This window comes from Melozone crissalis, unplaced genomic scaffold, assembly GCF_028551555.1.
Source record: "Melozone crissalis strain CALT ecotype California unplaced genomic scaffold, PUWL_Pcris_2 ptg000027l_1, whole genome shotgun sequence".
Taxonomy (NCBI): Eukaryota; Metazoa; Chordata; class Aves; order Passeriformes; family Passerellidae; genus Melozone; species Melozone crissalis.
This window is the reverse complement of record NW_026535805.1, coordinates 55629171-55917528: the sequence shown is the minus strand read 5'-3', so window position 1 is coordinate 55917528 and position 288358 is coordinate 55629171. Positions and strand designations below refer to the sequence as shown.

At 42.3% G+C, this 288358-nt stretch overlaps 3 protein-coding genes and 1 non-coding gene across 5 annotated transcripts; 1 reads left to right on the top strand and 3 right to left on the bottom strand.

Moving 5' to 3' along the window:
- Positions 1-54920: 54920 nt before the first annotated feature.
- HS1BP3 (HCLS1 binding protein 3) lies at positions 54921-111712 on the bottom strand. Of its 2 annotated transcripts, none has more exons than XM_054279907.1 (7): positions 111654-111712; positions 105670-105835; positions 95308-95515; positions 93165-93390; positions 66354-66502; positions 65690-65858; positions 54921-56623 (listed from the first exon to the last, which is right to left on the bottom strand). In XM_054279907.1, exons 1-7 carry the CDS (start codon positions 111695-111697, stop codon positions 56395-56397), a joined length of 1191 nt encoding a protein of 396 aa, XP_054135882.1. In that variant the 5' UTR covers positions 111698-111712; the 3' UTR covers positions 54921-56394. The 2 variants fall into 2 exon arrangements, with proteins under 2 accessions (XP_054135882.1, XP_054135884.1); XM_054279909.1 differs by having other exon boundaries at positions 65723-65858.
- A 123-nt stretch (positions 111713-111835) lies between these two features.
- TRNAS-AGA (transfer RNA serine (anticodon AGA)) lies at positions 111836-111917 on the bottom strand. Its single transcript has one exon. It is a non-coding gene; the product is annotated as a tRNA-Ser (tRNA).
- Positions 111918-129583: 17666 nt separating this feature from the next.
- On the top strand, positions 129584-133299 carry GDF7 (growth differentiation factor 7). The gene is made up of 2 exons (XM_054280449.1): positions 129584-129911; positions 132377-133299. The coding sequence occupies exons 1-2, from the start codon at positions 129584-129586 to the stop codon at positions 133297-133299; spliced, it is 1251 nt and encodes a 416-aa protein (XP_054136424.1).
- An 11790-nt stretch (positions 133300-145089) lies between these two features.
- On the bottom strand, positions 145090-257680 carry LDAH (lipid droplet associated hydrolase). Its single transcript, XM_054279566.1, has 7 exons — positions 257591-257680; positions 244304-244456; positions 226122-226256; positions 210296-210465; positions 185201-185441; positions 160597-160679; positions 145090-148159 (listed from the first exon to the last, which is right to left on the bottom strand). Exons 2-7 carry the CDS (start codon positions 244449-244451, stop codon positions 147968-147970), a joined length of 969 nt encoding a protein of 322 aa, XP_054135541.1. The 5' UTR covers positions 244452-244456; positions 257591-257680; the 3' UTR covers positions 145090-147967.
- Positions 257681-288358: the final 30678 nt, after the last annotated feature.

The window sequence follows — 288358 nt, the reverse complement described above, 5'->3', positions numbered from 1 at the left end:
TCTCTTTCAGGCTGGTTTTCTCTGATGATATTAACCTGTGAAACTTTGTCACAGAAAGTCATTTCTCTGCGAGGATGAGATGCAGCCAGGTGGTACAACAAGGCATGGTTGTAAAGGTGCCACAGAGCTGCTCCAAGCTGGAGTGCAGAGCCCAGGGCCACAGCACAGGAATGCAAAGCTGAAATGGGAATGAGACTTTAATGGCACAGCCCTTGAGAGGGGTGTCCTGCAATACTTAAGGACTGCAAATGGTCAAGACCTCAGTCAAAGATCTGAAAGGGACTGGGTACTGATTTCTCTAGGGAATCAGGTTACATTTTCCCCTAAAATTCAAAGCCATTGCAGACTCCCAAAGGACCATAAACTGTCTGCCTTGATGATTCATTTCTGTACAGAGGAGACTTCCTCCCCTAACAAGCCAGTGAAAACTTGTCTCCTCCACGTGTACCTGAGCAATCACCAGTAAATGTAGTTTTGTTCAGTAAACCTTGACCCACGATGTCTGCAGGATTTTGGAACTCTAAAGCCAAATGTATCATTTGCAAAAGGGCTTTTCTTATTCAGATGCCACAGAAATGCATACTCTTTATTGAGATCCTGCACTTCATTTGCCATCTCTAGAGTGGTAGATCCTGCCTAGGTAGTTGGAAAATAGCATGTCAGGAATTTCCTCGTTGTAAACACATTATGAGCTGAGATAAATCCTGGGCAAGCCAAGCTCACAGCAGATGAAAATAGAAACAATGAAAAGTTTTCTAGTCCCACAGAGGGACTGGAGCTGTCTCTTCTATTCAGATGGGGGGATATGTACCTCTACATGTATGCACAGGAAATGAGAGGTGTTGCTGGTAATCCCTTTTCCAGTTGTGAAGCAGTCACAGTTCACAAGCACTGCAGCCAGGCTGGAATTGCACCTCTTGCATGTGATGTGTCTGCACAGGGGAAGCTGCAATCAGCAAAGGACCTGACACGACAGGGAGGCTCTGAAGGAGGGATGCAGACCCAGAGCAGGAGGTGGGAGAGGAGGAGGCTGTGCTGCACCCAGGTGCCTCACATGAACTCCAAGCACAGGATCCATCATGGGACATGCAGCCCATGGGTAATTTACTGCAGCATCTCAAAGCATCTTGAGGCTGTGAGGAGCACCAGCCAGGCATGTTGTGGTTGTGTGGGCATTTTTTCACAAAAACCCTGCTGATTCTATAAAGATCATTTTAGTTTGGGATCATCCCAGTGCAAACATGATCTGGGTTCATACGCACATTTTTCAAGGGGCACAGACATGGCAGACAAAACAGGGATGTAACACAATCCTTGACTCTCAAAATCTCACCAGCTGCCTCCCCTCTGTGCTCAGTGATGCACTGATCAGTGATGCCACCCTCCTTCCATTTCCACCTTGAGAGCCACAGTGGTCCTGCACACACAGCTGCTGCTACAGGCTCTGTGTTTCAACCAGCCCTTGCTTCCCATTGCAGCTTGAAAGAGGCCTTGGGTCAGCCTGGGTGTTTTGGGGCACCTCTGAGAATCAAAGGTAATGAAAGTTCCTTTTACATCATCTGTCATGCTGCTTGAGTTAATGTTAGCACTGATGTGGGCATTTGCCACAAAGAGTTCCTAGAGAGTAAGAGAACCAGCCAATCCCTGTGGCATTATCAGCAAATGATATTCACTAATATTTGTCTGGTTTTGAGGCAGTAAAAAAAGATGTGATCTGGCAAAAAGCTGTGGAAAGATCATATTTCTGACCAGCCAAGGCTTACATCATCATCTCCAGGAATTTCTTCTCTGTAGGGAGCACAGAGCAGCCCTTCTCTAGAAGGTCAACAGGGTTACTTAAACCTGGGTCATTTTACACAGCTGGGCAAATGAATCTGGTGGAACTGAGGTGGCAGAAGCCTCTGTCAGTGAGACCGGAAGAGATGAGAGACCAGGATGACTCTCTGGAGCTACAAACCACTGATAACAGACTGTTCCCAGTTGAAATACCTGGTCTGATGGTATCTTTTCCATCTGCAGCCTTCATCACCCATCACTTGTTCTGGGATGGGAGTACCTGACCAAGAGGCCACCCAAACCCAGTGCCTCTTCTATTTGCTCCATACATTAGGGAATAACATTGGGAAAGCCTTAGGAACCATTTCTGGACAGCAGCATTCCCCAGGAGCTGCTCCAGTTAGCCGAGCTGATACCAGAGTGCTCATCCTGCAGGAGATGGATGGATGCTGAGCAGAGAGTGGTGTGTGGGAGGACTGTGCCCACTGCAGGAGCAGGGTCTGGTTGCACATTCCTCAGCCCTGAGTCATGTGGGGCTGCCTGCTGACCCCTAACACCACTCCAGCTCCAGGCACAATTTTCCTGCCTTACTTCTGTGGGAGAGAGTGTCTTCTCAAAGAGGAGTGATGAAAAGCAGCCACTGAGGTCTATGAAACACCACTCCTCTGAGGCCACACTGTGCCAGCAGGGCTCAGTTGGAGATGACTCACAAAGGGCTTTTCTCCTTTCACTCCTGGCCTAAGGGGGTGGAGGGGAGCCCAAAAAGCTTGTTAATTTTGCAAAACATGTGAATGGCATTATGCAACAATGGCAGACATCTGCAGAGCATGCAAATGAGAGGTTTCAGTCTTTGTATTTGGCAGAGGTTAATGAATGATCAATAGATGATCATTAGCCAGATGCTCTGTTAGCTGCTGGTCATAAACAGGTAGCTTTGGAGGTTGCTGCAAGCACAAAAAGGCCTCATTAAAATGTTTCAAGAAAAATCTTCTATAGGTAGAAACTGAGGCACAATGTTGACAGCAGCTCCACACCAGCTCAATCCATGTCTGATGTGATCATGGCTTGTTGGTTGCAGAGCGAGTTCCCATCACAGGAGTTTCCAGTCTCAGCAAGGTCACAGAGGAAAGGCCAAGACCCAAGTTCTGGCTGCAAATCCTGGGGCTAATATTTCTCTATCTGTTGTGACCTCCCCTGCCAAGTGGAACCCATCAGGAGGAGCTGGTCATTGCAGTTGTGCCCATTGAGCTGTGTGGGATCTGCCTGACAGTCAGACAGAGCTGCATTTCTCAGGGAGGACAGAGGGGTTGGAGCACTTGGAGCCTTGTCCCACCACCCCACTTATCACTGCAGATACTACAGCAACACTTAAGGCCAGGAGGGGAGGGTGCATTTCATCTAAATCTTGATGCCTGCTCCATCTGGACTAGGAACTGTAAAATCCCTCTCTGGTTGTTGCATAGAAAAAGACACTTCTAGAATTTGGTTCATTTTCAAAAAGAAATAAAAAATGAGAGAAACTAAATTGCTCTCTCATATCCCTGCACCTGACCCCCATGAGCAGAACAGACCCATGAAACCTTCCTGCATTTTCCTAGCTCTCATCTGAAGAACTTCTTGTGTTGGCTATTCTTCTTTAAAAAAAAAAAAAATTAAAAAAAAATCTGGATTCTTCTTTAAACAAATATTAAATGAAGTAAAAAGAGCTGAAAATTACCAGGTTTGCTACCCCGCTGCAGGTATGTGAGTAGTTAGTCTTGTATAAAAGGAACAGATGTTGCTTTTTTCCAAATGGCTCTGCCTGTGCTCAGGGTGCAAATATAGCATTGTGCAGTGATAGTGACAGGGAGATGATACCAGTGGGTCTGTACATGTGCATGGTAGTTAAATACCTGCTTAAATGCTCCAGCAGGCTGCAATCCCAGCTGACAGGTGAATGAATGGGAATAGAAGAGAAGAAAATGTAGATTGTGTTTTTCCAAAGAAGGAGCTTTAGTCTTCATCCTTCCCTTACCAACCTAAAAGGATATCATTGTTTCAGAAGACAAGCAAACCATATTCCAGATGTCCGGAGTATTTGAAAAAGGATGTTTATTAATGACCTGGGGACTGAAGATAAACAGGCCGCACAAAAATAACCCCTGTGATACAATGGTGGACTTAACCTCTGCGTGCCAGAGGTCTGGGCAGCCCGGGGAGGGGGCAGACAGGGCTGCACAGGCTGTGGAGGCAGCTTCAGGCACAGCTCAGAGCTTCTACTCACAGGTAGTAACAAATGCAGCGCTGCAGAGGGTGACTATAGATCTCCTGGAGAAGTGTCTTCTCCTATTGTCTGCTTACATGATCAATTATAACCAGAGAAAATCCTGCCCTCATCGCTCATGTCAAAAAGAGCAGCCAATCCATCTTCCTGGAGAAAACACTGCCACGAGAACAAAGGGAGATTTTACCAGCCCTTCCTTTTGGACACACATAATTTATAAACCCACAGCAATATTTTTGCCAGAACAACATCCATGCAAAAGCAACAACCACAATAAAAGAAATCCTCTTTACTTAGCTTTGCATGCCCCCACCTAGCACAGAAAAGCTGCCTGCTCAAGATCAATAATTCATGTTCTGAGCAGGGTGAGATCCACCTTCCCCCTTCTGCACATGCATATTCCCACAGGGAAAGGCCCAGAGACTCAGATTCCTCTCCTGAACTGCATTACACACCCTGAAACTCAGTGAGTCTGGGCTCTGTGATAGCTGTAGAGGAGAGATACTCATGTCAAGGACACGCTGCTAAATGGCCTTCCTGCCAGCCTAGATTAGGCAGTGTCAGCTCCAGCTGATTACACTTATCTCAGGTCTGTGCAGGAAAAGCTCAGCTCCATCCACCTGCCCTTTGGGGTGGATTTACCACACCTGTTCTATGGCTTAGTTGGTACCCAGTGTGAAGGGACAGAGCAGAAAATTGCCTCTATTTAAAAAATTGCTTCTGCCTTAAAAAAGTTTCTGTAAATAAATGCATAAACTTACATATAATAAGTTTACATATAAACCAAATAATGAAATATAAAATTAGTAATATATAACTTTAAAATAAAAACACTTGCATACATAAATAAACAGCTTAAAGAAACTCACAACCTCAAAGGTATGGGTTTATATTGGCTATCCGTCTCCTGAGATGTGCCTGGCTTTAGTCAGAGTCTGCACTGCTGTGGAGTGTGTGCAAGGCACTTTGATGGATGCAGGCTCAGGACTGGAGACAAACCCCTTCTACTACTTCTGAGGAGTTCCCATCCTATCCAAGCTACTGCCTGTATCTCCCTCATCCCAGCCCATTTCTCCTTTCACCTCAGTCTCAACAACAGCTCTGATCCGCATTTGTTCTGTTTTCCTACACTGCCCTCTCTTTCCTTCCCTAGCCATTACTCACACTCAGCAACTGATATTTTGGATTTGAGGATCGGGGCTGGGGAGACTTCTTGCTTGACCTTGCCTAAGCCATTGAATTTCTTTGTATCAATTTGTAAGCTGCAAAACTGAGCCATAATTCCCATGTCAAACTGTGCATCATCTACTGAGGCTTCAGGGGAGATCCTTAAATCTCTCTGGTATGTAACTCAAGAACTGAGTGTCCAAATAATGTGGAAGACTTGGGCCAAAGCTCTTTTGAGACTGTGTAATATCTTACTACCTATAGGTGTATAAATCTTTGTGAACCTTGGTCTTAGCTGGGACCTATGCTGAGACTGATAATGTTTGTGCAAACCAGGAATCCCACAAAGATGTGTCAAACACCCATCCTGCTCACCCACAAGGAGCTTCTCTGGCTTATTCCCAGGTTTTCCTGGTAGAAAATGGTTAACATGACCTTTATGTTCCAGACACAATGAGACCAAGATTTAAGACTTTTCAATCCATAAAAGAAAACAAAGGTCAGGTAAAAATAAACTGATGAAAATTCCTGGTACATGGCAAAGTACAATGGAATGGCCCCCTTGTGAAAACTGCATATTTGACCTCTTCAAAAAGGTATGAAGAGTACTTCCCTGACTCATCAACTCTTTACCTGCTGTGTGCAGTCTTCCCAGGCTAACTGGAGTCAGCTGGAATTCAGCTGCATTTGCAAAGCTGGTGCTGACAACTAACCTAATAACTCATCATTTTTGCCAGTGCCTTTATCTCATCCAGGAGAAACAATTTCATATTTGGCTGGAGTGAGGGCCTGTTGATTCAGGAGAGCCCAGTCTCCCCAGGCTGTTTGTGCACTGCTGGCTGAAGGTCCCCTCAGCAAACATGCCACAGTGTCTGCAGTCTGTGTGCTGTTTACCCAGCCCATTTCTGGGCTCGCCCCAGAGGAAGCCCCAGGCATTATCATCAGTTGACACTAGTTAACTCTTCTGCTTAATGCATTCCTACAAGAGATATTGCAAACACACATATATCAGCTGCCATTAAGCAGGAGAATAACTCAGGCCTCCTTTACAAGCCATGGCCAGTTGTATTCATGCTTTATTGCAGTTGCTACCTTGAGGTCAAAAGTTGAAATGAAAATGTCTTGTTGGTATTGTATTTATAATGTTCTTACTGGCAATGAACTGAGCTGGCTGGATCATTGTACTAATCTCTGTATTCACTGAGGGGAAACTCCAAAATATTGACAAAGTGCTGCTATTTAATCTCCAGGAATGCTTTTTGTTCTAAACCAGAGGCCTCTAAGACATTACAAATGATACCAAGAGGCCTCAAGTTTATCACAGTATCCCAATGTTTGGAAGAGAGAAGATCCAAAATGGAACTGCTTGAGAATTTTTCAACTCCCATTTTTCAACCATTGCACATCAGCTTTTTGAAATGGAAGTTTTTAGTGGAAGGATAATAGTTCTGGTGAAATACAGAGTTGTAGCTTCACAGTTGGCTTTGTGTCTGTCACTCCTGAATGAATACACTTCACTCAGAAAATTAGAGATTGGCTTCAGGTCTCTGCTTCTGTTATTCAGAGCAAAGATTACTCTGGAAATGCCATGGTTCAAGCAAGTGTTTCACTAACTATTGCTGCAGGCTACTTTGATCAGCCTTTTTCTTTTAAAATGTCAAAAAAAAAATCACAAAACTGAAAATGATAATTTTCTCCATTCACCTTCTCTCCAAATGGACATCAGATGAGGGAAGGGATTCCCCTTTCTGTCCAGGGTGTTCCATGTTCACAGGTTCCCACTGCCCTGCGAGGTGGCTCAGCAGGCTCCTCTCACAGGGCTGTCTCCTGCCTGCCAGTGCTGAAGAAGATGGCTGAAGAGGGAGGCCTAAATACTGAATCAGCAGAGGAGCAGTCTGGAGTGAGTCCATCCTGTCAGCAGGGAAATAATGTGCTTGGTTCTTCAGTGGCTACCCACATCACTCCCACTTTGAGCCACCAAGCAACCAGTCAGGTGAGAGTTACCCTTTCCTTGCTGTCAGAACTTGGGTGAGGTACCACTGCATGGAAGATGTCAAGCCACCACCATCTTTCCCAACTTCAACAGCAACTTACTACTGATGGGATACACTGTCCTAATAATACTGTGGCAAAAACAGTGTTTTGGGGGATGCTGGTCAAGGGCTGAGGTGTCAAGAGGGAGCAGTGCTGGGACAAATCTTGCTGTTCCATCTTTAAGAAACACTCAAGCATCTGGCTGAGAGCCCAAGCTCCACTTGGCTGAGGGAAACCTCAGACCCATGACTACTCTGTCCCTGCCTCGGCTGAAAAAAAGCCAGAGAAATTAAAATTTGGAGATTTTAGGTTCCTTATGGGCTTCCATTTTCCTCTCTCATACTCCGTGTTTTGTGAAATTGAGCATTGTTGTCTTGAGGAGTCTGTAAATCTGCCACTGGGGAGCTGGTTGTCCTTGGAAACAGATTGCAATCTCAACATGCTTCCAAATGAACAAGAAATATCTGGAGATTGAACTGAATTTGTGGGACAGAAAGAAAAGCCACTAGCCCTGTGCTTTAAAGCTGCCAGGGAAGATTCAGTTTCATGAGGACATTAACAAAAAAAACCCAACCAAGAACACTTCCAACATCCCCAAAAGAATATGATCTTCTTTGTAATTAAGTCCTTCCTGGATGCTTATATATGTGCAAAGTGAGAGGGTCCCTGTCATGACAGTAGCAATGCATTTTGTTTGGCAAAATGCCACTTTCAGTGCATTTCAGCTCATAAGTGATTGTTTTCCCTGCAGATAGCTTTGAGCTTTGATATAGCAACCTCCAGCACAACAGGGGAAGAAAGCACCTTTCCTCTGAGCAGATTAGCAGCAGTTAGGAAAGGAACACAATGAGTTGGTTGAACAAATTCTTTCAGCTCATGGCTGGCTTCTGAAACCTAAACAGTCTTTTGGAAGGGAAGCACAGCAAGGCTGCTTGTGTTTATACTCCAGATTTAAATATACTGACATACTGCCAGGTTTGGAGCTGTGTATCAGGCGAAGGTCAGTGAAAACTCAAACTCCTTGTGACAGGTTATTTTGCGCTTAAATAAATTCAGATAAAACATACAATGAGTTTATCTGCAGCTTTCAAAAGACTGACGTGCACCATAGCAAGGCTGCAGGCTGTTGGCCAGCTGGTGAAGGCAGTGGCCAGCATGGCCCTGGACACAGCTGTCTTATTGGAGTGCAAATCCCTGGAATGAGTATCTTTCCCAAAAAGAGGAGGCCTCACAATAAAGAAAAATGCTGGAATATTGATTATATTATTTACACTTGTAACATAAGGCCTGCTAGTGCTTCCAAGTTATGTCCCAAGTAGCCCAAAAATGGCCATATTTTCTCAGACTGTTTTCTGTCAGTGGCTGGTGGAGCCTGCAGAGGAACCAGTGTTCTTCTCAGCCTCTGTGGATGGAGATCAGACCTGTTCAGCCCCAGCATCCTGTCTCTGCTCCTTCTGAGCTCCAAGGCACTCTTTCTTTTCAAAGTCCATGCACAGATCTTGGCTGCACAGCTCAGTCATTTTCATGCTTTTTCTTCAAAAACTGGAAGGACTTGATGTGTCAAACCTGCTCCCTGATAGTGTTGTCCACTTTCAATAGCACTAAATTGTCAAGTGTTCAGTTTAGAGCTGTTCATGCTTTGGCCAACAAGCAGAGCCCCTCTCCCCCAAAACCAGACAGGCAAGGAGCACAGCAGGTTTACAAGAAATTTGTTAAATGATGGTTCTGCATTATAGGTTTTATTAATTGACATGACTACTCCAGTGTAGCAAATTATAACATTAATTATTCATCCTTTAATTCTCTCCTCCCTGCTTTTTTCATTTCAACCTGTTTCTTTCTTTGTCTCCTCAATTGCTTCAAGACCAGCAACATAATCTTCCCCCTGTTTTGCAATCCTTTGTAATTACGGTTTGGCCAGTGTGACCCCATGAAAATCCTTGCACTGTGACAAAAGGAGTTAGGGTTGCATATTAAGCAGAGAGAAAATTTACATTTACTTGTGTCTTAAGAAAGACACTCATCAGAATATAAGCAGATATCAAAACTGTTATTTATCAGACCTGAATTTCTATTTAAGGGAAGAAATGATAAAGCAGTAGAAGTAAAGTGGAGAAAAGCCTTGCAGGATTCACACAGCATTTGTCTCAGTAGAAGACAATGAGTTGTATCAGTGATGTTCAGCTTGCTCATCTTTAATTTCTCCTCATTGATTTATCAGAATTCATTTATACTGCCATTAATCAGGAATAAGCTGGTGCTCTACAATTACATGGCAGGATGATTATTTCTCCTGGGAATCAAAGACTGCATCTGCCTGTGCTGCAGGATAGGCCTTGGTAAAATACCTGGGAACCTGGGCTGGAAGATGAGGTGCAATGTCCAGCTGCACTAAGTCTGCATTTTGAGTCACAGAATCAAAGAATTGCTAAGTTTGGAAAAGGTCTCTAAGATCATAGAATCTGACCATTAGCCCAGCATTGCCATGTTCACCAAACCATATTCCCAAGTGCCTCATACACACACACACACCCCCCTTTTGAACATTTTCAGGGATGATTTCACCACTATCCTGGACAGCCTGTCCCAAGACTCAGCCATTCCTTCAGTGATGCAACTGTTCCTAATATCTAAACTTTTTCTGGTGGACCTTCAGTCTCTTTCATCCTATCGTGTCAAACTTGTGCCTTTGGTTGGGATACAAGTTTTCCCATGTAGAGAGGGAAGCTGAGCTAGGAAATCAGCCCACACACCTCCTTGGGCATTGGTGCCTCCTGGGGAGTATATCCCACTCTTCTGCAAACGCCAAGACTGCATTCCTTAAATCCACCTGCTTTCCCAGGCACTGGCAGGGTTAGTTGCAATGAAAGCTGTCTGTCTTTGGAGGACCTACTTTGTTGTGGGTGGGTGTAGTGTGGATTTTCTCCATCCCATGTAGTTCTCACCTGGTTAATCCAGGTTAAGGCATGTGCTACTCAACACCAGGAAATGAGCTGGGGAGAGTCCAACCTCCTGGGAAAGGTGTGACAAAACACATCCTTCTGCTCTGACTGACTCAGAAAAAGGTCTCAAGGTTAGCTGTGGGATTGAAGAGGGTTGACCAGACAGTCCTGATCTTACCCATGAGCAATCAGGTTTGCTCAGAGGCAGCCAGCCTTCCAGAGGGGAAAAAAGACATCTATTGGCTGTTGCCATCTGTTGGCACTTAAATCTGAGATCCATGTCCACTGGCATTTTCCACTGGGACAAAGAAACCATTCCAGAACAATTCTGACAATTAGGGCTTTCTACACATGTTGACATTTTGTACAGTAGTCAGAAAGCTGGGAGGGAATGTCCTTCTAAGGACACACTAGGCCCTATCATGAGGTTTTTATTGACATAGCACTGTCCCTTTAAGTCAAGCCTGTTTCAGTTCACACCGTTAATAACAAATTACATTTATGTTTAAAACCATACCAGTATGTAATTACTCCATCATCCCTTGTGGATAAGTCCTCCTCACGACTTTTTATGAGGCATCCATAAATACTAAATGATTTATCCATGTACGACCATGCTGTAAACTTGGTCACATGGAACTGTTGATGAGGGACAGCCATAAATTTTAATTATGCCATTGATTCTTGCTCAAATATTAACTTGAAGCTGGCTATAGGATACTCCTGCCACTTGAAATCAAATGAAATTATAAAATGTCCTGTACTTTAAAGATGTGCAGCATGTACTTTTCAGGTAGTGACCTACAGGAAAAACCTTTCATTGCCTGCTATAAAGATAACCTCCTGTATTAGGACTTAATGCAAGCAGTTATAAAAATCAGAGCCAAAAAGGATCTATTAATTCACCTCCTGATTCTTTGCCAGCATAAGTTTCTTCCAAAAAAATGTATTATTGAGTGTTCTTGGTATAGCAAAGCTTTCAAAAGGGCTAGCTAATGGGAATTCCGTAACTCTCTTTGGATGTTGTCCCCCAGGCTAATAGACCTTGGCTTTGGAAAAAACAGCTCTGACATTTAATCTGCAGCTTCTCTTTTTCAGTTTCACCTCACTGCTTGCAGTTGTACCTGCTTGAATCAGCTTGAATTTTGGCTCTCCAGCCCGGGTGTTGCACAACCTCTAGCACAGAGCCTTTCTGCTGTTCTCTGAAGAGCCTGAGTGCTTGGATCAAGTTTTTCAAAGGGGGCTCAAGGCTTCAGATACAGCTGTAAAGGAGAAAAACAGGAACAGACCAGAAGATTCAGCCATATAACTTTTCACTTATTTTTTTGTGGGTGTCATGTAGTTGCTGCCCAAAATTAGCTTTGAAGACCTCACCTGTCTGGTTCTTTCTGTCATGCCAAAGTGGACATCCCTCCCAGCCTCCAACTTGATTATCCTAAGGTTTTAAAGTTTTAATAATTGTAATGTTTAAATATTTCTTTAACATCACTATGAAATGAAATGATGTCGACTTCCACATTACTGAATTTTGGCTCCTAATGTATTATGCAGTGTTCATAAGTACTTGTATGCACAGACATATATGTGCACAAATCCATAGTGGCACAAACCCATGGGGTTGGTCTTATCTGCATCTACAAGCATGTTAAATTTCTTTGGACTAACATTTTAGGGGGCTGGGGTCTGTTCAATTCCACAAAATGACTGGGATTTTTTCATCTGCAGAGTGTAGTAGATGTTCAGCAGGCTGAAAAGCCAGCAGCACTGGAGTGGTGATGTATCTGCCTCAGTTGCTTCTGGCAAATTCCCACAAAGCCAGACTGGCCTGGAAGCAGATCATCTTCACTTCTTGTGTCATTACTCCCCATTTAATGCCAGTCTCTCCTCATCTGTAGGCTGGTTTGGAAGAGCCATGGATCTTCCTTCCTATTAGTGAAGGAAACAGATTGCTTGGAGGAACCCCCAGAGATGATGAGCAGCACCCAAATGCAGACTCAGGTCTCACCTGGTCCAGATGAAAGAGCCTTGTCTTTCAGCACAGATGACTCAGTTACTTTGGAAAGCAGCAGAATAGCCATCAAGAGCTAAGAAATCTCTAGCAAATGAGGATTTTTTTTTTTTTTTTATGGCTTGTGGCTCCCTGTATCTAAACAGTAATACTTTAAATTGCAGATTAGTGTTCCTCTACCAATTGTGAGAGGAGTCATGTGGATCATGGGAAGTAATCTCCAGAGGTAGTTCAAAACAGCCTGAAACTCAGAGTTGAACTTACTCATCTGAACACAAAGTAATTTATGAGGTAGAAAAAACAAGGTTATAAGCTGTCATTTCCACTTTCCCTCTCACAGGACCATCTGAGTTTGGTCACTGAGGAACCTGGTGCATCCCAGGCAGCCGTGGCTCAGAGGTGATGGGCACCTCTTCACTCTGATACAGAGCCAGAGTGAGCAACTAGGCAGAAAATGGAATTAGGTGCCCCTGAAGATTTATGGGCTGTGACATGTCCATGAAATGCAGTTATATTAATCTTGCTATGGACTATAACAGCACATCCCTGCTCTTGGGAGATTCCAACACTGCAGTAAAACATCACAGATGTAATTCTGATCTATTTAGGCTTGTATTCCTGGGTTTCACCTCAAGGCCTTGATATTGCACCTGCAATGATTTCCGGCAAGCAGGGAAGATGCACGGCAAACACGAGCTGTTTGAATAAGTCCTCAGCAGCTCCAGCTTTAATGACTTATTCATGAAAGTAAATTGGCAGATGACAGGCTGCCATCTCTGGAACAGAAAGGTTGCAGCTTTAATTAAACTCTTTAATTGGCAAGGCCATCTCCTCCCACCCAGAGCAGACACTGAATAAACATAGAATGTCACTGCATCCTTCTTATGAACAGACATGGAGCCATTTCAGAAAATCAATGACAATGATTAAGAGAGCTTTCATCTCTTGCTCCTACCTACATTTTGCTTTCCACACCAAGTGTATTGACTAAATGTCTCCTCCTAGAAGGTTATGTGTACAGGCTTTCAGCAGACAGCACCAGCCAAATTTCTTGTTAGAGGCAGGCAATATTGCTCAAATTCCTAGCTAGCACCTTCCTTTGCTTTTGGAGTACAAATTCTGTGGGGTCTGGGCACTGTATGAGCCTGGCAACAGATATGCTGACCTCAGACATCTTCTGATCCCTAGGACAGACTAAAAGTGGCCAGGGATGAAGTGAATTTTGCCTGCTTGGGGAGACAAGCAGTAGGAGAGGGCATATGGCTCCTGGATGAGGACAGAAGCCCCATCTTAGAGTCTCCTTTCACTATCCTGTAAGCAGAAAACTTCCTCCTCAGAGAGGTCAGGCCAGCCACTGTACCATCCCCCAGTGCAGCCAATATGGCATTCAGGAGAGTTGCTGTGGTGTCTGAAATGCAGCTGTAAGAACACCACGTCCAAATGAGTAAAACTCTTGAGAACTGATGGGCTTGTTGGCCCAGCCTTACCCATCCACTGCAGCTACTCTGCAGTTCTGGTGATGTTCAGGTCTGGGCTTGAGTCTCGGTGTGATACAAAGCAGATGGAGCTCAGTGACAAGTCTGGCTCCCAGATAATCACACTGCTGCAGAGCAACCTTCTTGAAGAGCTGCTTCCTGTTTTGCTTAAAATCAGCAGCCAATCAAGATTAGGAGGTTTTACCATAAGCAATGGTATTTTGTACATACTGCAATATTTCTCAATTTTTTTTTAATATCTTAAAAAGTCTTATTTATTCATCAAAGTTTTATAGATAATTTGTCACATAAAGGCCTGGGGGAGAAGCATCACAAGAAGTACTGGTGAAATATGCTCCAGCAGCTCCAGAAAGGGGCAGAACAGACTATATCTTGTTTCCTTACATGGGTTTGAATCAGTATCAGGTCAAGTTAAACAATCCTTCACCTCCTCTCCTCAGAGCTCCAATGAACACAGATTGCTGCAGCTGAATCTATACATGCAGCTCATGCAAGGCTCAGAGCCTGGGCAGCAGTGACAGCACAGCCTATTCCTGGGTTCCTGCTGGCCAGGTTTGCCTTTCCAGCCCATCTCTGGAGCAGAGAGTGCTGGAGTGCCTTTCAGCCCAACAGTTGAGAAGCCCATCAGCTTAGACCTCAATAAAAGAGGTTTACTGTGTGTTGCACATGAAGATTCTGCAGATGAGTGCATGAGCTTCACTGGCATCACCTGATGGATGATAATTATTTGAGCTTCTGCAACTCAGCTATGTGTCCTAGCACTGAGGGGTTGCATATGTATGTTTATATATATATGATGTAAATAAATGTGTGTGGAAGTGCCTATCACAAAGTCACCGCAGAGCTGAGGTTGGAAGGGATGTCTGGAGATGATCTAGTCCATACCCCTGCTCAAATCAAGGCCAGCTACAGCAGGTGATTCAGGGCCATCTCCTGTGAGGTTTAGAATGTCTCCTAAGGCTGAGGCTCCACAGCTTCTCTGGGCATCCAATTGTGGTGGCAAAGCATGAAGCCAGGGCTTCAATGCAAGCTTCATGGCCTCTGCAATCCACTCCAGCACTGTGGCCAGGACAATGTGCTGCCTCTCTGCTGTCCTCCAGTGAAGGGAGCAACTTTTGCGGTGTAAATACACTGCTAAAGAAATCTACACGTATATGAACATGTATGCAAGTTCTCACCTCCAAAGCTATCAAAGTATTTTGGAGTCTTTATGCTTTTGAAATCCTTTGTGCCTAAAAGATCTTCATAGTTGTGGGGACTATTCGTAAGGCTCCAATCACTGTAGCCTAAATGTCCTGTGTTCTTAAGAACATTTTTCCTTATAGTGCCCCAGGATATAGAAAGAAGGATTAAACTATTTGTCCCTGTCAGAGACACATCAGTGACAATGACAGCAACTTGCTTCACCTGAGCCCCAGACCTGCGACCTCAGTTTGTCTTCCCTCAGTTGCTCCATTCCAGTAGCACTCTACAAATTGGCAGCTTTAGAGAAAGGGAAGTTGGCACATGCACAGAGCTTCAAACTGCAAATATTAGAAATGGATTCAAGCGCTTGGATCTAAATAACCCTGGATCTGTATGCAAACTTTGCAGCTGATGCCTAAGAAGTGGGAAGGATTTGTAAATTGTGTCTCAGGAGACATCTCAGAGCTACTGATACTCTTAGTGGAGGATTTGAATTGTGCTGCTGATTTTGTCATCAGGTCGTGACTAAGTAACAGATAAAAACTAAACTATGCAAAGTTATGACTATTGCATGTGGGGACTGAATGACTTGGCTGAAAGGCAAGTGTCCAAAGGAGCACTGAAACAGAGCAGCTGCTGTGCTGCTGCCTTTCCTCCTCCTCCTCTTGCTTCTCTGCAACAGTTGGAGCTTCTCAACTGCTCCCCAAATCCATGAAAAGCTGTGAGAGCACAGGAGGTACTGCGAGACACAGTAATTCAGTTTTTCTGCCTTTTGACATGCACAGGCCCTTCTCCAAGTTCTCTCACATGGATATGTATTTTGTATCCATCTGCAGGCTTTGTGTGCTGCATATAAATGGAATCATAGAATCAGAAAATAGTTTGGGTTGAAAGGGACCTTTTAACCCCTCTGCAATGAGCAGGGACTTGTTGTTTTGGGGTGGGCCCTACAACTCTGGGCTACCTTAGAGAGGATATACCCATGGATGTAACCACGGAGGCTGGGTGACTGACAGTCTGATTGTGCTGGACAAAGTGTAAATGTTCCAACAAGGTTTGGGCACAGCTGAGCTTTGGGGGTTAGGGACTGCTCTGCAACAGCAACTTTCTGTCTAGCAATTTTAGGGCTCCCACCACAGATTTCCTTTTCTTAATTCATTTTTTGCACCACTGCTTCCAAGTAGCCAAGAAACCTTCCAGGACATGCAGACCACAGTTGAAAAGCACTGGTTTAATTAACAAAACATTACTAATAGTTGAGACACACAAGCATGGAAAAGGCAGAAAGAAGTAAATTGGCTCTGCATAGTTATTAGCCAGAGCAATTACTACAATTTCTTGCCTTCTAAACCATCCTCAGGCTGCAGTTCATAACACATACTATGGGACCCCTTATTTTAATATATATATTTTTCCCCCCAATGTTTTAATTTCTAACAATGTGTATGAGGCCAAGTCTCTCAGGAAGCCACATGCTTACACAGCAATCCAGGGAAAACCACACCAATTGGCACTTGTTTCCCTGAACAGCTGTGCCTCATCTGATGTGCACAGGGCTGTGGTCAGTGAGGTCAATAAAAGAGCTCAGTGGAAGGTAGGAATTATTAGGCTCAGCATCACTTCTGGCGGTCATTATTGCCAGACTTTCCTGTGAATTATTTAGGAAGAGAAGAAGCTGGATAGGAGGTCCTTGTGGGTCAGTGAGGGCAGTCTCTCAGAAGGCACCAGCCTCTACTGTCACAAGCCACCCTGTCACACATATCCCCAGATGTGCAGCCATCATCTCCCAAGAGGTGATGAAACCAAGATTCACTCCTGCTTCTCCTGTTGTATCTGAAGCACTCTCATCCATTGATTAGAATGACTTTAATTTCAAGTCATTTTCTGTGGCTGGCTGATATAATTTGTACTGGTGCCAACAGTGGCTTTAGCTTACATGGTTTTTTTCATCCTCTGGTGTGTATCTGCTTGATGTATTAGTAGACAGCACAAGTTAATTGCTTCTTAGCTTTTGTTTTGTCAGACTAAACTGGCCAAATTCACTCAATTTCTTCTCACTGGACATGTTTGCTGTTCCCCCCAATATTTCTTCCTTGCATGCCATCCGTTTGGGATGACTCTGGGCTAGAGGAGGCCATGATTAAACACTTTTTTCCCCAGAAAACGTTGTAAAGGAGCAAAAGGATGCTTTCAGAAGCCTCTCTCCTGATGCAAGCTGTGACTGTATTTGCTGTCTGGCGCACATTTTGTGTTTGATCAGAAACACTGCTATTTCTTAGGCCACATTTATGGCAAGCCAGTACAGTGAGCCAGGGCCTGATGGTGAGGCATGGCTCACATCCATGACTCTCTTAATCTCCAAACCAGAGTGACCTCATCCCTACAGCCCCTTGGAAGCTGTCCCTGGCCGCTGCTAATCCCCAAACCATGCCTGGGCATTGTCTAGCAGGGAATTGCTCAGCCCCATCAAACAGTGCCAGGAAGCACATAAAAATTTATCCTCACTGGTGATCATGGGGCAGTTCATAAACCTGCCCTGGCTCACTTTAATTAATTAGTGTAGAGGGAGCCTCAGTGCATGCCAGGCACTTTGAACTCTTCACTCCAGGTCTGCTGATCCAGCTCTCCAACACAATGTGTTTTTCCTTTCTGCTATTCCTGATTCACCAATGCCTCCCAACCGTGTATTGTCTGCAAATATCATTAGCTCTTAGTTTTTGTTCCAGAAGAGAACTACCTAAAACTGGCTCCAAGTAATTTCACCCATTATGTCTCCCTGGTCCTATCATTTTCCTTTCAGAAGAACCTGTTGTGTTTGTTCCCGGCTGTTTCCTGACAGACCTTCAGCTCAAATACCAGTCCCTGCTTCTTCCAACACAAACAATGATTTCCCATGTGGCTCTTTTATCAGAAGTGTTGCCGAAGTCCAGACAGATTAGATCTAAAGCATTTCCCTTGTCTAAAAAAGCCCATGGAGAACTTTGTTTGCTCTTTTTTTTTTCCTTTTCTTATCAAGTCAGTCTGACTCAAGTGACCTTGATAAATCCTGGATTTATTTTTAACATATTTTGTCTTTTACTACCATGCCTTTAGGTGTTCCTTCAAAATTTGTTTGCATTGTATCCAAACAACCCTTTTCAGAGGGTTCAGCCGTTTTTCTCTGCATTCATGTAAATTCAGTCCCTAAGTAGTCTGTGTCACTTGGATATCTCAGCCTCAGGAGGTCTGAAATTCTCCCTGCTGTCTGAGCACCTTCAAGAAATGGGGCTATTTTAAGATGGACAGAAAGAAAACTCAGAACTAGAGCTACCTCAGTGCAGTGTGGGAACACCCAGCCTCACTTGTGCCAAGCTAAATACCCAGTTGTGGCAGAAAAAAATCACTTGCATACTAATCCCCTTCATAATTAACATTTAGGCCAATGCCCCCTTGTTTCTCCATGGGGGTTTTGCAGCTCTGTGCCTGCTCTCCTGACCAGTCTGTCAATGCTTCTCTGCCCAAATCCACTCACATCTGAGTTTGCAAAGACAGATGTACAAGGACCTGCAGGGCCAGCACTGACACTGCATAGCACAAGGCCCAGCTAGTTTGATGTGAATTTTCATCTCAGAATACAGTTTGGTCAGGACTTGTGGTCCCCTTTTAAGGGATTTAGTTGCTATCCCTGGTGACTGTGACAAGTGCTGCAAGTGCTCCTGGTGTATTTAATTCAAGTGTTTTTTACTCATGTTACATCTCTTTCCTGGCAAACCTGTCCCTCAGTCTAGTACCTTTCCACAGCCTCCTTTGTATATACAAATATATATATATATAAATAAAGTATATAAACATATATGTATATCTATATATGCATATGAAATCAATGTATTTCCAACAATTCCCTGTTCTTTTTTTTTTTTTTTTTGCCCAGTCTAATGCACACACAGCAATAATGCAGGAGAGCCCCAGCAGCTGCAGACAAGCTCCTTCCCCAGTCTCCATCAGGCTCTGATCCAAAAGTCTGCTGGTCTTAATCTGGGACAAAGGAGCTCTTTCCCTGTTTAGCTGGAGGGTAGCTATGGCAACATGGCACAAAGACATCTCAATAGCTGGCTAAGGCCAGACCAGCCCCCTGTCTAGCAGACAGACAGTGCTTGCTGGCACTTTAATTCTGCCTTTTTTTTTTTTTTTTTTTTTGACAAAGGGAATGTTTATTACCAAAAACTGGGCCCCTGGCTCAGAATGTCCAGTAGCTGGAAGTGAAAACAAGCACTGCAATTCCCTCGACAAATGGGACATTTCAGGGGATGTCCATGAATAGGTCTTGTAGTGGGTAATGAAAGAAGCAGTGGAGAGGAGGGAAGGAAATGGATGAGCAGAGTCTGCAGCAGCTAAAGAGAAGCTCAATGCAGGAGACGGGAAAGGGCACTCTGATTTATGGCTTGTCTGTCTGGGAAAGTTGCACTGATAGAGCTTTCCTTTTTAGTCCCAAATGTGCTGCCTGTGGCCACACACAAATTGTCTCCCATCCTTTGGTCCCACCTTTCAATAGAAATGCTGTGCTCTTTTCCTGCAAGGGCTGTTCCACTCCTTTGTGTTGTAAAGACAAGGGTGCAGCCACAGCAAATCGCTGTCTGCACCTACCAGCCTGCACTTGTGGCCATCACTGGCCTTGGGGCTTACCAGAGACTTGTTTGGGAAAGCTTTGGGGAAAAATGGCCTCTAAACACCTCACATTTAGCAGCGTGCCTGAAGATCTTTTGGGGAGCACCAGCACAGCCACAAAGGACCTGCACTTCCATGTCCCCTCATAAAGCTCCACTCCCACACTAACCCCCCCAATGACATTTTATCTTTTCTCCTGTTTCTAACTTCTACATTTTGGGGGATGACCCTGGCAAAATCAGACACTGTTTCAGCCTGTAGGCAGTGGCAGCTCAGAGGTCACTAGAGCCCCCTCTGCTCTTGCCATTGCTCTGGCCAGTGTGATCCCAAACACACCAGTTCTGAAGACCCAAGGCAAAGGGCAGTGCAGAAGCCTAAACCAGTAAGCATCTCTTTCTTTCTCCTTCTAGACACTGGCAGCATTCCTCCTTCCAAAATCCTGGGCTACAAAGATGCCCAGGCTGCATACATAGGCCTGGCTGTGCAGTGTGGGGGGCACAGCTGTGGGATGTGGGTCCTGTGGCCCTGATCTCACTCAGCATGTGCCTCAAGCAATCCCACACATTTATTAAAGAAAGCTGGGGGAATCTCCTGCTCCATCCTGCCTCACAGTGGCTCCAGAAGCAGCAGGGACAGGAGGTGCTGTCCCTTTGAGCCCTTCCTCACCCAGGGAGGCTCATGTCAGCAGCCATCGGTGCTGGCTGATGGCTTTAGGGTTGTGGTGTCACTGCTGGCACACACAGGCACATTTATCACCAATTAGTTTCCTTAAAAGTGCCACGGAGGCTGCAGAGCCACCAGGCCCAGCACAAGGCCATCTGTCTGGCATTCCTGTCCCTGTCACCTCCTGATGACAAGTAGCTAGAGAGTGGCACAGCAGCTGGTGCTCAGCAGTCACCACTGCCAGCAGGACCCTCGGGCACTCTGTGTGCTCCCAGCTCCACCTGCTCTCCCTGAGCCCCAAGGGTGGCAGGCAGTCAGCTGTGCTGCTGGATCAGCCTCATCTGCCCAAGCCCCAGCCCAGCCAAGGCTGGAGGCAGCAGGCAGGGAGTCAAGAGCTACCTCGTGGCCCTCTGTGCCCTGCCAAGGCAGGCAGCACCAGCTGGCAACCAGCCTGTCGTGGTTATGTCCTGCACTGACACATCCAGGGCATGCAGAATCCTCTCTGCTCACTTGCAGGACAACTGGAGGCATTCAGAGGATGGCTGTCACCTCACATGACCACAAGTTTGTTGTCATTATATTGCAAGAGCTCTATTGTCATTACATTGCAAAGGCCCCATATTGCTAGAGTTTCATACCTCCTTGATGTTTCTTGCAGGCAGCTCCTCCAGGCCCTGACTCTTCCTTGCCCTCACAGCAGCAACTGACTCCAGTTCCCCTCAGCCAACCAATCCACTCTTTTATAACACTCTGCTGATTGCTTACAGCTGTGGCCTGTTAACATCAGGCCTGCTTCTAATCTTTAGTAATTGGTTCAGCTGCAACTCTTTAGGGGGTAAGATTACTTTCTATACCACCTTCATTTACCCATACTGTATCCCCCTACACAAGTTCAACTCAGCCTCATGCAGGTGTGGAGGTGATCCATGGCCTGCTTCTGATCATGAGTGCAGGAGGCTCAAAAAAACCTGAACATGATGTTAGCAAACAGCTCATGTTTTATGTTTACTGCTGAGGAAGGTAGCAGCAAGCTGTTTGCAAGGCAATGATCAGTCATCGCTCAAAAATATGCTAATATATTAGATTGGGTAATTTATATTTCATCTATGCTCCTCTGTATTTCCATAAGTAACCTCCCTCTCACTATTGAGCCCAGCAGACTGTACTTACCTGAAGCAAGGAATTGATTAAACTCATTTAAAGGGGAGAGTTGGCTGCTGCCAAAAGTCTAACACTTTTTTGGTTCTTCTTGGCAAGCAGCACTGGCTTTGGGACCAGTGGGGATGCTTGTGTGTACATCCAGGAGAGAACGCTGCCACTTTGGGTACCCGCCTGCTTTTCACAGTCACTGTGGTGCTCTTTAACCCTTTAATTGCCAATTCTCTGGGCCTGCCCTCTGCTCTGCCTCAATAACTCAGCACCATCTGCTCCAGTAGAGTCACACTCCAGCTTTCACCACAGTGTGCCCGAGCCATTTTGGATTGCTAATGTCATTGAAAGCCCTTATTTGCTTTGCTGGATGAGGGTGCTGAGAATTCCAATGTACCCCAAAGTGGGGTGAAGGGAGGTAGAGGAAAGGGAGAAGGACACTTATGTGTCCCAGGTGTCAGCATTGACATGACCGCTTCTGGCTCCACAACTTGCTGCTTTGCCCCAGGCACATTACTGTGTGCCATACAGGTCAGGGTATTTTTTCCTGGGTACTATTATTATTTTTTTTTTTTTTTTTTTTTTCTCTTTGTTCCTGTGGGACCAGGACCCACCTTTTCTGAGACCTTTGCCCAGCAGCTTCAGCCAAATTTGATGCAGAGGCACTGAAGGCGCTAACTTCCAACAAATTCCATGACTACAAAGCAGCAGGAGAGAGAACAACCCTCTAGAGAGGGAGAACCAATGGGTGTTTCAGGTTGCAGGCACACCAGAAGGCAGGCTGGGGTCTGGGGCACAGACACCCGCAGTAGGTGTGTATGTTTGCCTCCTGACATCCAGCAGGGTCCTACAGCCATGCTGTGTCCAGTAGGGTATGTGTCATAACTCCAGGGTCTGGTCCCTGGAGGGACATCCACAAGGATTGTCCCAGGTGCCTGTGGGGATGGCAGAGAGACACTGAGATGCTGCTTTTGGGTGATGAGATGTGTTTCCCCCCACTCCTGGCAGATAGGAGGGTTTCCAGCAGCCTGGAACACCCCAGCTGAGCCTCCCAGAGTGACCAGGGACAGCAGACACTGGCATTTTTTAGCTTTATACATCAGACACCCACGGAATGACATCAGTATGACTTTGTCCAAACAGGGTGGAGGCTGGATCCCACCCTCCACAGCACTGCTGCTGAAGAAGCCCAGCTGCTGAAGAAGCCCAGCACACAGGGAAAGGGAAGCTGGAAGCTGCAGCTTGCTCCCAGTTTGGGCATTTCTTGAGTGCAGACCTTTTCCTTTCTGGTGGCCTGAACCAGGGGAAGACTGCTCTTATCTAAAGGTCAGCAAGGAGACAGCTGACAAATACCTCTGTCTTCAGCCTGTCACTGTGCACATCACACAGATGCTGAAATAATCTGCCTGGGGGTCTGCTAGGGGGGTTGGAGGGGTTCTCATTAGTTCTAGAGAGAGATGCATTACCTTGTGCTAAATGCTGTGCTAAAGGCTGTTACAGCCTTTTCCTCTGCTGGTTAGATGAAAGGGGAGGGGAGGGAGAAGGAGGTCTGGAACTTGTAGCCCCAAATAACTTAACGGTCGTGATCTGTACTTTGAAGCAAGATAATAAAAGATGTCTTTTTATGCTATTCATTTCAGGAGCCTTTACTCTTCAGCCAGGATTTTTCTGTCTGCTGGGAATGGCCTGATGGAAAAAGTTTTAAAACTTTCAGAAATCCCATCTGAGACTTTTACTTTGTTCTTTACCTCTGAGGTTTATGTAGCATTTCTATGGCCTTATACATCAGACAGGACAATAAACATCAAGAAACTCCAGGTCCCACAGGGACCAAATTGCCAACTCAAGCTCAGCTGATCTCTTATAAGTACCAGATGCTGCACCAGAGCAGTTTAAACACCCGAGAGCTCTGGAAAGCCATGGAGAACTTATCCCTCAGGCTCTAAGGTGCTAAAACCCAGTAGGAATGACCAAACTGAGCATCCAACAACAGGCCTTGATGATGGCTTGTTCATCACTGCTGGCACATGCTGCAACATCTGACTTTGAGTTCTGGAAGAGATTTAGGGAGCTTACACATACATGTGAGAGCTGAGCCTTAAATTGGGGCTTGAAATGCCCCAAGAGACACCGAATTGAGGCATTGCCAGGAACTGTCTTTTAGGTATCAAAGATGGGAATGAGATCATGAGACAAATGTCAGCAACAGCAGCAGCCCCAGCACCCTGAGATAGCCAGGGAGGGCAGGGTCACACGAGCAGGTTTGGCTGTAAGGTGGACTGAACCCACCTAAACTGACACATCCAGGCACTACAGGAAGAAGTTCTGGTTCTTCACAAAATTCCTGGTAAAATCCTGAGTTGCCCATGCAATGTAGGAACCTCCACAGACAGGCAGCAGCTGTGGAGGCATCTGCAGAGCTGGAGGTCAAAGCTAGACTAGGTCTGAAACTCCAAGTCTGGACTCGTACACATGTAATCATGGTTTTCCCCTATTTCTCTAGTCAGTCAGAGGTTAATGCAGACCATCTTAGCTCTCTTCCAGACATATCACTATAATAAGCTGTTCAATTTTTAATGAAGCCAAGAGACTGCTTTTCTAAAGACCTTCTGAAAATCAATATTGCTCTTTACAGTGATACTACTTTACAATGGTAGGTCAATAAGGAAGGAAAATGCAAAGCCTCTGTGGACAAGGCTGCCTTCTTACCTGAAATGATGAATTTTATGTGACAAAGTTCAGTCAGACATATGAATGATTTGAGGATGCATCACCACTATGTCACTTGTTCTTTAGAGTTATTTAATTGGTTGTTGGCAACAATTAATTATTCAGAGGTGGTGTAGTATTTTAGAATTTTAGGACAAGATCATTAATTAATGCTTTCTTATAGCATTTCTTTTACCATTGGGTGGTTTTTATTATTATTATTAATTTATTATTATTATCATTGTTATTATTATTATTATTTGGCAAATAGGAACACTAAGGCATTCTTAAGGTAACCTGTTATTAAAACTGACCATCTGTATTCGGACTTGTCATGTCAGGATGAGTAATCATCTGGAAAAAAAAATGAAACTCCGTGGTAAATTCACATTTGTAATAAATGTCTGTTGATTAGGTCAGAAATGCTTTGTTTGATTAAAAAGTCAACAACTAAATTAATCTGGATCCAATATGGGAATTCATATAAAACTCTTCTTCATATGTGTCTTCTTTGACTTCAATGAGATTGAAAGAAATGCCTGAGGTTTTTCATAAATTTGGAAATTTCCCAAGCTGAAGTGTATGTTTGTGAGCTCTGACTCATGCTGACCAAAGCACATTCACACTGCCAACATTTGGACATTTCTGCTGGAAGTGATTTACTGGTGTTCCTTACACCTTTGATGGGGAGAGCTGGGAGCTGCTGAGCAAGGGTGCAGAAAGCCTGGATCTGCCTTGTAGCAACCAGCCTCCCTTCTCCAGCCCTTCCCAACATTCTGCAAACTTCGGGATTTTCTCCATTGCTGCTATTGAACAGTCTTGGCAGCTGCTGGCGCCTTTGACTCATCTGTGTTTACTTGGTCTGCCCCCAGTGTGGGGGACGTGTGACCTTGGAAACAAAATCTGCTGGACTTGTCTCCATCCCACCCCCACTTCCCTCTGCACCCTTGGGCGGATGTTGTCTGCACTTAATGCCTTGTCAATACCAAGAGGCTCAAAGCCTTCACAAGCCATTTTAAGTTTATCTTACAGACTTCCTGATTTTCCTGCATTTCTCTCTCTAAATATCTTATCACCATTTTAGGTAAAAGTCTGTCCTTCTGAGCTTTGAAAACAATAGCCCAATAACTCTGTTATTACATTTTTTTCAGTTTATATTTTCCCCTATATAATTTCTGCAAGGAAAAATCACTTCTCCTCTCCTAGTGACATTAATCATAAGTTTTCATATCTTTTTGGTTAATCCTGCTGTCCAGGGACACTGGGTCTTATTTTTTTCAATTTTCTTCTTCTGTATTTTGTAACTTTGTTGAAGTTTTATTCCCCTTTCACCTTGCTCCAAAGTTTTTAGGTGAGAATAGGTTATCACACATTCATGGATCACCCTGGAAACTGAAATGACAAGGCATTAGAAGTTGAATTGAAGGATAACATTGGATTTGGGTGCTTTGGATTTTAACCCAGTTCTGGCAGAGTGAGATCAATAGCCAGGAGCAAATCACTCAATAAATCCATCTGGTTTCAGCTGTCTTTGAAAAGGGAAGAATTTTGCCAGTCTCTTATTGCAGCTCATTTCAAACATAACACCTTGGTCAATCGTGGTTGAAGGGCACTGGAGAGATCTCAGATAAAAACGTGGCTGGGCCCAGGTAAAACACTGAAGGGAAAAGACAGTGAGATAGGAAATTCTCTGCTAGTGCAGCTCATGGACACCAATGTGGCAGATGTACCACAAGTGTTCACAGGGGAAATAATATGAAGAACCAAAGCAAAGTAAAATGAAACTTCTGCAATGTATTTGTTCTACACCAAAATCATCAGGTCTTTCCTTGGTGACATTAATATGGGATTTCCTTACTTTAACACAAAACCCAGTTTCAATACCAAATAATTAGCAGACAATTCAGCTGGTATCTGCATCCACGGTGGACTTCACAAAAACAATGCTTTCTTTACAAAGAAAGCCCCCTTGTTTTTTGGGGGGCTTTTTCACTGAGCTTGAGATGAGGTTCCTGGAAATGTAATACTCACAGTGGATGTGCAGCCACATCTGAGAAAGGGATTAAGCATTGCAAGCCTTCCCACAGCACTACAGTAGGGCGTAAAGATAAAGGATTCTATATCCAGGAGAAATCACATTTATCTTGCAGTGACAAGCAGGAGTGAGAACAATGCTCTTTATTTCATCCAGCATCAACCCCTTCTGATCTCCTTTGCATAATACTTTCAGTGGCCAACTGGGGTGTGTCCTGGAAAACCATATTAGAGATTAATTAGTAATGGATTTTTAACAATAGTGGAGAAGATATGCACAGGAGAGAAAGATCAGGCAGTTCAATTGAATTATTATATTTCCATAGGTTTTCAGATTGACTACTTTATGCTTTTGATTAAATTATTATAATTTATGTGCTTTACAAGTAGCAATCTTCTCTGAGAGATTATTTTCTCTTGACCCATCTCCATATAGAATTATTTCCATGGTAACAGTTTGAGTGATTTGTGAAACAAAATTATGAACTTCCATTACTACTGGGATAAAACCCTAAAATTTTAAAACCAAAATACAGCAGATTTTGGCTTTATAAATGATAAAGAGTAGCATCTGAAGGAGTCACATTTATATAAAGAGGAAATTGAAACTTGATATTTCATTATCTCTTTGCAACAAAAATGTTATCTTCCAAATAGGGTTATAAATTGCTATCAATAGACCAAATAAATCTCATGTTTATCTGCATTTGAAAGTATCTTTGAAAGTATGGGGCTTAAAATACACAATATTTCTCCTGAGTCAGCAGACTGATAAATCAATGCATAATAACTATTATTTGGTATTTCCCTGGAAATTTCCTCAGTGCTGAAATGTTTAAATCAGTTAAAGGTTTTAAATGTAAGGCATAAATTAGAGAAATTAGATAAGCCATGAGAGGCAGATGACAATCACCCAAGGGTAAGTGAGGGATCAGCTGAAGTGCTCCTTGAAACATTAACAATCATCTTTGAGTGCAAAATGAGGGTGGAAGGGGAGATCCCAAAAGGCTAGAGAAGAGCAAACAACAGAAGGAAAAGGAGAAGGTTGTGGACAGAGAGAAGCCAGACCAGTCAGACTTGTTTTGGTACCTATCAGGATTCCGTTAATTATTTACAACTTTATAAGCACCAGCAGGATAAAATGCAAATATAACAGAAGCAGATTTTTCAGTAACAAGTCACATGAGTCCAGCCTGGTTCCTTTCTTTGGCAGGATAACAGGTCCCAAGAACAGGGAAAAAGTAGCTGCTGTGCTGCATCATGACTTCAGAAATGCTTTTGTCCTGGCTAGATGATGTTCTTACATACTATCTAACAGGATGTGAAAGAGATTAAATCATAGCAAAGTGGGAACTGAACTGCTTGGCATGTGGCACTGAAGGGCAAGCTGTGAATAGTTTGCACTCTAAAAATTTTGCAGCGTTTTTAGTCAATTTTTTTCCACTTTGAGTTAATGATGGAGTAAAGGATGCTCTTTCATTTGCTGAGGGATAAAGCCTCTCAAGGGAAGTTTTCAAATCTACTTGAGGTGTGCAGCAGGGCTCAGAACAATCTGCAAGACAGGGGAGAAGCACAACCAGTGAAGGTGAATGAAATAAAATGTTGAATTTGGGAAGGAGGGTTCAAATGTGCAAATACCAAGGAGGCAGCAAAACAACATACCCTCCAAAAAACCAACCAACCAACCAACCAACTAAAAAACAAATCCCACTTCAAACATCCCCAAGCACAAGTTTTTATTAGATAGAAGATGAAATGTGAAATATAAGGGTAAATGCACTAAATAAAAGGGGAAATGCATTCTGGGTTGTATTGGTATCACAAGCTGTGGTTTTGCCCTGCTCTTTGTTGATGAGTCCTGGGTTTATGCACTAAATCCAGTTTAAGAAAGGCTGGCTGCTGTCCAGGCTGGGCAGCTGTGACAGAGAGAGGTTTAAGAACAATGTGTCAGGAGGATTGGCAGGGAAAAGAGAGGAGTGAGGGGAGAGGAGCATGCAGCAGTCTCTGAATGTGGGATGGAGGACAGCAAGGGACTTTTTCTGTCTGGTTGGTAGCACTAGGCAAAATGTATTTGATAGAACTGCCACAAACAATTTGTATGAAATATTAGGAAAATATTTCTAACTATAAGAGTGCTGAAGCTGTGGATTGAGGGTCCTGGAGAGTTCCTGAACCTCTTGCCCTGTGGATCATACAGACCAGGTTTGGCAAGTCTTCACCAGGGAGGGTCTAAATATGTTTGTTCCTGCCTTGAAACTGGCTAAGAGGTAAGTGCTGTCACCTGTGTTGGATGGTGCCTGCATGGGAGGTCACCATGGGAAGATGCATCTGGATGATGTTCTCCCCTTCTGTTTGAAAGTTTTCTTCATGCCCAATGGAAGCTTTCTTTTCCAACACTCAGATGTCAGCAGAAGAGATCTGGAAGCAGGAGAAGTACCAGGAGCATGTTTTAAATCCCAGGTTCACAGTCCTGCCCTATGAAATCCTCTTGATGCAAACTCCCTGACTACACTATCAAAGAGCATCTGTGCCTCTCACAGCTCCATTCCTACACCCATTGGACACTGTCTGTCCTGGGCACCAGCCAGACTCATACCTCAGAAAGACCCTTTTATATATATATATATATATATACACCTCAAAAAGATCCTTTTAAAGTACTGAGTTGTCATTACCTACCTGCTTTGGGTATCTGTTTATGTACCTGCTTACTTTGCTGAACAGAACCCAGAAGAAGAGTAGCACCAGGAACAGAGTAAAATTTTCTTGAAGGCCTCCCAAGGCACTTGCAGGATTTACCTGGAGTTCCATTAGCAAAAAACACCTCCTTCACCTAGGCAGGCTCTAAACCTCTAATCTGATCCCATCAATAAACTGCTACCAAGAATCCTGTATCACAATGCTGAAGTTGCTTATTCTGATGCATTTTTACACTGCCCTGTGCCCCCTGGGCAGAGCAGGCTTTCCTGCTGAAAGGTAATCAAGGCTTATGCCAAGGGCTCTGCTGGGAACATGCACACTGGGTAATCCTGATGTTAAGCAACAGAAAACAGAACTTCCTGCCTGCCCATTTAATCCAGAACATGAAATTCATTTTGGATCGTTTCTCTTTCTCAAATCATAATGGATAAAGGAAGAAGTGTTTTATCAGATTGTGTTGAACGTCACTCTCTTCTACGATCTTTAGAACCACGTGCTGCCACGTTCACAACGGATCTTTTCTTCTTCTTCTAATATGTTTCTTCCCCTATTTTTGTAAATTTTCAAGCTTGTCTAGGGATTCTTTTTAAGCTCTAATCCTCGAATCTCAGTGTGATAAAGTCTCTCTTAAGAGCTAGCATTGGAAATGCTCTTAAAAGTTGCTTGGAATGCACACAGGCTTTCAGAAAAAAACCCTCATGCTTATGTCTTCTTGCTAATTTAGATCATGTTCTCTGTGCAAGGAGGCTTCAGCCAGGATAGTTAAAAATTAATCAGGGAAGTTTATTCTAACCACTGCAAAACTTTCTTGTCTTGTGGTAATTGGAAATTAAATATTTTTTTCAGGAAAAAAGTTTGCTATATGGAAGAAATAGGCCAGATTGGTTTTAATAAGAAGATCTTGTGTTCATACATTAGTTTGCACTTTTCAGGGCACAGAAAATCCATTAATAGTTTAATTTGTATTTCCAGCAAGATGCACTTCTTGTCCCATCAAATTTTGGTACTGGCTGAGTTCAGTCAAAGCTCAATGGCTTTGAAAACACTAAAATAATCTTCTCCAGGGACACTGCTGTCCTGACTGCTGCCTGCTCTGGGTCAGCATGTTCTGCTCCTTCCCACAGGGACTCATTAGGGACAGTGCTCTGTGCCAGCATCTTGGGGAACAGGACACCTCCCACTCTGGCTGCTCAAACACATAACTTCTTACCCAGCTGCCTTCCTGCCTAAGGACATTAGGTGTGTTCAAAAGGAGATTCTGGGAAGCAGTGGGTGCAGGTTTGGGACACACAGGCACTGGGACATTCGCTGGGGGGGTCCAGGCATTGCTCACAGACCAGAGATGTCAGTGGCCTTTGGTGCCAAGGCCAGGCTTTTCCCATCTGGCAGGGCACTTGCCACCCCAGCCTGCCACAGGGAATGATCATCTCATGAAAAGCCCATTTTCATTAAATAAAAAGAGCCTACTTCAAGCTCAATTTTTATTTTCAGCAATGGTTTTCCCTCCATTTGATTAATGTCACAGCAAAAAGCCTTGGACCTAGTCTTGATAAATGAACACTTTCACTGGTCAGAAGACTAAGTTCAAGGTGAAGCAGCCTCTCCTGAGCCTCCTGAAGGACCACAGTGAAAACCAGAGAGCACCTCTGTCTCTAGTCCCTTCCACAGTATTTTTAAAAACCATCTGGCTGCCCAGGTGTGAGGTACAACTGCAAATAAGCAGGCATATGGCACTCTCTAATATCAGCCTCTGGGCCATTACTGGGATTTGCTCCTGCCCAGGGTGGCAGTGCAAAGGCAGGTGAGAGCCTGGTGCTCCTCCTGGCCCAGCCATCCCCTGTGTCCTTGTCCCTGCAAGCACAGGTGCCTTGGGGAGGCTGAAAATCACAACTGCTCCCAGCACTGGCAGCAGCAACACCCCTGCATCTCTGCTCCAACCACACTGGGCAAGGTTTGTCCAGTTCCTACTGCCCTTTTGTTCTCTTACTACAAGGCTTGACCTGTTTAAGGGCCAGAGTATCTACAGGCCTTTCTCTGACTTAGGTATTTTTAGGCTTTGAAATTCAGTGGTGATCCTTACCTCCTCCTCATATCTGAGTTCTGTCCTGTTGATATGAGGGAGAGCCTGTCCTTCCTTCAACTTCAGTCATCACCTCCTCATTTTAGAGGATAACATTCTCATAAACAACATAGACTCTTATGTTTCAATTTCCCAGGGAAGCTTAATTTTTGTGCTGCAACAGCTGAAGATTGAAGGCAGAAGAGGTCCACAATCAATTCACCAATTTGGAAGTGCCTTCACCCATCTTCCCTATGTTTGCAATACTTAGTTAGGCATATTAATAAGTGAATAGAAATCAAGGCTGGGCCATCAGTTCAATAAGAACAAAGTATTTAATTAAAAAGAGCTCAGTAAGATATTCGCAAAGAGAACACTTTAAGATCAATTTAGAAGAAAAAGGGCAACAAACCATTATCCATGCCAATTGCAAACCAAAACCAATCAGAGTTTGCAGAGATACTGGTTTAATCACTAACTGGAAGAACTATTGCTCTGCAAATCTCAAGGCAGGAGCTGTGGTGCTGTTATGGGATCCAGCCCGGTCCCACCACCACAAATCCCACTCCTGGCATACTGCCTGTGAGCAAGGGCAGGGGGGGCACAGGACTTCTTCTTGGCATGAAAAGTGTCACACCTTCCTTCTGTGCTTCCCTGAGCCCAGAAAGTAAAATATTCGTTCATCTTCATGGGTAATTTAGCAGGGTGAGAAGCAGCTCTGCCATCTGCATTCATTAGCACTGTGGTCAGTGCACCCCATTCTGGGCACAAGCAGGTTTCTGTGTGCTGCTTTTTGGGAGGATGCTTTGAGTTGTGAGGCTCTTTCTATAAATAGTCATGGCCAATTCAGCCCTGCCAGACCATTTCTGGTAAATGGGACACTGGGTTTCCCATATTCCGAGGGGGGAACTGGAGCGTCACGTGGGAAAATGCCAGGCACCCGTGGCAAGTCTTTGTGCCACTTGTGTTGGTTTCAGCAGCATCTGTCTGGATGTAAATAAGAGCCTTTCAAGGCCAGAATATAAATGGAGCATTTGTGGCTCCTTTGTCCCAGCACAGTAAATGCTGGGAACTGTAGGCCTGTTGCAGCAGCCTGGCTCGGCTGATGGGATTTTTGTGCAGCCCAGATTTATGTGACCTTTTGTCCTGAGATCTTCTATCTGTGGCCAATATTTCTGTGTCCCCTGGGACATGGAAGGGCAATAGTGCAATGACTCTGCATCCAGAGGTGGCAGCTGGCTCTTGGAGAGCTCTGACAGTTGGAGTTTGGTCACTGATTTCACTTTGATGCTGTACAAAGCCACCTGTTGTGAGAGACACAGAGCTGCCTGAAGCACATCCCTGTGCAGTAATTCAATGGGTAGGAAAGGCTGTGCCCTCTTGGGACACATTTTATTTTCGCCTGAGATAACTAAAGATAAACTGCAAATTGCCTTACCAGAAAAGATATCCCTGTTTTTGGCCTCTCCATCCTTGTTCCCGTGGATCACAGGGGGACAGCACAATCTCCTGCTAAGGTGACAGGGAAAGGCTCTCACCCCCCCCAGCCCTGACAAGGCCAGTGTTTTCTCATTTTCCTCCCTCCAACCTCAGCAGGTTGAAGACATCCATCACTCACAAGCCTAGAGCCTTGTTTCCAGCCTTATAACCCTGTGGGAGTCATGGGGAGGTTTTTCACCTGAAATAACTTCTTAGTGTTGAGGGTTAGAGCATTCCTGCATACAGAAGCTGTGGGTGCAAGTTTTGTGGAGTAGGGGACAAAGGAAGTGGAGAAAACAGGACTTTTCCCCAAGCAAAAGCTCTGACTACTCTCCTGCAGAGGATGAATATCAGCTTGGTTTGTCAGTTCCTGAGCACAGACATGGCACCATGACAAGCAAGCTGACAGCTACACACTTGTGCCAGGCATGCATGTGTGGCTGCTGCTGAGGCCTCGGATGCAGGGGGACATGGAGCAGTGTCAGCAGCCTGGTATTATGTGTCGCCTCCAAAAGTACTCTGGGTCCCACAACTGCTTATTCTACGAATTTAAGCCCAAAACTCAGTGTAAACTGCACTTCAGTTGCATTAATGACATTTTCCTTGCACCACTTCCAAAAGATCTCGCTTTTCCAAACTGGAAATTATATTTCCAGATATCAAAACACCTGTTGATATGCTTTCCCTTGGTGTAAATTACCTGTGAAATGAGGTTATTTAACTGGTGTAAAATAGTGCTGGCTGTGTGCTTACATCTCAGGAGACAAGAAGTCTGCAGCAGCAAGGATAACAGTGTTTTTTTCACCAGGTGTTGGCACTTCTGGAAATGGTTGGCAGTGTTTGCTCAGAAATTGGAAAGGGATCAAACAATCCAGAACTAATCTAATCTGCATGGATATTTTACCTTAAATGCCACCTTGAACAAAATTACAATTCTGCAGAAATGTTTAGGAAGGCAGATGAGACAGAGAAAATGAAGACAAACAGAAAACAATACATATCTTAAGAAGGTTGAATCATCCTCTGGGAGTTCTGGTCTCTCCCTCTACAGGCAGCTTGGCAGTACTCAGGTGACCAGCTATGACTGTACGCCTTTTAGCACCCAGTGTGTCACTGCTGCTTTCTGAGCAGGAGTGGCAATGGCTCCTCACTCTCTTGAATCCACTGTCTGATGGTGATGCACTGAGATCAAGGCTGTCCCTTAGTTCTGTGCTGTGTGATGTTAATAAGACTGGGCTTAATAAGTCCATATTGAAAGTTCAAACAGTTAAAGAAGAGGAAATGAGGCCCATTTGAAGGCAGGTAGCATATTTAAAAAGTCATGAAAACAGCAGAAACTTACAGGAGGCAAAAGGGAAACAAAACAGAGGATAAAGCATGTTGAAGTAGAGGGTTAGTCAAGGTGAAGGCAGTCAAACTGCAGTCTGCCTGATTCAGCCCCTCCTAGAAAATAAGGATTAGAGAAGAGTTAATCCTCTCACTGCTTTTTGAGTTACAAAATAAGTTCTTATTTGCTTTCAGGTAGGAATGGGACTTGGCTATATTCCTGAGGAGAAGCAGAAGGGATGGAGCAGAAAAGAGGGAATGTTGCAACTTTGCTGAGCTGCTCAGGGCTACCAGGCATAAGGGTGACTGCAGATGCATGTCTGCTGCACATTGCCTTCAGAGAGCTGATGCCTCAGTGTTGCAGGATGTTGTGTTTCAAAAAGGGCTGTGTGACACAGGAGCTCAGCTATCTCTGATTATCCCCAGAGATGCTAAAAAATTAAACTTCAGTTTTAAAAGAAAGAATCTGTCTATGAGGAAGAAGGTTCAATAAACAAACTACTATATGTTATACTGCCAAAGTCTGTTTATGGTTATCTGAGGAAAAATTAATGACCACCAACATTTGCAATTGCAGATCATGAAGAAAACATTTCAGGATATGACATCCTTAAAGGAAAAGTTTGGCAATTGCCCAATGGGAATGTCTGGTCCTTTGGGCCCACAAAAACTCCATATAGTAAATTTTCTGGAAAAAAATGGAAAAATTAATTATTAAAAATTTATCCAGTTTTACCTGCTTCTGCTGTGACTAATATCAAGCAGTACTCTATTCCTCCTGCAGCCAAAGAAAGGGTAAATGAATTAATTAAGAATTTAGAACAAAGGGGAATATATTTAGGACACATTCCCCATAAAATAATCTGTTTGGCCGCTAGGAGAACCAGATGGGAGCTGGCACTTAACAACTGATCATCAACAACTTAATGCTAACACAGAACCACTCACTGCAGCTGTCCCAAATATTGCAAATCTCACTGCTGCCCTGCAAGCAGCTGTACATGCAGGGATGGCATTTTTTAATATTAAAGACATGTTCTTCATGGTTCTGCCTCAGGAAGAAGACAAACCCAGATTTGCATTCACTTGTGAGGGAACACAATATACCTTTAATTGCCTGCCCCAAGGGTACAACTATTCACCTACCACAGCACACAATGCTTTAGTTGAACTCCTTCAACAAATGAAAATCCTGGAAGGAGTACAAATCTATCAATACACTGATGATGTGTTGACAGAAGGTGAAGAGGGAGATGCAGTAAGAACAACAGCACAGTATAGACGGAATAAATTAAATTACAAGGGGATAGAAATGCACCTACTAAAGGACAATGCCCTTCTAAAGGGGTAAAATTCCCAGGAACCTGGTGGGTTGCTGGTCAGGCTGCAATCCCAGATGGAACAATTGCAAAATTGGATGTTATACCCACTCCTACTACTAAAAAGAAACTTCAAAAGATCGTAGGTACTTTAGGATACTGGAGAAATGTTTCTGGATTTTTTCTAATAAAAAGACCATTTCACACATTAATGAGGAAAAAACAGAGACCTGGGAGTGGCCTGATAGTCACAAACAGGCTTTGCAGACACTGATAGAAGAGTTAAAAACACATCAAGCACTAGGTCCTGTTCATTCCAGTGATCCTATAATAGTAAAATGGGGTTTTTCTGAATATCGGACTTACTGTAATATGTTCTGGAAAAGTCCACATGCACCCAAACAACCATTAAGGTTGAGTTCCACAGGATTGAAGGATACTGATATGAGATACACTGATTGGGAAAAGGGATTATTATCTCTGACCTGAGCTCTTAAACAAGTAGAAAAATTCAACAGCATCAACCTGTGCAAGTCCAAGGACCTTTTAACCTGTCAGTCACCATTAAGAAGGGCAATGCTTCACCAGATGGGATTGCACAAATTGCACAAAGACCAACAGTACACAGAAGGTTTCCATGTCTCCAGGATCAGATGGATATAGCTGAAGGGACAACAAAATCTGCAAAATTACATAGCTGTGGCCCCAGATATGCTAGCTTTGCAACAGCCATATAAACCTAGTCCTGTACTTGATGTTCCTGCATTTACATTAGACTCTGAAGTTAAAGATGTCTGGTTTGTTGATATGTCAGACAAACACATTGATGGTAAATGGAAGTACAGACCAGTTGCTTTTAACATTCAGACAGGAATAGAAGCTATAGAAGAAAGAATGGGAAGTGTGTTGTCATCTTATTGCAGGGGTTCCATACTGTTGTCTCCTTATCACAAAAGTTTCATACTTTCTTGGTGTTTCTCATAGACATCTCCTCAGAGCACTGACTCTTTCTTCTTCACAAAGCAGCCAACTGACTTCAGTTCCCTGCTCAACCAGCCACCTCACTCTTTCATAGCACTCTTCCTCCCATTGGTTTCAGCTGTGGCCTGTTAAAGTCAGGCCTGTTCCTAATCTTTGATAATTGGCCGAGCTGCAACTCCTAAGGGGTAAGATTACTTTCTACACTATCTTTATTTTCTTATATTCTATCCCCGTACAGAAGTGCACAGGTGGGAATGTTAAAAGCTGTATTGTTGGCAGGAAGAGAGAAAGCAAAGACAATATATGTTGATTCTTATGCAATCTGGGCTGGTGCCAGTGGTTATGTCAATGGAAAACAATAGTGTGGCAGGTGAATGGAAAAGAGGTGTGGCAGAAGAAAGATTGGAAGTGATGTTTTTACAGGCTCAAACCAAACCAATCCACATAGAATGGATCCAAGCTCGTGCCAATGGTCAAGCCTTCCAGGACAACCTAAAGATGTTCCAACCCATCAAGGTCAAACTCCCCCAGCTGGGATTGTACCTATGACTCTAATGGACACTTGAGGACCATTAGCCTGGGTGGCTACAGACTCTAATGGCCACCAATACAGAATCAGTTCATGGGTAATTCCCACATTCTGAACTAATGAAATTAACCTATCCTATCCAGCACAGCTGCCAGGATATATATTGTTTTATTTTACAGACCAATGGCTGCTCCTGGTCATCATCCTGATGGTAACACCTGGAACACTCCAGTGGAAAATATCCTTCAAACAGCCTGGAGGCTGCTGTAATGTGGACTTGCAAACACAACAGATCTCATGGGCCAGCAGGTACCTGCCTACAAAGATCCCTCTACAACTTGGAGGTGGTGCTGTCATGCAGCAGCACCTCTGGGATACCCTCGTTAAAAACTGTTGAAACATCCTGATCTACACCAACTGGTACAACTGAAAAAGGATAGTTGAAAATTATTAATCACTGTCCATCATGATATGGAAAAATACACTGTTGTCCTAGAGAGAGTGAAAAGGAAATGTCACTGTATGATGATTTGTTTGGATGATCCTCAACCATGATGGGCATTCTGAATTTATTGTTACACCCTGTTATTATAATATTATTATTAATCAGAATCTGGTTTCTTTAAGTAATCATTTTTTACATATTTTATATGTAAGAGTATGGTACTTAATCCAACAAATGAGGATACTAATGATTCCAGAAGTACATCAATTAAAATAATAACAGTGTTTCTTGCCAGAATCAATAGCTAATTCTATAGTATATTCCATTTAATATTATTAACTAAATTCTAACTGATTTTTATAATAATTTTGTATGTAAAAGTATAAGGTATGATTATAATATTGCTAACACTATTTCAAATCCACTGATAAAATAGTAAAACCTAGGAGACTGATGAATCTCAACATATTTAACAAGACAGGTTTTGAGGATGCTCAACAAGGATTCTCCTCAAGGTTAAGAGAAAGAGGCCTGCCCATGAGTGTTGATATTGGTGAGTTACATCAATCTCTACTTTAAAGTAATTTCTTATTGTCAGCATTAATATAATTGCTTTAATATGGTCCATCTATTATACAATACACTACCAGTGCTTTTAGCTTTTATACTGTGTAGTAAATAATCCCAGTTGAGATCTTTTTTTCTAATTATTTTTCATAATAAATAATTCATTTTATGTAAATGTATCTGATTGGACATCTTTCAATTGGGGTGGGAGAGGGGGGAAGTTACTTGAACTGTTGCCAAAGCGAGAGGCTGAGATTGGCTCCAGCTGACCCCAGGCTCCTCTCTGTGGAGGAGTTAAGGCGGCAGGGGAATCCTCTCTGCACCTGGTGGCTCAGCAGTGCTGCTGTGGTGAGAGCAGCACAGTCCCTCAAACTGGTTGCAGGTGGGTATCAAGATGGGTTTTTTGGGTGGCCTGGGCTCAGGGTTTTCCATTCACACAACACCAGATATCACCTCTGGCTCACAGCTGACTCTGGGCTGCAGTGTGGGCATGGTATGAGGAGCCAGAGGATGGTTGTGCATTTGTTCAAATTGCAGTGGGGATTCTGCTGCTGAGTAGCAGCAAGCATTCATACTGTTGGTCTCAGTATTTCAGAAAGAGTTCATTGTTGTGCTTCTTCCTTTTCCTAATTTAGATGGCTGAAGTGTGCTCAAAAGCAGCTCATTGGTGTCCCTGCAGCACACCAGCTCCAGCCTGCCCAGCATCCTCAGCATGTGAGCTTCAGGCACTGGCATGGGTGCAAGATCTGTCACTCACCACAGCGCTGCAGAGAACAATGGAGACCTCAGCACAATAGGAGACAAAGATGCCTGGAAAACAGCTGTTCCTTGTTCAAACATGCAGGCTGCATCCATGCAAGAAGTCAGATAAGTCAAGAAGAGAGTTTTGAGAAAGGGACAGGATTGGCATTAATCTTATCTGATAGTGAGGCTTCCTGCTTTCTTATGAGCTCAAATTCAGCATTAATTAAATTGCTCACTTTTCTCCACAGAAATAAGTACACTGATATACAGCATGGGATTTGAGTGCAAGCTGACAGGCCATGGTGGCTTGGGTGAAAGGTGGAGAGACCTGTGATGACAAACAGCCTTTGCATGCAGGACAAAAATCTGGGTGACACTAGCGAGCCACAATGATGGCCAAAATGATGTGTAAAACCCCAGGTTCCATCCTGCACTCAGTTCTCTTGGCTTCCACAGAAATACTCCAGTACTGGTGGGCACCAAGTAATGTGGGAATTCACTGCTCCTCTTCCAGCTCTTTGGGAAGCTGGGTTGATAAGAGATTGCCTTCAACAGAGGCCATCACAACACCTCAATATGTGACTCTTCCCCCACCATGGGCTAAGAGTGCAGACACCACAACTTCCCTGGGCAACCTGTGCCAACGCTCAGTCAACCTCACAGTAAAAAAGTGTTTCCTAATAATCAGAGGGAACCTTCTGTGTTTCCGTTTGTCCCCATTGCCTCTTGTCCTGTCACGGGAAACCACCAAAAAGATCCTGGCTCTAACTTCATGGCAGCCCTCCTTCAGGTATTTATGTGCATTGATAAAATTCACTTTGAACTTTCTCTCCACACTGAAAAGTCCCAGTCCTTCCTCATAGGAGAGATTTTCCAACCCTCAATCTTTTTCGTGAGCTTTTTCCGGAGTCTTTCTGGTATGTTCGTGTCTCTCTTGTACTGGGAAGCCCACACCTGGACCCAACACTTCAGCTGTGACCTCACAAGTGCTGAGTACACTGGAAGAAGCTTGACCTGCCAGCAATTCTTTGTCTAATGCAGCCCACAGTACCATTTGCCTTCTTTCTCACAAAGGCACACTCCTGGCTCATGTTCTACTTGGTGTCCAGCAGGACCCCCAGATCTTTTTCTGGCAAGGTGCTTTCCAATGGGGTGTCCCCAGCATATTCTGGTGCATGGGACTGTCCCTCCTCAGGTGCAGGATTTCAGATTTGCCCTTGTTGAACTTCATGAGGTTCCTGTTGGTCCATCTCTCCCACCTGTTGAGGTCTCTGGATGTCAGTGTGGCCCTGTGCTATCAGGCTCTCCTCACAGTTTTGTATCATCTGCAGACTTGCTGAGGGTGCACACTTCCCCCTCATCCAGACCACCACTGAAGATGTCATACAGAACTGGACCCAGTGTAGACCCCAAACTCCCAGTCACTGGCTTCCACCTAAACTGTGTCACCACCTTCTGGACTGAGCCATTCAGCCAGTTTTCAATCTGCCTAACTCACTCACGCACCAAGAGCCTGTCTATGGGCATCTGATGTGAAACAGCATTGAAGTCCTCAGAGACATCCAGGCTGGAACTATCCACTCCTCTTCCTCCATGTCCAGGCCAGTTATTTCTTCATAGGAGTTTGTAAAATTGGTCAATCATGGCTTCCCCTTAGTGAAACTGTGCTGACTGCTCCCTGTGGCTTTCCTGTCATTTATATACCTGGAAATGGTTTTCAAGGATAAAGTTGAGGCTCATCAGTTTGTAGTTCTTTGGGTTATCCTTCTTGTCCTTCCTGAAGATAGGAGCAACATTTGTTTCCTCCAGGCTTTGGGTGCTTACTCCTCTTATTTTATGGGAAAATATGTCAGTCCTTAAAAGACATGGTAAAACAGCATCATCACTGAAAAAACTGCATGTGAGAGAAACTTCTCCTGGCCTGGCTGTGCTGGCAAATACTTCAGAGATAAAGGGTGCCTTGGAAACCAGAGGATTATTTTTTATGCGAACCTGTGTTTCAAGTCCATCCGTGGATTCATAAATAACCTCTGGCATGCCTCTGCTTGGGTGATCTTGTGGGCTATAACAAATTTGTGAGTGCAAAGACAGGGAAAAAGAAGTTCAAGTCCCTGTGGGCATCTCTCCATAATGATTCACTCCTGGCGTGACATGGAGCTTTCAGCACTCTCCATGACTGATCTGTGCTCAAGAGTCCCAGCTCTGCAGTGAACTGTGTCAACCATTCCCTAAATGGCAGAGGAAATGCCCTAATACTCATCCATATGGTAAAGGAATTAAGGACATCAACAACAAAAAGATAATTAGGGAAAGATATCCAATAGAGATGCAAATTAACCTCCCTTCACAAAGCCCTTTATAAATCCTGGGATTTTGTGCATTTATTACTTCTATTAAATGTGACATATTTAAAGCTTCCCTTTGCCAAAAGTGCTCTTTCACTCTTTCACTCTGACCTCACTTAGCTAGTTCATGAACAAAAAGGCAGATTAAAGGGGAGATAAATACGATTTATTAAACACTTGGGACCACTGCAAAAATTGCCATGTATAAAGCCTTCATGAAACATACAGTGTTCTTAAACATTTTATTTTGCTGAAGATTTTGAACTATTAATTACCAGTAACATTCCAAAGTTCAGTGTTTCTCTATCAACCATTCCCTTGCTTGCTAGGAGCTTAACCAGCTCCCTCCTCACCACCCCTGCTGCTTCACTTGTTTCCTCTTTGCATCCAAGCTTGTACCAACCACTGCTTGATCTATGTGGGGGAAAAAAAAAGAAAGCACTAAATATACCTTGGCTCTGGGTTACAGCTCAACAAAAAAGGGCTTTTTTTCAAAAATTGGAAGAGGTGTTTGCCTAACATGGAAGGTTCCTGGCAGGCCAGCACACAGCCAGTGCAGTTTTTTGGTAACCAACATGTAAGGTGAAGCTCTGGTGGAGGTCATTTGGGGCTGGGTCAGCATAATGGGAAGCAGGTTTTGCAGAGTGGAAGTGGTGGGCTAAGTCCATAGCAGCTGATTTCTGACTGACTTCAAGCAGGAGTGGAAACTCTTCCCTTCTTCTGCCCCCCTGTGGCTTTTTCTCATTTCCAACAGTTGTCATTTTCTGCTGCAGGGCAGCTGGGTTTTAGCAGGAACATCCTGTCCTTATTTGCAGCTGGAGATGAGTGAGGATTTTGGTGGTGGAGATCTCTGGGGAGGCAGTGCCACCACACGGTGCACGTCCAGCAGGAGCACAGCAATGCCACCTGCCACCCCACGTGCCAGACAGTGCTGGTGGCTGCAGGCCAGCATCCTCAGCAGGTGTGCAGTTGACTGACACAGCTGAATGCCAGGAGACCTTGGTGCTCCCTGGCTCCAGCACTTGCTGTATCCATGGCAGGACACGGAGCTTGGCTGGATCCATCCCTGCTGTATGTAAGTGGAGACAACTCCCTAAAATAGCCTGGGGCAGTCATGGAAAGCATATTCTGCATGGAAGACAGTCAGACACGTTTCCTCCCACGTGCAGTGGGAGTTGTCATGGCTGTCTGGACCAACATTTCAGCCTTCAGGAGATATGAGGCAATCTGGTGCAGCTGTATCCTCTTTCCCTGTGAGCTACATGATGTCATAGCCAGCCTCTGCTGCCAGGGCCTCACATCACACTTGGGCACTTGCTGCTGCTGAGGAGCTGTGTGATAACCTGCCAATCTGCAGTCATGTGTCAGAGCATCTTAATGGGTGCAAATCGGGAGCAACTCCATAAAAGTTAATTACACTGGTGGAAAACATGGGCAGTGAGCCTTCTGTGCACTTATCAGTGAGGCTGGGCCTATTAGTCATGATTTACTCAAAACTGAACAGAGAACAACAAATGTCTGGCTGGCACTATTGAAGTAACTGCTTCAAGTTAACATTTATGGGAAATGGTCTGTGTAATGGGAAACAGCTCTTTCCTTCTGAGCTCATGTGCTGCTAAAGAGTTTGCTTTCTTCTGCATGTCCTTGCCAGTCATCTTTTGTTATGTTGAGAATATATTGATTTTATTAACATCCTTTGGGAAGTTAAGGTTACTTTGGGAATTAATTTATTTCTAAAGCATCCTCCTTAAGATGAAATATATGTAAAAAACTCATGTAGCATAGCATAGCAAGAAAAGAGGGAATTCTGAGAATCGCCATGTTCTTCCCTCACTGCAAAGCTGCAGTCCCCAGGCTTGGCTTGGACCTTTGGGGAAAGTCAATCTGCACCAGCCCAGGGTACCAGGCACCAAAAGGACTTTTTCAGTGATGCAATAATGGACCTTTTTGGTAGATCCCTTGGGGTGGATTAGATTGAAATGACACTGAATGACTGGTATATACATATCTATTTTTTTAAGGGTTATTTTAGAACAATTTGGTAGCATTGAAAAGGAGGTGTGTAGCCATTTTTGTTATTCTCTCTACAAATATAACAATACAAAAGTATAAAAGCATTACTTAAGACAATATATAAGGAAAAGTAAGACGGAGAAAAAAAGGAAAAGAGTAGACAGTAGAGACAAAAGGTACCATGCAGCAGTCATATTTTCTGGAAAAATCCCTTTGCCCAGGATTTCTCTCCTGGGACGCCGAGAAGCCTCAGAGTAAAAGGAAAACAATATTATCTCATGTGCTTCCTCCTGTGTTTTGTTGCTTTGGAATGCGGTTGGAGATTGTTTATCCAACAAGTGATTGTTTCATTGGTTCCTGGTGTGAGTGTTTTCACCCATTGGCCAATTACAGCCAAGGTGTGTCAAGGCTCCTGAAAGAGTCACAAGATTAATTAGTACCTTTCTAGCCTTCTGTCTGTATCCTTTCTGTATTCTTTAGTTTAGTTTAGTGTAGTATTCTTTAATATAATATAGTATCATAAAGTAGTAAATTAGCCTTCTAAGAACATGCAGTCAGATGCATCATTCCTGCCTTCGTTGGGGGTCTCTGAAAATACAAGAGTATCATAACCTGAGGATCTAGCAATGAGACTTGATTATTGCAAAGTGATGGCTGCAGTCTTGATCCATCGAGGGTGGATCTGCTTCTTATCAGCTTTTTCTCTTATTTGGCTCAAAAATCAGGGAGTTGCTAAACAAAGGTTGGTTTGTCATGGTCGTCCTCCAATGGTTAGTGTGCAACCCCCTGCACCTGGGCTGTGCTTGTGCACATCAGAGGTTTCAGCACCACACACCCAACAGGTCTCCTTCTCCCCTTCAGCTGGGGGTGCAAACCTGGGCTCAGCAAAGCACACCCTGCTGCTTTTACCAGTGGTTGATTATTTGAGTCATTAACCCTTAACATTTCAGTCTCTCACAGACACCAAAGTGGTTGGTGGTCCCTGGCACACATCTGGCCCTGATGGTGTCCCCTGGTCTGGGGCCCAGCTCACACCATGGACCACTCCTACAGCAGTGTGATCCCCCTGTGCCACTGGTCTCAGTGCTGGAGGGTCCTGCAGGGAATCAGCTACCAGTGTTTGGGTTGTCAGTGCTTTTCAATAAACACCTGAGCATGTCCTGGGCCAGCAGAGAAATAATGTGAGTAGGCTGTGGCAAGATGAGATTGGGCAGCACTGCTGGGGGCAAAAAGGATCATTCCTCTCATGGCAGGAGGTACCTCCCACAATGTCTGAGCCTTACAGTGCTGTGTCAGGCTTCCTTAGACCGAGGCTTAGATTTACCATCCCAGGTGGGAGTTCTAGAGAATGCAGTGTTGGAATAATGTTTCCCAGGAGAGGGCAAGCAGACTTGCTGAAGAATGTGGCCATGAAAAGGGGGTAGGAAGCAGGAGTCACAGCAGGGTCGTTGAAGGAGAACACATTTGTTAGGTGGTGATTAGGTGGTGCCACCCTTTGTGTCAGCACCTCTGCCGGGACACCCATTGCCATGGTCCCCAGGACACGGCAGCAGTGGCATTTGCTGTCCCAGGGATGTGCTGATGCACCCTGGCTGTCCAGTGCTCCCCAGCTCTGGGCTGATGTGTGGGCCCAGGCCAGTCATGGAGCTGAGGGTTTTGTTAGCACGTTCATCTCAGCCTGACCTTTTGTCTTTTAAATCCCAGTGGCAGAGGAGTTACTCAGATTAGGAGCTTAATTGGCCGTTTGAAGCAAAGGTTTCTGCAAGGTTTCATTATCAACAGAAATTTCAGCTTATTGAAGCAATTTTTGGAGTCTTTTAACCTAACTCTAAACCCAGCAGTTTTACCCTGAAGAGCAGGGAAACATTTGGAAACCTATTAGACTCTCTACTGTTAGCTATTCCTGTGGGAAAATGGAAGGTGGCTGTAGGAGCAAATGAACAATAGTAATACCCAGCAAGTCACTCCCTGCCATTTTTAGTGCACAACAGTGCAGATCACACAGGTATTGTATCTGTCCACATGAAACTCAGCACCTGGACTATGGTGTTCCCCCAGCTTCTGTAATGAGAAATATCTCAACACTCCCAAAGACTCCAATTAAATGCCAATCCTTCCTGTACGACATGAAGGCAATGTCAAATAATCACTTGAGGTACAAAAGCCCCAGGGTAGTAATCCCTTTAAGATCAAAATATCTGTGGAAATTTATTTTAAACCAGGCACAGGTTTCAGGTTCAGGTGAATTTATTTCACTGGGGTGTCAGAAAGGCAGTAGTTAAGTATCAGTGTGGCAGCTCATGTGTGCTGAACTAGAGAGGGCAAGGAGCTCCTGCTGCCCACAGCCCAGCCCAGCCCAGCACCACATGGCCACACGAGCAGCTGCTTATTGCTGGTCAGTGGAACAAACTGTGCTAAACACATGTCTGGGGAGAATGTGTCCAGGGCTGTGTTTTATGTTCCAGGTCAGCTGCTGGGGAAATGTGCACAGTTGTGCCTCCCTTAGGGGAGACAGACCCGTGCCTCCCTCTCAATGGGTAGATGCTCCAAGTGTGCACCCCAACGCTTCTATAGCCCTTCCAGGGTTAAAATTGATGAACCAATTTTTAAAGACTCCCTGTGAAAATGTACTTTTGCCACAAGGCCAGCACCTGGCAGAGAGGGACAGACCTGTTTCCCAGGAGATGAACCTTCATGGCTTGAGAGAAGCCAAGTTCCTCCTGGGACAAGCCACAGTCTCTCCATTTCCCCTCGTGTACCCACTGCCAGTGCATGCTTAGGCTGGCTCGTCTGTTAACAAACGACCCCGAGCACATGTGCAGAACAGGGCCAAAATAACACTCATGGCACGATTCCAGCTGATGGGTCCCAGTCTGGAACAGCCTCCTGAGAGCCAGCTGCCTCCTCTGCTTACAGCCCAGGGACACCCAGCCTGACTCTTGGAGAAAGGCTCCTCGGGCAGGATCCCTTTCACCCAAGTTTAGATGCTCCCAGCCTGCAGCTGAGCGAGCTGGCCATGGTCCCTTGGAGAGGAGATCAGGCACTTCCAGAGGCCTTGTCACCTCGCCCTGGGTTACATGGAGGTCAGATGAAGCAGCCTGGAAACACCAGTTGTTTCACGGGCTATAAAAGGAGTCTCAGCTGCCAGCTCTGGGATGAGATGCACCATCCTTGAGGTTTGGTTCCTTTGCCTAAGAGCAGATGTCCAATATCTGCTTGGCCTGCAGCTGCTGGCCCCCAGGTCTGTCTTGTCGCCAGATCCAGGCTGATCACCACGTGCCACAGCCCCTCCAGAGGAGGACACTGGTGGCCAAGAGTTGTGCAGGTCTTGCTCAGCATCCTCCTGCACTGAGCTATTGGAGGAGAGATGCTGTGCCCAGTGACCAGCTGCAGATGGGCACTGACCGTTCATGGCAAAATGTGTAGAATTGCCCACAATATTTCAGTACTGGCAGTTTATACATCAGGATTTTTCCTTTTTTTTTCTCTTATCATACACACAAATTTCAGAAGATATGGATTTTGTCTGCTTTTGATTAATAAACCAAAAGGAACAACTCTGACATCCAAGTGATTTCTGTGCTGATTCCCAAACCATTCTCTCAAGCTTTGAGACCATAAAGCCTTCTCACCCACAGTTTTAAGAAAAAATATAACTAGAACTTCCTACAACTACTTCATATGAAGACTCATGAGCTGTTTGAGTTGAAGCATTGTTACTATCTCAAGTGGAGCCAAATAATGGGGCATGTGAAATGTTATCCTGAACAATTAAAACCTGGCAAAGTTTAAGGAACTGAAAACAGGAAAGAAAAACATCAAGGAAATGGCTAGATGTATTTATCTGCATCGGGAATAATTTGCCGCTTAATTCTAATAAGGATCATGTTCATATTGGTTTAGCCAGGTGCCAAATGGGATTATTGTCTCATTTGTGACGTGTAATCAGCTGGGAAATAATAGCAGGAAGCGTGCTGTGTCCTCTCCTCCCCTCTCCTCTCCTCTCCTCGGGCAACCACTTTGCAACGCTGCAAAACCGCAGGGAAAGAGACCTATCCCATATCTATAGCCAGTACCTGCTTGTCGGAACCCAGGACATCCCTCTGGCTGTCCTGGGTCAGGAGGCTCAAAGACCCTGGCACAGAGCCCAAGATGCCTGTGACTTTGATTATGACACATGGAGCAAGTTACCAACTTTATATGAGGATCTGCAAGCCACGAAAGTATAAGTAGAATAATAATTAGTTTGTCACAGGGTGGAAAAATATATTTTTTTCTGATTTTTAGAATCAGGGTTCAGGGGGCAAGATGGAGGAATCTGGGCGTGTCCAGCCTTTCTCCTTCTTCTTCTTCTTGGCCTCCATCTTCTGCTGTGATGTTGGCACTTTTAGATTGGTTTAGAGTAGAAGCTCACTGTCTAACATAGGTGATAGGTAATGGGAAGTAATTGTAAATATTTTACATGTAGTTGTTAGTGTAAAAAGATAACACCACCCCGGGGGTGGGCAGAGTGCCCGGACTGTCCTGCTGAGGGGACCTCGGCAGGCCAGGAGAAAGAATTTTATAGATAAGATACAATAAACAACCTCGAGAACAAGAAATTAAGAGTTCTGACTCCTTCTTCAAGCACCGAGCTAGGAAAAGAGACTTTCGCAGCTAAAGCCCCGAGACCTGTTCTTTTAACAAACCACAAGGTCTGAAGTGCTTCATCCTGGGGACATCCACACCGGCAGCTTTCTCGTGTCTGTGCCACTCCAGGCATCTCTGGGTTTCACTAAGAAGTGTAGGGGAATAGAATATAGGTAATAAAGGTAGTATAGAAAGTAATCTTACCCCCTAAAGAGTTGCAGCTGAGCCAATTACTAAGGATTCGGAGCAGGCCTGATGTTAACAGGCCGCAGCTGCAGCCAATCAGCAGAGTGTTATAAAAGAGTGGATTGGTTGGCTGAGGGGAACTGGAGTCAGTTGCTGCTGTGAGGGCAAGGGAGAGTCAGTGCCTGGAGGAGCTGACTGCGAGAAACATCAAGGAGGTATGGAACTCTGACAATATGGAACCTTTGTAATGTAATGACAATAGAGCTCTTGCACTATAACAACTTCCAAGAAGTTTTGTCTTACAGTGTTCTGACACCAATCCAGTAGAAGTTTTATTTGTCCTGATTCTGAGCAGGCTGTGGTCACTGAATGGTGACTGGTTCAAGGACTTAAGACTGATGGTGGAAAGATGATTTTTAAAGTAATTTAGAGTTTGGACCTGTTTTTCTGACATAATAAAGAAAACACTTAAGCTTTTCCTCTTTTATTTTTAAAGGTCAGTCATTTCCTTTTTATATTTTATTGGGAAAAAATAGGAGGAAACCCAGATTCTCACACCCTTAGTGTTGGGAAAATTCTTTAGCAATCCTAACAAGCATTGTTTTTCTCGCAAGTATTGTTACATATTTTAAAATTCAATAGAAAATCAACTGGAAAAGAAATGAAAACCTATAGCACCAAAATAGATAGTTTTCCCTCCTTTCTTCTGTCACAATGGGACCGGTTCACTGTCTGTCCAGCAGACAAAACATATCCCCAAATTTCTAAGAAAACACAGAAAAGGCAGGCAATTTTTTTTTCAGAGGGTGAATATTTCAGGTCATTCTTATGCACATCACAAAAATGTGAAAACAAATCAGAAAGTCCCTTAACCCACAGGATTGTTTGGTTTATATTTTTAGTTTAGCCTTGAGGTTCATGGCCAAGATATGAAACCAGACAAATCTTTTGCTGGCTCTGCTACAGAGTCCCTCTTTAACTGTGGGAAGGTTAAAGAGCCTCTCTGATTTTTCCATGTTCTCATATGTAATATATTTTTACATATTGTCAGACAGAGAAGAACACAGCGTCTAAAAATTACTCCCAAACCTTAAATCCCAGTCTCCAGAAGTGTTGAAAATAACTGAGCTGTTTTCATGTTATTAAAATAGCCACAGGAAAAGGAAAGGGGGCAGCAGGTCTCTGGCAGTCACAGGGTGAATGCTCCAACCCCAGGGCAGGGCACAGCGCTGTCACCCTTCCCCAGCACCTTTTGGAGTGTCACTAGCAAGGAGCAGAGTGCTCCCAGCCAGGGGAAGCAGCAGGCAGCAGTGGCACCTGCCATCTCCTGGGATCTCTTACTGGATTCTAATGCTGCCCTGTGTGCATCTCTGCTAGAATTACATGGAATTCATTACTCAAACATGGCTCTAGGGAAACTTCTCTTTTTTTCCCACTAAACTCCCCATTTTTTCTTTCTCTTCTTATCCTCTGGCTGAACAAAAGAAACTCCTTTTTTTTTTTTTAACAAAGCTGGAAAATCTGCAGGTCAAGTGGAAAAAAGAAAAAGAAGAAAAAAAAGGAAAATAAAGAAATAGCAACAGAAATGGGGAAAAAAAAAGCTGTGGTAAATGAAGACATTACAGATTTCACCTACAGTGATTTAGGGGAGGAGCCACTACAGGTCAGTACCTCAAAGGGGAAGGCAGTCAATCTGCTAATTACTGCATCAAATGGAGATGGGTCAGCTCATGGCTGCTCTACGAAACCCAGTTATCATGCACACATGTGGAAATATGGGCAAACTGGAGCTGGTACATGAGGAAATGCAGCACTATTCAGAAAGCCTTTGCTTGTCAGCCTTGGCTGAAGGCACACCTCAGGGTGGCACAGAGCTGGCACCCAGAGCCCATCCAGCCCATCCCATGTGTGGTGCCAGCTTGGAAATGGGAGAAAGCAACAGCATCTCATAGTGACCCCCAGTGACAGGTTTTTAAACCAGGCCTGGGACTGAGTCTCCTCTCGTTTTAAATAAAAAGGAAATTTTTATTTCTCCTGACTTTCCCTGGTGCACTGCCTGCTCACCCCGGAGGGCAGACATGCAGGCCTTTGCCCTTCTGAGCCACAGGGACTTTCATTTCCCTTTCTCCAGCAAAGAATCAAGGCAGTGCCAAAATCATGCATTATCTTCCCAGCTGAAAAACTGGAAAGAAACAGCATTCCTAGAAGAAGAAACCTAGGAGGGATTTTACAGCAAGTAGGATATCTGCTTGAGAGCAGGAGTTTGTTTTCTCTCCTGACATCCCCACACAATACAATTTTTTCCTTTAGCTGAGCCAATGTTTGCTTAATGCAAAACTCACAAACAGCCTGGGCAGCAGAGACAGAAGATCAGAGACCAAGCTGTTACAGGAGGGGACCTGGCTGGGTATTGTGAAACCCACTCCAGCCCCTGCAGACCATGGAACACCTGAACATTCCTAAGATTTTGCCCTTCCTCCCTTTGCTCCCTCCCTACAATCCCTCACTGCAGAGCTGGAAGGGAACTGGCTGAGTTCAGGGGGTTTGGGGCTCAGTTTACCACCAGGTGCAGAGTGGAAGAGCTGGTGGTGAGTGCCCAGTGCCCACACCTGGGGGAGGTTATTTCCACCTCTGGGTGGGTCTCTGGACCCATGTGTCTGGTTTGCTGCCATGGCAGTTCTGTGATGGGAACCAGAGTAGGGTTAGGTGAGCCAGCCAGATGTGCTGTGAAAATGCTCCCTTGAGCTAAACTAAACCACTGATGAAGACAGGCTCAGATTTCTTTTCTCATTCCTCATGAAAAAGATGAATTGTCCACACAGTTCCACGTAAATTAGGTTGGTTTGTTTGTTTTGAGTTTTTGTGTTGGTGGTTTTTTTTTTTGTTTTTTTGTTTTTTTAGATAGGCATTGCAGCTATAATTAGAATGTAGTTCTGGACATAAAAAAATCCTTTTGGGGACTGTACACAAGATTAAGTAAGTAAGTTATAAAAAGTAGAGATGGGGTAGACATAAACAGGAAAACAAATCGTAGTAGCCTGCAGATTTGATTGCTTAAGACAGGAGGGAAGCATTAGGTAGTTTTGTTCTCAGCATCCAATGTAAATAAATGATTGGGTTTTTCACAGTAAGAACTTGTTAACAGAGCCAGACATTACCAAATTGACTGTTTCATTAAGCTCTTCTGGAGTACAATCAGTATCATTAAACCATTATTGCCAAAGAAAAATCAGAGAAGTTTATGAGTGTTAGACAAAATCTCTGGGAGGACTTAAAAGGCAGATAGATTACCAGAGAAGTAAGAAAAGTGCTCTGTAAATACCCCAGGAATTTTATAATTTTGTTTTCTTTTATATTCATTTGAAAAACCATGGAGCTCCTCTCACCACAGAATCACGAAGCTAATTGCTGATTCCAGTCCTAGAGCTGTGATATTTCAGGGGAATTGAATGGCTCTGGAGCTGTGTGTATAAATCAGGCAGATGCCTCCTTTCATTTTGCCCTGTCTCTCCTGTTTCTCAGTGGTGCCCTCCAAGCCTGTCAGTGGTGTCACATCCCATTCCTTTACCTCCTCTCTCCAGCATCAGCATGACCAGGCTTTCTCTGATCTGCACCAGGTTTTGACAGCTCAGATTGAGAGCATGACCCTCACAGCAGTCACAGGAAGCAACATTTTGATGACATCAGAAACATTGCCTTTGGTAGAAAATAGCTAAATTGCATTGTGGGAGTATTTAATGAGTTCAAGGAGAAACTGGCTTGCATTTCTTTTACCAAAACCCAACAAAATGATAGGTTTTCATACATTGTTACGATTTTTTGGTGACTGGAGGACCACAAGGAAGATGTCACACTGACCATAATGCTTCCCCATGGCTTTAACAGCTCCACATCTCCAGTTTAATATTCCTTGGTGATTGATAATGGTGATTGATACCAAGTGATTCCTTGGTACTTGATAATTAAAACAATATATCTGAGGGTAAGAAACCATGGTAGCTGTTAATGCAGCAGGGGCAGTGGGCTGTGAGGTGTTTTTGTATTTGCTGATGACTTCAGACTCTGAGGTTCCTGAGCACCTCACTGAAAAAGATCAAAAATAACATCAGCTGCTCTGTGTTGGGGGTATTCCACTGCCATTTGATGGTGTTGTGATGATGCCCATTTATTGCCCGGTTACTCTGCTAAGCCTCCTGGGTGTGACATCCTAAGCAAACTGTAGTGTATCCTAACCTTCCCATCCAGGCTGGCATCAGTCTCAGAACAGTTTGGGTGGAAGGGACCTTAAAGATCATCCATTTCCAACCCCCCTGCCATAGGCAGGGACACCTTCCAGTAGACCAGGTTGCTCAGAGCTCCATCCAACTTGAACACTTCCAGGGACATCCACAGCTTCTCTGGGGAACCTGTTCCAGTGTCTGGGCATGACTACAGTAAATAATACCTGTCTAATATCTAATCTAACCCTGCCTCTACTTTGAAGCCCCTTCCCCTGTCCTATCACTACAGTTCCTGAAGAAGATTCCCTCTCCATCTTCCCTGTAGCCCCCTACAGACACTGGGAGGCTGCTCTGAGACCTGAACACAACCTTCTCTTCTCTGGGCTGAATAACCCCAACTCTCTCAGCCTCTCTTCACAGGGGAGGTGCTCCAGTGCCCTCACCAACTTCAGGGCATCCTCTGGACTTACTCCAACAGCTCCATGTCTTTCTTCTATCAGGGGCACCAGAACTGTGTCGTATTCCAGATGGGGAATCCTCACTAGAGCAGAGGATCTGGATCTGGAAGGGCATCCAAGAATTGTTGGAATCTTCCTCTGATACCATCTGAACTTTTACTGCTCACTAAAGGTCAAAAACGGCTTTTGAAAAAGTATAGATTGGAAATCAGAATTTCCACTGGCTCCAGGACTTTCTCCTGCGTAAATGGGAGAATTTGCTTTGTTGTTGTAAGGCCAGTGGAGGGATCTTTGGGAGGGTGCTGGGAAGCAGGGTGATAAAGCACTGAATATGTTCTGTTCCCTCAGTCATCAAATCCTCCCTGAGTGATATTCATTCCATGGGAATTTTGGGTTAGCCCAGAACAGTATTCCTTAAACAGCCAAGAGCAAATCACTCTAGGGAAATATGACAATATTTGGCTGTTGAGTATTCTCCTTCTTTCCAGTAACTTGTAGCTGAAGGACTTTCCAAGCTCTGAGTGGCATAAACATAAATTGATTTATCTTCCATGAGTCTAACTGGTGTCTCCTTGACCCCATTTAAATTTTAGGCATCCATAACATCTTGGTGTGAATAAAACTTAGTCCCTAAATATCTAGAACTAATCAATCCTTTAAGCAGCTTTATTGACTTCTGAACTCTCACAGCAGCACTTAATTTGAAAATTAATTTAATTTACCACCTTCCAGTGCTAGTTCTTTACTGAAAACAGTGCAAAAGATTTTCCCATCACTTGAATTCTTCATTAGGTTCAATGCATGACATGAAATAACAAAATGCAGGAGGCTTTAAAGGAAGATCAGTGATATGGTGAGGGCTGAAAACAATTGGATCAGGAGGGTTTAAAGATAAATAAAGGAAGAAATGGGCACAATACAAAAAAAGAAAGCAAGTGACTTAATTTACTCTAGTTTTTGATGTTGAGATGAAAAGTAAGAATACAGATAAAAAATAAAGATAAAACTTCATAGTAAAAGCCTTCTATCTTCTTGACCCACAGACATTTAAACTGTCACAAAAGTTGAAATCGCTTCAATTGAGATGAAATGTGGTTGATGCATGCATACACAAAGATTCAAGACTCCTTGGTGAATTAGTGACAGTCACATTTTTAAGTGAAACATCAGTGCTTTCTGGTACTCAGTATTAAATCTAACAACCTCAGGGATTGCTCATTTACAGTAGGTAATGCCCTTGAGCATGCTGGATTTTCATGGCCTTAAATCAGAGGTTAACTTGTGTATTCTGCTGTACCCAGCTCAGCTTCTTTGCAGAAGCTAACATCTGGGCAAAAATTAGCAGAAATATCAGTTTCAATTAATATTTTGTTTTACAACTCAACGCAAATTGTCACTGACAGAACTAGGCCTTAAGTGCTACATGGGAATTAGCTTTCCTAAAAATTCAGCAACTGAACAGACCTGAGCAGATGACCCACAACTCATCTGTGAAATACTCAGCTTGGGAAAATAATTTGTTTAACTGTGACCCAAATAATGAAGTATACAGTGTTAGTTGTCAATTAGTGCTGTACCACAGAGCAAGCAGAATGTTATGCAAAAGAAGAAGCTGCTTATAAGGCAATAGAGGTATCTATTATGAGTTCTAACTAACCTCCCCATCTTTTTTAAGGATTTAAATATAACTCTTGTCAAATCTTTTGATGAACTCTATTACTGATGTTGGAAGGTGATGACTGTCAGCCAAGAACTACATTAGAGTCCATAATTGAATTTCAAGAGTTGTCAAGAGCAGGCTAATCAAATAGCTGCTACTAGAAGTAAAATATTAAAGAAAGAAAAAAATTAAAGTTCTCTTCTGGCAGGATGCAAAGTATGTTGTATAGTTTCCCTATGCCATTTCTAATAGTATGTTCAATTTTTCACAGCTACCTTTGTCTGACATTCTTCTCTTGTATAATAATGATTCATTATATATAATGTATTCAATGACTGTAACTCACCTCTTAGTGCCCAAAAATATGACTGCAGCTAGGCATTTGCATTGTAAAACAAAAGCATAACACCAGGGTTTATGAAGGATCTTTTTATATTAGTTTCTTGACAGGAATGCTAGATTATTTTTTTTCTGAAGTAAAATACTGACCTCAAAATAAGCTTAAAAATCTAGCACAGGAAACAATTAACAGCTCTTCCTTCCCTGTGCTTAGGTTATTTGACAATTTTAGGGAGAACTGGGGGGCAAAATATTCCTTGGCCATTAAAGGAGGGTGAAGAACTGCACTCACTGTATTGATCATTAAATCCATGGCCTGCAGTTGGGAAGTTTTAGCAGTGTTCAGGCTATGAGATGGGTGGGCTGTGGCCCAGAAATACAGAAATGCAGGCAGAGTTCCCAAACAGGGCTGAGTAAAATGGAGATGATGCTCCCTGAGCCCTCAGTTAAATATAGTGGTTGTTCATGACAGCAGGGAGTGCAAAAGCAAGGCTGCCCTGAATTAAATTTTCCCACCTGCTATTCCCTGCCTGTTCTTAGGCAAGGCATTTATTTTCTCCTGGCTGCTTTTATTCACCTTTTTTATTCCTAATTGCACCAGGACACTGGGGGGACAGACAGGACTAGGTAATACCTTTGGTTCTGCCTTTAGCTGCTCTCAAAGGAAATGTGAGCACAGCTATATTTTCAGTTTCATAGTTATTTACACTTTAACACCGCACAGCACTCCTGAGCTAAATGGAATCGATTCTTTGCTGCTACTGTACAACCCAGAGAACAACAGCAACAACAGTAACACCTGCAGGTTAGCAAAATGTTTTATTATAGTAAAACATACCATACACAGAGGAGAACCAATGGCTATATTTTATCTGTCCCATCAAAGCAAAATACTTTTATAATATTTCCCACAGGCTTAAAAAGGAAATGCTGATAGAAATAATTTCATTATTAAAAATAGATAATGTTTTCTATTTATTTTGTTCTATATTAGAAAGGCAAATATTGAGATGATGGTATGGCTTAAATATATTAATATTTTCCCTCTGGGGAGCTTGTCTTCATCTCTAGCTAGACCACACATGGAATGAGTTCAGGAAACTGCATGACAGCAGGTATAAACCCACATTAGGTGTAAATTTAGTATCTTCAACCAGAGTGCCTGAGTTTGACAAGAAGGGGGAAAGTCTTGGATACCTACTCTACAATGTTTTTCTTCTCTTGCATATTAAAATTTCTCCAGTATATTTTCTTCCTATTTTTTTTCCTCTAGCTACTGCCAAGTTTGTCTTCCCTTGTTTTAAACATCACATGGTAAAGAACAGACCACCATCTTAACACACAAACTCATTTTAGCTTAGTGGAATTAATCACCATGGCTGGTTCTTAAAAATTCTGGGAGAAGTGAAGGAATAGGAGAGAAAGAGTGACTCCAGAGAGCAATTCAGATTTCCTCCATTAACACACCTGCACTGAATGACCTCCTGGAGAAGCCCCTCTCTCTTTCCACTAACTACAGTGGAAACCCAGGAAGACTTGGCTGGAAAAAATCAGCCCTTGTGAATCTGGAGTTCATAGGAGTCCTACAGCATCCAAACCTCCTGGGCACTGTAGCCTCCATCTATGTCTGGAGAGTGTTCTTAGCCACCCCCAGTCATCTGCTATTCTCCCTGGGAATCAGAGATAGCATAGCATGGTCTTTGCAGGCCTAAAGTTCTCTTACAAGCTGGCATTTGTGCAGCAATTAAGGCAGCAGACTGTCAGGGTTAGCTGGGATTTCAATGTTCCATGGGAAGACAGAGGAACTGTTAACTACATTTAGCAGTTCCTGTTAAAAATTACCAAAATACAAGTCAGGGAGGAAGAGGCTGCTACAAAACCACACTGGATAAAAGGGAAATGGCCTTTCCACTGAGCTAAAAAACACTATCTAAAAATGACAGGAACAGCATCCTACCATGCCTCAGACCATTTGTTGGACATTACTCACAGTTGCCATGTGTACAACATCCTCACCATTTTCAATCAACTGGCCAAAACCTGTACAATGTTGATACTAAAATAGCAGTAGACAATCTGTAGGGCTGCATCCTTGTTCACATTCCCTGTGAAACCCTGAAAATCTAAGGCAACATTAGATCACAGCTGCAGTGTTCTGCAAACCTCACAGGGAGGTTCTGCTGCTCAAACCTGCTGCTCTCTGTATCCTGGTACACAAATGAGCCCTGTGACAGCAGAAACACCTGGGCAGTTCTTGCTGCTGTCACTGCAGCTCACTGGGAGGTGGGGCCAAGAAGCCATCAGGATATTTTAAAATACATATGTTCAAAAAAGACTGGTATCCTGGTTGTTGATAGATTCATTTTCCTGGATATACTGGAGAATGTCCACTTCATTCATTGTCTGAATCCTGTTTTCCTTTTGCTTTGCCAGTGAAGGTGAATTAGTGCTCCTGGGGGCAACTGCTGGCTTCTGAGGCAGAGGTGGCTTTGGTGGGACCTTAGGTTTTGGTTTGGAGGTAACCTCTAAGAGTTTCTCAAAATCATCTTCCACTCTGCAATGAAAAGAAAACTTCAGTAACATCCTGGGAATTTCTGAACGGCTTTTTGTTCTGTAAGAAAATTCAATCTTTCAAAACAAAACTTTCTGCAGGAAAGGATCTACTCTGATAAATTTCTCTCTCCACAGAAGTTTTCATAAGAACCATATTTTTTCTTATGTGGCTATACAAGTTAACCCATACAAGTTACTTTTACAGCATGTTTTCAAATGTCTAAATTAAAGGCAATTAGTGATTACTAAAACCACCAAACTTTATTTTAGTTTGGGAAAATAATGCTTTTGTGACAGGATGCTTTGCTTCCCCATAAATCTTCATGGGAAAGTAAAATTATCCACATTCAACTCTGTTTCCTCTTCATCCCCATCAACCAAAACTGAGATTCAGCATCCCCATGCTCAATCATGAGAAACTGCAAACCCTAATGGATTTTAAAATTACATGCTCATATTTACTTCTGGGACACTGAAGAAGTTTTGCAATCTATGACCACTTACAACAACTCTTTTTGATGATAATTTGCTGCTGATTCCTACTGAAATAACCCAGAACACCTCAAACAGTTCAGGGTATTTTCTACCTGCATTGTTTGACCTTATCAGATATGCAGCAGACTGTGCATGCCCAACTCTGTTCCCACATGCGCTGCTAAAAGATTTTAAGAGAGCCCTTATCATAGATTATCTGGTGACTCCAAGAACTGTGTGCCTTTGGAAAGTCACAATATGGAGTAAAGAAAAAGAAGGATTCTCTTCAGCAGCTCCACTCACTGGAACACAATATGGTACCAGACTCTAAGGAAGATGCTTTTTTAGTTTCTTCTTCTCCATTACCTATAGGTAGGCAGTCCCTGGAGCATGAATAAATCATTTCAACTTGTGTATTTTTTGGTTCTTCCTCTCATTTGCCTTTTGTAGTTAGAATCATGGGACCATTGAATATTGTGATCTGGAAGGGACCCATCAGGATCATCAAGTCCAGCTCCTGGACCTGCACAGGACATCCCAAGGGTCACACCATGTGCCTGAGAGAGTTGTCCAAATGCTCCTTGAGCTCTGTCAGGCTGGTGCTGTGACCACTGCCCTGGGGAGCTGCTCCAGTGCCCAGCCACCCTCTGGGTAAAAAAACCTGTCCTAATATCCAGTGTATAACTTCCTCACTGCCAGGCAATGAGGCATCTTGAGGGGTTACCCAGATGCCTGTGAAACCCCTGGGATAATTTCTGTTTCCTAAATGGGACAGTGATTCCTCCCTTTCTCTCTTTGTTCTCCAGTTGCCTCAGGAGAGGTGCTATAAATGCCTCTACCACACAGCAGTACGACTGGTCTGCAGACAGTTAAATGTAAAGCTCAGCTTTTCCATAATTTGGGAAGCAACTGATGAGGCAACTGTCTGGGATGACCAGGAACATGATCAAAGAACCAACATCTCTGAGACATTTTACTCCTCCATCCCCAGTGAAACTGTTTGAATGTTAACCATAGGTTTGCAAGAGCTACACCCCCCTCAGGCTAAGGATCCCACTATTAATAAGATAAACTGCATGATTTCAAGGGTTTCTTTTTCCTGTTCACCCTCATTAAAACCTGAGAGGAACTTACAACACTACTGCCCAGGCTGAGACAAACTACACCCACCATGAACCAGCCATGAAGTTAATCAGGATTAGCCTAAATTTTCTGGTGTAGAGACAATCAGAACTCTTTAAGGTAAAACCATTCCTCAAGTCAGACAAATCTTCGTGTGACTCCCAAAGGGAAACTTAAAAGAATCACTTTTAACCAAGGCTGCTCGTGTAAAATCAATAGCATGAACACTGCTATCTAAAAGTAGGGAGCACCTGAACAGATCTGCTGATGGACAGAGCCATTCACTGCCCCAGAGTTCTGCACCTTGAACTCTACCTCTGATGTTACAGCAAGCAGCACCTCAAATTTCATCCTCTAAGTAACTCTGGAGATTATTTTCTCTTTTATTTAGATAGGACTTCTGATGTTTTTTTATTTTCCATCATTCTTTGTGGGTGACATATCCTGCTTAACTTACAAAATACACTCAATGTATTTCTGAATTCCTCATCTACAAAGAAATTAATTTCATTTAAGCCCAGGCCTTTGTGTTTGTTGCAAACTGATATCCAAGAGGTATCACACCTGTGATCACATTGCCAAGACACGTTCTTGTTCTCTTTGCTGTGTAATAAACAAAACTTGTTAAGGCTGGTATTTCTGAGGCCTCCTTTCTTGGCATGAACAAATAGTGAATGAATCAGTGTCCATGTCATGAAGTTTTGTTCTTAAATAACAGAAAACATAATAAGCAGAGGAACAATGCACAATACATAGAGACCATATGGAGGAAGCAGGATTTTGAACTAGGTGCACTACCCAGAAAGGGCAGCAGTAAATCCAGCTCACTAACCTGGCATGATGATACAACTTCCTGAATTCTCTACTCCAATTTCTGTGCTAATCACAGCAACAAAACCACTCAGCACAGCCAAAAAAATACCCCCAAAAAGATCCAATCCAGTAGGTTGTGGGGGTCTTTAGGGGGTGGGGGTTTGGTGTTCTGCTTTTAAGCCAAAGATTCTGCAGAAGAAAGTCTGGAAGCTGATGATGTAATTTCCTTTTTCTGCCCTGGATTTTTTCAAGACCTTGGTTAGACAGAAGTCTCTTAGAGAGAACACAGCAGATAATACGTGGTCTTTGTCTCAAAACCTGCTTTTCAGCACTGCAATGCTAGGCAAGCTGTTTGATCCACTGCTGTTTGATCATGTGAGACACAACTGTCTTTGCAAAACTAAAGAGGTAAAATGCAAAACACCTCAGGCAGAGATAGAAACAAGGACTTCTATTTCTTGAAAGCAAATGAATTGTTACAGTGCATAACTACCACCATATTTAACTCCAGGCGAGGAGGAGGAAGAAAAAAATCAAGCAATTATTCTGAAACAAGATTAAAGGAAGAACCTTCCCACCCCATCTTTTTATAGACAATCAGACAGAGGGTCCATGTAATTAATCATTCTTTAATTAGTCTCTTTCTATTTCTGTAAAAGAGAAGCAGTGCCACATTGTTTAAAATTCTTGCCATATTGTTGTGCTGATCTACTGACTCTATTGGTGGAAATTCTCTCAGAATTCCAAAAGAAAGCAATCAAAGCCCTTACTGAAGAAAGGCTGTCACAAAGCCTTCATGACTGCTGGCATGTGGACTTCCAGAGAGTAAATGAGTTCTGACTTGGAGACAGATGCAGCTGTCACAAGAACATCAACATTTTAGGTGCCATTTCTCTGGACTTTGTTCCTTCTCTCTGGACCAGATCTTTGGGACAGGAATGGCTGTCTGCATGTACAACATGCAGATGGGGACAGTGACCTCTGCTTGCTGGGAATGCTTTAATGAGGAGAATCTGTAATGAAAGCAAGAGACTAAGACCCCCATAATTTGCTAAGAATCCAAAATGCTCATGCTTGAAGCTCAGTTGTGTAACTAACTGCAGTTCTTGCAGAACAGACTTTCATCTTTTGCTATCTTATGTTCTTTATTTTGTCTGGTGTTAATTCCAAGTACAAGAGATACCTTGGTGAAGCCTTGGGGAGTGCTGTAACATCACATCTACAACTTGGGAAAAGACTTGTGCCCAAAAATAGGCAGGAGACTTCAAAGTATCTGTTGCCCATCACATCTGCTATGGTCAGGAGAGACAGTGTGATGTCCAGCCAGGCCCAGGGAAAGATACAGGCTGGAGCTAATCCCAGGAATGCCAAGCACTGGGGGCTGTGAAGATCTCTCTCCTCCTGCTTCAGCTTTCCTCTGCAATCCATTACAGGTAAATTCACAATGATATTTTAACCAGGGCCAGGAAATATGTCTGGACACAGGAATGTGACAGTCTGTATTGTTGAAATGCTACAAGAACCACTGGCATGGCTTTGGGCTGGGAGAGATCAGCCCGCCTCCAAAAACCTCTCTGGCACAACTGAAGGTGGAGTGGGACAGTGACCATTCCCTGGAGCAGCTGCACACAGTGCTCTTGTCCTGCAGCTGCAGAGTCCAAGAGGATGAGGATGGATGCAGGCAGCCTGGGGGTGCTGCCTGGCTGGGTGCCAGAGAACAGGCTCATTAGTGCAGGTAAGTCCCACAAGAGGCCCTCTGAGGAAATCAGCCTGCTGGTTACATCACTCACCTTGGAAATGAGAAAACTCAATTTTTCCAGTCAGAAAAAATTAAAAACCTTTCTCTCCTGCCTATCTAGAAAGTTCCCCAATCACCAGACAAAGGCACAGCTGGGGCAGGGCATAGCAGGCAACTTTTGCCCCTTGAGCTGATGATGTCTGTCAAAATGCAAACAACCTGGGGCAAGATGGTTGAAATCTGGTGCATCTCAACCCATACATGTTCCAAGGGGTGGGGCAAAGATTAATATTTCTGGTCTAGCAAAAAACTGTTTGTTTTGTTGGCAAGTTTACTTTATAGCTTTTCTAATGATTGTAAGTAGCATCCTGATACATCACAGGAATGAAATAAATTCTTGAAAACCATCACAGAAAAATTTGTTTTTCTGTAACCTACTGCAGCCAAATCAAGGACCTTTCCCCACAGTTCCATCATAGTAAGCAAGAGAAATTGCCCTGGAGTGGTCAAGAGAAACTGCCCTGGAGTGGTCAGGAAATTTCTGACTCAGTTATTGCAACCTTCTCTTCCACCTGTACATTGCCCAAAAATCCTCTCCCCAGAGGATCTACATATAAACCCTCTGGAGTTTCTCAAAGCTTTTTTCCCAGCTACCATGTTGTTCTCATACTCTCAGGACAGTGAGCATTGATGCTGGAAATGCTGTTCCACACGACTCCTGGGTGGGTTGAAGATGTGTTACTCTCTGAATTCAGCATCTGCTAATGCCTGCTGAAAGAACACACAAACATTTTCTGCTTCAAGGGTGGCAACAGTTCCTTGGCAAACCTGAAGCTGATGAACCTACTCAAGAAGCTCAATGGGCTGAACAGTGTCTGGGGTGCAGTGTCACAAATATCCTCAGCCTTAAAAAGTGTAATGCTCCTGAAAGGGTTATCAGTGTAATCCTAAGAAGGAACACACCAGATCTGCCATCACAGGGCAGTAGAACTGGGATCCTGCTGCTGACACTCTTTTTCAGCACTGGAAAAAGACAAATGTGCTCACAGCTGCTTCCTTCCATCTCAGCTTCCTATTCATTATCAAAGGTGAAGCTAATTAAATCTCCCCTGAAAGGCTGCTCAGACAGCTGTGATAATTATTTCAGGCTAGGATGTGTGATAATTTAGGTAATTCTGCAGGCACACAGAGCTGCTGCAACATTCATAGGATCAATTCCAGCATTGGTTTTCCACAAAAACCTGATCCATCACACCAGGCAGGCATGATTGAGATTAATGAGGCAGAGGAGTGCATGCCTGCAGGGCTATGATATCATTGGCATCATGGAGACATGGTGGGACAGGTCCTGGGACTGGAGTGTTGGGATGGAAGGATACAGGCTCTTCAGGAAGGACAGGCAGGGGACATGAGGAGGGACTGTCACCCTCTATGCCAATGACCATGGAGTGCACAGAGCTCAGCCATGAGCCTCGGCTGAGGAGCCACCCAAGAACTCAGGATCAGGATCAAAGGGAAAGCAGGGACAGGTGACATTATTGTGGGGGTTTGCTACAGGCCACCAGACCAGGAAGAGTGAGTGGATAAGGTACTCTACAGACAGGAGCAGCTTCACATTCACAAACTTTGGTCCTCATGGAGAACTTCAACCACCCCATTAACTGTTGGAATGACAGCTAGCAGGGCTTAAGCATTGCAGAAGGTCCCTCAAATGCACTGAGAAAAATTTCCTTCTCCAAATAACAAAGGAACCAACAAGGAGAGGTGCTAGGCTGGATCTCATTCTCACCAATGAGGGGCTGGTGGGGAATGTAAAGCTCCAGGGCAGCTGGGCTGCAGAGACCATGAAATGGTGGAGTTTGACTCTCTCATGGCAGTGAAGTGGGTGCTCAGAAAACCCTGGATTTCAGAAGAGCAGACTTTGGCCTCTTCAGGGATGTGCTTTGTAGAGTCCCAAGGGATAAAGCCCATGAAATCTCCCACTGCACTTAGAATGCAAAATTGGTTCTTCTCAATGCTCAGCACTTGTTAATGTCAAGTTGGTGATTCTATTTAAAACAGTAATTCTCATTGCATATGAGCAAGTATCCACAGAGAGCACAGTCTTCGGTTTGCAGTGAGAACGTTTATCAGATTCTCTTCTCCCTCATGTTGCGACAAGCCCAGCCCACGCACATTTTGCAGACTCATTTGTCTCCTTAACAGCCTCTGGCTCATGAGTTACAGCCACTGCTGAGGATTCACTGCTGTGCTGACACTGCTCTGGGCTACTGCTGCTCAAACCACTCAGGTACCATAAAGATCACAAAGGATTTCATTGCTCCTGTGTTCTGCTCTGGATATTATCTTCTTGCCATCCCCCTCTGGAAGAAGGTTCTGCTCTCCTCTGCCTTAGGCAGCTCTCTTCTAACTCTGCCCATGATTCAGAGTGAGTCAGACACTTCTCAGATCTACCACACATTTGTGAGCAGACCCTGAGGTACACGTGAATGTTCACTGCACCATTGCAGAGCTCCCACATCTGCATTATTCAGCTACTCCACTGGAGTGCAGTGAACATGTCCAGCTTTCTGGACCTACCACAGACCTGCTGGTGCATCATGGCTCAGGACAGTCCTAGATCTCAACAAAATGTGTCCACATAAACTTTTGGTATGATAGAACTGACTATGTCCAAGAGACCAAGAGTTTCCATTTCCATTTCTAGTGGCATATCCAGCTCTAGCCTGCTAGAGGATTGGGTTGTCACAGCTCCTACTCTGACCTGAGGGCTGCAGAGAGATTTCTTCAGTCCTTTTTGGGAAAGGACAGTAATTGTCAACACATACATGGCAAAGGCAAGACTTATTCTTAGGCCTCAAAATAAGCTCAAGCTCCCATGCAGGGAGATTGCAGAGTGCAGCTTATACTAAACATTTTGTCACTACAAAGGGTCACTGCCTGGAAAAGAGCCTGTGGCACTGCCCTGCAAGAACATTCAACACCAGTTGGGTGGGAAGGGAAGGTGGGAGAGGATTCAAATGCTGCCTCTACATTTCTGAGACCTGACTGTTCTGCTGAGGCTTCCAGCTGAACAGAAAACAAAGTGCATTTTGCCCTACTACTGGATTTCAGGTGACTGCAGTGAATTTGCACAGGGGGAGGTGAAGTGTTGCACTAGGTTAAAACAGCACTGCCACTCCTCCTCCCGTCTTGGACAGCAGCTTCTCCTTTACCCTCAACTGCCCTGCACTGGGTTCACCAGCCCTCTATGATGTGCAGGTAACACCATGAACTGGGTTTACCAGGGGAATTTCAGAGGGTGTTAGGCACCTGAACAGGTCAACAGATCCTGATCTATCTGCCAAAACCTCTTGCACAGCCAGGAGCTCCCTCTGGATTCTCATAGCAACTTTCCCATTGGACCACTTGCATGGTTTTCTGCTTCATTACATGTATTCGCTTCCAGGTGGACCTTGATGACTTATCAACTATTGGAAGCACTGAGACAAATCAGGAATAAACAAAAACTACTGGAATTCAAAAGAAATTACATCTTTTCCCATGGGTTCCCATAACCATCTGGGTGTGCTGCTGTTGCTGATGATCCCAAACTGATCTGAAAGCATGGTCTATTGGTCTCAGAGCAGACTTCAGAGACCTCTCTCTGAACATATATAATCCAAAAGATACTAACACAACAGATGGAGAAGTTCTCTCAAGTGGATAAAAATGCAAGGACTGCAGTGGAACAGGCCCTTCTCCTGTAGTCATATGAACACTCTGGATGAAGTGCTGTATGCTGATCACTAGCAGACAAGAAAATATTGCAAGCACACATGTGTTTGCTCTCAGTATACCACAGCATGAAATCAGGTCATGTCCTGCCCCATCAGCTTCTATAAACATCAGGTGGGCTGTCAGGGTCTAATGCAAGATGGCACCCAGCCCAATTTAACCTTTGTTTAAAGTCAGTCAGGTATTACTGCTGAGATAGCCAGCACATTTCCATGTGTGGAAAGCAACAGCTGCAGAATTACCTGCTTCAGGAAAGCTTTGAAACCACACACACACAGAGTCTCTCTCCTGGGTTTAGTACCTGCTGTGGAAATCATACATCCTAACAGGAGCTGGTTGACACAAATTGGCACTGGAAGCAGGCTGGCCTCATCATTCAGATGCCAGCTGGAGACCCAGAAGGAAGGAATTTGACTCATTACTGCAGCACAGATTCCCTGTGTCTCTCCAAACCCTGGTTCCCTGCTCCATCTCTGAAGGATTATCAGCACAGGTGAGCCAGCCCTGTGAGGGAGGTGTCAGGGATAAATGCATGGTGTGCTGATGTGTTCCAGGGCTGCACTACCAAGGGAGAAGCAATATATTATACCCTCCTGCAACTGTGAGCTCCAGTCCTCCTTCCCACTAGATTAAAAATGAAACACAGGGTGACAAAGAGTCCTTTACAACTGTGCAGGTATGCACAGGATCCCTCCTGGAAACATGCACAGAAGTCTGTGAGCCATCAGCATGAAAATCATTCCTCCTGTGGCAAGAGCCCCTGATTTCAGGGCCCTGAAGCTGAAATATTCTTTATCTCTGGGCTTTGTTGCCCACTCTTCACAGTGGAGGTCAGGTTCCCTGTGGATCATTTGCAGAAAGCAGAAGTGTAATGCAGAAAGCAGAAAACAAGAACCAGATAGCACACCTTGGGCCTTCAAGGCTCTTCCTTTGGAGTCACATAGTAACTCCTTGCACCCCACCTCTCTCAAAGGGTCTTCCTAATTTCCTTTGTAATGTGTTTGATGTCCAAGCTCCATGACACTCAATACATTTTACTTGTTGATACAAGTATTGATTCACAGTTTGCATTCTGAGTATTTAAGCTTTGTCCCCAGATTCATCTCTTTCAAAACCTAAATAGATGAGAATAGATCAGACCACCTCCATCCCACATGGCAGATTTGAGATGAGTACCTCAGCAGCTCCTCAGTGTCCTCCTCAGGCTCCCTGCTCAGCACATCCTCGCTGTGCTCACAGGCAGCTGGCAGCAGGAGTGAGTCACCCAGTCTCACCACCCCGCCGAGGTCTGGGTCTTCAAATAACTTCAGATCTAGAAAGGGGAATCAGAAGCTGCTGTATTTAAATCATGCTATGTAACACAAGGCCTGCACTAACACTAACTAGTAAATCTGGCTAGGTGGGTTGAAAAAAACAGATCATGCAGACAATTCTTTTTTTCCAAAGACTTCCAGTCCATAAAGTGCAGCGATACTCTGCACTCTAAGGACTTGGTAAATCTGCTTTTTCCTTGCACTCAAAAGTAGGTCACATTACTCCTGTTAGTGTGGCATGAATGGGACAGCCAGCTCCCACAGACCTTGATATCCCAGTTCAAAATGTTTACAGAGAACAGCTATGAGAGCTACAGGTTTCATTTGTTCTTTCTGAATGATTCTAGATGATTCTGCTCAGCTGAAAATTTGCCTTAACATTTCCAAGACATTATTTAGTCTGTATACTATGCATCACTGTAATTTAAAGGCTCAGTTATACACATGCTTTAGATAAAACAATCTGTGTACAGACAAATATAGAACAGATTTACTCTCTTTAATCTTTCTTCTGGGACCGATTGATGAGAAATCTTTTTCTGGGCCAAAGAGTCCTTCATTTGGATCCACCTCCTCTTCAAAAATGGTTAATTTGGGCTTCTCTTCCTTGGCTGGAGGAGCAGCTGTCTTTGCTTTTTTAGTTCTGAAACCCAAGAGAAAAGAAAGTTAGCTTCAACACTTCCTTTAACAAGCAAGATTTATGGCTAGAAAGTCTCATAAGCTGAAAATAAATGGTGGGAGGCTAGGAAAGGTTTAGACACAGGTGCAGAGGCATCTGTTAATTGCTGGCAGGAATGGGATACTGACCTGGAGGGACAGGCACTTTCTAGCTGGATCCATGTTGTGTACTCTTAATATATGTCAAGGAGTGTACATTTTCTGGCATTTTCTAGCTGGACCCATGTTGTGTACTCTTAATATATGTCAAGGAGTCCAATGGGAATGGGAAAGGCAGAACTAACAATGCTGCACTGTGCAAACTACTACTCAGAAACATTTAAGCAATTTTACTCCTCCCACACAGAAGGCTTAAAATAAGAAAGATCAGTTCCATCAACACTGTTTGAGACAGACAGAAAAGGATGGGTTGAAATACAAAGTGCAGGTTGGTCCATTGCACTGATCCCTATGGACAAGTTTTAGGAAATCCATTTGGCCCCATTTCCTGGCCTGCTCCTGCTGCTGTTTATGATTGCTGCATGCTCCTTTCACAAAGGTATTAGACACTCCCCTCATTTGCACATGGCTTAAACAAAGAGAGTTGACTCCCCTTCCAAGAGCAAAGTGAAAAGCACCTGCCTCTTGCTCTCATACCCAGGACTCACATTCCACCAGCTGAAGCTACAAGGCAGCTCCCACAATAATTGAGCTTGAGTCATGAGGCAAACCAGATGGCACAGAAAAGAAAATTCAGAGGAAAATAACCTTTGGGTGAAAAGTCCAATTCAAACTAGGCTGAAAGAGAAGCAGTCCCTAGGACAACATGCCCTTCCAAAGTAATTGCCGTATTTCAGAGATCTTCATCTCAGCAGCCCTGGCACTGCAATTTCTAAGGTAGCCCCTTTGAGTGCCCCTTCCAGTAGAAGATCTGATCCTCTCTGCAGAGAGCAGGTCAGGTTTCAGCCTAGAGCAAACCCAATTATCAGCACTTAACATGCCATACTCATCAAAAACTAAGAACAAGGTCAAAAGATTACACACACATTCCAACTACATTAAAGAGTCTTGTAAAATCCTCTTCCAATTACAGCTGCACACAAAAGCAGAGTCCAGTTACTTCCAGATATTTTCACAAGTTTATCATCAACAAACTGGAACTCACAGATGGTATTATCTTGCTACCACCACTTTGTGGCAAATGCAGCCTAAGAGCAAGCACCATGCAGAACCTAAATATTGCTTTATTTGGAAATATACCCTATTTGATACTCTAAAGGTATCTGCAGGTGTCAACAACTGCTATTCATAACAAAAGCTTTCATTTTAAAGCAGCAGGAACTATAATGAATTTTTTTTTTTTTGCATTCATATTCATTAGGGATATGCCTCAAATAACTTCTGAATCTGAGCTACTTTTGAAAGCATGGCTCCAAGGAACTGCTTCAAACTGAAGCATTTGCAGAAGACCCTTCTTCCAAAACCTGTCAAAATCTAAAGTTATAATATGTACAGGCAGCTTTCACCCAGGATACTACACAAACTCAAATTCATTGCTTTTTTAACTGTAGTAAGGGATCTATCACTCAAATGACCCTAAATATTACAGGTAAAGGTAAAGCAAACAACAACAAAACTGGAAGAACAGTAGGACAGAGTCATTCAGAGCTGAGAAACCCATTTAAAAAAGATTTAGCAAACACAAATAAATCCGATCTACTATAGAAGAAGCAACTTTTATTTGCATAATTCACGCCTCACAAAGTATTCTTTGAGAGGTGAAAGACAATACAGGTGAGGACTTGCCAACCCACAGAATGCCAAAAGTCTGACCTCTTGTCCATTTGGAGTTACAACAGCTTTTCTGATGCCTAAGAGACCATCATAGCACAGGTAATTATATACAGGAGCCAGTACTTTGCCAAGCAACAGGTCTCCACTCCAGTGAAGGTAGCAAGGAATTTATTATTAGTTAGCTCAAGCTTTTGCAGTAAACAACACCAGAATAGTGGGAAGCACCAAAGAAAGGGAAGAGAATCATAAAGAGCATAATACAGAACAGCATGTAAAACAGAAATAATGGAAGTGAAATGTCCTGGTAATGACTTTTTGTGTGGTCTGGCCACCAAACCAGCCCACTGACATGGGCTCACTTTCTGTTTGGCCAGGGGACTCCACTGGCAGCTACAGGGCACAGGGCCAGACCCGCTGGGCTTGACTGGTACCGGTAGGAACAAGAGGAAATTGTTTTTCTGCCTCCAAGTTGTTTCCCCTCACTGCCCTTCTAAGGAAGCCACTGTTGGACTGCCAAGTAATTCCAGCATATCCATACAGGGCCACTGTTGAGGTCAGTCCCTAAGTGGAAAACAGGATTCCCACGGTTCTGTATTTAGCTGTGCCAGTCCAGACTGCAGTGCTGAGCAGAGGTTAACAGATGAGAAGGGGGTGTGGGAAGTTTAAGAGACTGTCTGAGGTTCTGCAGCTGGCCTGAGGCTGCATCTGCCTGCCCACCCATGCCCTCTCTGTATATTGGTGCTACCTCCCCATAAGCAAGGCCCAGGGACTGTGCTGGAGCCAAGCTGATTGTGAAGCCCCAAGCTGGCAGGCATGCAGAGGAGAAGCTGCAAGAACAGCTAATTTGATGATCATGATGTACCAGGGTGCAGTAAACTTGTGCAAGAATGTAGAGTCTTTAGAGAAGACAGAAATGAAGGAAGATTAGGTCTTCCAAAGTATTACTGTATTCAAACCCTGCACTTCATTAGCACCTTCTTCATACATCATGCTCACAACCTTGGCATCTGACATTTTGAAACTACCAGCATCCAGCTGGCAGAAGATGACCTGTGTTACTGCTATTTATTCATCTATGAAACAAGTGAACTTTTGGAGCATCACACTAGTGACTTTTAAACCTTAACAAAAACCAAACCAGCCCTAAAGATGACGTAATCCTTTGTTCAGCAGAAACTATTTACCCAGTTGAGCCTACTGATGTCTACACTGTGAGAATAACTCAAATAACACTCCTGTCTCCTTCTCTGACTAAAAAGGAGCCTCCTAAGTGACTGTACATAAAGACTGGCCTTCTAACTGACATGGACCAAAACTGGATGATCAGAAATTAGAGTACATGAATCCACCTAGTCAGGCTGCTGGAACACTTGGAAGTCCAGCTGAGAATCCTGCCTCCCATGTGATCCTCAAATCACCCACGAAAATGTCAACAAAACCCTGTATGCAGACACTTTCAAACCCCACTCACTTTGTGAGCACAGTTCTCCTGCTACTGTTTACCGACACAATGTAGGTCACTCATCTGGCAGCCTCCAGGTCTCCCTGGCACAGCAGCAATGCACAAGAGCTTTCTGGTCAGCTGTGGAAAACAGCAATGAGGATGACTAAGACACTTCAAAGTCAGAAGATTTCCAGACCTGTGTGAGACAGCTGTTTGTGAAACACTGGATCTGGAAGCAGATCCAATGCTGGGTGACACTGGTTTAAATCACTGGATACAGAGAGGAGTCGCTGCCCCGTGCTCACTGCTGGGTTAAAACAGTGAGAGTTGTAATCAAAATCACGAGTAATCTCAGCACACAGGCAAAAGTCTGCAGGTGTTATTATTCTGAAAATATGACCATATCTTTTTTACAAAACTAAAATTATATTTCAGAAAAGGAGTGCTACAGTAATATTAAAAAAAAAGACTTATTCAGAATATACATACCTCTACATCAGGCATCCATGGAATTTTACAAGGGAAGAGCTCACTAATATAAATGGACATCCCCACTCCCACAGATCTATGGTCAGGCTTGAACAAAAGAGCTACAGCCAGAATAGCAGCAATATTTGCACATCTTCTTGAAAACCACGTCTGAAAAACAAAGATCCTATACACTAGTTTGTGCAGAAAACAAAATGTCATCTGCTGCTTTCTTTTCACTCAACAGTGCTCGTTTTCCAGAGCTGCCTGGTAATAACAGACAGGACAAAAGGGGTCATTCTCAATTGCTCTGGCCAAGGGATGCCCAATAGAAACTCAAAGCCCATCAGCTCACACAGCCTCGCTCCTAAGCATTAAGCTGCCACCACAAGTGCTGGCTGCAGGGATACTGTACCAAACACAGCAATCTTTTTCTTGTGGACATCATGCTAATTTACAGGATTTTAAATGGCTTTGGCATGTCCCAAAGTAAGATAATGTGTAATTGATGGAATAAATCTGCAATTAGAAATCATTTGGAACAAGAGTATCCAGTTGCAAAGTTTGTCTGCTGCTGCTCTGAGATTAGGTCAGCCTTGGATTATTGTTCCAGCAGAGCAACAGATGGAAAGAAAGCCTAAAGGAAGAGATTTTCAAGAGTTCAGCTCCCATCCAGGGACCTGCTTTTGTGGAAAGATTTTTCTGAAGGGCTCAGAACTCAAGAGTACCTGTTCTTCCTAAACAAAGGCAAGCTGTGTTCATAATCTGTCCTCAAGTTTTCTGATTATATCCTTTTCTAATGCAATTTGAAAGCAGATGAGAAGACCACAGATGGACAACTTTTGTTTAGTACACAGCTCATTAGCAATAATCATAATAGAGAAACATTTCCTAAAATGTTTTTAACTAAATAACTAATAAAACACTTGAGCACTCATAAGCCTGGCAAGGGAACTAGGGTTAGAGACTAGATTGCAAAGAAGGAAAATTAACATAAAGGAAATTTCTTTATAATTTTCTTCTGATTTTCTAGACTAAAGAGTGTAAGACTTGCTGAAACAAGTTAAGGAACAACAAAAGACAAGTTTCAAAACATAATCATGACTAAATTAAACCACAGTGGTCCAGAACAAGAGAAGCATAATAAAGTTGTCAATAATGATGTGAAAAAGCCAAAAATACTCATTAGTATTTTGGGTTTCATCTGCAAAGCGGCAAAATGGTACTTCCAGGGTTTCTGACAGCAGTGAAATTTTTATTATCCTAATACTCATGCTAATGATGAACACTTTCAGATATGCAATACCAGATAACATGAACTAAGATGTTTTGGAAAAAGTTGGCCAGGCATTTTCTGCACCCTGGATCTAACTACTCAACACAGTTTAGAACTCCAGGGAAGCTACAGAGGGCTAAAAATAAAGCTATTTTAGAAATCAGAAAAGTTTAAAAAGTCAAACATAAGCACAGGCCAGTGAGCATTGCCTTGATGCTCAGTAAAATTATAGAAAGGCAGATTATCAGATATAACCAGTTGGTAATTAAAAGAGCATTCATTACTAAAATCTGTCCAGAGTCATGTTATCCTCTTTTCATCAACCTACAGCCTTGATTAATAACAGTATCTTACCCCAAGTGTAACACAGCAATCCTGAAAGTTCCCACCGATTCTTTCTAAAGCAGGAGCAGGACAGTGGAAGTTTCTCTCCTCTGGATCCTGCAGACAGTGATCTCACTGCACCACTGCAGGAATCTGCTTCTCTGTGGAGATCCTGAGCTATCTCTGCATTAACCTGGACACTCAGATGCCACAAGCAACGGGGAGGGACAAAACCACAACACTCTTTGGCAGGACAAGGACACGAGAGTATCATGTCTGTCTATGAATGAGTAAAAGAGCTGCAAGGCAAACATGATGATGGCAGCATCAGGGCTTGATGCACACCAGCTTTTATCATGCCCTTAATTCTCTTTCTCTATCTGTATGTCTGGCAGGATTGATTTCAAATTGATAAAAGGAGAGAAGCATTGATTTTTGCTCTGCTTCTGGTGCACCTTTTTTTTTTCCTTATGTCCAGCCTCTACAATTTCTGCCCAATTCCATCCTTTTCCCTTTTTTCATCCCTCCTCCTCATTTTCCCAATGTTTCTGGCCAGTATCAGACATTTTCCTGCTCCACCTCCAGAATCTGCAGTGCTGCCTTACCCTCCAGACTGACAATAAGGCCTCCTTGTCATCTTGAACTCCCTTCTTCACATCATGTACCTCTTACTCTCCAGACCTCTGTTCTGGACTCTTCTTTTTCTGCTTTAACCCTAAATTATTATCATTGGTCAAATTACGCTTCTGAAAAAGACCCCAGGCAGTAACTGAAGGAGAAACAGGAAACTTGGAAAGTGGGAAAATGCAGATGAGAAAATGTAAGGAGAAAAAAAAAATGGATATGGATAGAACTAAGCAGAGGTAACAGCAGGCAAAACAAGAGAAAGGGGAGAGGCTGAAGCTGATCACAAATAACTAGCTGTAACTGCTAGTCCCTAAAAATAAACAACATTTACTAGTCAATTTTCAATAAAAGGCAAAATTCATGTCAAATCTTAAATAAATGCAAAATCCTTCTGAAGAAACAAAGCTTTATCAGGAAATAAAATGAGGGAGAACAGTTTGCACTTAAAAATTCTGCAAGACATTATCCCTTGGTTTATTTCCTTTAAGGTAAAATTAAAGCTAAAGGAGTTACTTTCAGGAACAGTTACATTTCAGGAGTTACTTTTCAGGAAACTTTCTTTCAACCCTATAAAAATTGCACTCTTAGAAAAAAAAAAATCCATTCTCTTATATTAATTAATGATTGCTTCAGGTCTGTAGCTCCAAAACCAACAGATTCTTGAGTAAGTACTGTGTTGCCTGTAAAGTGATGTCTATATGCAGTATACCTCAGCAATAAAATGTGCCACAAGAATTTAAATTTGACCATTGTAATGAAATCAACCTCCCAACATCATCCCTTTATGAGACATTCTTCACAAACATCCTGAGAAGCTTCACAATCCAAGTCACCCAAGCTGAAACAGCATGTGAAAAAAACTTGCTAGTAAGCATGTTTTCTGCCACACTCTCAACAGATTTGGGAGCAAACACTTTAAAAGAAGGTCTCACAAAAAAGGAGTTAAAGGTACTAAAAGTATGCAATGTCATGTTGAGAATTCTTACAAGTAGCAGCTATAAGTGACAAATGCAAATAGCAACCATTTTGGAGAAGTGATGTTTCTTCTACACTGAAATGGTGAAACCTGCTCCCCTCCTGACATGAACACACTACTGTAGCTTCTTGTTAGATCTGTTTTCTGAAAAAGCACTGAACATGTGAATAGCTGGTAGCCCATTTTCAGATGTGCTGGGCACTCACACCTCATGGAACAGCTGAGTCACAAAATGGTTTGGGTTGGAAGGGACATTAACATCAGCAATTCCAACTCCCCTGCAGTGTACATGGATACATGCCATTAGGCTGCTCAGAGCCCCATCCAACCTGGCCTTGCACTCTTCCAGGGGTGTACATCCACAGCTTCTCTGGGCCAGTGTCTCACCACCTTTATTGTGCTTATATCTCATCTAGACCTACCCTTTTCCAGCTTAACACCTGAAGTTTTATAAAATGTCATCTCGCCACCGGAGTTGGCAAGGTCTAATCAGCAACTGTTTGCTTCCAAGGCAGCCTGTTTGCAACTGCTACCTCTACTTAATAAAGTTTTCATTTGGGGTTGTTTAATCTTTACCCCCTCACAAGAGAATGCAGTCCAGCCCCCTGGACTCACACTGTGCTCCTCAGGAGGAGATAATTTCCACTTTGCTGCTGCCTCACCTGAATTCCCTCCTCACCACATCCTACAGCATAGGGGGCACAAGAGCCCAGACTGCAGACTCAACTCTAATTTTTCTGTCTGTGAACAGAAAAGCTTCCAATAGAATAGAGGATGTTTGCATAAAAAACTTCTGGCCTCTAATCCCAGACACTCCATATAAAACTCAGTCTGAAGGGTACCTTTCCTTTTCCTTGCTTGGTATCTGCACAGACCAACCCCCAGCCTACAGAAAACCTTGAGTGTAACACTTTGCCTGACATACCTGCCACAGCACATCTAAAGAGCTCAGGAGAAGCTCCAGTTGCCAAGGCAGTGAGCAGATTCCAGCAAGGCCAAGCAGGATTTGCATCAACTCCAGGAGGGATGATGGGGCTGAGCCTGGCTCCCCACTGCCTTCCCTCCCCACATCTTGTTGTTCACAGAGGTGACTTTTTCCTCCTGGCTGTGCCATGGGTAAAGCAGACCTCTCACCACAACTCAGAGATGGCTCCACAGGAGCTACAAGAGAGGACACAGTGAGACATTGTCAGAGCTAAGTGGCACTGCTGTTGCTCTGCCTGCTGCCTCTCCTGCTGATCATGACACCAACACAGCTTCCATGAAAAGAGAACACTGGTTTCCTGACTACAGGTTTCTTGTGATGATTTTTTTTTAAATCAGAGGTAAGGTAAAATTGCTCTGGGTGAAATATTGCCTAGGCCATGGATATACCTATTGCATGAAGCAATTCCACTTTGATGTTGCAGACACTGCTGGAGGTCAGACTGCAGGAACAGTCACACTAGGGAGCACCCCAGACACAATCCCTCCCTCCTAAGCCAGATACTGAGGCTCTGCAGTGGCAGCAGCCCAGGAGCTGCTTTCTGCTGTAAGTAAAAAACAGCTGACTAAACTCTTACATTTTTAAAATTGGATTCCTATCTATGATTTTATTGCTAACTAGCCTGATTCCTCAGCAGAGAAGTTTTTGCAAGGTCAGTAATTCCAGGGGCTGGCACTGAGCTCAGTGTGCCAGCGGCCGGCTGTCAGGCTGGAGGGGGCTCCAGTGGGGAAGCACCACAAACTCCTTGGGGAGCACAGTGGGGCGAGGCACTGAATCACTGGAACCTGCTCAGTGCCAGCAGCCACAGCACGTGACTGAAAGAAGAAATGAGCAGTCTTCACAAGTGCTCTGCTCATGCATGTGATCCAACTCAGTGCTGGTGTTATTTGGCAGCCACGACAATATTCCAAAATCTTAACAAAATTCACTCCCCTCCTACTGGCAAAAAAAAATCTCTGAGCTCAGCCCAGCCAGAGGACACTTGGTATTCCCACAGCACTCTTCAGAGCTGGCAGATAGATGATCTCAGGCCTCCAGCTAGCATCTCACATCTCCAGAGGATTATCACTTGACACAAACAACTTGAGCTTGTAGATCCACACAAGTGATCCCTTGCAGACCCCACTCCTTGCTCCTGCTCAGCCACCTGATGATCTGCTCCTGCCCCTTGAGATGGCTGTATTAAACCCTGAAGATCCCTGTGCTGAAGGGTGCAGCAGGAAAAATGGATCAGGGAACATTTCTACCCACTGTGAAATGTGGGTAGAAATAAGATAAACATCTACTGTGGGTAGAAATGCTGATAAACATCTCAGGCTCTCATATCCCAGATGACATGAGATCTCAGGCTTGTCTGTGGGGACAAAAAGCAGCAAACATAGGGCTCCAACAGCCAAGGAGAGCTCTTTCCAGGCTTAGCTACTGGTCACTCAAAGTGTGAGCCAGGTTTAGCTACTGGTCACTCACCTGTGAGCTAACTTGATCCTTTGGGTCAGTTTGCTGACTCCCAAATCCTCAATTCATGCAAAGAACATTAAAGCTCTACACTGTCAAGAATCTTGTACCATCTAGTAAGTTGGAGATGTGAGAAATTACCTGAGGTTTGGCAAAGGAGGATCTTTGGTTGAACACAGAGTGGGAACACAAATTGGATCACTGATCTCTGTCAGTAAAAGGGAGGGCTGGAAAAGTGCTGAAATGATGCTGATGAGAGCAGGGGAGTAGCAATTACAAATAACTGCACAATGTTTTGAGCTTTTACTCCCTTGTGTTACAGTGGCTATGGCAGTGTTGGAGGAAGAATGATCATTACAGACAGAAAACACAGACCCAGGGCACTTCAGGATTTGGATCCATAAGCAGAAGTGCTACAGCAGACCTTTCACATGCCACACAGCAAGGACAGATAACACCACAGAGTTACATTTTGACATCAGATATGGTCAAAATGCTGATTCACAGGGCTGACTTCTTCCTGTAGCCAGCCCCTTTATGCTGCCCACCCAGCTCCTGGCCTCACTCCTGTCTCCCTTCATCTTCCTTTGCTCTTCCAAGAAGGGACATTGGTACCTGTGCTGGGTTTGCATGGCAAGGTTTTGGTAGCAGGCAGGGGCTACAGGGGTGGCTTCTGTGAGAAACTGCTGGAAGCTTCTCCATGTCTGACAGAGCCAATGCCAGCCAGCTCCTACAGGGACTCCTCAGTGGCCAAGGCTGAGCCCATCAGCCATGGTGGTAGTGCCTCTGTGATGGCATAGATAAAGGTGAAAAGTTGTTCTGCAACTGCAGCCAGGAGAGAATGAGACTGAGGGAGAAACTGTCCTGCAGATGCCCAGGGCAGTGAAGAAGGCAGAGAAGAGGCTCCAGTGCCAAAGCAGAGGTTCCCCTGCAGCCCCTGGTGAGGCAGCTGTGCCCCTGCAGCCCACGGGGGAGCAGAGATCCACCTGCAGCCTGTGGAGGACCCCAACTCAGATCAGAGGGATGCCTGAAGGAGGCTGTGACCTTGTGGAGACCCCACTGGAGCAGGCTCCTGGCAGGACCTGTGGCCCATGGACAGAGGAGGCCATGCTGGAGCAGGTTTGCTGGCAGGGCTTGTGACCCCAAGGGAGAAGGATGTGAGGAGTCCTCCCCCTGAGGAGAAGGAACAGCAGAGACAACTTGTGATGAAGTGACCTCAGCCCCATTCCCCATCCCCTGCACTGCTGGTAGGGAGGCAGAAAAAAGCAGGAGTGAAGCTGAGTTCAGGATGGGAGGGGTGAGGGGAAGGCATTTTATAATTCAATTTTATTTCTCATTGTCCTGCTCTGATTTGTCTGGTAATAAATTCAGTTCATTTCCCCAAGTAGAGCTGTTTTGCCTGTGACAGTCACTGGTGAATAATCTCACCCTGTCCTTACCTCACCCCATGAGTTCTGTCATTATCATTTCTCTTCCACGCACAGCTGAGGGGAGCAGTGATGGAGTGGCTTTGGAAAGATTTTGATACTGAATTCCACAGCAGAGGTGCCACGAGCACAGGAGACAGCACACACACCTGCCCTGCTGAACCAGAGGGCTGGTGCAGGACTGTATACATACTTTAAAACACTTGGCTTTGGTTTTCCCTTGCTCTCTGTAGCATTCTGGAATTACTGTTTATTCTGCAACTGTTTTTAAGTTCAAAGTGGTTGAAATGACATGAGGGTTGTGCTAGAGCTCCAAAAAGTCATAGCCTGAACTGGTGCTAATGACATGCTTTGGGCACAGAACAAAGGCACACGGGGGCGTTTGAAGGAGCAAAGGCTGGTGTGATACTGCAACAGGACTGTATATGGAGGGAAGCTTGATGTCCCTGTCACCGTCTGTAGGGGGATACAGTATGGGTAAATGAAGGTGGTATAGAATGTAATCTTATACCCCAAAGAGTTGCAGCTGAGCCAATTACTAAGGATTAGGAGCAGGCCTGATGTTAACAGGCCGCAGCTGCAGCCAATCAGCAGAGTGTTATAAAAGAGTGGATTGGTTGGCTGAGGGGAACTGGAGTCAGTTGCTGCTGTGAGGACAAGGAAGAGTCAGTGCCTGGAGGAGCTGCCTGCAAGAAACATCAAGGAGGTATGGAACTCCAGCGATATGGAACCCTTCCAATGTACTGATAATAGAACTCTTGCACTATAATGACAACAACCTTCTAGAAAGGGTCTTTGTGAGGGGCCCTGGGTACCAGCCCCTTCCAGGAAGAACTAATAAGCAGAGGGCAGAAAGGAGACTGTCCTTTGCCATGTTGTCCATTTGGCTGTAGGGCTTAAGGACACCTCAGCATCTTTCATAATGTCCACCAGCAGCACAGAACAGCACCATGGCAGCATCCCTCCTGTGAGCAATGGTGCTGGGCTGCCAACAGCTGGAAAAGGACTGGTAGACCAAGGAAGTTCCTCCAAGAGAGTAAGGGATACAATGGGCTGGGTAGCATCCCCAGCACCACCTCCCAAGGACAACTAAACCAATGTTTACTGTCAACAAACCACAATGTTTGGATAGCCCCAAAACACCTCACAGCCTTTCAGAATTCAGTTGTTGCACTCCTGCATGTCAGGACATGCCAGCATTGTTCCTTTACACATCGGGAATGAAATCTGGTTTGGAAAACCAGAAATGAGGTATCTGCAGCCTAAATGGGATGTCTTTGAAATGAAAAATTGAAACTAATTCTCCTGAGACTTTGGTGCATAGTTCTAGACCATGTGCTTTTCCTTCCTGTTCCAGCATCCTGCATTGTCTGGCACTGCCCTTGTCTCTTGGCAGCATTGCTGAACAAACAAAAACAACTCCAGTGAGGTTAGGGTTTGGTGCAACAGCCCCTGAGGGATGAAGTGAGGGTTAACCCTCAGGAGTCTCTTGAGAACATATCTGCTTTTTTCCATATTACACTTGAGGCCACAGCTCTGTCACTCATAGCCAGGAGGAGAAAGATGGATGATTCAGGAATGAGTTTCCAGGACAAGACTGTTAAAACACAATGACAGTAGAGAACCCATCACACAGATGAAAAACAAGATGTCTGCTGCAAACAGCTCTAGATAATGTAGTGAGTTCTCGTTAGCCATGGAGGCACAGGACACAGCTTTCCTCTGGCTGGCAGCATGGTGACTGAAAGAGGGCTCTGCGCAGGCAGGGCTGCAGGTTTCCTCCTGCTAGTGGGGTTTGCAGTTTGTTTGTTGTGTTTTCGTTGGTTGATTGGTTTTGAGGTTTTTTTTTTTTTAAGTAATGGCTTTTACAAGATCAAAAACTGCAGTTAGTGAAAGTTTTTGTAGCCAAACAGAACCCTTCAAAAAGGATACATCTGTCCAGACCCCTTCCTGTGCAGAGTGTTTGAGCTATCAGTGGTATCAAGGGGCATTGCAGAAGCCTGACTGCAGTGTGAATGGGTGAACAATCTCTTTTTGATGGTGGCTAGGCTTAGGGAGGAAGTTGAAAGACTAAGGAGTATCAGGGAAAGTGAAAGGAAATAGACTTGGTGGGGTTCTGCCCTTCCATCCTTGAGGGAGGCCCACCAGGAGTCAGACGACTCCCATGCCTCCCACTGTCAGGCAATAGGAGGACACCTGGTATCCACCAGGGGAGTGGAAATGGGTCCCTACTCAGGGAAGGTAATAAAAACTCCTCCCAACCCCCATCACCTACTGAGGTGCCACTTCAGAATAAGTATGGGGGCCTGGATCTAGAGGGTCAGCCAGATGATGTAGAAGAAAATGATCTGCCCAGTGAGCCTCCCAGTTATGCTTCATCTGTCAGACAGATCTACTCCTCTAGCATTAAAAAGAAAAGAAGGGTAATCATGGTGGGTGACTCCCTTCTGAGGGGAACAGAGGGCCCCATGACCCATCCCACAGAGAGGTCTGCTGCCTCCCTGGGTCCCAGGTACAGGATATCACTGAGAGACTCCCTGGGCTGATTCAGCCCTCTGATTATTACCCACTACTGATACTCCAGGCTGGCAGTGATGAGATTGAAAAGAGGAGTGTCAGGGCAATTAAAATGGACTTTAGGGTACTGGGTCAAGTGGTTGATAGGGCAGGAGCACAGACAGTGTTTTACTTAGTTCCTTTAGTGGCAGAGAAAAATGATGAAAGGAATAGGAGAGGCCACATTCTAAGCAAGTGGCCCAAGGGTTGGTGTCATCAGCAGAATTTTGGGTTCTATGATCATAGGGCCACTTCTACAGCACCTGGTTCTGCTGGAACTGGATGGGCCCCTTCTCTCTGTTAAGGGCAGAAGGATTTTAGCTCATGAACAGGTGGAACTCATGGAGAGGGCTTTAAACTAGGTTTGGAGGGAGAGGGGGATGCAGCTGGGCTGTCTGGATGCAGGCCCAAGGGTGGTAAGCCTGAGTTAGGGGTGAAATCAGCAGCCCAGCTGAGGTGCATGTATACCAATGTGTACAGCTTGGGCAACAAACGAGAAGAGCTGGAGGCCATGGTGCAGCAGCAGAGCTATGATGTAACTGCCATCAGGGAAACGTGGTGGGATGACTCACATGGCTGGAGTGCTGCACTGGATGGCTACAAGTTCTTCAGGAGAGACAGGAAAGCAAGAAGAGGTGGAGGGGTGGCCCCTTATATTAGGGAAGCTTTTGATGCCATGGGTATTGAAACTAATGTTGAATGCCTGTGGTAAGAATTAAGGGGAAGGCCAACAAGGCTGACATCCCACTGGGAGTCTGTTAGCACCCACCCAACCATGAGGACGAAGTGGACAACTTATTCTACAAGCAGCTGAAGGTTTCAGGATCACCAGCCCTTGGTCTTGTAGGTGACTTTAACCTACCAGACATCTGCTGAGAACTTAACACAGCAGAAAAGAGGCAGTCCAGGAAGTTCTTAGAGTGTGTGGAGGACGACTTTTTGTCACAGCTCACGTGAGTGAGCCCACCAGGGGAGGGACTATGTTAGATCTGTTGTTTGCAAATAGAGATGGGTTGGTGGGAGATGTGGTGGTTGGGGGCTGCTTGGGGCAGAGTGATCATGAAATTAAAGAGTTCTTGATATTTGGTGAAATCAGGAGGAACATCAATAAGACTTTTACACTGGACTTCTGGAGGGCTGACTTTACCCTATTTAGGAGATTTATTCAGAGAGTTCCTTGGGAAGCAGCCCTTAAAAACAAAGGAGTTCAGGAAAAGTGGACAAGCTTCAAAACAGAGCTCTTGAGGGCACAGGAATAGGCTGTCCCTGTGTGCCAAAAGATGAGTCAACAAGGCAAATGTCCAGTCTGGATGGGCAATGAGGTTTCGGAGGAACTTAGGAACAAAAAAGGTGTATCATTTTTGGAAGGAGGGTCAGGGCTCTCAGGAAGTATTTAAGGGAGTTGCTAGAGCATGTAGGAAAAAAAATAGGGAGGTCAAAGCTCAGTTTGAACTTAATTTAGCAACTTTTGTAAAGGATAATAGAAGATGTTTTTACAAATATATTAATGGCAAAAGGAAGGGTGAGACCAACCTTTGTTCTCTACTGGATGTGGGAGGGAACTTAGTAACTGCAGATGAAAAGAAGGTGGAAGTGCTTAACACCTTCTTTGCCTCAGTTTTTAGTGGGAAGACGGCTTGTCCTCAGGAGAGCTGTCCTCCTGGGCTGGTAGATGGTGTCAGGAAGCAGAATGTTTTCCAGGAGGAGGCAGTCAGAGAACTGCTGAGCTGCTTGGATGTTGATAAATCTATGGGACCAGATGGGATCCATCCCAGGGTGATGAGGGAGCGGGCAGATGAGCTTGTGAAGCCACTCTGCATCATTTGCCAGCAGTCCTGGCTCACTGGTGAGGTTCCAGATAACTGGAAACTGCCCAATGTGATACCTGTTCACAGAAAGGGTGGGAAGGAGGATCCAGGTAATTATAGGCCAGTTAGCCTGACCTCAGTGCCTGGTAAGGTGATGGAACAGTTTATACTGAGTGTCATCATGCAGCACTTCCAGGATGGCCTGGGTACCAGACCTAGCCAGCAGGGGTTTAGGAGGGACAGGTTGTATTTGACCAACCTGGTCTCCTTTTATGATCATCAGACCTGTCTGCTGGATATGGGAAGGGCTGTTGATGTTGTGTACCTGGACTTTAGCAAGGCCTTTGACACTGTCTCCCACAGCACACTCCTGGAAAAGCTGCAGCCCATGGCTTGGACAGGAGCTCTCTGGGCTGGGTTAGGAACTGGCTGCATGGCCGGCCCAGAGGGTGGTGGTGAATGGTGCTGCATCCAGCTGGTGGCTGCTCACCAGGGGTGTCCCTCAGGGGTCTGTGCTGGGACCAGCTCTGTTTAATATCTTTGCTGATGATATGGATGAGAGTATTGAGTCTTTCATTGTAGAAGACACTAAGCTGGGATCATGTGTCCATTTGTTGGAAGGTAGGAGGGCTCTGCAGAGACACCTGGAATGGTTGGATGGATGGGCAGAGTCCAACCCGATCAAGTTTAATAAATTCAAGTGCCAAGTCCTGTATTTTGGCCATGATAACCCAAAGTTATAGTCTGGGAGTGGTGTGGCTGGACAGTGCCTGACAGAAAGGGACCTGGGGGTGCTGGTGACAGCTGGCTGAACATGAGCCAGCAGTGTGCCCTGGGCCATAAAGGCTAATGGCTCCTGGCCTGTATCAGGAGCAGTGTGGCCATCAGGAGCAGGGAGCTCATCCTTCCCCTGTACCCAGTACTGGTGAGGCCACACCTTGAGTGCTGTGTCCAGTTCTGTGCCCTCAGTTTGGGAAGGACATGGAGACACTTGTGTGTGTCCAGAGGAGGCAATGAGGCTGGAGAGGGGCTGGGAACACAAACCCTCTGAGGAATGACTGAGGGAGCTGGGGGTGCTCAGCCTGGGGAAAAGGAGACTCAGGGGTGACCTTATCACTCTCTACAGCTTCCTGAAAGGTGGTTGTAGTCAGGTGAGGTTGGTCTCTTTCTCCAGACAGTAACTGACAGAATAAGAGGACACAGTTTTAAATTGCATCTAGGGAAACAGAGGTTGGATATTAGGAAAAAGTTTTTACTGAAAGAGTTATAAAGTTCTGGAATGGTCTTCCCAGGGAGGTGGTGGAGTCACCATCCCTGGATGTGTTTAAAAAAAGACTGGATGCGGCACTCAGTGCCATGGTTAGTTGAGGTGTAGGGCATGGGTTGGAGCCAATGATCTTGAAAATCTCTTCCAACCTAGTGATTCTGTAAGATGGTTTTGAGGGCATGACACTGTTTTGTGTTTGATGATGCCATCAAGTACACCTCAGATGCTATTACAGACAAAAAGCAATAAAGCAAAGACCAGAGAAGCTTCGAAGTTTTCCATTCAAGCCACTCTGATCCATTTGTGTATTGTGACAAATAAAGAGCAGTTATTACAGAAAATTGTGGTTCAGAGGGCAGACCTCAGAAAATCACCTATACTAGTGCAAATCACAATCAAGACCTTTTCCAAGCCATGTGATACACCACAGCTCACACCCAGAGGGCTGAACTGTTACAGCCCCAAGGAGGCAGGCTGCACCTATCCAGCTCCAGGCTAGCTCCTGAGCTGTGCCACCACCCAAGAGAGTGCCAGCAGCCAGACCCATCCTTGCTGGGGGTTATGGCCAGGGAGCATCCTCAGGTGCCAGGCATACACTCAGTACTGCCTGCACCTCCTTACAGGGCCTCAACAGCTCCAATCCTCATTCTTAAACATGCACACTCCTCAGGCTGCCCTGAGGGCAACAAAAGGCCAACAACAGCAAATAAATGTGGTGAGTGCATGGGCTGGGATAATGGTGCACAGTAACTGCCTTGTGAGTTTTTAGCACGCTCCCCAGGCTAATTATTGCTTTCCCAAATTATGCCTGGACAAAGTTTAGGGATCAGTACAAGCTTAGGGCCTTTCCTGTTTTGGACATGGCCAGCTTGCTCTGAGGAGCGGAAGGATTCAACTGTTGGACAGCAGCTACTTTATTCTAGCTGGCAAAAGCAACACTACAGTTCCTGTCTGCTTTTATTTACTAGTTTAGCCACAGTCAAATCACCTACCACAGCTGTGTATTTCACTTTCATAATGAATCTTACTTCCTGTATGATCTGGACATGACTGGGCATATCAGGTAATATGGAAAGAAAGGGTTTGACTCTTACCCAAAATGTACAGAAGGTAATGGAAAGCATTTATTTGCTTCAACAACAATGTCATTAACAACTATCTGAATGCCATATTTCTGTGCAAAGGGAAAGTTTTCCCCAGGCAGATCTATAAAATCAGTTTTATTCTTTTTACTAAAGGGATAATGGAGAAATCTAACTTTTAAGTACTGTGATGTGACCCAAGAAATTCTAGTGCAGAATGAAGAGCTGCTGAGTCCCAGATGCATCTGTCCTTAGGGCCATTCCTTTTTAATTGACACTTCAGATGATTCCAGACCTGGCCAAATGATGCTAGGGGCAGCAGTAAAAGATGTGATCCCCAGGTGTGTTAATTAGTACCATCCTATAGTTATATAGCTAAATCATGCATTTTTGGCTAAGTTTTACAGATTGCTTTCAAAAATGGTTTTGCAAAAGCTGATTCTTTGATCCCTTGAAATGAAGACAGAAATGTCTGCAGCAGGTCCATGGGAAAAATGAACAATGGTTTTATTAAGTCTGCTGAATTAGGAACCTGACAGCATCAGATGAAAGGAAAAACAAGTCTCCCACCTCGACTTAAACTGAGCCCACATTCACCCCACAGACAGCTTTAGTGCACAGCAAAGCAGTAGGGCAGCTCTGAATCCATCCCTCATTAGCAGTCTGTCTCATCTATGAGCAGTTCCCTGCATCTGTTGATTAAAGATTTCCCCTGCCTTGGTGAAAGGAGCAGGCTCATCGATGAGGTAATGCTTTTTTATTCTAATTAAGGACTTGAGTCACCCCATTATTGTAAAGTCCATGAAACAAAACATGTTTAAATCTGCCCAATTACATCATGTTCAATCCTCTTCCAAAGGAGAAGTAAGAAAAGGACACTTGATTCTGTGCAGTCATAAATTTATGCTGTAGTCTCTCTAAAGGATCTCCTGCCTCCTGCTCCTCTCTTTCTCAGTTAAGTGAGGACTTGCTGGATATGCTCACAGCAGCTCCTGCACACCTTCAGTGCTGCCTAGCTCTGTTACAAATGCCTGCATGTCCTGCCAAACAGGAGGGGGAAACCAAAAGCCAGGAGCTCACTTAGAGGACCATGGGAGTTATTTGAAAGCTGGTACCAGCCAGTGGCAGTGGCATTTCATTTCCCTGATATTTCTTGGCTCCACAGTTCTGTATACAGAAAAGTGTATGTTAAGTTTTATTCCTTTAGTACATTGTAAACAATGAACCAGGTCTGTTAAAAATCCTGTGAAACCTTTATTAGAAAGAGACAATATACTTTGGCAATCTGGTCAAATTCCAAGCTGGGTATTTGCATTTACATGGGTGCAATTCTCTCTGTGTTTCCAGCTGAATTAAGTGTTCTTCATTTATGGTACTGCAATGCAGTGTTGCATGAAGCAATTAAGTCCTTGCTGCATTTTACCCCAGGTGAAGTCACATTTGTGTTCTGCTTGGAAACACCACTGGATGGTGCACAGCTGTAACACTACACAGACTAGAGAGCTATTTTCAGCCCTTTGGGCTTAGGATGATGGCATAAACACAAATTAACTATTTATAAAACCCATTAAAGTATATTCAGTGTTCTAATCAGAAAGAAAATGAAGCACATTAAAATAATTACTTAAACTCCTTCCCAGAGGATTCTCATGTTCCAGCTATGGATGTACTGGAATCACTCAAGCCAGTCATGACAGAAACTCATCACTGAACTTTAAGCCAGGCAATTGCTTAAAAACCTGGGGAAATAATGACTGCATAATCTCATGGGACCAAAAATGTAACACTAGACAGGGAAATATGAATGCAGACAAGGACAATGCTGGCACAGGGAGGACTCACACAACTTTTCCTTAGGTCAGGGAAATTACTATTTCCAAAAGAAAAGAAAACACAGAGCAGCCAACTTTAGAGCTGTGGCTTGGGTATGCACTCCCATACCTCTGGCAGTGTGAGTGCCCTAGCTCTGATCCCAAGGTACAGTTCTTTCTGACTGCCAGGTGCAGACACAGCAGCAACCACCTGTGCAACACACTCTCCTGAAGGAGTGCTTATGGATAGAATATATGTCAACTACAAGTCCAGGAGTACCCAAAAATCTCAGTTTTCCTGAGCATAATTCCATTCAGTTTGTCCTCCCAAAGAAAAGCCATGAGAGAAGAGGGTCAAGTTCTTCACACATCCAACTTGATTTCCCTGGCTGGGAAGTACAGTTAGGGAAAGGTCTCAGTTCTACCACTTGGAGCCAAAGAAGCCTTGGTAGAGTTATCTCAAGAGAACAGGTTTTTGCCACTCAGAAGACTTTAAACAGAATGAATATAGATGATTCTGTGAGATCCAGCAGCTAAACATGGTTTCATTTCCCAATGTTTTCTTTCAATCTCCCTCAACCTCCCATTTGTGGGGGCACAGTAAGATTTTCAGTAAGGAAACACATTGGAAGCTGTTCTCAGGAGATGGGATTGGTGGCAGAAAAGAAAGGAAAGCCCTCTGCATAGGAAACACCACTCTCAAAGCACCTAAAAAACCAAAAATATTCAGGAGATAAACTGGAGGGATGAAATTCCTGCAAGGAGAGTATTCCTGCCAACCTGCTTTACTCCCAAGACACTCAACTAAAACAATCCAAGGAGAGGCTACAAGGTTGCCCCTAAAAAAGGTTGAGACCAGACAATTTATGAAAAGTGAGGCAGACTTTTCCTCTGACTGGGTAGGTAATACAGAATTTTTGCTCCCTTTTCTCCTTCTCTCTTTGATGGAGAAGAAGACCATACCAGACTACTATCTTTGGTTTTCAGAAAAATTTTATCTGTCAGTAGAAGACCAACAGGGTTGTTTACTGGGATGTTGTGAGTTGCCAATCTGACAGCAGCTGGATTGGAATTGTGACAAATACTTGTGTCACTTGGCAAAGTGATGGTCAAGCATGCCTTGCAACCTAAGCTTGTGATTCAACAACTGACAGAAAATAGAGATCTGCCTGTTTAAATCTCTGAAGGCCTCACAGCTGTGAGCACAGACACAGACACTGCTAGGAAAACAAAGCTCTATTTTCCCATTCATTGTTTTGACTATCTGAATTTTGTTAAAGAAAAAAATAACCTGTATCTTCACTCTTTGATGTTTGGACACCTTCACTCTCTTTTAGTTGACCAGGACAAACAGACAAGTAGTTTTTATGCTGTGTATAAATCCTACTGGATTCAGAGGGGAAGCAAACACGTACCTGGCTGGCCCAAAGGGCAGCTGTGAATTTGTGAGTGGCTGAGGAGCAGGATGCCTGAGGAGTGGCAGCAATACAACCCTGCCAGCCAAGGACCAGAAGGCACAGCAGCTGAACACACATTTTGACAAGTTTGCTCCAGACCATCTGTCCAGCAGACAGCAGCTGTGCTGCAACACCACTCCAGCCTGCAGAAATTTTCTTCCTTGGAGGGGAAAATCCATGAGCAAGTACACTGCCCTCACCTATTACAGCTCTGGGCACTCCATCAATAAAACCACTTGGAAAGATGCTGAATGCAGGATTCCCCTTAAGCTGATTTCTGCCTCTCCATCAGCCACTCTCAGCTGCCCAAGGTTTCTGGCAGAGGAAGCAAGATCAAATGTTGCCACTCACTTCTTCCCCAAAGACAGCAGGTTGAGGCTGTTCTCAGCTCTTCTGCCCCAACAGGGAAGAGGAAAGGAAAGGGAGCACTGGGATCAACAACTCAGCAGTCAAGCTGTAGCCTGACTACCACTAAGGGGCTGGGAAACACAAAGGTGTAGGATGCAACCCAGAAACAACTGCTGGCTTGTGTGCCAACCCACCCTCCTCCTGCAGCCTGCCTGGCTCTACAGGCTCTGGCAAGACCAGGGCTGGTTCCTGGCTCCTCATTCCCTGCCAGTCTGCTGCTCCAAGCCATCACCTGCTTCATCTGCAGCCAGGAAAAGCACTGAGTGCCTCAATAATCTCCTTACCAACTAACCCAGCAACAGCAAACCTCTAGCACTGGAGGTGCTTGGGCTTGACCCCAGCAACAACCAGCTACAAAGACTTCAAAAACCCCTGGCAGAAGACACCCAAAAAGTCAGCCCTCACCAGCCCCATCCCTTCCTAACTATTGTCAGGACTCAGCTGTATCTGTGTTTAATCACAACAGATGCAAAGCTCCCACCTACCCACATATCTGTATTCCTCAGGAGAGGCACAAATTTGGATGAGGAGAAGCCACAAGGAAATCCTCTGAAACAATAGTAAAGGCACAGAGTCAAGACAGAAACTCTCCAGGAGCCATGATGAGACAGAAGAACTCTTGCCTAGGGAATACTCACCTCTGTGCAGTTTGCCAGGAAAAACCTATGCCTGGGGAAATGCATGCTGTCACTGAAAGATTTAGGGAGGCACAGGAAAAAGGACGGAAGGGAGGAACCCTGTGTGAGGAGAGGCTCCTGCAAAGGCTGCAGAGAGCTGATGAAGACAGGAAAAAAAAGCTCAGGAAAAGGTGGGTTCTCCCAAAGTGGTGAACAAATATTACCTCAGGAGGTAACTGCAGCTGAAGAAATGCATGCACTGAAAGGGCTGCTGCATGTTTTAACCCACAAGGCAGCCACACTCCTTTTGCAGAATTGCTGCTGCTTTGTTCAGAGGAGCTGGTTCACAGTCATTTTAATCAGCTGCTTCTGAGGTTTTTTGGAATGAACTGAACACAAGTACTAAATTCAGTTGTTGTGACTACAAAGTGGGAGGAGAGGGATGCTAAAGCTCTTGGCTTCAAAATATAAACAGTGGAACTCTGTATTTCACCCACAGAGGAAGAAGACAAAACCCAATTCAGTTACTCTGATGTGTTTTTAACTAGCTTTAAGAAGAATACCTGGAAATGTGAACTTGATCTTGCCTGGATTAAGCATCCTAACTGGATGCCTGACCTGTCTACAGAAAGCCAAACCCTAGGGTAGCTTGAGGGCAGAGTGGAGCGAAGACGGCAGCAGGCAGAAAGCTCTGTGGGTAGAAAAACAGGGACTATACTGGTTTTTTGAGTAATTCCTTCACAGCCTGGGCCTGAGCACAGGAGCTCGGTTCAACAATTCAAGCACAGAACAGCCCCTGGTACACCCTGGCTTGGGACAACCTGCCTTCTCCCAAAGCATCCCAATCACAGCCCAGGAGGCAGCCCAGGCCAGCAGGCACTTGCATTCTGGACCCAGCCAACCTCACAGAGAGGACAGAGAATGTCATGGTACAGCCACAGCCAGACACTGCCCAGTCAGCCCTGGCTGAGCACTGCTGCTGCTCTGGATCCTGCTGCACACAGCTCCCCTCACTCCCTGCCAACCTGCCCTCAAACCACTGGCAAATCATACCCTTTTCCATTGCAGAATTTTCAACAGTACCATCAAGTTCAGGTGAATAGTTCATTCAACTTGTGCTTCTCTTCCAGGCCTTGTCCTTCAGAGGTATTAGCCTCTTTCAGATTTATTGCTCTTGTTTCTTTCATTCCTGAAGGCATGCCAGTTGGAGAACTCCCTGCAACTGACACTAGCCACATGATATTATTTTGCAATTTATGAGGAAAATCCTTTAAAACATTTTTTAAAAATACTGCACCTTTAAAAACTCCAATACCAAAGTACCACGGTAGCCTACCAAGGATTTAAAAATATGTATCTGCAAATAGTGAGCTCTATGGATTTAAAGAAGAGTGACAAAGAGTGGTGACAAAGCTAAGTCAATATACCTAATACTGTCCCTACAATGGGGAGTTAATTATGTATCTGATTTCCTACTTATCAAGGAAATAAAACATTTTAACAAAAATATATTATGATGTTTTTGGCTTAAGACAAAAAATGAATTAAAAAAAACCAAACCCAAGAGATGCACCTTTAAAAAATGCTATGAGAGCTTTACAATGACTTACAAGTCACTGTATACTTGAAGTGCTAAGAAGAGTGAAATAGAGCTGTAAGTGTGCCACTGCTACAGAAGTGAGTATACTATAATTCATTCCCTTATGCACAGCTGATATCAAAGGATAGCCTTACTCTGTATTAGGAGTGATTTTTCCTACAGGACCTGTATATTCTGTCCAAAGCTGAAAAGATTTCTACAAATGTCCAGGAAAACTTGCAGAGTAATTGGTGACAATACACTGGAATACCAATACTCCAAACTATCAAGAAAGGCAGAGGGTGAAGAGAAGAAAGCATATTTCAATGAATTTCAATACCACTGCATCCCACAAATATGAGTTAATATTGAACACCTTTTATTCTAGGAAGAACCTGGCTTCTGGGGTAAAAAAAATATAAAGGAGGAGGCATGTTAAAAGATGAAAACTTAATCAGAAATATCTATTGTTTTTGACATGTTCCTGGTTTGGAAAAAGAGCAAAACCCCAAGTCCTCCTCTTTGTTAAGAGGAGCAAAATCCTGTTAAGAGTAAGAATCCTGTTAAGAGCAAGAATCCTAGAATCACCCTGCTAACACAGAGAGAAAGCTTTGAGGCATAAGAGCCATACAACAAGAAACATAATGTTTGTAGACCATCATTAATACCCACAAAAGATGAGGAGCTGAACTGGCAAGCGAGTGTGCCCACCTGACATCAAAGAGCAGCTCAGACACAGCCCTGAAAGCGAGGCAGACAATCAGCACCACTGGGATGTCTCTTCAGGCAAAAGGAACCAGCCCACAATGAGCTTCCACCTGGGTGAACACCAGCAATACAAAAACAGGGAAAAAAAAGGCTCTAGCTTAGCATTTTACCCCTAAGGCCTGATATTTAACTGGATACTGGGTGGTTCAGCAGCACAGCAGCAGTGCTGGGCCAAATCCAATTCACAGCCTTCTGGCCCAGGAGAAGTTGTTACCAAATGAAGCATGCTGACAGCATATGGAGGCCTGTGCTACTGGAGCAGTTTCATCCTCATCCAGAAAGCAAAAAACCTGTAAGATTATGCCAAACACATGATTCAATTTAGGTTGGAGCTCTGCTGCTCAAAGCACTCTGGACACCACTACTTCACAAAATGGACTGGCTTGTTTCAGTGCTGATTCTACTGCTTTCCAAAGGTTTTTCAGAGAGGAAAGGAGCATGGATTATTTTTTTTCCTTTTAAACCTAAATTTACTAGGCACTAGGGGACAATTTACTACTAAACACATTTATCTATCTGCTTCACCTCCTGTTTATTCATTCCCATGCCAAAGTAACTTCAAGCACACGTGAAGCACTAAAGCTGTGGGGCTTCAGCTCCCTCTTCAGAGCATGCAAGCACCAAACATTTTAACAGGCATAGAAGACACCCTAAAATGTCCCCTGAGAACTGCCTATCCACTGACCACTAAGCTCCTGCCTTTGGCCTCTCTCCTAGACACCTCTTACTAGAAGGCACAGAGCTGGGATACAGTGCTGATGTACAATCTCATCTCCATTGATGTGAGCTGAAAACAACTTCCATGGAAGCAGGATGAGTTGCACGAGAACAGAGACAATGAAAAATCCACCTCAGAATTCTTGTTTCCACTTTCATGTTTCTGCCCCAGCACTGCACATGTGAGAATCATAGAAACAGCAATAAACAGATATGGAGATGTCTTTTATAGATAGCCAGCCACTGCTTTAGAGTGAAAAACATCTGACTGCATAACTGCTGCTGCAGAGCTGCAGCTCTGTCCCAGTGAAGACCATACTTCTTATATAAATGAAGTTATTTTGATTCAGTAAGAATTCTGTACTTGGAAGGAATGGAAGCAATAAACTAAATGAGGATTAAATACCAGGTCTTGTCATCCTTCAGTGCATTGGAAGACCAAAATAATCAAGATTTTCAAATGCTGTGTCAAGCTGTGCAGAGGAGAAAAGCAAACTTCTTGTTTGTTTTGGCATAGCAAGCTTTTTACAGCTTCTGTTTGTTATAAGTTGGAAAATATAACATTGCATTTGCTAACCCAATAGATCATTTTCCTATCCAAAAAAGGACAGCTGCTTTTGTAAAAATACAAACTAAGAACCATTTTGTGGGAAGTATTGCTTTATCTAACTTCTTGTTGTAAATAGTTATTTAAATTTTTAAACTCTCCTTAAACAAAAGAATAATTTTGATGCTGAGTAATTCAGCACATTTTATCAAAAGAGTAATAGTTAATGTTTTTCTGATTTGAAGGATTAAATACTTCAAGTAAAAAGGAAAATATCTGGGCATCCACAATTACATGATTATAACAGCAGGAGGAAAGTCCAAATAGTGCTTCCAGTATTATTCATCTTATTTGACCAAACTTAGTGTAGGAGACTCCAGCTTAGATCTAGAGTGAATGATCCCCCAGAAATGATTTAATGGGAAACACCAAGAGAGGGGTCTGGCTTGTTACTCTCAGTTACTGCCTATTGCTATGCAGAAGCATTTTGAAAGCAGAGTCTAGATCCAAGACAACACTCAGTAGTGGCTGGGACTCTGGGTGGCTGGAACCATCCAGCTGGGTCAGTCAGTGCTTACTGAAGATCAAGAACAGCTACACCGTCTTCATTTGTACATCTAAAGCCTGAGACACCCTAAAAAGTAGTTGATACTCATGATCCCAGCACAGAAAAGCTTAATTTGCTTCCAGAGTTTAGTAGAAATCAGTTTGAAATTCAGTGTGAAATTCCACCTTGAAGGGAAGAAAGTAACTGGCTGAAAATTACTGGACACACAGATACCAGTATCAGGAAGCTTTGACCCAATTACTGTTTCTCAAGCTGTTCCTGCATATGTCTTAGTGGCATTTAGCATCTGACACCTTCAGACAAAGGAACAAGGAAAGAAAAGGCACAAGTGAGCTCAAAAGCAGTTCCAGACACTGCAATCAGAGTGTCCCGTGTACTCCAGAAGGCACATCCACTGGATGCTGGAGGGCTGATGCTCTGTGGTGGAACCCTGCAGTGCCCAGCAAATACCTTCTGTAGCTGGGACTGGTACCAAGGCACTCATCACGTCCCTGTCACTTCAGTGTCCTGAGGAATGCACTGAAAAGGCACCACCAAGTCTCTTCCCTCTATCAAAGCACCTCACTCATGAACTGCAAAGGCCCCTCCTTCTCTGTGAAATTTAGCAATGTGGGGACAGTGACATACAACAGCCTTATTCAGGAAGGCTGAAGTCTAAACACCTAATTTACAGGATTTTAGCCATACCTGATTATACCAAGAGGGTCTAAAATTTCTTCCTCTTCTTCTTCTTCATCTCCCCCTTCTTTTTTCTCCCCTTTTTTGGAATCTTCCACTGATAAAAGCTGTGAGATTAAGTCAGGTGTCTTCTCCTCTTTGAAAAAATCCAATGCCTCATTTTCTTCATCTTCTTTCTCCCTGTCATCAGGTAAGTTTTTGCCCTTGAAGTCAACAGCACTAGAAGATTTTGTTCCTGCAAAACATAGTAATGGAGGCAAAACTGGGTATATGAGATAAATACTACAGGTTTTTTATATCTTGCACTTGTTGCTTAGAGTTTTGTTTGAGGAACGAAGGACATGATCAGCTTTTGTGAAACTCTTTCAAAATACTCCCACTGTTCCCTTTATTCACTATGTGTCATGATGAGTCTGATCTGTTTACTGATTCAAAGTAGTTAAGTAGAGAAAGATAAAGGAAATGAACTTTAAGTGAGACACAGCAACACATGTCAAATCTGCTTATTTATGTTCCTTCTACAGTCAACAGAAACAATGGAATTTCCACGTGGTGATTCATCCCATCCAAATAAAGTCATGTGAGTTTCTCTTTGAAGTGCCTATTTCTCTTCTGCTGGCTACAAAGACACTGTAAATACTCTGCACAGATGTAGGTAGCTAACTTTCACATAGCTAGTAGAGATAAAATCCTCTTTTTGATACAGTTTAATTAACTTGGGTTAAAATTAGAGCATTGGACAGCATGTTTCTACAGCAGCTCTTCAGTTTACACTGAAAAATGAAGCCTGAAGTTCTAACACCCTTCAGTATGCAAGATGCATCAGCTCAGCAAATTCAGCCAACTGAAAAATAAAACTAAGTCTTCTCACCACACTTGTTCATGCAAAGGGCAGCAGAATGAGGAGAAAATGGTTCCTTGTTGGCGAGTTTCTGAATGTCCAGGAAAGCAATTTAAAATAATGAGATCAGCTAAAAAAAAGGCTGCTGAAAGCTGTGATGAATAAAATTCATGGCTACACCATTTTGACTATTGAATAACATGGCATGGGAGACTCATCTCACCTAGCTTTTCATGCCTGCATCTGCCAAATAAGGGTAAGACTGACACTATTCTAATGCAAATTCTGATTTCACATTACTTGCACCCAAACTGCCCACAGAATGGAGTCCAGCCTAGTTTAGCTACAGATGTGCACCATGGTTAGGTTAACCAGCATGCAAAGATCAATCAACATGAATTCTGAATTTTCTGTGCAAGGGATCTGCTTGCAAGAGAATACTGCCCAGGGAAAAAAAGCCTAAACAAAAGCCTAACTACCTGAATTTTGCCATGCATTTAAGCAGCTTTGCCCCCTTTGACTTTAGGAAGCTCCCAATTTCACAGAATTTATCTGGCACACACCTGACACTTCTGCAAAATGGGCTGTCTACACTTGTTAGCTTCTTGCAACTTCACTTAAAAGTAACCCTCCACTAAGAATCCTGCACAGCACCAGGCTGGAGTACTCCCTGCCCAGCAGCCCTCAGCTGAATTAAAAGCAGGGAACTCATTTGTTCCACTCATTCAGTAACCCTGTTTTGCCCAAGAGACAGCAGAAAAGAACTGTAAGAATCACTAGACAAGACAACAAGAGCTGGACATAAAGCTAAGGAAAACTAAGAAAAAAAATTAAACTAAAAAGGAAAAAAAAGCTAGCCATAGAATGTGTTTAACTAACAAAGAATCTGTCTTCCATTTAAATCTTTCTCAGAGTAAATAATTTGCAGGAAAATCAGACAAAACATGGAAGAGTTGCTCACTAAGGAAGACCCTGCACTGTCCCTTTAGGGTCCATCTCCCCACTGACAACATATGACTATTGAGCCTTCTAAGCTTACATGTTCTGAAGTACAGCAGGAAACCAGGGACAGGCTAGCACAATGCTTGCTTTGAAGGTACCTATCAACATCTCTAAATGAGGCAGGTGTCCACTGAGAGGAGGGAGAAACACCAGCAAACACAACTGTGCAGCTCTGTAAATGCACATGAGGACATTTTCAGGGACAGCCTTTATTTTGGCACTCTCTAGGTTTTGGCTGCCCAAGTCAAGAACTTAATACTTCCATAAAGGACATTTCTGGGAGAGGGGACACTCACATCTTTTAGTTACCTAAAAATTCCAGTAACTCGGGACTCGTTGCTAGATCCTCATCTTTGGCGATGAATTTCATGATGTCATTGAACATAGCTCTTCGCTCAGAGATGTCAGATTCCCCCACAAAGAGAACTTTTCTAGGCAGGAGTGGCAGAGACACCTGTGGATACCGTGCTGTCAGTCTCTGGTAGAGCTCCTCGATCTCGCTGTACTTCTTGGAAACCTGCAATGAAAATGTATTGTCTGGGCTCATTTCTTTACAGGTGAGACAGGAGCAGCAAAGCAGCAGTGAAACATTAATTGTGGAAGTGGAAAACCATGTATTAGCAAGGAGCTTTACATATGACATAGCAAAAGCCTGTATGTACCCAGCGAATCCTTAAGCATTGTTGCTAGTCTTCTAATTCTGTTATTAAAAATCCACTGCTTAATGGAATTAAAGTTCATTGCCAGAATCCATTTGTCTGACTCATCAGCTAATGAAATACTGGGAAGGTCACTGCTGCAGATACTTTTCTGACAGCAGGAATCCTTGTCCACTGAAAGTGATGCCCAGTCCTGAGAGACAGGAGAGAACAAAAGCCCTGCCTGGTAGGTACATGGTGGAGAAAGCTGCCCATGTCTGTGCACCACTGTCCCACTCCTCACTCCTGGTGGCTTCAGTGCCCTTTGGCTGCTTAGGCCTAAAAAACTGTCACGTTTTCTGCTCTGAAGAGCACATGACAGAAAAACCTAGAGGGCAAAGACCTCAGCTGACCCCTGACTATTCAGTTCATCCATGAGAAAATAAAAATCAACAACTTGGCCATGGCCTAAAAGGTTCTCATACAGGGAGAAGATGCCAGCAGTGAATGGAGTCATTCCTCCTGTGGACAAAGACAGGAAGCCTGAGGAGAAATAAGGCTCAAGATATTACAAGGAAAGCAATAGCTATGGGAATGTTGGTTAGAAAAGGTGTGGCTTTTATGCCACATTAAGTATTGAATTCAGTACCTTAAACCAATACACAAAACCCACACACAAACAAAACACTATCTCTAAGTGATGTTACAGATGCAATGAGGGTGACTTCCCTGCTCTGTGGTGTTGTGAGAGTCTGTCAGAATTTTCCCTCATCTGCCTCACAATCGTCCTTGGGAGACCACTGAAGAGAAGACCCCCTCTGTCCAGAATATCTGGCTCTGAAGGAGAAAAGTCACACGCCACGGGCCCCGAGACCTGAAAGCTCAGTGTTGAGCTATTGTTTTCACAAGTGTGTTTGCTGTATGCTAAGAAGGGGCACCGTGCCCCGTTTGCAACAATAGCAGCTCTGGAAGCTGTCCCACCTCTCGGCCTGGCTGGACTTCTCCTGAGTTTCGGGTGGTCTCCCACAGAAGACCCTCACCTGTTTTACAACCACTGTGACAGACAGACTGAGATGTAAGAAGCTTCTCCACTAAGGACTGAGACATGAAACTCCTAAAAGGCCCCTCTGCTCCTTCCAAGGACTGGGACTGAAACCCCCAGCCTGGGGGAGGTGTGTGGGGAGGCAAGCTGACCGAAGCAAGATGTTTGCCTGCAGGTTGTGACCACTGGAGCAAGAAAACAATGGCTCTCATTTACTGCTGAGGACATAGACTACCTGTTACATCTGTTCCCTATTGTATCTGTTCCCCCCCCTCACCATTTTCACTAATAAAAACCTCTGAATTAGCTAGAGCCTTTGAGATCTCCCCAGCATAGCAGGCAGACCCTTGCCTGGACTGGACCAAAGGACTTCGTCTCTGCATTGGTAGCTATATCCCCTCTCTCTCTCTCTCTCTTTTTCACTCCCTTAATCCCTCTATTGCATTTTTGCTGTGGTTATTTCAATAAAATTGCATTTGATTTGATTATCACTGCAAACCCCCTTGTACGGTGTTAGTTTTTGCACTCTGAGATCATTCCTACAAATCATCAGGTCATCCGTCCACTAGGACGGATCCTGACAGGTGTTATACAGATAATATATTTGTCAAGGCCCTCCATGGATCCATAATCTACCAAACTGTTTCAATTAATACAGAGATAAAAATCTACTCCAAAACCAGTGCTAGTGGAGTGCATAGGGCACAGATACTCTTTTAGGGTCCAGCTCTCATCCTCCTGTAACATGTGTTGCTGAACTCTAGAGGAGTGAATCCTAATACTGCAATATGTGCAGTATTGCACACACTGAGATGGATATAGAAGAAGGAGAGACTCAAGCACACATCTTGGAGAGGAGTAATGCAGAGTTCTCCCAACAACACAGTGATAAAGAAAGTCAACCTAATAAAAAGCACAGAAGGGAAATGAGTTATAGATCAATGCAGAATCCCTACACTGCATCTATACAGGCACACTAAACAGCATCAGGCATATTCCCAGCCACTGGAACCTGAGAGCACCTACTAGAAATCTCATTTACAGTGTCTACTGGAACCTGACAATGTCTGGCACAGTTCCTACACTCGGGGCAGCTGCCATGCTCCCAGATAACTCTTCAGCCCAAAATCTGGCCCAGTGGAGAGACCCCAGAGCAGCCAGTTTGGGCACTGATGCCCACTGCAGATGGTAAGGAAGTTTAATGCTGTGCACGCAGCCAGACTGTGTGAGCTGCCCTCCAGGCCAGGGAACAGGCCCTGGCAGTAACAGGCACACCTCAGCCAGTTCACTGATTCAGATGTGGGCACAAAGAGCAATAACCACCTCAGCTTCACGCTTCCCTGCCTTTCACAGTAATTATCAACCTAGCCAGATGATTTGGAAAAGCATTTGCATTTCAGCTGTACAATGTTCACTGTGGGTTCAGTGCCCAGGCACAAAAGGCAAGCAGCTTTGTAACAAAGATCTGAAACACAACACCCAACCTGAGTCGACAGGGGAATGAAAACCAAGAATTTTAGACTTGTCTTGTGAAAGTAACAAAGGTAAAGTGTGCGTAACACTGTGCTCCACATGCCAGATCTGAAATGATATCCAGCAACCAGGCACTAAAGTGAGGGCAATAGAGATGTTCCAGAACATCACAATCTTCTCTCTGAAAGATCCCCCAAAGAGAGAGGGGAAAGCAATTCCAGAGCTTCTGAACTGCTGTACATTTTTAATTTGCTAGGTCCCAGTAGCACTCTGAGCAGGGTACAACGCCTGAGCCCCTCCCAAAAATACTATGTAAGCACAAATGTAAGGGCAGTAAGGAATTCACTGGGGCTCTTTCAAAAAAAAAAAACATCATTACCCTCCATCCAGGAAAAAAAATTAAGCCTGATTTGCAAAAAACATTTAACATCTAATTAATTTCAATAATAACTACCAAATTAATTTCTGAAAGCATTACAAGACAGCAGCCAATCAAGATTATGCCAAAACAGTTTTTTAAAAATACTCCAACACTGAACTGAGATACACAAACTTATTTCTTTCCCCGCTTAATTTTCATTCCTCCTCTATCAAAGTCTGTAAATTATTCATAAATCTCAATTTATGTCTAATTACACCACTGCACCTAAAGCAAACGCACACCCTCGCATCCCATCGCTAATTGCGCCTTTGTGGATCTGCGTGAGCTTTGAACAACAACGCCGGGAACGCGCAGGCGACACGGAATAGCAAGTGTGACAGCACTGTCCCCAAAGCATACTAATGTGCTTCCCAGAGCCCGCAGCACAGCGTGCCGGCGCGTGGATATCCTGCGGTGCCGGGATGCCCTCTGCTGGAACAGCCGGCCGTACCAGAGAGTGTCAGCCCCGCAGAACAGAGGTGTCAACCCTCTAGAAAACCCTGCTGACCAGCGAGGTGTCAGCCCTCTGCTGGAACACCCAGCTGTACCAGAGAGGTGTCAGCCCTGCAGAACACCCTGCTGACCAGAGAGGTGTCAGCCCTCCAGCCAGAACCATTCCCCACTTACCCAAGCCCAGCGCTGGCCCCTGCCAGCCAGGCTCCTCGCCCACTGTCCCTGTGCCTCCAGCCCCTCACTCAGCTCTGCTGCCAGGTTCACCTGGGGTTTGCTGCTGGAAATGCAGTGGCGTAAAGCTGGCTGAGCCCAGCAGCCCCAGACTGGTGTGCTGAGAATCACCAAACAGTTTGGGTTAGAAGGGACCCTAAAGATCATACTGTTCAATATGGGAGGGACACCTTCCCCTGGACCAGGCTGCTCAGAGCCCCATCCACCCTGGCCTTGAATAGTTCCAGGGACGGGGCAGCCACAGCTTCTCTGGGCAACCTATGCCAGTGGCTCAGCACCCTCACAGTCAAGAGTTTTTCCTCACATCTAATCTAAACCTTCCCTTCTTCAGCTTAAGGCCATTGCCCCTTGTCCCCCTTCCAGGCCCTTGTAACCAGTCCCTCTCCTGCTTTCTTACAGCCCCTGCATGTACTGGAAGGAATCCAGTGCCACCCTGGAGCCTTCTCCAGGCTGAACAGGCTCTCCCCTCCCTGTGTCCTCACTGTCCCAGTTCTATGACCACTTCTGTAACCTTCCTCTGGATCTGCTCCAACAGGTCCATGTCTTTCCTGTACCTGGGACCCCAGAGCTGGATGCAGCAGCCCAGAGGCCTTACACAAGTGCCAGACAGGTTCCACACAGTGCATTTTTTCAAGCAAATCCCAGACATGATGCAGACCATTTCTCACATCTTTCCAGTTAGAAAGCACTGCTGCTGCCTCAATTCTGGACCCTTTCAATTTGACATCCTGTGTTAGTCTTCCAGGAGAAAGGTGTATCAGCATGTAACAAAATTAAATCTTGCCTTTCCTGGTTATCACTTACAGTGCTTTGAAAATCCTTGATGGATCCTATGGCCCAAAATGTCAGGACAGAAAATAAGCCCTGCTCTAAACCCCATTTTACCAATCCTATTAAGTAAACAAAGTTTGACTTGATTAATATTCAAATATTTTTCTTCTGGTGCCTATAATTCTTCCAGGTGTTGATCCTGCAGTTATCCTCTCCCCTTCCATGTCTCTAACTGAGCTCTGTGAACACTGTGGAGCTAAACCCCACCACCTGTAAGTCAGCCTGAATGCACACACTTCAAGGAGTTCTGTCAAGGCACAATATCAAAGGCTCAATCTGCTTCACTTCAAAAGAGTTAATCATGCAAATACAGCAAAGCATGTGCACATTTGCCAGGTCAAGACCTTATTTGCCTGTAACAATTCACATCCAACACAGAACTTAAAAGACAGACAGGCATAGGTTGAATGGTTTTTTTTTCCCCACTGGGAACAAATAAATAAGTTGAATGTGATCAAGTATAGCTAGAAGGTTAACAAAACCACCATGAAGTTCAAAGTGAAAGTCTGAAGTTTGCTATTAATCCTTCAAATCTCATGCATGTGCCTTGCCCCCCTCTTCCCAAGGGCCTCACACAGGAAAGTACACACCGAAATGGCTGCGGGATATGAGCCTGGCACTCGCAGTTGTGTGCAGAATTTGATCCCATTCAGTATTAATGCTATTTAATGCCTCCTTTCCCTTCAAAGCTCCTTTTACTGCCCCATTTGTGACCTCAAACTTGTCTTCATATGCTTTATATCTACTGCAAAGATTTCAACAAAATGGAGATCTCAGAGCTAACTGGAGCCCTCTGCCAGCCAGAGCACACCAACAAAGAGCATGCTTGATTTTACAGTATTTCATGAAAACCAGGGCTACAGTGACTTTCTTCTTATAAAGCCCACATCTTAACACTGTCAGAAAAGGGAGATCCAGCATCTCTGTCCTTTTAAACAACCACTAGCTTTGGGTACAGGAATCAAAAACACCCCTTCTCCCAGGCACCACAACCCAAGCTTTTGCTTGGAAACTCCCAATTCAAGCCATACCAGAATTAATGTTGCTTGGTGACCCCGTGGGTGTGCATTATAGTAGATTTTAATTACATGACCACATGCTGTTCTCCTCATCTGTTTTGCCCAGCAGAAGAGCAAGAACTCTGATATTTCTTTTTAATCAGCATGAATCCTTAGTGGCTCCTGAACCTATTGCTACACTGAGCATGAATTTTTTCCCCTCTTCTCACATCACAGAAGCCATAAGGTGAAGGAATTTTTCTTCACAACATACATGTACAGTCAGGAAAATGCAACTCCAATGCACAGATTTTGAGGCCCAAAAAAAAAAAAAAGGGCCAACATATGCAAAAAGGCAATGATGAAAACATATAAATGAATACACACCCACGTATTCATACACTCTCTCATTTTAGGAGAGGAAGACAGTTCTATAGTAAATGCCTCCCTAAATTGTGCTATGCCTGTCAAACACCAGTAGTTATTTGTTCAGCTTTGAAAAGGAAAAAACTTGACTAACAAATAACTTGTACAGAAGAATCAAACTGGATGCAGATATAAAGAGAAGGCACTAAAGGCTGGGTGGATTTTTAATAAGGCTGGGAAGAGAGAAGTTAATTGCTAAAAGAGCTAAGGTGTGGCTAGAAGAAATGCCTTTAAGAAAAGCAAAGCCTTTTATTTTTATCACAGAAAATGGCAAATCTACAGGCAATAATTAAATATCACCTTGGTAGCAGTACCAAAGAGAAAACCAATTTCCCTCTTACGATAGTACAAGAGTATTCTGACCTTTGAAAGAAATGCAACTGACTTTTCCTTTAATTACCAAATATAACCTTAAGGTTATGCAGTTCTAAAACCCATTTGCTTATTTTACAATTAGCATTTTTTTAAAATTAAAAAATCCCTCCACTTTCTAATAATTTAGAATGTCATACAGAAGTGAATTTCTTATTCTGTTAATTCTTCACAGACATTTGAATTAGAGATGCCACAATGCTGATTTTGCATAGTCCTGTTAAGGCTGGGGAATAGGGCACTCTGGATTGTCTAGCCCCACAGTAAAGGCCTCACAGGTCAGATCTGAAGTCTCTTTCTGATGTTCATCTGGGTTTTGCCATCCCCTTAACACATCTCTTAGATCTTGACAGGATGAGAGGACAGAGCCTCAAGCTGTGCCAGGGGAGGTCCAGGTTGGATATCAGAAATAATTTCTTGGAAATGGTCATTAAACATTGGAATGGACTACCCAGGGAAGTGCTGGAGTTACTATTCCTGGAGGTGTTCAAGAAGCATCTGGACATGGCACTTGGTGCTCTAGCGTAGTTGACAAGGTGGTGATCCGTCAAAAGCTGGATCAAGGATCTTAAAGGCTGTTTCCCACCCAAATGATCCTAGGATTCCATCCTGGAGACCACAGCCAGCTTAGAGGATGCTTCTGCCTTGCTCACCAGCCTTTCCCAGGGAAAAGAGGAGCTGCTGGAGCCACTGGTCCCACTAACTAGCACTCGCTGAGCGTGGTGCAGGCCCCAAGGGCAGGGCGGGAGCAGCCGCTCCTCTGAGGCCTCAGGGACAGCAACAGGGCAAGGAGGAGCCACAAAACACAGAGCTGGCTCCCCAGCTGGCCAAAACAGAGACAATCCAAAAATCAGCATCCAGAGACAAGGAAAATCCTGCCACACCTGCCTGCCTTCTCTAAACTACGTGTCACCTCAGCGCCGTGACACTGACTCCTTCCTCCAATTTGGCAGTTTCAAAAAAAGAAAAAAAAAAGATGTCTCCTCTCCCATTCTGCTCCAGAACAGGCACATAGTAGTTTCTTCTTCCTTCTTCAGATGTCTCATCTCACTCTGGTTTGTGATACAAATTTGATGTGCTAGATCTGCTGCTCCTCAGGTACCACCTCTCTTACACTTCCCTGCAACTCTGGGGAAGGGTCACAGCTCTTGCTCGTGCTGCTCCAGCATCCAGCAGAACAGGGCACTGCGCAGACACTCTGGGTGCAACCTGCCTTCCCCAGCAGCCACAGGACTGGCACTCCTCTCCAGGTTGAGCCATCTGCCTACATGCATAAGGTATCTCAGCTCCCATGACAGTCATTGTAAAATAACATTTTGGTGAAATGTGACTGAAGCTCAACTTGCCTGAACACAGGCAGCCAGTAGAACCTTGCATGTTGCATGTATTCTCCTGGCTGTTTCAGGGCAGTGCCAATGCCTTTACGTCCTCTGTCACTCCTGCCAGCTCTGTGCACACACCTACAGTAATTTAGGGCTTCTCAAATGGTGCATTTATGTTATGCAAAGTGGGTTCCCCCACCCCACAGAGCTCAGCTACAGCCTTTTCAACAGCACTGCAGTGATGGGGATGGGAGTTTAGGAAACCAAACACAGACATCTGCAGACTGTTCTGCCCAGAAAAAGGCATCCCATGCTATCTGAGATGCTCTGGGGTATCCAAAGGGCTCGTGTGCAGCAGGCTAATACCACAAAAGATCTACAGGAAACCCACAATTTCTGAAGGCCAGGTGGAAAATGCCAGGGCACCCCCAAGTGCACAGTGATTTGTGTGCAACCCTACTGACCCTCACACATTTCAGCCTGGAGTTGAAGCCCCTCACTGCAGCTGTCTACAATGTAGATACTTTCCCTTTATGGTCAAAGAAGAGAGACATTTCCAGAGGATGAGTCACATCACTCCCCTCCTCCCCACTGACCATATAAGCACGGACAGACTCAGATTAAAATATCCAACTTCCAGAGAGATAAGTTACGACAGGTGAATGCCTCTGTTCCCTCCAGTAATACACACAGACAAGACTCATCGGAATGAATCGATGGAAAGCATCCATCCTCAACCTCCCAGCTCACAGTTTTAAATTACTCTCACACAACAAACTATATAATATATCACATTTAGTCAGCTGAAAAAAATGTAACTGATGAGATAAATGTTATTCTCGTCAGGCTCCACCAGTTATCTTCTTCATCAAGAATGAAATGTCAGGAGACCTCACCAGAGGAGAAATCAGGAAGGTTCATTTCACTTGAGAAGAGCAACTGAGTGCTGAAAATCCTCCCAGAGAGACATGGGAACAGACAACCCCAGCAAGCAGAGGGACTGCAGTACAAAGTCTGTTTCTCCTCTTCACAGACAAGCTGATTTTATCAACTTGTTCTGAAATGACACAAAATGAAGTTAGGTGACGACAGTCCGGTTTAACACCTCAGGTGTAGCCAGATTCTTTCTTCCACAGAGCTTTGTGGAAAAATTACATAATATAAGCAGGCACTGCTGCATGAAAAAAAGCAACTGCACATCCCTGTCTCTTATCTGCCCCTATCTGGCCCTTCCCTGCCCTAAAACAAACTATAATGATACTGTCCAAGTCACAGGCTCAAGGAATAGGTGTAAATCAGTACTGAATAACAAGCCCATTTTTAGCCAGGAGCAGCTCCTCAGCTGACGTTATGGAATAGCCACATAACACTGGCACACAAAAGGAAACACTGCAGGAGTGAGAACAAACAGTCAGGGATGAGCAAGGTGAGCAGAACAGACTCCTATGCCAGCATCACTGCTTTTACCATGGTTATATATAGCACAAGGTGTGGAATAAATGCAGGAGATCTCATTTGTTGTAAAGCATTTCTTTACAACACTGCCAGATATTTATCTGCAAATCAGACTGTTTAAACAGGCTTTTATCAGCTATCTTCCATGAAGTGTGAGTTACACTAAAGGGTCATGGTCTACAAGGTAACCACACACTCACATCACTCTGACATTACAGTTATTGCCAAAACATCTGAAAAGAGCAGATGGTCACAGCATGCAACAAGGTGTGTCCCCTTATGGTCAATGGACAGAGAAATGCACTTCTTGGGAGTGCTTCAGCAAGCAGCTAAAGAAGATCAAACAGAACACCCTAAATGCACCTTTTCCCATCAGAAGAAAACCCTAAATGCACCTTTTCCCATCAGCGTGACAGACAGTCCCAGGGGCAACAGCTTAAGTGGATGTGCACATGCCATAGATGAGATTAATTTCACCTGGTTTAAGTCATGTGCTGTGCTTTCAAACCTTTACTCTGCAGGTACAGTGAAAAAGACAATCCAGCTAAATAATGTTTTATACGGACGCTTCCTTGTAAACCTCTCTTAGGAAGGATTTTAAAATCTGTGTCCAGGTAATAGACCCATTCAAATGAGCTATTATATATTTATTTCATGTTTGCCTAAAAAGTCTTGTACTGATACATATATTAGAGAAACTAATTTGTAGCAGAACTTACAAAAAGTTTAATTGGTTTCTATTTGTTGATCCATAATGAAAAATGCCTTAAAGGCAACAACAGCCATCATCACTTTTAGCTCCTGGAATAAAAAGTTCAATTACTGTGTGGATAATGTAATATGCAAAATGGAATAGGAATTGCAGAAATGGTACAGACAGTGTTGTCCTACCAAGGACCTTGACCTGGAGAGGCTGGGATTGATGATGAAGCATCTGCCACATCATGACAGAAATAACCAAAGCTGGTTAAGAAAGTGATCACTAACACAGGTCTGATGAAATATTTACCATAAACTGAACCACATCTTCAGGCTTGTGCTTTGCTGATTTGAAGGCAGCCAGTCGGGTAACGACGACAATGTGATACTCGACATGGCCAGACATCATCTTCCCACGGATTTCCTGGTATTCCGGCACGGACAAATCCAGCCCCGTGTGTGTATTCTGAATTGGCCTAGGGGAGAAAATACACAGAATTCAGGCACTGGCACAAAGATTTTTAGCTGTCCCTCTCTCAGTTACAAGCCCAAGAAAATCAATGCAAAAGCTCTCACTGGAACAGGACATCACACAGACCCTGCCCTCAACACCTCCTACTCTGTAACAAGACTAACTGGGACATGGCCTGTTTCCTATATTCCATCCCAAAGCACCTGCCAGGAGCCACTGCAGGCAGCATACCAGGAACACAACATTTCTGTGAAGAGATGTGGATTCATTCAGAATGGGAGAATGGGACTTCACTTGCAGGAGCTCAAAGTGCTCTCAGCCCAGTATGGCAGGTGAGAAGATCCAAAGATCTCTCGTCAGGTTTATTTTGAGACAAAGGTCTGTTCATAGTGACTCATGCTGAGCCCTACCCACCTCTCCTTTATCTAAAGACATTCCCAGAAATGACAGAGACAACAACTGAAAGGTGCCATGAAAGAAAGAAGGAGCTCCCTGGAGCACAGAACAACTTGAGGTTTGTGAAGAGCCAACCAGGGAAATGGATTAAAGCCAGAATACAAAGGAAGTGCTGGAGCAGACTGATGGGCCAAATGCAGTTTCCACTTGTGAAGGTCTTTGAGGAAAACTACCTGTCCTTTCATACCCAGTTAAAGTAGACAACCACAGCATTAACCTCTGAGAGCTGCCAGCAGTCATAACCACCCATGGCTCCTCCTGGAGGAAAATGCAACAGGGGAGCTGCTGCTGCAGTTTAATCAATGCATTTTTTTTTCCTCCTGACCGCTTCAGATCCACAGAACTGTGGTGCCACCCTCCCCCTGGAGCACCACCTGAAAATATTTATAACACGTTTTTCAAGAGGAATGCCAGGTCATATTAGAGTGCTCACATGTCAAGAGTAAGACCAAGCAGTTGCTGTTGGAGCATTGATCGGTACATTTAATGAAATAAACAGTCTGGTTCAACAGCCTGAAAACCAAAACTGATCAAAGATCCCTTCCCCAAAGTTACCCCATGCCAAGCCACAGACCACTTGCTGTCGCTGGGTATGCTGCCAGAATCAGAAGTTCACTGTCTGCAGCACTGAATATCCTCTGAACACATCTCTGAGTACATTCTTCCTATGTGTGAGTGAATGTTTTTTAGAGAAATCAGAAGGGACCACTTAAAAGAAAACTAAACTAGCATTATTAAACATTTTTTCTGCCTTTTTAAACTTTAACCACGAGGATTATCAAGTTCCATCTTCCCTGGATTTCGTACAGACTGCAGAGCTCTTGTGGAATTCTCAACCTCTTCCTTCAGGAAGTTTAGGAATCATTAACACAAGTGCCCTTTCACCTAAGGATACACAACGCATTGAACTTAATATACACTTTCAAGAGGTTTAAACAATCTAGGTTCAAACAATCTTTCAAAAGATTCCTCTCATCATGTCAAAACTTGATCAGTTCTTATGAAACTTGAGCTTCCCCAAGAAGACAATCTCTGAATCTCTAATCCAAAGCTCGAATAAAAAGCCTTTTAAAGAGAATATCTTGAGAGCTCCTGATAAATAGGATAACAATAAACAAGGACCCAGACTGTTTTGTACCCAATCCTCTTTGCAAGCCATATTTAAAGAATTAGGGCTTTAACAACAGCTCTACCATCTCCAGTGTTTTGATGATGCTGTTCTGTCTGCTCTGATTCTGTTCCCATGCTCTGGCAGTCAAGGACTTCACTCTACACATCCAGACAAGTTCTGTTCTCAGTTACAGGTGGTTGGCTCTAAAACACAGAACCAGTAGTGCCCATGTGTGAATACACAGGTGCCTGGCTTTCACACAGCAGCCTGTGGGACCTGGGAGTAACAACCATCAGCTGGAACTCTGCCTCTTTCAGCAGCAGCCAAAATGCTGACTCTAAGGGCACCTGCCAGTAACATCAGCTGGATCTGGACTTTTTTAGAATATACCTGCAGCAGAGGATATGCTCTTAGAAGAGACTTACAGCTCACAGAAGCCCTAAACACTATTAAGGTCACCAAAGGACTTTGCCCACTCTGGCAGACTGAACAATGAAGCAACTCCTCATGTGCAACCACCAATGCCTCCACCCCAAATCTGCCCCTGTGAGTTCCTGGAAATATGAACAGTAAATTAAGCCACATGATGGGGATTTGAGATAAGATAAAGAGAGTACTATTGTCCAAGTTATCTCAAGCTTAAGGAGAGGTAAACAAGAGCGGGGGAGAAGAGTGTAACACTGCAAGGAGTCCATGGAGAAGGCCAGCCTAGAACTGTGCTGAAGGTCAGCTCTGGATTGCAGGAAACCATAGTCCAATGACTCCAAAGAAGAGACACACTGAGCACAGGACATTCACACTCTGAGGCCTGAGGGTACTTATCCCTTCTGATGGGGCATAACAGGCTCAACTACACAGGACTGAGAGGCAGCTACCATGTCTTAAAAGGTGTCATAAACCAGAAAAGTCACCCAAAGCACCCCTAGATTTATTTCTGGGTCTTTCCATCAGAGGATTGTACATGATTCAGAGTGTAGCAAAAGACAGTGCAAAACTCCACCCTGAAGGGGACGTGCCTGGGCATACCTATTTATACCTGAATGTATAAATAACCCATCCCATTAAACTGTATGTTTTGTGGGACCCCTACCACCAAAAAGGGCGAAGAAGGACCAACAAAACAATGCTGGATCCGCAAGGCTAGTGATTATCTTTCTACTTAATTGTTCTCTCTCTGCCTTTCCCCCCATCCTGCATCTTTGTCTCCACACATTTCACTTAATAAAATCTGCATTATTGATTTTTAGCATATGATCTCATTTGCACATTAATTTGGGTAGAAGTATCTCTCTCTAATAATCACAATAATCAGATCTTAACAGCCCTCCAGATGTGCAGGCACTCAGGTTGTGACTGCAGCTATGGCAGCCAAAAGGTCTGCAATGACACCCAGGGAAGTGTGTGATTACCAGTCCTTGAAAGGATGTGTGGATGTGGCGCCTGGGAACAGGGTTTAGTGTGGACCTGGCAGTGCTAGGTTAATGCTTGGAGCTGATGATCTTAAAGGTCTTTTCCGTCTCAAATAGGTCTGTGATTCTACTTCTGTTAACACAGAGTATAAATGACTAATTAACCTGCTTTTCACCTCTAATAGAAATAAAAGGAGTAATGACCAGTGAACCATCCTCAATGGCATTTAGCAACCATGTACAGATGTTCTGAGATGACACTATGACAACTTCACTGTAAGAGCTGCTGCATCAGAGAGTTCTGAAACTGCAATGAAGTTAGTAAGTACTTTATCGATACCCAGGGTTTTTCTTTTAAAGTTGTTAGAAGTCTGTGCTAAAATGTCATGGAAAATTATTAGAGGGAGGGGGAATAGCTAAATTTTTGTTTGTTTGCTTTAGGCCTTATGATCATTTTTATTATTATCTCCTACAGGAAACCCAACCCTATTATCTTCTACAGCAATGGGATTTCTTTGTAAATATAAAACTGATTCTAAACAAACAGAAACCAGCAGGGAGGCTGAGACAAACAGAGCATACTATCCAAAGTGCTCTTTAGTTCTTGTAATGCCTTCAAAATAAGCAGCCCTAATGTTTTAACTAATTAAATACTGTTATTGTTATTCAAACAGAATCAGTACCTGCAAACCCCAAGACAGAATATAGTTTCACTGCATCTTTCACATTAAATCAATTATTTTTGCACTTGTATCTTAAAAAAAAAAAAAAAAGCAGCAAATGGAGAAAACTGGTTGTTTAACTTGGACACACAGGTTTATTGCTTCTACGCTTTATTTGAATCTAGCTTATCTCCAGTTTACACTTCTGTCTACAAAACAGAGTTCACCAGAGACGTGGGCACACAGATAACCATCCTAACAGGAATCACTTCACCCAAATACAAGGAGACCATTCATACCAGCAGCACTGCTGTGAATCAGAGCATTGCACAATCAGACCATGCAGGACTGGCCCAGAACAGAGGAAGTGCAGACTACAAAGGTCAGCTGAACTGAGCAGCTTCCACAGCTCATGGAAGAGCTGGGTGCTCACTCCTGGATTTTTGATTTGCATATAATCATTTAATTGTATTTTAATTAATCTGCTTTCTGTGCTGAAAGGCCAACATGGGGGATAGCTAATAGGCACCTCCAGAAAGAAAGTAAAACAGGAGATGCAAGTGCTGTGGACCAGAGAAACATTTATTCCAGCATCTGTATGGCCAGGACAGCAGAGTCTGTGCTTCCTGCCTTGATAAACTCAGCCCTGCCAGCAGCACCCAGCTCCAAAAACCTCTCTCCAGAGGGGACCAAATTGTGACCTCCCTGGTCATCACAGAAGGAGAAAAAAAAAATGTACAACTAGTTTTATTTATTAGGTGAAGGGAAAGTACTCACCAAATAGTTTATTTCTCTGTCTGGTCTAATTACAAGTATACAGATTTTATAGGCTCCCCAGAGAAGTGATCACAGCACCAAGCCTGACAGGGTTCAAGAAGTGTTTGGACAATGCTCTCAGGCACATGGTGTGATCCTCAGGATGTCCTGAACCGAGCCAGGAGTTGGACTCCATGATCCAACTCAGCATTGTCTGTGATTCCATGATTTATATTACCACAGCAACTAGGAATCCTATTCCCAAAACAAGTATGTGGGGAAAAAGAGTGGAAAAGGTCACAACTATACAGCTATTTCACCTCAGAAGCTAGAAAGTATGTCCACTTGCTAAAGTCTTAATCCCACACATGCATATGTACCCAATTTTATCACTGAAAGCATTGCAATTTCAGTGGGACAGTTTGCAAGTGGGTCTTTCAATCGAACAACTGTAAAATTAATCTAGGTGTTCCAATTTCCATTTCCAAGGTTAAACTTAATATAAAGTCAGTCCTACAAAACATCTGTTAGTCACATTAGATACATTTGAAGGTTCAAGGCCACTGCTTCAAGGAAAGTCCATCACTGATACAACCAAATATTTAAATATTAAAATAATGACTTTGAAGTTAAATCGACTGAAATACTCATTATTTATGTCCTAGGAGGTAAGAACCTTGCTGAATCAACACTTCTGCTTCTCACGTCTCATCTGACAGGAAACTGCTTTCATGTGGTCTCAAATATCTCAGAGATTAAAAAAAAAAAAAAGAGAGAGAAAGAGATCCATCAATTTCCCTATAAAAGATTGCCACCAGCATTTTCTTCTTGAGGTATTTCTCATCAGGATTTCTTTACCACACCTAGGAAGAAACAGGGTTTAACACTTAACGCAAAGGAGAAGAGCGCCCCTGCACCACGCAGGGGCAGCTTCCAGGAGGTGGGAAAGGAGAATAAACTCTTTTTCTGCCCGTCCCTGGGCTGCCGGCCAGCGGGGACACGGGGAGGGGATACAGGGCACAGCAGCGGGCACGGGCACCAGCCAAAGCACTGTGACACCGCCGCACACCGCAGGATAAATTCTTACTCCTGCCCACCCATCTCCAAACACTGACGAGGAAAAGATGTGTCCGGACAGCACCCAAAGCTGCGCCGGAGCGGACAGCAAAGGAGGCGGAGCGGTCACCAGAGGAGAAGGAGGGCACACAGGACGGGCCAGGGATCCCCCCGGCTGTGGAATGCAGGAAAACTGGTGAACATCTGACGTGCCCCGGGGCAAACCCACACAGCAGCACCCGGCTTCCTCTCAGCCTCCGCCGCTCCTTCCTTTGCTTCCCCTTCCCTTTCTCCTTGCCCGCACCCCCCCGGGCTGCCCCGCCGAGGCCGCAGCGGGCGCGGGGCGCTGCCCGGCCCGGCCCCTCACAGTACCTGCTGGTGGCCAGCACGGCCGGCGCCGCGCCGCGCTGCTCCATGGCCGCGGGAGGAGGTCCCGCCTCTCTTCCCGGGGCCGGACCCGCCGTCCTGCCGGATGTCAGGCGCCGCCGGCTCCGGTGCAAAACCAGCGGGGGGAAGAAAACGTCCGGCACGGGGAGGAAAAGAGAAACGCGGCTCGTAGTCGGCAGGATTCGAACCTGCGCGGGGAGACCCCAATGGATTTCTAGTCCATCGCCTTAACCACTCGGCCACGACTACACCGACGGGCTGGAGTGCTGCCGCGTGAGCCCCACTAACTTATCCCGCAAGTCCTCCCGGACCCAAACTTCCCGCAGCTGCCCCCAAACTCCGGTGAATCCCCGGTGCTTCTCTTCCTCCTCACGGGAAACAGCTCGCACGCACTCCCGCTGACACAGTGGGGTCGGCGCTGCATCCCGAGGCACGGCCACCCCCGCAGCCCGGCCACACGCCTCGGAGCGGCTGCGTGTTCCCAAGATTATTTTGGGAAAGAGGGAAGCAGCCAGTCCTTGTGCTGCCTCTGGGGCACCCGCGGCTCGGCTGGGCTGCCCGGGTTTGTTTGCGGGCTGCTGGGCATACCTGGGCCCTTGGGTATCCCGAGGCCTCTCTGCGCTGCCGGGCACGGCTCCTGCAGGAAGAAAGGCTTGGGAAAAAAAGCTTCGCAGCGGGCACAGCTTTGTGGAACACGGAATTACAAGTTGTTATGGTTGGAAAAGACCTCTAAGATCATAGGATCTGATCGTTTACCCATTCACCATGTTCACCACTAAACCATAACCCGAAGTGCTGCAGCCACATGTTTATTTGAACACTTCCAGAGACAGCAATTTCACAACTTCCCCGAACAGCCTATCCCAATGCCTGACCACCCTTTCAGTGTAGAATTTTTTCTCCTAATACTAATTTAAACCTCTTTAGGTGCAACACGAGGCTCTGTCTTCATCGGTCACTTGTTACTTGGGAGAAGAGACCCCCGCCTGGCTGCATCCTCCTTTCAGGTGGTTGTAGAGAGTGATGAGGTTCCCCCCTGAGCCTCCTTTTCTCCAGGTTAAAGACCACCAGCTCCCTCAGCTGCTCCTCATCACATTTGTGCTCCAGACCCTTCTCACCAGCTCTGCTGTCCTTCTCTGGACAGGCAAAAACCACAGCCAGGGAATATTATAAAAGTGATAAAAAACAGATGCTGACACTGCATCTGTGCAACCAGCCTCCAAACAGGCTCAGCACCTCAACTGGGTATGCAGCAGTGTCCCCAGAGAGGAGCAGCCCTTGAAAGAGGACCTAGTGAGTAGAGTGAGACTTTTCACCCTGGAGGAGTTTGGGAGTGATGGAAATGTCAAAATCAAGAGTGATCCAAAGTGGCAGACACAAAACAATCTTTTGATGCTTGTGGTGAAACAAGAAATCTGGAACATGAGACCTATGAGTCAAAAGAAAAGGGAGACTTCATAGGTGGGGTTCCTTCCTAAATCCCCATTGTTTTCTCTCCCTGCCACTACAAACCTTTCGTTAAGCAGAGTGTAGACACCACCACCCAGCTGCAGCCTTTCTGGCATAGGAGCTGCAGTTTCCAGAAATACTGCAAGTCACCAGAAAGTGCTTTTGGAACATTAATTGTTCTCATGTGGCCTCTGAAGGGTTAAAAAGCCCTGGGGTTGAGCTCCTGAAAGCTTATAATGAATAGCTTTATGGCTAAACAAATTGCTTCTCTAATGGCATTTTTATTCCCATTTGACTTCCTGGATAATGCAATTTATCCAGATAGTAACAAGGAGTAAGCAGCTGGCAGTTTGCTATCTGAGACAGCAAAAATAGAGCAGGACCTGAGCCCACGAGCTCCCACTGAAGCTTGTCATGCTCACTGAGCAGTGTCCTTCCAGATGTTGCCAAGTGCCTCTGAAGAGGCTTCAAAAGCTAGGGATTTTCTCCCTAAACAGAAGTGTCTGCTTGGCCCTGGTGAGCTGCCACTCTCTGTCCTGGAGAGGCTGTGTATGCTGTGTCTGTGCACTCATAGAGAAATCTGAGCACTGCCTGTTTACCTGATTTCCTAACAAGTCTTGTCATACATGGCACTTTTATAACTCCACAGCCCATATCATCATAACATATGAATAAAACAAGTGCCCCAGTGGTGCTAACCTCTGAAGTTGTGGAAATAATCAGCTGATTTTCCCATAAGGTTAGGGCAGGGTCTTTGTTCAGATGGCAACTGTGAAGAGTGAACCTCTGCATCAAAGGTGGACACAGATCAAACCTGTCAGTAGAAAACTAACATGCCAATAGAGCTATCTGCAGGAGCTAAGCATCAATTTTCCTCTTTGAAAAGCAAGCTCCCAGAATACTCGAAGTTTGATTCCCATGTTGCTTTGGATGCTACACAGAAAATTTCTTCCACTTAACCAATTTTTTTACTCAATTATCCACTGGAAACCCACAGGGGAAAGCCTATGGGAGAAAGTGTTGTCATTATATTACAAGGGTTCTATTATCATTACATTACAAAGACCCCATATTGCTAGAGTTCCATACCTCCTTGATGTTTCTTGTAGGCAGCTCCTCCAGGCCCTGACTCTCCCTTGCCCTCACAGCAGCAACTGACTCCAGTTCCCCTCAGCCAACCAATCCACTCTTTTATAACACTCTGCTGATTGGCTGCAGCTGCGGCCTGTTAACATCAGGCCTGCTCCGAATCCTTTGTAATTGGCTCAGCTGCAACTCTTTAGGGGGTAAGATTACATTCTATACTTTCTTTATTTATTATAGTCTATCCCCCTACAAGTATGTCCAAAGAATTTGAGGACCAATATTAATAATAATCATCGCTTATAAACTTACATTTTCCTACCTACTACCTGGGTTACCCTCAGCTTTTTCTTTCTCTTTCGTGGTCCCTTCTCCCTCAGTTAAATTTTCTATGAACAAAGGAAAGATAAAGAAACTCTGAAGTTTCAGGACTATTTTATTTGGGATTTATGGCTTTTTTCCCTGCCTCTTAGCTCTGCAGTATTGACTGGTATGGTATGTTGCTTAACTTATTTTTATCCATTCTTTTTCTGGTTTTTTCCGCTTTCTTTTCATACCCTCAACAAACTCAATCAGCATATTCATGCAGTCTGTATTTACTAGCCTAATTTATGCATAGCCTCTGTAGCAAAACTATTAATTAATTTGCATAGAATGACTGCCTAAATAGAAATGCACGTTATTTTACTGCAGGTATGTGTGGTACTGTACTAGACCCTCTGTGTTTTCTGCATAAATGAGGCAAGGCCAAAGATGACTGCTCCAAGTGAGAGAAGATACTCCAAGAAAAGGTAAGTCCGATTTCTGTGAAAAACTTCTAGAAAGTGAAGAAAGAGTGGGAGACAAGCAGTTAAGCACAATAGGAGGTTGAAGGAGGTTTTTGTTGTCTTCCAGATGTCTGAGCATTAGGAAGTGTCCTTGTAAGAGGAACTCATGCTGAAAATGGTATTGTCCAGGAAGGCTAAGATATCTCTCCCAACACAGAGGTGATGGAGAAGCCAGGTTTTAAACAAAGAGTTTTTGGGGAGAGCATATAACCTCTTTAACTAGAGGTGTTGCTGTTTCATGAGTCAAGTGTCTGTTTCTGGTTTTACTACCACCACCATAAAAAAATCTTTTAGCTGTCATTTCACAGAATCAAAAGGAAAATGAGTTATTCTTAGAACTCAAAACTCAGATACCTACTATAAGTAAATCCCAACTGCACTACAATATCCTTATAAATGTAATGATTTTGGGACACCTTTTGAACATTTGGGTTCAGCAGTATGGTTCTGCTGGTCTGGGAATCCCTACTACATAACTATTTTATGGCTTGTGTCCTGAGCTGACTTTTTGATAACCTTGGATTTTCACACTGACATAGTCTAGGTCTCCACTTTACCCAGTTGCTTATCACTTTGTGCTATGAAACAAGAATATTTTCCCTCAGAGCTGCTATGTCCAGCACTGGTAGGGCTTTCAGAGCAAAGGGCTCCTGAGGCTCAGCAGCAGCTGGGAAATGAGTTTATATAATTTTCCCCCACTTCTTTCTTCCCTTCCACGACCAATATTTCTACTCTCCTTCCACAGTACCTCTCCTCTTCTCACTGCTGACTACACACAAGAGCAGGAACTGCAGGTGTTTCCTTCAACACAAGGAAAAGCACTGAAAAAGAGTGGAAAAGGGGTGGAGGTAGTTCTTGTGCTTGTGAGTCAGCCCTTCCCAGGTGAGGTGGGCATTGCTTGCCACCCTGCACTGCTCTCTCATCACACCTCTGCCCTGAAGTGTCACAGATCAGGGACACCTGGCTTTGAGCCCCCCTCCCAAATCCTGCTCCCAGACGCTTGGCACAGGCCCATGGTGTGTGGGTATTACAGTCCCAATGCTCAGACATTCAGCTGAGAGTGTTTAGGCTCAGGGACAACAGCACATCAGTTTTGTTCGCCTCTGATCCGTTTTCTGTCCACTAGAGAGCACTCAAATACCACCAATGGACACGGGATGGGCACTGGTGCTGACTGCAGGCCCCAGCTGTGTCTCAACGGGCTGGTTTTGCATGCAGCAAAGTTAATTTGCTTCATAGCATCTGCTAAACCGTGGCACTCCCCCTTTGGGAGCCCACTGCCCACCCCTATTGGGCACCATTCACTCACACACACAATCCCACCAGCTCCAGGGTCACCCTCAGCTCATGCTCACAACCAGGTACACTGGGATTTTCTACAGAGCTAAAGTCAGTCAGAGATGTGTTTGCAGTTAGGACTGATGTCTGTATTTACTTTTGATACACAAATAGTTCACTTTCACTGACACACTGCCCAGAGGGGTTTGCTCAGCCACCAGCCTCAGCATGGATGAAGGTGGACCTAGTGGTGTGAAAAAGGGGAATAATCACCACCTGTGCTCAAGAACTGCTCACCAGCCATCTCCAGCAGGCACTGAGGTCCCACAAAGGGTTAAAGCAAGGAAGAAAAACCTCTCAGAGCCTGTTAGAATATTGACTGATTTGTGGCTGGGGTCTGTTCATTCTGTTCAATGTGAATGGACTGCAGCCCTGCAGTTTAATCCCTCTCTGTTCTTCACAGGGGCACAGGGAGATGAAGGGTCTCCATCAGGGTCAAGGTGTGACCCCATGAACTCATCCCAGGGTCATGTCTGTCTCCTGTACACTGAGCAGGGACCAGCTCCTGCAGCACTGCATCCTTGCCTGGGTGTGATTCTTGGCAGCTCATGGATTTGCTTTTCATCTCCTCAAAGCAGCAGGAGAACAACAGTGGGTTTATAAGCCCAGAGGAAATTGTCCACCAACTTTTGAATCCCTGGCAGAGGACTCTAGCTGTAATCATGGCAGGATGAGGGGAAATCAGAGCCCTGCTTAGGGTATAGTAAATAAAATGTGGGGGAAAAAGCAAGGGCAAATGAACATATTTAAAAACAAAATAAATCAGCTATGGAAACACAATTTAAAAGCTGAACATGGAATTTTTTTCCAGCCTTGATTTGGGAGAGATGCAATATAATTTCATTACTGAAAAAGGCTGTGCTAAGAGTCCAGTGAGATGATCACTCACTTATCACTCCTAACACTATTTGTTTTCAGATGACAATTACAAAACCCAGATGTGAACCACTAGGAGATTTTATATTAGGACTGGGCTTCTCAGTGAGTTTCAAAGGTAGCCAAAATGGTAGATTTAAAGTTCATTCTTGTTATATAATGTGGTAAGGTTGTTGATAGCCTGTCATGGCAGTCTTTTAATCTACACACCTCCTAAACTCAGTATAGATTTATTCTGGAGAGAAAGGAACAGAGTTATAGAGCTGTTATTCATTATGCCTCATGCTTTCCTCCCTGCTTTAAACATTTAACCTGTAATATGATGAGCCACATGTCAGGAATAATCTAGTATAAACCATAGGTAATCCCTGCTGAAAGATAAGCCTGGCTCTTGACCTGCTGCAGCCCTGGAATTAAAATTCCGCCTCTCTTAAATTTGGGGGTACTAGGTAAATCATGGATCAGTTTCATGGTAGCCAGTGAGGAAGAAAAGATGAGATTTCCTGGTTTCCCTCAGTTTAATAAAACCAAACCCTAAAATGCAGAAAGTTGTCTCTATTATTCAAAAACCACATCTACAGTAGAGAGATACAGTGATTTTAATTTTTTTTTCCCCCAAAGAAACCATAGGTTTTGGGTAGTTAAGTCTTTACATAGCAGCAATGGAAAGTATTTCCCCAGTCCAGGAAAAGTGAAGGAACAGTCAATAACTGCACAAGTTTCCACCTAAATATGTTGCCAAGATTTTCAAGTCTGTCTTCACCACACACCTGACCGAAGCCCAAGGATTTTAACATCACTTCCCTCACTCCCACCAAATAAGCTCTGGAGGTGTTTATGTTTGTGCTAAGTTATTTAGGTGGAGATGAGCAAGAGCCCAAGGGCTGCTTGGTTTTGGTGTTGGCTCCTGGTTGCTCATTACCGTGTGAAAGTGTGGAAGTGACTCCCTGGATGCAGATTCCTGACTGTGTAAGGAAGTGTAAAGGCTGAGAGTGATGGAGACCCAGGCTTCTCTGCTGGACTGCCCACCAGGGCACAGTGTGAACCATCCTGGTTAGAGCTAGCCAGGCTTTGTTCCTGGATTTCCTTTTAAAATTAGGAAACCTTTCAGGGTCATTGTTGGAACAATTCCTCCATTTTTATGAGTGATTCTGGACCTGACTGAAATTCTCCCAAAAGGAAAAATTTCAACTTTCGGAATTAGCAAGCAAAACAAAAAGGGCTGGGAGGTGAAGGGGTGTTAGTATGCTATTCTTCAGCACCTCTTCCTAAAAAGGTGTGTGCCATTGCTCTGTCTGTTGCTCCCTGTATCTGCCAGTCTCTGTGGCTGCTCCCCACTGAAAAACACTGCAGTGACTCAATGACCCATTTTAACCAAGCACAACACAGGAGGGAATGGCTGGACAAATTTCAGCTCCTCCAACCACTGTAAAAACCTGGCAGCTCAGTAGGTGAGAGGCCAGGATTTGTGTCCCTCTAAGGGAAAAGCTGAGGCATAAACTCAGCAGATACCTGTTTGATTTGGCTCACCAGCCACTTCTCATATACCTCCAATGTGATGGAAATAAAATGTAAGTACAATGCAGGCTTTTTGGTAAACTGAGTCACATTGGTTCTGCTACATTTTTTTCAATCCAAGATAACTAGTTTGGCAGATGCCATGAGAGCCATTTCAATGGCCCAACCTTTTCTAGGTGACAGCAACCCAGGATAGAGTGACTCAGTTGTCCAGAGAGATCTGCAAGATGCCTCTGTCTCAAAGCACCATCAGTACAACCCATCTCATCAACCAGCATTCATACACAGCTGGAGTAGGAAGGTGAACATCTTTCCAGGGCATTGCTGTTTCTTTCAGGAGCTGAACTTAGCCCACAGATACTTTACAACAAGCATTTTGAGTCAGATGCTCTGATGCTTACCTAGAAATTGGCTAACAGATTCTGGGTTTCCACAGGTCATGGACATGGATATTTACATTCATGGTTTTTTAATTAAGATATTTGTGGCTGCAATTGTAAAGGTGTTATGAAGCAGTAACTACTTGCTTATCTAGTGTCACACAGGGAGATTATTCTTGCTTTAAATTAGATTTTGACCTGCACAGCATCTTGCTCTGTGCTGATCTGGTAGACTAGCTTTGTAGTCAATAGACAAAAGGAAAAATTCTGATCCAAAGAGTGGCACAGCTGATGTGTGTCTAACAAATCTCATGTTGTAGATCAAGTGAAATGAATCTATCCTAAATACTTCTTTATCACACTCCTCCAAAACAGTGAACACTGAAGTGGCACTATATGGGTGTTGGAGATTTTAGAGAAGTGGGTGATTGTGCTTCAGAACGACAGAGGGAAAAATGTCCCCAGAAAGAGCTGTAGCCTTTTAGGGTACAATGGTGTAGCAAACATTTTGGATATTTTTCTCATGAGTCAAGTTTTCAGTTTTCTCTAGTGCAAGAAGCAACCGCCACCTGGTGAGAGAAACAATCATCCTGAGGAGAATGGAAATGAAGTCTCCTTGGGAGAGCACATTGTTCAAGCTGGTCCTACAACCAGCTGTTTTTATTCCTTGTTCATACGATGGAGCCTAAGCTGGAATCAGTCACTGGGGCATTCAAAGCTACAATTACAAAACCAGAATGGTAATTGCTACCTGAGCATTGCACAGTCAGGGGAAGCGGTCTGGGCAGTGCTGAACTGGGAAGTAAAAAGGGAAATGCAGGAATTGAAAAAAAAAGGCTGTTTGCATGGAAGGTGCTCTTCCTTTCTGACGCTCCACCGGGAACATCCATTCCAATCCTGTGCAAGGTTGTAAATACAACTTTGGTATTTCCTCAGTCCTTTTCCCAAGCTGCCCACAAGAGCAGTCAGGGACTTGTTGCAAAAGAGAGGGAAAAACTAAGGTGGGAAGGAGTGTGGCTGCCCCAGGGACCCAGCTAGCCCTGGCTGAGCTCCCTTCCCAAGGCAGTGTTCTTCACTGCTCTTGCTGCCACCTTCTGAGCTCCCCACCAAATACCATGGACCCAGACCTTTCTTCCAACAAGCAAAGCCACTGTTTCTTGGCTGGCTAAGGTGCAGCCTAGCCATGCTGGAATAAGCTTTTGAAGGAATGAAGGCAGGGCCACAGACAATCCTGACAATGACCTAGGTTTTCTATACACAAGCCTGTCAGGTGCCCCACCCTGATCTCCAGGGTGTCCAGTCTTTCATTTACACAATAAAACTAATAATGCCAGGGAGCTAGCTCAGCATTGTCACAGAGTTATGAGGGTCTCTGGTGTGTTTTTGGACTCAGACCCTGATGAAGAGTTCCTGGGGCAGGCTGGGGACCTTTCTCAGCTGACAGCTTGTACATGACCATCAGCCTTGGAGATGATGGGAGTTTATCCATGTGGACATAGGCTGATCCACAGCACGTGACCCTGGTACCAATGAGTGTTCCTACCAACATTTCATGTACATGTATAGATGTGGCCCAAGTGGCTACCTCTACTTGCACAATTATGTCTGCCTGAAGAGCTCATGAGCTTTTATATTCATAACCTGTCTTATAAATATTGCATCCACAAGCCAGTACTGTACAGAGGAAAAAACTGTGGAGAAGATTCAGAGGAAAAAGCTGCAGAGAAGATTCAGATCTGGGTTCATTTGCAGTTTCCACATTGGTAATTAATCAAGGCCCAGGACAACCTTTATCCTCATGCCTTTGACTCTTATAAAAACTGTCAGCCAAGACTGAATCTGCATGCAGGGTGAGGCCTACAGAAAGGACAGAGGCAGTATTTAGCATCTCCTTGTTCCAAGTGTGAAGTGGTTAGCAAAACAGCAGCTGCCCTCCCAACAATCAAATAATTTAATTTCATTCAGGACTCAGTCATATTAAGTATTTTGAGCTGTACTTTTCTTCTGGACACAGATGAAGGAGCCCAGAATGGCATATTTTGACTTACTAACCTTGAGATCAATGTGTGAATCACAGAAATAAGCAGAGCTCCCTGTACACTGCTGAAGTGACCCACACAGAGTGCTGTGCTCTTCAAGGATTTCTTTAGTACCAGAAAGTCCCATTTTATTTTTTTCCTAAAAAATTACTAAATTCTGATGATCTTTTTAAAAGGTCACGTGCTCAGGTGCTAAAATAAGTACCTGGGGTTTCTCTGCAGGATACTCAGGACTCACAGAATCATTTAGGTTGGAAAAGGTCTATTGACATCGTGCTGGTCAATGAGGCAGAAGGTTAGAAGCCCCCCCACTTTTCTGAGGCAGCAGCTGGAGGTCTGGATGTCTCAGGTAGCACCATATATTCACATTAAAGAATCTGGTATTGTCTCAGGTGCCTGAACCTGTGCATAAGTGTTCTGGTGGGTAAGGACAGACAAGTGGGCAAGGCAAAGCAAGTGTGTTGCCTGCATTAAATATAAATCATAGAATCATAAAGAAGCCTGGGTTAGAAGGGACCTTAAATATGATCTTGTTCTCCCACCATACTGTCATGGGCAGGGACACTTTCCACCACCAGGTCAGGTTGCTCAGGGTCCCATCCAACCTGACCTTGAACACTTCCAGGGACAGGACATCCACAGCTTCTCTGGGCAGCCTGTGGCTGTGCCTCACCACCCTCACAGTAAAGAATTCTTCCTATCATCAAATCTAAATCTCTCTTCTTGAAGTTTAAAACTATTCCCCCTTGTCCTGTCTCTGTCTATACGTATAAAAAATGGCTCTGTTTCTTTTCTGTAAGCCCTCTATAGGTACTGTAAGGCTGCAGTGAGGTCTCCCCAGACCCTTCTCCAGCCCAAACAGCCCCAGCTCTCTCAGCCTGTCTCCATAGGAGAGGTGCTCCACCCCTAGGATCGTCTTTGTGTCCTACTATAAATAACAGGTCTGTGCCTTTCTTATTGAGGCACAAACAGATGTCAGCCTACACCAGCTTGTCTGCAGAGAGCTGAGACAGGCAGTTGTGAACACACAATCAAGGTCATGCCCAACAGGGCACTTGACATTCCACACTGATGTGTGTCACTGGCTCCATCCATGCAGCTGTCCCTGTCCAGAGGCATGCCTTTAACTTTAGTAAGAGAACTAAATAAATCTGCAGGGGCTGCAGGATGTAATACATTGCATATATCTCCTTTTATTGCATTTACCAATGGAAAGATACATAGGCAGAAAGCTTGTTCTATGTTACACCTCAAAACTTTGCAAAGGACCCTTCCTTAAGCAATATGTGATTTCATCTTTGTATGAACTTGGTGACTGTTTGAGACAGAGTCTCAAATGTGAAATAAAATGCAACTTCACCTGACATACCCATAGTAAAAACTTTAACACCTGATCCTGCAACTCACACTCAAGTCTGTCTAATGCAGAGCAGAGAGAAAAAGGGATGTGGCCACAAAATGTGTTCCCATTTGCAGCCAGTTTTCCATCTCCCTCCTTTTTACACAGGACACACTTGTACAGGGTTGCTTTATCAGTATTTCACAGCCTACGCGGAGAGAAACCGGAGTGGGTGCCTTCCGAACTGCGAGTGCCTTCCACATCCCACCCGCGCTTCGGAAAACGCCTTCCGCGGAGCCGCAGTGCTATGAATCCCTTCTCCAGGAGATGGTGCTCCTGCCCTGGGAGAGCCCTTCCCAGGAATGCACGCTTCCAGAGGGTGCTCGGTCCCAGCGCGGCCCCCGGCCCCTCTGCTGAGCTGGGACGGGGCGATGGCTCCGTGGGATGGGTTCTCTTCCGAGCTTCTCATGCTGCTCGGCAGCTGAAGGAGGAAGAGGCACACAGCATGGATTTTTGTTTAGAAAAAGTTGGAAAAGGCAAGATGGAAAAGGAAAGCAGAAATGGTGGGCTTAAAGTGCAGAACTGAGTAGGAGACCAGGAGGTATCAGTGGTAAGAATTGGTTTGTGAGCTGCTCAGTTTGCCCCATGGCGTGTGCTGGTGTCTGTGGGTCTCTCAGGTGAGATCCATCTCTCCTGTGGGGCCAAACCCCCCACGTGTGTCATGGAAGGACATGGTGCCCTGGCAGGGAGGTCGGGGACAAGCTTTGATGGGAGTGATGCAGACCATGCAAAGCTGCAAACACAACTTTGCACCACATCTTTCCCCCCACCCACACACTCACCTTCCTCCATTCCTCCTCCTCCTCACAGCCCAGCACAGCAGCAGGCACAGAGGAGTGCTGGGCTGGGGCTGAGGGTGGCAGGTCTGCTCTGGCCATCCGCACACCTCAGCCAACCCCCAGGGCTTGGTGGTGTCCCCAGTAACTGTTCAGGAAACCAAATTTGCCAGAATTTAGTTCCATTTGTCAGGCCTGTGGCAGAAAATAAAAGCATGGGATTAGAACACTGAAGCGAATGAGAGAAAAAAGGTAACAACAATACCAAAGGATAGGAGGATAACTTAAAGGGGAAAAAAACCCAGACACCTTCCTTCCACGTTCATAGTGGTGAACAGCTGCACAGAAAGTTATGAGTGAGGTAACTGGAGTTATTATTTGAGTTATGACCCATAACTGGAGTTGGTGGTAAGACTTCGCATTGCAATGGAAAGCAAAGAACTTGGTTTTGTATGGAGAAATTCTGTCTGAAGTGGCAGAGAAGTGAGCCTGACACAGCAGTCATGAGCAGCACTGGCTGGAAGGGATGGGGAGAGGGCAGAGAAGGAGTCTCCTAGGAGGAGGTGGGAGCTGGAAAGATCAGGGTGAGGTACTCTGTTCCTTTCCTGGTGTTCCCTTAGGTATCTGCTGGCAAATACTCTCCCAGTCAGGTGTCCCCTTCTCCTCCCTGATGCCCCCAGATCTCAGGAGCCTTGACAAAGGGACTGGGAGTTGGAGGACAAGAAGTTGAGGAGGATGTGATGTGGGAAACTGATGAGAGAAAAAAAGACTGAGTGGAGATGAAAGGATTTAATACATAAGAATAAGGAATCATGGAGCAGAGCTTGAGGAGAGCTGTCGGACAGTAGCATGTTCCCCTTGTAGCATGTTCATCCAGGATTGGGAGGAGACAGCTGACAGCTTTCTTGACCTCTGTGGCAGCTGTCTCAGCTGGGCTCTGTGTTCATGCTGCAGGAACTGCTTTCTGGAGGTACTGCTCTCCCTCCAGGAACTAGTAATGGGAAGAAGGTGATTAGTTAGACTGAAAAGGAACCCAAATGAAGGGAAGTGAATCCCACCCCTTCCAACCAGATGCTGGCCTAGACTACCACCATGAGGACACTTGTGGTGAGTCATCACCATGATCCAGCATCTGTGACTGGTGCATTGACAAATTACTTGCTGACTCTGCACTTTTCAAAAAGCAGAGTCAGCTTTTAAAATTTGTTTTAATTGACTGAGTGCTCAGTTGTGTTTTGACTCACTATTTTCGGGTGGCTTATGCCAGACCCTGTCAACCAGATGCTGAATAGGACAATTTTCCCTGAGGGGATATTGGAAAGCTTTTTTCAAGAAGCTTTTTTGTTTCCAGAAGGATTGAACTCTCCACAAAGCATTTCCTGTCCCCTAGCTAGAGCTCAGTGCTCAAATTGCTCAAATAGAAAGTGAAGTGAGACAAGCTCAGCTTTAGGCAGCCAGACTGAGCTGACGTCAGGTCTCTGGGCCTGAAGCAGAGCAGCCTACGGGGTCCTTGAATCCATCTGATGTTTCATGCATGGGGTTTGTACCTTGATTTGTCTTATCTTCCCTGGCTATCCCTGAGCGGACAATCAGAAAGAATTCAGCTTGGCCTCAGTTTAAGTAAGTTTTGGAAGGAGTTGCTGGAAGATTTGGAAAGAAAACGCTGCTGTTGCTTAGCTACTTGCTGAGCTGGCCCTGCCGTCACTTGCAGCCATCTCACTAGAAGACATTTGTTAAGTGAAGCCCCAAGAGGCTTCTTGTGTGGTCACTACATGAAAACACATCTTCCAAATAGCCACTGGCATCAATGGTTTGATCACTGAACTTGCTCAAGACTTGAAAATCTGGTGGAGCCCCACTGGCTCAGCTAACAGCTGCAAACACCTCCAGTTTTGAGGTGTGGAGGGGGTTTGTCACTGCAGCTTATTTCTATTCCATCAGAAAGGGCAGATGACAGGGAAGGTGCAGAGCTCTGGGAATGTAGCTGAGACATGAGGCACATGATTATTCCTTGAGGATTTCCCTTCTGCCTCAGTTTCCTACTTTGGGAAGTGGTCTTCCATGCCTGTTGCAGTTCTAATTAAATCAAATTCACTCCTGAGCTGAAAAGCATCAGTAGGGCAGCCCTTCTGCCAGGCTGGGACCTTGCCCACAGCTGTTCAAGAGGAGGTAGCCATGGCAGGGTGATTCACCAGGACCAGGACTCAACCCCTGAGCATGGAGATGATCCAGTGCTCCACAGACAAAGGTCCCCAGCTGCCATGGACAATGCAGAAGGACAAGGGCAGTGCTGGGCACAAAAATAGGGAGCTCAGGAAGGGAGACTGCAACAGAGGGGAAAAGCCCAAATGTCAGCCAGGCAGGAATGATTCCTACCTGACCCTGAAGCAATCACCATGCAAAAAATATTCCCAGTAATAAAACTGGCTTAGTGAGAAGACTGTCCCCTTCCTTCCAGAAACCTGACCAGAAGAGTCAGGTTGGTCAAGGAAGGGAGAGACTGTGGTGGGACCTGGTGCAAACTGTCTGAGGAGTCAGGATCCCTCCTGGGCAGACAGCCATTGGCTTCATGTTCCTTGGGACTGGTTCTTAGGGAAAAAATAGAGGCAAATGTGGCCCTTTATCTTCATCTTAGGTTTTGGCACACTTCCAATTTAATACTCTGTGAACAGGGTGTCAGGACAGTCTCAAAACTGTGTTTTCAGCCCGTGATAGAGATACCCAGAGGATTCTTAAGTGTAAGAGCAAAGAAAGATGGAGCAAGTGAGCAGGGCTGGAGCCAGGACCAGCACGTTGGTTGAGGGGCCCCACGGGCAGGAGCACATTGCTGTGCCCACAGCAGTGGGGAGTGCCCTCAGGAGGAACCAGTCTATTTACTGGTGAAGCTGAACGGACAGAAAATCTCCCTCAGTTATGTGGGTGTTTTTTTCTGTATAAACTTGCTAATTGAGTTGTAAAATAAAACTGCAGCCTTTCCTCTCCAATTTCTGCTGCTGCAGCAGCATGCTAATTTGGGTTTGGAAGGGGGCTGGTAGAAAGTGGCTTTTTGCCAGGGTGAAATTATGCACAAAAGTTTTGCAGTGGGAGAGAAGGGAGCCCATCCCCAGCACAGGGAAGGACTGGGGGCAGGAGCTGCTGTGCTGCTGTGCAGGGCTTGGGAGGCTTGGGAAGGTCCTGCAGCTGGTCTGGGCTGGGCTGATGGAAATTCAAGAAAGCCCAAAAGGGTTTAAATGAGGCTGCAATGGAGAACAGATGGGAAAGTCAGTGCCTGTGCGTCTCGATAGACGCTGTGTGGTTGGGAGGATGAGCTGTGGGGTTTCACATCTACCCTCTGGCTCAGCTGGGCAGGATTTGCTGCTTGGATTGGGGTACCTGTGTGTGTGTGTGTGTGTGTGTGTGTGTGTGTGTGTGTGTGTGTTCATGTGCCTTCGGTGCTCACAGGCATGTGTCCATGTCACTGGGGTTGTGTGGGGGTCTGTGTGCCTGTGTCTGGGTCTCCATACAGACAATGAGCACAGGGATCTGCCTCTTGTCACCCAGCAGCACAAGGCTCTGTCATGGGGACAGCTGCACACAGGGACAAGGATGGTATGGTGCAAATTGATGCACAGGAACCCACTCCTCAGCTCTGCCAGCTCGAAGCAGGGAGGGATTTGGCCCTGGTGCCCACACTGGGGGCTGAGAAAAGGACTGGTCTGTGGGCAAAAATTGTTGTGGGGGAAGAACAAACATGAGGCACAGCTTTCTGTTGCATCAGTGTAACTTTAATTTTTGAAACATACAGATCAAAAATGCAGTGACAGTGACAGTTCCAGTCCCAGGGAATTTGGTGGAGCTTGGGGTTCCACAGTTGTGGGGTGGGAACATGCACCCCAACCTGCAGGAGGATGTGCAGACTTTGGAGCTTGAGGCTGAAGGGTTGTAGGACTGGGGCCCACACTCACCATTTTTGTCCCTTTCATGTTTCCCATAAAACTGACTGTGTGAAATGGTTCCAGGCAGGATGCTCCAGAAACCATTGCAAGAAGCCTGGAGGTTTATGGATAGACTTGTCTGCCCATTGAACAGTCCTTCCCACCCCACCATCCTTCCATCCTTTTGCTGACTGTTTTGATCCCTTCCTTGGGCAGCACTGAGTGCTGCCATGTGCTGCAGTGAGAGCATCAGGAGCACAGTTTGGAGCCTGGGGCTACTCTTTGAGGTGGGATTAAGTGGGACAGGACCAGACAGTGCTTTTCAGCATTCCCATCTTTGGGAAGAGATGCCTTGAGCCCTGCTGCCATGTTCTAGTTCTGGGAGGGCTCCTGAGTGGAGCCTCAGCACCCTGGCCAGGGGGGAGTGAGGCCTCAGGGCTGGGAGGTCTTGTCAGATGGTTTTTAAAAATGACCTTTCGTATCTGAACAGCATCAGGCTGGATTTAAAAAGGGGCTGACGGAAGGATAACAGTTAATGAAGCCTTCCTCTGTGAGCCCTTCCCCTGCCTCCTGCCCCAGCTGGGTTAGGCTCCCGGGGGTCACTAGCTGCTGGGGGGGGTGGTGTGTGCAAGGCCTCGTATGAACACACTGGGTGTGCAAATGTCATGCAAGCCATGCCAACCCCATGGACAGGCTGTGCAAGCCCTGTGCAAACTCCACAAGTGCTGTGCAAGGTGTGCAAATGGCTTCAGGCCGGGCCATCCAGCGTGCATGGGACAAGAATTTGTTGGGGTGGGGTTTTCTTGGGATGGTGTCCTGGGAGTGCCGTCTGTGCCTCTGCACAGTGTGTGTGTACATACCGAGCAAAGCCGCTGGTTGGCATTAGAAACCTGCTCACAATGCAGTGACAGGACACCTGTAAAATTACAGCAGAAAGAAATCCAAGAGGCTGCAGTGACAAATGCTCGTGAGAAGCGATTGTTTCGGGGGGGAGAAGAAGAAAAAAAAGTCGTGTTTGTTTTGGCGAAACACCTACATTCCTTCAAATAAATCATCGCAGCGCTTGTTTTTGTATTTGCGGAGAAATCGCAACAGACATAACCAGGGACTTAAGAGACTTGAAATAACATCCTAGTAAATACCCCACTTTGTTATTTTAATCGAGACCCAAGGAAACATCTGAATTTTACCAAGGAAACCCTCCGCGCGAGGGAAAACATCAGCCCGCAGCCCGGCTGGGTCTTTGTTTTGCTTCGGTGTCGGACTCCCGAGGCGGAATTACCGGGGCCGATGGAGGCTCGGGGCAGCCCGGGGCATCTCGGAGCGGTGCGAGGGGAGCCCGGGGTCCCGGGGCCGCCCCACAGCGGGTCGCTCCGGCTCCCCCGGCCGCTCCCGGCCCGGCCCCGCCGCCGGCATCACCCCCGCGGGTCAGTGTCGGGGAAAAGGGAGTCTGCCCGAAACATGGGGTGCGGTTCCTCCGTTCGAAACAGAGCCGGGACAGCCCCGTCTCCAGTGTAGGACCGGGACCCCCGCCCCAGTACGGGGCGCTGAGTGACCCGCTCCAATACGGGGAGAAGTTTCCCGGTCCAGTCTTTGGTGGTCTCCGGTCAGTCTCCGCTCCGAAATTTGACCCCTGCAAACAGAGGTGGTGGTGCCCCCCAACCTCCCGCCATCCGAACTGGGGTCACCTTCCAAAGTCAAACACAGCCAGGCTGTGGGTGACGCCTTGGCACGGGGCTGTGGGACGCAGCTCCCCCCACCAAACGAGGGGTGCGGGTGCCCCCACCAGGTGCTGACCCGGAGCCTTGAGGGGTCTCTCACCTGCCGGGGGACACGGGCGGGATCCGATGGAGGATCCGGGGGTCTCTCACCTGCCGGGGCGGGCGGGGCGAGGTCCAGAGGGGATCCGGGGGTTCCTCACCTGCCGGGACAGGCGGGGCGGAGCTCGAGGGGTGTCCGGGGTGTCTCTCACCTGCCAGGGCTGGCGGAGCGGAGCCCGAGGGGGGTCCGGGGGTGTCTCACCTGCCGGGGCGGGCGGAGCGGAGCCAGAGGGGTGTCCGGGGGTGTCTCTCACCTGCCGGGACAGGCGGGGCGGAGCCAGAGGTGTGACCGGGTGTCTCTCACCTGCCGGGGCGGGCGCGGGCGGAGCTCGGGCGGGGAGGGGCGAGCGGCCGGCAGGGGGCGCCCCCGGGCGGCGGGCGGCCGCGGCCGCGGCGGTGGCGGCGGCGGCGGCGGCGGCGGCGGCGAAGACGATGTTCAAAAGCGGGCGGGGAGCGGCGGCGGCAGCAGCTCCGCGCCGAGCCCCTGGCCGCCGCCATGCGCCTCCGCGCCGCCGCCGCCGCCCTCTGCCTCTGCCTGCTGGGCGCCTGCCGCCTTCGCCGCGGGCTGGAGGCCGCCGCCGTGCGCGGCCCGTCGGCGGCCGCTCCCCAGCGACCCTCGGCAGCCGCGCCTTCCTCCGCCTCCTCCTCCTCCGCCGCCGCCGCCTCCCCCTTCTCCTCCCCGCCGCGGAGGGACGGGGCTCTCCGCAACGGCACGGTGGTGCCGCATCATTACATGGTGGCCCTGTACCAGCGCCTGGCCGCCCGCCGCGCCCCCGGCCGCCGCGCCGACACCGTGACGGGCTTCGCGGAGCGGGCGCGCAGCGGTGAGTGCGGGGCAGCCGCGGCCCGACCGGCGAGCGCGGAACGACCGCCCCGCCGGGACTCCGCCGTCGGGCGGGAGAGAAGTCGATGCTTGGGCTTCGGAATGCGCTTGGGGATGGGGATGCGGCTTGGGGATGGAGACGGTGCACGGGTGGGGGAGTCGGGCTTCTGTGTGCCTGTGGGGATGGATGCACAGGGTTGTGCATCACTCTGAGCGTGAGTTTGGGGACGTGGTGGCACATGGAGAGGATGCTCGCATGTTGGTCCGAGCATGGGGCTGTGCCCGGGATAGGATTGTGCGTTGGTTGGGGAATGGTGTGGGATTGTGCGCTGGTTTCCGCACGGGGTGGTCGCAGGGGATGGAGCTTCACGGGATAGGGGCTGCGCATCCCGGTTGTTTGACGGGAACGAAGCCGTGCGCGAATCTGAGCGTGGCCCTGGGGGCGAGGACAGGGCTGAGAGTGGGGTTGTGCGTGAGCATACGGTGAGGAGGGTTGATAATGGGGACAGCAAAAGGTTTGTGCCTGGCACCGGTGAAGAGGTTTGCCGGCGGAGATGAGCGTGGCACAGAGCGGGGCTCTGGGGTGGCGGTGGGGTTGCACACGCAGTCGGTACCGAGGATGGCGCTTGGTGCTGGGGATGCGGTTCGGGACGGGGCGAGCGGCGGTGCGGGGCTCTCGGGACCTGCCGCCACCTGATGCGGGGCCGTGCGGCGCACTTTGAGAGCAGCTTCTCCGCGCCGCATCCCCCGTCCTGCCAGAGCCTTTGCAGCCCGAAAAACTCCGCGGGGCACCGCGACGGGCCGGGCCGGGCCAGGGAGGGAGCGCAGCCGCGGTGTCCCGGGGAGTGCTCGGTCCCGGGCGGCCGCGGGCTGCGGAGCGATTGGGTTAGCAATTTCTGCAGGGAGCGACTCCGCTAACGCCGCCGGCTGAGCTCGGCATCGCGGTCCCCTTCCCTCTCTTCGCCCTCTTTTGCCCTCTTCATACCCGCAAATCTAATAATAATAATCAAATGCACATACGCACCAAATAATAAACTTTTAACAAATACATGTATATATGTATTTCGCGCCCTGCCGGCCAAGTTCGCACGGCTGCGGGGGAAAAAAATAATACATTCCTGATCGAATAAAATGAAAACGCAAACTGAAAAGCAGCGCCAGCCGCACCCCGTCCCTGTCGCTGGCGGGAGAGCTCCCCCAGTCCCATTCCCGCACCCCCCAGCCCCATTCCCACACCCAGAAGGGGCCGTATCCTGCCGGCAGCCTTTGCGGGAGGAGGTTTACTGGAAGCTGGTGGGAAACGTCGCGGGAGCGAGGCGGGACCGGGAGGAGGATGCTCCGGTGGGAGGGTGGGCAGTGCTCGGCTTGTGAGTCCTGGGCGAAAGCTGAGCACAGGTCCTGGGAAATTTCAGCGCAAAACGAAACCAGATGAACTCTTCAAAGGGATCTCCTTATCTGCTCTTATCTGCTTCTCATAGGAATTTTAGATCTGCTTTTCAAATAGTAATTTTAATAACCATAATGAATAATAATAGTACCGTTAATGATAATAATAGCAGCAGCAGCAGCAGCGAAAGGCGGGGAGAAGCAGTTTCTTTCCCCGGCGGGCGGTGCAGGCTGTGCCCAGCGGCGCCGCGGGGCGGGGGGGTCGGGCAGGCCCTGCCGCAGCGGGTCGGGGCGCTCCGGGCACAGCAGAGATGTGTGCAGCATGCCCAGGTCAGGTTTCTCGTTAACGAGGGAGAAAACAAAAAAACCAACCCTCCCAGAACTCAATTCACCTCTTCTTCCCAGCACCACCTCCTTTGGTGCTTCTTTTTAAATTCACATTGAGTATATTTATTCAGTGCCAGAAACTGCACAAGTCTGTGTCAGGTCTTTGAATGCACTAAAAGTAGCGCCAAACTGAGGTTGGGCTTATTTTCAGCTGCTGTGGGTGCCTCTATCAGACCTGTGTGCCTGTGCCTGTCTGCGAGGGGAAAGTGGAATTTCTAACAGCATGTGTATGTGAGTGACACTTGGGGCAGAAGAAATAGGTGACAAACTGCCAATTGGGGGTGGTAATGTGCTGCACGGGTTCAGGTGTGGCTTCCGTGCCAAAACAGAATAGTGGTGCATCTGGGGTCACTGGAACACCTGGGAGGAAGCAGAGAAGCCTCCTCAGGATGTGGAGAAGAGTGCTGATGAGAAGCCAATTGTTTGAATTGATTCCTCCCTCCCTCTGTACCTTCTCCTTCCCATTTGTTTTCGGTGCCCCCAGGCAGAGTGACGCTCCTGATGCAGGACACACAGCCTGTGTCCCGCTGGGATGCTGAGGAAGCCGTGCTGCACAGCGACATCTCCCCCATTAGCTCTGCGTCCCTTGCACCTCCCTAATGAGAGCTTGGCTTTGGCTTGCTGATATTGAAATCTTTTTTTCCTTTTTTTTTTTTTTTTTTTTTTTTTTCCTCTCTGTGTTATCTCTTCCAGATGCCTCCCCGTCGGCCTCGGAGCAGCGGTACCTTTTTGACATCTCCAGCCTGCCTGAGGCAGAGGAGGTGACGGGCGCGGAGCTGCGGATCCTGCGCTCGGTGCCCGAGAACCGGAGCCTGGCGCTGTCTCCCGAGGGCTCCTTCCACCGCCTCCTGCTCGCCGCCTGCCCCGCCCGGGACGGCGAGGAGCCCCGGCTGCTGGACTCCCGCGCCGCGGACCTTCTGGACGCGGGCTCCTCCCGATGGGAGGTGTTTGATGTGCGGGAGGCCTTGCGGGCCCGGAGGGAGAGCTCGGCCTCGGAGCAGCTGCTGTGCTTCCAGCTGCGGGTGGTGTCGGACGGCTCGGGGCAGGCGCTGCCCCCCCGGCAGCTGGGCTTCGGCAAGCCCCGGCCGCAGCCCCACGAGCGGGCCCTGCTCGTGGCCTTCTCCCGCGCCCAGAGGAAGGAGAACCTCTTCAAGGAGATCCGGGATAAGATCAAGGCCCTGGGCAGCCCCCCCTTCCTGGAGCCCCCCGATCCCGGGCAGGAGGCGTTCCTGAGGCGCAGGAAGAGGAGGACCACCATTGCGGCCCGCTCCGGGGGCAGAGGCCACGGCAAGAAGGCCAAGACGCGCTGCAGCAGGAAGCCCCTGCACGTGAACTTCAAGGAGCTGGGCTGGGATGACTGGATCATCGCCCCCCTGGATTACGAGGCCTACCACTGCGAGGGGGTCTGCGACTTCCCGCTGCGCTCCCACCTGGAGCCCACCAACCACGCCATCATCCAGACCCTGATGAACTCCATGGACCCCGAGTCCACGCCCCCGAGCTGCTGCGTGCCCTCCAAGCTCAGCCCCATCAGCATCCTCTACATTGACTCTGGGAACAATGTGGTTTACAAACAGTACGAGGACATGGTCGTGGAGACGTGTGGCTGCAGGTAGCAATTTCTGCAGCTCTTCCTATCCCTCCTGGCCTTGCTCGGCAGCCCTGCTCATTTTATATATATATATAAATATAAATATATATATATAAAAAATATATATAGATATATACACACATACACATTTTGGTGTGTGCCTTCCCAAAAGCCAAGCTCAGAGCAGGTGTCCCCTGTCTTCCCTGGGCCACCCTGGCCATGACCCCCGGAGGTATGGGGGGTGTCCCTCAGACTGAGGCTGCCACCATCTCTGTGCTTTGGGAATGTCTCCCCAGCCTCTGAGCTCTGCCTGATACACTTGGTTTGCCTAAGGGGAGCTGACAACTTCTTTCCCAAAGGTTTTGGAAAATGTCTAGCCAAAATTGTCTTGGCCAGAATGATGACCTGGGGTGGGGGGAGGTGGACTGGTGTCTGCAGCAGAGAGATCAGGCCAGCATCACCCTCTGGCTGTGGCAGTGGGATGGAGGTGAGATAGGAATGCTCTTTTCTTGAGTCAAATGAGTTTTTCTGGCAGTCTTCAAATTGCTGCCCTGAGTTTCCTGGTGGAAAAATAAGAGATCCCTGGGGGAAGGCAGGAGGTGGAGAACCTGTGGCTGTCATGAGCTGTAATCACTTGGTGCAGGCCTGTTTGCAGTGGGGAGAGGCTTGTGAGTCTGCTGGCAGAGACAGGAAAGAGGGAGAACCAGAGGCTAAAAGAGTCAGGTGTGAAGCAGAGCTCTTACAAAGATGGGAGCGTCCCTGGGAGGTGTTAGCTGGGGGTGCCTCCACTCCACATGGTTGGAAGTGCTGGCTTTGCTGTCTGTGTCTTGCAGGAGGTACTGGTGGGTGAGTCTCCTCCCTTTCCTGCACAAAACTGTGTTTCCAGGGCATACTGGGAGCCCAGCATCAGGCCTGCAAGTCACACAGCCATCCTGAGCCTGCCTGTAGAGAAACAAAGGTCCCAGGTTCCCTAGGGAAGAGCCATTTCACTCGAGTTCTTCTCTTTCCAAATAATCGCTATAAAAGCACTAAGCTCCACCCTGTCTTCCTCTGGCCTCGATTTCCCAGGGAGCTGTGTCCCTCCCTGGAGTGCTGGCTGTTCCCTGTTCCATTAAGGGAGCTGGATCCTCCAGGAACAGACCTTTCCCATGCAGAGGGCTGAGTGCTACCCTCAGGGACTGCTATGCTAAGTGGGCTGCTTTGACGTGTGCTGAAAGGGTTTCAGCAACTCAGGAGCTGAGTTAATAAATGACCTTTAAACCAGAGAAGCTCTTCATCCATGCCAGGGTGTGCTTTGGATGCTGGGAGGCTTTTCTGCTGCACCTCAGTGGGTTTTGGTACCAAACTTTGGCTTTGCTGAGTGGCTTGGCTTAGACCAGAGATGTGTTTGCACAGATTTTGTGTTTGATGGTTTGTTTTTTTCTTGTGGCCAGGGTGTTGGTGTGTAAGCATCAGTGCTTATTAGTGATGGTAGTTTGCTTTTGGAGGAGGTAAATCCCTGCTGGAAGCATAGGGCTTTTCCTGCATATGTCCTCCATGGCAGGGGTGTTCTGCTGGGAGGGCTGAGCCTGGCCAGGGCAGAGAGGGGGTCGCCTCAAAGAACTCTACTGAGATCCAATTGATTTCAAAGATCAGAAAAGCCTTGGTGAGGTTCAACAGCCCCTTCCCCCCAAGTGCATCAGTAGGAGGTGAATGTGTCCATGGAAAACAGTGACAGATCCACTGGGATAACCCCCAGCTCCCTCCATCCCTGCCCACAGAGCCTGCTCTGCATCCTCAGGCTGGGGCTGGTGGCAGCTCAGGGGAGAAAGTGTGGGGCCCCTAAGTCTCATGTACCCCCTTGACACCTGCAGAGCTCCTCTGGCCTTACATCCATGCATCCAAGAGGAAAACCCATGTCCCTATCTCAGCATGCATGTAAATATATGCTAATGATGTACCTCCCTCCAGGGATCCAGGGGGATGCTGAGAGATGGAGATGGGGGAAGAGGAAGGATGAGGTCCATGCTGTGCGTTTTCTCCCTGTCAGCATTTGGGGAGGTTCCTGAGTGGATGAGGAGGGGTCAGCACGAGGGTTTGTGGATTTCCTCCTCCCTTTGGCTTCAGCACAGCTGGCTGGGGAAGGAGGTTGGCACCGCAGTGCTCGAGCTGCCAGATTCCACATCAGTTATAAAGTTACCAGGCTTTGGAAGTACCTAATTTTTCAATTGCCTTTGGTTGTTTGATAGTTTTTCTCACTGCTGAGACAATTTTTTTAAAATGTTTTTGTTTCCTTTACCCCCTCCCCTTCCTCCAAATATTTGTGGTGAAGGTTCATGGGCAGTTCATATCCAAGCAAGATATATATATATAGCTCCTGGCAGCCCCTGCTGGCTGGTGGCTCTTGTGAGCCTCCACCAAAAAGGTGTCCTGAGACCTGCTCCTGTGGCACTGTGTCCCAGGGGTGGTAATGCCAGTGGCTCCCAGTTCTTGTGGGTATTTTTCATCCAGAGTTGCAGGGAACAGACAGATGTCACCCACCTCAGGTCTGGAAGTGGCTGATGGAGAGCAGGGTGACAGGTTGGGTCTGGCAACTCTTCACCCCAGCCCCAGTTCTGGGGCAGTGCCCACTGCTGGGGCTTTTGTCCTGAGCCCAGTGATGGCTTTGCTGGTGCTGGGGACAAAAGCAGTGGCTCAGTTGCTGCAGTTCCATAGCCTGGAACACAAGGATAAACGAGAGGGGAAGATCTGGGGGGAGCACAGATGTTGCTGCTGCTGGCAGTGAAGTGATGCTGTCCATGGTTTCACCCATTGGGAACCCAGCCTGGCTCTCCTGGCTGAGGGCACCCCTGGACAGGAGTGTTTGGCGGGGGAGCAAAGCTCATCCCCCCGAGAGGAGCCCAGAGGTGCTGGGCCTGTGCCAAGTGTGCCAAGTGCCTCCTGTTCCTTTCCTGGGCAAACAACCTCTGGAGGACAAGGGAGGGCAAAGGATGGAGTTGGATCCTCTTTCTGCTTCTCTAAGGAGGCAGGGGAGGCAGCTCCCTGCCTGGGGCTGCTCCAGAGGGATGGGTATGAGCAGGGCAGGGCTGGAGGAGAGTGGAGCTGGGGGCTTGGGTGGGGAACTGTGCTGCCCCCACAGCGAGCTGCAGGGCTTGGCTCTCACATTGCTCCTTGCTCCCAGAGGAGAATTTCCAGAGCAAAAGCCACCACTGTCCCCTTTATGAATCCCTGCATGATGACTGCAAGGGCTGCCTCTCCATCCCCAGGCAGATTTGGAGGTTGCACCAAACAGTGGGATTAGTCTTCGGCAGCAACCATCAGAGCCATTTCAAGCGTGTAGAGATTTAGGTTAAATATTCAGGGAAAAAAGTCACAGAAGGAGTTGTAGAGCTCTGCCCAGGGAATTGTAGTCACCATCCCTGGAAATGTTCAAAAAGTGCGTGGATATGGCAGTTGAGAAGACAGTTTAATGGTGACTTTGGTGATGAAGTGGGGTTGATGGTAGGGACATGGTCTTCTCCAGCCTTAATGATTGCATGATTCTGAATGGGAGTGGTGGGTGTGAAAGCCTTTCCCAGGCTCTCTCAGCTGAGTTGTTGCAGCCCTGCACTTTTGGGGCAACACAGGGATGTGTGAGTAGAGGCCATGGAGCAGTGAATCCTGCCTTTGGAGAGGTTGGTGGGGCACTGGCTGCAGGATAGGGGTGGCCCAGCCCAGCCCCCATCCCTGGAGCTGCTTCTCCAAAGAACATCACGCTCTAATGCCAAAGGAAAGGCCCAGAAAAATGTATTTCTGATCAGTTGCCTCCTGCCTGAGCTGATTTTTGGGCACGTGTAAACTTTATAATTATGAGACTAGAGGTTGAACATGGACAAATATTAATTCAGCAGTCTCAGAGTGATTTTAATGGATAATTATAGGTTCTCAATCTGCAGTATTTGTACAACCTTTCCAGTTAAAAAAAAACCCAAACAGTTTCCATGCAGTGCATGCTCTCCTGGAGGATTTGTTTGACCTTGAGCACCATTTTTATCTGCAGGATATAATTACAGTGAAACTAGAAATATTAAGCATTTGCAAAGGACTGTGTATCCATGCTTAACTGGCTCCCTCCTCTCTGACTTGGGAATGTAATTGCACAGGAGTAGGGAAACTTGCAGAGTGATCTCATTTGACTTAGAAGCATTGGGGCTGGGATCTGGGGGAACTTGCCCAGTTGGGACAGGGACTGACTGGTGTGTGTGCCTTATCTGGGGTTCTTGGAGTTTGTGCTCAAGCCATTGCCTTCAGGAACAGTCAGAAGCAAAATTACTTTATGCCTTGTTTAACCCTGGTCACCAGGGGTGCTTCTGGCCTAGAAATACTTCCCAAGAATCACAGGTTTTATTTTTTTAAGGAAAATTTTATTTTTAATTCTCTTAAAATAGGGGGCTTTTCTAACCATGTGTCGCCCCCCCCCCCTTTTTTTTTCTTTTACATCATACTTCAAATCCAGTGATAGGAGGGAAATCAGTATCCTCTGGCAAAGAGGATTAATATGGAAAAGGGCTTGATGTAGCTTCATCCTGGCACAGCTGCATTGATCCCAGTGGCCTCACTCCTGATCAGCACTGGCAGATGGAGCCACATCCTCTTTGCCTGTTGGCTGATGGTTGGCTTACCCATGAGGAAAAGGCTGCAAAGGCAAAATCCAGTTCTGGTTAAAAGCAAACCCCAAGCCTTGAGCCTTCTGCTCAAGTTTGAGTGCCAGTGGCTCCCAAGTGTGTTGGCATCCTGTGGGTTTTAACCCAGCCCTTGGCTGCACAGCTCTCACTGGGCAGTGATTTATCCATCAGACTCCCCTTGCAAAACCAACAGCTCCTTTTGCAGTTTAAGCCCTTATCCCACAGGCACTCAAGTGGTGTTTGGGGAGAGTCACCTGTGCTGGCCCCCACAGAGCAGCACACACACACACACCCCCTGCTGCTGGCAGGGAGGGGACTGGACAGGCTGGGGCATCCCTTGGGAGCCCCTGGGAATGCAGGTGCCAAGGGCTGCATCCAGGGAAAAGGAGCAGAGCACCTTGGAGGCTGAGGGGCTGCCATGGCTTTGCTTCCAGCCTTAACAGGAGTTTTTTGTCAGGATTGTATCAATGGCAGTGTTTGTAGTTCCATCAAAACCCCAGGACCCACGTTAAGGGGGCAGATACATCATACATGCCAGCCCAGCTCATACTTGTGTTGGGCTAAAACTGCTGGCAAATGCTGTGGTTTCCTGCTGAGCATGGAAATCCATACTGGGTTCTGAAATCCAAGTGCCTTCTTTTTTATCTGTGCTGGGGCAGCAGGGCCATGTGCCAGGGAGGAAGAGCCAAAAACCCTCTGTGGGGCAATGGCAGTGAGAGCCTGGGCGTTGCACAGAGGCTGCCACCTGGAATGGCACTGTGTGCCCCACATCTGGGTGTGACAGATGATCAGAGCAAAGGGCTGTCCCATGGACCTGGTTGGGCAGTCCCACCAAATCACTTCCTGTGTCCCCTCTCCTGGGTGCAGCTGGAATTTTGGGGTGAGTTTTTCTCTCTTCACATCATGCTCTGAGCGGTAGGTGAGGGGATGGGAAGACCTGTGTGGGGAAAAGCAAGGTCTTTGAGAGCAGTGTGACTCTGCTCATGACCGGCAGGTGATGTGGGTCCCACTGGCCTCAGAGCAGCTCCCTTGGCATCAGGGGTCCCTTTGTGTGGGGTCAGAATGGAGATGCAGGGTGGCAGGAGCAGAGCATGGCAGTGTCCCCACAGTGGGAGTGTGTCCTCCATGGAAACACAATGAGGAAAGGAGCTGGGGAGTGCCTGTTCCATGGGTGGGGTGCTGCTGATGGTCAGGAGCCTGTGAATTTGTGTGGGAGGGGGAGAGCTTTGTGTCTTTCCTATCTTTGAATTAATGGCTGGTACAAGAGCGAGATGTTCCACCAGGCTGGTGTGTGTGACACCTTCAGTTTTGTCATAAGCTGGTTTATGTCTTCCAAGGTATAACCAGCTGCATTCAGTCCTTCTGAGCTCTTTGTTCCTAGCACAACATGTTGTGAGGTACATAGAGGTGCAAAGATGTCTGAAAATCACTTTATGTCCTACCAGCCAGTGATCTGGGCCTTCAGAAAATGACAGAAAATTTGGAATTCATGCTGGTGTAGCCTACTGACCAAGGAGCCTCTCCTCTCCCTGCATCTTAGAGGATGTTTTGCATCTTTGCACCTCAAGACACAAATATCCCTGTGTCTGCTTTTCACTTTCACTGACTGCAGTCCTCAAACAGCTCCTGAATTTTCTGCGTTGGAGAGGAGCCTGGTACAGGTGGTGGTGGGAAGGAGCATGGGCTGGCTGATGGATGCAACATGTTGGACTCTTGCTCAATGGATGGACTAGGGTGGGAAGCTTGGGCAGCAGAGCATTTGCATGGAACTGGTATTGAAAAATCTTAAACCAAAGCCTGATCCATCCCCATCCATTCCATGGATGAAACCAGAACACACATTTTCGATGTTTTTTCAGCAGGTTTTGCTCTCCATTTTTCTGTCATCACCACTTAATAGTTCAGTCATACATTTTGTGAGCTCATTTTTCTGCTTTGATAGTCGTGCTCGTGCTTTGGGTTTTCAGGATGGGGAGTGTGGAAGCTTGCAGTGGTGTTTGGGAGGGAGGAGGGTGAGGAAGGGAAGGCTGAGGCTCAGCAGCAGGAGGACGTGGTGCAGTCAGTCCCTGTGGTGCAGTCAGTCCCTGTGGTGCAGTGTGTCCCTGGGTGCAGTGTGTCCCTGTGTGCAGTGTGTCCCTGGGTGCAGTCAGTCCCTGTGGTGCAGTCAGTCCCTGTGGTGCAGTGTGTCCCTGTGTGCAGTGTGTCCCTGTGGTGCAGTCAGTCCCTGTGTGCAGTGTGTCCCTGGGTGCAGTGTGTCCCTGTGGTGCAGTGTGTCCCTGTGGTGCAGTGTGTCCCTGGGTGCAGTGTGTCCCTGTGTGCAGTGTGTCCCTGGGTGCAGTCAGTCCCTGTGGTGCAGTCAGTCCCTGTGGTGCAGTGTGTCCCTGTGTGCAGTGTGTCCCTGTGGTGCAGTCAGTCCCTGTGTGCAGTGTGTCCCTGTGTGCAGTCTGTCCCTGGGTGCAGTGTGTCCCTGTGTGCAGTGTGTCCCTGGGTGCAGTCAGTCCCTGTGTGCAGTGTGTCCCTGTGGTGCAGTGTGTCCCTGTGGTGCAGTCAGTCCCTGTGTGCAGTGTGTCCCTGTGGTGCAGTGTGTCCCTGTGTGCAGTGTGTCCCTGTGTGCAGTGTGTCCCTGTGGTGCAGTCAGTCCCTGGGTGCAGTGTGTCCCTGTGTGCAGTGTGTACCTGTGTGCAGTGTGTCCCTGTGTGCAGTCTGTCCCTGTGGTGCAGTCTGTCCCTGGGTGCAGTGTGTCCCTGTGTGCAGTCTGTCCCTGTGGTGCAGTGTGTCCCTGTGGTGCAGTCAGTCCCTGTGGTGCAGTCAGTCCCTGGGTGCAGTGTGTCCCTGGGTGCAGTCTGTCAGTGCCCCTTTGGGCAGGGGACAGCGAGGGGATGGGTCTGGCAGGGTTGAAGCTGTTGAGAGGAGGGGATCTGCTCACAATGGGTCACACACTCAAGTGCCTTTCTGATGGAAGTTGGGAGTGTTTGGGTCTCTCCTCCCCTTCTCTTTGCCACAATATCAGCCTGTGCTGGTGCCACCCTGGTCTCCATCATCAGAGGAATGAGACCCAGAGGCTGGGCCAAGCCTCTCTGGGAGCTGTGGCATTGGTCCCAGTTTTTGGGGAGATAGTAGTGTTCCCTGTGGGGTTTCATTCATTTCCTCCATCCTGCCTTGGTGAAGAGAGGGGAGGAGAACAGTAGGGAATAAACAGGAGGCAGAGCTTAGGGCTGTTTTTCTCCCAAGCTGGTCATCCCAGGGAGCTGTGTGCCAGGAACTGCTGAGCACCAAGGGGCTCCCAGGAGCTCAGCCAGCAGCAGCAGTGTGGAACAGCATCCAGAAGCCAGGAAAAGGGATAGTCACACAGGGACAGGCCAGGCTTTGGTCCTTGAAGGTGCCAGAGTTGCTGTGTAGGAAGTGATCAGCTGGGATGGGGCATTTTGTAGGAGCAGCTCACCCTGTCCTTGCCCAGGGAGGGGGTGATCATGCTGCTTACATCCATCCCACCTGCTGTGAGTGATGAACCTTTAAAGAAATGTCCGAGTTCCTGAGGTGCTGAAGGTGCAGAGCTCCCACATTTCAGCTTCAGCTGAAGCCAGGTTTGTGCAGTGCCTGTGCAAATGGAGCTCCCACAGCTTGAGGAGCAGCCAGGGGCTGTGCCGCCTGGAGTCACCAGCTCTGTCCAGCTCTGCAGCTCCACTGGGAAAGCTGGCGGAGATGCTGCTCAGAGGAAATGGACACTGGTCTGTGCAGCACAGACCTGCTCTGCTCCTGCTGCTCCCTGTCTCAGATGAAGCAGGGAGCAATGTTGATCCAGTTTGCCCAGTCCCTTTGTATCTCATCACTGTTCTCTGTTTCTGGAGTCAAGTCAACATTTTCTGGAGTTCCTCTGACAAAACGAGCCTCTCTGCTGGTCAGTCGTGGTTTTATTTATATGTTCTTTTCTTTGATTAGAAAGGAAAATATCAAAAAATTTAAAAGTTTCCAACAGCTGTATTTCTAGTAGTTATGATTCTTGAAGCAATACTCGTATCCCTGTGTGTGCCTCTGAACTATCCATGTATTTGTGCAGCTTTTTCAGGTCTGGGTGTGTGAAATATCTCTGAAGAAGATAGCTCTGTATGTGATGGTGTAAATGCATTGTTTGTATGTATCTAAAGTTTAAATAGATTGTACATATGGGATTGTAAATGAACTGTAAACAGCAATCTATATTTTCTTGAATATATTATATAGCAGTATATATTTGTTAAATAAATATTCTTGTATACTCTTCAATAACCTTTTTAATATTTTGTACAGATAAGTTTATTAAATATTTTATTGATAAATAGACCTCTGCAAGATTTTCTTTTGATGACTTGTGCTTGTGTCCTAAAACCAGATGTCAAGAGCAGCCTTTGTAAACCACCTTTATTCCCTGGGTTACCTAAGGTGTTAAACCAAAAATGAAATACCCATTCATTTTAAACTGCCTTCCAGGGAAGCCACAGGTATTTTCCAATAAATAAAGTCACAGAACAGTGAGTGTTTGTGATGGATTTATCATCAAATGTACATCCTTTTTCTTCCCTGTGTTTCTGAATAGTGTTCACCTGCCATGATGAGAAGCTATCCAGCTCCAGCCAGCCAGCCAGGATTCCCTCCATTGACTCCATCAACCTGGACAAGAGGAGGCTCCATGGAGACCTCATTGTGCAGTTCCTAAAGGGGGGGTTGTAAAAAAGTGGGAGAGTAACTTTTTACACAGGCAGATAGTGATAGGACAATGGGGAATGGTTTCAAACTAAAAGAGGAGAGATCTAGATTGGATATTAGGAGGAAATTCTTTCCTGTCAGGGTGGTGAGGCACTGGAACAGGTTGCCCAGAGAAGCTGTGGATGCACCATCCCTGGAAATGTTCAAGGCCAGGCTGGACTGAGAGTGAGGTGCTTTAGCAGGTGCTCCTGCAATGGACATCACCCAGGTGCCTTGGAGACAGAGTGTGAAGGCAATAGGGATTATGGCTCTCTCCTACATCCCTAAGCACACAGTACTGTGAACATGCAGGTGTGGAGTAAGGCACATTTGGAGGCATGGAAGGCATCAGGTTCGTGTTTTAGACATAGCAAACCACACTCAGCTTTCAAGACCCAGAAGAAACGTGGAGAACTGAGCTGGAGTGAGGCATGGTCATTTCTATTCCCAGTGCACACTGAGTGACTGACCAAGCAGGACCCACCTTTTGGTCAGTGTTCTGCATCCCCACATGCCCATTTTTTGGTGACACTGGCCTAAGAGGAGATCTTTTGGTAAAGGTTCTCTGGGCAGGGAGGCAGGATGGCATTTTGCCCCTGGCCCACTCTGTGAGCAGTTTTACAGGAATGTGCTATCCTAACAAGCTATTTTCAACAGAGCAGTGAAGGGTGAGAGCAAATGGTTGTTCACAGGCGTTGCACCATGTCTTCACTGAAACCAGTGGGAGTGGTGGGGTTTGTGTTCAATGGTTTTCACTCCACAGCACTGCAGACTACTCAAGTGATCGACAACATAAACTAGGCAGTGTGTAACTGAAGAGAAATCAAAGGCACAGCAAGGACAGAGGAGATGTCCAAGGTCAAACATGAATACAACAGAAGAAAATGCATAGCATTGGTAAACAAGGACAGGATCTGAATTGGGGCTGAACCATTCTGGATACTTAAAATCCCATGGGTTTACTTTGTGGGTGAAAATACAAGTTCTTTCCTATAATCACCAATGAGTTGCTGTACCCCCTTCACAATGAGAGCATGTTAGGACATCAAAACATTTATGTCCTGAAAATGGCATTCCTGTGTCCTACAAGTTAGATCAGAACAGTGGAATACTTTCCAAATTTTAAGGGTGCTGGTTAGGGAAGAGGACTGGATGAGTCTTGCCATTAGGAAAGCCTGTTTTTCCTAATTCTGAGTTACCTCATCCCATGGATTCCTTCTCAGTGTATGAAGCACAGTATTTCCCACTCTGGGGGCTTTGTTGAAGATGTTCACAAAGGAGGAGAGCAGGAGGCCCCCCTCATTTCCTCCTTCAGTGTGAATTGCTTCAAACAGGATGGAAAAGATCTTTGAGTGCCTGACTGGCAAACCCTGCAGTCAGGTACATCGGTCAGATGTTTTAGACAACACCTGTATTTTATTAGCTGCTGCAAACTACTTTCTGCAACACAACTATTGTCCTGCAAGCACATTCCTGCAAGAGGCAAAACCCAGGCTGTTGTCTATCAGCTCAAGCACTCTGAAAGAGTTTTTAATGAAGTCCCTCCCTGCCTGTCCCATCTGAGCACGAGTGTCAGCCTGTTCCAGAACTTCTGCCTGATGCTACCGAGAGCAGCGATCGCTCCTGGCAGCTGCTTGTGCTGTTACTGCTGGGTCTGCTGCTCGTGCTCAGCCCCCATCAGCTGTTCCAGAAATATATGCTGTTTTAATAGTTCCTGGTCACTCACAAACGCTCTCTGGATCCTTATTTTGTAAATGTGCCAGGAAAGAGAACATTTGCCTGCAAGTGAAGAGCCTCAGAAACTTATTGTAGTTGGGAGTCTGAGCACGACCTGCGACACAGAGTAAAACAAATCTCTTGGGTCTAGTGAGTCTATCCAAACCCAGTAATAGTTTGAGTGACTTTAAAATGATAACATTGAACATCTTGTTTAAAGTCTTTGCTGGCAATTAGCTGGACCAAAGAAAGGGATGGGGGTGGATGCACATATAAACCCATTTTCTGTAAAATAAATAGATAAATGACCTCAGCTGCACAGAAGAGATTATCTGCTGTGGCTCATGTATGCAATCTGTCTCTGTGAGTCAAGAATCTGGTGTTTAGCTTGGAGTCCAACTCCAAATTCTTCACCATAAACACTGGGCAAGCACTCATCCAGCTTCCTGAAGGGACAAGCCTCACTGATCCACACACTCTATAGCTCATTCAGAGCAGCAAACATGGAGCTGGAAGCAGCAAGGGGAAACTGATTGATTATTTTGGAGAGGCTCTGCATAAAAATGCTTAAGAGAGTCAGGTGCCTACCACCCACGGATTTTCTGTGCACTTGGCAGATGTCGGCATTGCATGTGAAATTTGGGGTCTGGAAAGTATTTTTGTAGATTTTGTATGCATGAAGTAATAAAGGAGCTGAACTAGAACTAAACAAGTTACCAAAACAAAGACTCAAGTTACATTTTACCATAAATTTCTTTATTTTTGTTATTGGAACTGTGTACTTTTATTAAAAGGTATCGATCTAGCAAAACACTTGCACATGAGTCAAAGTCACTGCACTAGCAGGGTTACTCGTGTGGTGAGAATCAAGCACAGATGTGGATGACAGTGAGTAGGTGCTACAGCTTACAGTCAATATATTTGTGATAGGTTTTCCAAGAATTCTTAAATAGTCTAAAACAGGCAAAAACCACACTGTGTTTTCATGGTAAATTGGCACATTTGGACCACAAGCACTTGACACTCTTTGCCTGGGGTGACAATGAACACCACGGGCTTCTGAGGAGCTGGATTCTCACTGTGTGGGATCTGCTCCTCTCAGGAAATACAGCTGTGGAAAGTAGGCCCGTGTGTTTTAGCAATGAACAGAGTAGCAAATTTTCAGATCTTTGCCTTACAGTAACAGCTTCTAGGCAGAAGGTAGCAATTGAATCAATATGGTTTTTATTTTTAATACTAGAGAAAATTCTTTTAAGAAAATTGTAAGGCATTCTTCTGCAGTAGATCTGGTCATCACTGACCAGACCTAATCTCAGTTTAGGTCTTAATGCAGTTAGGATTTAGTATAATGGATTAACTTTTGTATAAAAGGCATACACAAGTCAAGTACAAGTATTGCTAAATTAATTCCTCATACAAAGTATACGCATAATGCACTGTAAACAACTGCTTCTCATAGGTGCTTCAGTTTCCAGGCTGTAGTAGCTGCTTGTCATCTTTGGTTAATGCAAGAATCTGTCTGGTCTCAGGAGATCCACTACAACAGCTGAACTCCCACAAACTGAGTCTTTGTCCACTCCCTGACTCCACATACTTCAAAGAACAAATGTTTTGTTCAACCACACCAATGTGCAAACCAAAACAACCAAGTGAGCTGTGGTTTTTATGCTGCTGACATACAGACAGGTGCAGATGTACATATATGTGTACATTAAAGTATTTCCACCTATGGGCACGTCCTCCCTGGCTCTGCCCCAGGGAAAACCTCAGCCAGCAGATGCAGGGAGCATCTGCCACAAGGCCTTCCAGCTGGGATGATCCCAACATCTGGGGCCTATCACACACACACATACAACTGTGGATTTCTACAGTGAGCACAAGGATTGTTTTGACCATGACTGAATATGGACCTGTAAAGATGGAAAGTCCCGTGACTCTCCAATAGGCAGAATCAGTTGCATGGGCAAAGTCTCCTCACTTTGAGCGTGCCTGGTTCCTCCCCATGCTGCTGAAACTGTGCTCCCAGCGTTCCTGCCCCACTCATCATGGCCATTTCATCACGTGGCAGTGTGACTGGAAAAACCACTGGCTAGTCTCAAAAGCTAAACCAGTTTCTGATACAGAGAAGGTCACTTAAATCCGGTGTCAGTCTGCAAGTCTGAAAACTAGTCCCAGATATCCAGAAACTGAACTCTATCACAAGTTGCTCTAAATATTAGTGAAAGGTTCAAGGAGGGTTTAGAGAGCAGTGGAAGGGGTGTGTATAATTGTGTAAGAAAACAAAGCAACTAATTGATCTTTTTGCATCACAGAGAACATTCTCCAATACCATTCTCACATGTATCAAAACTGGTAATAAATCATGTAAGTGAGATACTCAGTGCATCATCTAAATTCATCTTTTTGCAAGGACAGGACCTCCCCTGACTACGCTGTAGTGTTTTGCTTATTTATAAATGTCTTTATGAACTCCACAGGGAGACTTTTTCACAGGTTCATGGCTAGAAAGCTTTTCCTGATTACACTTGGCTCTGTTCCCCTTACTAGCAATATTTTCATTTCTAGCTATTCCCTGCAACTTCTTTTGTTATCACAACTGGTAGGAGGCTTTTTTCTTCTTTTTTTTTTTTCATCTGTAAAGGAAAGGGTTCACCAAATGTGAGGAACAGGGAACTTGTCAGCACCATGCAAGGGTCTGGTTCTCAGCAGTAACATTCATGCCATGTCATGGGTACAGTCATGGCACAGTAACAGATTTTTCTGATGGGGAACATACCTAATTTGTGGCTTGGCAGAAGATTTCATACTTCAGTCCTTAGAGCAAAGAACTGAAATTTAGACATGCATCAAAAGTGGTTCAATTCTTTAAAGTTGCTGAGCAAGCACTGTTCTCATGGACTTCATTAGGAGAGCTAGGCCACCTAGAAGTTGTTATACATGGATTCTGCAATCCATTTTAACTTTTAAATACTGGCATTTTTGACCAGTGTACTTTCCCTTCTCTACAGTCAACTGAAAAATGAAACACTTGGCCATGTTCCAGGTAAGAGATCCCTATATATTCCCTTGCTGAGCAGCCACAGATACCTCACAGCATTTCTAGTACCCTGTGGAGTCCTGGCAGTGCCCCAAACCCGTGGTGGGACTCGGAGAAACTGCACACCTGATCTCCACATCTTCCCTGAACCCATCCCAAACTCAGCCTGACCACCGACCCCCTCTGACCCAGAGGAGACAAGGTCAGGGCTGCCCAGGACCATTTCCAGGACCCACCCACATGCTGACACTTCTGCAGCAGAGAGTGGGGTGGTAGCAGCTCAGGTACCGTTGTGTCAGCATTATGTAAAGTGCCAGCAGACAATAAATATTCCACCCTTTGCCATGTCTTCCAGAGTCCTGAAGACTCAGGATGAAACTACATAAACACTGAGTCAATAAAACTATACTTTGGACCAGCCAGTCTCTCTTTAACTTTCTCTAAAACATCTCAATAGAAAACAAGCCATAATCTATAGTAAACAGAAAAAAAAAATAAGACAGACTCTCTCACAAAAAAATTTACACGTTCACAAAACAATTACATCTTTTTCTCGTTGATCACTGCATTAGTGTTTATAATTTGGTCAGATCATCCTGTAGCCAGTCTGTGATCATGGCAGCCATCTCCTTGCTGGCATCGAGCACGAAGGCGTGGCGGAGCCCCTTCTCACAGAGCCGGATGTCCCCGTCTGGAAAATCCATTTTGATCTCGTCGTAGTAGTGCTGTGGACACCAGCTGTCTCCAGTTCCATAGTAAAAAATCAGCTAGGAAGAAAAGCACATCAAATAATCAGTGTGGAATGTTACTGATGGAGCAACCAATGCAATAGTTTGGAAATAAGTAATGCATCAAATCCTCAGATACACTGTGAGGAATAGCAGACTGGTACTTCTTGGTTGTTTCCAGGTCTGCAGGTATGATGAAGACAATTAAATGCTCTGCAAAATTGTGGAACACAATAGAGGTTTAACTCTGAAAACAGAAATCTGCTGATGAAAGCCTGGCTGACTTAGTAAATTTCTTATTATGGCTCAAACATGGAGTTGTCCATGAAGTGTCCCCCGCAAGCAGCCCAGCTGTTGTGTTTTTCATAGCTGTTAGCAGTTTTCCGTGTTAGCTTTCTAGCTATTTTAAAAAAGCAATGACCAGGCACAACTTCACCTATATTACATTGCTCAAATCCCCATCCAACGTGACCTTAAATTTTTTCAGGGTTGAGGCATCCACCACCTCTCTGGGCAACCTGTGCCAGTGTCTCAGCACCCTCACTGTGAAAACACCTCCTACCGACAGCCAGTCTGAACTGATCTGCTTTCAGTTTAAAACCAATGCCCCTTGTCCTATTGCAACAGGCCTTGCTAAAAACCTTCTTACATTCCTATTTTTCTTACAGGTCCCTTTAGGTACTGGAAGGTGCTCTAAGGTCTCCTGGAGCCTTCCCTTCTCCAGGCTGAACAGTCCCAACTCTCTGTCTTATCCTTGTGAAGTACTGCCTGTGTGGAGTGCAGGCACCTCCCAGAGACCAACAACAACTTTCTTCTGGGTTGTAACATGGAACTAAAATTCTGCAAAAGTCCATTTTGCTTTGATTTTGCCCAAATAACCTTGGCTGATGACATACATGAAGCAGGTGCTACCTGTCCTAGAGCCCACCTAAACATGAAAGTTGTAAATTCCAGGAAAATGCCATCTTCACGGAAGTGACTTTTCTCTCTGTCAGAAGCAGTGAATGTCACATTTCCCCAAGTCATCACTTCTCCTCATTTTCAGCTCAACTTTGCCTGCTCTGGCTATGCTTTTCGATTTCTATAAAGTATATGAGGGGGAATTAGTTTTCTGGGAGAGAGTAAAAAACCTATGGATTTCAGACTGTACAAGAACAAGATTAATGGAGAGCACTCTTCATACTAAAATGTTCGAATGCAGGTACCAGAAGGATGCTGATTGCTCAACACATCACACACAGCTTGGCCCAATTCCATTATTCACATTTGTTTCATATTTCATTTCTGTACTTCAGTGAATAATTGAGCAATGCTAACATAAATTAGGGGACAAGAAGTTTTCCTTTCATCACAAATATCTTCAATTCCATCATTTTTGTAGCCATGTGGAATATAAATAAATGGACCCACTGGGGTAGAGGTGGGCTAAGAGCCCAGACTGCATTTCACAAACTATTACAAGGTTTTGTCTAACTCACTTTTCTCTTGCTGAAGTTTGCCCAAATCTTGTACATTATTGACTATTGGCTGTATTCAAAATATAGTATCTCAGTTGCACAGACACCAACCCCAGTTATACTTCTATTTCTGTACAAAACATAGAACATAAACCATCCCATATTAACAAACATTACTAGTTTCCTTTGTCACTCACTACTTGCTGAAAACAAGGTGTGTGTTGTTTGGTCTAGCAGAAAATTTCTTTTGATCTTGCCTTCAATTCATCAATCACAAGATATCAAACTAGCAAAAGTTCTTCAGAAAAGCCAATGTAAAATGTCCAGATGCACTCAGGCCTTTTGGAAGCAAAACACCTGACCAAATTATGTTCAACCCTGGGCTCCATTACCAACAGATACAGCACTAAAGATTATGAAACTGAGGGGAAAAAAAAGCAATGCAGCAGCTCCAACTTAATGGAGTAGTCCTTGAAATGGTTAGACTTTTTGAAAGGCAAGTTACAGAGACTCATCACACAATCATTTAGAAAAAGATGAAAAGCCATTTACACTTACAAAGGTGGATTAAATACTTGGCTTAGTCTGCATAGACTGTGAAATGGGCTGTTCTCCAGGTAGGGTTGTAAACTTGAGAACACACAGATTTGAAAATGCCTAAATGGAAGATTTATGTGCATTCTTAGCTTGCCCCGGTATATTTGCATTACAGTTTAATCTTTCGCTGCATGATCCAAAGGATCCTTGATTTACTCAATCCACTGACAGGATGATATTCAGCTGATGAGCTGCTATTTGATACTATTTTTCATTTTAAATTCTGTGTGCGGTCTGGGGATTTATTTACTACATATTTCATGGTTTACAGACAGGATTTATTTTCTTTATGCTCTGCATTCCTCTGGCATGCACTACTACAGGATTCACATGCTCACATTTATTAATTTAGTTTTGCAGCACCTTAGTGGCAATTTTTATCTTCATTTTGCAGGTGGGGAGCACAGAAATTAATGTCAAACTACATTTATGAATATGAAAGCATGCATTGTAGAGTGAAACACCTCAAGCTGGTTTTCCAGAGTGTGCTGCATTACACAGTATCAACTGTACTCAAAGAACAGCACTCCTGGACTGCTTTTGCAGGTGTTCTGAAACACTGTTTATCTGTCTGTAATACACATTTCAAGGTCTTAAATGAGATATTCAGAAAAATGAGAACAAACTGTGACTATCTATGAAAAATATTGATGACTTCACCAAGAACCTATTCTCTTAAAAGTTTAGGTGCCTTTACCATCAGCTTACTCCCTTTTACTTCAATAGGCATTTTACCCCTTCTGCCACAGATGAGCTTGTACATCCAGCATGCTGTCTCCTCCATTACACAGCTCTTTTGGTTAATGAAGGAAGAAAAAGGAAAAGGGATGTTTTAATGAAAGCTCAGTGCTGCATACTTACACAAAAGGTGTCTGAATTGAGGTCAGTGCTCCCCAGCTGTGAAATGCTTGGTAATGCAGCTGGTTTTAGCAGAACCAGTGTGTACAGTCTGCTGGGCTTTGAGGAGGTAAACCAAACCTCAGCTATTTCACATGTGGCACCTACAAGTGCTGCCAACAGTGTCAACACCTCCAGATTTGCTGCTTTAGGCCTCTGTTCCTTAAGGTCAAGGTGTAATTGAAAGAAGCAGCACTGTCAGCTTCTGGCCAGAGGAGCATGGGACACCTTCCTCCTGCTGTCACATTGCAGGCATCCAGCACAGAAATTAATGATTTAGTTTGAAAATCTACGGTGTGTTTTTGAAGCAAATGTCCAGTTTGTCCATATTTACCATACTTTGGTTACCATACTTTGGACCACATGGAGTCCTTCCAGCTGAAACTAAAGCAAAGATGCTCTCCAGGATCACACTTAAAAACCTTCAGTCACCAATGGACATTTAGTCAACTGTTGCTACCTCAGGACCTGGAACACCAGGTCCTCACTACTTACTATCCATCTCTACAAATTCTTTTATGTTATTCTGCTTCTGATCTTAAGGCAAACATAGTAAATGGCATCTGCTGAGAACAAGAACAATAAGATTTTGGAAATTTAGGTTCCATTCCAAGCAGAAAAGGGCAGAACTTTTACCAACTACTGGTCTTGTTGTCCAGTCATTTGCTCACTCTTTACAGTTGACGTTCTGTGACCCTTTCTGGTCTCAAGACTGCCCTACACCCACTTTGGTTCTTTATTTTAAGTTTTATTCTCCATATCTCATTATTTCCAATTGGTACTACTTCTGCTTCTTGTTCTAGTCCCCCATTCTTGCCCCGCAAAGTCCAGATTTTAGTCCCCTGGGTCCTCCACCTCGTTTTGAGTCCCCACTCCAACTCTAGTTGTTTTTTCTAGAGCCTCTACTCCCAGCACTGTTCCTCAAGCATCTCTCAGAGTAGCAGCTGTTTCTGTCAGCAGGGCTGGGTTCAGTTCAGCATAAAAACATCTATGTACAGGTGACTGTGCTGTGGTGTTTACATGTGTACCAGACACCCCAATTTCCATCACACATTCAGGAAAGATGGCTTTGCTCGGGTGGTTCCAATCCACCACCTCCTGTAGCACCAGAAGCTTTCCTTGGCCAAACAAACAGAGCCTTTGGTTCTTCCTGCCTCCTCCTCCTGCTCCTCTCTGTTCGCTGCTCCCTCACTAGTTACCTCTTTACTACTCAGCATGTGTCTCCTCTACATTGGAAAGAGAAGCTTCCCTCTCCAAGCTAGGAACTGCCACCATGAGAAAACAGCACATTTTCCCTGAGCTTTATTTGCAGACATTGTAGAATCCTCTGGATTGAAACAGAACCAGTCAAAGTAGGACAGACACGTGAGTCATACATGCAACTAAGTAAGGTTTGTGTCTGTTATAATCAACTAAGAACAGTTTTTAAACAAGATTTGGGGAACTTGATTTGATGCTGCAGTTATTTTTCCTGCTTATTTCATGTGCAGGTGTTGGTGTGTGCACTCTGTCCATGTGCCCACATCTGCACATCCAAAACTTTACCAGAAGTGGTTTTTAATTTCAACTTCTTCCTTATTACTGGATTATGAGAAAGAGCAAGACTGCAACCAAGGTGTAAATTTTCAGTGATCCAGATGTTCGTACAGGGCCTAGGAAACCTGACAGCTACTTGACTGCCATTTATGAGATTGACCATGTCCTTTTGAATAACAAAATGTATCTGTTCTTTGCCTGTGTCACACACAGGCAAGAAATACACAGATTTTAAAACGTCCCCCTCTTTCCTAATACATTTAAACAGCACAATTTTAGATATATTTAAATGAACGTTTCCAGAATCCATCTTGCCATCTTAATTTTAACACCAGGAGCTTTGCTATTGCAGCAGGCAGGAATAATTAACAAACCATGTGTAACCAGAGGCACATGGGATCTCCATTAATGTAGGGAACACTGGCATGCACTATATGGCCTGCATGGATTTGTAAAATGCATATTTTCCTGTGGATGGCTGTAAAGACATCCTGAGTCAGCACAATCACTGCACCAGCAATGGAAAGCTGCTGCCAATCCAAGCATTCAGAAATGATGAGTCAGGCCCCCAAATAATTAGACTAGCTCAAAAAAACCAGATTTGCAAAACAATAAATAGGAAGTTCTTTCTGGTTTTGCTGTGGGCTTAAACTTTCCAATATTTGCATTTTTTTTAAACTTTTCTGCCATGAGGGTGAGAGGATTATCTTTTATACTTTTTCAATATTGAATGGTGAGACTTCCAGGTATTCCTGACTCAGAAGGGAAATGGCACCTACCACTGGACATGACAAAGACTTTATGATTCCTGATGCAATATCCTGCTTGCTAGGAGTGACTAAAACATGTCCTCCTTCAGGATCTGCTGATCCTGAAGGCACAGTGAAGGGGACGTGGGCCATCTTTGCCAGCCATTTCAATGCTGCATTTGAAATAGTTATGCAATTTCTAAACTCCAAATAGCTTTAAAATAATAGCAGTATTCTTAGATGATGATTTATCATTAAATGGCTCAGAAGTATTTTCAGCCTTAGCTTCTGTAAAATAAAACACAAGTCCAAATAGTGCTCTGTCAGCCTCATACCCTGTAATATGGTATTTGTACTCTGACACTGCACAATGATGGCAGCTGCTAAGTAAACATCAGAAGGATCTGAGATTTGTATCAACAGGATGTTTACATTTTAAAGAGTTTCTAAGAAAATAATAAAGATTTCCTGCAGTTGACTCCATTGGCACTTGTTATAGTATGTATGACAGTTCACAGAAGTGAATTACAGAGAGATTTCTTTTCTGCCTCTTCTGTAACTGTCAAAGACCAGCACTGAAAAAAAAAATAAGAAGTTAAAATATATTAATTGAATTTTTTTTATTTCTCCGGAATTTGGTGCATGTTATAACAAATGCACCAGACATTTATATATAACAAATTTAGGATCTTATTACATGGGCAGGCACCACTGCAGCTGATGGCCAAAGTGAAGGACTGATCTCTGTGGATATAAAGGAGTGGCATATGTGCAATAGCAGGACTGCCCCAGTGTCCTTGCTGAAATCCTTGTCTCTGATACATTCACATTTTATCAGTATTACTCCCACATGTATTCACTGGCTGCTCCAGCAGCTTCTCTCTGGGTGACATCTCTCAACAGTAACCAGTTTTATTTGTTCTTGGATGAAAACTAGTTTAAAAGGCATTATCCCAGAATTAATTTTAGTTTCAACCAAGGTTTATAGAAAATTACTCAGCTTCTCTGGAATTATGAAAGTGTCTCCACCTTAGCCTGCCAAAAGAATAGGGGAACAGACTGGTTTGGGACATACTTTTTTAAAATTTGCTTCAGTTGTACTTTGGCTTCTGGGAATTCAAAGAGCTGGCATTGCCTTAGGAAGCCCTAAATGCTTTGGGATATGGTTCTCTGAGATACCATCTTTTTCCCTTGTGATGCTGCCATGGTTGAGATCAGCCAGTTTGATGGTAAGGTCCTGGGGAACTTGCTTCTCAGCTTGTTTTATCAGAACTGGGTTTTCTCAGCTTTCCAAGGGCAGTATGAAGCCCAGTGTTTTCAGCTGGACTGTTTGGAGAAAAGGCAGTTGACAATCTGGGGTCCTGATGCTCTTTTTAAATACCCACCTGTAGGACTTGCAGTGAAGGTGCAATGGGTAGATCAAGTGCTTGTGCTGAGTTTATTTAACATAATGGTGGCCAGTGTTGTTAAGCCAGCATAAATAAAAAACAAAACCAGCTTCCCTGTCTGTAAAGGAGATGAAGAAACATTTTACTATCAGAAAAATTAGGATGCAGTCCCTTAGATGGGGCCTGATGTAGTGGCTATTTTGCATGTGATTCCAGGTGTGTGAGGGCTCTCCCCAGTGAGAATATTCAAGTACTCTCACAGTTTTCATGCCTTTATCAATGTTGAGACCTGGTAAATCAACAAAGGGAAAAGGGCTTCTCTAACTCTGCTGCAGTTTATTATCAACACTACTGGCTGCTCTGCACAAAGACCCATGAGATCAACAGAGACCACTTTTATTTCCACTTTCTCACAGATAATGATAAGTCAAACTCAATGCAAAGTAAAACTGTGCTTTTAAAAAGGATGCACAGGATTTATCAACAAATCAGAGTGATTAACTTATTTATATTATCTGTGTTACTTTTAAAGACTTAAAAGCATTTTGAGGGTATATATTTAGATGTGTCAGGAACATGAACATTTCAGAAGTGAAGTCTGTATAAATACCAAAATAAAAACAAACAGACCTGAAACCCCTATTTAAGCAATACTACTGCTGGGATATATTCTTCCAACTGTATTTACTGCAAGCAGTTTTTCCCTCTGAGTATCAGTCTGACACAGTCTACATTCACTAGGACTTAATGTAAGTCAAATGTCTCCTGCAACAGCAGGACCAGAATCTGGCTGTAAAAGGCAATGCTCCCCAGTGGGAAGCATTGCAAAGGGGAACTAAGAAATAAAGGAGTATAAGGGGTTGATGTTAACTTTTAAATATTCTTCAGAAGGCTGGGGAAATATTGCTATCTTTGCTCACTGTGTGCAGCACACACCTTGTACTCACACCAAAAATTTTGGAAATTCTTGTCATCACTTCTTTACTAGAATACCACACAGCACAAATGATGGTAACAGATGCCTAGTTACAGAGTACATGAAATATCACAGGTAAGTATATAGTGGTACACTGACTTTTTAAAATGCCCACTGGGATCCTTTTCCACCAAGGAGAGAAGCTGCTGATCCCTGATTAGGCATTCTGGGCACTTCAAAGAAAAGCTGGTTCTTCTGGTTAAATGACAGGGGCACCAAAATCCCCAAGCAGATGTGCAACTTCCCTGGCTTCAACTCTGCACCTCCAGGGAGCGCAAGCCAAAAAGGATGTGAGACCAGCCAAAAACAGAGGTGTTCTTGGCTAGAGAGAACACTTTGCACCTATTCAGAAAGAGTGTTTGGAAGGTTTTTCACAAATGTAGGCAAGCACCTCACTCACGCTGTGGGCAGGCCAAGTATTTGTAACATTCTTTTAAGCACGTACCTTCAGATCATGCTCCTGTCACTGGGAATCACTACTAACCCACATGGATGTCCACAGAGACTCAAACAAAAAGACTAGGCAACATCAAAACAGTTGCTTCAGGGGTCAAAATAGTACTTGGTTGCTTAGTTTAAAAAAAAATTCTCTAGCAACGACAGTTTTGCAAAAGAAAAGCCTAGCACTTCTCTGTGGAGAGGAAATACTTCATTCTTCAGCCTTTATTCTAAACCTCTGCAAGTCACTGTTTAGTTGATACTTTTGGAGAACATATTATCTATGGTATCATTGGTGTGATATAAACTTGCACTGCTTTAAATTCTAAATACACCACTGGAATAAGCACAAAGTAGTAAACATAGACTTCATTAATTCAATTTCTTCAAAACTGTATTTCTTCCCCACTTAATCATCTATAAGGTCTATAAGCCACCTACAATACAAACTTCCACAGTTTGAGTGAAAATAGGTTAATATGTTGATAAATTTCCAGTTTGTAACTTTCTTATCAGACAAGAGGTTGGGTTTTTTCATCTTTGTATCTCTACTTCAGATGTTTCCTGTCTTTTTCCTTATGCAATCAATGCAACTGCTACACCAGAACACTGGCAAAAAACTCAAGGAACATATAAATGTTTTTGGATTAACATGCCAACCAAAAGAATCCTGATTTGCAGTTGGAGGAGATGGTTTATCATCTTAAAAAATTATGAACCACTACAAAAGTTCACTGATTCAAAAATTGCTGAAGCCTGTGGAAGCTCTTCAATGGATTTAAAAGGGCTTTGGAGCAGATCCTGCATTTCAAAATAGGACTATTGTGTAATACACATGGACTAATGAACCAGATACATCTCTCAATAAATGCAAAATCCAAGGGGTGATTATTTTAAGAGGAGTTCCTCTGTAAGCACCTATTTTTACCCTTTCATGCAATTATCTTCTTGATTTATATAAGGTTATATTTATTGTAACAGGTTTATATGCTTAGAAAAAGACTCAATAAGGCTAAGTCTTAAAAGAGAGCAATAAACAGGATACAATGCAAACTTAAAAATCTAAGTTCTGTAGAGAATCTGTATAAGGAAATATCATTGTCCATTCCAGGCACGCTAGTGAATGCCCAATACATCCATTTTCCTTTGCCTTTTAAATTTTTTTTTATTCTGTTTGTAAAAGCTTCATGATGCCTAGTGCTGATCCATCTTTTAAGAACATGGAATTACACCCACTTCCTTTTGTGCAGGAATTACAATAAACTTCCTCTAGTGCAGTAGTATCTTTGCCTCCAGCTTCTGTTAGGAAAGGGAGTTGGTGTTATTACAGTGAAAGAACACAGGTAGCTCAGCTTAGACATGATCAGCTAATAATTAACCTCCAGATCTGAGGAAATCTTTTATCAGTATCCCTTACCTTATTTGTTTGGATTTTCTGGTTTATCACAACCCCCCATGCCACTCCAATATGAAGCTCAAACTCCTGTTCATCCATGTACTGCTTGATCTGGACAAATAGTTTTACACAATATTTCAAAGGCTCTATCATATATTACTTTGTTAGCAGACAGGTCTCCATCCTCCTCATACAGTTCCACGGCTATCTAATGTGCACAAGTCCTGACTTTAAAAGAGTTTAAGTGAAAAACCTCACGTAATTATCCAAACAATATTCCAGCTCCCATTCTTTCAACATAAATCCAAGCAATTAACTTTGTAAGACTAAGAATCTGCAGTCTGGTGATAAAATTTCTCCTGGTCCCTAGCTAGTATTAATTATACTTAAACCTGGACATGGAAAGATTGGAATAATTTTGTGTCTCTTCTTTCAGATCACAGAATGCAAATAAGATCCAGAAATAACTTTTCTATTCCACAGCAGCTGGCAAAGTCAGGTGTTAAGATTGGCTTTTACCATAGGATCACAGAGACTACTAAACAGTATAAATTTTTTGAAGTAACAGCTTGCCAGTTCTATAGCAACTTGGACTATAGTTCCTGTTTTTATAAACTTCCAACCTTTATATGTTAAGCCCATTTTTATTGTCAATACTCTTCAAATTTAACATGATGCCAACTGAAAATTTTTCCCTTAATTCTTACATTCCCAGAAATTACTAGAAGATGAAAAAAGAGAAGCATTTAGCTTCACTTTAAGACTTGCTTTTTCTTCGGTTAGCTAACTCTTACAAGCTTGCTTCAGCTTTTTGTTTTCTTGAGTATGTTTGCCACACATGTATGAGGACATAGAAGAATCAATAAAAGAAAGTTGACACAGGTTTAAACCAGCTCCTGCCTGCCAAGGCCATGCTTAGATTGACAGAGTCAACAAAAGCACAGATGGAGCAGACTAGCACACCTGCAAACTTTACTATTAGCTATGGGGCTTCATTCAGTACAAGAAATCAGAATTTTTGTAATGTGAAGCATCTGACTGACCACCTGAAGTCACTGGAGCTGCAGCTGATTGTCACCACTACTGTCCCACCCAACAAAGCATTCCTGCTTAACTTCAAGCACGGGTGCTTGTGCTTAACCTTTCCTCAAGCACCTGGAGTCCTGCTCCTGCCCTCTTCACTTTGTACCCTGCCAGCACAGGGCCCTGCAGTGCCACCCTTCAGGGCACTGACAGCCTCACCAGCCCTGCCTGGCCCCAGCCCACACCTCCTGCACAGGGCTCCAGCCTCTCCAGCTCCGTCCCGCTTTAGTCTCAGCCTCTCAAGCTTCACTGTGCAGTGACTCCAGCCCTGGCCCTGTGTCCCAGACCAACATCAGATCTACACCACACACAGCCTGACACCTGGATGGCTCCCACCTTGCAGCCTCCCTTCTACCATGTCTTTGGTAATCCCTGCAGGATAGACTCTGGACCCCTATGTAGCCTTGTCTCCACTCCTTTCTCTGCCCCTGTCCCCTTTTGCTCCTGACTGCATTCTCTGGAGGGATGCTGGACCTGTTTCATTGCTTTGCCTTGTCTGGGACAGTTGATAGACCCTGCTGCTGTGCTCTGCTCAGGTGCTGTGGGACTGCATCCTGCTTGGAGAGGGCACTGCCTGCCTGTGTGGGGTCAGCCTTGGCTTAGGGAACAGGCAGGGAACAGGCTCCCTGACACTGAGAGGAGTGATTCAGTCAATAAAATCAACCATTTCCCTTGAATTCACTGGGCTTTCGGTCAACCCATGGAAAGCTTTTTAAAGACAATGGGAGTATTTGCAGTCTGCAAGATGAGCCCTTCAGTCTCTTCTCTGAGATTCCCCACAAAGTGCAGAACTTTGACTGCTCTGCAACAAAAATGAGAAAGCGCAGGCATGCCAGGTACAGGGAAGGGATCCTTGTTACTGTGTGCTACTTGCTACTTCAACCCCTTTAAAATATGAACATACCTTTCAAAGTGCAGAGAAGGCAAATGGACTAACTAAAAATAAATATTTTCAGCCACAAAAAGAAAGACTGTTTTATGAAATGAACTTTATACTGTTTCTATTTAAAAGGCACGGAGTAATTTTACAGAGATCTAGGACCTCTGTTCTAGAAAACTCCACTCTCTGAGGAAAATCTCTTCCAGTGCAAAGTGCTAGAATCATTCTTCCAGCAAAAAGACAGGGATGATACAGAAAACTGTAGAGAAGGAAAGGAACACAGTAGAATATGTTACCCTGATTATCTACTTTCACAGGGGCTATCACAATAGAAGTTTATGAAATGTGACAGTTTTCTGGCTCATAACCCATCTGGAATTGTCTGACCATTGTCACATTTTAAATTATTTCAGCCTCCAAAACATGGTGACCACAGAGTGACCACATCAGAACTCCAGTTAGAACAGTTCCTGGCCTGTGCCAACCCTTGAACCGTGACTGAGAAAATGCGACTGGTGCAGATAGGAACTTTACAGAATCTCTTTCAACATTAAATCCATACAGACAAGAAAGCTCAGTGTGAGAAAGGTCCCTGAAATGAATTAATTCACCTGTAGAGTAGCACCTCCAGCCTCTGAGGAATTTCTCTTATGTTACAGTCCAATGGGTGAAAGGGTGGAGCCATAATTTTGCTGACTCCTCTCTGTTCAATTCTGAAGCCATGGAAGATTGAGCCAGGAGAATCCCATGGTAATAACTGACACCCCATCTGTGGGATCAGAACCCAGGTAACTATGGGCCCCACTGGGAGCCACACCTCACGTCCAGCCAGAACACAGGCTGCTTCTCCTCCAGCAAGGAAAACAAACCAGATAGGTTGGTACATCTGATAGTGATGAATGCTACATCTACAAAGGTGTGGATCAACACATTTTAAGAATCAGTGATCCCTTTAATGGAATGACACTCACAAAAAAGCAGAATCAAGCCTGCTGAAATTCTGGTTTTGCATAAATGTAACTGTGTGTAACATCTCATGCATGTGGGCTTCCTTTGAAAACTGAGGATTAAACAGTTACCTTCTTTAAATTTTGCTTTATGGTTGTACTGTCTCGTTCCACCACCTTCATCATTTCTTGGCTTGCCATGTACAAGATGTTGGCTACAGAAAAAGAAACAGGGAATAATGTAAATACATAGCAAAACTGTTAATAAGTACAATACAGACACAACTCTGCAAAAAACCAGAGCAATTAGAGCAGTCATCGTCTTGACAATCCAATGGAAAATAATGCCACGGACAGAAAGAGTTTATCTCACTTAACAATTAAAAAGGCATACAGACTGAATTAACTTACCTCCTATTAATTAATTAATTCCATAACTAATGGAGAGGGAAAGGATTTTTCAATTGTAACTCTATCCATCTATCCTACAGACTTCTAGATCAGCCCATGGTGATGACTTTCTCTCCTGACCAGAGAAAGAACTCTAATGACCAGCTTTCATTACATGCTTTTAGAAAAGTAAAGGTCAGCATGAAAATCCCATATGGAGGGTTTTCAAGACTGGGTTTTAAATACAAAACATACATTACAAGGCATTATTAATCAGTAGATTAATAAATTATTGACATATCATTATGCAAGTCATTCAAATATTCAACACAAAAAAATAAAAAAAGCCATGTCAGCTACAAATATGTGGTTGTCCTTCATAAAATTGATGGCATGTGTCCAGTCAAGACTGGACTGGACACCAAATGCCTAAGTCTTAGCTGTCTGGAATGTAAAGTATTAAAAATAGCTTAGTGCAATTTATTTTCAGTTGATCTGCAAGACACTGTCTTAGAGACATAAATGACTGAGTCTAACATTTGGAAACCTAATTAATTTTATGAAGTCTTGAGTTCAGGCATGTCCCTTATATGTTAGATAGCAATGGGAACTAAGCACTTCTGAAAGGTGCTTAGTTGGGTTGGTTTTTCTGGATGCCTAGAACCTACATGACTTTTGAAATACTTTGTGAAAATTGGGCATTCAAAAATCATTCAAATTGGAGTTTATTTGTTGAGCAGCAGTGGGGAGGTGGGCACCTGTCCCCTGGAAACAGCACTGAGATTGACATCAGAGACTCTTTCCATTTATGCAACTTGAGAGGTTTTAGACAGCATTTATCTGAGATAAACCACCACTTTCTCCCTGAATCCAAGCAGGACCCATGCTTAGTGGGGGACTCAGAAGTGGACTTGAGTCTCTGCTGCTTGGCTGCAGTAGAAATACTTCAGTAGAAAGGCTTAATGGCTATGACCAAAGCTGGACAAGAATCAGAATAAAGCAGACTGGTAAAATCTAAGGATTTCATTACCAATTCCTTGAACCATCCCACCCCTTTTGGACCAGATTTTCTGCCAATCTTCTCTCAGGTGACGTTGTTTTGCCCCAATGTTCAAATTATTCAATAAGCATCTCTTTAAATGCACATAGAATTGGATAGAAATACAAACCTTTTGAGGTAAAGCTTAAATGTTCACCCATTTAAACATCCTGACACAGAAGGATCACACTACCCAATCTAGCCTGACTTCTCATACAACAGACCCTACAGAATCTCATCATACAGTCCAAAGCCTGGCTTTGAACAAGCACTGCAGATTATGAATTCTTCTGCTAGAAAAACCTTGTATTCAACTGCAGAATCAGGAGTTGCTCCATGCATTACATGTCCAGAATATGAGAGAGTATTTTAATAAGGGCTATCCATTTCTGTCATCATCACGCTGTACTGAAGAAATGTGAAGCTAGCCAAAGAATCAGCACTTCTTTTAGCTCTTTTTTGGACCAGTTAGCTTACTGGGCTAATAAAATGGCCAAGCCTCTCCTGACCTCTGATCACAGAGACATTCATAACCTATATGTGGGAATAAATGGCAATATTCTACTTTCTCACCAGTTTGTAAAACCAACATGGCTAAATTATCCAAAAACATTTCAATTTCTAGGTCTCAAAATAATTGAAAGTATTTTAAGATACTAAATCTTCACCTGAAAAAGAGGAGAAAATTGAAAGACTTTGATAATTTTAAAAATCCGAACCAATGAAGTTTTGTGCACAAGTAGTTAATGACAGTGTTGGATCTGGTGCTGCTTTGAGACAGGAGTAAAACATTCTCACACTGTGGGACAGGGGAGGAAGTGGCAATCACACAGGTCTTTGGTGGTGACCAGAACATGGAGTTGGCTGAATTCCAGCAGTGCTCTAAGGAAACAGAATGCCACTGGAGAGATGAGTGATGCCACTGCAGTTCAAATGTTAACAGACAAAGCCAGTGCTTTCAAATGAATTAAAAAAACCCTAGAAAGTAATATTTACTTCTGAGCCAGCCAAAGCAGATGCAATTCAGTTACAGGCCTGCAGAGCTCTGCCTTCTTCAATTAAACATTGAATGCAGCTTGTGCAAGTTCTGCCTTTCCTTGACAAGATGAAAGGGTTGTCATAGACAATCCAACAAATTTGCTGGTCCCACCCTACTCTGCTAGAAAAAGGGGTCTCTGTGCAGTTTCATTTCTAGCAACCCAGCCATCCAATCCTGTGGTGCAGCTGGCAAAATCTGTGCATCTACAGCACTGCTGAGTTCATATCCTGACACTGGTTGTTGTCCTCTCAATTCAGCTCCAAACTGATGGATTACATTCCTTGGTTTTAGAAGGATGCACATCTTCAAATGCATCTTCAAAAATCATCCAGGAAAAACTTAAACAAGAGATAAGAAAGACAATTGGAACATGTCCAGAGGAGAGTCACTAAACTGACCACAGGGCTGGAAAACCTCTCCTGTGAAGACAGGCTGAGAGAGCTGGGGCTGCTCAGCCTGGATGAGAGAGGATTTGGGGAAGATTTGTAGCACTTTCCAGTATCCAAAGGGGCTGAGTAGGAATTCTCACAAGAGCACGGAGTAATAGGACAAGGGGGAATGGTCTTAAGCTCAAAGACAGCAAGTTTAGATTGGATATTAGGAAGAAATTCTTTACTATGAGGGAGAAATTCTTTACTGTGAGGCACTGGCACAGGTTGCTTCAGAAGGTGTGGATGCCCCATCCGTGGAAGTGTTCAAGGCCAGGCTGGATGGGGCTTTGAACAACCAAGTCTAGTGAAAGGTGTCCCTACCCATAGCAGGAAGTTAGAACTGGATGATCTTTAAGGTCCTTTCCAATCCAGACCACTCTGTAAGTCCATAATGAGGACTTATGAGGTTCTAATGTGGTAACTGTATGACTTTAATGCTCAGAATTATTACCTATAACTGAAGCTGTTTGCCAAAAGCCCTGCTCTGTGTCAGAAGGCAGATGTGGAGAGCAGGGCTTGCTACTCTAAGTGCTGGTTATTCAGGTGACCAAGTTACCTCCCTGGATTTAGAGGATTTCACAAAGCACTAAGTGCAATAGCCTGGATTTGGCAGGATATCTGTGGCAACAGGACTTGCACCAAACACCCTGTATGAGGATCTCACTATGTCAAGACTTCTGTTTTCCAGCCCAAAATGCAATTCTTGTTAGCAGGCCACAGGAGACAGCAGAAGGGCAGTCAGAGCTGCTGCATTACCTTGCAGTACCTGCAGTGGATGGAGGCCAGGGATGACAGTAGCAGTGGCCCTCAGGGCAGAATCTGACAGATTCAACACTGCTGGGATGCTGCAGGCAGCTCTCCACCCCCTGTTCAGTCACACAGTGGGAACAGAAGTACTGTCCTGCTCCCCTTCTCCCATCTTGCTGGTTCCTCTATCCTACCTCCTGTTCTCAGTGCACTCTGCTAATACTTCTGGGTGGGTTTTGTGGTTTTTTCAGTAAATAATAAGAATTGAAGTGAAATTCACACGTAGTAAGCTGAGATGAGTCACAGAGATACTAAAAGTAAAACTGTAAGACAGCAAAGGCAGCAAGGGCAGCACTTCGAAAGGAAATGTCTCTGAAGGTTTGGGCACTGTGCAAGAAAGGGAACCAGGAAGGCAGGATTAAGCTAAACCGGATGAACAGCAAGGTTCAAGAGTCTATTTCAACCAAACAGGAATCCTTCAAATTTTGGAAACACGATCCTAGGGAAACCAATAAACAGGAACTTAAACTTCAGCAGGCGTTAAGTAAGAGGAAATTGCAAAGAGCAGAAGTAGGTTTCCAAGAACAAACATTAAAGGATTTAAAAATAAACAATAAAATATTCCTTAGGTATATCAGGAACAAGAGGCCTACAACAGAATTTGTATAGGCTAAGGGAGCAGCTAAAGAAGATAATGATGCTGTTTGGAAGATAAATGACTTTCCTTTATGGCATCCAACTTTCTTGTTCAATACATTCAGGAGGTTTTTGCTCTCTATATTCTTTTTCTGGTGATAACAATTTCTCTTTGAGTGAGTAGTGAGACACTGAGAAGAAGCAACAGTGGGGAGAGAACACAAAATACATCAGGGCTAGAAGGCATATTTAGGGTTTGAAAGAACTCCAAATTGAGAATTGCTGAGTTAATAACAATCTTGCTACACAAGAATCACCCTGTCCAACGGCTTTGGGAGTAGAAAATACTATCTAATTGCTACTGATTTTACAAAGGAAAATAGGATTTCACTGATCTTTAAATTCTGAATTTATTCTATGCATAACTAGATTACAAAAATTACAGGTCTTTAAAAAACTCTCTCACATATGACACAACAAACTTTGGCTGGAATTAAACATCTATAAAATGAAAGGCTGTAATATGATAAGGAGTTTGGAAGCAAATAAAAAAATAGGCTTAGATAATCTGGTCTTCATAACAATAAAGAAGGTCTAGAGTCATCACAATTTTTAAAATAATAAATTTATTATAATAAAATGCAAATAAATCCTAATAAATTAATACAATTTGAAATTTTGTTTTAAAATCTCTAAATAATTACTGAACACACCTGGCAAATTAATAATTTCTGCTATGGATTAAATCACTTCTCAAGATGACTCTATTTTCAGGGATAAAACCTTTAGACCTTACTTAATTACTGAATTAATTAATTACTAAAATGAAGTGGAATGAATCCTGGCCAAAGATTCTAGTCCAGGTCGATATTAAAAACAAATGGGTACTTGATTTCTTAATCATCTGGTAAACAGGTAAGTCCTTTATTGACAGCATTTACACAGGACATGATGTTAGTCAGGTTGTGAGGAACAGGCAGTGAGAATGAGACAGAGCCAATGAGAAGAGAGAAAAAAAAACCAATGCAGTAATGAAGTTCAAATTAAAGAAATCAAGATACGTGCAGAAAAAACCCAGTGTTTTTTCCATTACAAGCTTATAATCAATGCAAAGAATGCAATCAGAATCCAGAGATCCCCAAGATGACTGGTGTTCACTACCCACATTAACTCCAAAGTCCAATCACACCATATACCAAGTTTCTTGAACAGCAGGAGGAAGATGATGCACAATTCTGCAGTACCACTACACCATGTGACCACACCTGAAGAACCATTTACTCTATGCTGACAGTCACAACCCCTGAGGGGCACTGCAAAACTGAGAACGGTGGGGAAAACAATCAAAGAAGTACAACAAACATCTGTTCCATCATGTTCATGTTACTTTATGACACACTGGTCTTCCCTCTCTCAGAGCACAAAACATTTAAATACAAAACAATAAAAGGAAATACTTTTTAATGTCATATGCAATTAATTATGAACCTTGCTGCCACAGGAAACTGATCTGCACACATATTTGATGCATTCACTTTAGGTGCGTTGCCCTGAGCTCCTCTAATTGTAAACACAGTCAATAAAATTAATTTTAGGGCAAATCTCTACAAAGGCCAGATACCTTATACTTATATCAACCCCACCTTTCAGATACCATTCTCTACATCTGCTACTTAGTTTCCTGTAGATATGACCAGTGGCTCATCTCTCTCTTGAATCTTACTGATGCTGAATTTCAGCTCATGCTAGTGAATCTCTCTCTCTTCAACAGCAGAGCTGCAGCTCTTTCAGCCCTTGTACCTCTTCATATGTATGAGAATCATGCTTCATTTTACAGCACATTAACCCACATGAACTTGTGACACACAATATTCCCATTATATTTTCTTGTGGAACTATTCCTTAACCAGTAATTTACCACCCTTGTAAGAAATTTACACACAGAACAACTTAGCTCCCTAAGGAATGACAGCATTGTCCTCTCCTTGCTCCCCAGCACTTGTCTTAGCTTGTGAAGGTCACTTTGATCCTGTCCCTCTCCAGCACATCTGCAGCCTACTCTAGCATGGTGCTTTCTGTGCCTCAGCAAACACACACACTGTGTTCCGCTGGTCACATAGGGAACAGCTACTGAGTACTAAAGGAATGAAGATAAGACTGTCACAAAATCCTACTAGATACATCTTTCCAGTTCCAAAAATCTTCCTGAATCCCATTACATCTGTCTAGTAGGTGCTGTCAGGTATGTCATGTTTCCCAAACTTTGTAAGAACATAATGGGAGACACTGTAAACATTTTTGTTAAAGTCAAAATATCCTAAATCCACTGCTTCCCTCTAATCCACATTAGTGTAAGATGTTTAATGTCTGGGGAAAGCTATATTTAAAGCTATACAATTATAAAGCAGGAACAGTAACTTTCTCTCTGGCTGCCATGGAATGTCAATCTGGGCTTCTTCAAAAAAGCTATTTTTCTCAAAAGCTAAGTCACAAGTTCAGGGAGAAATCTCTCTGCTATTTCCTAATACTACACTCTGCTAACCTTGGCATTTTTTGAATATTTAGTTCTTTCCTTTTTAAAAAAAAAACTTGTTCTGTTTCCTTATTTCATGAATACCAAACGGCTTTTTCTAAGGAAATACCTCAGAACTTACCTCTTTTGTGTGCAATTAGAAAGCCATCTAAAAAAGCTCTCAAGGACTGTTACTTTGAGCTTTTCAGCAGCTCTGAAAATCAGGCTGTGAACTGGGCACAACCAGATACTGACACTTAAAAAATGAATGGCGTCTGAAATCTGTAACTGGGTTTGAAGAGGAAGGTTGTCCTGTGAGATCACCTGTACAGTGTTTGCTACCTGGTGTTACTGACATTACCATTACCAAGAGTCCTGGAAAAATATTTATTGGGTTTTATTGTCATGATTGCAAGTAGAATATAAAATGCAATGTAGAGCCCACATGCTGAACTTCCTGTGTGAAGCTGTTTCACCCAAGCCTGCAGAACCATTCACTGCACAAAAATAAAGCACATCCAGCAAACTGTAGGACTGTGGCTCAAAATGCAAATGTAGGAAATGTACTTAATGGGCTGTGTGGAAGCTCTGCTGGAGCTGAGACCTCAGTTCCATCCTGGGCTAGGGTGAGTGTGTAGCTTCCATCTATTTGGCATCCACTACCGTCACCGAAAAGAGAAATATCCAGGGCTCAGTAAAGGTAAAAGAATACTGAAATTAGTATTCTGAAAAATCATTACAAGTGAAAGATAAGACTGTGGGATGAAAGGTCAAGTGGCCTGGAATTTTTGTGAACTATCACTGAAATCCTCTGAGACCCAGTACAAATTAAAAAATCTCTATGTCTCTCAGTTTTTTAAAAACACGCTTCAGGCTGCTATGACAATGAAGTGTATTTTGTAGACTGTCTTAAAAATACTTGCAAGTCAAAAACATTGTGTAGAAATGTCTATCAATTAGTCCTTGAAAAATATATTTCTTTATCAAAATTGAAATTACAGAGCCAAATTCATCATATTCCCTTATTATTGCTCACCATTACCTTGAACGTTGCTTTTTACAGTGATCAAGTAACAAAATCTTCACAACTATCTGATGAAGAAAACCTCAAAAACAGAGCCAAAGGTTAGTCTGAAAGTACCCAAAGTCAAAACATGCCTCTGTGAGAAAACTGTGCTTTTTGAACTTAAAATCTTTCTCTGAATTGGCTTAGTGAAGCCAATACCAAAGGCTTGGAGGACCTAATACTGCACACACACACTTCTGCCTCTTTGCTTTTAGCAGGAATGTTTGAAGTGACAGTGCTAAATATCTGGAGGATGACAACGGTCCTGTAGTTTGAAATCCCTGTGTCTTCCACCAGTCCCTAACTGACATTTAGTTCAACTGAAATAAGCTGATCCTGCCATAAAATGAAGGTGTACGGTGTGGCTGATGAGCTTCATGAGAAGTTGTACACTTGTAGAGCTTCCTCCCAAAAGCAAGAAGGGACTGAAGGAAGGACTTCACCCAGTGATAAATCATGAGAACATTCAGTGTCTGAAGAACCACAGCACTGCTGTGATGGGATGTGTAAGTGAGATGTACACCACTCACATCAGCTCTCTTGGTAACATGGATATTCAGACCCTGAAATGGGGAGGGTGTTCTCACAGAAATGAGTGTGAGTGCTCCACAGCTCCAGTCACAGACACACAGAGTGGACTGAAAGCTCCTTAGTGGGCAAGGATGGTTTGCAGTATCAAGGCTGGAGTTAAATCCTAAATCCTGTCTTGCTGGGATGTGACTTATGAAGCCATCTCCCTACCTGCTGAGGATACATTAACTGCAGTTCTCTCCTGAAAAGAATTTAGAAGAAAGGAACAAAAAATTTTTTTTTCTTATCCTTTGCATGGAAAGCAAAAGTCCAGTGCCCCGGCACTCTCAATTCCTAACTAGGAAACGGGCTCCTAACAATTTGGCTTTGAATCAGTCAAGGATTTCTAGGAAAAGAAATATAGAAGCTCTTCAGCTTTTCCTGTAAACATCTTTTTGCTTATTCAATATGTTGATCTGGTTTAACAGTCTAAAGCAAATTTGAGTGGGCTTTGTTCTCAATTTTCATGGCATAATCCCATTCCTTCAAATGTGTACTTTTGCATATACTGGACTGATGCATGATGAGTCAGTATGAGTCAGTGGGATAATCCAAAACACAGAAAGTGAAGCTTATAACATGAATTTTTCCAGCATAATGGCCTTTGTAAATATTCCTTCATATGGTTTATTTCTAACAAAACAAACAAAAAAATGTGGTTGCAAACCTACAGAAACTGGTCAAGGTACCTGGTGACAGCTGTAGAACCCCAAAGTTTTTATCATGTTCTATTCCATCTCAAGCTGCTGATACACCTTGTAATTCACAACCAGGTTACCAAGATTTAGTAAAAAAAAAAAAAGCTAGTGTTAATTAACTATTATAAACAATTAGGCCTAAGAGCTTCAAAGTGAATCAAAGTTTAAACAGACAAATACCGTATTTATAGTGTTTTTAACACATAAATACCTTAAAATGCTGTAACTTTTGCAGATCTTTTATATATACAGATTACTTTGAAAATGAAGCTCCTCATTTATTCCCAGGTCAGGCTTATGAAATTTACTGCCAACTTAGCTTCTCCCCATGATCCTGCCAGTGACCTTTTTCCTGCCCTGGTAGGATCATTCCCTCTCCATGGATTAAAGGTGATTAAGGATCAGTGTCAGTTCAGTCTCATACATTTGCTAAGCAGAGACGACAAACTGTGCCAAAATGTGTTTGATTTATTTGTTGGGGTTTTGTGATAGAGGAACACTGATTGGACTCAAATCAAGGATCCAGAAAAGAATAGAGTGCTTTATATCATTGGTAGCTCTTTAACCCAAAGTGTCACAGCAAGGACTTAATATCCTTCAGCTAAATTATTAGTTTTCACAAACAATAACGACTGAAATCAATCAAGCTTTTCAATGCTTCGGGTTCTTTAATCTCCAATTCAAGCAGCCAGTCATTAGATGGATACCTGTATCTATTGAGCAAAACTTCAAACACATTGATACAGCCACAGTGTAGCCAAGCAAACCACATAGTGAAATAGAAAACTTCCTGATTTTCAAGAAATGCATGCCTAGAATTATTACAATTGTTTCCTAAAGATTTTAGAACAATAGTCAAAACTAATTTCTCGTCTGCTGACTCTCTGGATATCAAGAGATCTATGCTAGAACTTGAGAAGTTGTGCAAATTGCACACATTTCTTACTCAAGACAGATAAACTTTATACTTGATTCTTGAAGCAATACAGAGATTTCCTGTACTTGGACAGAAATATGTGTTTTTCCTCAAGTCTTTAAAATTCTTGCTTGATTATTGAATATCCAAAGAAGATTTGCCTGCTTATTTGCAAACAAAAGATTAGATTAGGGCTAAATTAATCATAAACTCACACTAAAAACTGAGGCGTCACACTATGTTGCCTGAAAAAATTCGAGATGATCTGGAACTGTTTTTATGGAAAGAACTCTTGAAAAAATTACTTAAACACAGCGCACATATCCATAAAATACAAAAGGTTATGTATTTCTGACTTGATCCTGATAAATTTTCAGAGATATACATGCCCTAGATTACTTTAAAAATAGCTGTGTGTTGTAGTGCTGTGACTAGAGCTCATTCTGTTTGGTTTGCTCTGTATATTAATTGCATAAGTATTATTTTATTATTTAAATATTATTTATGTATAAATCATATAATTTATACATAAATGTAATTTTCCCTGTATATTAATTACATAAAAATGGTACAGTGTTCTTTGCTGGGCTACAGAAATGAATTTACTGTGATAGAATAGACAGAAAGAGATGCCATACTAATGAAACAAGGGACAATAACAAAGGAAAAAAATCCTTTTCAACTTCATTGGCTAATAGTTTTCAGGAAATCATCAAAATAGTTCCTTTTCCAACAAAAATGAGTGGTTGTGAAGATAGCCCCAATCTAGACAACTTAATGGATGCACACACACATTCTTTAATAGCTTGTTCATCAGACAAACATAAGACTACAAAGGGTTACCCGAGCTCACTTCATTTCCCCACTGCTGCTGGCCTTAGATTATGTTGACTCTATCAACAAGATTGTGGTTGTAGGTGTAAATTTATTAAGTCCTACACATGAAAATATTGTTCTATTTTATAAGTTAGTAGGAGCTATGCTCTGCAATGGATACAAGGAGAAACACAAAGCCAAATTTTTACTTCAAGGTCCAGATAGTACAGTTTCAGCAGCATCAACCTTGGAAGAACATACTGTAACAGTTTCTAGAGTGGACAAATTCAGAGGAAAAGGAGAGCATGGCCCTGCCTTCATGATGCTTCCAAAATGCAAATCTGGTGCCACTACTCAGATCAACCAAGCCCTCAAGCAGATGAATACAGAGAGTGGAGAGATACCTTACACTGTTTTGTGAAGGTCATACATACCAAGATACTGTCTTTTTTTCACCAAGAAATGAATAAAGAACTGAAGAGGTTTGTAAGAGATCAGTGATCCCCTTGTAACTGTGGTGCAGGCTGTGGGTTTTCTCAGTACTTCTGCAGGGTATTCTGAGACTCTGCAGCATAACAAGTTTTAAGCTTTGCTCACTCACTCACTACTTCTGCGTCCCTTGATTCTGTTCCCTATCTATAGAGAATCTATGCTTTACATATTTAAAAAAAAATTCTTACGTATTCCATTAGCTTTATTTTTCCAGGTTGAATGTCACTCAGTTAATTCATTTATTCTTCAGTAAAACAATATTTTGCAGCTGGTCTCTGTCCTCCCTTGTGTTTGACGTTGTCTTTTAACGAAAGACAGCTCACTATTGGTTAAAAGCCACAAACCTGATGTGTAACCAGGCCCAGAAGAGAACTCTTGAGTTATTAAAAAATATTTTGCAAATTTTGTAATATAAAAGAATATTAAGAAGCAGAAAAACATGTGAAAGGAAAGCAACTTTACATCAACCCATTACAGTAAGAACCTCTCAGGGCCAAGAAATTAGCAAGAGAGGACAAAGACATTGGAAGTCAAGAAATATTTAGAATTCTCTTAACATACTATCATTTAGACCTACATACTGTAACTACAAATGCCTCAAGTCTTTAAGCCTTTACCTCAAAAAACAATGCCTTTACTAACTGGCAGACCTTTCTAATCCAGAATTTTTGCCTATTTCTTGAAAGAATTTTGTTCTGACTATTGTTGGAAATGAGAGACCAGGGAAGATGAACTTTGGACCTCATTTCCAGCTATTATTTCCTGTGTAAGTCAACAGTATATCTCGGTATGAAGGTGTTTATATTCAACCAATTTTGAGCTAATTTTTCAGCAATATTTGTCACTATTTCTTAAAAAAACAACATTCTTGTTTAGTGTATTATTACAAGCACTGAACATCACTTCTACTAGACTTGAAATAAAAAACTGAAGAGTGGCTACAATTTACTTAGTTATTCCACATTTCCTACACAGAAATCTGAGCAAAGCTCTTGATCAGTTTGCCCTTCATTGACATTAGAGCTTTAAGGGTTTGTTCTTAAACCCAGTGCATAGTATAGCTCTCCCAAACATGGCCTGATGCTTTGGAAAATTATAGTGCCTTTCATTGTATCTTCATCAAGTACTCACTGGTAATAGAAAAATCTACTAAATTGCTCCATAAAGGCCAGGCTGTAAAGCACACATTTCCACATTGGCTTGGTTTTGATAGTCCTTTGTCCCTTCACTGATCAACAGCTTAGTAAAAAGCCTTTCCTAGGCTATTTTACCCTTCTGCCAACACAAAATGCACCTTCCCAGCTTCTGTTTTGACAATTGTGAAGTCAAACTTCCACAGTCTGTTTTCAACAACCAAACTCTGGTTGCTTTTGCAGGTACAAATGTAGGCTGTATCTGCACCAGTGTACAAAGTGGAGCCAGAAACTATTCTGGGACCCTGAGGCCAAGTGGAAGAGAATGGCTTGTTTCCACAGAATTAGATTCTTCCCCCACCAAAACTGCTTATGGGGACAATGCATGGCAGTGCTAATTCAACTGAGCCTGAATAGCTGGAGAATGCTAACTGGAGAAGGCTAAAAACATACCAGAATTCAGTCACATTATGAACTTCCTTATTTGCTTTTAACTAATGTCGGACATTAGGCATGCTTTACCTTTATTTGGGTTTCCTCAATCATTCTATGTGCATCTGTTCACCTGTTTTGCTTGGTTCTTCTAAGGTAAACTGTCCCTCATTAAGGGTTCTGAAATTCTCAATGCTACTCTTGTCTATTTAATCAGTGTGTATGACATTACAGGGCTGGAAGAGATCTCCATTGGTGTCTTTTTCTTAAGATGAATCAATGGTTCTATGTTATTTTCAGCAGGTCCTTATGCGTCCTGTCATTAGGATGCACACATGATGAAAGTTTTATTATTTTCATAGGAAATCCCATCTAGAATTCTGCTCATATCATTAAATAAAATCTAAACTGAATCACTTTTGTTGCAATGTACTCCATTATATATTACCTCATCTACCATGGACATGTAAGTTAAATTACTGCCCTTTACTAGAAAACTTTTTCTATGTTCTTCATTTGTCTCTTGTTCAGTCCAAACAACTGTATTTTATGTCTGTCATAGGATTCACCTGATTAAATGTGAGTATTTAAAGCTTAATTTTTCTTTCTTCAAAGTCAGACGAAAGTACATGGTTCATCTCATCCTTAAGTACTGACAAAGACAGATTAGACAAGTGTTACCTATTTCTCCACTGACTATGGCAGAATTTTAAGGAGATTAGTGAGTGAATAGAGCTTTATGTTGTAAATATGTTAAGCATTTCTGTTCTAGCACAGGTGTTACCCTTTTGTGAAAATATGAAGCCAATCTGCCTCATCTTCAAATGAGGCATCATCTTCTGTATCAAACTGCCATATATTGTCTGCCAATTTCTTTTTCTGCTCTATTACACATATATTTTCATATGGATATATATATTTTATATATATAAATATATAGGTAAAGCAATGCACTGTGAGTAGTAGCTGAACAGTGTATGTTGTGGATTCCCTACGCTACAACCATCAACCATATTACATATTGCACTTTGGATAGCTCCAAATTTTCTTAGAAGTCCCTTAAATCCATCTGTCATGCTCTGGTGAATGTAATATTCAACAGATCTCTTGGCTTTAATATGTAGATGCTAAGGTAAGCACATCCATCCTCCTCCTTTCTCCCTGCTCTTCTTTCTCAAGAGTGTTAGATCCCTTCATATTGATATCCCAGCTCTGTCAGTTCTCCCACCTGTGTCTGTTAAGACAATTAACTAATAATTTTGATGATTTTTAAAGGTTTGCAAAATTTTACTTTCCATGCTTTAGAAATTTACATGACCTGCACATCACCTCCCACATCTACCACCTTCCAGTAGTCCTTTTCTCCCTTATGAATTTTCTTTCTCTACCATAATTTCACACCATTCATGAGCACAAATTTGCTCACAGTGATATACAGAGGAATTTTTTGTCTTTTCCCTTGAATTCATCATCAAGCATCCTTTACTAAATGTTTCAATGTTAATCACCTTTTCATGGCTAAGGAAGCCAAAGCTCCCATGACACTGGCCTGATTGAAAGTGCTTCAACCACTGTGCATACTTGAAAATATTCTTTTGAGGAAGCAGAGTGATTTTAATAGCCAAGTCTTATGCCCTGTGAAAAACAAGCAACCTCATTACCCTGTCATTAATCTCTCACTCTCTACAGTTTGTTTCCATACATCTTTCTATCCCATACTGACACTACAGCTTCCCAGGACACTTCTGATGCTCTGCCTTACAAAACTATCATTTACTGTCAGGTTTTTTTCACAGAATGAATCTGCTATTTCACCATTTGCCATTTAATTTCTATTACTGCTATTACATCAGACTGCTGTTTGTGTTGGCTAAGGACCATGCAGAGACTGAGGACATCTTTTGTCAGGTGCTGGCCATACTGACCTGGAAAAGCCTGAAGTGATGCTTTCTTCTGTCATACAAGAGACTTCCACAAAACCTCCACAAATTCTTAGTCTCTTTCTTCCAGAACATTTATTTGATGCCTCCCTTAGCAAATCTGCCTCACAGCAGGATAATTTCTCAATAATCTGTTATTACAAAATGCTTCAGAAATATTTTAAAATATGCACATTGACAACTTGAAATTCCCACTCCTGGCCTCTGTAAAAGTAAATTGGACAATATAAAATTAAATCGATACTTTTCCAGTAATTGTAGCCAAAGGAAAGAGTCCGGAGTGCCTGACTCGATCTTTTTTTTTGCATTTAAGAAAGAGTTATACTGCATGGGAGTGCAAAAAGTCCCAGTCAAGTTGGCTTCAGCATCTCAGAGGCTACTTAGGCTATCAGGAAAAATAACATTTCTGCTCCACAGATTTTACAGTTTATTTCTCAATTGCTACTGCTGAACATTGAGTTACAGATATGCACACAGAGTTTTTCTTGTCCTTCCAAGGGACTTCATGCAGACGGTACAAGAATAAAATAATTTGACTTCAATGGGATGATTATGGCCGAAGACTCTCTCATGAGAGTTGGGACTGTTCAGGCTGGAGAAGCAAAGGCTCTGGGCGACCTTATAGCACCTTCCAGTACCTAATGGGGCTATACAAGAGCTGACAGGGACTCACAAGGGCGTGGAGTAATAGGACAAGATGGAATGGCTTTAAATCAAGAGAGAGCAAGTTCAGATTAGATATTAGAAACACATTTATTACTCTGAGGGTGCGGAGACACTGGAATGGGTTGCCCAGGGAAGCTGTGGGTGCCCCATCCCTGGAAGTGTTCAGGGACAGATTGGATGGGGCTTTGAGCAGCCTTTTCTAATGGAAAGTGTCCCTGCCCATGGCAGGGATCATCTTTAAAGTCCTTTCCAAAACAAACCTCCCTGTGAGTCTGTGATTTTCATGTGTTGTGCAGTTTATCTGAACTTTGACATGCTGCAATACAGCTCTTAAATGCTGCATTTGTATCAAAATAGCCTGCAAATAGTTGACTGAATTTTTGAAAATAAGTTTACCTCAAGAAATAGACTACTATCTGATCGCATTTTTTCCTGGTAAGTTGCCTGTCTTACTGTAAGATTCTTCAGTGAAGTGTAACATTAGTTTCATTTCCAGTTTATCCTTTGCTCTTGAGGAAGCAATCTCTGTCATTCCTCTGAAGGAGTCAGAAAACAGTGGTAAGAACTAATAATACCAAACAGCACTGTAATTTCCTATGAGGAAAACATATTTTCTACCGGCAATTATTGCCAACAGCAATCTTGGAAATATCGTATAACTTATTGTTTAAAACATCAAACAGAAGGAACTGCTTTGTATCAAGGATGACTAATGCAGGAACATGTGCTTCCACACATGCACAGACACATTAGATAAAATGTTGATGTTTAGAGGTTTACAAGATATAAACATTGACTTTGGGGTCTGCTTAAGTTTACACTTGAATTTAGAATGCAAACATAGCAGTTAATGTATAACCATGATGGACATGAAGAGGCAGAAACAGCTGCAATTGTTACGGACGGCCTTCTCCAATCTGCTTGGTACCACAGTTGCAGGAAGAGCAGAACTATGCAAGAAAATCAGTCAGCTGTGTTTGAGAAAGCAGAGTAGAGGCTAAAGGCAAAAATAAAATGTTATTCAACGATTATACCCAGGTGCTTTGCAAACAATAGATGCTTTGTTGGGGAGTGTGAAAAACACTCATTTACTTTGTGTGATGAAGCATGTGCAGATGAAGTGGCATATGTGATGGAAAACTGAAATGTCCACGGGCTTAATCCTGCCTGAAGTTACTTTGGAACAATTCCCACCATCTTCAAATGATAGAACTGTCCCTTAGGTAGAAAAATTCATCTCCAGCTTAAGCTCTCATTCTGTGGCAGATGGCTGTGATGCTGGGAGCTCTGCCAGCGTCCAGACTTTGGTTATGGAAAGTGTCTGCAAGAGGGACACAGAAGGGTCTGCTGTAGGTGGTGCTCAGTCCATAAGGAATGGCCAGGATGGACACTGTCTGCAGCAATTCAGCATCTCCATTCTCCCTGTGGTTCCTGCCTGAGCTCTGTGGGATTACCCTGCTTTGTCAGACAGGGGTCTGGCCTGGTAGTAGCTACATGGAGGTCAGTTTAAGTGCCCTTCTGGACTGGGACCTAGGGCTGATTCTTTACTGAGGAAGCCTCATGAAATTCAACATCTGGATCACTTGTCCTTTGAAAAAAGTGAACATTCTTACAACTGGAGTGGCTTTGATTCATAAGAAAGGTGGACTTTATACCACTTTGTACTTCATAAACAGAATGCATTCTTTTAATGCTCGCTTTAAATAGACCTGGCATTTGCACTAAGCAGAAAGCAATGTCTTGTGCCTCTGTGTTTGCTTAAGAAAAGCCAGCATTTTCTTCTCAGATCCATGAAGATTCTGTAGGAATTTTATCCTTGTCAGTATTGTCACATTATAGAATTACTGAGTGCTGGTGGACATCTTCATGACAAGGAGCAGCATTAAAGTGCATTGCCATATTGTTTTAGCTGATCATAGGAATTAAATCCAAACCAGTGTCCACTTCAGTCACGTGAAATAACAGGTACTAAATAAATTACCAGCATTGTAAATGTCATTTTCAGAAAAAAAAAACTTATTCCAAGACAAATGTCTAGAGTTTACCCATGGGTATGGATTTAGCATGAGTTTAAGTGCTTTGCTGGTACTGCATGATGAAGGAGTTTGATGGATCAAGCTAAATTTCTAACCAGTAAACACAAGTTATATCAGAGCCATGAGTTCTACTTCATATATTCCTTGGGGGAGTTTCAGCAGACAGGTCTCATTCAAAAGGCACAAGCCTACTGCAGAAGGGAGTTGTTCCCCTGAATTCAGGGGGGCTTGTATTGGCCCAGGAAAAATAAAGTGCCAATCTGCAGATAACTGTCTGGCATAGTTTAACACAAAGCAACTGTAGCTGGTAGCACTTCACAGGCATATAGTTATTTTCAACATCCTTTCTGCTTTGTTGATGTTACCTCTTCCGTTTTCATGCCATTTGCAACACATCATTAGACTCACTGTAAATTTGTGGGTGTAAATCGTGTCCCTGGGGATGAAGCCTCACCAGGGGTGAATAAACAATCTCCCCTTCCCCAACCAAATCCCAACTGTGCCTCACATTTCATGGAAATGATCAGCAGTTCCACTATCAAAACATTCACGCCTTATGAGTAATATTTATGATGGGAGTTTTCTATGTTGGGTTTTCCCCCCAAGAAGAAAGAGAGGAATAATTAACAGAAACAGACCAAATGAGAAATTTCCACATTATTACTATTATTTTCATAAGGCTTTCACAGGAAAGTAAAAGCTTTTGCAAGTAATAAAAATCCTCATTAAACATCTTTCTTTCTTTTGGAAATGGGGTAAATTATGAAGCAGATTAACTTTAATAAATAAATAGGACTATAAATACATAAAAGTCATTGCCTTCCTCCAGTAATTTAATATGAGCATCCCACTCTGAAATAAGGAAAAGTTTATTCACACAGAAAGAATAGAGCAGATGTGAGGTTTTTCCATCGGCTTAAGTGCTGCCTTGGTAAGGTGAGTTGTCCGACTACATTAAACAAACATTTTAGTCAGGCATCACACAGGAAAATAAACAGTAGCAAAGGAAACATGAAAATATTAAAGACTGTTATTCTTTGGCGCCTTTTCCTGCGAAGCAGGTGATAAAATATTACTGTGTTTCCACAGGTAAGGAAACACGCTCTTAAACACTTTGCAGAAACACATATTACGATCATCACTTAAAATGTCAGAAGTGGATAGGACTCAACTGTGACAGCACACAAGAGGCAGCTGAGAAACACTGCAGGACCAGAGGGTTTTGCACACTGGGCCAGGCTGCTGGGCTACCAAAGCAGCCTTCTGGCAGAGCAAATTCAGAGAGGCAAAAAACATTTTTCAGGAGATGGCTGTAGAGTTGTCTGATTTCAGAACAGACTTCTTTTGAAGCCTAATTAATCAGATGTTAGTGAAGAGGGAGAGACTATCTGTTGTATAATTTCTGACCTCTTTCTGTCCCACTGAGCATCAAAGAATGCACATAGGAAGAGAGGAGACCTGCTGAGCACCTCAGCTGAGCTCCACTGTTTTTGCCCACCTGTGATATACTGCACTATGCTACACAGATGTAACATGGTTTAGTTTGTGTAGATGGAATTTATGCACCATGTCAGTAATTTCTGTTCACCATGAAATTTTGTCTGGCTATCCATCATGTCTGAAATTCTACACATATTTAAATATAAAACATCCTTGAAATGGTTTCTGCATTGTAGCCAGAAGTTATCTACAACGTACATTCATCAGAAGAAATAAAGCAATCACTTTTTACTACCAGGACTTGGATTTCCATCAGCCTGGAAAACCAACTTGAAAATGTTCTGGTCTGGGTTCAAAGATCTGCACAGTTACCCAGTGCCCAGAGTGTAGGGAAAGCTTTTATTCTCCTGCCTACTATGATGGTAGGATGGTAAAGATGTAGGTGTGAGATTGCAAGGTAATACCTGAAATCCTTTGCAGTATCAGTTTCTGTCTCTATTTTAAAATGCACTGCATGCACCAGCCTGTCTGGCCAGTGTGGTTTGGGGAAGCTGCTCATGACTAACATACATGTATTTTTAGGTTAAACTAGTGGCTAGGCAGGTTCAGTAGATCAACTTACTGCCCTGAGATGCAGGTCTATGTAGAGCTCTGCTGCTGACCAGCTATGTGATGCTGGCCAATAGCTCATCCATTGTCTTGAACACTGGGTTCTTTTTCAAACATGCTGGTTCAGCATTTGAAAAATAAAACCTAGATGAGTACATAATGTGCATATCCTTCTTGGCTGTGCATGCCTCAATGGATAGGTTTTGTTCCATTCAGCATGGAAGGCAGAGCTCTTTTTATTTTGTTCAGTAAAACAAAATAAAAATCAAAAGAACTATGCCTTCTGTGCTGAATTAAAATCCGCTCATCATAACTTCTGTTGCATTTTAATTTAAAGCAGAGCAAGAAAGAAAAGTAAACTAAATTTTAGCTGTGCAATTACATAGCTTTTAAAAATATTTTTCAGGGGCAAAACCTCTTATTTCACCATTTCATGTGAAGATTTTTATCAAGTGCTCACCTAATACCTTAAGCACTGGTTTTTATATCTGAAAAATACAAGCAGAAAAGGTGGAGGTGCTACTGAGTTCCATGAACACAACATGATGCACTGTCCTTACCCAAGCATTTTGGTTAGATGGGTATTTCCACAGCACTTCAGTCCCAGAAGAAGAACTCCAAAAAGTTTCCCATCTTACTTGTCAGGAAATTGAGGTGAAAATGTAAAATGAGTTTTCAAAGAAGGCAGGAAACAAACACCATGACTCTCACTAGAAATCAGCAGCTGTAAATTCTAATGCAGACAAAGTATGAGATATCTGACTGTCCTAGCAGCAAGGGTAAAAGCTGCATAGAAAACCTGGAAGACATTGTTTTCTGGTATCTGAAGCAAAGAGAACAGTCAGTGGATTCTGAGTGACATTCATCTACCTCTGCTTTTGGTTTCTAGTAGAGAGAGTCCCCCTGTGATCAGTAAAATGCATCGGTCATTGCAGGGTGTGATTTGCCCTTCCTGTTTAAAGCCAGCTGCTCAGACAGCATGATGTTCATAGTGAGCAGATGAAGACCAACCACAATGTCACATTTCAAACCTCTCTGATAAATAAAAAGAATTGGAATAGAAACAGATCTCAAACCATGATAACTCCTGAGGCTGGGTAATTCAAACCCAGAATGCTACCTTCCAGTTGGCTTCCTGGAAATAAACTTTTAAAATAACTTGAGTTGTCAATGTAAAAACTTCTGTTACATTTTCATAGCAACTGGAAGCTTATATATTACTGGCCTCTGATGTAAATTTATCTCAAAGATGGTATTTTATAGTTGTGTAAAATGTATCCCACAATAAAATCTTTTACTCTCTGGCACCTCAGGGATTTAATTTTGTCATCCTGTACATCTGAGAGGGAGAAGCAGCTACTGCTGGGAGACAAGCCTCAGCACCTCAGTTGGGACTTGCTTCCTTTACAGTCCTGTGGAGTGTCTGAAACTGCTATAGCCCTTTTTGCCTCTGTAAAACAAGGGAAATTTAAACCCTCCACATGAAATCTGAATGTTTCCACACTTGGAACAAGATAAAATTTGAAACACAACTCTGGAGTTTTATCTTAATTATTTGTTTTACAACTTCTGTTGGATGCTTAAATTAACTCGGCATCTCTAATTTCCAGCTTTCACTTATGTGACAGCCTAAATGAATCTGATAGCCTTGTTTCAGGCTTCTGAGTCCCCTCCTTCCTAACCTGCCCCAACAGTACAAAGCAGACCTCCCCCTGGCCCAGGCTGCAGTGCTCCCCTGCTCCCCGACCAGGTTAAACAAACAGGGAGATTCCTCCAGGGAAGTCACAGGTTCAAGATCACAAAGGACCCACCTCATTTGGGCCAGTTAGAGGTTTTTCTTGCTATTGTGCTTATCTGTATCTTCCCTGTCATCCAGACATTAACCTCTGACCTGTGAGCCTGCCTCTTGAAAAAGCTGTGCAGTGTTTACCCATTATGTAATGTCTGTGCTTTTGTGGAAATTTTACAGAAACAAATGGAGGAAGTTTGCCAGTCAAACGGCTGGACAATAAATCCTGTTCCATGTAGATAGAACGGTTTACTGTCCCTGTAAGTCTGCTACTGGCATCTGTCACCAAAAAAATGTTTACAAATTTCAGGGCACTGGAGTGCCAAAGTATTCCAGCACTTCAGGACTATACATGATTTGTAGAACCACCACTGCTGTGCTAGATAGGGGTAGCCTTGTTTTGCTAGCCTGAATAAACAGAGTGACAATGTTTCAGATAAGTCAGGGTCACTAATGTTTAATATTTCTGTCTATTGATCTTCTAAGTTCATAAACACAAGTACCCAAATGCTTGTTTGTTCATTATAATGCTTTTTTCTGCCCTAAGATATCTTTGCTAGAAGTTAAACCAGGTAAGCAAAGGCCCTTCAGCCTCTTTTGCTTGTTTCTTATAGGTCCTTTATTATTTATACACTGTATGTTCCCATCCTTCCTTACAATCCATCTTCTTTACAGTCCCTGCTGTCTCTTCTCCTTCTGTGCTGTTTCCTCTTTGGGACAAGACACTTCATTATATTCCCTTTCTGGACAGTGTCATCACAATTCCTCTTGCTGCGCAACTGGGGCTTCCATATATCATCAACTATGGAGTTAGAACAACAGAAAGACGTGTTTGGATAAGAAGCAGGAACAAACATAATTTGGAAGTGGGGCAATAATAGGTAATGTAATTCTTCCTTCACTGATTCTTTCAGCCAAGGGCCTGATCCTGCAGCAACTGAATGGAGCTTTTCACTCTCAGTGTCAATGGGAGAAGCACTTGGTCTTCGAGTTCTGTTCTAATTAAGTTTTCAAACCTCATTTCCTTTCAGAGGAGAGAAAACATTGTTGTGACTAAGCTTTGGATGTGGTAACAAATCCCTGGCAGGTTGGGTTGTTTTAACGGACGTATTAGATTTAAGGAAACTTTTACCATCTTTTCTGCCCTTAATCACAGCTTTTATTACAATTACAGTAATGCAACAGAGTTACATGCCAAAGGCAATATGTATATTTTTAATGAGTTGACATGCAACCTTCCTGGAGAGAAGAAACAACCTCATTTGCTGAATGTTTCTGAACTATATCTAGTAATTTATTAGGGGAAAAGGAAGTGTTCAGAAAAGCATCTACCAAAAATTCAGAGGCTTTAGTAACTCACAGATGAGCAGTCTCAGAAGACACACTCAGTTGTTGTGCTAGATTTAGCAAATTTTTGCTGAATGGTAACATTTTCTATTGTCCTCAAACAATAAAAGAGAAGGTTAACAGGCAATATCCGGATGCTCAGAGATTATTAATCCACACATGTGGTCCTGAGTCACTGGGCTGTAAAACACCATCAGTTTCCAAAGATGCAAACCAAAGGGGAATTGTACTTGAGAGAGATGCTATCACAAGCCCAAAAGAACTAGTTGCATCAATAAGGCCTATTTATGCAAGTTTTACAAGACTTTGGCTCCTAGGGGTGTTCATTTCGGTAGAATTAATTCAGGCAACAAACTGAACATAGCCAGAGAACACATCCCATGAGTGAAGAGCCTTCAGCCTGGTTTCTTGCCTCACTTTACCTTACAGCTAGGACACAGGTCAGACACTGGTACACAGAGGAAATTACAACAGGCTGACAGGCACACATCAACCTGGCTCATTCACCTGGGGACTAAAGAGCTCAGAGGGTCAACGTCCAACAGCAGAACACAAAATCCGTTCTGCTCAATTATTCCTGCTGCTGCAGTGTGGCCTGGGCCAAACAACACATACAAACAATGGCTGGCCCTGCTTTTTTGGAGGTTAACACAGGCCAAGGACCATTTCCAATACAACCCTGGCTGTGTATAACCTGTATTTTAGAGGTACAAGTTTATCTGTGGGGACCAGAGAAGGATTCCTGGCTTGTGGAGATGTGACCTCACAGACCCCCACATAGCTTTTTCTGAGACAAAACTATCAAAGGAAGACACTTGAATACCTCGTGTAGGTATGACTGCATGCTTGCTTTCTCCTTGGTCACCACGAAACTGTCATCAATTAATAGGAACTCGAGCCACAAAGTAGAAGAGTTCAATCAGAAATGTGTATTAGGAACCAGGAGTCTGCTTTTGTCAGGCACAGGGCACTGCAAGGGAGTGACTGTCATTATTTCCAGTCTGTACAACAAAAGTGGGGCTGCCCAGGCTGGCAGCACAAGCCCCACAGTCCTACAGGGAGCCTCCCACACAGAGCCACAGACCCATGAAAGGCACAGCCCCTCACTGCAATCCCAGTTACTCTGGCACATCTGTTTGGATGATTAGTAAGTAAAATTTAACTGATAGAAGACAGAGCCCAACTGGAAATGTAGGAATGTGTTTTTACTACTATTAATGCAATCAAAACTTCCTTCTTGCTATTATTACTGCGTTAGCATGTCAATTCCATTCCAAATTGTTTTAAACTGTTAACTTACCAAAATACCTGGAGTATAGCACAATTCACGTTCTGGTTTTCATTCTAAACTTAACTTAATATATCTGAAATTATTCTGCTTCTTAAAGTTGTTTCTCTTGCTAGAATGTGTAAAATATATGTACAATATACACTGGAGAAGCGTTAATCTTTCTCTTCGTGCCCAAAAAAGTGCTGAAATTCAGTGCATAAAGTAACTTCTATGAGTCTTTGTAGACTGAAGGTCCTTTTCTGAATTTACCAATATTCCAATTCAGATGACAGAGTCTATACAGCTGGCTAAAACAGCTTAATAAAAACAGATGCAAAGAACTCTTTGTGAAACTGATTACTGATTTACATTCGCCATCCAATATGAATGAAATGCAAAAACTAAGCAGACGTAAGTCACATAAAGTACATTGTAAAAAGAGTGTTTTAATCACATGAGAAATCATGTCAGTAGTATAGGTCAGTTTGCTTAAGAAATATATATTCTTTGTGAAAATATTTTGCTATTTTGCCTTTAACATTTTTTTTTTAATTTACTCATACGAGACTTTCCTGTACCCATGGTCTTAATTGTAGAAAAGACCAGATCTGTTACTCCTCTGTTAAAGTATGTTAAACTCATACTTTAATACTAAAAAACTAAATCAACATTTACTAAATGAGAAAAATACAAGAGATGGTTTAACACAGAAAGGTGCTCACCAATGCAGTCGACACTGAAGAGATTTATGGAGGTTGTTATTGAAGACTCATCGCAGGTCTTCATCCCCCGCAGAGCAAACCTCACCAGGGAGGCCTTGACTCCCTCGGGCAGGAAGGACAGCAGGAACACGGGCATGTAGAGCGCGTAGCGCAGCTTGCACAGCAGGGGCGTCATGAGCTTGCCCTGCGGGGACTGAGCCATGCGCTCGATGGTCGGGAACAGCAGCACGGAGCGCAGCACCTGCCAGGGCACAGACAGCACCGTCAGCAGGGGCACAGCAGCACAGCCCAGCCTGCACACCCAACCTTTACACGAGTCTCCATCGCATGAAACTGAGCTTCCAGGCACAGCAGCACAGCCCATGCACACCCAACCTTTACACGAGTCTCCATCGCATGACACTGAACTTCCAGGCACATTGCCCCAAAGGTGTGTGATGTGCCCAGATTCAGTTTTTTAAAACATGAAGCAAACAAGTACACAGTTACAAAATCGTGTTTTATGATAGGAACTCAAGAGGTGAGTAAGAGGTGAGCGGCCTTTGGAAGCACCGGCAGGAGTAACCCCAGCAGAGGGCAGCAGGCAGGAGCCCTCTGCTCAGTCCCGGCGGGCTTTTTATCACAGGATAAGTACACTGCTTTTCATTTCACCTGGTAAACTGCTTCCTCTAAGTAAACCAAACAAACAAATTTAAAAATGTCAGCTGCTGTGATGGTAACTTGAAAAATTGACAACATACAGGGTTTTCAATTTGCAGCTTAATACAGGTAAACTTGGACAGAACAAGAAGCATACAGCCTCTTCACTACAATGGGTATACTGGCACAAGATATTGCTTTTTATATCTTATAATGAAATAGACATTCTGAAGGTGGTAATTAGTTTATTTTATAATAACACACTATGGCCTTAAAGTAAAAATAAATTAATTAAAGTCACATCCACCCATACTAATCGAAAGTGAGTTAATACATTTACTCATAGTTATATTTCAATGCTAACATCAAGCAAATATTCTAAAAGAATAATTGCAACTTTTTTCTGGAAGTAAAAATATATTGCAGTAACTCATATAGGAATAACTCTCAAAGAGACACAACCCTACCTAACAGAAGTATCAAAAAAAAACCTAAGAGAGGATCTGGATATTGCATTGGTAGATAATACGTTATAAACAGCTGGGCTTTCTTGGTGACTCAATATCAGTAAATGTAGCTACATATGTCTGCTTAGCACATATCATTCTACATGCTGTGCAAATTAGATTCTTATTTTTGTAAAATATATTTTATGATAATTTTCTTTACTCCCAGATGAGATGCAGCTGATGTATGTCTCTACACCTGTGTGCATCACTCCTGGTCCCAGCAGCCCTCCAATGGAAGGCAGGGAATGCCACCCAGAGATGCTTACACAATCTGGGCATTGTAACAGAACAAACTGCAAAAATTCAGGAAATATAATAAAATCGCAGAATCCTTTAGGTTGGAGAAGGTCTTTAAGATCACTGAGTCCAACTGTTAGCCTAGCACTGCCACATACACAAATAAACCATATTCTCAAGTGCCACATCTATGCATCATTTAAATACCTCCAGGGATGGTGAATAAACCACTTCCCTTGGGCAGCCTATTAAGTGCTTGGCAACCCTTTTTGTGCAGGAATTTTTCCTAATATCCAATCTAAACCTCCCCTGGCACACCTTCAAGCCTTTTCCTCTTGTCTTATCACTTGCTCCTTGGAAGAAGAGACTGATCCCCACCTGGCCACAACCTTCCTTCAGATGGTTGTAGAGCAATATGGTCCCCCTGAAACTCCTTTTCTCCACTCACCTCCCTCAGCCGCTCCTCATCAGACTTGTGCTTCTCAGCTCTCCTGTCCTTCTCTGGACACACTCCAGCACCTCAATGTCTTTCCTATCATGAGGAGCCCAAAACTGAACTCAGCACTCGAGGCATGGCCTCAACACTGCCCAGTACAGGGTGACAATCCCTTGCCCTGGTCACTGACAACTGTGTGTCTCTGCTGGGTAGCAGGTCACTAACCATTTCCCCATAGATTATGGGGGCTTCATTCTGCTCACTGTCCATGTCTGGATACTCAGAGAACAACTTGTCAGAGTCAGGCACTGATCTGCTGGCTCTTCTTGTTTCTTCCCTCATCATTCCCTGCAGCTGGAAGGGCAGAGAATACTAGCTCTGCTTTTGATTCCTTAACCAGTTGTCCCAAGGCCCTGAAGTCTCTCTTGATTGTCCTTGGGCTGCTTGTTGCAATTTCATTGCTATCTACCTGAAGAATCAATGATTGATAATAATCCAAGAGCTGTACCAGCGTGGGAAGATGGGAGGCTTTCTGTTCACATCTTTAACCCATCTCAGGGAGGCAGCAGGCTTCTGTAAGAAGTGGGGCTGTTTCCTTCAGAAGGAGTCCGAAGGAAAATGACTTGTCTTTTTTTTTCAAGGTAGCAATTTTTATGGAAGCAGGTTGTAGCCTGACAACCTCAGCACACCTTCAAGCCAGCTGAACCATTGTTCTGGTTACTGTTCTTGCAGAGCCTCACAGCTGTCACTCCAGGGCACCTGGAGAGGTGCAGAAGTCCCAGAGGAAACATACTGGCTGTGCCAGGCAGGAACTTGTCACCACTGCCCCCGGTCTCCTAAGCCACTGTGTTCAGCCAGACAGAGAGAGGGGAGGGAAACCTCTGTGTCACGCACCCACCATCAGAAACTGTACTTCTTAGAGAATTTTAAAAGCAGAATTTGAAAGAGTTATTTATATAAAAATACAGAACTATTTCAATAAATCCTTCTGCTTTCCAGCTGATACTGCTTTGGTTTGAGACAAAGAAAAATACCTTCTCAGGGAAATCAATCCTGGGCCTCTTTTTATTAAAGGCAACCAGCAGCTGAAGTATTGGAATGCAAAACTTGTACTAAATTACATGGTAGTTTTGTGATATTTCAGCTAGGAGGTGAACCCAAACTGTTGTGATCTAAAGCAGATTTGACCTGTGTTCCCAGGCACACTTTAATCCTTTGACATTGCAGTTTATAGATATAGGATTAGTTGCTTGGATGGCTGTACTAACCACAGAGAAAGCTGCTAAACCTTGGCAGAAAAGGGAGAAACCAAGAAAACTGCTACCCCATCCTGTACATTCCTGCATTTTGTAATGACCCACAAATTTTAAAAATGGAGGGTAATTTTATTTAATTTCTTTTTTAAACCTTTTGCAGACATTAACAGAGAAATGTAAAATTCATATTTTTCAAACATTTATCCACTATTTCTTAATTTACTGCTGAATTCCCAAGCCCTGATCTTGAAATGTGCGTCTGGCTGCAGAATTGCTTAAAAGATTTAGTTCAACTTCTTTGCAACAGAAATGTAGATATGAGATTTAACCCGTTTTGTTATAATGACACATATAAAAAAGCATGTCCTATTTGTGTCTTGAAATAAATGAAGTAGAAATATTCAGGTAAAACTAAGGAAATTAATAATATTCAAATGCTCACCATCAGTTAATAATTTTTGGGGTTTTTTAATTTTTAAATGCCTGGAATTTATCTACACACAGTTTACACTACCTGAAATCAGGCAGATGGCACAGAATTATATTCAAGTTACAATTTTCAGAATTATTATAAAACCAATTATTCTGAGAATGGAGGACACTATCATAACCACCATGTATTGTCATAACTATGAATGACACATAAATACCATTAAATAATGTGCAAAGGTTAATGATCCTTTTATTTATAGTAACCCTCCTCATAATTAATGTAAGTTTCTTGAGAAAACCATCAGTCAAAATACAAGAACTACTACAAATATTGATTTATAGAATAAAAGTATAGTATATTTTACCATACATATGTATATATGTTTAGATATAATGCACAAATATTAACAGTATTAGAGAGTAACATTCAGATTCACCTAGTTTAAACTACCCCCAGTTCAAAGTCCAGTAATATTTATCTGTTAAGCACATGGAAAGGCAGAGAGCTGAGCAAGAGAAGACTCTGGAAACAGAGACTCAAATGGATCCAGGGACTACAGGAAGTTGGCCAGTGATTTGACTGAAGGCAAACACGCCTTGTGTCCAGGACGTGTACCACCTATCCTTGACTCTGCTTTGGTCAACCCACTAAAAACAGTACAAGCACTCTTAAATTATACTGTAATTGTCACCATTGATGATTGTGACAACCAACAGTATTTGTACAACTGGCCAATTTATTTACCAGTTATTCCCTTATCATGCTATTGAACTGTGAGATTTCACTCAGTGAAATCAGGACACCACTCAGGAGAGCACCTACACTAAAGTTCACTATTCAAGGAATAGATGTTCTTTTGTTTAGTCACCAAGGCAGCTGCTTCTATTTAATCATTAATTTTTAACTCTACATTTCACAGGGCTCAAACCCCAAATGGTTCAAGGGCCTACAATCTGATGCAGTGTCTCAGAAGTTCTACATTTTGTTAAGAACCAAAAGCTAACATTACCTGCAAACTCTTCACATAACTCATGTGGATGCCAAGGCAGCTCCTACTCCCTCGTCTAGCAGTGTGTATATATCACAGAGAGAATGAAATGGTGCATGGCCTGAGCATGCATCCAGAGAACAAACCAGCCCAGAATGTTCTGCTCTTGATTCTTTCAACACACACCACAGGAGGAAGGCGTGGGGACTTGGGGAGTTTCCCTTTTGACACTGTTTATATATTTCTGTATCTAGAGCAATCAGTCCATTAACTTCAGGAATGTATGACCTGCACAGTAAATTTTAGAACACAGAGGGAAGAGAAACTACTTATTTTACAGGAAAAGTGAGCTCTCAAAACAAGGAATATTAAATACCCATTCTGTAACAGCATGGCATTTACCGAGGTCTTTGTTTAGGAAGAATCCCCAATGAATATGATTCACTTTCCAGGATCACTGGTCCATATAAATATTAAAGAATAAAGCAAAGACTTCTAGCAAGATTCCACACATACATTCCTGTACAATCCAGGCTTTCAATTGAGCTTTTATCTAAATCTATCCACAGCAACATGACAAAATGACAACTGAGTACCTTCATAGCTTCACTGCATAAGGGTTATGTCCAAACTTGGGTTTGGATTTGCAGTAAAAATTGCAAGTTGTTTTGTTTTGATTAAAATGAGAACAGAGTACAAAAAAGCCAAACCATTAAATTTCCAATAAGTTGCTGTTTAACACTGCACAATTTAATAGTCTCAACCACACCAGCAAAGGATTTTTGTAAAATGTTTAAATGGTTTCCTTATAAAAATACTACAAGTATGCAAATTGGATAAAGTTAAAAACACCCCCACAGTAATATTTTCCACTAGTGCCTTCTACTGAATGAGTTGAAATATATTCTTCAGCTACAATTTGAAGTTTGAATGGGTAATACCACTTCTTTAAGGGACTGGTAAATGATGGTGCTGAGAAATGTAAAATCATGCTTGAAAACTGGATGCCACTTACAACCAGTACTGAAAGAAGTCACTTAATTTTCAGAGCAGTTAAGTCCTTCAATGCCAACAACAGGAGGTCAATGCTTTTGAACTCAGCCAGTTTTGATAACACAAGAAATGCTCTTTGCGGACTCAGGCCCCCAGGTGTGTGCCTTCTGAGCCAGGGCCTGGAGAGGGCTGTCACACCATGCCACCCGCTCTTAATACAGAGAGGCATTTTGCTAATAGAAATAAAGTAGGAGAGAAAAGCAGTCAGGATGCAAAAAGGCAAACACTGACCAACAGAAAAGAGCAAGAGCCATTTCAAAGATTATTTTCCAGAGGAAGTCCCAAGTAGGTGAATACAGTAATTACAGCCATGCTTTCTCAGTCCTGTCCCTTGGATCTCAATGAACAGACCACCCCTGCTCATGACAGACCACAGATATGCTCAGATATCTCTATCAGAGCTATAAAATAAAAATATTCTGGCCCACTGAAGAAAATACCAGAAAGTGAAACTTCTCAGAAATAAATCACTGGTTCACTTTGCTTTAATGACAGAAGCAGTGGTTGCTGGAGGCTCTCACTGGCTTTTGAGCAGGGAGGCTTTTGGAAAGCACTTGCTCCTGCTGCATAACCCATTCTTGATAACTGGGATGGCAGAAATGGTTAACACAATAACCACCACCAAAAAGATCACAAGGCTCAGATCCCACACCAGTTATGCATTTCAGAGCCCAAAGGGAACTCAGACTTCAAATCAGGGGGCAGAAGGAAGGAAACAATCCATGATGTGTTACATCAGAGTCACTGCACCATCCGGTGCTCAGTAATGGAGGGCCTAAGCACAGCACTGCACCCACACAGCCGGCTCTGGAAAGAAAACAAGTGAGGAAGTTTAATTTAAAATTCCTTCAAAACACTTCAAAAAGCAAGAGCTGCTTCTCTGTCAAAAGCAGCATTTCTTTTGATATATATTAGGTCACTCCATGTATTAGTTTGTTATTCCCCTCTTGTGCTGGCAGAAGAAAAGCTATCATCTGTCAGGTGAAACCCAGTAAATTTCTCAAAGATAACATAATGATGCACTTAACGGTAATCTACAGTCTACCCTTGACACAGAATGCCACATTAATCACACAATTTCTTCTACTCAGTATGCAGAAACTTGCAGGCAAAACAACGAGGATCAGGGAAGTATTCTGTGCTTTATTGCCACAGCTGTGCCGAGCGATTTCCAAGAAAACGCACAGGATAAACCAGACAGTGCTGGCTTGGGCTGTCCTCTCCCCACAGCAGGACCTGCTGGGTTTGCCCATTCACTTCACTCACTCATTAATATAATATAATATGTAAAATATAGAGATCTACTTTAAAATCTTGAATAATTTATTCTTCGTCAGTTTAAGATGTTGGTTTTTGTACCAGTGAATTCTGTCACAGCTCAATATCAACAAATCCACAGGATTTCATGACAGCAAAAGAGCCAAAGAATGGACACAAATGACAAAACACTTTTTTTCTCCTGGTGTGAAATCAAAAACATACTGTATGCATTTTCTTCTACTTTACCCTATGGATCTCCTGTAATTCTAAACAAATGTTTGGCATATTAAAGAGGTAAGAAAACAAATATCTCAAACACAGTTAACAGAGGATCTTACAACTGTTATTTCAAAGTGCTTTATAAGAATTAAGCACCACAGAGAAGTCTTAGCATGCTTTTTATAGACAAATAAACTGAAATTTGTGAAGTTAGATGACTCCACATGAAAATATACATTGCAAAAGCAGGAATATTTTAAATAACTGTATGGTAAATTACAATTCTATGCTCTAACCAAAGGTTACTTTTCTGGGTAACCAAACTGTTTCTGTAAACCAAAAATGTAAAAAAAATAGTAAATAACCAAAATTTTGTAGGAAAGTTTTGTATTTTTTGTTACAAATCATGTAATGGTGGCTTAGTTCACTAGTGGCTGCTTAGTGCACAAGAATCTTCTGCTGACATCTTCTATGGACCCCTCCCAACATACAGGGGCTATAGAATACAGCAGAGGAATGTGCACTTGATTTCAAAGTTTCCTTTAAAATTTTCTACATTTCCTGTTTCTTAGCGCCCAAATTTTCCCTTTGTGTCCTGGCATCAGATGCATTCTATTTTTTTCTATTTCTTTCTTTCCAGACTTCTAATTCCATTATATAAAATGGGAGATTGAGTGACAGAAGGAAAGATTTTTAAATTTTCTACAAAATGTCTTCTGTGAGGCACATAACATGCTCCCTGAAGAGCTGAATTTATTTTCCAGACAAATGCAGTTAGTATATGCAACTCTGTGAACATGCTGGTAAAACTAAATAACACCCTTAAATTCTCTGATGGGCTGAAGGATCTCTTGCTCCCTAAGAAAAATAGACTTTTTGACTGTCACCAACAGCATCAGGTTCATGCTTGTCAGCTCAACTTCACTAAGGGTATTTGAATTGTCATAGTTTGAGAACAAAGTGAATCAAGGATCCAGGGTTGATCACAGGACCTTCTGGCAGAATTTCCATAGGCATACTGAGGATCCAGCTAGGGATTGAGCTGTTGAAGGGAATCAACACATGCAGGGCTGTGAAGGCACATCCAGGATGCACAGACACACAGGCAGAAATTCTCTCACAGTGTCTGAAGAAATTACTGTTCAGCAGAACTACCTTATGCCACCTTTAAACATACAACGACCCAGTTCGTGTTTTCATGTAGGTTAGAGCACAGCAGTGTAAATGCAACAGGACAGCAGCAGAGAGTAACGATCCTAAGGATGAACATGATTTACAAGGTCAGGATGCTATTTGCCTTTTACATAGAAACATATGCACCCAAACAATAGCACCAAAGATATAAAACGTGAGTATGTAAAATCAAATGAACTTTTAAGGACTGAGCATAAAAGCATGCAAGCAGTTCATAGATCCATTTCCCACATAAACTTTGGATTAAATTTTGCTTGACAACTTCAGTGCCTTTACCTCTAAGGCATTAGCCTTGGCATTACCTTGGGCACATGCCAAGTCTAACACATGCACACACACACACGTGCGCATACTCAGGTACATGCTTCTAATTCTTCCCTGAATAAATACAGCAATACCTAGAGATCCCATCCAGCACACTGGTTACATGAATATTAATGACATCTTACACTAAAAGAGCAAATTCACAAATACAGTAAAGCATGCATACATGCACAGAGCAGCTGAGCTGTGCCAGAAGAGCAGTATAACAAACAGTTCTCTTTGTCAGTACAGCAATAACCTGAGCTTTATCAGAGCAGAGGCACTTCTAATTCACTAGCTAGCATGGTTTTTTCCCCTTGTATGTCTTCTGTAAATAGAAAGAGGTGAAACCAGCACAAAAAATATTATCTCCTAACATGTGATAAAACCCATGTTTTCCAGTCTGCATCATAACCTCAGTACTGGTAAGTGAAACCAGGCTAGGGCCCAGGCTCTAAGACCAACACTTTTTAGTATGTTCTCTGGCAGGATTCTGGCCAAAGCCAGCAGGACATCTGGGCACAGGTTAAAAAACAGTGTAGACGAGGGATTCTTCTAAATACAGGACGTCTGTGAAGCAATCAAGTTCAGGTCTTGGAATATTCATGGCTGGAATCTAAGCTGTATTTTCCACTTGCTGACAGGAGCCACAGGGTGGGCCTTGGTATGTTTTATTAAAAAAAAATTAAATACAATGTTTAGCACATTTACCTCAATTAGTCAGAGATACCTTGACCTTTTCAGTGATATTTAATAATCGGTTTTGTCTGCATGAGATTCTAAACACACTGTGGGGCAACCTTGGCAAGGATATAAAGATCTCCCCTCTGTTATCAAGGGATCATTCATCAGATGCTCAGCAAAGAAAGAACAGCCCATCACTAACTGTGTATGCATTTACAAACACAGATATTAAAGGTATCTGCTGAAATTGCACCATGAAATGGTGGGAAAATAACTGAGAATAAACCTTCGCCCTTTCAGAGTCCATCTTGGTTCAGTGTTATCCAAGTTCACTACTGGTTCTAAACTGAGGTGCCTGAGATAGGAGTTAAATCACCCAAGACTCCCAACTGAAGTCTGTCATGGACAGATCCTCAAAAAAGATCAAGTGATCTAAAAACACTTTCTAGTAGAATTATCTGCTTCCCACTAATTACAGAGGACCTACAACTTACAACTAGGAGCTTCATCAGATAGAACAAAATGAGACCCCTCCTCCAGGGAGAAGCAGCTGGGCACACTTCTAAACAATATTTTGGAAACAAAATGCTACCATTAAGCAGCATCTGAGCAAGTGTTCTCTAAAGGGGCCCATCCACAGCAGTGTATGATCTCTAGCACTGAAAACACTGTAAATACACTGGTGCCCCTTAACATGGCAATGTAAGAAGACCAGAATGTATAACTTTTGTAAAAACTGAAAACATGCAGTAACTATGATATCAGGTGAATATCTGAAGATCTGATCTTTGAATTGCAGATAGGCAGTATAAGACAAGAAGCTAGAGGTATTTCATACTGACTGTCACTACCTCTTTTGTAGCTAGACTGCAGCTTCCATGGATATGGTGCTTCAGTACATGCCAAGCCACCTTTCTGAGATCCAATTTGGGTGTCTGTTTTATGATGTTTAAGGCAGTTTTCCTAAGCAGAAGTTCAGAAAATACCTGCCCACCAACAAGAGCCCCAAAACAACACCCACCTTCACCCCACTCCTGAACTGGAAAGCAGTGGTGTAATAATGAGGTTAAGTTAAATTTGGTATTTTAATTATTCAGCTCACAGAACAAACTCAGAAGCTACTACTATTTTTAAATATGCTAAGTAAAAATAATCTAAAGCATGAATGAGTAGCAAAAATCTTGACAAGTAATGCAGTGATAAAGACAAGTGGGAGATGCAAGTTTGCAATATGATATGGTGCAGAAAGCAAACAAGAGAGAAGCTCTGCAACTTCATGTTAGACACAGTGAGGAAACACATCACAAATACCAGAGGAAGCTCTGCCTCTGGGAGATAATGCAGATTGCATCCTGTGCTCTGCATCTTAAATGGAAAGATTTCAACCAAGAGTGAGCCACAAATACAGCCTAAAATTAACAAGGGGCTTGGATGATAAAATTTCTGGAAGAAGAGAAAAAAAGCACATTAATTGTATGGCAAAATGGGAGCAAAAAGGTAAGAGGGTGGAGAATCATACCTACACAAAATTTTAAGGGCTATAAATGCAAAGGACACTCAATAATATTATGGGTGGAACAAGTGACATAAGTAAATGTGATGGAAAGAAATGAAAAATCTAAAATGCTAAAGCGGGTATCAGGAGTCTGCATTGACACAAATTTTTATGCTGCATCAAGGTATAGTGTCCCAGCTGTTGAACTGTTGAACCAGCAGGAATGGTGCAAGAAAGAGAAATGCCCCCTTTACATGGATGTACAGACAGCCTGGACTTCCCAAACCAGAACATTGTATCAGGGAGCTGTAAAAAACTAGTTAATATAAAGCCTGATGATGTTACTTATATATTCAACTTTTCTCATGCAAGTACATTGTCCTGGGACTGCATATTACAGATGTTGATTAAATGAATGATGAAAAGCAAATGTGTTCACTTAAAAAGTGAGGGTTTTTTCCCCACTATTCCTTCTTTCGTGTAAATGTTTAACACATTCAAAAATCAAAAATGTATTTATGTTTCAGTTATACAGCAAGCTGGCAGAATGTCTGCAGCGTTATGCTCAGGAAAGAAATATATCCTTTCAGGAGGAGAAAACCAATCACACATTATTCCTAAAGCTTTCACCTTTCCTCCAAAAAAAGAGAAAAAATCAGAAAAAAAGTGAAGTTGAGAACACCATGGAAAAAATACTTATAATTCAAAGTATTCTGTTAATAAGATGAACTTTTCAACACTCCAGCACAAGATTGATCAGTAAACCCAGTCCACAACCATTCTGTATTTCCTTCCCATCAAGCTGTAAGAAATTCTCCAGCACCCAATGACATATTTTATGATGCTTTGGAAAAAGATCCAAACCCCCAAAATTGATGATACAGCACAGGATGAGAAGATGGCAGACTCACAACACTATCACTCTCATGGGCCCCCTTTTCTAATATGGAACTCATTAAATTAAAATATTTTTTAAAGCCCAGGAAAGGGGGTTTTTTTTCAGTCTAGAGAAAATGCTACCAAAACAAAACACAGAAATCAGTGTTGGTGGAGAATTCCTTTGTGATTTCAAATACTCAATGAATTTTACTGTGAGCATGTAAACAAGGTTTACAGTGCTATAGGGAACACTGCATATACTCTCTACCTGTGGTCATTTTTTACTGCTTCCAAGGAAGGCAGATGAGGGCATCATCTGATGATGAGGGCACAGAAGCTATACTTAACATCAGGACAAAAAATATTTGGTGGACTATGGAAAAGTCCATAAACATCTTTGGTATAGTAGTAGTAGTAGTAGTAGTAGTAGTAGTAGTAATAAAAAAACTTCACAAACATATATATATATGATATTTACAATATCTACATGGTGCACATCTACAGATCTACAGCCACCATAACAGATGTACTCTCTTAGCTTTCTTTACAGTCTTTTCCTTTAACTACTCACAACCTAAGCTCAGGCTGGCTGTGTGACAAGGGCTGTTTCCAGTCCAAGTGCTGTTTTCCATTTACCTTTGATGTCAAGGATGTCTTTGCCTCTTGGTGTCTGATGCACTCTCCTTTTTTCAGAATTAACTTTATGTCTTTATAGTTAAAATTACTTATAGCATACTCTAATAGACTGGGATATTCAATTCAGCTTGAGGATGAGACCATTCTTGTTTTTCTGTTTGATCATAGGTACAGCCCATGCAGCCCCCTCTCACCTTTAAAAAACTTCATCACTATTACTGACCTTAAGGGAGGTGGTCAACTTAGACAGGTCTCCATCATCCTGATTTATAAAAGAGAGAACTCCAGAGACTACAACAGGCTGGCTTCAGGACAACACAAATTCATATAACCACATATCCCATGGTTTTAGCTATTCCTATCTGGACCTATGCAAGACGTATCAGCTATATCAGCTCTTCAGGAAACAGTGTATATAGATATATACTTCCTGGGAGGTTTCTCTAAGAAAAAAACATATATATAAATCTTCCTGAAAACCTCAGAAGTATGTTGTTTCCAAACATTTCAATAGCATTAACTTCCTTCAAGATACAAGATGGTGAAAGATACAGCGCACACTGAGACCCATCTTGTGAAACTGGGCATAACTCAGTTCTCACAACTTCACAATGTTCTATAATGGCACCAACTGATGGGAAATGTAAGGTCATATTTGGATTTCTTTTTAAGACAATTAAGTTGTATGGGCAATGCTGACCTCAGTGATATCAGACAAAGTCACTATTTGCAAATGGCAGAAATGTAAGCCAAGAAACAGTGAAGTAAATCTAAGAGAAACTTCCTTGTTGTGTAAGCTGGTTCATATTTCCTGACCATAAGGTTTTTTGGTATCTTCCTTTTTGGTACCTTCCTTTACAATGGAGCACAACAAACTGAATTTTTATGTTATTTAACCTATTGTTTCTTATATTCAATATATCCAATATTATAATAGAAATGATATCTCCTTCAACATCTGAATTTGACCAAGTATTTTAAAATACTTATAATCCACACATTTTTTCAAATTGATTAAAACTTTTGCTTATTTTTTTATTGTTTTCTTTTAGCTTCTACCTGATGATATATATAGCAGGTAAAATTTGCATCTGTTTAAAATACTCTACAGTGATCACATGGTTTTTCCATGTCCTGGCACCTTTTTTATTTAACATACATTATCCAATTTTATTTGAAGTACACCTATAAGACCCCAAGCCTCCAGTGCTTCCTGGCAGTTCCACTTGGATGGAAACAAAATTCAAGGACCAGCATTTTTATTAATGTATTTGTATTTCAAACCATGATCTCCAGTGTAATGACAAATACAGTGCTGGGTACAATGATTACATCCTTAGGTATGTGGATCTGAGTGTCATTTGCACCAAGGTGAGGTGTGATTAAATTTATGTCTACATTAAGGCCACTTTCCACTGACTTAGCATAAATTTGATTCTGAGCCTTATGCACTGGAGTCCTGCATCCAAATTCATTGGACTCTCCATATGAGGAGTCCTGCTAAAACACGAGTCACCATCAGGCTTCCACAGTATTAACTTTGTGCTGTGTTATTCGGAGAATAGTAGAAGTTGCTCTGCAGAGTTTAATCACAAAAGAACTGGAATGGGACAAAGGTAACGGAGGATAAGCAAGTGAGAGGCATGGAAATCTCAGCAGCATCCAGCTACAGCTGCTGAGAATAAGAAATCACCTTTGACAACAGTGATCACAAACACAGTAACCAAAAAGAAGAGCCCTAATGAGACTGTGCCCCATGTCCCTGTGAGTACTCCTGCTGCTCTGTGACTGCACCTACAGTACAGGTGGGTGGGTGATATTGCTCCTGTTGAAACTAGTGGCAAAATTTTCAAAAATTTAATATGTCTTAATTCTGCCCCAGGAATAAATTCTGATCAAAGGATCATTTCCCAGCTATTAAATGTGACAGCCTACACTCCATGTAGATATGACCAAAGACACAATATTCCCAGCTCTAGAAACCAAGACTATCTTATCTATTCTTGGATAGACAGATGAGGACCATGGCTACCATAAAACACTGATCATGGTAGTTAGAGATTAATCTCTTGGACTGACAAGTAAATTGAGACCTTTGACAATTTCCTTTGAAATAAATACACTTTCAATCACACCTTTCAGCAGGTATCAATATTTTCTGTGTACTTTACTTCCAATCCTGAAACCTGTTTTACAGCAATAGGAGAGGGACTTTCCATACCTCACCTTACAACTGGGTCATGGCACAGGAAAAAACTATCTGTTGCTTCACATTACTTGAAATATTTTCCAGTAAGAAGTACTCCTAGAATTTTTCCAGCTGAAGCTCAGAATCTGTTAAATACACAAAAGTCTCAGAAGTATTCTCTACAGACACTGCAAACTATTTTTCAACAGGTCAGCTCTACGTACTGAACTATTTGCAAATTATTAAAAATATAAAAAATATTAAACACACAGACTGTTCATTACATTTATAAGTCTCACAGGGCTGAAATGCAAATTACTCTGTACTACAAATATTTGGGTAACTGAAAACTTGCCCAAAATGTTTGAATTTAAAAAAAAAAAGCCTCTTTATGGGTTAAGGTAATAATGAAAAAACTGTTCTCCCAAAATTCTGTATCTTATTGTTGGACTGAAAATAGTTTAATAGAGAAAATATTCATTGACAGGGCAGTATTTTACATAGAGAATTAAGCCCCATCAAAGTGGGCAATGTCATTCCATCTACAAGGGAAGTGCCAAAGGAGACAGCCAAAATTTGCAACGGTGTGATAATACCAGCAGGGATGGATTTGTTGCTATTATGATTAAAGCATATAAACAGAAGAAGATTAGGAGGGGTGAGAGTGAAAAGAGAGGAAGAATAGTTTATTGGTTGGAAGAAGGGCAGGGAGAAGCTTATGTTGGAATGCAGTGTCACAGTTACACACCATAAAGCTTTCAGTTGCTCCCATTACATGAATGTCAGAATGCAGCTGCCACTTTCCAGCAGAAATTCTTTCCGTTTTCATTTTGGAAGAACAGGGTGGGTTTTTTTTCAGTGTAGCACTCCCGTGAGATCACCACATTGCATCTACAGGTACCCTTATGGCACAGGGACTGGCAGATATGACCTTTGTGCACATGCTCTGGCACATCTGCCACTTAGGATGAGCCAGCAAGATGCTCTTAAAGTGAAGAGGTGGCTCAACCAAAAGAAAACATTAAGAATCAGACTTTGTGTTGTCTTGAACCAACTGCTTTCACAGCCATAGATGTACAGCCATACCTACCAATAAATCTCAATGACAATCCATTCAGTTTAAGGAAATGGAGCTGAACAAAGTAAATGAGAAACCAGCTTTACAATTATAATCTCATTCTGCTGATGAAAAGGAAAGGCCATGATTTTCCATCAGTGCCTTGAGACCCCCGGACTTGTGTTTTTAAGTGCTTCACTCATGACATTTGGAAGGGGTTTATTTTACCACTCACTTAAGTCAGCCCTCAAAAAGGCATCCAGTCAAACCAGATCCATAGTCTTTCTCAGCTCAAAGGGTTAGGAGTTAGACAAGCTAGGCTGGTATTGAATATTGGAAGGAGTTCAGGCCCCTACCATTTTAACTAATTAAAGTCTCTTAGTGGCTTAATTATGTACCCCAGAAAAAGAAGAACAGTAAGGCTCTGCCTTGTAATATCAGGGAAAAACAGGATGAGTGAGTCAGGAAGTATGCACCAAGCAGAACTTAATATTTTTGTCAGAGAATGAAAAGAAATCATGAATATTTGAGGTTTGAGAGAGAACTTATATCCCAAATTCTTGTCAGGGTATCAGAAGAAGGTAAAAAGAGAGAGAAGGGAGTTAGGAATTCTCTCAGCTCATTTTTCCATCCTTGCTTTCATCTTTCCAGAAGGGTTAGGATTTTAAATAGCAAGGGAAAAATAGAAAATTCCTTCCTTTGCAATACTAGAGACTACTGCTAGCCTTAATTATTATAACAAATTGAATATATGCAGGAATCTGCTGAGAGAGAAAAATTAGCATATCTAATTTATCACACAAATAAAATTGGTCATCAGGTAAGTAAGGGTTTTAGTGGAACTGAAAACAAGAATTAGCAGAATATCTTTCAATTGCCAGTGCCAGGTAAAAAGCCTGAGCCATGCCAGTTGCCATTAAAGGTCACAATTTAAATTATATTTATTGAGAACTGGGGTTTGTACCTTCCATTTCAGTAAAATACACTTGCAGTAGTCATACTGCTGTTTTAAAATAGAGGAGCAGAAATTCAGTGTTTTCAAGAACAATTAGAATTCAGTAAATTCTGCTCCTTATACAAAACTATGCTTTGTTTTGGAATTTGAAATGGAGCAGAATGTTCTTAAATTTTCCAGTGACTAAAAATGTTGTAACAAAGTTATTAAAAGCATATTTTCATTAACATAAATTCAACTTTCTTACAGGACTTCAAAGGTAATAAGTTAATTAAACACATTGTCCTTCCTGAACTTGTGCTAAAATGTACACTTAACACTCAATTCCACATAAAAGAGCAAACTCCAATGAGTTTTTTTCACAAAATGCCACAGATAAGTAGACTTGCATCCAAACACCAGAAATTAAGTATTTCAAACACTTACACATTGAAACAAATAGAAAAGGAAGAGGACTTCTATTATATTTAATTTGAAGATAGCTTAAGTCATAAGAGTACAGATGGGGATTCCTAACAAGAAATCTAGGGCTTGGTTTAGTTCCCTAAGGAGAGGCTTATGGTCATGGAACACATCCTCAGGTATCTGAAAAGATCAATAGTGGCATTGGCAAAAACTCCCCTACAATAATCAGCAATCAATGAACCACTAAAGTGATACAGAAAAAAAAAATCTCCAGTATTTGCCTGAACTTAATTCCACATGATATTGAAAATGCCCTTCAATGCAATGGATGTGCTAACTAATCTCAGAGATGTTATAACTGTTTGGTATGAAGTTTGTGTCTTTTTCTGATTCCTTTCACTCCTGCAGTGAACTCTTCAAACAGGACACACCACTCTTGGGTAGGAACCAAAGCAGCAGAAGTACCCCTAGGCTTCACCATGAATCATGTGCAATGAACAAATGAACAATATGGCAGAGAAGGAAATATTTGCAATTACAACCCTGTCCATCTTCAGTAACCTCCTTTGTAAAGTTCCAAGCCAAGTTCTTCCTCATGGCTTGAGCAACTCTACCACATATAACATGAGGCAAGAGCTGACACAGTAGCTCAGCTTCTTTGCTGAGGGCTCTAAATTGGCAGTGAAATCCCATTTTAACATAGAGCTTCTAGGAACAGATATTGGTTACTAGAGCTAAAGCTGAGCTCAAAGTGTTAACTATGTTTGCAAAGTCTATGTTCAAAAACGATACAATATCCCTTCACCTGCTCCTTTCCTGAACAACTCTTCAGTGTCCTAACTGGCTATGTTCTCCTTCACCTACTATTAAAACAGCAGGAGAACTGCTAGATTTTTGGCTCTGTTGTCTTCTGTAAAAGCACATTAACTGCCATATAAAAACATTAAAAAAATTCAAGCTACGTGCAACATATACTGAATTCCAATCATTTGGTCCAATTCTCCAAAGAGATGACTCTCTGATTTTCAAGAGCTATGTGCACACATCTGCTGAATTTCAAAAGATCTCACCTCCCAGCATAAAATGTTCTTTGGAAATCTGGCTTGTAGAACGGTGTTGAGTTGAGCTCTTCTTAAAACAGAAATACAGAAATCCTAATTGTTTTTGAAACTCACTTCTTGCTTTCAATTCCCTCATTTTTATACAATCATTTCAGTTAGTTATTACAATATGAATCTAATTTCTGGAGATTCAAAATAAAAGATTTTATTAACAAATCTGTAAAAATTCAAAGTACTTAGTAAATCCTGTTATTTTGCCATTTACCATTTTAACCATCATTTTATTTTTAGTCCTTCATTTCCGCCTCATTCTCATGTTTTACTTTGGATTCCTGATGAATGATCATAGATTCCACTTTTCAGTTTATTTTTCTTTCTTTTCTGTTTATACATTTGGCTACTTTAATGTCTTTTAACTTCCTAGAAAAAATAATTTTTATAGGTGTATTAGAATTTTGACTACATACATTTGAAATCAGATGTTTTGTTAGCAGTGAAATGAACACAATGTTATGAAAAAAAATCAAGTCTCTTGAAATCAGAACGATTGTTCTTAAGTTTTACGTCATTGAATCATCACAGATCAAAATATTGCTTTTCATATTGTTTCTATATTCAACTGAGCAGTAAGCCAATATATTAAACAAGTTGAGAGAAGTTGGCGTTTCAGTGAACAATATTAACAAAACATAATTTTTCACAGAAAATTTTGGGAATGAAGCCTTTTCTCAGGCCTTCTGATCAGAGGCTTAAGATCCAAATCCTAAGGAAATCTTAGTGCAATGCTGCAATCAACTCTGAATTCTCACTCTTAAAATGTGATCAGTGTTAAAAGCAGAAGCTATCATTCATCTGCTTGGTAATTACAAGCTGACAGATCCAGTGTTGCTGATTTTGTCAAGCCTGTCTTTTAATTGCAAAAATCGTCACTCTGCTATTTACAAATCTCCACTTATGGACAGCAAATTTTCTTGACTCAGGAGAGTACTGAAGTATATGTAATCCATTATTCCCCATAAAGATCTAGGATAGAGCAGGTGACACCTACCTGCTCACCCACTTCAAAAACCACACGAGGTACACTATGCATACACATGACAAACTGTTAAAATTTAAACCTCCCTCAGGCACATCACATCTTAGGAGCTGTATCACCTTCAACAGGGTTTATCTCATTTCATTTTAAGTTTCCTAAATTTATTTTTTTGCATCCTTGAGGCACTTAACATTTTTATTCGCTGTATTACAAGATGGGGTTGTTTGCCTGTGAAGTAATTTCTAGCAGACCTACACAGCACACGGCAATGGACAGTGCCTGCTCCTGCTGACAAAGGCTGCGTCCATTGAGGGTTACAGAAAAGAGCCGTCTGCCTGTTGACTGCTGCATTTTCTTACAGTTTATATTTTTAAAGCTTTTTTTTGAAGGGGAAAGGTAGAAGAGAATACAACTGGATCCCTCAGGGTTAGGGTCTGTCATCAAGCCAGTGAAAATAATGGTTGCTAGCAGTCTCTTGGGTGAACTGAGACTTTCAACCTCATTCTGCAGTTATCGGCCTTTCGCCGATGGTGTTCTCAAGGTTTGTTGAAATTTTAAATCCAAGTTTCTTATGAGTGTCTCAGTCAAAAGTTACTATTTCCCTTAAAAAACTTTGTTTGCCATGAACCCATCTCCTTATTTTGCAGCCTCTCACCCAGACAGAGAGCAAATTTTATATCTGCCTTGGCTTTTCATATGAAGATTTTTTTCATATTTTCTTTTTTAGGAAAAAAAAATCTTTCTACAAATCTTTGTAGCAACTTCTTTGATGGTTATTTTATTTTATTTGTATCTTATTTATTTTATTTGGTTAGATTTAATAAAGTATCTTGCAATATCTTATTTATTTTATTTGGTTAGATTTAATAAATCATCTGCACTCCCTCTCTCTTTTCCTAGGTGAGCGAGCTGCAGAACATTTGCATATGCCCCACGTTCCTATTGCTGCATTACTGCCTGCTCCATCAGAATTACTGATAGTGCCCAAAGCATTATCCAGAGTTCTGAGGTGGATTTTGCAGACTCTGTAATGTGTAAACTGTCAACTAAAGCAAATTTTATTTTAATTGCTGTCTCAGACCGCCTGGGCTTCCTTGTATATGCTTCCAAAGACTTGATACACCAAGAACTGATAGAACTGCCAAATCTCTCTCTGTGTCTCATAAAAATAATCTAACTCAGAGACCCACTTAAAACACCCATAAAGTTAAACTAACACACTCATCTCACTGAAGGCAGCTGAATTTATATTGATGTTTAAATCAGTGTGAAATTGTGTCAAAGTCTTTGCTTGCTTCCTCAACATGCAAAGGGGGATGAAGGTGGGTGTATATGAGCCCAATGCCATTTGCTTGTTCTCTTAATATGTAGTTCATGTATGTGGATGGATGGACTGAAGAAGAAAACAGCACTAGACCCAGTTTAGTTATATATCATATTTAATCATAGCTCTCTTCACAAGATACACATTTATCTGAAATGTACACCAATTCCCTTGTGAAGTCTGCTAAGCATAGCCAGCTGTTTCTTTCCCTGAATAATAATTTTACAAATATTGTCACTGAGTTTGTGTTACTGTAAGTCTTTTACCCATTTTTATTTTTATGCTGATTTTTTTCACTTTTTCATTTAGGCCTGCAACTAACAAGAAATTAATATATTTATTACTCCCTCTCTCAATAGATATTTCTATAATATTTGTCTATTTTATGCAGTCTCACTGTACTTTTCAAAATATCTGAGATAAGCTTACTGCTGAAAAGGAGCATTCAAGGTGGTTAAGAATATGCCTTGCTAAGCATATTTTATAATAGACAGTGAGACCATTGGAAGTTAATTCACCAAGAAAACAGCTATATTTAAAGTTTAAAGTACCATGACATCTAATTTAGGTAATCAACATTGGAATCAGATGCTATTATATCAAATGAAACTTTCAGATATGGAATAAAAATTTATATTCCTTTTTCTCTCATGAGTGGTTATATTTTCATCTTTTCTCTCTTTCCATAAAGCACAAGAACTTCTAGTCATGACCTGCTACATTGCTATCCTTTCAGATGGTGTTTTCTGTAATGGTGACACCATGAGTATTGGATGACGTATTTAGGTTCTAATCTCAGCAAAACAGAAACTGAATGACTGTCACTGTTTTCATATATTTTTTCCCCCTTCCTTTAATCCTGCTGAAAAGATTCCCTACAATCTCAAAGGTCAGACATGCTTAGTAGTTCCTGTACTGTTAAAAAAATCCCCCTCCTTCAATCTCACAATCTCACAGATCCTGTAGATTTCCAGTAGTTCCAGAGTAAAGAACTTTGTTTTCTTAAGTATCCATATTTAAAAACATGGTTGTTTTCTCTTTCCTAACATTATGAAAGTGCTTCCCATACCCACAATCAAGTGTTCAGCAACTGAAACTAAATAATCAGTATGTGCACAGAAATGATGTGTCAGGGTTTCCTTGTGTTTTATGCACAACTATTCCAAGTTCTGTGGTTTTTGCTATCATTTATGAAATCAACAAATTCCAGCAATACCCAATATTTCTTCACACCATAAGACACAGCAGCAATGCATGGGTTTGATTTACATATTACAGAAATTTAATTTGCTTAAATTGATAATACTCAGAGGTTTTAAACTCATCCTCTTCAATGAGTTTTACAGGAAGAGCAATATTGATATTGTACTCACCAACAAGAGTTAATTTACTACCACAAAGGTGTTAGCATTTCAAAAGCATCACAGCAAGTGAAAGAGTAATGCTGTAAGAGATTGAATTTCACTAGCAAGGATACTTGTCAATCTTTGATTAAATTAATGATTAAATGGAGTGTTTTAGGAAACACTCAACAGTGTTGCCAGTAAAGTACAAGGAAATCCTCCAAGTAAGGATTTCCATTTTAGAATAGAATGCCTGGAGGACGTAGCATATTTATGGGTCAGATGCATGTTCCAACAACTGAGAAAATAATTTTGTCACTGAGCTTCATTTCTCAGTTCTGCTGTCTGAATAAAGAGCGAAGAAGATGATGAGGTTAAGAGCAAGTATCAAGGAAGCTGTACATTACTGCAGTTTTCCATCTTCACAAAGTGAGGCTGATTTTTTTCCTTCCAAGTGCCAGAATTTTTTAGCAGTCTGGCAAAATCTGGATGCTCTACTTCCCACGGAGAGGTGAATGTTCTTAAGACCCGAAGCCCACCATGACAACTGGAAAGTGTTTGTGGTTACTCATGAGCTAGAAAACAGAGCAGCCAGGAACTATTCTGCAGCTTTTCACTGAACAGGAGGGCATGGGATGGTCTGTGCTCACATGGATGAGTCTCCTGCCTCCAAAGAGGATGCCAGCATCCAAACCAACTACTGGAAATGGTCCTAGACCTCAGCCAAGCCCAGAACCATGCAAAGGTGCTGCTGGGAGTTGCTGCTTCCTTTGGGCCAGAAAGGCACTTAAAGACAAGTTTAAAGCATCACTGTCCCAGTGCTAAAATCTGTGCCATAGCCCCACTTAATTACAAGTATGGATGCAACCTGTGCGCTCTTCTCTACTAATCAGACTTGGTTAAAGGCACCAACCTAAGACTAAGTTTGTGTTAATGGGTCTCCTGAAGGAACCCTCAATGGAAGCCTCCCTGAGAAACAATGGGAAAATAGGGATGGGCTCCAAAACTGAATTCATGCTGCAAAAAATTGGCAATTCCTATTTCATTTCTCTTAATTAAAGAGGAAAGCATTATTTCACACAAGTTTAAGGAAAAAAATGCAGTACTCCGTTTAGCTGCAGAGCACAGGGGCCCTAGATAGCAGCTGCATTCAGGTCTAAAGAAGAGCAATAAAGCTGGTAAAGAGTCTAGATGAAAAGTCTTATGGAAAGTGGCTGAAGGAGCTGGGTTTTTTTAGTCTGGAGAAGAGGAGGCCTCTACAACTGAAAGGATGCTGCAGTGACATGGGTGTCAGTCTCTTTTGCCCTGTCTCAAAGGAAAACATATGAGGAAATGGCATAAGGGAGATTCAGATTAGTTATTAGAAATTGTTTTTGCACTGAATGAGTGGTTAGGCATTGAAATAAGTTGCCCTGGGAGGCAGTGGAGGCACTGTCTATGGAAGTATTGAAAAGGCATACTGGCTAAGGCACCTGGGGATATGGGTTAGGGATGAATAGGGTGCTCCTGGGTTGATGACTGGACTTGATGATCTTGAAAGTCTCTCCCAACCCTGAAGATTCTGTAATTCTGTGACAACTGACAGCTGGAGAGGAACCAAGGAGGAGAGAGAAGGGGGATGTACTTTCTCCTTTTGATGCTTGCTTAGGGAGTGACAATCTAGTCTGTATGTGGTTGGATTACAGAAGAGCTTTAAATCGTGAAACAAAAATTTCTTCAGTGAAGCAAGGTCAGGCACTGGAACAGACTGCACAGGGAAGTGGTTGAATCACCATCCTGGAAGTGTTCAAGAAACATGTGGATGTGGCACTGTGGGGACATGGTTTAGTGCTGAACACAGCAGTGCTGCATTAACAACTGCACTCAATGACCTTAGAGATCTTTCCCAAACTTAACAATTCTATGACTGTGTGATTCTAAAAATCAAATCTGCTAAACATACATTCCAAATATAAATGTTTACTGGATTATTTGAATAAAAAATGCAACAAATTAACCTCTATTTCAGAATATAAATTGTAAATAATGAAAGGCTCTTAGCAAAGCAGAGAATTTAAAGACCAAACCCAAAATTCATATAATGAAAAAATATCACCAAGAACTACACAAATATAAAATCAAATGATCTAGCTACTAAAATACACATGTGCTCAAAATCTTGTGGGAATCAAATATTCCAGTAAAAATAAAGGGAGAGATGGAAACACAAGTTTCTTATTATCACACTTCATATGTTATAAAACCTAAGAGTTAACTTATTTTTGGCAAAGGGACAAAGATTGCACAATACTCTGGCTTACACAAATATTTTCTATTGTTGAATGCATCTTAAATGTAGCTTGCCATATATTAACTTTATGCACACAGTGCACCATGAGGTCTAAGAGGGTCCCAAAGATGCCTATGTTTCAAAATACTGACAAAAAACTGCCAGCATCGAGTGAGCCAGGTGTAGAAATGTTACTCAACAATTTTTAGTTTAACTGAAAGCAGATAAAATCATTTGAGCAATAAAGACTAAAGATTTTGACTCCCAAAAAGTTGGCATGTTTGAACAAATTAATGCACATATTTTGTGTCAGTTTATCCTCATGTTTCTCATTTTTAGTTCCTTTCACCTTTAAAGGAAGAAGTTAATGGTGGAAATGGTTATGAAGCAGTGGATATGCATATATTAACCACATACATTACATGTATTAACCACATGCATATATTAACCCCAGACTTCATGGCACCACTAACATGGAACTTCCTTCCACTGAAGATTTTATAAAGTAAAGGAAGAAGCAATGATTTAGTAGGAGTGAATGTTTAAGAATAAAAATTCCCTATTCTCCATTTATCAGCCACTAACAGACAGCTGGTCCTGAGCACAGTTTGCCATTTGCAGAGGGCAAGGATATGGTCCTGCTTCAGCCTTCTTACCCTGCCTCACAGGGACAAAGAAAAATGTTCAGATATACAGAACATGCAGTTACAGCTCTCACTCTCATTGAGTTACACAAACCAAGACTGAATTGTAGAAGCAGTGATATTTGTATTAAATTTAAAAAACAATGTCTTTCACAGTAGTACTCCTCATAATTTATATTACTATTCATTCCCATACATTTTCCCACATCTAACCAGCAATCTGTTTGCCTCAAGATAAGAGACCACCATAAAAATCCCAATCACTCTTAATTTTTGGTGTAACACGTAATGCAATTGGCAAATATCTAGCGATTCGCTTATAAATTATTTAAAGATGAGAACAAGGAAGTCATAAATATATGTCTCACCATTATTAATTATTTATATTCCAAGGGCATTAAAGATCCAAATTCAGACTCAGAATTACATCAGTCTGTTTTATTATATGTAACTAAGATCAAGTCTTCTTTTTTGTTTGTTTGTGTATAACAGAATCGAGTTTCCACAGGAAATACATGGCATTAGCCATAGGCTGAGAGCACATGCACTGCTTTGCTAATAAAGCAACTCCCACTCCAGAAGGTTCATGTACCTGAAGTTCTGATGCTCGTTTCATCATCTCCAGGGTGATGTAGCAACCAATAGAGTGAGCAATCAGTACCAGCTTTATATCTTTTGATACATTCTTTTTGAGGAAGTTCAGCTTATGCTCTACTTGGCCGTTAAGTCCAAAAACATCCTCTAGCTCCTTAATATCTGTGTCTGAAACATAAAAGAAAAGAAGTCTTTTGGTTCAGTGAATAAAATTTCAGGCATGTCTTTTTTTTTTTTTTTTTTGCCCCTCTTCTTTGTAGAACACTGAAATAAAAACATGTATTAATTTAAAAAAAACCTGAAATAAACCAAACACACAAAAAACCCCAAACTTCACCAGACCCCTAAAAATTTAATTTTCAGTTACCACCACTGGAAAATACTGACTGATAAATCACATGCAGAGGATGTAAAGCCTTATGTGTAGCTTGGGAACCAGCACAAGGTATGTAAACACATAGAGATTTCATAGCACATCATCCACTATTTTCATCTCCTTCATTCAGAACAAGACCAAACTCAGGGCATTGGATGAGCTTAAATCAATCCAACTTTACATTGAGAGATCAGGACCTACAACAGCAATATTGCCCAGCAATGAGTCCCTCCTCACAGAAGACAAGGTACCATATATGTCATCATGCACTAGCAACCTTCAGATATTAAAAATATCCTGTGTTAAAGATGCACAAAAATGTCCTGTCCCATGGAGTGAGGAAAAAGAGAAAACGCTTATATGTTAACACAGAACATTAGCACCTACATAAAATATCCCTGTTAAGGCAGGTTCTTTTCATTGTCAACTCAGCTGCAAAGAGGAAAATCAAGTTAGAGCTTCATAGTTCTAGATTACAGTACAATTTCATTCCTGCTTTGCCATGGACTTTCTAAAGGAGCTTGGGCAATCCATCATGATGAGGATTTGGCTCCTTGCTTCCTGGCCAGTCAACAAGACAAATTGAACTGGTGTCTGTAAAAATATGCAGCAATTCAGGCATCTTTAACTTGCTTATTACAAGGGTGACATGCATCTGAAGTTCCCCAGTCTAAGGGAGTTCACAGCTTTTTCATTGCTATAAAAGTGCTTTACCCACTAAACAAAACACTAAGTTAAGGATACACCACTCCAGTTTATGCTGGACTACTCTACTGACATGATTGTAAGAAGTAATACTAAAAAGAGTAATAGAAAAGAGACATATGCCCCTAGCTTATCTAGACAAGATGGAGTGGTACTAACATCACTTAATCTCTTAAATCTTTGCTATTATCTCAGGATTCAGTTTCACACTACAGATTAAACCTCTGATCTTTTATGCTCCTTACAGGCTGACTAGCAGTGCAGTTTGAGCCTGAAGTAAGCTAAACCTCCTGGCAGCATAGTTTGGACACACAGTGGGGACCAGCAAGTTACTGAGCCATGGCCCTACAGATGGCTCCTAGGCTGCTGGCAAAATCCACCCACCTCTAACAACTCAGGAGCAGCTAACAGAGTGCACACACAGCCCTAACTGGCCCAGTAAGATGCTTAACTTCCCACTTGGTGTCTTCTGATGAGCTCTGCTACAGTCTCCTGTGTGAAAAATAGATGTGGAAGAAAGTGTCCATCAGGCAAAGACATTGTAAAGATAAATACATTAAAAAGACTGAAATGCATTGAAAAATGACTGTACAAGAAAGTCAGAATCATAGTTCTGTTTCAGGTTGTTCTGCACCTGCTTGAGGAAAGAGGTAACTATGAGTTAACTGCCTATGACTGTGAGCAGCATTTATCAAATTATGGCTGTCAGTGCTTTAATTCATACACAGTAAATTTCATGGCAACTGGACAGTAACCTCAAATACTAAAGATTACTAACACTGCTGTAGTGAAGTTATTGGGAGGTTGATAGTGACAGAACTAATTTGTAGCCCAAGAGGGCTGGCACTACATCATCTTTTTGATAATCTGTAGGAAACATACCCTTTAGAAGCAAAACAATTGCTCAAGACTGATCTTTTCTGAGTTTAAATAATTACCATCAAAGTCTCAACAAAGTTGTTCTTCAGTTAAACTAGTATTTCTGCTAAAACTACCAATGGTCATACCCCAGCATAATTTAGAGTAATTTACTCAAAACAAAAAAGCATATACCAAAATACACCCAAGGAATGCAAAATTAGGTGAGAAGTGATATTTTGTTTATTAGGCTTTCTGCATGTAATGGAAAACAAAGAGTTTGTTCTATTTTCCAAAACCCTAAATAAAAGCCTAAGGCAAAAACACTGGTTTTAAATTTAGTTTCTACTTTTAGCAAAAGCTGCCTTTCCTACATTAAATTACACAGCAGCTCAGCTTCATGCAGGAATTGGTGGTTTACATCCCAAGTCTAATTACAGGTATATGTAACACAAAAAACACCAGCATAGTAGAAACATTATGGCCCACTGGATAGAGTAACAAGTGAACGAGTAAGTTATATTAAGTATATATATATTACAACACATACTGCAATATATATGTGTTGGTAACATATATAGTGTTGAGTTGAGTGAGTCAATTGTCCCTTGTAATCATTTGCTATCATTTCTGTATTGTTTCACTCAGGCCCTGCCATCTCAGTTTATCAGCACATCTTTTAATGTTTTACATTTCATTTCAATTATTGAAAATAAGTGTTTTCAGCTTATTTTCCAGTTAAAGGCAAGGGAAAGCGAGGTAAAGTAGGTGTATAAATCTTGTAGAGAACTTTTCATGGTTCTCAAGACCCCAAAAACCAAGGAGGAAAGAAGACAAATTTTTATTTGTATTATTCAGTCTCACGAGGTTAATGGCTTTTCCATATACGAATTCAGCATCTGCTAAAAGAGCTGCTGAAGACTGCTGCCATGAAATTAATAAATAGCACAGCAGAGACAGTCTAAGCCCATCTCAATCCTTTCCAAGTTTAGATTAACTATGTTAGACAAATACAGTTAATTAGCTAAGACATTACATACCTAATTTAATGTTTATTTACCTAATAAATAGCAGTGTAGACATTCTGGCCAACATATCCAAAGCTATTGGCCCCAGTAGAAATGTGCCTGTTCAGAACAGCTGTGTTGCCAGAGCAAGAACCCTGAGGAAGGACATGGCTGGGGATTCAGAATAAAGTGAAAACAATGGCTTTTACCTCCTTGCTTTTGGCCAGACTTGAGAACACTCAATTCAAGTCTGTGCACCAGTGCTTCCTTAAGGGAGCTAGGGAGAGATGAGCCTGCAGAAGTGATTTTTAACTGGATGGATGGGTCAGTTGTGATTGATGATGATCATGGACACTCATTCTACTGTGGGCCAAATCACCCCCAGTGCATCTGCTCACACATTCAGAGCAAGGATGCTCTGATTCCCTTGGCTACTGGCCTGTGCTGCACACACAGAAAACCTCTCTGAGACTGCCAGTGAGTCCTGACAGCCAAGGCTGACCCCAGAGAACTGTTTCAGCTGTTTAATACAACCTTTCCTTTTCTTCTGAAATAGTGGTTTATTGCCAAACCCAATCACCTTGGCACTATTCCTAGAGAAGCCACACTGGGGAATGAGCATGCAGTGTGGGGTCTGGTAATCCCCATGCAAAACTCTCATCATGGACCAACCCCACACTCCTCAGGTGAAGCTCCAGTGTCACACAACCCTGAAATACTGAAATAGACATCCTATTTGACATCTGGACAAACATAAAATTGCCCACGTCTTGTGTCACTTCATGTTTCCCCAAAACAAAGGCTACACTTCTAACAGTCCAAAATGTGCAAGAGCTGGGCTGCATCACAAGTCGGAAAGATTTATTTATTTATTTTACAGAATAAAATCGCCCAGGGATTATCCAAAATCAACATGAATTTCTTGGGTGGAGAAGCTTAAATGGGTTCTTTGTATAAGCAAACAGACTTGCACAAACACACTGGCAGTCAGCACTCCAATGGCTCTACATCAAAGAAGAGACCAGAGTGACTTCACCTCAGGTGTGGAATACACGCCATGGCTGAAGGAGAGCGCTTTTAAGCAGTTTTCAGATAGTAGAAATTATACGACTTGTACCTTATGCTACAAACACCCCATCTGGGCCAAGACATGATTTTAAGACTTTATTTATAGGTGTATTAAAAGAAATACTGTATTTCTTTATTTTTTTTGGCAAAGCATTAATTTTCTGATGTGCTTTCAGAAAAACAAATGCACCATCACTTGAATGAATGTCTTTTTCTAACCTCTGCTAAAACTACAGGCAGAAAACAATGATAGATTAAAATGAAGTGTTTGCTCTAAGATTAGTCAACAAGTTAATCTTGCTAGGAAAGAGGACTTTGGTTTTCAGGGAAATAACAGAGAATTGTGTTTGTTTGCTTTTCTGCTGTGTATGCAAGGGAAATTCTTATGCATAAAAAAAAGTGTAGCAGTTATATGAGCAGACTTGAGCCTGCCAATTCATAAAAGTTAGCCTTTCATTAAAAAGTCTGCTGAATCATAGATTTCTTTTTACTGGGAGATTCAAAAAGATACCAGAGGCCTGACTTTCTAACAAGACCTTCAAATTTCTGTACACCTTTGCACTTCCCAAATTTCACAATTTTACATATCCAAACTCTTGAACTGCCCTGGTCACAACAGGGGACTGAGTATTTGAGCTCAGTACATATGAACACTTGTCCACTTGTCATGGAGTGACTCTGAAGTATGTCCTAAGATCAGCTCATAAACAAGGCCTCTGAATTACTCCTGAACAAGTAAGGAACCATGAGGAAAGGTGACCTGCAATTACACATCATGAAGGAAAGGGAGGTAAAAAACACTGGTCTACCTGCACTGTATCTTCCTCTTCCATGGACCATTGACTCTAAGAAGTGGTAGCAGGATAGCTAAGGACAAACTTCAGTCAATCACTTCTATAAACTCATATGCTCAAGAATTTTCAGAACTGTACCTTTTGCAGGGTAAGGACAACTGAGTGTCTGGAGACTGAACTAGTGGGGTAGTTCAGGGACATAAATTCCTCTGCATCTCCACCAAATACCCAAGTAAAACCAACATATTGGGTCAAGTGTTTTAGACTTTACATACCACCTCTTTTTTCCACCACAAACACATAGAGACTGGTGGGAGCAGCAGTAGTTTTGATTGAATAATCTGTGTTTAGATGAAGCAGACCTGGAAAGTTTTTCTCTTTTCCTTTATGTAGTAAGAGGCAGAAACTACAACTGAATTACTTAGATTAGCCGTTAAAATGGTGTGCATAATATGAAGTCTAATTCTAGAAATTAAATAAATAATTTGAATGCTTTTTTTCCTCATAGCAAAAGACCATAATTCCTCAAAACTGAACCATCACATTTGAAAGTGTTAAAATAGAACTGTGAGCTTAAAAATTGAGACTTAATGTTTGTGGGTCTAGTATGGGCATCCCCTAGAGATACATTGCTCATGGTTCACTAATCATTTCATTTGATTAGTGAACCATGGATAATTTGTATTATCAGCAAGCAATAAAATGCCAAAGAAATAGGATGGAAACCCTGAAAGAATGTTAAATAAATATTGAAGAACTCCTCCTAACACTAAGAACCAGGTCTTAAAGCATTGTGTTTTAGATTAACCCTTAGACCTTAGTCTGGCCCTGGCACCCTCAGGAACTGTTCATGCAACTTTTAAGACAAACACACCATTCATTAGTGTTTATTAGAGCAATTACTTTTTGTAAAGGTATCCTCCACAAATAAATTACCATTTACTCAAGATACTGAAATGGTCATATGTATTATTTTCTTTACTAGAAAAATAACAAGGCCTTATTTTACAAATTGAACTACTGATTTCCTTTGCTTTCTACACATCTATTGCTGGGACACTTGTTTAACACCTAATATGTTTTTCAAAGGAAGCTATATTATAATTGAATTAGTACAGCAGTAGTCTGACAGAATGAACTAATAAACATGACAAGTACTAAACCCCAGATTTTTATTAAAAGCACACAGGAGCACTCTGAACTTTTAAAATTATCTCTTAGAAACTTATTTTATTTTACATTTCCAGTCTTGCTCCCCTCTGTTCAAAGTAACTATTATCAAGTAATTATGAAATAAAAGTACAGACTTTGAAGCAGAATTTTGTTGGTTGTCCCCAATGCAAGGCAAACACCATTAAGAAGTGTTTTATTATGCAGTTCTACACCAATCAACATCTCCATTCCAAGCACTTTAATGAGCATAAAGCAAATGTTATATGGGTGATTTACATAATGTATATGGTAAATATTTCTATATTTGAATGACTGCACTTTATAGTCAGTAAGCTGAATAACTGCAGGAAGTGCAACCTGTAAGAATTCTCAGCATTGCATTATGAAGAGAGAAAACAAACAGTAAAACAAACTTACAAAAAACCCCACACTTTGCAGGGTACAAGCTAGAGACCCATCCCTGTATAGGAGCAGATCTGAATTTGCAACATAAAATGACCTCAAGGAGCAAAAAGCAAAGAGGTCTGAGTCCCTGGGAAGGTGATTGTCCATGCTATGTTTCTTGTTTCTGAAGCCAAGGGCAAGGCTGTGTCAATGCACCACACTCACCCACACAAACAAAACTGCACACTTCAACACAACTTGCTTTTATACAGATTAACAATGGAAGAAAACCAGAAGAATGATGTTCTGCACACCACCAAGAATGGGGAGGTGTAGCAGAGATGGTAAGGAAAGGACAGTAGAAATTGTGTGAGTATTGAAGGGAACAAAAATAGATGAGTATCACTTCACAGGCATTGATTCCATTGGTTATGACAAATGAGGTGCTGCACCACAGTAGGCAAGTCCAACAGCCACACCTATTGAAAACAGCACTTCAAAACTTTGGGAAGTTTAAACAGATACAAATAGAGAAAGAAGGACTGAGGGCAAACAAGGGAGAGCCACAGTTTAGAGCAGAGTAAGACAGCTGGCCAAGGAAGACAACCCATGTTATTTCACAGACAGGAAATAAAAAGAATTATTTTCAAAGTAAGAGAAAATGAGAAGGTGCACACCATGATGTTAAGAGAAAGAAAAGGGAAAAAGCAGGGAGTTGAGAAGGGCAGTCATACAACAGCCTAAGTTACAATACAGATTTTGTACTTCACAGTGATTGGACAGATGGATGGGAGACATTTTCTGAAGTGTTTGATGCTTCTACTGAATTCAGGCTGTAACTTTTAATTGCCAGGCCAGTCACAATTTTTCTTGAAAATCTGTCCCAAAATTTTATTCATTAGTGTGGTATCAGCCAAGACTGACATGTTCAATTAAGTATGACTCTTCAGAGTAGTACTAAAATAACAGTAATGCACTTCCTGTTTCACCAGCTCTTATAATAGGCATTAGGATGGCATCCAATAAACTTAGTCTTTTTCTTTGCCCTTGTGAATATTCATCTTGGATGACACTGTTTCAATAGAAGTATAAAGAAAAGTGTAGGTTTCTATGTTCATTTGTCCATAGAAATGTTAAATTTCATATTGTAAATTATTTAACAACAACATCCTTTTTAAGGAGTAAATTATCTACTTAGGCAAGTATAACAATTTTCCATCTTTCACGTGTATCCCTCAAAACTGATAGATTATAAGAACCCTTCAGAATTATTATCTTCTATTCCCTGCTGGAGTAAACTGGTAGCACAGAACTGACTGCAAAGAGCTGTCAAAAACTGCAAAAATGTCAGTTTATGGCAGTAGAGAACACGACCCCCTGCTAGCAGTGCTGAGGGCTGTAGCACAGCTCGTCTGCAAAATATTCTGCAATGCAGTGTCACCTCACAGGACTCAGTCAACACTCCCAACCTGCCTTGAAAAGCTTTGTAATCTCTGCCTGGGCTCCTCCTCACACAAGGAGTGGGACCTGACAGCAGAGGGAACCAACCATGGCTCAGTGACTCCCAGCACTGATCCCCACTGGCAAAAGAGAAACAGACAAAACAGCACCTGCAAAAGTCTGAATTTATGAAAATCAATGGGAAAACTCAGCAGAGCAAATAGAATTTCACCTTGTACTTTGTATAAATGTAGCAGGTTTCTTTATCAGTTGCTGATGCTTTAGGTAACCATTTGCATAAGCTGTTCAGTGCAAATTTTGTATCTTTGGGGAAGAAACACATTTTTGTGAAATGACTGCTTTAAATTCTGATTTTTATCTTTCCTTCTCCAGTGTTCTGTTACACTGTTTAATATTTAATTCTCTGTTACCAAGATAGCAGTTTCCTTTTTAACCTTCCTGAAGAAAATGCTAAAAGTTTCTTTCTTAGCCACCCACCCAAAATGCCCAGCATACAACCATGGCAACCTGCCCAAGGTACTGCTGTGATGGCTTTATTCTACTTGGGAGTTTACCTGATAGGTGAAATAGAGACTGAAGTGCCACCAGTACAAAACTGAGTACTTAAAGGGGCTACAACCAAGACAGAGAGGGACTTTTACAAGGGCATGAAGTGATAGGAGAAAGAAAAATGGCTTTAAACTGGAAGAGGGCAGGTTTAGTTCAAGTATAAGGAAGAAATTCTGTACTGTGAGTTGTGGATGTCCCATCCCTCAAGGCCAGGCTGGACTGGGCTTTGAGCAGCCTTACCTCATGGAAGGTGTCTCTGCCCGTGGTAGGGGATGAATAAGGGATTTTTAGGTATTCATTTGCACATGTGAGAGGTCCTTCATGGAAAGGAAATCAGTTCACCACAAGCAGTTCTAGAGTCACAGTCGTAAAAAGTCTGGTTTCCTCACTCATTTACATCAGCAGGCATTGAAGCAACAGCTCAATACAAACATTTTGAAACTGCCTGAGGCCTTACAGTATAATTTATATAATAAGACATCACCTGAGTTTTACCTGGACTCTAGACACAGCTCCAAATATGCTCATATACTTTCATACTGAAGTGTATTCAGGAACACTGATATTGCCCTCTTTGTGATTATCTGAAAAATTCCCCAAATCACGTAAACCATAGCATGGAAGGAAGTGGCAGCAAGCTCAGCAATAATATGCTTGAAATCATAGTTCTGTTCTTAAAAAAGTGACAATGAAAGTGCCAAAGAATTTTAATTATCTACAATGTTTAACCCAATGGGGAATTACTTGGCAAACAAATAGTCAAACAAATAACCTGACCACACCAAGTAATTCAATAACTGTAGTAAATTAGGTTATTTTTATATATTTATTAATTGACAAAACTTCAAATTCAGCCTTTAGAAAGGTAAGAATATGTCTATCTTAAAAGAAAGACAGTAGTGCCACGTGGTATCAAAACTAGAAGAAAGAAAAACTTCATCCAGCAAGCAGCAATGAGACTCACTCATTCAACCTGAATCCACAGTACCACATAATTTTGTTCTTTATCATTTCTTCAAGCACTGTGCCTCTACTCAGATCTTACAAATTTAAGATACACTAGAGGTAATAGTAATTCATTACTGATTATTTAAGAATGAGGCCATTTGCAGTCACTTCTTCTGCCCACTCTGCCTTACAGTTTCTTGTATTTTCCTGAGATGCATACATTGCTCCTCACAGGAAGGGAAATTCCTGAAACTGAAACAAAACCAGAAAGAGTCCATGTTCCAAACCTGATTATTTTTAGAATCTGGAATGATGATGTGCATTACTGATGGTTTCTCACTCTTACAGCTGTAGATCACTATTAATTAAAAATAAAAATGTAATTAAACACTGCAATGATCCCATCAAGATCTGCACCACTTGTTGCAAGTTTTGTGGGTATCAAAATTAAATCAGAAGTCCCTAATATAAATTAGAATTGCTAAATTAAACTATTGATCAGCTTTTCTTCCTGCATCCAACCTGTGAAGCGAATAAACTTTTTGACTCAACTACAAAAACAAATCCAGGCCTCTTACACTTTCAAACATAACGATTATTCCCTGCTGTGGGGTTACTTCATTGTCATTCTGTTAGCAGATGCAAGAATATCTTTCAAATTGAGTTGTGTTAAAAGATTCCTAAATATTCTCCCTGGGGAAAATAACCTGACCATATAAATATTGTGGGTTTTTTTTTCAAATTACATTAGGTTTTTACTTTCCCTTCAACAATATGGTAAACATTTAAGCAAGCTACTCTAAAACATCATAGCACTGCTCATCCCAGGGAACTGTGACCTGCCTTCAGACAGATACCAAAAGATGGAACTGTTACTTTTTGACCAGGTAGAACATTCTTGAACACTTCCCCCGCCCCCCCACTAAAAGCCACCTACATCTAAACAGAAATGCTGCTATCAGCTGGCATCAAATCAGAACATACCTATGTCATGGGATGAAACGCACAAAATAACCCATAAACAATTTCAAAGCCTATATCCAAAGTTTCTTGGAATGCAGTAAAGACATTGTGCTCTCTAATGGATGAATTCTTCCCTTTTTTTTTTAACATCTTGTTTTCTGGGTAAAGATCCAGAAGATTGTATCATTTTTCAAATATCATTAAAAACAGAATTATATTTTTCTTATTTGTAGGTATGGATAAAAAATTCTAGTTCTTTTTACCAAGGAATTAGTTGAATAAGGTACTAGAATGGATTAAAAAGCTCTCCACAGAAACATTTTTTAATAATATTCCAATAGATATTATGTCAACAGACTTAGTGGAAAACCCTGAAAGAAATAAGAGAATGCAGAGAACCTATTTTTCACATAGCCATAAGAAATGTAAAGACAAAGTCCTAGTCCTTGTAATGTCAGCAAAAATTAGTCACTACTCCATCAAACTCAATGGGATATACATTAAGTGCTATCAAAATGAGCTTAATGGTGTTTAAATGAGCTTTATAATTAAATACATGGCTGCTAAGGTATGATAATATAAACACTTAAAATTGTTAACATTTTGAATGGCCAGAAAAGAACACAACAAGAGCAACTTAAAAATATTTCATATATGGCAAAATTTTAATTTTCTTAGTTTTGATTTTGAATGGAACAAGACTTTTAAACACATGCTTAAAATTAAGCAGGACCGATAAAGTCAATGCCAAATGCCAAGATATCACTCTAAGGATGTATTTGCATAATTATGGGCATGATTACGGGACCTCCATGAATAATTAACTGAATGTGGTTTAAAGGAAAGTAACTGGAGTAGTGCAGCATCCCTAGGGCTGCTTACTTTTCACACATCTAGATTTCAGGCATTCCAGTGGGTTCATAAGATGAACTGACCATTTGTTTCCTTAAAATAGACACTTCGCATTAAAGCCATAGAATAAAATTCAGATCTTACCAGGCTAAGACAAAAACCTCAACATTTAAATGGCTCCTAATAACTTTTACACATGCACACACGCTTCCTTCCTCAGGCTGCCTTTTCCAAGGACGGAATAAGGTTTCTGGGCAGCAGCAGTTGCTGGATCACGAGGGGCGGCAGCAGGACTGCACTGCAGTGACAGTTGCTGTCCCATCCTGTGACAACAGCCAGTCCCTCTGTGCACACCCTGACCTGGGGTCCCTCACTGCTGACAAATACCACATGAGGAGCTCCATGTGATTCATCAGTGCCAAGGCCAGCTCCGTGAACAAGAACCTTCCCCTCTCTATACATTAAAAAATGACACTTGGTATGAAATAGTTGTGAAACCAGCATAATTCTACTGTGATGGCATGCTCAAAACTTGGGGTTTTTATTGTACCTACAGTGTGACACCACTACACTGGGAGACACTGTGTCATATAAATCTGCATTACAGTTAAGCAGAATTTTAATATGTTCTAGGCCATAAACATGACTACAGAGTTTTCTGCATCTGCAATACAGAAATATAACTGACTAAACCTCAAAGGAACTTATACTAAATATAATTAATGATTCTCAGATATTTTAATTGATAAGCCTAGGAAGCAGAAAATGTTGTTGAAATAGAAATTAATGTGAATTAAATGTATGTAACATGAATTAAATGTGTATATGCATAAGCTTAAAGTATGTATGTGAGATGCCAGCCCAGCTGCCTTCCTACTGCTTTTCTCCCATATATATAAATATGCTAGACATAAATGCTTTTTAAATACATCACTGCATACCTCAGTGTGGCCACATATCTGCTAATCATACAGGGCTGAAGCATAGATAAGGATTTGCTGGTCAAAAAACTTCTGAGTACAAGAGAGATTAATTCTGAGGTGTTTTTGTACTGACCAAAGAAACTGCCAGCATCTCTGATCCACCTGATTCAGCAATGTAGGTATTTTCCCTCATCAGCAATTGCTAAAAACATCTATTCTACTTAAAATAAATTAGTCACAAGCCAGCAAAAACTACCAAATGCACACAGAGTCCCTGTGTCCATGTAACTTCTATCCCTGGAAATGTTTAAGGCCAGGCTGGATGGAGCTGTGAGCAACCTGGTCTAGTGGAAGGTGTCTGTGTCCATGTTAACTACATGACATTTAAGCTCCCTTCCAACCCAGGCCATTCTATAATTCTGTGATACACAACAACAAGGAAACGTCCCTATTTTTAGGAACCCAGTTCTTGGAACACCAAACTTCCATGACCTCCTCCTCTCCTGTATGCAGCAGTGCAGACCGCAATCCCACTCCTTGCCAGCACCACACATTCATGGTGGTGCAACATCTCCAAGGGCACTGCAGCAAATGCTTACACAGAAGTGTTATTAGAAAAGTATTCTTAGTTACTATTCATTCCCCTTAGCAAGTGGAAAGCAGCTAAAGTGCCAATTGCATCTGATCAGCCAGATCACAGTTTGGGAATCATGGTCCTAAATAACTCATAACCTCTTATTACAGAACACCACACTCTTTGTCTTGCTCAGGCTACTATTTTGGGCTCTTTCCTGCCAGCACAGCATATCATGATGGTAAAAACTTATGGTATGTAGCTATATATCATATCTGCTAATCATGCCCACACTTCTATCTGTCATTTGGTGGACAATTAACAAGATTATGAACTTGCTGAAGTATAAATTCAATTTTATCCAAACAATTTCAGTCATTTTTTCTGGATTTATACCACTTGAGCTAGAGGCAGATTCTCACTCATAGCCAATTCTGCAGTTTCATTAGAAGCCAGAGGGCTGCAAAAGCAAACTCCATTCAGATGAATTATAACAACAGCCAAGAAGCAATATATCAAATAAATTTAAGCTACATACCACTTCCAATTTTTCCTGTAATGCTAGAATTTATTTCTTTTTATGCACAACTTAATTTGAGTTCAAAACTTCACACTGATGGTACATTAACATTTTGGGTTCACATAATCAATGTCTTCACAGATAATTTATTATTCCTTCACCACTTCTCTGCTTTTCCCATACTGTTTCTTAGGATGTAATTCAGTTTCAAAATGGTCTGAAGGCCCTACTTCCCCTGTGTAAAGAGCAAGCAGTGGAAACACTCTTTTGATGGACTAGAAACCAGTCATGACCTATCTTTTTTCACCAAGAACCATAAACTAAGGCTAGTTTAGCAGATTTTAAGGACACACTATTATCTTCTACAGTCCATAGAACATTAAAGATCTAACTGGAAATTTATTTTGTAAATTGACTATTAAGAATGCCACTCAAAATTTCCTGTCATTCAGAAGGAAAAACATGCCTTGCTGATTTGACTGTGTCTAACTCAGTACTCATCCATATTGTTTACAAAGTTCTAGAGATTTATCTTGAATATTATTTATCATTTGACCAAATATGGTATCATTAAGTAATGAATACTGACTAGCTACTAATTAGGTATATGAAATTTTAATACATCAATTGTGCCTCTTTAGTTGATTAAGATATGAATCACAGGATTCCATATTTCTGTAGCACTTGGCAAACACAAACTATTAGGGTAAATAAATTAATAATTTATTTCTGATTTAATTTTTCTTTACTCTCAGTCTCACTTTCCTACCGAAAATAGTTTATTGGCAGCCCCAAGGACAAACAAAAGCATGCCTTCCATCTTCTTGAAGGACACTGAGGCACTGGAGTGTGTCCAGAGAAAGGCAATGAGCTGGGGAAGGGTCTGAAGCACAAATTTGATGAGGAGCAGCTTAGGGACCAGGGGGTGTTCAGCTTGGAAAAAAGAAGTTCAGGGAGGACCTTATGGCTGTCTACAGCTACCTGAAAAAAGGGTGTAGCCAGGCAGGCAGGGGGGGTCTCTAAGGGATACAACAGGAGAAAACGACCTCAAGTTGTGCCAAGAAAGGTTCAGCTTGGACACCAGGAAAACTTTCTTCACTGAGAGTGGTTAAGCATTGGAACAGGCTGCCCAGGGAAGTGGTGGAGTCACCATCCTTGGAAGTGTTCAAAAAACAAGCAGATGTGGCACATGATGTGGTTTAGTGGGTATGGTTTAGTGGGTATTGATCTTTTCCAAATGTAATGATCCCAAGATTCTACACTTACTTCTGTGTGAAATGTTCTAGTTCTTATTTCTCATCCAGCCACAGCAGATGTCTACAGAATTAAACCACTTAATTATGTCTAGATGTCTACAGAATTAAACATTGCTATGTATGTACACCTGCTGTCTATGCATGTTTTATGCTAATTTTAAATCAAATAAGAGAGAACTAGAAAACTGTTCTCCTTTTTGTAATTTTGCCTACACCTAAGGATTGATGTTGGCCTGGTTTATGTTCACAGTAGTGTTCAAAACAAATGTCTTTTTAAAAGCTGAGGAGGAGGATAAGGACTTTGAAACTGAGGTATAACTTCTGTATTGTATTCAATGAGTAAAATTAAGTTTCAAATAGTTTTGCACAGTGGATTGATTGATTGATGGGAGCAGAACTGCAGCAGAGAAATGTTCAATTAATCGTGTGTGCCTCTGTGGAGCAGGGCTTGCAAGAGTTCTCTGAAAAGAAGGATATCATACAGAAGTAGAAATGAAGGGTGTAGCTTTGTTCAGTTTCCAAATTGCTAAGTGATATCTCTCCAGTCAATTAGGAAGTAGTCTGTGATTGATGGCTGCTGTTGGAAAACTTACTTTAGTCTTTATTAGACTTCCAAAATGTACTTGAACTAAATCTTATCAGGCATATTATTCCTTTGTAGTTTGCTACATTTAAGACCCCTTTACAGGGCAGCATAATTCACAAGTCAAGTGCACAATTTAAAAGCTTGCACACTCTAAGTCAGTGGTCTCCAAAGTGGGGTGTTTGCACAGTGTGATGTAGGAAGAAAATATCAGAAATGCCAATTTATGCTACGTCACTGTAGCTTGACCAAGTCCAGAGGACTTCCAACATCAATCAGCTTTCAGGACAGGATTCACTGCAGGTTCCCCCACCTAACTATGCCTGGAGCACCATCTCTTGCTGCAGATCTGCATGTTAAAGGACGCTTAACAGATACACAAGCAACCTCTCCCCTGCAAACATCCCATACTCCAGTCTCAGAAAGACTTACTTCCAGGTAATTCACTGATTTAGTACGGCTATTTTTAAATTCTGAGATAATTGAATCTCTCCTAATGTACTCCATCTCTGAACTGGACATTTAATTTAAAAATGTACTTTTCTATCTACTCTTCTCAACATAAACACATTCTAGACCTTCTTCACTGTAATGTGTCTCTAACAACTGCCAACAGTAAACTCTTTTATTCTCCTAAAAGCACTTATTTGTCTGGCAAATCTAATTTATCTAAAATACTTCACTAACTTCTCATACCACTGAAAATTGTTCTGTGGATATACAATGGAGACATTTCAAAACTCATGTCAATCTGTTTTCAATAAGCACAAGTTTTGCCACTGAAACTGGAAGAGTATAAACAATTGTATGCATAGGTTACAGTATTGTACCTTCTATCATTTCCATCCCACTCGGAGGTTTACAGTGTCCAGCATGGCTCACAACCCAGACAGGATACTGCTGGTTCAGTCCACAATAAAGGGCCTGTATAAAGGTCCTGTAATAACCTGCCAGTCCTGGGTTACCTGCCAAAAAACAAAACATACAAGCACAGTCAATAATAACCTTCCAACAGCAAGCAATCTGCTTCAAAACAAACTAAACAGCATTACACAGCAATTTGCTAATTTATTTTCTCTAGTACATTTCCAGTTTTCATTTCCCCAATGTTATGTTCATTTCCCCTATGCTATTGAACTTGTTTAATTCCAGTGACCAATGGCACTCATGGGAAGCATTTTACAGAATTACTTCGAAATTGCAAAACCTAAAATTGAAGTCCAACACAAGTGAAAACATCTTTTTCCATCAGAGGTCAACCAGCTTGCTTATCTATCCCATCCAGTTACAGGAATGTGAAACTAAAACATCACAAAGTCTACAGCATGTATCACATGATCCAGATGCCTGCTCTCCAAATATCTCAGTGTTACCACTTCAAAATAGGTATGTGGCATTGTTACTATACAAAAAGGCTGTCCTGACCCTAAAAGAAAGGATGATTTTATCCTAAACACATTGGATCAAATAAATATTTTCCTGCTTGCAACTTCATTTTTTATCTGTCCCTTTTTACACCAGTGGAGAAGCTCTTTCCTTTTCAACTCTTCTGCTCTAGAACCATGGGATAACCTGTCCTCCCTCCTGGTGTCCCAGCAGCTTTTGAGGACTTCTCATAAAAGGCCGGTGTCTGAATGGCCATGGCTTGCCCTGGGAATTCAGACCACCCTACTCTAAAATCCACTGTTAAACACAGAAAATATCAACAGTCATACACCACTGCTGATGTGGAAACAGAAATATTGTCCCAAAGATAAAAGTACATCTATGAAAGGGATCTCTGGATTGCCAAACAAAACTCTATACTTTCCTCCTCCTTTTTTCTTTCTCGTTTGGATATCACTAGTGATGTAAATTGGAGAGGAAATTCATATGAAGACAAATCAGAACTTCCCTAATTTCCACAGGATGCATAAAAATTCCACACAGACATCAGAACATAAAATTCATATTTATTTATTTATTTATTTATTTGATGGTTTTCCAGAGTAGTTACACTGATTTTTTATTATTGTTTAGATGCCAGCAAAGCTCACCATCATGGCTGGGATTGCTCAGTTATTTGTCTTTCAACTCCCACATCAGGCAATTCTTAGTTTGGGTATCATCAGCAGCCAAAGGCAGCATGAGCAGTATTGTGTCAAAAGGCTGTCATTTTTTAAGACAAAACCATTCCAAAATAACACCAGTGTATTTCAAAACAAAAAAGCCTTCATTCAAATTTTGTCAACTCCTCTATATCCATCTGATTGTAATAACAGGGGCTGAGCTGTGAAAGTATTGATAGTGACAGAGAAGGATTAGACCTATAATCAAATTAGTACCTGTGAAAATGGTGTATGGAAATAAAAACAAGGGTTATTCCACTTCTTCTCTTTCTGTAGTGGGTATTTTCATATTTTCTTGTTTTTCTTCCACCCTTTTGCCTTTCAGGTAGCACACAGTAAGTTCACTGCTGTCCTAAGAGGTTCCCTGAGCCCAGTGCCACCGAGGCACCCAGAGCCACCCAGAGCAGAGCCACGTGCACGGGAGCAGGTACCACAGCTCACCCTGGGATGATGCATGAGCACAGGAAGGGAGCCTTTCCCTCTAGGTAATGTATCTCACACACTTCACCCCTCACTTGCATGTACTGAGTGTCTCTGGGGGGTTTTAAATCTTAATAAAACTAGTGATCTAAGACAAACATTATTTTTACTGGATTACACACACAAATGTGGGGGGAAAAAAAATCCTCAACCCCAAAACATCACAATCAGTTATTACGTATTTCTAAGCATCTCATTGTAAGCTTGCCATTAAAGGAGACTTTTAAAAAAAGAAACTTGTTTTGTAAAAACTCCAGAACACAATCAAATTTGTGCAAGTTGATTTCCAGGAAAACAATTTAAAATTCACGAGGTTCACATATCCATACAATTGCATCACGCTTTCATACATCAAAAATATATAACATGAAGGGCCCCAGAGACAATAAAACACAATCTTGACATCATTTGTCAAGTTCCTGGGATTGATGTTACACAGAGGAAATCTGTCTTTCAGCAAGGCAGAAGAAAAAAGTAGCAGCAATCCAAAATCAATTGTGTCTTCTGTAGTACAAATGATCATAATGTTTTGCATTATGTCTAATCCTGGAATATAACACCATTAGGAGTTTTGAGATCAAGGAATCACAAAATTAATCTCAATCATAGCATTTTTTCTTTGCACTTTTCTCTCCTTTAATAATGCAGAACAAGGATGGGGAGAAATGACAGCAGCTTAGACATCTTGGAGCTCTTTTCCATCATCAGCAGGTGAACCTAAGATGTAAAATCTGCTCAGGATTTGGTCATCAGCTAAAGAACAGTGAGGCTTTGCATCAAATATTATACAAAGCCTAAGAAAATCTAATACTTCTTTCAGGGAAAGGAGACTTTTATCCTGTGTTAATTTGGTGTGTTTTTTAGACAGGTAAAAGAGAAAATCCATAAATGCAAAAGAAACCCCAGTCCTCATAAGCATCTGCTCCTGGTAAGAGATATCTGAGAGATCTGACCTGTTAGAACTGCTACTGGCATTTCAAAATGCCTTGAAGGGGTATGAATGAGAACTGCTGGCACACAGGGGAATGAAAATCAACAAGAATTTTAACAGCAAAAATTTCTACAGAAAATTTCTACAGCAAAAATCACCATGTGTAAAGCAGTTATCAATTGATTCTTTATTGAACCTGCAATTCCAATTGAGTTATTCCAGATTTGCAGTGACCTAAGTAAATGCAGATTAATAGTCCTAGCTCTTGAAAGCTGGCATCTACAATATTTATGACTGAATAATGTTTATCTCATATGTCTTCAAAGTAATTTTGTATGTTCTTGATTGAGCTGCTGTCAAAATACTTTATGAGATGAAACAAAAAAAAAAACCTAGACTGATTAAGATTTTCTTCATATAACAGAGTAATAGTAACAACTAATAGAAATAACTGGGACTTAATACATACAGCAGTCTGTGATCAATAATGTTTTTAGGCTGTGTTCAATTAAATTATATTATTTTATAGATAAAGAACTACCAGGTCAATCACAAGGGCACCCAGGCATTGTGCTCATTAGTGCTTTAGAAGGATTTCCCAGTACAGTAAACCAGAACTGCCTATGCTCTATCACTCAGCAACTAAGTGTCAAAAAATGGAAACCATAAGTAAATGCAGTGTTAACCCCCATGATTTGAAGGTTACTCCAGTTATTTGAATACCCCATCAATCCTTAGACGCCTCAGGGCAGCTGAATCACTCATGCATGCCAATAAATCTCAAATTGCAGTCATCTGAAGCATGAAGCACATCTTAAGCAGTTACTCTCAACTGTGCTTAATTTTCAACAGCATTTATGTTGTTTCAGAAGTCTTTTAAACAATAGCTGTAAATGGTGACCATAACAGAAAGAGAATCAAGACTGTAATACACTGAGGATTTGTCTAATTTGCAAAAGATTTCCAAGCACTTCATGGAAAGACTGTGTCAAATGGACAACTTACACAGTGAATGAGAACAGCAGGACTACTTTATCTGATGTACCCACCGGCTGCAATATGCAAAGGACTCCTGCCACACTCCCTGTTTTTCTCCGTAACACATGACATTTCACCCAGCTACTCTACATTAAGCTCAAAGTCTCTCCATTTTTAATCTGAAGACGGGAATCCACTGCTTCCTTTTCCGATGTGTTCCACCCACAGCTAACACAAAACAGTACAGAACAACCACGAGTGCAGAGGTGGAACCTAGAGCTACTTTAGGAGGTAAATATTCTCCACTTCTATATACTGCAGATACAGGCTTCCAAGAACTAGAACTACTACTCTTTAGTCACCCATATAAGTAGAAATACAAACATGACTTATAAAGATGCATTTGCCTACCTTTCACTTTCAAACACTCCTGTTAATGCTTTTTCCATCAAATCAAGATTTTTAAATGCCATCTGCTTTCTCAACAAGACACTTAGGCAGTGGAGAGAGAACAACTTCTATAAACAAAATATTTACCCGGAAATCACTTCTAAAGAACAACCTTTATCCCAACTTCACATTATTTCCTATGTAATGCATCACAAAGTCAAACTTGGCTTGTCTTAAAATGAAATACTAATATTTGAGATGCTGCACTTCCACAAGAGAAATTATTCAGACTTGATAAATTTAAACTTATATACAGTGCACTATCAGTGCAACTCCATCAGTTTAATTATGAATGGAAGACAACAAACACATCATGCTCTCTTAAAAAGTCACAGACCATATCCATTCCTCACAAGCAATGACAGCTTTTATGGCTTGCAAATTGCCAAGCATTTTGAATTCTTCAGCAACAGAACACATTCATGTCAAATGCAAACCACAGGTAAGAGAACACAAGCATTAGATAGCCCAATGGAAAAAATGTTCCAGGTTAGAAATGAAGATAGTCACCAAAACAAGAAAGAAGCCTTCTGCGCAGAAAAAATGTAAGTCAAAAATCTATACAGCTTGCTCAAAAGAAATTGAGACTAAAACATAAAACTAAGTAATTTTTAGCAGTTCTGGAAGGGATAGCTGAATTGAGAAAGATTTATTTAAGCAGTATATAGTAAAAGCCAAGAGTGGTAGGGAGTGAATGAAAAACTGCCATGTAACTAAGCCATCCCAAACAGTGACAAGGTTTCTTGCACCCTGCTTTGAAACAAGCATTTGGGTTCCATGCACTGTCCTGTGAGATGTTCTCCACTGCTCCCAGTGGTGTCTCCAGGAGCCTGACTATCCCTGGGAGCAGCGGCTGGAACTGAGCCGTGGTGCTTTATGCACTTCTCCAGCAGTTGCTTTTTGCTTGCTCTGGGACCTCCGCAGGACCATAAAGAATAAAGGCAGCTACATGAATACAAGAAGGGAAATACACAGCCAGCAGTAGGTTTACAGAGAACTTTAAGGAACTGGAAAATATGCCAGCAATTACCATAAATGTAATTTTAGAAATAACCCACAGTTTCAGAATGAAGGGTATGCTGCAGTATTTACACTATAGTCTCTTGCATGGAAAAACAAATGCAGCTTCTAAAAAGAAAAATAAAATAAAAAGGGCAGCTATAAAGCAAATTTGAAATCCAGGGGTGCACAGCAGGACACATAAAAATCATTTTTGTGGTGATGATTCTCACTGTCTCTTCACAGAGCTGCCAAAGCTCCCAGCTCCAGCTTGAAGAGCCTCAGTGACAAGTTCCTTGCTCAAGGAAACTTAATCTGCCTTTGGCATGTGACCAGCCACCATGGAAGAAGATGCAACTACCCTATGTTAATGAATGGAAAGCAGCCCACGCAGATGTCAGAAGAATTTAAATGGAGCATGCAGAACACACAATGATGTTCTCACACTTGGGAGAAAAGTGCAGAATCTGACACCGTGGCTGGTGAGCAGGCCTTAAGAGGCAACACACAGGTCTCTCTGACATGCAAGGTCAAGGGATTTCATATAAAACATGTCAAATAACATTGGAGTGACCATCATAAACTCATGTCAATGCAACTTTCACCTGTTTACACGTCTCAGGGTCTGGCATTCTTCGTCCTGTATCCCTTTATAGTCCCTACTCTGGGGGAGCAGCATCAGCCAAGCAGCAAAACATTACAAGGACGTTATACAGAAACACATGTGAAAACTCTGTTTGATCCTCTCTAACTCTGGAATAGTGAATTTGGCTGGAAAGCACTGTGAGATATTTGCTTGAGTTGTGAAAATAGGGAATCTCAGAAGGATTCAGCCAGGTGTCTGTAACACAGCTTATTAGAGAGATTTTTCAAGAACATTTCACATTTTTTCCCCATATATTCCTACACACATACACTGTTATTAGTTTGACACAGCTATAAAGCTTACATATAGGATTTTATAATACACATTCTTTGTATATATTTTGCAAAGCCAATAAGCTTGTCTGTTGTTCCCTAATGCTGCTTCACTTTTAGGATAAATGTAGGTTCATTCACCTCTAAAGAAAACCCACAGACAGTCTGATAAACCTGAATTAACCTAACACAGCTGTTTTTGCCCAAGTGACAAGAATGCCTGAAGCTTGTGAATTAAAATTACCAGCTAAAAAATGTCACAGTATATGCTGGTTTTCCCATGGCAATAATTAACAGCATCTATCCAGGCAGATAAGATATGAAGTCCAAAATGCTGATTTCATCCACTGCAAACCTACTGAACTTTGTAATTAAGCAATATTGCAAGGGTTATAAAGTCCACAGATGGACTTCAAAATTACTTCTACCATCTCAACCAAAAGAGGTACATAAATACAAAAGAAGCCTTGATTTTAATTTTTTAATGTGTCTGTGAACTAATGCTTCTTAGAAGGGAGTTAAGACTGAGACATAAAACTGAAATAATTGAGTTCTCAATGGAATAGCCATTTTTTCACACTTTTCAATAGTAGAACCCAGAATTTTCTAGTGCTTACAATTAAATAATTTTTGTGTGCTGTTTTCCCCATAGTAAATGAAAAATGAAAACATTTAGTTAGATCTCCTAGTACACATATACACATACACAGTCTCTTAAGCAGATGAACACAGATATAACTACTTTTAATACCCCAGAGGTGGTTGGTCTGACCCAAACCATCCTACAACCAATGCTGGCAGAGAGGCTACTGTGAGTTCTGTGCTGGGTCTGAAATTCCCAGTGGGAATTTTTCAGCCAGCTTTGTGGTCTGAAGCAGCACTGGACCAGAAGAAAACAAACCTCCTAAAAGAAAGAGGGAGAACAAAGGAAGTGCATGAAGAGGAACACGAGACTTGATGTCAAATGGGTTCACAAGAAAGCCTATGAAACATCTGAGTAACATAGCCCTGATGAGACAACAGCAGCAGGAAAAAGACAAAGATGGGAAAAAAATAATTCAAACCCAAGATAACCACAAATTATTTGTTTTGTGCAGACACACAACTCTGAAAATTTGATCACTTTTAAATTATATGCAAGGAGAAAGGAAACAATACACTCAAAAGGCACCAAAAAGAATATTTCCAAACCTGTATCAGATTTTCCTATATTCTACCACTGGTAAGAATTAAAAAAAAATAAGAAAACGCACAGGTTTGGGTACTTTGGGGTTATTAGTTTTAGCTATTGCTTGTTTTGTTTTATCAAGGTAGTAACAGACAGGAAATAAATGGCAACAGAGAGCACCAAGACAGTTAATTTCAGAAAAATAGATTGAAAATGTGTTTTTGCAATTTTTGTGTATTGAAACTTCAAGAATGTTGCATTTGAAACCAACAATCTAAGGTGATTTAGAGCACTAATTTTGCATTTGCATCTGCCTTGAATCTTCAGAAATGCAAGATAAAAGAGCAGACTGTTCTGAACATGGATAAACCAAGATTTACCAACACACTTCCTTAGGAACAGACTCTTTGCATTGAAACCACTGCTTTTCTGACTGAGGAAAAAGGCCTTGTAGGTGGGGTATTAATACTGGTCCTAAGTAGATGCTCCATGAAGACTTCAACTGAAACACTTTTTTCAGGAAAACATAAAACACAAATCACTTCACAAGCACATTTATTTACCCATTCAAGATCTATTGCCAAGAGTTTCTGGCTCTTAAGAGAAGGCTGTGACAATGGATAAAAAATATCTAAAACTTAGAGATTGAAGGCAGTATTTATGTATCACTATGTATTTACTTATTCCTATGAGAGTTTTTTAATCCAACTAGGATAATCAAGGTTTGTTTTCAAAAAGGGAAATCGGGACAGTGAACAAAATCTCCCATGCCCATAACAGAAAAACAAGAGCAAGAGTTATAACTAACTGAGTTTCTGGTCATACTGTTTTCCATAATCCAGATATTGAACATAATGGGTCATATTTATTTCTAGTACTGATTTAGTGATCTATAAGAGTTACTATCAGACAGAAATGAGACCATGTGTTAACTAGAATCTGAAAGAGGATTTTTAGTTTTCATTCTTTTCAGATACAACTAAGTCAAAATGTTTAATATCAAGGCAAATTCATAGTAGCTCAGGTATTTCTGGTATCAGCTCCCAGAAAGTAAGTACATTATACACTGCTGCTGTAGCTTTAAACACTTTAAATGCTTTGTTTGTACATGATGTGCATGGAAACACTGGATTTCCTTCATAGGTAAGTCCTTCACTAAGCAATTTCTTCTTCCATCCTGCCTCAGATATCCCATGAAGAGAAACAGATCTTTTTTAAAATTTTCAAATCAAGAAAAATACTCCAGAACACAACTTTTCCATAACTCTGGCCAACTCAAGCCACTGCATGCTGCAGGAGAGGGATCACTTCCTCCCCTGATGCTGCTCACAGAGCCAGGCAGGAAGGATCCATGCTGAAAACGCCTCATTAGTAGGGAGAGGACACCAAAAGAAGGCTGTGGATTGAGAAATTTCAGTAAGTCACTTCAGTAAGTCCCATCTGCCACCCAGATTTAGTGGAGGGAAGTACTGTCAAACACAGCTGGACATTCAACCATGCTGTCATTACTCTGCCTTCTCAAACTTAACAAGCTCAACTGTGCCAAGCCCCCATCAGAGTTACTTCTGGAGCACTGGGAAATTAAAAAAAAAATTGCATATTTCAAACCTAGATCTGACATACAGGCTCCTCTCTGCATGAGGAAGTTTTTATTTTTAATGAAAGACTATGTTTTTTTCTGTTCTGAAGACAATGGAAGCTCGTGGGCTGACCCAGTAAACAAAGCTAAACTGTCAGCATATTTTAAAATATTAGTCACAAGTAGTCCAGAAGCAGCAAAAATAATGAAGAACAGTGTGCTAAGAATTGAATTTTTAAATATATAATGTGGGATAGAACACACACCTTTCCTTCAGGGGGTACTCTACAAGCATGCATGTCTTTCCAGCCAAGCTTTTATTTTGCTATCCTTTGGCCTCCACTATGTCTCAGAAAAAGCCTAGGGAAAATTCACTAACATATTCAAAGTTTTGTGTGGATTGAAAACAGAAATCAAATAGGTACAGACAAATTAGTATTATCTGCTATAAATAATGTCCTCAGGAAGTCAAACTATTTACCTCAGTAAGTAAAGGGGAGGATCATGTGGTACTTATTCACATTTTATAAACAAGAAACAAACCAAATAATCAGTGGCTAGTAATACTTTAATTTTCATGCACAAACAACTCCAGCTTACAGTATCTTACATGCACAATCACCTGAGGAAACAAGGCTGATCTTGTAATTAAGTCATGAATATTTGCATTAGAGCTAAAGAAATGGCTAGAAAAGTTGGGAGGAGTACCTTTGGAAATATCAGGTAGATATGGGTGGGTTGTTTCTTGATTTGTGTGTGTTTGTGTGTATGCTTTTGCTCCTGTGCCAAGTGTAAATACACAAAATATAATGATATACACCCCATACAAGCATAAGAATAAAAACTGTTTTGCAGTGTTTATGTCTCACTGAAATAAAAACCTGTGCTGTTACTTCCTTACCTGCTGATAAGAAGACCAATCATAGGGAAAGGGAAAAACATTTTATCTTACTCTATGTACTTCTACCTGGATTGTTATGGGGCACAAACCTTTAACTCTACAGGACAGTCTGCTCTCAGTGATGACTTTTGCATCCCCCATACCAGTTACTGGAGAGTAGGAAAGCCAATTCTTTTACTCAGAAAAAAGGGAAAAGTTAATCTCAATGTAAAATACAAATTCTCGGTGTCGGAATCTGAGAACTCAGGGTCAAATGTAAAGAGTTGGCAGCTTCAGCTGGAGCTGCAGTGGAAACAAAAGCAGAAGGCTCAAGGGAGAGGCATTCTCAGGGAATCACTACCACCTGGAGAGGCTGGTGGGGCACCAGCTCTTGCCAAGGTCTCCAGACAGAGCATGTGAACTCATGTGTGTGCTGAGTGCTGGGGACTGACACCGTAACTTAACAACATAAGGTTCTGTGGCAAATCCAGCTGAAGGAACTCCCACCTTCCCCCCTGCCTATCATTCCCACCCTCCTACCACGGCTCACCAGCCCCTAAATTACACTGGCACAGCTCTGTGGGGGCCCTGCTGTGAACCCAAACAGGGAACTGCTCCAGCTGTAAAAAGACCCCAGAAATAAATGTATCTATTTATTTAATTCACAGCATGATCTCTCAAAGTATTGTTCTGGCATAACTGAGGGGTGGAATGGCACAGCATGGTGGGAAAAGGAATACCTTATGCCAGTATTGTTGACAAACATTTTGAATTGCAAAATAATGGCCTCAGGAAGTTTTTTAAGTGCTCCAAGCAATAATCTCTTGGATTTCCATTGTCTAGTGAGTCTTAATGAACACTCTACAAATAGTTTCTAACTTCCACACTACTTTACACTCAGGAACATCTGCTTTACACCTAACATCATGGTTCTAACAACTGTGTGAAGGCAAAAGCTATAGGAATGGCCAGTCTCCTCAATAGCCACCCACATCTAAAGAGAGGTTCAATTGCTTAAGTGTTACCTGCTAATCAAAGCAGATAATGGTAGAGACTTTCCAGGAAAATTCTAATTATGTTATGCTGATCATGTAAGATTATAATACAGAGAGCTGGAGTACAGGGAAAGACATTCTTGAAAATTTTAGGAACACCAGGTAGTTTTCTCTGAGCCAGTGCAATGAGCAGCCCAGCAGGCCAATAACACATTCAAAGATCAAGTGGTTGCTTCAATCCCCATGCTGCAGGTAAGACCATGATAAAAGAGCACAGCATTTCTCTTCCTCTCTTCAGGAAAGCACTGCAGATTCACAGCCATCCTCTCCACGCAGTAAGGAACAATGTTTTATAGTAAATAATCCAGTCAAGTATAGTATCTGCAGAACTAAGTTTAATTTCAAACACTGCAAATATCACAGAATGGATGAATGCTGCAGCTAAGATAAAATGTAAAAGAGAAATTCTTCCTAAACAGAGTATTTGTGCACGCTTCTCAGCTGTTTGGATATGAACAGCATATAATAAGGACACAAATCAGATGCAAAAGTCAGACTTTTTTTCAGTTCCTGCTGATCAGCCACATGTGACTCAAGTGTGCCAGCTGGACTAGCTGCCATTCTGAGCTCCATAACCCCCCACAGGCTTTGTCAAGACAGCCAAGACTCCAATCAAACAAGATTTTTTAGTTGATTTCCTGGACCAGATGTGTAAAATAGCAACATCTTCACTTTTGAACACCTAAAAGTTCCTTTTTCTCTGCTCCATTGTTTCAGCTGAAGATGGACAACAGAAGCACTACTCTCTTTGGGATGGCATGATCAAAATGAGGAAAGGCAACAGGACTCATGAAAACTTGTACCTTACACTAGCAGGGGTAGGTAAAGATAAACACATAAAGTACAATATTAATATCATGGAAAACATCCACATAAGAAACAACCTCAGCTTTAGGTCACCAGAAATATGTGATACAGGATTAAGAGTGTTATTGTAGGAACAGGGGACCTCTGGAGCTTTTTTCAACATAAGTACTAGTGTACTTACACTTTCAGAATTTCACCTAAAAATTATCATTGCATGTAGAAGCCTTACTTAATTCAACCCCCCAAATCCAAATTTAAATGAACGATTCCTTTAAAAAAGACCTGAAGTACTTTCGTGTGATGAGTTATTTTCCTTAATGTCCTTTGCCTATTTATTGCTGTACATTGGAGGTGATACCTGCCCTGGCACAAAAATTTTTCACAGTGAGTAAGAGTGGAGCTGCCCATAGAGCTGGTCAATGATTTAAACATTCCAGAGAGGAAGTATTTGTTGTCTCACTCTATGCAGCTGTGCTTCTATGTTAATTTATTTAATTGGTGTTAGCTGTGAATGCTAGCTTAGAAGTTTAGGTTATTGTGTAATTACAAATACTGTAAATGTGAATGAAGATTTTTTTGGTGCTTTGGGACACAATTTGGGAGGATGATTGGCCATGTACTGAGAAGGAACCCAATGGAAAGGTGGGAACAGAAGCCCCAGCTTCTCCCAATCTTATATTCTCTGCTCTAATTTAACTTGCTTTACCTCACTCCTCCTAATGCAAATCAAATGCATTTGTATGACCTTCAACAACTAACATAACTGGTTAATCACTGTAATGTGGTCTTATAAAACTACTAATTTTATTTTTTCTTCTAATAATAATACAGTAGAGAATCAGTCAATGCTTACCTGTGCATTCAGAGGAGAACATGAAGCCTGTAGTATGATATATCTGGCTATTATAGCAATAACTTTGCCAAAACACACTTTTTTTTTTTCTAATCTTTAGAACAGCTCCCTCTTCTGGCATCCTCTGCTTATACTGTATTTAAGTAGCATACTTCATTCCTTATCAATTTTTAATTCTATTTGGTTCCCAACACTTAACAAACCCAGTTTCATTGTTAAAGGTTTTCACTGTTCAGTACAGCTGTGAAGCAAAATACAGCTTTTGAGAGGATGACTAATGCTTATCAAGTATTTATCTAAGATTATCCATAGATTTTACTACCTTTTGAAAGTATCCCAATAACAACCAAGACCAGAATCCACACATGGAGACTGGATGGCCAGTTCAGGGGTCACATTTCCAGGATCACTGAATTTGGAAGGGATCATCTAAGATGTGAGTCCAGCTCCTCCCTGCTCATGCAGAGTCAGAGGAGGCTGCACACACAGTGAAGTTTTTATTACCTTCACAGCTGGAGATTCACATCTCAGGGCAGCCACCTAACCCCTCAGTAGGCAGAAATGCTCATGGTACCATCCCTATCCTCTCGTTCTACAAACTACCCAGAAATTTATGCTCCTTCCTTCGGCATCTGAATTAGCTGTTTAATCAGGCTGGATGAAATTGGGCCTTAGAGTCCCTTTCTGAACCAGGTGTCATGTCATGGACTCAGTTTGACTACCCCCTCACCTCCCACCCCCAAAAAAAAACCCCAACAGACCACCAAGAAAAAGTAAACAAACAAACAAACAAACAAAAAACCAAACAAAACTTCCTAAGAGCTCTCATAATCCTGCTGGTAGTGACAAAACTGCAGAGAACACATGAGGACAGACTCTTTTTCCTGGATGATGCTCTGGTACTATTCTTTCAAATAAGAACAACCAACCACAAAACTAGAAAGAGGAAAAAACTGCCTAATGCATTCAGACAGAACAGGTTCTCAACTTTGTTCACAGAATTGCTGCTGGAGCTCAGTCAGTGCCTTCAGGCACAAAATACACATGACCCAGAACACCCCTTGCCCAGGAGATAAGAAATCTATTTTCCTCCTAATATGTCTGTCCATTGCCAGCAACATTTCCTCCTTTCCTCCAGCTGCATTTCAAAGGCAAATCATGAACACTGCTATGTGCTGGGGGAGGAGCCCCTGGCTGCTGACTTGGAAAGCAGTGTCTGAGAAGATTAAGTACCTTCCCTGAGTAACTTCATGGTCTTGACTCCAAAATCAGATTTTGCCTCACATAAATAGTCTGACCCACCCACATGAGGTGCCAAGATTCCATGCAGGATTCCAGATTATATCCTGGCTAAGGTTGCCAAAAGCTACACACTGCAAGCTCATCTGCTGATACTGAGAGCCTTCACTACATCTACTTCAGTTGTTGCAGACCAAGTTACAACAGGAAGATTTTGTACCAACAAGGGCATTCAATTACATACATTTTGATTTTGTATGCCCATTCTAAAACCAACTTGAAGAGAATTAAACATGCTTTACATAGTTTGCTGAATGAGGAAATAGATGCTTTTACCCCTTGGTCTTGGTGGTGACAGTAGACCCTCCTGAAGAACAATTCATTCCAGTAACAGCTGAGCAGAGGGAAAAATTAATAACTTTCAAGAAACTTGTTTGGTGGGAGCCAAAGAAACAAAATACAGAGAAACTAAGCTTTAGGACTATACAATTAGTTTTATTGAGAAGTATTCTAACATAGTGATTCTTATTATAACTTTCCTTATGCAAGTGTTGAGGGTGATGACTGTTACGTAAAACAGCAGGTGAAGACAAAGCCAGATAAGTTACAGAAGGCTTTTTAGAGTCCCTATGTTGCAGTTAAAAATGGCAATTTAAAGATTTTAAAACTGACAGGAACTCTCATCTCAAGAGAGAGTATACTAAAGACTTGTCATAATCCAGACAAATTGTTTGTTCTGCTTTCACTGCTAAAAAATAGTTCAGCAGTCTTCAATGAAGCAGTGTTGTTGATATAAGTACATGTAACTACTCCTAAGAGATGAGAATCTAAATATGCAATTTCTGTTGTGCACAATCAATTCTTGACTCACAGAATTAGTTCAGAAGAAATATCTTTATACCTGAAAAAGATGTGTGTTTAAGTCCTCATAGCCCTTAAACATCACCAAGTGACAGCATGAGTTGGTAAAACAGTAACATGATCCAAAAACCCAGCAGTGATTCAACGGCAAACAGGCAGATCAAGAAACTTGGCAAAGCATAGGGAATACTCTGAATGCAGGCCAGAGAACCAGATTCTGAAATTATTTCTCTATATTAATGAATGAAACTTGTGTAACATGATTTACCACAAAAAAAAAAAAAAAACAACAAAAAACAACTATTTACATTATATATGTTTACCAAGTACAAGATTGTAAATTGCAAAATTGCCTTGTTTACAGCAACGGTAACACAAATGAGGAAGCCTGAAACAAAAGTATCCCAATGTACCCCTGCAATTAAATGCAAGAAAAACTTTGATGAAAAGCAAAATGTCATGAGCTAAACAGCACAGTGGTTTTAAAATTTGTATTTATTTACAAGACTAAATGTTTCATAAATACACAGGCACAAATAGATACTATTAAAACAGAAAAATATTCCATTACGCTTTGTGGATTATGGTTTTCAATGAACACAAGGCATGTTAAATATTGCTGTAGCAGATTTTGTATTTCACTGCTAATTTTACACTAAACAAACATTGTAAAAGTGAAAACAGTCCTTTGGGACACAAGGGGAAAACCAGTAATTCCTGTTCTTTCCATTGCACCTACATATCCAGAAAACCACGTACCTGATCCTCCATCTGTACACATTTAATGTTACTCTCATGAGTAAATCTCATCAATTTTAACAGAAAAGAATTTATCTTCAGAAAGTCAAACAAGTATATGCATATGTTCTAGATGGAGGAAAAATTGGACCTTCTACACAGTCATTATTTTAGTAGACACATTATTACTCTTATTCAGAGGTTTTGTGGACACAAGAAGAAATGCTATGAAACAAAGTGTTTATTAAACATTTCAATTAATACAGTAAAGCTTTATTAAATTATAAGTTCACTCACACTGCCACTAACAAAAAATAAATTAGCTTGTTGCAGTTAAATGAGATTAAACCCTGCTGCATGCTCTGTTTTTCAACTGCTACAAGCACAGTGAACTATCAGTTCTCAAGAGGCAGAATCCTGTTTCATTTTAACTTATTGATTTCAGAGTAGAAGAATGTTTAGGAGGTATTTTTTTTTAAAAAAGTGGGGAGAGGGAGAAAGCTAAGTTGGACCCGAGAGGAACCCACACAAACCAAAAATAAATACACAGGGTTTATTCTCAAATCTCCTGCAACAATTCAATTCCAGCAGAAACTGAGAATTTTGTCACCTTTCTCAATACCCACCCACAACTCTGTTTGGTTTGACCACGTGTTAACAAAATCATATGCCTGAATTTCACTAGGACTGGAAAAGTATGTACCAGAGCAGTTTAATACACAGAACAGAGTAACAAATGCAGCAGGACCAACCACCTTCAGATAACTCACACTTGCCTGTGCATGCTCTCCTTTTTTAAAGTCAGAGCTGCCCTTGTCTGAATATTGCTTTCCTTGACTTGTGTACCAAGCTGTCCTTTTGCCCCTCTTTCCCCCATTCCATAAAGAATCTCAACCATGGATACATGCTTTTCAAGTGTGAAAATGGCTGGACTCCAGAAGGGCTCCACATTTAACACTCAGGAAGTTACAAAAGCTTAAGGGAAATGCTATCTAATCCTGATTTTTATGTACATGAACACATTGACTAAGGCTGCGTTTTTTGCACTGTAGATAAGCCTTTCCTTGAAGGCTAAAAATGAGGCATGCAACAGCAGCAAAAAAACCTCACCATTAGTTTTATGAGAAGCAAAACTGCACTTTGTTATGCCAGGTCCCACTAAGCTCCCTGCCAGCCACAGCAAGAAGCTTGGGTAACTTTATTCACAACTGAATTTAGGCACCTAAAGTGAAGAGAGCATTATAGTGGTTGCGGAGGTTTTAAATTGTTTTTGCAGTGAGAGAACTTCCAGCTTATTACCAACATAATTCTGAAATACGAGCAAAACCATAAATCAGCTACTTGCAAAAGCCTGAAGACCATGACAGAAGTACACTGAATATTTCACTGATGTCTATTTCTGAATATCTATCTTAAGATGTTATTAAGGAGTCCTCACAGAACTGTTCTGCAAGAAATCAGCTCCATGTAGTCCTGCCACTACATTTTTTTTGCATTAAAAGTTTCCTGTGATGAATATGGAGACCATGCAATGTATGTGACTTGATACGTTTTGAACAGAATAATTACATGCCTTGCAGAGGTACCATGCCTTGGATGCTAATGTTTGACTTTTGTGCTCCTCTCCTACATATCTTTCCACTGATATAATCTAGCTTTACAGATTTATCTTTGTTACAGCCTCTACTATCACTCCAAACAGAAGGTGTCAGTCTGAAGACAGCTGAAAGCTCCAGAACTTGTGGGGAAAAGGAACTCTAAACTTAGCTGTTCAATTAAACCTTCCACAACTGAGAGAAAGCAGCAATTGAAAAGCATGAAATCAGACTTGTACCTCCAGAGAGGTACTGAAGAGATACTGCACAGTGTATTTGGTTTAAAAGGTTATTCCCCACAAAACAGGAACAAGATGCACTCAAAGATGGCTTCTTTTCAGTTAAGAAAAGAATTTAAACTTCGCTGTCACTGGCTTAAGAAGTTGCTATTCAGCTCCTGGAGGCAAAGGCATAAAACCACTGTGCCCAAGGAAACTAACAAATAATATTCCATGGACCTTCCAAAACATTGAAAAAAAAACCCTGAAAAATTGGACCTGTGTTCTCTTTCACCACTAAAGACCAAGCCACACACAGTCCCATAAATAGCCACTAGGTACACTAACAGTGAACCAAAGTTGTGGATACTTAGAAAAGTCATTATTTGTACCACTCATTCTGGGAGAAATAACAACAGTATCCAGAACATCCAAATAAACAATAGAAAGCATTAGAAATCTGCAAACTGTAAGGTGGTCAAAGAGTCACAGCTTGAGTGGGTTCAAGATTTACTTTTGCTAAGATCAGGATTCCTACAGTTCATTGGTAGACTTCAACAAACTTAGAACATCTCCATTAATTTTAACATATGCCAAAGGCAAGTTTAGAGCTCTTATTTTAAGACAGCCCCATTTAAATATAATTAGGAGCTGTACAATACTCACTGAGTTCAAGAGGGTCAGCATAAAAATTTGTGTGTAAAAATCTAAGTTAAAAAACTTTTCCTATTAAAAAAAACCAAAACTAAAAGAAACAACTGGATTTAGAATTTCTCCTCAAATACTGTAACTTTCATCTGTCACTTGGCACACAGCTGACATTGCAGAAACACTTCAAGGTGCAAGAGATAAACAGAAGAAGAGCAATGAAAACAAACAAAAGCCCACAACGCTCTCAGTAAACCACTGCCACGAAGAAAATGAGTAAGACACCCTAATTTCTAAGTGCTGCCTTCTTGCACTGTTAAAAATAAAGGTAACAGTAGCAATCAAATGTAACAAAGAAATTTCACCACTGTAGTACCACTGAGTTACTGGCCATGTGCACGGGCCAGAATTTACCACTTAAGACAGTGAGAATTTTGAAAATGAAACTGGACATACCCCTTTCAATCAACAAACTTCTAGACGCAAACACAAAAAAAAGACCCTTACCAGGAATAATCATGAACAAGAGCCTGGGTAGATTTTTACTTTCATCTTTTGAGAGGTCTTTCCAGGGCCCACACTTTAAGACATGGGTAGCAGCTCCACAACAGTAGATAAATTCTTCATGTAAGGGCACTGGCTCTTCTGACCTCATGTTTGCTGTTGAGCAGAATAAGATACTGTTATAACAGGTCAATACTTACAGAGCTGTCTCTTTGTCATTATGCCTTCCCCCAGAATAACTGCAAAAAAACCCAGCCAAACCACCCCTCCCCCAGCAGCTGTCATATCCAGTAATCTGAGGCCCAGTTCAGTATTTCTGTTTCAGAAATACACAATGATGAACTGGACAATAAGCTCTATTCTTCCTTAAAGGCAAATATTTTAAATTTCTTGTTCATACTGTCCACTGAGAAGATTAATCTGAAAGCTGTTTGAAGGCAAACAAATGAAAAAATGCCAAACAGAACTAGTGCATGAATGTCATTGCAAGTTCTTTAACTGTCAAAAGCATAGTTAAAAATTACATTAGGTTTTCAACTATTTTTGATTAGTGAAAAAGGACCATTCATTTTTGAGTACAAGGACACAAATTTCCTAGTCAGTTTGTGAAATTTCAGGCATGTAAACCAAAGCCTGAAAGATCTACAAGTCTGCTGCACTCTTAAGTGGGAGGCACTACCCTCACTAATAGTCACTGAAATTCTCAGTGCTACACAACTTAAAAGGAACAGATCTGACTGAAATTTTAAGTAATGACATTTGACAATATTAGAAAAGTACACTTGACTAAACAATATTTCTTTACTTTTGCAAATTTTAATCTGGGGTTTTGAAAGGTTTAAGGTAAAGAACAATCAATGCAGAAAAGACAGAAAATGTTTTATTATGAACTAACAAGTGCCACCATGAAAAAACCTGAATATAGTACAAACAGAAAACACTGCTGGAGGGAAGGGAGAAGTGTTCTTTAATGCTGCCAATTACAGCACAATTCCCTGGATGAAACCTTGTACCCCCATCTGCCCATTTCAACCCAGCATCCCAAAAAGTTCTTTTAATGATTACGCAGACACCTTTACTACTTCATTGTTTGCCATGTTATTATCAAACTTGTAGTGACCAAAATGTAAGTAAAGTCAAATTTGCCAAACTATAAAGAGGCACATTTTAATGCATTATCCCTGCTTGTATTTCTTCATTATTTACAGGTGAAATAAGCCAAAAACAGTTTCAACAAAGAAATCCAGTTACATCAACAACCACAGTAAACATAAGTTGTCACTCCTTTTCTGAGGTGTTTACAATCCAAGAAGCAAAAGTAACCAGCTCTTATCCAAGAAAGTAGGTTTTGGACAAAGTTTCTGATCATGATCAAAACCAATAAAATCTGTTGCAAATTTTCATTATGAATTGATTTCACATTACAAATCTAAATGGAAATCCCACTGACAACTTTTCATTCAAAAGAAGTATTTGCAACATTAAGGTCAGAAGTTAAGCAATGAGAACAGAAAACTCAGCAATACATTTTGGACTGGCACAGGAGGATTTTCAGGTTCACACAGACCTGCTGTTGTAGCTTTGGTCCAGTCTTTGACTTAACTTATGATTTCAAAAACACATAATATTGTAGTACCTGAAAGGAAGACTGCACACCAGAGAAGAAGAAATGGTTATTTGAAAAACTGCTTGTCTGAGACAATCCCAAATGGCTTCTTTGTATTAGCTCTATGTAGTGTCTGAGGGATTTTTTTTTAAATTTATTGTTAAGTTTTAATTTACAACTTTACGGCCTTTGGTAATAAAAATGGACAGAAGAGAAAAACAGGGGAAATATAGTGGATATTCTCCCAGAATACTATTCAGACCTGTTTCAAGATGAAATCAATAGTAGCCAAAAATACCTCTGGATCTCCTTCCTCCTTCCTAAATGAAGCTTTGAAGAACAGTATTTCTATTACAGGCATCTATTTTTGGCACAAATTGCCTGCATTTCCCCTAGAAATATCATAGGACAGTCTATCAATCTCCAAATAGATTTAAGAGGCAGAGGTTTCGAGAGATGAGGCTCCTACTGGCTCTGTCAGCCCACAGAGAGAGCACAGCTTGTGCCACAGCAGCTCCAAGAGTGTTGAGCAGACAGAAGGACAAACTTGACTGGTGGGAGTTTCACAAGTTATCAAGGAGAAAGGTAACAAGACTCAAAGAGATGCATCTACCTAAGAAACCAGACCTTATTACATCCCAAGAAGTATTTTCTTCCTTCTCTTCAACCCCTGCACATAAATTCTCTAACCAAATGTAGGAAAAGTATTATAAGAAATTCAGCTTCTGTCAAGAGTGCTTAATCTAGTGTAAAAATTTCTGTTAGACTATTGAAATATTCGATTCACAGGGCTTTAGCTCCAGATTAACACACCCTTAACATGGGTGTCTACCAGAAAACAAACTCCTGTTGCAGGATACAAAGCCTTAGATGTCACTACATGAACTGATTAGGGGAAGAATTGTGGGATCAGTTTCTTGGTTGCCACCTCCAGATTAGAAAAATCCTCTCCTGGTTAACAAAGACCATAGTAAAAACATATGAAGACATACAGGTGCACCTGCAAACCAACACATGTATTTTGGTGTCTCCCTACTGATCCAGAAGCCACCTGCAGTCATTTTTTCAGACAGGAGTTCCTGGAAATAGAGTTATCCACAAAGGGCAGATTATCTCTGCTGTAGGATCAATTCTTTTCATCTTTAGTTCAACTGACTCCAAAGTAAAATGCAGATAGTAAAGCTAAGTGAACTTTGCAAGCATCGGGCTAATTATTTATGCCTCTTTCCTGATAACATATTTTAACTGCTCCATCCTACACTATTACTTGGACTTGACATTTTATTTCAAAGATAACTTGGAAATAACAAAATTTGATCGACACTTAAAGAGTGTTCAATAAAAGAGTTATCACAAACTCAGACAAGCACCATGTAATGTAATCAGAGTAATTAAATGGATATCTGGCATATAAACTATTCAATCACAAGACAGGACAAACAGGTTGGTGTACCTATTCTGAAGCAAGATGCTGTAGTGAAACATGCAATCATAACCACAAGGGCAAAGGTAACTTGTATAAAATAATGGTGAAACCAAAATAAAGGAGAAAGAACTGCAGCACATTTGACATAAAAGGTTCCACAAAATCATAAGAGACACACCCCAAGGTGCTCATGGTAAAGGCTACTGTGAGGCCACTCTCTATCCTTTCTGGTAAGTTACAATGGCATTGGAAAAAGCTACCCAGGAGAGTGGTGGAATTCCTGGAAGTGTTAAAAAATGTGTAAATGTGGCCCTTGGGGACACGGTTTAGTGATGAACATTGAAGTGCTGGGTTAACAGTCAGACTCTATGATCTTAGAGCTCTTTTTCAACCTTAACAATTCTATGATTGGAAAACATATCTGGAAACTGCAAAAAAGGCAACCACCATGGTTAGAGTGTCCAGGGAGCTCTAGGCCAGTCAACCTCATCTCAGTTCACAGAAAGTTATTAAAAAAAAAAAATTCCCACTCAAAGTTGTACCCAAGAACATGAAACAAGCATTAAAGTACCAATTATGTCCTTCAAGGATGAGTATTGGGCAATAATGTCCAATGTCTCCACTGAACACCTCCACACAGGACAGGAGCCACTCTCAGAAGGGTCCTGCAAAATGTCAGGGGGAGGAAGACAAACCAACTGAAACACTGGCTGCTATCCAAATGGACCCTGACAGGCTGGAAAGGTGGGAATTACATGAAAGCCAAGGGCAAACAGAAGGTCCTGCACCAAGAGTTCAGCAACCCAATGCAGCAACAGACTGGTGGCTCAAAAGCTAGGAAGTGGCTTTCCAAAAAAAGACACAAATTATTAGAAAGCTGAAAATGAGCCAGTAATGAGCCCCTGTAACCATCAAGCTCGAGTGTATACAAGGCTGCACAAGGAATAGCTTGCAATCTTGGAATGTTTGTATCTCCTGCTGCTTGGCAATGGAAAGACCGCATGTGGAGAACTGTGCCTAGTTTTGGACTCCTCAGACAAGCAAGACATCAATGTACTAGAGAAAGCCAATTAGATTATATGGATGCTGAAACATGTGATGTATGCCCAGAGGACAAGGAAAAATAGTCAAAAGTTTCAGAGAAGGAAATTCCAATAATAAAGGTTTCCCCTACATGCACAATTAGGACTATGAAATAATGCAAGTTGCCCTGAAAGGCAGGACAGTCCCCAACTGGACAATGCCATCAGCAACATGACCTGCTTTGACCTTTTTGAGAAAGGACCTGGACTACATGTTAGTGATAACCTACAAAGTTGGATGCATGTAAATTCGTGAGACTGGACTAGATACACCATAAAGTGTCAATTGCAAGGATGCTATTTATCAAAAAACACTGTAAATCATTGGACGTCTTGATGGTTAAGGATGAAAAGGTATTTAAAATCATAGCTATTTTCCAGCAGAAAAGGCAAGAAAGAGCACCCAAGGCACTATAGGCAGTTCTGGCTCAGCTGACTCCACAGGAAAAATCACAGGAGCATGTATTGTGTAAGTTCCTCTGATCACATAAAAACAGAATAAGAGACCAGTCTGCCACGAGCAAACCATACTAAGCAATGCAATGCAACTGCCCTAAATTATAAAATACCTGGCCACAAGAATGAAAGAAAATATGTAAATGTAATGCACACTGCCTTATTAAGAATTTTGGCACTGTCTCCCACTGCATTTTCTTTTCTAGGCCAAGGAAATGCAGGCTGAATAAAACTGACTTGCACAGTTTGAAAAGTAACTGAACAAGCTTAAAAGATAATCAGCTACTGTCTGCCAGCTGTCAAGTAATCTTGGGTCAATACTGGTACCTACAAAACTCAGGATTTTAATCAGAAACATACCTCCAACACTGAGCCCAGCTCTATTCAAGCCCCCCACATCAAGAACACAAGGAAACTTGGGAGGGTCAAGTAAATAACTAGGCTAGAGGAAAAGCTTTATGAACTGTGCTTTTTCAGTCTCCCATGCTGCAATCAAACTGCAACCTAGAGCCATTTGAAGGAGACCTGCAAAAGCAGCACAGCCAAACCTTTCTTTGCAATGGAAGATGGTAAAACAAGAGGCAACAGCCACAAGTTGTGTCTTGACACCCCAAGGCATCATAAAAAACTTGTTGCTAAGAAGGCAATGGGTGCTGGTTAGCAAGGCAGCGGAATGTTTCTTGGAGGTTTTTAAGACTCAGCTGGACAAAACGTAATTTTGATCTCAACATAAAGATAGACTAAGCTTTCTCCAGAGTTTTCCACAAATCAGCAGTTTACAATTCTAAAACAGCAGAAAAAATAAAGCAGGAGATAAAACAAGGATCTCAAACAAGTTTTCTAGTACCATAGTAAATGCAGAGTTTCATGAACACAGTCCATGACAATAACTAAGTATTTAGGTCAGAGAAAAGGAATCTAAACAGGACCAGTCCCCCCCAAATATAGGAAACTAAAGTAGATGTATTCTATTGATTAGCTGTACCAGGATAGATAAAAAAGAAACCCTGCCCTAATAGGTGATTTTATGTGACTGAATTCAACACTAGAATGTAAAAGAATAACTAGAAAAACAGCAAGACTCCTTCAGCTGCCTTCTACACTAAGGCTCTGACAATTTCTACATTACTCCCACAGGAGAATCATCCAGACCTGACGTAAGCTCTTTGATCTGCAGACTGGAACCTACATGCTCATAGCTAGGAACTAGAGAGGGACAGAGCGACCTGGTAAGAAAACTGCAAAGAGGAACAAGGGAAGTGGGGATTTCGTGATGTGAGAGATGAGCTATGACATGACACACGATGCCCAGATCTCATCAAAGATTTATCTGGACAAACAATAAACAATGGATGCCAGATTTTCTCAGGGAAAACAATAAGCACAGGCCAAAGACTTTGCAAGCTATTGTGACATCAGTCACAAATCTTGACCAATTCTGTGTAAGAAAAGCAGCAGCAGCCAGTAACACATAAAAATGAAACATTTCTTCATTGTACTTTCCAGCACAATTCTCTGTCAAAGTCATATACAAGTCCCTTTCACACTAGCTCTGAATTAGTAAATAAAAACTGTTAGACATTATTTGTAAAAATGAACAAAGCTAAAAAATTTACACTGCACACGCATCAATCGAAGCAACATAGTTTTACAAAACAACAGTGCTTTCCTCTAAAACCAGTGAAGTAATTAGGAAGCCTTGTTTTTAGTGATCACTTGATGAGCTAGCAATACAATGCCTTCACTTTGTGTTGTTCCTGTGTCATTCCCCCATGCCACTCCCTCAAGGAGTAAAACTGCTGGGAGAATTTCACTGAAGACTGTATAAAAATATCAGTGACACATGTGGAAATGGGGTACAGATTACTCATGTTCAGGGTTGTAATGATAACAAGCTGAAGTGCAAAATGAAAACTGGTATCACTTCTCAAGTCTGAACCTAGTTCAGAGACAACATATGGGGGACTGTGCAAAGACCTAAGACGGGAGAAACCTAGTCTGAAGAACTGATCTACCTGCAAGACCTTGTAACATGATACTACCATTAATAATCTTGTAGCAATGACCAAGAAAGTGTGTCCTGGTGTTAGAGATGCAGGGAAAATAGCTTCTGGGTATCCATTTTGTACCAGACAAGGTGCACATGTCACTGCTAAACATTATAAATGCAATTATAGAGACAGCTATTCATCAAAGCAGGACAGGACTCACAAATCCAAAAATTGTTAGCTTAGAAAGATCCATTTGAGGACTCAAATCAGGAACAGATGCATTTTCCACCAACCTTATTCCAAAAAGGTGCTTTGCTCTGAAATAATTTCAAAGAGTTTTGGAGTTAGGGAATCAAGAAATCAGAAAACATTTTCAGATCCTACAATGATACACTGGCCTGGCACAAAATTATTCAACAGATAAGATGATCAAAACCCTGGGAAAATTGATTAGGAAGGCCCATCACAACTTTTAACCAATCTTTGTATGTCACTGTGAGTTTTAAACTACTACAGAACTCTTGGCCTTGACTTCCTCGCTACTCTCAAGAAGGTGAAAAAGCAAATGAAAGACTTCCATGGGGATCAGGCACACTCATGAACCTTTATTAAGCCTTTATGAAAGCAGCCACACCTCTGAAAGCATGCACTGGTGGTCTACAGCACTTGACACCGCAAGCAGATACATTTCACTACAGCCCTGGCAACATCGCTCTAAGTTTGATCTGGTCTCTTTCTCCTTTGGCAGTCACAGACCTTCAGCTTAACAAAGGTCACAAAACCTCAGTTAGGCTGGCCCAGTGCTCCAAGAGCAGAGTCCATGTCCTTTGTTACCAGCTAGATCAAAGCTCCTCCATTTGCTATCACAGTTTAACACTTGGTTAGAAACACAGAACACAGAGCACTGGAGTGAGAGCGAGCATGGAGGAAACCCTGAGAAGTTACCCTGGTGTGGCCGAGGGTCCCTGAGGCTTCACACAATACCAGACACCTCAAATGTATGCAAAGGTATAAAGACACGACTTTCTAAAAGTGGAGCATGTTCTATCAAACACATTTCAGGATACAGTGGAAGAAGTCCTACATATCATGTCTTGCTATTCTATTTAATCACAACAAGATGGTAACTTTCACTTTTTCAAAAGTGAACTGTTTGTGAACTGTTGAGAGCTACCAACATGAAAATTACCCCAAACGGGTACAAGTTTTTTGTCTTGGTTTGTTTTTTCCTTAAGTAACTTCATAAGCAAAATTAATGTTGGGAATCCCACAGATTACAAGAAAGTGGTAGCTATTCTCCCAGCAAATTCCCAATTTCCCAGTGAGTGCAGGCCTGATGATAAAACTAAAAATGTCCATGACCTAAAATGAAATGAGCAAGAAAGCTGCTGCTTAAAGAAACAAATCTACTCCAGGAAGTAACGATAATTTCATTTGCATGAAAGCAAATAGGATGGTTTTATTTGGTGTAGTATGAAGCATTTTTCAGAACAGAAAGTGGGATTTTGGGAAACGTTCTAGTCTTAAAGGCAGAAAAAGCTGCTCATTTGTACACACTAATGAAATTTACCAGTGAAATAAAGTAACTTTCAAAGGTCTCTTTCCCTCCAAATACTGCATTAAAGTACTGGATCCAGAGAAAAAACAGGGCTTTTAAAACTGAAATCTCACAGGGGAATAAACAGAAGGTAGTAGGCATGAATAACATGTAGGCATAATAAATATACTTTATATTCTGAGACTAAACTGCAATGTTAGCAAAAGACCTCAGTCAAATAGAGTATCTGTGTGAAAGAACATAAAAAGTTGCTGCTGAAGTACAATGTCTACATGGTAAGAAAGGTTTCCAGGGAAAAAACAAAACTATGCCAGGTCTCTTCTGACCAACAAATTTCAAAGACAGTAGACTCATGTCAAGAGTATCTTGTAAATAAACTTTCCCAGAAAGTCAAAGGGAGAATAAATCACTTTGGAATGGATAGCATGAAAAAAATTGTCACAAATATAGTAAAGTTTGCAGAGTATGCAACTTGTTTATTAGAATTATGTGGAACATCAGTATTTTGGGAGGCAGTGGGGAAAACTGAAATGCAACACCACAATTGAAGACTGGGTTAAAACTTGCCTGAAGAGGTGGGAATGTTATACTTCATGAACAAGAACCCATCATGCTTATGTTTGGATACAGAAGAAACATCCCTGGCCTCTAAACTTCAACACAAATCCCCACACAAACCAAAGCATGTTTAAAAGTGAACAGTTATGTCAATTATGGGGAAGAAGACATGGCCTTTCACAGGATATTGCTTTTAAGGAGAGAGAGAAATATCAAAATATGGTGCAAAAAAAAGTTTTAAAAAGAGTGAAGGTACAGGTTATCAAGGACACATGGACAAGAAGAAACTGAAGATAGCATTGAGAGAGAGGAAACATTCATGCAAATAAGCCTGCTTGTGGTCTAAGAGTTTGGGGAAAAAACACTTGCTCTCTAAACAAGGATGATGCTTCTTTACCATGTGGTTCCTACTATCCCTATGGAAAATGAGAACTGTTCAAAAGGAAAAAAAAAACCACCAAAAAACTTTTTGGCTCTTCAACCATATGTTCTATACTCATATTTCTTCTCCTACATCAAAAGAACTACAGGTCCCACATTTCTGCTGGACAGATGTTCAAGTCATACAGGTAATCTGCCCAACATTCAATGAAACATAAAAATGCAGCAATTTAAAGTAACAGCAACCTATGTATTCACTGACACCATAGCTCCCAGAAGTCAAGCATTTGAAGAAGCATCCATCTTTTAGCAGCAATAATAACAGGCAAAAAAGCAGAAAAAAGCAAATCTCTTTCCCCTTATGTTTGATAACTCCTTCTCCACCTCCTATCACAGATTAAGATTCACCACTTCATGGAGAGCGCTGCTCTTCCTTTTGTCTTGTCAAGTAATGCAAAGTTCAAAGAGCATAAGCAGATATCAAATTAAAAAGAAAAAAAAGTCCACAAGTACAATCAGCATCACACTGCCCTTGATCTGGTTTCCCCCATCCTTTCCTATGCTGCTCAGCATAAACCTTCGCACAGAACTATCCCTCTTTCTTTCTTTCTTTCTTTCTTTCTTTCTTCCATATTTCCATGTTAGTTATTGTCCTTTAACCAAAAATATGCTCCAAATTCTAAACAAACACCTTTTTCTTCTCATTTTATTATTTCAACTTGTGCATGTTTTTACATCAACTGTTTATCCCACCTTCAGCTTAGCTCTCCAGCTGCTGCTGGTTTTCTTGCTTTCTAATGAGGACAAAAAAGAATTAGTCAAATCCCATCGACTCACGGCAGGCCAACTTACTAGTCACAGCTGCATTCTCAACCTGTGTGAGTAACCACTCAACCTGTGCTTGCAGCTTACCATCTCCTCATGTTTCTACAGCAGCTCATCCACTCACCCAAACAGGTTAGGAAGGCACTGCAAGCAGAGACATGAAAGCAAACTGTACAGAGCTCTGTGCAAAGGACACAGAGGTCAAACAGGAGAAGGAAACAATGACCAGAGGACATGAGTAACAGCAGCATCAGATCCCTTGCCCAGTCACTACAGCAATGTAACTGTCTGCACTACTGATGTGAGGCCTGGAGTCCGAGTCCCTCCCAGGAAGAAGCACTGGCCCTGCCCATCAGGAGGGCAGGGCAGGGAACTGAACAGCCAGGCTGGACACAGTGGAGCAGGAGCCAGAAGGTTTCTCCAGAGCCACTGCTGCAGGAACGCCTATGCATCGCAGAGCTCTGATATACAGACCTACAGCTCCAGTCACAAGAGGATCCAAAGACAATTCACCATGCTGGGAAAACTGCAGCTTGCTCCTCACCACACCAGGAACCTCTGAAGTTACTCTATTACAGCATTTTGCACTAGAGCCCAGCTCCTCCCATCAAGATAACTCTGCTAAATCCTGATAACTCATGACTTTGAACAAATACATACAAGAACAAAGCCTGTGCTCATCACAGCTTCAAATAAAAATCTAGTTATCACCTGATACTCATTCCAAATTTCAGACTCTGCAAAAAGTCTGTATCGCAAGTGATTTGTTGGTTTTTTTTAAACTAAAAATTTGAATAAATAATTGGTCTAAACAAAAGACAATGGGAACAGAATCTAAACAGAAGCTAGAGATGAGATGGAAAACAAACTTGGAAAGAACCAAGTGAACAGCATGGTAGCAGCAGGAGGAAGCAAAAATAGAAGAAAGAAACAAGGATAATGATGAAAGAAACCCTGCCAAACCTGAAGTTGTAGCATCACTGGTTAGACATTGTTCTGGCACATCAGGATTACCTAACATATGGTAACAAGGTGCTGTCACACTACATGAGGTGGTTGCGCAACCTCAGGGAGCTAAACAAGCAGTTCTCATTCATTTCACCAGTGAGTATGTACTCAGGCTTGTATTCAGTGTGAAAACTGCAGTTTGTTTCACACTTAATTGTTCTTTAAGCTCAGACACTTTGTATTACATGGATTTTTTCCTATTATGAATTTTTTTTTACCAGAATAATTTACTTCCCCCAGTATAAGTTGTTTACAAGCCTCACAAGACATCTAAATGTCATCATTCAACATGTAAACTGGAATCCAATGTTGTCAAACATTTCAGTGTCTACACAGCAGTTTGTCACTTGCAGAAAAAACACAGTCACATTGCTATTAAGAGCATGCCTGAATTAAGTAAGGGAAAACTACCTGTCCTTTATATCCTGCAAACAAGTTTTCTGTACAAATGCATACACAGCATGCTCTAAAGCTGAAACCTTGAAATCCTGATTCTAATACTCAATAAAAATAAGCTAGACATCATCCAAAATTGGGACCACCCCTTTTTCCAGACAAAGTGCCCTCATTACAACAAACCACAAGAATAGGAAAATAAAGTTTCATTTAAAAGAAATCAAAGCTGTCAACTAAAAAAACCCCAAAAAACAGCACTGAAAACAATACAATTAGGAAGCTGTAGGGTAAATCTTGTCAAATTTACTGACAAGTTCTTTGGCTTGGCCAGTCATTGGAAATTTTGTTTTACCATTACACATACACAATTTATTGTAATTGTCCTTGTGAATTAAATGAAATAGATAATGCCATGTAGAAGTAGCAGGAAGAGTGTCAAAAACTAACAGATGTTAGCGAGTTAGTGGATTTCTGGCCCACAGAACTACTTGAGGCTGGATGTTTGGAAAACCAGAGGTACCTATGAGTGAAAGGCAAGGATGCGTTGATGGAGAAATCCACAGTGGCTCTTTAAGACCTCAGCACATCTATTCCAGAAAGTTCCTGGACTGCACCTCATTGCAAGTTGAGTGGATACTCAGTGTGGAACTACATAAAGAAGAACCATACATGCTTGCCTGTTTCACAGGCATTGGCTTAGTGTACTGTCCAAGATCCATAAAAATTCACTGACTTTGACTGCTTTGATATAAACCTTGTAGTAATTCCATGATGAAAGGTATAAAGTCTTAATGTCACCGCTTATCCAGGTCTGTAAACATGTGACCACTTCCCTCATCGACATCATAAGCAAATGTCACAAGAAAATAGGAAGCTGCAGTAATCACAATCAGTAACTGAAGGATTCTAGTCCCTGAGGCACACAGAATACAGATTCATGTCCAGATTCTGACACAGGTCCATGCGGATGGACTCTCAGGCCTTAACTGGGAACCGTAACGTCCCAGAGGGCCAGGAGTATTCAACACCTAAAAAAATAAGAGTCTGCATCACCCAAGTCATTCGAGGTTTTATTATTATAGTTAAGTCTCAAGAAAATAAGCTGTTTCTAAATTTTTGCAATGCAACAAAAAACTTACCACTAAGAAAGCTCTCAACAACCGTCATGCCTCAAATAGCCCTTCATGATTATCCTGATTTCTTTCACTGCACATTTCCATTCCAGCATTTACTTGTTTCCTGAACCTGCTGCTCACCCTGTCTGGCACAGGCATCTCTTCTCCTGTGTAGGAAATACAGGCATGGAGGTGGGTGATGACAGTGATGATGCCCCAGAACCAGCAATGACAGCAAACCTGGCAGGTTTGGAAAGAGGGTGTGAGCCTGCAGGACGCCTGCTTTTCCAAACCAGTATCTCCTCTACTAAAACATGCCTCTTTCTGCTTAAAAAAATCTCATCTCACTTCTAGCTTTTAAGAATTTATAATCTTATTTTCCTCTTTTCCTATTTACAGGCCCTTCAGGTCAGAGACTTTTCCCTCGTTTCTTGTTTTATAACACGCCACCAAGATAACAAGCATCACTCAGCTCTGAGAGATGCTTCACAGGAATAAGCGCTAACACACAGAAAAAACACCACAAATAGCATCACCTCAGTTATTTTCTGGAAAAGGAGACACCACTTAGGACTCGTTTCATGAAGTCTCCTCCATGACAAAACAAGTCAAGGGAGCACGCACGAAGCGTTTCTTTCGGCATGGGATGTATCAGTCCATCCTCAAGCGCACGCCTAGAGATCACCAGGGCTATTCGCAGCAACGGGTCCGTCACAGAGCTGACACCCAGCACAGCCGGGCTGGCGGCACCTCCCTGCTGGGCGAGGCTGCGGGTCAGCCCCGCACGGCGGCGGGGAGGGACGGCCCGCGGGTTCGGGGCGGCTCTCGGCCCCGGCACAGGGACAGGGGAGGCAGGGGAGGGCAGGGCAGGGCCGCTGCGGCACTTACCTTCCCCGTTGGCAGGCTCTCCAGCTCCCGGCACGGCGGCGGCCGGCGCTGTCTCTGCCGACACCGGGCGGAAGCAGCGGGCGAGGAGGGGCCGGGCCGCTCCTTCCGCCGGGGCCGCGGGGCGCGCTGAGGGCGGGCCCGACCCGCCCCCCGCCGGCCGCGCCGTGAGGGTGGTGGCTGCGACCCCTCTGAGGGAGGGGACCAGCGTTACTACCCAGCCCTTCCTAGCCAGCCCTACCTACCCTGCCCTTCCTAGCCAGCCGTGCTCGCCCGGCCTCCGGCGCCCGCCGCCCGCTTGGGAATGGCAGGAGCAAGAGAGGAGGGAGGTCATCCCGGGACGCGCGTCTCGAGGTTTCCTCCTGCCTGTAATTCACTCTTTCTCTCTGGTCACGGTTTCTTTGGGAATTCTGGCAAAGGAGAAAATGAATAGGTAGTTTTGAAAGAGCAAAATGAGCTGGAGTGCCTAAAAAATGGCAGAGAAGGGGGTAGCGAAGTGGAGGCTTATCCTTCAGTATGTTTGAGGGCTGGAATTGTAGAATCACCAAGGTGGAATAATCCGGTCCAACCATCAGTCCTCTGCTGCTGCTGCAACCCCAAAACTACTAAACCACATCAACCCGGCGCCAGATCCAGACACCTTCTAAACACCCCCAATGGTAGCCTAATCCAACGCCTGACCACTCTAACAGTGAATTTCTTTTTTTTCTACTATCTAATCTGGATCTCCCCAGTCTGTTTAAGGCCATTTCCTCTCACTGTAGGCATGGCAGAAGGGACCACCCCTTTCCTCACTATCACCTTCTGTCAGGTGGTTTTAGAGAGCAAAGAGTCATCCCTTAGTTCCGTCAACTGTTCCTCATAATACCTCATAGTGTTTTCTGGACCTTTCATAAGCCTTGTTGCTCTTTGCTGAAAATACTCTTGCACATCAATGACCTTTTTAAAATCAGGAGCCCAAAACTGAGCACGCTACTGGAGGTGCAGTCTCACCAGGGCCTAGTCTGGCTGGCAGCATTGTTCTTGATATGGGTCAAGGTGCCATTGGCCTTCTTGGCCCCCTGGGCATGTTGTTGGCTCATTTTGAGCTGGCTGTCATCCAGCATCCCCAAGGATGTTTCCCTTAGCTGCATCTAAGTGAGGAAACTGGACCAGAGCACCTGGACTGTTGCAAGACACTAAAGTGCACACATTCCTGCCCACTTAATTTATTTTTTTTTAAATGATGTTTTGAGGATCAACTTGCAAAAGAACACCATGCAACTAGCAAGAGGACAGGAGGACATAGTCTTAAGTTGCGCCAGGGGAAGTTTAGGTTGGACATTGGGAAGAAATTCTTCACAGAAAGGAGGATTAGACCTCAGAATGAGCTGCCTGAGGAGGTGGTGGAGTTACCATCCCTGGAGGTGTTAAGGAAAGACTGGGCATGACACTCTGTGCCACGGCCAAGTTGACATGCTGCTGTTAGGTCATAGGTTGGACTCAGTGATCTCAGAGGTCTTTTCCAACTTAATTGATTCTGTGATTCTGTGAAGATAATAAAAGTAGCTGTAATTTTTTTCCTTAAGCACCACGAACCTGACACAGAGCCTGCATGCCTGCTGGGTAAGGTGTGAAAGGAGCGCAGAGAAAATGTAATGAATAAACTAAACCCCATGCTTATCAGAGAGGAGCTCAGGGAGGTTTTCATGCTAAAATGCTGCTTTTTGGGTAGAAGTGTTGGAAGAGATGTTTCCAGTAGAAACCAGGTTGGCAGGTAAATTGAATAGTAGAAAATTGACAAGATTGGATGATGTTTATTCAGGAGTTACACAGGGATTCAGGCATGAAGCAGCTGGACTATGTAATCACATGCTACAGGAGGTGCTGGAGGACTGAGAAGTACTGGCTCTAGCCAAAACCTGAGGTTGGTATGCATGTTGATCAAATCAGTGGTAGGAATAATAAACACAAGTGGAAATGAAATAGGAATAGATATGGTGCCCTTGAGAACCATCGGCTTCATTTTCCATGGAGGGGCATGGTGCCTCAGAAATCTCTGTGACTCTTTGGAGGAATCAAGTGACCTCATCTGCCAAGGCAAACCAGGCCAGTGAACACAGAATCATATAATTATAGAATATCCTGAGTTGGAAGGGACACATCTGTACTATAGTAGGAGTCTTAGTAAAAATGTGTATTGTATATTGAATATCTGTATATAGGCCTTGCCCTGATAAGCCCTGGTTGTTTTTGATAGGCTGCAGCTGCGATGTCCTTAATTGGGCTGCAGCTGTAGCTAGTGAAGATAACTAGGATAAAAGGGGTTGGGGTTGGCCAGTTGAGTTGAGTTGATAAGGAGCCCTGACAAAGAAGGAGCAACAAGCAGGAGAAGAAGTCAGAGCTGTGAAGAACTGCCCCCAAGAAGTATCATTGAGAAGGTACGAGACCTTAGAAATATGGTTGCGACAGTATGGGACTTTAGAAATACAACAACAAGATTACAACACTGTACCATCACATCCAATTCCTGGCTCTGGACAAGACATTCCAAGAATCCCACCATGTGCCTGAGAACATTGTCCAAATGCTTCTTGAGCTCTGTCAGGCTTGGTGCTGTGAGCACTGCCCTGGGGAGCCTGTTCCAGTGCCCTGCCACCCTCTGGGGGAATAACCTTTTCTTAACATCCAACCTAAACCTCCCATGGCTCAGCTTCCTGCCATTCCCTTGGGTTCTGTCACTGGTCACAAGAGGAAGAATAATTGGTGCCTGCCCCTTGGCTTCCCCTCGTGATGATGTTCAAGACTGCAATGAGGTCTCCCCTCAGTCTCTGCTCCAGGCTGAACAAGCCCAGTGACCTCAGTTGCTCTCATATGGCTTTCCCTCTAGACCTTCACCATATCTGTAGCTCTTCTTTGGATGCTTTCTAATACCTTTGTCTTTTTTATGTTGTGTTATCTAAAACTGCACACAGGACTCACAGTGAGGCCATACCAGTGCAGAGTACAGAGGGACAATCACCTCCTTTGACTGGCTGATGATACTTGTGGTGCACCAGGCATGGTTGGCCCTCCTGGTTTGGGCAAGAATTTTCATTAAAGGTTTTTAGAAGATTCAGGAGTTGTGTCTTATTGAGCCTCTCAAGATTTGAGCCCCTTAGGATTTGACTCAAACTGCAATTTCTTTTAGTTGTTAATCAGTAGCTATAATGAGGCATTTATTATTAAGCAATTGCATTGTGAACATTGCATACTTGACTAATCAGTTGTTTTAAGGAAAAGGGTAGACAATCCCAAGATGAAGGAGCTGTCTGGATGACAGCCACCAGGAGCAAAGTCAGCAGAACTGTGCAGTAGCTGAGGGAAAGGTAAGTCCAGCAGTAGGAAATCATGGGAATCAGCTCATTGACCACTTACTCTAAACAGACTCTCGACTCAAATGGAGGAAAGAACTGTGCATGTGGACTAATTATCATGATAAACAAGAGTTTTAACTACCATATAAGGGGTGTGAGTGCTAATTAATGAAAAGAATTGTGTAATGCTGATGGCATTGTTGGCTAAAACATATAAATAGTGTAAAGTTTTGATGACTGGGGAGCCAGCCTTTTGTGTCTTACAAGCTCCTGACTTTGCATAAACTCAAAACAAAAATTGGAATACTTCACCTTAGTGTGTGAATTGGTGGTATGCAGTGGTGAACAAGCTCAATAAGATAAAGATTCCAACCTTCAGATGGGTGGATACTTGGTAGAAAAGAAAGGTTAGGAATTGATTATCATCTTATTCAATGGATTGTGTAACAGGTAGGACTTAAAAGGAGTTTGTCTGAAGGTCAGTACTGTTCAACAGAGGTATAAATAATCTGGAAAAAGGGGAGGACACTGGAGTAGTAAAATCTGTTGTTCACACTGAGTTATTTAGATTTAAGAAAAATTGTCAGGTTGCAGAAGGACTTCTTGATTCCTACTGAACAATAAAATGATGGACATGTTGACATATGAGATAAAGGATATAGGAAAAGAGATAAAGCTGAGTGTCTAGATGCACTATAAAGCCTTGTTCTTCCACAATCAGGTAATATTTAGCAGCCATTGGGAAGTGAATGTCATCATTCTTACTCTGTGTGATGGTGACATGCTCTCTGCTTGGACAGGGACTGCCGTTCCTGTCTCTCAGAAGGGGTACAGTAACTCTACAAAAGATACGGAAAATGTGACAAAATTTTTCACAGAAATTCCTCCACATAGTAAGTAGAAATTAAAATGGAAATTGGAAGACAAGCTAATGAGAAAAGTAGCTTGGGAAAATAATGGCATTGGTTTGTGAAACCAAGTTGAATGGACAGTGATTCCTCATTATAATTTCTAATGCAAAACCTTTGGAAAACAAATTAGGCTAATAGGCAGCAGTCTCAAAACAAAAAGTACTTTAAGTAGTCTTAAACTTCATAGGAAATGTCACCGATTCCTAAAATTTCACTGGAATTTGCAAAAAGATAAGGCAGATTTATGGAAAGAAAATCTATCAGGGACTGTTAAATGTGAGAATGCTCTGTAAAGCTCAGGTAGCCCTGAGTGCTGTCACTCTGCCAGAGCTTGCACAAGGGAAGTAGCCACAGTGTGCTTGCCCTTTCCTTGGCACAACTGTTGGAGGCTGTCAAAGACAGAATGGACTTTTGGCCTGATCTGATACAGTTTTCATGTTCCTATTTGCAACTAACATCACTTTTTTTCCTGAGATTCACATCAAATCCTTCAGGTCATTTCTTATTCCAGAACTCAGTTTGTCTAATGTGCAAATATATAAAAGTACCACTGAGGTGATTGATATATTGTTGATCAGAGTACATTTTATTAAACTGTTTATAAAATTGGTTTGGCAGCAGCAGGTTAGCTCACGTGTGATATTAAAATAATGAATGCATGTATTTCTTCTGATATGAGCAAGAGTTGGTCAGTGACTGTAGTGAAGTCACAAAAAGCTCTTTCACTTTGTAGAAGAGGCACTTTGCCCATGTCTGTGAGCAAAGGGAAAGTTTAGGTAGGAAAATGCCCTAAATTATTCCACATCTCCTTGGAAAAAAATTAACTTGACATAGTGTTGATTTTCTTATTGCGCCCAATAGTGTGAGCACATGCAGACCTTGTGCCTTTGAGTTGTGTTCATATCATAAATGGCAGCAGTAACATTTTTGTAGGTATTCCTGTATTATAAGAATAAAAAATACAACTGCAAGGCTTTGGAATCAGAAGTTTGAAGGTTGTATATAATATTATCTATTTTATATATATATATATATATGTATATAATATTGGTTTCAGGTGCTTTTTTTTTTAATATATAAAGTCATGTTATAGCAAACACAAAACTTTGAGCATGTGAGTGATCTAACATAGAACAATGGCCCCAGAGTTTCTGGACATGCATAGGCTTGCTTAAACAAACAGTATCCTGGAAAACAGTCATCTTAAAGTGGCTCATATGCATAAAAAATTTTGGTAGATCAGGCTGGAATACAATAAATACATTTAAAGGCTCGTTTAATTCAGGCATAGGGAAAAAGTAAAATTTATGTTATGAAAGCTTGGGGTAGCACTTTATGAGGTCAGATTTTCATGAGTATTTGGCATTACTTCCCTGGTTATGTTTTTGCTGATACATGAAACAGGACCTGTGAGTGTCCTTTAGTGCTGAACCACTGGTTGTTCAGATTGGTCAAGCATTGCCCTGTTCTGTGTCTGTGAACACTCTGATGAACAGTCCTGGGTGCATTCAACGGCGTGGACTTGCACCATGAGCCGTGCTAAGTAGTCAGGATGAAAAAGCCTCCACCAAACATGATGTTTTTCACCTCATGTGGTCTTCCAGAGCTGTCCTAACAGCCTTTGCATTCTCACCCAGCCCATACCATCACACTGTATCCAGCCTACATTTTGTGAAATGGAGAAGTCACCCTGGAGGGCTGCAGTACAGTCTTTGTATTTTTCAGGCACTTATGAATGAAAAAACCCCTACAGAACTATAACAATATAACAACTTTGTCTAATGGCCACAGTGGTCCCACCTAGCTCCAAAAAGGAACTGAGCCAAGTATTAGCAAGTGTAGATGTGGCCAGGCTGCATGCCTTGGATGGCTAAGGGTCTCTGGTGCTGCTTCATTTTACTGCAGGGGTATGGCTTCTGACCCATGGCCCAGGCAGGAACATTTTATATAGCCAGGTACCAGGAAGGCCTGGAGGAATATTGGTGCTGAAACAAATAAGCCTGGAATATTTTTGCTGGCATCAAATGAGAGGCACAGTGGCATTCAAGCCGGTTGGAGAAGTTAGTTGGTAGTATCTCTAAGCACCAAATAAATCTGCAGGAGTTCGGTTCTTCTGGCCAGAGCCCTGGAGGCCATCTGCTGCAGACTTGTTTAGTAATATAAATAACACAATAATTGCTATGACCTATATATTTAAAGCTATTTCATAGTTCAGTTTAAAATGATCAATCCAAAGAAAGCACTATTAATGTCCAATCAAAATAGAAAATGCCCTTTACATGTCAACAGTTACAGGATAGCAAATCCTGTCGAGGAACAGATGGAAGTGTCATTGTTAGTGTTGCCCCACAGATGAGTGGAAATTAGTTTTAAGGCAGCAGAGACAGAAAAAAGTGCATGTATGTGGAAAATAACATACCAAAATCGCTGAAACTGCATAAGCACATGAAAAAAGTTGCTGGTAAAACTTCCTGAAGAGACATTTGGTTCTTGAAAGTACCCGCTAGTGTAAAAAGTGTTTGTAGCTAGCTGTTAATGCAGCTGTGTGTACTGGAACAACTCACACAGCAACTGCCTCATATTTAATAGCTGCAAACTGTAAATGAAATAAAACATTGAATTTCAAGAAAATAAATTCCATTTATAAGTACGTTTGAGAACTAGTTGAATAATTTGTGGTTTCTTCTTTCTCTTGCCTTCTCCTGTTGCTATCTAAAACTGACCATGAGAACTGTTACTCGTGAATGAGAGCCATATTTGGCTAAGAATCTTCATCAGAGATTTTCTGATGTTTCAGAGGGTGCAGGCTCCAGCTCAGGTACAGAGCTTGGTCTCTTGTAAAAAGTCACTTCTAGCCCTGCCTTTTGCCTCAGCAACATGGATCACATTTTTGCTTAGCCTTTGCAGAATATTGAATTTTATTCTGAATTGTTAATTATGATTACTTGTATGTGGTCTCCCTTTAAGCAGTCATAGACCCATATGCAGAGTTAAAGGGAGACAATGAAATACAAACCACTAGAAAGTGGTAAACTTTCCAAACGCCTTTCTACGCTATTTCCTTCTTGTTAGTGATGGGACCAACTACTTTGCCCTTGAGGTCAATATGCGGCAAAAAACCTGCTGTGGTAATGTTTTGGTTTTAGTCCCAATGCAGATAGTAAATTAAAATTATTTCTGCTTCAGCCATTTAAAATGTATCAAATTGTTCTTTTTTACAACAAGTTTTGCACAAGTTTTACTATATTAAATCTGCTAAAATGTCAGGTGTGCTTTGTCTGTACCTTTGATAATAATGCAATATTCTTTATACTCTAAAATTGTGTTGTTGGTGAAGTAAAATCTGTGACTGAATTTTAATTTAATGATGTATTATAATTTTCATTTAATTTATGTCAGTATTACATGAAAGAAAGTTTTAACATTTTAGATCCCTTGTTTTCCTTTCCCTGCCACCATTACATTGTTAGAGTTCTTTATAGGGCAGAGTAGGTGACTTTGTTTTTCTATTTCCTTGTTTAATTTTGAAAAGAAATATAGTTCCAGAACAAACGTGAGGTTTAGACATCAAATGAAATAGAGGTCAACCCATCTGCTCCTGATCTAGCACAAATGGTGAATGGAGTACACAGACAAGTGTAACAACGTAGTTATAATTTCACTCTAGAAGTTAGACATAGAAAAGACAAAGCAAAATGTTATTTTCCTGCTTTTTCATCTGCCCTTTTAAACTACAGTTACAGATACTCACAGGAAGGATAATGTAGGAAGGGACTCTGGAGATTTTTCTAGATCAGTTCCCCTGCTCAAAGCACAGTCACCTGCAGCAGGTTACTCAGAGCTCTATGACAATTTGAGTTTGAATCTCCCCAGTGATAGAGGCTCCACAAGTTTTCTGGGCAACCTCTTCCTGTGTTTGACCAGTCTCACCATAAGAAAGATGGTTTGGAGTATTTTACTTTTTAATCTTATTTCCCTTATTTCTGTTTGTGCCCACTTCTTCTTGTCATGTCACTGGCTCCCACTTCTTTACTTCCTTACATCAGGTGTCTTTACTCCCCTAAATATTGATAGGAGCCCCCTGACATTTCTCCATGTTGAACAGTCCCTGTTCTCTAAGCCTTCTCTTGCTTCTATCCCTCAATCATCTTTCTGGCCCATTGCTTGACTTGCCCATGTAAGTCCATGTCTCTCTTGCATTGGGATCCATTGACTGGACACAGCACTGCAGATGAGGCCTCGCCACTGCTGAGTGGAAGACAAGGATCACTGCTGTCAGCCTCCTAGCAATGCTCCTCCTGCCACAGCCCCAGGACACTGTTGGCCTTTCTTGTTCCAAGGACTCATTGCTGGCTTGAAGAAAACTTGTCCACCAGGACCCCCAGGTCCTTCTCTGCAGAGCTGTTTTCCAGCTACTTGTTCCCCAGCCTGCATGGGTGTGTGGAATTATTCCTTTTCCTGGTGCAGAGCTTCATACTTTCCTTTTTGGAACGGTGTGATGTTCCCCTATGGCCATCTCTGCAGCCCACTGAGGTTGCTCTGCGTGGCAGCACCTTCACCCCACTACTCCCAGTTCTGCTGAGGGTCTGGTCCATTGTCCAGGTCATGAATGCGGAGGTTAGGCTGTGCTGGTCCCACTATTGACCCCTGGCTGTGCTGTTAGTGAGTGGCCTTCAACTGAACGTGGGGCCACTGATTGCAGCCCTTTGAACCCAGCAGTTGTTGATATTTTGCCGTGATTTCTGGCAGTTTCCCAGTTTGCAGCAAATCAGGTTCTCTTACATTTTCCGTGAAAGCACCTGTAATGGTTCATCCATTATTCTCTGATAAATTTTTCTGCCTTTTCATCTTCTGCTTCTGTTTCTGACTTCACAGGACATCATTTTCCCTGCACAGGAGAAAGGAACCTCATTTTGGCTTATTATATTTTCAATCAGTTAGCAGTAGTGAAGAAGCTTTTCCTGTGCGCCTCTCTCCAGAATGCTGCATGGGCACAGACTGTGTGGAGTCTCCATCTTCCTTTCTGTAACATTACTACACTTTTTTCTCTGCAGGCTTCTAAAAGATGACAGACTTTTCTTCTGGGTTATAGACAGACACATCCCTCCAGTTTCAACTGGTTTTATTATTCAGGTCCAAGGCAAGTTCAATTACTAGATAACTGGGGGAAGGGGTGAGGAGGAAGCCAGAGGTGGTGGTCTTTATAGTTACTCTGAAATACTTACCTGTTTAAAAATATAGAAATATATCAATTACACAAATATTAGACTGTGGCTTGCTGGCACATGACAAAAAAACATGAGAGTAGATTACATTTAAGGACGAAATTATTGAAGAGCTTGGTAAAACGCTTGAATGGGTTGCTGAAAGAGGTGCTGGATGCCCCATCCCTGGAAACATTGTAGGTCAGGTTGGATGGGGCTCTGAGCGGCCTGATCTAGTTGAAAGTGTCCCTGCACATTGCAGAGGGGTTGGACTAGATGACCTTCAAAGGACCTTTAAACCCATACTACTCTAGGATTCAGTGATTCTATGACTGACAACAAACTCCTGTTAACTTACAAGGTACACTGAAATAATAAATCCAGACAATTCCATTTGAGAAATGCTGTGTAATGTTCTGTGGCTGTTTTCCATTATAGTCTGTGGGAACCTATTATTTTGGGGTTTTAGTTTTCTTGGGGTTTCCTTTGGCGGGGGTAACATTTCAAGTAGTTGCTATTTTCAATACAATTATTTTTTAATAGCACAAAGGTGAGGTTAGGCTGTTACTGGAGCTACTGAGCTCAGCTGTTTCACTGTTGTGGCCAGTTTTGCTGTTCACTCTACTTAGCCATTGGAAACTGGATTTAGCTGCCTATGTGTAGCAATCTAGTGCTATTTGACATGTTCTTGTGCACCTAAGACATATGTAGGGGTCTGGCACAGGAGAGACAGGACCCATCAGGCTCTTTCTTGTCTGGCAGCTGATGTCTGAACATCTCAGGACACAGTGATATATGCCCTAGGACATCTTGGCTGGAACTTTCAGGTGTTTGTGTAACCCAATCCTGTCCTGGCAGCCTGCCATCATTGACTGAATTCTAGTGAGCAGCACCCCCTTACCAACTGTATTTAAAAGGACTGAAATTAGCAACATTTCCAAGTTTACCAATAAATTCATAGTTACTGTGCTTGAAAGAGAGCTGAATAAACATATATGCATACTGATACCTGTGCATGTGGAATGTGATTGCATATGCAGTGGGTTGATGGGAAGACTATTAAAAGGTCTTTAGTAAAATTATGTATTACCCAGATTTGGAAAAAAAAAAGACAGTATTTAATTAAGAAAACAATTCTATTTGCAAACTGGGAAGCACACACACTTAGAGAAGAATACATTTGGTGTATTTTTAGAAGTTCTTAACAGTCTGTGGTACAGAAGTGAAATTCTTGTGCTGAGTTTGAAAGTGTTAACTGGCCTTAGTATAAATGTGCCTTAAAGCTGCTCTTGTTACACATGGACTGGAGCTGGGGGCATTATATTCATGTAAGTGCTGAACTTTCTCCACTAGTTCCTGGGCAGGAGCCCTGTAATCCTCTGGGAAGGTGTTTTGACAGTCCTTTTCATTGCTGAAAGCAGTGCTGAAAGGAATTTCCTGCCTTGGATTTCAGAGGTCTATTGGAATTGCTTTACTGGGGAGACTGACTCTTCAGCAGGCAGGAGGGAGATGGCTATGGTAGGGCAAGGCTTGCTCCATAAAACTTGGCCTCGCTACCCCTTCCAAGAAAAAGAATGGAAATTGGTCACTTTTTCTTCAGGCTCAGAAGTCAACAGCTTGAGATCCCATGGCGTTTTTGAACCTTCTCCTTTCTTGTGCTGTCTGTATAATTTAAGTAGAACAAGTGTGTTCAAGAATTTGCTATCGGCTTTTTCTAGGTCATATTTCTGAAGACCTCACAAGCCTCATACTGCCATTTGCCAAAAAATTAACATAAGGTAAAGTGAAATTCCAGCATATGGCTGGAAGAAATCCAAGTGAGTGCAATATGTAAATAATCAGACTTTCAGCTTCTGCCCTTTACTAAAGGTGTTTCCTTTGTTACAATCAGTTCTTTATTTGAATATCTCATGCCATTCTTTTAATCACCAAATTCTCCTCTATTCCTAATTTCTTCCTTTCTCAAATAAAAATTAAAAAGTATGTTTTGCTAAAACATACTGAGTTTAATATTAGAATTTTTTTCATAATGCTTCAAATTAAATAGGCTTGGAGTATCTCTTTATTTTAAATCTTACATTGCTAAAAATGGCAAAGGAAATTAGAAAGGATAATAAGTAACACCTTTTTTGACTGCTGAAATTCAAATTCAACTAAATATAAACATTTTTTTCTCCTTGAAACTGAGATCATAAGCAGACAGCCAAATCTTTCCCAACTCCAACTGACTAAATCTAGCTGCAGATTTATTTTGAGCACATAATGCCATTGCTGATTAATCTTTTATATGTTTATCTTCGCAACATTCCTGTGAATATAGGAGTTGCTGTTGTCTCTCCTTAGAAAACAAGCACATCAGTTGCATTAGGTGTTAAAACAATTTAAAATCTAGCCTAACTAGAATGAGATTTTCATGTATAGCTGGCTTCTTGCATGAGTTTTCAGAGATGTATTTGAATTATTTGTTAAAATTCTATAATATTGATAGATAAAAAGCAAAGTCTCTGAATTCACATTGTTATGCAGTAGTTAATTGTTCCATCTGAAGCAGTACAATAGTGTGAAACAATTAGTTTTCCCTAGCACTGAAGGAAAGTTCTCAGAATAAAGTTTTCCCTGGCTTGGGAGACATATGCCTGTGAACCTGAGAAGGAAAGCCTCTCTTCTCAAGCAGCCATGTTCTCTGGGTACTCAAGATGAGCCTTGCTTGGCCACAACTACCTCTGATTTCTTTTCCTACCTGTACTGATCTGGCAGATGATGAGCCCCTGAAATTTAGCCAGCTGCAGTCCCTCCTTTGATCAGTTAACCCCTGCCCTGCCACATATCAGTCACAGGAGCAAAGGGGTGTGTTGTACATGGGGTTTGTTGTAGCTCACAGTTAGTGAGCATTAGCAAGTTTTGAATCAGCACCACAAGCTCCCACTGTTTATGCGAAAATTGCTCACTTTGGAGGCTGAGAACATAAATTAGCAAAATGAGGTTTCAGTTGGTTTGGGGGAGTTTTTTTGTTTCAGAAGTTGCCTTTTCTCTGCTTTTTAGAAAAAATTAATTAAGCTTTAATATTCTGGGTACATTTTTAAAAAGTATAGTCTATGTTTATATTATTTGTCTAATACTATTTGTATGAAGTGGCCACCACCTGCATTTAATTTATCTTGTGACAGGTCTTTCCTGCCTTGATCTAAAATTCTTTAGAACACAGAAGAAGTGACTATTTTCTGCTTGGACTTTACTGGCTAGCTCCAGTTTGATTGTTGTGGGCCTCTTCGAGCCTAAACAGATAACATACATCCAGCACACAGGTTTTTAACTAATTACTAATGTTCTTAAAGCACTTTGAAGAGTAAAAGAACAATACATGTTTTAATTATTATTAAGAACTTAGCTTTGAACATCATGTTCTGATATGAAAAATGTTTAGTGAGTCCTCACCAAATTGTAGCATTATAAATGTATTTCATTAAGAGGTCATTAAGACATTAAAAGGCATCATTACTAATCTATACATGATCTAAGCTTGGCAAACCTCTGTAATCCAGACTCATTATATTAGCATGAGTGCCTTTCCGGCCAAAAAAGTGCTGAGATTTTGCATGGTAGCGTTTCCATTTATCAACGATATTACAGATGAAATAAAACCTCTGATTTTTGGAAAATCTCCCTTTCTAGTCCCATTACTTTTTCCTGGGCTTGATATGGTGCAGTTGTTGTTTCTGGCATTAATGCCTCTTAGGTTCAGCGTTGCACACATTATTTGAATTGAGCAGTCTTATACATGAAGTGCAAAAGATCTTCAGCAGGCTCTGTCCAGGGGTTTCTTGGATGTGCATCAGTGGATTTTGTGGGAGAAAAAAATCTTTCTGGTACATAAGAGTTATACATGTTCTTTGATAATGTGTTCTAGAGAAACTGTTAATTTTTCTAAATTACCAATTGTGATGTGTAGCACAATAAATAGACTGTTGAAAATCATGATGATTTTCTTTAAAGTATGTATGATGAAAATAAAGATTAAGTGATGAACTTCCAAAATGAAAAATCCTCAAAGAAATCTGCTAAGAAAAATCCAAGAAACCCGGTAAGCTGCCTTTTCAGTTTTTCTGCAAGCTTTTATCTGTCACCTCTAAGTTGTTTCTTAATTTGAGCTTTTCTGCTTTGAAAACGAAAAGTGTGGCCAGCCATTGACATGTGAAGAAGAATCCCGGTGTTCTTCTTATTGCAAGGTACTTCTCTAAACTGGGATAAGAAAAATGAAATACTTTCTTAAAATGTGAAAAAAACCCAAATTTTCAAAATAAATTTGATGGTTCAAAATATGAACATGTCTTTTCTGGGATAATTTAATGTACTATAAGAAAGTGTTAATAATTTTTTATAAACATGTTAAATCAATCTAAGGATAAATGTGGCAATTTAATATAATGACTGAGATCCACAAACCCTATTTTGCATGTAATTGCAATATTGTAATGGTACAGTGCAATCATCATGTCAGTATTCTTGCTTACAAATTCTGAAGTATTTCACCAAAACCATCTACTGTGGCCAATTTATTTACTTTACTGTAAAATTCATTTTATCTGGAAGAATGCAGAAGACTTTTTGAGGTCCTGTACTTGCAAATGCTCACATATCAGGTCATTTAATGGTCACTTAAAATACTGAAGTGCATAAATATGCAGCACTGGAATTTGCAAAGCTTCTAAATTTCTAGTTCTACGTATATAGTTAAAAATTGGGGATTTTACCTCTGACTTCCTTTAAGCTTTCTGTAACAGAATTCTGGTCAATATGCTGACTTGGAAAATACTTTCTTTCCAGTTATGGAAATTTATGCTTAATATTAGATGCCAAGTCAAAATTCTGTCTGGGATTTAGACTCAGATTCAGATGCAGGCCTCTAAATTGGGTTGTCTACAGTACAGCTAGTATGAATTACCTAGATAAGAGAACAAACTATATGGCCTTAATGCAGTTGTCCACAGTTGAGTCTCTGCTGCCACCTGAGATGCCTCTGGGCTTTTGAGACAATGGCTTCTGGTGCAGATGTGATGGAGAGTCTGTGGGAGCTCCTTGCCTGGCTGGGGAGATGGCAGTGGTGAAGAGTCCTGCATGAAGGGAAATATATTGACATTTCCAGGAGAGTGTGTTGCAATGATACCATTTAGATTGTGACATTAGACTGTTGCCCTGGAAGCTATGAAATTCCAGGAGAATAACAGGGCTCTCAGCCACGGTATTCTCTATCTGGACTACACTTTTGCAATGTAAAAAAAACGTGGTTGAGGCTCTAGTGGCACCAGCCAAGTGAGTTTAGTCCTATTTTCAAAGGTGACATAACACTTTTAGGTAGAGGATTTTGCCATTGTTGTATAGTACACTATTAGAGATTCTTGAGTGGTTTCCAAACAAGCTGGCAGGCTGGGACAGCACAGCCCTTTTGGAAACTGACACCTAGGGTCTTGAAACTTCAGTCAGACATGTTTTAAAAAATATTCTTCAATAAGGAAGACTTAACAACCAGAAAATGTAAATATTTTCTGAAAAATGTTTTGCTAGAAGAATATTAGTGATGCCTGCAAAATAGAAATTGGGAAATTGAATATTCTTTTTATTTTACTTTCCTTTTTGTAAATAATATTAAGTGCACTCTGTAAATATTACTAAAATAATACCCTTTAAAATTATTAGAACTGATTTGTGATGCAATGTTTTCATTTTCTACCAGAACTTAAAAGCTTTGTACAGAAAACTGGCTTAGTATAAATAAATTGAATACATAAGACCTACACCTTTTCATCACAAACTGACTCCTTTATTCTAGTCAGATCAGTTGAGTCATAGTACAGTGTTACAGAGCACACACTTGAGTATCAGATAGCAGACTAATATACTGCAGATTGCATTAATCTTTCATGTTATCTTTTCCTCTCTACTCTTTCTTTCCTATTTTTTGTGGTTTTGATTCTATGTTTGTTTTCATTGTTTCATAAGAAAGATTATCTTTACAGGACACAAACTATAATTATGTATACACATGCCTCCTATGTCTCATTTACCTATGACTGGTGTTTGAACTCTTAATTTCTTTGCTAGATTATATACACTTAATAAAAAATAGTTTAAAAAAACCCCAGCCTTAACTGATTTATAAGCTTTTGTGCTTATCAGAACAAAGCTCAAGAGCACTTGGCTATGATATTAAACATGTAGTCATGGATGAATGAAGACTTCCTTAGTCGGCACACAATTGGATTTTAACATCTTAAGCCCCTATGCATCAACCTACAGAGCAGCAGCAATGTCTTTTGCATAGAAGTTTCACAGTTTCATAGTTAAGATATGTACCTAACAAATACAATTGGGACTGAAAAGTTATCTCATAGTCTAAGGAAGTTTACTGACCATGAAACTGTCTGTCAGCTGAAGACAGAAAAAAGGCAGTAAAATGGTTAATACCTTACCTCTCTTGTTGAAGTTAAAATATTTTTTATCTACAAATGAGAAAGTAATGGTGTCTGGAAGGAGAGGAAGCACCAGGAACCCTGATTTTGAAGTTTACTCAGTTTTCACTGCTAACAATATGGAAACTGGTTTTACAATTCCCAGCGACTGAGATGAACAATCCCAGTGTCAGCATCTCTTATCCCAGCAGAGTGCTCTTTCCTCTTTGCTTTTGGGTTTCATTATCAATCTTGTTAGAATGACTTCAGGTTTTAGGTGACCAAATGTTCTACTGCTGTAGTTTTTGAAAGACAGCTGTCCACATCTAGATGGGTATTTCAATATCAGCAGTGAAGAGTCAGGTTTCATAGTCATCCACTCAGGGTGCAGCTGAGGTTGTCAAAAATCTCTGGAGGTTCCTTAGTCAAATCCACCTGCTCAAAGTAGGGTACATTAGAGCCACTTGCACAGAGCCTTGTGTCCAGTTGGACTTTGGCCACCTTCCACAAGCTTTCTTGACCGCTGTTCCAGTGTTTGATTATGTTTGCAGTAAAAAAAAAAAAAATTTCTTCTTCTGAAATGGAGTTTCTTGTGTTTCAGTGAATCTCATCCTGTCATCTGGTGACAGTGTGAGAAATCTGGCGCCATCTTTTTCATTCCTTCCCATTCGAACTCTTTTAACTAGGAGATGTTGGAAGCTTTTAGACTGTAGACTGTACAGCACTCTTAAATAATAAGTTTGTTAAAAATTATTGTAGTTCTGCTCAAATACAATCATATTTTCAGAAAGGTACGTCCAAAAGCTTGAGAAAAATCTTAAGCAGTCTTACAAAAAGTCATGCCTTGTCTTAAAAATTAGTTAAAAAAAGATTAAGGATCCTAGAACAAAAAAGTATCATTGAGAATACCATACTATTATAATAGACCATAATAGACCTTAGTGTTTTCATCTCTGTACTCTAATGTCAGGCCATGCAAGTAAGCTGCATTTTTAATGCATTACAAAGAGAGGTGATATCTATCAGTATTACACTGACATGGAGATAGATGGTAAGTATTCCCAGGGCAGAGAGAATCAGAAAGCCATAGAAGAAAGAAAATGCTTGACTTGCTTGAAACACATGTGTTTAGGAAAAATAAGCACAATCTGGAATACAGTCATGGTAATAAGATGAGAAGGTGATCAATTGCAGGAGAACCTAAATAGATTGCTTGGAAAAGGGTTATTGTTTTTTCTGTGTGTATTAAGAGAGTGATTACAAAGGAAAAATATAAGAGTTAGTTAAACTTAAGAAAAATCCCTTTGAAAACTGAAATGAATCTAAGATTATGTGGCAAATATAAAGCCTAACTCTTTTTGCAACAGGACATTGTTGTTTCTCTTCTCACAGTGTGATCTGAATGCTTAATAGTCATATTCTGTCTCCTATTAGTTAGGTCATTAATGAAAGTGTACAGTGAGGTATACAAGCTACTTATGTGCTTAAAATTAATTGGGCGCATAAATGTTTGCAAGACAGATTCCTTTGTGGTACATTAGTCACAGAGGTTTTTGGCAATTTTATACTTTCTTAAGCAGTTGAAGCTTTTGGGGTTTTTTTTTGGTTGGGAGTTTGGTTTTGTTTGGTTTTTTATTTTCAATAAAGCCATAAATTGCAAAACAGGCTTTTTAAACTTTTCTGATATTCTCCTTTTCTGACCTATTTGGAAGTGTATATAAATCTTATCTGCAAAGTTTGGAATTTCCCATTAATAATAATGAAGAAAAAGAAAAGAACAATAAATTGTTTGAGAAGAGCCTGGAATTTTTCACTGAGAGTTATTCAATAGAGTAGAAAACTGAGCAAAGATATAAACATCAAACAAATGAAATTTTGATTGTCATTTATGAGGAGAAAACATCTGTAATGGATAGAACAAGCAATCTTGAATGTTAATATTCAGACTTTAATGAGTAAACAGATATTTCACCATCTTGTAAAACAATAGTATTATGAGCTCAGTCTGGTTAGAACTACTCGGGTGCCTAAAGACAGCCTTAAGTGTTTTTCTGGATCAGGCCAGAATGGTCAGCACCCTGCCAGATTAATTCTTGGAAGAGTTTACGAAAGATAGTGTGAAAACTTCTTGTGCATAGCAAGAAATCCAAAACAGTGACCAAACAATGTGTATTGACAACAGGGTGAGCCAAGTTCTTGAAGAGAATGATCTGAGGTACAGAGTGTCAAAGAAAAAAATGATTTTTCATCTTTTTTTTTACTGGAAAAATTTTTGTCCTCAGTGACAGTTGAATGGGTTCAGGCCAAAGCAGAGTTCCAAAACTTTTTTTATTTTTTTTCTGTAAAACATCAGGTTTGAAAACCCACTTCCATTTGCAAAAGTTGGTGAATGAGCTCACTTGTGCTTGGGTTTGTGGCAAATGCTAATGTAAAGAAAATCAACACTTTCTCTCATAAAACAGTGTAAAAAGCAGGGACTGTGTCTAGATGTATGGAAACTGCTCAAAACTGGAAGAACTTTGAAATAACTTGCCTGTCTTGCTGGCTTGATAACCCCTTTTTCATCAGAAGAAAGAATTTGCAAGTACCATTCACATTGCAGTGTTTTCAGAAAAATGTTTTACACTTATACTTCTTGCATTACATCCCCTTCTTTTCTCCCCACAGGATGGGTGTTATGCTGGTTCTGTAATATGGCATGAGGATGAAATCCTCCACTTTGATGAAACATTTTGCTTTCTCCTCATTGCCATTTGTGGGATCACTGAAACTCTTGCAAAGCGTTCAAGGCCAGGTTGGATGGGACTCTGAGAGACCTGGGCTAGTGGAAGGCGTCCTTGCCTATGGCAGAGGGGTTGGAACTGAATGATTTTAAGGTCCCTTCGAACACAAGCCTTTCTATGTGGTTTTAAGGACAATGGGATCCTTGGTCAAGTCCCTATTTGCTGGTAGTTGGTGACTCTTCTACATTCTTCCTTCATCCACATTTCATCAACCCAGTTATGCTTTAATTAGTCTTTATTACATATTTACTATCCAGCCACTCAGACAAATTCTAATTTCCCTTTGGCTCTGCTTGGGATGGAGTTAATTTTCATCACAGCAGCCTGTGTGGTGCTGTGCTTTGGATTTGTGGCTGAAACAGTGTTGGTAACACATTAGTGTTTTGGCTTTTGCTGAACAGTGCTTGCAGAGCATCAAAGGTTTTCCCCTCCTTGCTTACCCCAGTGAGAAGGCTGGGGTAAGGAAAAATATTACAAGGAGACACATCTGGGACAGCTGATCCCCACTGACCAGAGGGATATCCCATATCCTATGCCATTGTGCCCAGAAATAAAAACTGGCAAAAGGAGGAGGAAGGGCATTTGTCTTGCCAAGTAACTATTGTGTATCCAGGGCCCCTGCTGCCCAGGAAGAGGCTGGATATCTGCAAGCCTAAAGGAAGTAATGAATTCATTACTTACTTTGTTTTTCTTGCACATGCAACCTTTGTTTTCTCTGTTAAACTGTTATCAGCTCAGTCTGTGAGTCTTCTCACCTTCCTTCTACTGTCTCAGTGTTGTAGGGGAGAGGGGAGTTGACTGAGTGAGTGGGTGGGTGTTTGGGAGCTAGCCAGGGCTAACCCACCATCTTGGCTAATTAATAATTGAGTAGGAACCCTTTCACTGTATAATAATAATCTATGAAATGTATCATTTGGATTGACCCTAAAAATATAATTCACCACAAAGTGTGTAAAATCTGGAATTCTTTTTTTTGTTCATTTTATCCATCTTTGTTCTTTAATGTTTAAGTTTCTTATGTGTTTTCAAGTCTGTAGGAGAATTTTATGTTGGCAAAACTGCAGCAATTTCACAGGCTGCAACCTCAGACACATATTTCAGGTTTTCAGAGTTCTTTCACCATGTACAGTACATCTGAAGGCCTTGTCAGTTTGTATCCAATTTTACACGTTTTTGCTCTCTCTGGGTAGACTTTGGCCTATTTTACAAGAAGAGTTAGCTGATCTTGTCTTTGAAGTCTGGAAGCACTGCTGCAGAGATTGGCTGTTGAAGGAGGCACAGTGCCTGCTGTAAGTGGGTTTCAGTCCTCATTGATCTCTAACATTTGCAGAAAGCAAATAATCCTGGTAACATGGTTGATCAGTTCAGGGTAGTCTTTAAAGCAGATCCATACTGATAAAAGCAAAGGTAAACTCAGTGAATTGTGTATCCTGTATTTACTCAGCTCTGAATATTGCAATGGTCATTTGTGAGGGTAATGAATACTGAGACTTTTTGTAAATAAGCCTCCAACACCTAATTAGTGTTCCTTGTAGGAACTTGTAGTACATATCAATTGAGAAGCCAAAAATAATGGGAATATCTGTAATTTTCTGACCTCCCTGTATTCTGTGGTAACCTGAAAAGCCAAATATTACAACATTGTTGCACAGTATTGTATAAGGCACTGGAATTGTCAACGTCTTTACATGCAGAAATAACTGCTCTACCTGTGATATTTTGGTTGTTGCAGGCACCTATCAGTAATCAAGGAAACACCAATAGCAAATCCTCATGAACAGAACAATAATTTTGACCCCAGCAGGGCCAGTGATTTACTGATTTAAATAATTGAATTATTTAAATATTTAGTTTAAACTATTAAAAAAATTAATTTATTTAAACAATTTAAATATAATGAGATTAATTTAAGAGCATAACATAGGCAAGTCTTCCTTTTGGAAGCTCTGGATCAAACACAACATTATTAATTCTTTGGTCAAGCATTGTGTGATGCAATGAAATGCAAATTTGCTCCCTGTACAAAAACCAGTGTAAATAAGAAAAGGTGATGGGTCATGGTGGTAGATAACTCCCTTCTGGGAGGTACAGGAGCACCCATTTCCTGGCCTGATGTGCTCTATAGAGAGGTGTGCTGCTTACTGGGGGCTGGTATCAGGGACGTCACCGAGAGACTGCCAAGCCTTGTAGAGGACACAAAGCATTATCTGCTGCTGTTGTTCTGCATGGGCACCAGTGGTACAGGCAGGAGCAGGCTGAGCAGGATCAGGAAGGATTGCAGAGCCCTAGGAATAACAGTGAGGAACTTTGCAGAGCTGCTATTATTTTCATCGGTCTTCTTGGTCACAAGGACTTAGTGACAAGGGTTTGAAAGGGCCAGTCAAATCTGCTTGATTGAAAAATGGTTACAGGACTGGTGCCACAGCTAGGGGTTCAGCTTCCTGATCACAGGAGTTTGAGATCTATGGGGTGGCAAGGAGGGCACATAGCAAACTCAGTACCCTGGACTTCAGAGAAGCAGAGATCTGTTTGGTAATGTGCCGTGGGATAGAGCCCTGAAGGGAAGAAGGGCACAAGAAAGCTGGCCAGTATTCAAGGATCACCCCCCCCCCCCCCCCCCCCCCCAAGCAGCGATGCATTCCCACAAAGTAATAGTCAGGCAAAAGCCCTAGAAGGCCGGTGTGAATGAACAAGGAGCTCCTTGACAAACTCAGATGCAAAAAGTAAGTGTCCAAGAGGGACGAAGCGAGGACATGTAGGCTGTGAGGATTGTAGAGAAATTTTCTGAGGACCAGGGATCAGGTTAGGAAAGCTGATAGAATTAAATCCACCCAGGGACATCAAGGTCAACAAGCAAAGCTTCTTTGCTTGTAGGTACCTCAGTGATGAAAGGAAGACTAGGGAAAATGTCAACCCTTTCTGGAAGGAAGTGAGAGACATGGTCACCCAGGATGAGGAGGAGGTTGAGATACTCAACAACTCTTGGTCTTCGCCGACTTGTGTTCCAGCCACGGAACTGAATTCCAGAAGGCAAAGGCAGGGATTGGGAGAATGAAGATCCACCTGCTGTAAGAGATGATCAGGTCTGAGACCATCTAAGAAACATGAAGATGCACAAGTCCATGGAACAGATGAAATTCATCCACAGGTCCTGAGGGAACTGGAGGATGAGATCACTAAGCCATTACCCATCATATTTGAGAAGTTGTGGCATTATGGCAGAGTTCCCACTGACTGCAAAAGGGGAAACATAACCCCTGTTTTAAAAAAAGATAGAAAAGGAAAACGTGGGAATTACAGGCCAGTCAGTCTCACCACTGTGCTTGACAAGGTCGTGGAGCTCGACTGAGGCAATGGAAATCAAGGAGTTGATTTGTGACAGCCCAGCTGTGTGCTTCCCATGCTTACACTGGAGGATAACATGAAGAGTAGGATTAATCTTCTGTAATTTGAGGGGTAGAATTAAAATTGCTTTAAATTCAGAAGGAATTTCAAATTCAGAGCCTAAACCTAAGTAACTGTCAATATTTGTGCATCTTCATGAGAGCTGTGTGTCTAAGATTCCCTCACTAATGATGTAGGCAACTGTTTGATTGCCAAACTATAAATTCCTGATGCCTGTGACATATGGTACCCAAGATGTCCCCCTGGAGCAAGCAATGTACAATAGACCCATCTGGAGGCCAGAGAAGATTCTATAAGACATATGAAATGGCATGGGACTCCTTTGTATTAACAACTGCCATATGCCATAGAGCTAGATGAGACAGATCATTTTCTATGGAAAGAGTATTTAGCACAAAAGGAATTTTTATGGTCTGCAGTCCTAAAGAGGTGGCTAAGACCTCCTTTCTGTTTTACACAACCTACAGGGAAACTGTCAAATGGCAATAAACAGTAGCCAAAAATTACTTTGTTTATATTCTCAGGTATCCCTGTCTCTGGTGTAATGATCCTGTGTGGGGATTTTTCTTTTTCAAAGGAATGTTACATTTAATTATATATTGTATTTTCATAATAATTCCTCCCATTACTGTTATGATCATACAGTCCCTTCAGGATTTGATGTCTTCAGCAAAACTTTATGTCTCTTGCAGCAGCAAGTGGGTGGGTTGCATTACCTTACCTTTTGACTGCTGACCCAAACTATTTACTGTTGCTCGTTGTGTGCTTGATAATCACCATAACAGCCATAAATATAGCAGGTCTGTATTCTTAGGAACTTATGATATGCAAGAATAAGGTCAAGGAAAGAAGAATTTGTGGCTGCTCAGTTTGGCAAGTATAGCTTTAGGTAGTTTATCTACAGAAATTCCAACAAGTTGCACTGGAAAACATTAAATGCTGCTTATGATGCCAAGCTTTACCTGGAAATCTCGGTTTTTTAGAAAAGAAAAGATAATAGTGTAATTTCAAAAAATTCCCTGTAAAGTTATAATACAGCTACATTCTCTGACTCCATCAATCTTCATAGTTTTGCTCATACATAATACAGAAGTACCCATAACCATCTTAAAACACAAGATCCATCATAGTGTGCATCTCTGAGGAGGAATATAATCTTGTTATGTTTAAATCTGTAATATCCTAAGGCTTTTTTTCCTTTTTCACAAGTATGGGAAGAGATTAGAAACTCAGGCATGGAAACAAAGCAGCTTTATGCTGTTTCTAGCCTCTCTAAAGGCAGCCAAGTGCAGAAACAACCTTTGCTGAGAAGGAACAAGTAGCAATGACTCTTCACTACACATTCTGCTTTTAACTTTGTAGGTATCAATAACAGATTGTTTTTTACCTTGTTAAAATATGTTTTGTAAAGATTCTGCTGTGAATCATTAATTTATCCGAATATTTTTATTATCTTTCTAATAGTCTGCGGCTTCCTTAAAGGAGACTGAAGGCCTACAAGCTTTGAAAAAAACAGTTATGAAGAAGATCCTTATTGATACTATGGGGTTTTTTGAAATACTGATGTTTGACATAAATGTTACAGAGTTTTGTGAAATAACAAAATACAAAAAATATTTAAAGAAGCCATAGATGCTTCCAGCTGAGTGCTAGGGCATCCTGACCGCAGATCTGGAACTACAAAAAACAAGTCATAAACCTCTGGACCTTGGAATTAAGAAATCTGGCTCAAAAAGGCAAAACCTCTCTCTTCATCCATAGTTAAGAGTTACGCCTTTTTCACAATTGTATATGCAGAAGAAAGACACATTTTGTTGAATAAATATCGGCTTAGGACAATTAACAATGCTTACCTGAAGCAAAAACAACTGATGCTGTTGGAAAAGTGTGAAGAACATTAAGGAATAAAATGATCATCAAGCTTGAGGCAAATGCAGAAAAGGCAAAAATGAAATGCAGAAAATAAATGTGTAAAAGATAACCAGACCTCTGGTGCTTTCCTCATCTGACTTTGTTTCCTTTGTTGCCTTTTTTTCATGCTCCCTGATGCCAGTGTGTATGTACAACAGAAACCGAGGTACAATGGAGAACCTGGGGAAAAAAAAGACAAGAAAGGAAAAGGAAAATAAGAGAAAATGGATAAAATTTGACATGAAGTAAAAGAAAATGGTATAGATGGCAATAATAGAAAAGAAGTCAAGTAGGAATCAGGAGGGCGAAAAGATGATTCCCATAGAATTATGCATAAGGGTAAGGAACATGGTGGAAAGAAGAGAGAATCTGCAAAAGGAAAAGATGAAACTGGTTACTGACAAAATGGGAAAAATTTAATTTTCCAGGGTGTAAGGGAGAAAAAACCCAACTCAAATCATAAAGGAAAAAGTAGGTAGGGTACCATTGAAAAGGAAATGGAATAGCAAAATATAAAAGAGTAATTGAGCAGAAGCACTAGACCCTGCTTGAACACCTGCAAGTCGGGGGAAATTGAATAGACAATTGTATCCAATTGCCAAAGTATCTGCTGGGGACCACAATTGCTAAGTATCAGTTCCTTCTGATGGTGCCGTTCTTTCTTGCTCCTACGCAAGAGAGTATTTTATGAAACAAGGTTGCCAATGTACCACCTTGCAATTCTTCCTCCTCATCACCAGAAGCATTATTCAAATTATTTGCCTTTGTATTTTCATGCCAATAAGACAGTCAGGTTTCTGTAAACCTGCCAGGTGGTCTTCTTTCTAATATTCTAAGGTAGAGAGTTGATGAATTGGGGAAGACTAATAAAAAAAGGAAAAATATGGCAGCTCTAATTTCATTGCATATACTTCCCACCTCACTTCTAGGAGGCTGGCTTAGATCTGAAATGTGATGTTGGGGCCTTGTTGGTGTTTTATGCCAAAAAAACCAGTAGTAATTAATATCAGGCTGCACTAGGCAAGTGGTAAAATGGATCAGTAGGTAGAAAGAGCAAAATCAATTCTAGTGTAGAAAGCAATTCCTCTAAACAGGAAATCCTGTGGAGAGAAATACCATTGTTCATAAATTGTTTCTCTCTCTTAGCTAATTACAAAACAGTTTTTTAGTGTGGTTAGGCCTCAGCTGGCTAGGATACAAAATCTGGTCATGTGAAGCTTAATGAATTAAAATCACAGTTTTCTTGTCTATTTGGCTTGTAAAATTTCCCCATGTTTCTCTTATTAAAATGAAAAAAGCAAAAACAAAAAAAAAGCTTGTTTTTTTTGTAATATTTTGTTTTACGTTGATAGCAATGAAATGTTTTGGTGAGTCTCTATGCTGTCTTTTATCACTGATTCCAGCCAATAAACTATGTATGACTTCAACAGATGTTTCTTCTGCTACGGACAATAAGATGTTTTGTAGTCCTCAGAAGCAAATTAAAGTAAGAAGTAGAAGTTTTATGGAAATGAGAGACATTTTTCCATGAAGATTAAAAAAAAATAACCTTTGATGTCCTATTTAGGCCTAATAATAAAAAGCAGAAAGATGTTCAGGTAAAGACATAACTCTGCGTAGGAAGAAACATCTACAACATTCACAATTAGTCACAGTTAATGTTAAATCTGGACTTTAGATGCATCATGCCAAATTTTCCTTCAGTGTGACCGTAACTATGACTTTGATAAAGCTGGATGGACTGTTTTATATCAGGTAGGATCTGCCTTTCTGAGTCATATTGTGAACAAGAAGAAAAGAAGGAACAAAACTTGAAGAAGGATTAGAAGATGCCTGGTTTATATCTCATTTAAATTCCTGTTGGTTTTCCAAAGCATCATGAAAGTTTTTGCATTTTGTGATGCTGTATGCAGCATTGCTAAAAGTATCTGTAATGTAATTCTTCTTTAAGTAGAAATTATTTTGATTCAGATGTCAGATACATATTCAGCTGTAGAAAAAATGCTCATAGTATTTCCTTCTCTTTTCCTCTCTGGGCTAAGCCCAAAGGTTTGCTATCTTTATCCATTTCTATAATATTTTTTGGCTTGGAATGGTGCTTAATTGTCTTATAAAGAAATGTTGAAGCCTTGGAAATTCTGAGAAAAGAACCACAAAATCAAATCCTGGATTCAGTGTTCATGGGACTTAGAGGTGAAATTACACAAAATTAATGCATTTCTGGTAGCATTACTTATCTTGTCCATAAGAGAACAATACTGGAGAATGTCATCTAATGATGTTCCTGATGTTCAGGAAAGCAGCAGTTCATGTGAAGTGACCAGTCATACTCATAAAGCTGGGGACAAAATTCTGCTAGAAAAAGGAATGATCCCAGAGAGAGCACAGAGGAGACAGAGGAGGTGGTGAAAAAGTTTCATTAGTCAATTTTGCCAATTCCCATACAGCTGAGCTCCAACCAACAGCTTCTACTTTGGTAGAAACTTTGATCTATAGGCCAAATTCCAGAGTAGGGGTGGAACCGTGGTGATGGACTGTATAAATGGGATTCATGGGACACCACCTATGAGATCCCACGTGACTTTCAGTTCAGGTGGAAGGTGTGGCTTTTCTGTAGTTCTGTTTAGTACCTATCAGAAGTTTCAGATATCTAAAATGGCATCTAAGATGGCTTCTGATGCCAGGGTCTCACCAGAGGATCTCGATTCATTTTCTTCCCAGCTGCTGCTGCTCCTGCAGAACATCCATCACTGTGTGGTCATCTCAGACACAACAAACCTAACGTGGCAGAGCACATGTGTGGGCAAATGAAAGAAATCCCAAAAAAGTGACCATGTAATTCAGCTTTATGACAGTGTTTATTTTCAACGAAGAGGAAAGATTACCTCTTCTCTCCTACATATGTCTGTTGGGATGGGATGAATGGATATTATGCCCAAAGGACTCTTATGCTTCCCAATGGCAGCAGATACCTTTGTTTAAGGAACCAAATCCTACCGTAAGTGTGCCAGGTAAGTTGAATTGCTGTTTCAGTGCCACTGACTGTAGTGCTTAAGCTAGAAATTCAGATTATAATGGGATTATTATTCTTTCCTGACTGACCTCCAGTTGCCGCTCTAGAAAACTGTTGGTGGTACATCAGAGCTGCCAGTTCTGTGGGTCCCTTAATGTCCCCTGTGTGTTCAGCCCCTTCACTCAAGTATATGACATCTAAATTCAGGTGGCTGAAACAATCTCCTAATATTTGTTACTATTAGAATTAGGTGAGAGATATTGTAGCCTAAAGAAATATCTGTACATAATTATTTAAAAACAAAAAAGTGTTTAGATCACAGAACCTTTAGTATTTAGATATGCCCTTCTGATTCTAACTTAGGCCATGAATGATATTCATATGAGATATTACTCAAGGTATTAAATAACTGAAGTCACCACTGTTTCTTGGTTACTATGTTAATAACTATATTAGAATGTAATACTATCATACCAAACTATAAAATTGTTCATGGGGCTTATTTATTGATTTCTATATCTAATCATATTACAGGTATAGGTTGTAAGGTATCATTTTAAACCCTTAACAAAACAAATAAATAACTGCCTTGATCAAAGACACTTCCTGAAGGAAAAAATATTCAGAACATATATTCAGAATTGAGCTATAATTGGTTGAAATAAAAAGACATCATTAGTTTTAAAATCTTATTATTTTTATTATTTTTGTTGTAATTATCTTCATCATTATTACATTTCCTCAGTATTTTTTGCATAGCATTAAAATCTGCTCTCAAAATTCTTTAGGCTGGTTCAATAATTTTTCATCGACTGGAATGAAATTTCAAATTTTTTAATGCAGTGGAATATTCTAAAGCTTTATATAGAGAGCTAATCTGAATTTTTTGGTTTCTCTATTAAATTAAGCTAGTAATATACCCTCAGAGCTCCAGTACAGATCCCTGTTCCTAAATTACACTTCATGACAATCAGTCAATATTTATTTAATGAATGTCTATCTGTATCTGACTTAGTATATAAGCATATAGCTTGTAAGTTTGCAGAATTGCATACAAATCCAAATCAAACAGAATTAGTTAATTTTCTATTGCAGTAAAATATTGCTAAACTAATTTGCAGGTGTACTGTCTGGAAGAGGCCAGGAGAAACTCTTCAAAATTGCACAGTGAAATCATAAGACTTTTCAAAAGGTTATGGGTTGTGATTCTACAAAGAGATATGGATCTTAACATGCAAAAGGGGCTCTAATCATGGCTGACTGAGTTTGAGGAAATGCCATCTTGTTTTGTGTTTTGTAAGTTGCAAATTTTCCCAATATTTTTGCCTTTTTTTTCAATAACTCATAATTCTTACTGACAGCCTTTTAACAAGTAACAGTTGCTGTCCTTAAGATAAAGCTTTTCCTTAAGCAGGAAAAGTATCATTTGAGAACCAAACAGGTATAGAACTCTGAAGAAGTCTGAATGTTTACTGAATGCATTTGAAAAACTTTGTCCTGTAAATTTGGCTCATATGAAGAGACATATGGGTTTAATCCTCCACTTCAGTACAACAATTTTGCACTGGTGTAACTTTGTTAGAGTTGCAAGGGTGTAGAGTTGGAATAACAACGTGGAGAATCAGACCCACATGTGTTTCATATCCCCTGGGAGTCATGGATCACGTGCTTCTCAGATCCGATGCACGCGGAGTGGCATGGAATATCCATGGGACAGATCTTGTGTCGTGTTAGCTCTTGTGAGCCCATATATTATCACATATATGGTAGTGGATAAAATATGAACTTTTTAAGGAGAAGAAAAGTGATATAAATTTATGCAAAACCCGCTGTTGGAATAAGCAGTAATTTCAGCTCTGCCTGTGTTCTAGTGTATGAGCTGAAGAGTCAAGGCACTGGTCCAGTACTTAGGAATGGCTCACCTCTAAGAGAGGTGAGGGAACCCAGTATTGATTTGCAGTGAGTACAGAGAAATGAATAATTTCACTTATGGAAGGCCATCCCTACTGCTAAAAACCCTCTGAATGGGGGTTTGAGGTTTTATTTAGCTTTGTTAAAATTGCAACCAAGCTATGACCCAGCTCAAGTCTGTTTATGTTACAAGAACTGGTGGCTCTGTAGTACGAGGCAACAAGACTTGACTAACAGCTGTAGGAAAACAGTGCAGAGTCCTGATCTGTGTACAAGAGTCACAGCATATGTTAAATAGTTATTGTGCAGAATGGAATGAATTTAATTGTATTTAGCCATTCTGTAATTTGCAAACCAATTGCTGAAACATGCTGCAGGATGTCAAACTCATATTTTTAATAAGCTGGGCAAAATATCAAGTGGTCAATGTTCTTGAGATTCAGCCTTTTTTGATTAGTTGCCTTGCAGGCGGGTTTGGACAGTTATATGGAAACAATACAGGGATGAACAAAGAAGAAACTGGAGTGATAATTTGAGAGAGTAACTGGGAAATTGGTCAAAGGAGAAAAAAACATGATGTAGATGGTTCACGGCATGTTGCTTTTTATCCTGGTCACTTAAAAACAATGTGCTGTAATTTATGAGTAGACAGACCTGGTTAATGCTTGCTTGGTTTATGTAGATGCTTGGGTGTCCAAAAGCCCTAAATCAGTTTTATAGTATGCATTACATGTACTGTTGACTGGCTGACCTGAATAAAATGAAGTTTACAAACTGGTTTTGATTAACCATGTCTGAATGTAGACATTTAGCCTATTATTAAATTTAGAAGCCACTAGTTTATATGTTGTTTTATTGCTAATCATCTTTTACGTTACTGTCAGAGTTTCCGTAATGTCCAATTAAAAAACAAACATTGTGCACAGATAAATAAAAGCTCTCCAGGCTTGTGAGAATGGTGTAGACTGTGTTTGGAAAGCACCCATTCAACTGCATTGTATTTCTATGGAAGAATTACTGCCAGAGACAAAAGACATCTGAGTCTCCTTTCTCTACAGCAGACTGGATGGATGGTCTGTTAGTTTGACTAACACAGTTCCACTGGGTTTACTTGCAACAGCAAAAACTTCTGGAAGCACAGCTTCCCTGGCTGTTCATCCTGACAAACGAGCGCCGCCCCTGGACATGGCATAGGTGCTCATTGAGGTATTTCTGTTTGGAGACTTAGAGTATAGGGCCAAAACCAGTCCTGAGGGTATCCCACACGGGGCTCTCATGGCTACTTAATGCTTTGACATGAAATAATTGTAGCTACACACACTGATTCCATCTCTTCCAATAAAGTAATCACTGCTGGTGCAGGTCCAGGCACTGCCACATGTTGCCTGTATTGTTTGCTAGCACACAGGCTCGGGTGTGCATTTCCCTCATGCCAAGAAGCTGTCTCCCAGGTGATGCCTGAACAGACACCTATGGGTGGCACACACCAGAGTTCATTCCCAGCAAAAAAGTTTGCAGGTACCACTGGGTTTGAGCAGTAAGGCTGCTCAGTTGTACAGATGAAACCTCTGCTGTGTCAGCTGGGTAGAGAATCAGTCGTGCCTCATTTTCATTACTGCTGTAAATGTGGCCATTAAGTTGCAGAGAGGCATGGCTGTTCCTGAGGTATGTACTGCCTCAGAGGAGGCCCTAAACAATCTGTTTGCATGTGTGCCTCTCTGAAAGGGAAAACACACAGTTTGAAAAGCTATTCTGCTTGGGGATGCTTACAGGGGGCTTAACTTCCATCTGAAATCTATTTTTCCTGATTCAGTGCCTTGAATATGGCAACTCATTAAGATATCAAGTATCT

Excerpts from the sequence above, each read along its gene's own strand:
- HS1BP3 (XM_054279907.1), bottom strand. The coding sequence starts at position 111,697 with ATGGAGCAGCGCGGCGCGGCGCCGGCCGTGCTGGCCACCAGCAG. Across the intron at positions 105,836-111,653 it reads GCCGTGCTGGCCACCAGCAG|GCCAATTCAGAATACACACA; the intron begins GTACTGTGAGGG and ends TTTCTCCCCTAG. Across the intron at positions 95,516-105,669 it reads AAGATGTGGTTCAGTTTATG|GTTTCCAAGAAGTACAGCGA; the intron begins GTAAATATTTCA and ends TTTTCATTGCAG.
- LDAH (XM_054279566.1), bottom strand. The coding sequence starts at position 244,451 with ATGAGGTCAGAAGAGCCAGTGCCCTTACATGAAGAATTTATCTACTGT. Across the intron at positions 160,680-185,200 it reads CTTCAGTGTCGACTGCATTG|CCAACATCTTGTACATGGCA; the intron begins GTGAGCACCTTT and ends CTTTTTCTGTAG. Across the intron at positions 148,160-160,596 it reads TAAAGCAAAATTTAAAGAAG|CTGATTTTTTACTATGGAAC; the intron begins GTAACTGTTTAA and ends TTTTCTTCCTAG.
- GDF7 (XM_054280449.1), top strand. The coding sequence starts at position 129,584 with ATGCGCCTCCGCGCCGCCGCCGCCGCCCTCTGCCTCTGCCTGCTGGGC. Across the intron at positions 129,912-132,376 it reads CGCGGAGCGGGCGCGCAGCG|ATGCCTCCCCGTCGGCCTCG; the intron begins GTGAGTGCGGGG and ends TATCTCTTCCAG.